The sequence below is a fragment of the Uranotaenia lowii genome, chromosome 2 (genome assembly GCF_029784155.1).
Source record: "Uranotaenia lowii strain MFRU-FL chromosome 2, ASM2978415v1, whole genome shotgun sequence".
In the NCBI taxonomy this organism is placed as follows: Eukaryota; Metazoa; Arthropoda; class Insecta; order Diptera; family Culicidae; genus Uranotaenia; species Uranotaenia lowii.
Window position 1 is genome coordinate 280,130,727 of NC_073692.1, and position 288,358 is coordinate 280,419,084.

At 36.7% G+C, this 288,358-nt stretch overlaps 8 protein-coding genes and 1 non-coding gene across 42 annotated transcripts in view; 7 read left to right on the top strand and 2 right to left on the bottom strand.

Moving 5' to 3' along the window:
• LOC129744717 (muscleblind-like protein 1) overlaps positions 1–12,784 on the top strand; it is a 302,890-nt gene extending 290,106 nt beyond the window's left edge. For 16 of the 21 annotated variants that reach the window (XM_055737391.1, XM_055737385.1, XM_055737386.1 and 13 more), the window contains 2 exons: positions 954–1,065; positions 6,226–12,784. In XM_055737391.1, coding sequence (XP_055593366.1) covers positions 954–1,065; positions 6,226–6,377 — 264 coding nt within the window. In that variant the 3' untranslated portion in view covers positions 6,378–12,784. The remainder of the gene's footprint in view (positions 1–953; positions 1,066–6,225) is intronic. The other 5 variants (XR_008736979.1, XR_008736978.1, XM_055737393.1 and 2 more) reach the window with 3 other exon arrangements.
• A 28,844-nt stretch (positions 12,785–41,628) lies between these two features.
• Positions 41,629–198,956, top strand: LOC129746575 (bcl-2-related ovarian killer protein-like). 11 transcript variants are annotated; one of them, XM_055740284.1, is made up of 7 exons: positions 41,629–41,869; positions 42,125–42,402; positions 48,544–49,205; positions 67,868–68,003; positions 197,887–198,356; positions 198,428–198,736; positions 198,794–198,956. In XM_055740284.1, exons 5-7 carry the CDS (start codon positions 197,910–197,912, stop codon positions 198,944–198,946), a joined length of 909 nt encoding a protein of 302 aa, XP_055596259.1. In that variant the 5' UTR covers positions 41,629–41,869; positions 42,125–42,402; positions 48,544–49,205; positions 67,868–68,003; positions 197,887–197,909; the 3' UTR covers positions 198,947–198,956. The 11 variants fall into 11 exon arrangements, with proteins under 11 accessions (XP_055596259.1, XP_055596264.1, XP_055596265.1 ...); XM_055740289.1 differs by lacking the exon at positions 42,125–42,402 and adding an exon at positions 146,342–146,586 and having other exon boundaries at positions 48,611–49,205; XM_055740290.1 differs by lacking the exon at positions 42,125–42,402 and adding an exon at positions 146,437–146,586 and having other exon boundaries at positions 48,611–49,205.
• On the top strand, positions 159,884–176,103 carry LOC129746573 (uncharacterized). Its single transcript, XM_055740279.1, has 3 exons — positions 159,884–161,111; positions 161,174–161,439; positions 175,425–176,103. The coding sequence occupies exons 1-3, from the start codon at positions 159,908–159,910 to the stop codon at positions 175,719–175,721; spliced, it is 1,767 nt and encodes a 588-aa protein (XP_055596254.1). The 5' UTR covers positions 159,884–159,907; the 3' UTR covers positions 175,722–176,103.
• Positions 198,957–205,649: 6,693 nt separating the features above from the next.
• Positions 205,650–208,004, top strand: LOC129746576 (bcl-2-related ovarian killer protein-like). Its single transcript, XM_055740294.1, has 2 exons — positions 205,650–206,683; positions 207,017–208,004. Exons 1-2 carry the CDS (start codon positions 206,579–206,581, stop codon positions 207,614–207,616), a joined length of 705 nt encoding a protein of 234 aa, XP_055596269.1. The 5' UTR covers positions 205,650–206,578; the 3' UTR covers positions 207,617–208,004.
• A 4,981-nt stretch (positions 208,005–212,985) lies between these two features.
• Positions 212,986–220,947, bottom strand: LOC129746570 (protein transport protein Sec31A). 3 transcript variants are annotated; one of them, XM_055740273.1, is made up of 12 exons: positions 220,810–220,947; positions 218,477–219,360; positions 218,096–218,398; positions 217,786–218,029; positions 217,600–217,724; positions 217,268–217,318; positions 216,838–217,096; positions 215,379–216,778; positions 215,037–215,135; positions 213,927–214,385; positions 213,799–213,870; positions 212,986–213,735 (listed from the first exon to the last, which is right to left on the bottom strand). In XM_055740273.1, the coding sequence occupies exons 2-12, from the start codon at positions 219,350–219,352 to the stop codon at positions 213,547–213,549; spliced, it is 4,077 nt and encodes a 1,358-aa protein (XP_055596248.1). In that variant the 5' UTR covers positions 219,353–219,360; positions 220,810–220,947; the 3' UTR covers positions 212,986–213,546. The 3 variants fall into 3 exon arrangements, with proteins under 3 accessions (XP_055596248.1, XP_055596249.1, XP_055596250.1); XM_055740274.1 differs by lacking the exon at positions 217,268–217,318; XM_055740275.1 differs by lacking the exon at positions 215,037–215,135.
• A 613-nt stretch (positions 220,948–221,560) lies between these two features.
• LOC129746572 (possible lysine-specific histone demethylase 1) lies at positions 221,561–225,025 on the top strand. Its single transcript, XM_055740278.1, has 4 exons — positions 221,561–221,647; positions 221,706–222,619; positions 222,930–224,301; positions 224,365–225,025. Exons 2-4 carry the CDS (start codon positions 221,909–221,911, stop codon positions 224,811–224,813), a joined length of 2,532 nt encoding a protein of 843 aa, XP_055596253.1. The 5' UTR covers positions 221,561–221,647; positions 221,706–221,908; the 3' UTR covers positions 224,814–225,025.
• A 4,603-nt stretch (positions 225,026–229,628) lies between these two features.
• LOC129746574 (zinc finger protein 568-like) lies at positions 229,629–232,016 on the top strand. 2 transcript variants are annotated; one of them, XM_055740281.1, is made up of 3 exons: positions 229,629–229,763; positions 229,822–230,581; positions 231,218–232,016. In XM_055740281.1, the coding sequence occupies exons 1-3, from the start codon at positions 229,748–229,750 to the stop codon at positions 231,618–231,620; spliced, it is 1,179 nt and encodes a 392-aa protein (XP_055596256.1). In that variant the 5' UTR covers positions 229,629–229,747; the 3' UTR covers positions 231,621–232,016. The 2 variants fall into 2 exon arrangements, with proteins under 2 accessions (XP_055596256.1, XP_055596255.1); XM_055740280.1 differs by lacking the exon at positions 229,629–229,763 and having other exon boundaries at positions 229,789–230,581.
• LOC129750221 (U6atac minor spliceosomal RNA) lies at positions 231,052–231,152 on the top strand. The gene has a single exon (XR_008738352.1). It is a non-coding gene; the product is annotated as a U6atac minor spliceosomal RNA (small nuclear RNA).
• LOC129746571 (synaptojanin-1) lies at positions 231,659–287,219 on the bottom strand. The gene is made up of 7 exons (XM_055740277.1): positions 286,508–287,219; positions 273,044–273,222; positions 235,650–237,092; positions 235,410–235,592; positions 235,234–235,345; positions 233,594–235,163; positions 231,659–233,308 (listed from the first exon to the last, which is right to left on the bottom strand). The coding sequence occupies exons 2-7, from the start codon at positions 273,168–273,170 to the stop codon at positions 232,985–232,987; spliced, it is 3,759 nt and encodes a 1,252-aa protein (XP_055596252.1). The 5' UTR covers positions 273,171–273,222; positions 286,508–287,219; the 3' UTR covers positions 231,659–232,984.
• Between the last annotated feature and the right edge of the window lie 1,139 nt (positions 287,220–288,358).

The window sequence follows — 288,358 nt, forward strand, 5'->3', positions numbered from 1 at the left end:
CACAAAACCGCCCTCTGGATTACCTGTTCTTGCCTCCAAAGCGCTTTTTGTTCCTTTCTTAGTCATTCCAGCATTAGATTGTCGGAAAATAAAAACCAGACCTACTCTCAATTTCACACAAATCAATGGGCTGTCCGCTGAAGAATGATTGCCTGCCGCTTCGTAAATATTGAATATATATATACAAAAATCAATGACTCTTCTATCACGCATTTTCGTTAATATCAAAGTTCAATCTAACACACACGCGCGAAAACAAAGTCCGCTTCACTTACTAACTGTGCTTCTTCTGTTTAGTTCCAATTTATGATTTTTTACACAAAGTTGTAAGACCGCTTTATGTCATTAATTGAATGTTTTGCGTTTTGTTCGAAATCGAAAACGTTAAAATTAGCTGAAATCGGATATATCTACTAGGTTTTTTTCTAACACAGCGATTAATAAAAGTTGCCGATCAGGGCAGCAGCCTTATATTAAAGATCAACAAATAGAGACTTGAATATGAGCAACCAGTTTGACTTCACCAAAGTCCCAAACAAACAGAAAACAAACGCCAGGACTGAACAGTGTCTGATGTAATGAGCAACCCCTCAGACAATCAAGATAGATAAATAGGCAGGATCATCCCCTACTGGCAATCAATGTGGATAATCATCCCCCCTTGCCAGAACCTCCCACCCCATATCTATATGAAGCAATGCCAGATTTAAAAAACCACTCATCCATCATATCCTCCAACCCCGATCATTCTCGAAAAAAAAGCTCCAACCAACATTATCCCACCATCATCATCACTTTCATCTTTCATCAGTTTTCCTCATCATCGTCTTATCACTATTTATCAACCATCACCACCATCACCTTTCCACCGTACATCATGTATCTTCTTCTCACACACATATGGCTAAGAGTGAAATCTCACAGCAGCTCTCAAAGGCTAAACTAATCGGCAGTCTGTCTTTCTTGTCCCGCCCTTACAGTTACTGGACACCCTCCCGGTGTGCCAAGATTTTAATAGATCCATGTGCACCCGACCGACCTGTAGATTCGTACATCTAATGGAGTGTAAGTACCGTCTCTTAAATTATCATTTATATTTCTAGAATAAGATAAAAGTTAGCTCAAACTCTAATATCAATATCCTAGATTCCGATTCTGTTTTACACGGTTCGGCAATTGATGTGCTAAATTGAAACAAACAGTTACATTGTTAGAAAAACCAACTTTTCTTTCAAAATAAATCAATTTTCTTTAAATCAAATAGCTTTTTGAAAAATTCACTGGAACAGTTTAACTTGAGCTTTTTAACCCAACGGATTGAAGCATCTGTCAAATCCCATTTAAACAGACCGTACCGACCAAGGTTTTTTGATACACTAGGTTCTCCGACTTTCACAGTAAGTAGGCGAGGAGAGAGCGGGGCTCTCAATGAGTTTGTTTACAAACATAAGATTATTTGCTCAGCATTTCTGTGGTTTGTTGGTAAACAAACTTCATGAGTTCCGCATAGCTACATAGCCTAAATAGCCAAAATGGCTGAATCGTGAATTCGATATTCGGTAACACCTCCTGTATATACCCACCTTGGTACCGACTATTCTGTACCAGAACGTCAGCTTCCTTGGATTTCGATGGCATTTTGGTACCAAAACGTCAGTGTGGAACCGAAAAGTCAGTTCCTCAATATTCTTCCTAAAGAGACTATAGTTAACAAAGAGGCGCCATCTGATCCCTTTCAAAACAATGAGCTTGCAACCCAGCAGTAGGGCTGCCTTTAAGACTGCTTGGTTTTGCTCGATTGGAATGACACTGTCAGAAAATCAAAAATTCCAATCGTGACATTTCATCTCTTTGTTTACTATAGGCTCGTTAATTCTTTCTTGTAATCACTCGTCGTAGACGATCGAAGAAACCATCCTACGAAGCCCACAGCTGATATTATGGTATTTAACCACAAATAGCCGCTACAGTATGACCCATAAAATGCGAAAATCTGACATCTAGGTTCAAAAGTACTTTTAACATGATAAAAAAAACCTATTTTTTCATTCAGGCCTACAGATAAACATATTAAGAAACAAGCGCTCGATGTGTCGATCTTCGTTTTCAATTACTCTCTCCAGGCAAGATCTGAATCGGGAACATTTCGCAATTGACATTGGCATTAAAGCCCACGCTTCAGAGATGGGAGCATTCAGATATTCGACACTTGGGTGAAAAGATCCACAAGCCTTTGCTCGAACATACGCCCATGTAAAATAGGCGAAGGAGTTCAAATCCGGAATGCTGGGAGGCAATATCCTATTCTCCTCCAGCCAGGTTTGGGTCCGATTCGAGTTATGGCATGGGCTCCGTCTTGTTGTAAAATCAACGTTCCCGGGTCCCACCAACAGTGTCTGCACTTTCACATCATCATGTTTTTTTAGAGCAGACTTCAACACATACGTAACCAAAAGTTCGGATAACATTCCTCTATCTGGTTTTATCAGCTTAATCGTGGATTTTAATACGACTTCTTTTCAACTCAATTTTTGAAGTTTACAAAAGTTCGTATAATTTGCTAAACAACTTCTACCCAGCTTAAAAAACCATTATTATGAGCAGTATATCCCAATAAACATTTTGGCTGCTTAAGAACAGCAATTTACTGAACAAAAGCTGAGCTAAAGCCTAATTACTGCTTCAGCTCAATGGTTGAATAAAGACAAACTAAATACTGTTTCAGCGTTTAAAGAAGTCTCAGTGCAGCCAATGGGAGGAGTTGAAGAGTTGCTTAACACTATTTATAACACTGTGGTAAAACTGCCCTGCATGATAACGGCTTGATTGGAATGAGAGGGGAATTTTGGTTTTCCTTATGCAATGATATTTGTTATGATTTCTTATTTAGCTTGATTTTGAAATGAAGGGTAGATTTTCTCAAAAATTTGATTTCTGGTGCCCAAAACTGAAAAAAGATCATTTCTCTAACACTTTTTCTTAAAAAAGAATTTGGCATTTTGGTAGCTTAAGGTCGACAAATTATCATCGCGCCGCAGACTTCATGATTGGTTCTGCGTCCAACAAGCCGGAGGTTTAAAAGTAAGAGCAGTTAAAACGAAAAATAAATCAACACAGAGGGGAAAAATGGGTGCTTAACATCCGGCAGACATTGATATTTTATTTTTTGGGTTGATTCATCAATTGACGTTTAATGAAGTTTGCTGAATAACTTCTCCAGATCAAGATGATTAAAGGCTGAAGACACGTGAATTAGTGAATTTTTGAGGCCTTCTTTCAGCCAGATTGCTGATTTAAAATTGAACCAAGATATAGATGAGTTTGGGTGTAGGTGAGAAGTGAGTTCAGAAGTCTAGGCGAGAAAATAAATGGAAAGAGAATGTAAACAAAACAACAATTGTTCAATGCGAAGCCAGTATTGTAGTTTGATGATTCTAAGAAAACTAAAGCTACAGTTCACAGTGGTTATTGTTGAGTTCAAATACTTACCCTACATTTACGTGTCCCAGTAGAACTTCTCACGAATTAAAGGGAACGTTACGAATTTGGAAATGGAGCTTTACCGTTACCATGATCCGTAAGTAACAATTTACACTGCTATTAAACGTCCGTTGGACCTCATTTAAAACTTCCAAGTTTACAAAAGAGTACAACGGAGTCTTTTTACGAACTATTAAGGTGATCAAAAAGACTTGCAACCCTTTAATAGCTACTTGTCAACAAACATTTTGGCTGATTTAAAACGCCAACTAGCTGAACAAAAGCTGAGGTAAAGCGTGATTGCTGTTTTCGGTTGCTGGCTGAATAAAGGCAAACTGAAGTGCTGTTTCAGCGTTTAAAGAAGTTGTAGCGCAGCTAATGGGAGAATTTGAAGAGTAGTTTATGTATAATTTTTTTTGGCCTTTGTTCAATCATTCCTGCTACCTTTTAAATCTGATAGACTGATATGAACTGTGTTAAGCTGCAATGCATGATGGCGGATATTTTGACCTGAAATTATTTTTGCTTTTCTTGTAGACAGCCATTCTCATAACTCCTCACTACCTATACCTATACTATTATAAAAGCTAGAATGATTTACTGGGAGGATTTCATGTTCGGTTCGAAAAGATGAAAAAAAACCATTCCTACATTAAAAATTTTCCTTCTGCAGAGTGGCATTTTGGTCGTTTATACGACAAATTTTTGTCGCTCCGCCCAGAACCACACAATTTTTCATGTTTTTTTATATTATTATTTGTACAAGGAAAGCAAACAACATAGAGCTTTACAATGTTCATCAACGTTGATGCAGAAGATATAATTAACAACTTTGTAGAACAAACTCCGCCTGTATCTAGCTTCTGTAAAAAGTTAGATGTTGGCGCCACCATGCGGAGAAAATCAAATTACATCAATAGATAGCACAAATATAATCGAGTAACTTTGTCGAAGACATCGATGAGCTGCAACCAACCCTCTGTCCAGCAGTCAATTTTGACCACGAAAGTGTGATTCCTGGCCCATTGTACGCCTCAGACTTCATAGTTGGTTCAGCGTGCTGCGGCATGCGACTAGTAAGCAGGAGGATTACAGTTCGGCACAGGTAGAAAAACAACACAGTGGGTAAAAAGTGGGTGCCAAACATTGGGCAGACATTCGTCGAAATATTTTTGTTTTTTTTCGGATGCTCCGTCAATTGAAATTTGGTGACATTTTAGCTGGATAATTTCTCTAAATCCATTTTTTTTTTTCAAGTTTTATTAGTGACACTTTACCATCTTCGTGGCATTCGTGTCAAATCTAAATCCAAATGATTAGGGGTGAAAGCACGATGCTTAGTGATTTTTTGTGTCTTTCTTTCAGCCAGATTGCTGATTAAAAACTTAACCAAGATATTTTTGCAACCCTTTTCCAGCAAAAAATGTTTTTTGAGTTTATGTTGAAAAAATGAGAAGTACGTAGGAAGTTTTTTTTCTTCCTTCCTTAAAGTTCCAAAAAAGTTGAAACAGAAACGAAAAAAGTACTTTAAAGCTTGTTTTGAGTATTGGCAGAACTTGGTTGAGGACGAAGATCCATGTAAATAGCTTGCCTTGAAATAACTTTTTTATCAGCCAAATATTTATGAACTTATGGGTTCATTCCGGGAGTGATATTCAAGCTTTTGGTTGCTTGGGCATACTCTAAACAGCGAAGTCTGTAGGAATCAGGTCCTGCGTGCTCGCTGGCCACTTTAAGCTTTTCTGAAACCCTGGAAAAATCCTAAAAAAATCAACGAAATCCGTCAATCACGGGAGATTTTGACCTGATGACCATCGGTACGTCGTCATGGGTTCGTGATCTTTCTGACAACCAAACTCTGCCATTCTAATTATTAAAGAGCCCTACTGCCCTACTCGGAGAAGAGCGTTGTAACTGAATGTTGTTTGATAAACATGTTTGAGTTACATTACGAGGTTTCCAAAAATATAAATTTTGTAAAAATCGGAAAGGAAGCAAGAGAGATATATTGGTTTTAAACGAGGAGAGTCAAATTGACACTCAAGGTCTGATTAGGGAATTTAGGGTGCGTTCATAAAAAAAAGTAATGATGCAAATTGATGTTTTGCAGAATTCATTGAGGGCCCCCGAAGAAATTGTTTTATTTGGATTTGGATTTCAAGCCTTTTTTAAAATCCTGTAAGGTTATCGTTGAAGATACGACGAAAACTTCGATCCGATATGTTAAGATCCTCTGCCAATTTAGCGGCTTGACGTCAAGGATTTCTCTCAAGGCGCACCTTGACGAGCTTCACCATGGAAGATGACCACATTAGCTCGTCGTCCTCAAGCATATCATTGTGTTACCTCAGATCTCCAAACATCTATCAATCTACAGTACGGTGCACAATACACACGTTTGTAGGATATGTAGCTTCCGAACTATTTCTTTCTGCCGTCTCCAAGTTCGGAACAAGGCAATCACTACAAAATGTTCCTCTTTAAGATTTATTTTCCACTGACAGCCTAGACACAATGTTAACAAGTCGAATACTAGTTTTGAATGGAAGCTTAAAATAACTGTTCAAGTAATGTAGCAATTCAATTGCCGGATCGTGCACAAATATGCCATTCTTAGGAAAATTCAACAACTCAACTTAACATTTTTTCTCCTACAAAAAAAAAATCAATCTTGCAAAATCATCTAATCATTTCGTATTTTTTTTACTTCATTTCTTCCTCCTACAAACCGGCCGGCATCTTCAGGTGATAAAGTAGAAGTATGTGATCAGCGTGTGGCGGTCTGCCGTGACCATGCGAAGGGTATGTGCAAGCGCAAGCAATGTAAATACTACCACATACCGATCGAACTGCCACCAGCGAACGTGATGGCCGCCACAGCTAAACTAGCAGAATAATAGATACCCAACAAGTAATCAACAAACAAACAAGCAAAAACCAACCAACACAACCAGAGACAACCGTGTGTAGTGGAGGAGCGAAAGCAGCAACCAGAACACATACCTACAGCAGATCATCGGCTACCAGCAGAGCATGTGCTCTCACCACCAAAAACATTTCACAATAGATGGATGATTTCGTTTGAAACAAAGTGGTTTACCCTTGAGTTGCGACTACAAAGAAGAAGAAAATCAACAAAAACAGTGAAAGCGAGAACAATAATTACACAACAGAGAGCGGTAGAAAGAAACAAAATCAGAGCAGTGCAGAACAAGAAAAATAGAAAGTAAATTATGCGAAAAAAAATCAATAGAAGGCAAACTGATGCCCCCAAGGTTGTGTGCATGTAAAAATTCGTACTACTTTCATGGAATGTAAACGAAACCTTTATGAGTTGTACAAGCGAACGCGTGTTGCACGATTTTTTGCGTATAACGAAACTTTACATTTGTATTTACCCTGTGTATGTTAAAACGTGGAGGATATTATTATCTGTATTATTTTTGTGTAATTTTGTATATTTTCTTGTAATTGTAGGTAATGTGATTATATTGAAAGAGTTTGATTCAGTTCTCACTCATTCAGTCGATTATAGTATGGAATGTATAACATACTCCGGAATAGATATTCTTACGTTCGTGGGAATAGTGAAACCGAAATATGGGTTGAAGAATCTTTTCATCGGATTTCGTTTCATAGTGATGAACGAAGGTCATGTTAAATTTTCTATAATTACGCGATTGAATTTAAAATATAAGTATTGAATTTTATACTAAGCCAATCGACACCAATAATTCCGAGTTGATGCAACCTATACTATTTAATTGTTATTATTATACACACGATACACCATTTTGATTTAACTTTTTCCGACAAAAATACTTTATTGGAGACTCTCATATAAAATTTGCAAATATTTGATTTTCAGATAGTTTGTTGGGACAGATCTGTACATCTAAAAATTTAGGTAAACTTTTTATATACGAGCACTTGGAACAACTTTCACCAACACCGAGACCATTATAAATCGTATCAACACTATGATATGGCTACTCTCTATCTCTCTTACACCAACACACGAATACAACAACTCCTCACTTTTAGAATTCACAATCCACACCCGATCACGACCATATTTAAAGCAACAATTTTGATCAATTATTCTATCTGACTCTCTTCATCACAGAACAATATTACAACACAAGCGGAAAACCAAAACAGACACATTTGTGAGAACAAGAGTAACAAACTTAACAAAAATAATTTAAATTTAATAAAAGCAAAACTCACGTCCTATTGGAGCAACGACATTTGTATAGTGTGTATGTTCTTGAAAAAAAAGCAAAAAATATATCAGGTGACAAATGGAAGCCGTTGTATGATAATTATGAAAACAAAACATTTATTAACGAGAAAATTCGATACCTCTCTATTTGCTTAGGTTTATTTTTGAGTATTTTTATTATAATGTCATGTTAGAGTTATTTTGTTTTTGTTTTAGTTGTTTGAATTGTGATTATTATTCATATATTATCGAGGTTGCGTTTAGTATTACTTTTACACATTTTTATTCTCCTCTCTAGACGTGTTGCAGGCGGATCGCACACAGACACATCAACACATTCAATCACTCACACACACACTCACGCGATACTTATTCACTAAAATCAAAAGTATTCCTATAACAATCTCTTATGTGTAAGTACTAAAAGTTAAAACATGCTAAGCAAAAATAATACAAATGAATCATCCCAATGGTACTCCAGAAGCGGTAACAAAAATCTAAATCTTACGTTCCGAAAGTTGTTTTCGAATTGCTTATTTTCTCCGGCAGAACCATATCGCTTATCTTCACAACCCTAAACTCAAATGTTCAGGACTCCAAATGAAACAAAAAAAATGAAATCAAAACTTGTTATTCAAAAACCAAATTTAACCTAAGTTTTACCTGTGTTTAGACATTGTTTACGTTTGTTGATCGAAACCCAATTGACGTGTCATCCGGGAAATGCCGTGAAAATAAAATCCATATTTTAATCGGTGAAACTGTATTGAAATATAGAATAGGTTCTAGCGAAAATTCTTAATTTTTTTCCGCAAACGGAAAAGCGAGCGGAATATCCTAGAACGACGACTTGGGAGGGAACACATTCAAAATGTTACCCCCCTCCCGATGTTCCTCGAAGTCAGCAGCTGACATCAGCTGGTAGGGTACGGTCGTTCTGTAACCATAACTAAAATTTAAGTAAAATAGACCTTTCTTCTAAGATAAGCAAATTAACACTAAGGGGTTAATAAAACGAAAAGAAACAAAGCTGGCAGGAAAAATAAACAACTAATGTGAAAAGATGGGAAATTGTCTGAAGGAAATACCCGTGCAGAGGGATATGAAGAGGAAAACTAATGAGGAAGATCATGGCTTGCTTGAGCTGCGCTACGCGGAAACGGATTCTATCAGTCACGACTGCTTTTGTTTCATTGTAAATTGTAAACTAAATGGAAAAATTGAAAAAATAATCGGAGATGGATTTCAGTTTAGCTATGTTCAGAGATATTTTAGTAAATGCTGCAATAAGGATTATGTTCTTTTGTCCATTAATTTTAAATTCCGATTTAAATTAATTGCTAATTGGCTGATCAATTGCAGGGAGCTGCGTTTTTTGAATTATTTGGAAAGCTCTTTGCGACATAAAAATATACATGAATAAAGTTTCAGCTTTCCTGTAAATCCTGTTTGATTGCTACAATATCGCTTTCTATAGTGAATCGCAACACGCCTTTATTGCTTCTATTTTCTTTTGCAGTTTTTGGGCATTCAAATATGTTCGAAAACTATGCAGTGATTACCTTATTCGACTCAAATGCAACATATTCTTCGCTGTGCTTGGCAAAATATACCAGAATTTGAAACTTCATGCTAGAGAAAAATAACCAAGAAAAAAATGCGCATCTCAAATGTAATTGAGCGAAAAAAATCTATGAAATTATCGAAACTGAGAGTAAACCAAATATAATTTGTCAAGACTGAGAAGAGTAAGATTTTCTAAAAATCTGTTACATCAATACCTTATATTCATGATCTGATATCTAGAGCGAGTTCTGGAGATTTTCCTCCCAGGGAAATCTTGCTCTTAGCCCTAATAAAAAAACATATCTTCGAAACTCAATGGTCAGAATTCAAAATTAAAGCAACACCACTTGACTTTGAAATGCATTTGACGATAGGAGGGAAAATATCTGACTTTTCGAAAGAAACAGGAGGAAATCAAATTTTTCAACTACTTTAAGTGTTTTAAGTTCTGGTTTTCGTTGAAATGCCGTGACTGCCATGCGATAGTGTTTCCGAATCGAGCACTGGCAGAAGTCTACATGTACTACGATCAGATAAAATATCCGGGTTTGTTTAGAATCCATCATCGGTCGCAGAAAAAGCGAGATTATCTCTGTAAAGAACAGAACCATTCTCAAGATGTTGGTTAATGGTAGGCAAGCGAAGGGTCTTAAGGTGAGAAGCGAAAATATTTTTTAGATAGCTAGGAGATACATTTATATTTAGAGAAGAGGAAAAAGATCCAACAAGAACAAAAAAAAAGGTCACCGACATTCATCAAAAAGTTATGTTTAGGGCTCTTTGGTGATATCACAGCGGACTAATGAACTTTTTGCAAAAACATTTCTTAACGTCACAATAATTGAACGACAAAAAACCTTCATTTGAATTTCCTTACAACGAGCAAGTTAAACATTCATTTGTTCTAAAAAATATTATGACTGTGGAATTTTTTTTAGTATTTAAACTTAAAAGATCCACTCTTTATTTTGAAAATACTCTTTTGATAGTATTGATATTTTTGAAAATTTCCATAACATTGTAATCTAAATTATTATCAATAAACTTGAATCATAAACCGAACATCATTTTAATATCTATCGTCGAATGAGATAGTTCATTTGCCTATTTTTGTTCAATCGCATTGTATGTTTTAAAATATAGTTTTGTTTCGAAAGCAAATTCTGTGATACATTGAAAATTAAATAGTAACGAATGGATGGCACTTTTTGTTTGTTTGGTTTTCAGATCGATCGATAGTTTGTTTCACTGCTAATTAGAAGTAATATAAGTCCATCGAATATTTTCCGGTGTGTTTCATTTGATATTGTTGTGACACATAAAATGCGTTTTTTTTTTCATCATGTACCAATGCTCTTATAGAAAACTCAAAGTTGAGGAGTTACAACAAAATTAAATTTAAACAAAATCAGTTTTAACCTTTTTTATTGGAGATTTATTTAGCACACCAACATTTCAACACATCGAAATCTTAAACAACGGAAAAATGAACATGACACAACTCTTTCCACACCAAGTTCAATCACCCAGATAGCCCTACACTACTGCAACAACTGTCCGAAAACAATAACATTGAAAATAAATGAAAAAAATCGTGTCCACGTGATTCTCACACATCCAGTTTTTGAATGAAAAAAACAGCACTAATACTAACGATATTTGTAAAAAAAAACAAAGAAAATGAACAAAATTTACCATACATGAATGCGAAACAAAACAAATATTCTAATTCAAATAATAAGGAAAACCAACTAAAGAATATGAATAATCTGTAAGATTTTTAGTAATAAATATTATTGAAAACTTTACTCAAAAATACTTTAAAAATATTGTATGAATAGACAAAATATATTATCATTATTGATAATAAACCACACGTATATTGATACAACCACAAACAAAATATTTCAGTTTACTTAATCACTAGTAAACCTTTGCAGCCCGCAACAAATTCTTAGAACAAAATGAAGGCATACAAACAAGGGAACTGCTCTAGACACTAATGTTGGGAACTCCGTGTTGCCCAAAGAACAGGAGGAAGAAACGAGACATCCCGAATCAGTCATGAAGTCGTCAAGACAAGCAGTTAAAACTCCGTTTTAGAGGACAGAAGAAGCAGTAGTAGAATAGCATTGCTCTAGTACAGCGAAAATTTCCCACAGAGAAAATAGCAAAATTCAGAGATTGAGGATTCAAAGAAGGAAAGAAAATAGCAAGAAAAGCCCTAAGCAAGCCAGCAGAGAATAAGATCGAAAAGTCGATAGAGTAGATAGAGTCACTCGGAACGAGTCAAGCGGCAGAAGAAGAAGAAGAACAAATAAAAACAAAATAACTAAAACGAAAATCTCGTATCGACACTCGCGTGCATTCATCACTGCGTCTGTGATAGTTCTAAAGAAAATTTTAAAGTACTAGATCAAGTCTATAAATGGACAATTTAGGCCGGAAGTGGAGTAAAGCAAAGTTTCGAAAGGAATGAAACGAACGTAGGAATGGAAAACGGAATCAAAAGATATTTCAACTAACCTAGTTCGGTTCCGGGTCTATCAATGACCCCACAAACGCTAGCGTAGAGTGATCAAGGCAGTAAAATTCCGGCATCTCCTAGTCCTATAGTTCGACGAACCTGTCCTCCCTTGTAAAAAAAAATCAATAAAGAACAAAGAAACAGAAGATGATCATTCTAACTGAATGACCCGAGGGAGTAACCGGACAGAACGAATGAAAATATAATGTAAAACATGAAAATTTTTAAAAGTAATAAAATAATGTTAAACGATAAATTGTTGTTGAAAAAAATAAATAAAACCATCACTTTTATTAATAATGAACCTTGAGGAAAAAAAAAACTATGATTAGTTGTGTAGCAATTCTTTGATTAAGTGATTAAAATACAATATAAAATAAAATTTAACTGAACACATGAGAAGTATCTAAATTAACATAAGAGAAAAACAACCTAGTGTTTTCGAGAAACCGAAGCAAAAATATGAAATTAAAAATATAACAAATTATACATATGTTCCATTTTTTAAATATATTGAAAATAGCATGCGGAAAGTGACTCTGAAAAAAATGTGAAGAAAAACAACTCAACCGATCAATCATTGTAAAGTGAAAAGTATCTATTTTCGTTCAGTTTACTACAATCGAGAGAAAAAAACACAACACAAAGCAAAAACAAACATGCAAGTAAATATAACAAAAATCGTGAAAGCAAGAAAAAAAGTTACAATGGAAAACAAAAATAATAATAACTAATAATATTGAAGTACAACCACTTTTATTTTTTCGATAGCAGGATTTGCAGAACTTACACACAGAATAATTAAAAACGAAGGGAAAAAATACAACCACAACTACACACGTTTACACATGCGCGAGAGAGATAAAAATGGAAAATAAACAAAAAAAAAGCGGTGACTCAACAAAAAAAAACAGAAACAAGGAAAACTGATTTATGTACTAGAATTATTTTCAAAATAAAACATTTCAATTCAAATTTAAAAATAATATCGATTCTGAGATTTACGCTGAAAGAAAATCCCACTGGATCAGAACTGAACGATATCCGAAACGAAACTTTTGATGTCCGGTTTTTTTATGATATAAAACTACACTTTTTCAGCGTAAAAATTAAATACCGTAAAAAGGGGTAACATTGATCACCGGGGTAGCTTTGATCAGAATAAAAAATTTCCACATAATTATCAAAACCCAAGTCTAAAATTAAAAATATCTCAAAACTTTTTTCTAAGTTTAAAAACCTACATGTTGAGTTTCAAATTTAAAATAAAACTTGGTTTGTTTTTGAAAATTTCAAATGTAAGTAAAAATGTTATTTCAAAATCTTGAAATATCTATTTTTTCGTAGGCTCGAAAACGAACACACTGCCTAATAAAATCAAAGCATTTAGAAGCAGTAGTTTGATTCAATTTATTTTCTCAGTAAATGTTTAGTTTTGGTGCAGATTTTGTTGAAATTTGAGGTAAATTTTTGATATTTAAAAAATAGGGACATTTTCCAAGAGTAAGCCAGTCTAGGACAAAAAGCTAGAAACCCTATCAAATGGTAAAGTTTGAAGGAAACATTTAAAGGGGAATAGTGTGAGGAACTACAGAGTTCAAGGAAGGAAAAGTTTCATTTATTTTAGTTAAAATTTTATAAGTAATGTTAAACAATTTAGCCCCTTAATTTATGTAGCATAATTGACCAGCTTTCGATTTTAAGTCTTGTTCTTCTTCAACACACGAACTGCCTTAATTTATCAATTATTAGCATTAGTAAGTTTGTATCCTTTATGATCAAGAAAACTCGTCAAAACCGGTTTTAAAAATATGAAACATGTCACATTCTCTTTAACAGAAAAAATAATAGAGAAATATTGAAAAAAGTTATCAATCTTACCCCGTTTTACCGTACGTATTTCAATTATTAAGCAAGATTGAAAAAAAAAAATCTGGAAATTTAATCTGAATCTCGTTTATTCAGTTTATTCAGTTCGTTCCTTTTCTTCATCTGAGTTTTCTTTATGCTTTGTCTGAACAGTCTACCACTGCTGATGATATTAAGCGTTTAAATTTAAATTAAATAAAATTTCAATCACAACACATTTTTTTACATACAGTTGCGTCCAAAAAGAATGAAATCGCGTGAAGCTGCGCATTCTGTTCCAACTTTGACAAGCTGCCATTTCTTTCTCGGTTGATATTTTTTCATGAATTGTTCACACAATCTAGTTCAACTATCCAACTAACGCTCTAAAAAATTTGCAGTCTCTAAAATGACTGGAAAAAGAAACAGTTACTCCCGTCAAAAAGGGAAATTTTGAATTGCCCCACTTAATTTGATGTATCTTTGATAATTTTCATTGAAAAATCTTATAAATTTGGTCTTAAGTTGTAAAAATGGTTGATCTAGTACCAGGCTAAGTTTTGTCAAAATCGATGAACGTGAACAAAAATGGTGCCGGGTAAAAAAAAGGTTAATCATCGCCCAACAGACGATTTCATTCTTTTTTGGACGGATGCTTGTATGGAAAACATCCTTATCAAAAAGACTCGAATGACCCAGGTGGTTGATAGTTTTCTAATAAATTATAATAATAATATCTAATCGATATTAATGTTTTCTCTCACAAAATCGAAATTTATCACAAAGAACCTTGAAAATTGATGGAAACTTCATTACTGCTTTGTTCATTCGCTTCTTTGTGAAACGAACTATGTTGTAAAGTTTTGTAGTTATGATTGAATTGAGTCTTGTTCAATTCTTTTAAAATCTTGTGTAAATGTAAAGCAATGAAAGAAGTGTGGATATATGAAGTATTGAAATTATAAGAGTATTGAAAAAGTGTCTAAGCCAAGGGTGTTATACCCCTCCGTACGCTACTGAATGCACAACACACAGCAACGCTACTGATGAAGCGCCTGAATGTTACATGAGCAAAAACGCCTAGATGTATACTTAATAATATAACAAACGAACATTGTATGCAAGAAAACGTAACCTTCCACACAAGTCTCCAACTCTCGATGGCTTTTCCTTGCTCTTAAAAAAGTTCAAATTCAATCCGATTTTCAACCATACCAAAAATAAAAAGAGCATTACAATTTACTACAATCAAATTTATATAAAAAAAATTTCCAAACATTCTAAGATAGAGCATTAGGCACAATGTTTTCAACTGTTTCAGTAAATAAAGTTTTCAATGGAAAACCATGTTGTACTTCAAAAATTCAGTTAGGTTTAAATTATCCTTTAAAACCGTTTCGTAAACTGAGTATCGTAATCCGGGGTAATATTGATCACTTTTTTTCAATATTTTTCGATTATTTTTTCTGTTAAGGGGAATGTGGCATGTTTCATATTTTTTTAAAACTAATACTGGACTTATATGAACGTAAATCATGGTTGCGGGAATTTATTAGACTACTTTAAATTTGAGTTGAAAATCGATTTCGTCGCTGTTCAGAAATTGATGTTTTGGGGTAACATTGATCAGTCTCCATTTTTACGGTTTTAACGAGTTTTTCTTGATCATAAAGGATACAAAACACCTTCATAATTGTTTATAAATTCTAATTTAAAAACAAAGATGCTGCATACACCCAGGGATAAAAATTATAATAATTGCTAAATAGTTTTAGCATTTGCAAGCAATAGTTTAGGTAATTGAAAGTTTTCGCTCACATAATGGAAGTCGTCTTCTGCTTAGCTTAGCTTAGCTTAGCTTGGTTGACTACTCATATCCACCTCATAATGGAAGTCGCCTTCTGATTTTTAAACAGATAATCGATTGCAAAATTTTGAACTAAAAGTATGTTAAAGGTTTTAGAAATTGAGATTTAAAAATTAAGCTTCACTTTATGATTACAGGCTTCTTAAATCAAAGAAAAAAAACAAATCAATTTTCATGAAACAGGGTTTGTGTTATTTCTATTATGTACTAGAAAGGGCAGTAGAAAGAACTGCCTCATGAGAGGGGGCTTGGTGACAAAAGTTTTCCTATAAAATTTATGCGTTGAAAACGCATACATAAAGAACAGTAAAAAGAAGTCCTACAGGTGTTCAGTTTTTTTCTTTTTGAAGCTTTAAAAAACAATTCAGGGATCTTGAAGGCTTCATTTGATGGAAAAAAAAAAACTTGTTTGCTGTTCAAATCAGAATTATGTTCATCTCTTGAAAACTCTTTACATTCAGATTTTAGTTAATTTTGTAGTATCAACAATCTACAATATTAATAATGGTAAACGACAGACGAATAAAATATATTTCCAGCTGAATTTTCTTGAACTTCAAGATTAAGTACAAGTTATTTTATCAATAATAAATTATCTTTAATAATACCAGTTTACTAAATTGAAGAAAAATCGTGAATTTTATTAACAGACCTATATTTTTAATGTGAAATCGGGCACTGAATCCGACAATAAAATTCAAAAATCGTAGTAGAACAGTTTTTGAGTTATACTCCAAATGTGAAAATTCAGAAAATAAAAAAAGTACATGTACATACGTAATAGATTAAAATAACTTGGACTATATAACAGTAATTTGAAATCCCTTTATTGCATATTAAAGGCGAATAAATTTTCTATCGATCCGAACACCATTTTTGCGACTTATCAACAGTATTGTTTATATAAGTGGCTATATGATAGAAAAATTTATAAAAAAACGCATTTTTTAGAGAAAATTTTCTTTCAGCGAAAGTTTTGGACTCGATGGTAACATTTAAAAAAAAAACTGATTTTCTATTGCCGCTGAATTACAACTTAAAACAAAGATTTCAAGTGGTTATTTATCAAAATCCGTTGAAGATTGAAGAAGTTGTGACTACTTTACCATAACAGTAATTTTTGCATTTTTTAATAATTTAACGAACCGCAGTACACTTATATAGTATAGGAAGAAATCAACATAATAAATCTCACTCGCTCCAAGTCCAAATTATTTATTAGCTTACCAGAAGGTCACATGCCAAATTTCAGAAGATCTGACCATAGGGAGAGGTTGCTTGAGTCTCAAACGTAAATAGGATTCTAAGGTATTTTGCCCGGGAGGAACAAAAAATACTGGTTTTTCATAAAAAACTTTTCTCTTCACAAGCCGTTTTTTTTATAGAAATATGTCACCCGAAGACTGCAAAACGATTGGAATTGGAATAAAAAAGTTATAGCGGTTTAAAGGCCGCAAATTTTGGCTAACACGTAATGAGTACTTTTTACGCATTGCGTTTTATACGAGAATTTTCGACCAAAATTCAATCTTAGAACATCAATAATTTTTCTATTTCAAGACCAATCGTGATACAGTGTACGAGTGAAATATTTGTCTCAACTTGAGCTCTAAGAGAATAAACCATAAAAACAATCGGCTAATGAAGAAACAAGTTTTTTATTAAAAACCAGTATTTTTTGTTCCTCCCAAGTAAAATACCTCAGAACCCTATTTACGTTTGAGGCTCAGGCAACCCCTTGCTACGGTCAGAGTGAGCGAGTGAGATTTATCATGTTGATTTCTTCCTTTAAAGGGTGTTACGGTCAAAATTTGGTCAATATCAACTTGACGTATTTCTTTCAATTTTGCATTTAAAAAACCTGAACACCCCTCATTTTGAAGGTGTGTGTGTAGAATGTTGCTCCTATTTTGATTTTGGAATTCACTCTTCAGTTGTCAAAATGCCGTCCAAGGAAGAAAAGCAGCGTATCAAAATTTTGCTCGCGCATCGTGAAAATCCGAGCTACTCGCACGCAAATCGGCAAAATCGCTAAAAGTTGCCGAATCAACCACTAAAAATGTAATTAAAGTATGTGGGGAACGTTTGTCGACAGCCAGGAAGTCTGGATCGAGGGGAAATAGAAAACCGGAAGCCGCTGAGACGACAAAGAGAGTTGCCGGTAGTTTCAAGCGAAACCCTAACCTCTCTCCGAGATGCCGCAAATAAGCTGGGTGTATCGTCTACAACCGTGCATCGAGCCAAAAAACGAGCCGGACTATCGACTAACAAAAAAGTAGTGACTCCATATCGCGATGATAAACAAAATAAGACGGCCAAAGCGCGATCCCGGAGGCTGTACACGACGATTCTGACAAAGTTTGACTGCGTGGTAATGGACGACGAAACCTACGTCAAAGCCGACTACAAGCAGCTTCCGGGACAGAAGTTTTATACGGCAAAAGAAAGGGAAAAGGTAGCAGATATTCTCAAGCACATGAAACTGTCAAAGTTCGCGAAGAAATATCTGGTTTGGCAAGCCATCTGTACCTGTGGCTTGAAAAGCAGCATTTTCATAGCTTCCGGGACTGTCAACCAAGAAATTTACGTGAAAGAAAGTTTGAATAAACGTCTGCTGCCTTTCCTGCAGAAACACGGTTGTTCCGTACTGTTTTGACCGGATTTGGCATCTTGCCATTACGGTCAAAAGGCCATGGAGTGGTACGCCGCCAACAACGTGCAGGTGGATCCCAAGGACAAGAACCCTCCCAACACGCCAGAGCTCCGCCCAATTGAGAAATACTGGGTCATTGTCAAGCGGAACCTAAAGAAGACCAAAAAAACTGCTATGGACGAACAGCAGTTCAAAGCAAACTAGCTTTCTGCGGCGAAGAAGGTGGACAAGGTGGCTGTACAAAATCTGATGGCAGGGGTTAAGCGTAAGGCCCGGTAATTCGGATTTGGAAAAGCGGAAGCCTAACTGAATATTTTTCCTGAATTTTATACTAATTAAACTTGAAAAAGAAATTTAATTTGATTTTTTAAATAAACGATTTCACCGATTTACACGTGTGTTCCCTTGACCAAATTTTGACCGTATCACCCTTTACTATGATAAGTGTACTGCGGTTCGTTAAATTATTAAAAAATGCAAAAGTACTGTTATGGTAAAGTAGCCACAACTTCTTCAATTTTCAACCGATTTTGATAAATAGCCACTGGAATTCTTTGTTTTGAATTGAAATTTAAGGCAAAAGAAAATCAGATTTTTTTTATGTTACCATCGAGTCTAAAACTTTCGCTAAAACAAAATTTTCTTTAAAAAAATGCGTTTTTTATATTTTTTTTTTCTATCATATAGTCACTAATATCAACTTTAATGTTAATCATACGCATTTAATTTATTCACCTTTAATATGCAAAAAAGGGATTTCAAATTACTGCTATGTAGTCCAAGTTATTTTAATCTAAATACATGTAGTTTTTTTTATTTTTCCGAAATGTCATGTAAAGAGCATTATTCAAAAACTGTTCAACTGAGATTTTTTTGAATATCATTTTTGGATTCAGCGCTCGATTTCACATTAAAAATGACCTTCAGATTACTAGGTTCAAAAATGCTGTAAACTAGTGTAATTTTTTTCATTATTTAAATCCTGTGAAAAAAATATTAAATTGAAATTTTGATTTTTCAATTTTGAAAATGAGTTCAGATCTTATTTTATTATAATTGGTTTCGCCTGTTCAGTGATTTGTTTTGGGCAATTTTAAATTTTAATTCCGAATTTGAACTCTGCATTTTTAACCTGAATAAAATTTTTAAATTTATAATTTGAAATCTACTTTTGAATCTTAATTTCAAACAACTATTATGAATAGAACAGACAAAATTCTTAACCAGCAATGTCTTATTTGGTTTAGCATCACTCGCAGCAGACAGTCGAGTTTGTTCTATCGCTAGTGTTTTGAAGCAAAAGTGGTGTGTGAAAAACAAAAGTTCGTTTTGTTGCTCTTGTTATTCGGGTTGGTATACCGTAAAGGGCTTTCTCCGATGTGCTATTATCGGGTAGCGAACTATACGGGAGTGAAATATCCATCACCGTGCGCTGCTGAATCGTTTTTTTCATCACCGATATCATCACTCTGGCTTAAGACAATAGGCCCTGGTGCCGTGCGGCTGTGCCGTATCCCAGCCAGCAAACAAAGAACCACGTTGTTGGTTCAGCAGGAGGTTTGATTAGAGTGGTTCACAAATAACTACTCGTTTTTTTTTTCCAAAAATATATTTTGGTTTTTTTCCTTTTGTTTTTTTTTTCTTCTTCTTCACTTTATTGCCTTATTGTTATTCTTTTGGTTATTATTATAATTTTTATTATTATTATTTTTTTTTAATTAACTTATTGTTTATTATTATTATTATTTTTTTTTATAATTTTTTTTTCTGGTTTTGCTCTCCGCTTACACCCATTACATCGGAAAGTTACCGACTAATGGATGACGACGGCGAGGCAGGTAAAGATCCTCCCTTTCGGGAGGATATCGGTTCTGAGGAAATACTTTCCGAAGAAATTGTCCCTGAAAATGAGGGCTTGGCTATGAGCATGTCGGACACGGAAAATACCGACCCCCCTCCTGCTCAAACATATACCCTATCAATTTCCCCTGTCCCATTCATGTTTGGCAGCCCCCATCCCCACTCAACGAATGTAATACCCGCATCATCAATTTCACCTCTAGTTAACAGTCCCCCTGTAGATCATGAAAGTGAGCCAAAAGCTACCCCTCGCCGTCGGGTTTACCAACCTGAATCGACGGGGCCCTGGGTAGTTTATATCCGGTCCAAAATGAACGGGAAATCACCTAATGTGATTTCCATCGCTCGAGACCTCGACAGATCTTATCCTTCCGTAATCAGCTACCAGCCGATGAGACCGCACAAGATGCGCATTGTTGTTGGTAGCCTGAAGGAAGCAAATGCCATTGCTTGTGACCCGAAGTTTACGATCGAGTATCGCGTTTACGTTCCCGCTCGTGACGTGGAAATCGACGGAGTGGTAACGGAAGAGGGTTTGACCGTCGATGATCTGGTGAAGTCCGGAGTTGGCCGATTCAAAGACCCTGGCCTTCCCACGGTCAAGGTGCTGGACGCGCGTCAGCTAAAATCGGCACAAGGCGAGGGGGAAGAGAGAACTTTTTCCCTGTCAAACTCTTTTCGAGTTACCTTTTCCGGCACTGCACTTCCTGATTACGTTGCGATCGGGAAGGTTCGTCTACCTGTGAGACTTTATGTGCCTTCGGTCATGTACTGCCAGAATTGCAAGCAGTTGGATCATACGGCCGCCTACTGTTGCAATCAGGCACGCTGCTCTAAGTGCGGGGAGAAGCATGCGGAAGCTTCGTGTGAAATACAAACAGTAAGCAAGTGTTTGTATTGCACAGGCGAGGAATCTCATGCTCTCTCGGCGTGCCCAAAGTACATATCGCGCCGGGAAAAAATCAAGACTTCTTTGAAAACTCGCTCTAAAAAATCATATAGAGACATGCTGATGAAGTCTTTGCCAATCGTCTCAGAGAACCAGTTTGGCCTTCTAAGTGAGTATGAATCCGAAGGGGAGGATCCATGTGAAGGAACATCAGCTGGGCCATTTGTTAAAAAAAATGTTTCACAGGCTCCAAAAAGGAAACGCACAACTAACACACAACCCCGATCAGCTGCCAGCAAAGTTAATAAAACAAAAAATCCTCAAAGTGGAAATAGTTATTCTACCCCTCCTATTCAGAGACCTCCGGGTTTTAATCCGTCCCCGAAGGACTTCCCTCCACTTTCTGGTAAGTCAAAACCCCAGACTTCCCTTCAGAATCCAGGACCATCAGTAGCAAACAGGAATGCAACAATACCCGAAGAAACTGCATCTGATCCATCGTCGAACAGTTTGCCCAGCTTTTCGGCTGATGGTAAGATGAAATTTTCGGAAATTGTTGCGTTCATCCTAGACTTTTTCAGCGTACCAGCAGGATGGAGGACTATGATCAATATGTTTGTCCCACTTTTGAGAGAAGTCTTGAAAAAGAAAGCTCTCTCTATGACCCTCATCGCAGAAGCAATTTCTTTTGATGAATAACTCGTCCACTGAGGTAAGAGAAATTGTTTCTGTATTGCAATGGAACTGCAGAAGTATTTTACCAAAATTAGACTCCTTTAAAGTATTGGTACACAATTTGAATTGTGATGCGTTCGCTTTATGCGAAACTTGGCTCTCTCCAAACATTGATTTCAACTTCCATAGCCACAATATTATTCGCCTGGATCGCGATGGTCAAAGAGGGGGTGGCGTTCTTTTGGGGATCAAGAAATGCCATTCTTTCTATCGTATTTCACTACAACCATCTCCAGGTATTGAAGTCGTCAGTTGCCAAGCTAGAATTAAAGGCCAAGATCTTTGCCTAGCCTCGGTATATATTCCGCCAAATTCAAGCGTGAGCGGGAACCAATTGGCGAATATTATTTCACTTCTTCCAGAACCCCGACTAGTTCTGGGAGACTTCAACTCCCATGGCGTGGGCTGGGGTAGCTCACGTGATGATGATCGTGCTAACATGATATATGAGCTGTGCGATGACTTCAACATGACTGTCTTAAACAATGGGGAAGTGACTCGAATTAATGGATCCCAATCACAGCATAGTATTTTAGACCTTTCATTAGCTTCTTCCTCTCTGAGTTTGGATTGTACGTGGAAGGTAATCCAAGACCCTCAGGGAAGCGATCATCTGCCTATCAATATTTCTATCACCAGTGGTCGTAGTCCACCCGAAGAGATCAATATTCCTTATGACCTCACAAAGAATATAGATTGGAAAAAGTATGCATCGGGTGTCATTGAAGCCATCGACTCAACAGACGAACTGCCTCCGGAGGCAGAGTACAGTTTTATTTCCGGGACAATTGTGGACTGTGCAATCGGGGCACAGGTCAGACGGAATGAAAACTCGACGATACAGAAACGGCCTCCCACTCCGTGGTGGGATGGAGATTGCACGCGCGCGCGAGCTGAAAAGTGCAAGGCGTTTATTGAGTTTCGCAGAACCGGATTGCCAGAGAAGTTCCAACGTTACTTGTCCTTGGAACGCAAGTTCAAGAACTTGATCAGGGGCAAGAAACGTGGGTACTGGCGGCGATTCGTGGATGGGTTATCTCGAGAAACGTCTCTGCACACGCTTTGGAAAACAGCACGAAACATGCGAAATCACACACCTTCGAACGAAAGTGAGGAAAGCTCGAGTCGATGGCTGACACAGTTCGCGAAAAAGGTCTGTCCGGACGCAGTACCAGTTCAGAAAATCTATCGGGACACAGAGAATAGTTCCGAAACGGAGGTTCAATTCTCGATGGTCGAACTTTCACTTGCGCTCTGGTCTTGTAACAATTCTGCTCCCGGCCTGGACAGAATCAAATTCAACTTGTTGAAGAATCTGCCAGATACCGCTAAGAAACGCTTGTTGAATTTATTCAATAAATGTTTAGAGATGAACATTGTTCCGCATGACTGGAGACAAGTGAAAGTCATCGCCATCCAAAAACCGGGAAAACCAGTTTCTGATTACAATTCGTATAGGCCGATTGCAATGCTCTCGTGTCTCCGGAAATTGCTCGAAAAAATGATTCTCTTTCGGCTGGATAAATGGGTTGAATCAAACAATCTGTTATCAAGTACACAATTTGGATTCCGTAGAGGCAAGGGTACGAACGACTGTCTAGCATTACTTTCATCAGACATTCAATTGGCGTTTGCCCAAAAAGAGCAGATGGGGGCAGTATTTCTGGACATCAAAGGGGCATTCGATTCGGTGTCCATAGAAGTGCTATCTAGTAATCTTAACTCTTGCGGACTTCCACCAATATTGAACAATTTTCTATATAACCTGTTGTCTGAAAAAATCATGCATTTTAGTCATGGAGAAACCAAAGTTGAACGAATTAGTTACATGGGTCTACCCCAAGGCTCATGTTTAAGCCCCCTGCTATACAACTTTTATGTCCGAGAGATCGATGCTTGTATGGCACAAAATTGCACGCTAAGACAGCTTGCGGATGACTGTGTTGTTCATATCACAGGTAAAAAAGGCACTCAAATTAAACCTCCGTTACAAGAAACTCTAAATAATTTATCACATTGGGCCAGGAATCTAGGCATCGAGTTTTCGCCTAGTAAAACCGAGTTAGTAGTTTTTTCAAGGAAGCATTCCCCACCTCAAATAGAGCTCCTTATGATGGGTAGAACTCTAACTCAATCTCTTAGTTTTAAATATTTGGGTGTCTGGTTCGACTCCAAATGCCTCTGGGGAAAACATATTAGGTACTTGACACAAAAATGCCAAAAGAGAATCAATTTTCTTCGAACGATTACTGGAACCTGGTGGGGTGCTCATCCACAGGACCTCATCAGGTTATACCAAACAACGATACTGTCGGTCATAGAATACGGAAGCTTTTGCTTTGGGTCAGCCGCGGATACCCACTTGATTAAACTAGAACGAATACAGTATCGTTGTTTGCGTATTGCCATGGGTTGTATGCAGTCGACACATACGATGTGTCTCGAAGTACTGGCGGGAATAATGCCGTTGAAAAATCGGTTCTTCGATCTATCGCTACGTTTCCTAATTCGAAGTGTAACTATGAATCCTTTGGTGATAGAAAATTTGGAAAGGCTTATGAATATTAATTCGCAAGCAAAATATGTAAACAATTATCATACTTTTAGTCAGTTAGAAATAAACCCTTCTTTGTTAAATTCGGACACGAGTCACTTTTACCCGATCAGTAGTTCCTTAATAAAATTCGATCTGTCCATGACCGCTGACATCCGTGGAATTCCAGATCACGTCCGACCCAACGTCATTCCTTCAATCTTTGCATCAAAAGTACGTGAAATTGATCCTACAAAAATGTTCTTTACTGATGGTTCTAGAATCGACGGCGCGACTGGTTTCGCAGTGTACAATGAGCGCTTTGAAGCTTCGTTCAAGCTTCGAGAGCCATGCTCCGTTTACGTTGCCGAACTAGCCGCAATTTATTGTACGTTGGAACACATTCGCACACTGCCCGTAGACCACTATTTCATCTATTCGGATAGTCTCAGCTCCGTTGAGGCGATTCGATCGATGAAACTGATGAAGCGCTCTTCCCATTTTTTGCTGGAAATTTCAGGGATATTGGGCGCTTTGATCGAAAATTCGTACAGGATTACCTTAGCTTGGATCCCGTCTCATTGTCTTATTCAAGGCAATGAGAATGCGGACTCATTGGCTAAGGTGGGCGCGTTACAAGGTGAAATCTTTGAGAGGATAATAACTTACAATGAATATTTTTCAATACCTCGCACTTTAGCGATTAACGCTTGGCAGTCTAGCTGGGAGAATGGCACAAAGGGACGTTGGCTCCATACGATTATCCCTAAGGTTCCGACGAAGGCATGGTTTAAGCATTTTAACATGAGTCGCGATTTCATTCACGTGGTTTCTCGGCTCATGTCAAATCACTGCCGGCTTGACGCGCATTTGTTTCGTATACAACTAGTTACAAGCAATGTTTGTGTTTGTGGGGATGGCTACCACGACATTGATCATGTTGTGTGGACGTGTGAACGGTTTGATCGATCGAGGGCTTGGCTACTGGATACCCTTAGGGCCCGATGTAAACTACCTGGTGTTCCAATTCGAGACATCTTGGCAAACTTAGATTTAGAATATTTGTATCCCATCTACAAATATCTCAAACTGTCTGACTTGGTCGTTTAGTCCTCTTCCCCTCTGTCTGTACTCTATCTAATGCTCGTTTCGTCTATTTATCAGAACAAACTTTCATCCGACGGGTCCTACAACACCACATAGAAGGCTGGCCAGGAAGTCGAAAACCCTGAGGTAGCTATCGAAACCACAGCTACAGGAAGCCACCACCGGACCCTAACGGAAACTGTTCTTGGAAGTGACCCCAGTTAATCCCCTTTCCTTTCCTATAATAAGTTGAATTAACAGTTGAGTAGCCGCGACGATTACGGCCCCCCTCTTACTAACCCAAAGTTAGGAAAAATACTCCCGGCACATAAAAACTTTATAAGTAAAATGCCTTAATAAAACCTTTGTAAATTAAAAAAAAAAAAAAAAAAATGTCTTATTTGAACTTCAAATCTAAGTTTCAAATCTGCATGAGAATTAAGAGTAAAAATTTCAAATCCAGATCTTAAAAATTGTTAGAAATTTTTTAAATTTTCTTTTGATATTCCGGAATAATGAGTTTCGAACATGGAACCTCAAAACTTAGGTTTGGAAAAACCAAACATCTCAATTTATCGATTATTTTCCTAAAATATTGATTAAATAACGCTAACTATGTGAATCAACCATTTTCACCTTCAGAAATGTATTAATAAGATTTTAACACATCGACAATGTGGTGTAACGATTTGGAAAACTATTCTCTCAACCCTTTTTCCATCTTAGGTTATTTCAAATAGACGTCTGGGAACTTATTCCGGCAAACTAGTTCATTTAAATTATGACTGTATGTATTATGTACAGAAAAACAGAAAAAAAAATTCAGTAGTTTATTACTAACTTATATGCCCAATCGTTCAAACATACATAATGTGTGGCAATTTTGAGTAATAAATTTGTTTTTGTTTGTTGTTGTTCAGATTTTGGGCAAAAAAAAACAAAACCAAAAAAAACTTGTGCTCAAAACGTACAAATGAACTTTCTGATTTGCTTGATTCAATATCACGTCACAAATTTATCTCAACGCTCCCACCTTCAACAGTTTTTAAAGTCTTACCTCATGCGTCTACGATTGAAGATGGATAAACAAAAGGTACTCAAATATTTTAATCATTCTCAAACATGTTAATCTGGTAGGTACACTGCCAACCCGTAAATTTTCTTCCAATTGCCTAAACTGTTTGGTGGGTATGATTCCATTAATTTCAAAATAAACTTCAGATGATTTGTTTACACTGCTCTTATTGGCGCTGCGCTGGAGCAATCCAGCCATGAACGATAACGATAATAGCTGCTACAGAACTGTTCGACCTTTCCGAAAAGTCGAAGTATAATTTTGGTTTGTATTATAATTATTTATAGGGGAGAGTGGGGTATCGTGGGCCATGGGGAAACGTGGGCCACTTTTAATATCTCAGATGTATGTTGAGATAAAAATCTCAAATCAACTGTCATTATCGTAGCTTTGCGTGAGCATATATTTCTATATGTTGTTGACTGAAATACGCATCATATGCTTCTTTTATCTATCAAGCGAAAAAAAGTTAGAAAAATTTACTTACATAATTAAAAAAACACCCACTAATTTCATCGATGGGGAACCTAAAGTGCATAACAAAAATATGATCATACGCTTATGATCTTAGTTTTGTCAGTATCTTTCACGTGGAAAAGGAATTTTTGATGAAACATCAATAAGTCACACAAACGCAACCAATTTGCAAATCATAGCTTGTGGGGAATCGTGGGCCACACATCTTAAACCACCTATATTTTTATGTTTTTATACACATTCAGAATTTAAAATACGTTTTTCCTATCTGTAAAGTTTTCTTATGTCAAATGAAGAGTTTTGAAAAATATTTTGTGCATCTTATATAAGAAATTTTGCCAAAATGTTCGCGAGCCAGGTTTTGGAATCTATCACTAATCACTAATCACTAATCGTACTTCCATAGCCAGAACTTATGTCTGAGTCCCAAAGAACAATGAATGAGTTATTGTTCTTCTTGTCTTTGTTCATGTTTTCAATCATTTTAACATAAAAACATTAAAATGATCAAAAACACAAAATGGTTGGGCCTACCATGGAGCAGAGAACGCAGAGACAACCGGAACACAGGAACAGGAAGAAACGTGGACCACCAGTACCATACGTTTCAAATGGGCAGTATCGTTGGGAGCATGCTAAGAAAAATGCTCCTTGATGAAGGAACCAATAAATAAGACCATTCTTCAACGGCTGGAAATGATTTATTTTGTACAAAGAAATCACAAAACTCAAGAATACAAAGCATTTTGAAGATGTTGATGTTATAAATAAAAGAAAACTGAAATTTTAAGTTTAATTTTTGATCGTTGAACTGTTTTGGATTTCAGTGTGCAATCATTTCAGGTCATCGACCAAGGATAAAGCGCCTTTACTCGCTCTTGAAAATAAAAAAGAGAGACAGAAAATATTAGAAGAACATAAAACCTTCCGAGGTCTGTTAAGAGCTCGAAAGGTTTTTTCCGAAAAATTTAAACGTATGATCACCCATTAGCGCATATCCAGAGGCTACATTTAATAAGATAAAGTGAATAAATACTTAGCTTTACTTCCAGATCCTCATTCAAATTCGGTAAATCCTACTATCGAAGCAAGCCGAAAAAAGCTGAATATCATGTCATTTCTTCAGCAGGTCAGCCAACATCAACCACTCGCCATGAACCTATCCAGATCACATTTTCTCATTTTTTTTTCTATTCCCCCAATTTTAACTGCATTTCTTCAGCTAATATCATTTGATATCGTTTTCAATCAAATTAGTCAATTTGTCACATAGCTTTGCTCAGTCAGCGCAGCCTTTTCTTTTTCACTCCAATGAACTAAGCTTAGTTGCAAATTTCTCACTGAAACTCTAATCATTGCCGAAACTAAGCCAATAAAGCTTCGAAAATTTCCACACTAAAAAGCTCAGCAAAACGCATGCATTTTTAAATATAAATAAAATTTCAGTAATACACTCGACACCAGCATTAGCACGTACACAACGAAATACACACACCATCCTCCCCCAAGCAATAAACAAATTCAATCAACCATTGAACAAAATACTTTTTCAATTGTTTGTTGCTCAACCGATTCAAGTTTGCTAATTTCCATTAGCGCAAACACCATCACGACCAGCAGGAACACACAAATTTACACCTTTTCTACCAAAAATCCTTATCGAAAAATAACGATGGCCATTTGTAAAAATTTCAATTTTTCAAATCTTCGATTTTTTTTTTGCACTGTTAACTTCCCGTTTGCTCTCTTCATATTAAAAGACTTCATCTCCAACTACAACAACGAGCGTTGCAAAAAAAAAGAATTCGACCGTCTTTTTATGAGGAACTTCTCATTCCTCTAAAGGAAAAATAATTTTCGAGGAATAACGAAGCAAAACGCGACCGTGGAAAATTAACGCGACCGCACTCGAGCAAGGCCAACTTAGTTCATCATCGCGAGCCAGGTTTTGGAATCTATGCGATCATACACAGCTCTCTTTTTTATTTCATCATCTGAAATTGCTTCAAAATAACAAAATGAATTAGGAAATCACAGTTTTGGGTCAACTCATAAACTTTGCATGTTATTTGGTCAATTTGGATTTGGTGGCCCACGATTCCCCACCATTTTTCCAAATCCAAAAAATATTGCTATTTTCAAATAGTCAGAATTTGGGGAGAATAACTTATTAAAAATTATAAAAAAATATCTTATGATACCTTGAAAATGTAGAAAACCATACCATTTATTATTTTCATTTTATCTTTTATAATAAAGAAGTTATGGAACAAAGAAAAAAAGGTGGCCCATGATTCCCCACTCTCCCATACTTAATTTCATTTCAAAATTAAAATTAGAATGAGGCAATAAAATACACATTTAAAATTCAAAATTCATCCAAAAAACTGAAAGATTAATTGGATTCATTAAAAAAAATTTCAGATGCGGGTACTGTAAATAAAAATACGAAATATTTGATTTACCAGTTTTTTCGAAGCGAATGTAAAGAATACCTAATAATTTTCGATTAAAAAACCAACAGAAAAATTAAATTATTGTTTTCAATGTAACTTAGTTAGAAATTTCCAACATCGTTAACTGAGAAAATTTTACTAATATATCCAGCGATATAAATCACTGACCGAAGGAGAATGGGGAAGTATCTGTTAGTGCTCGTTCATTTCCAACCACTGTTGGTTGAGCATACAAGATTAAAAAAAAATAGAATAAAAATATCAAAACAAACGATTCCAAAATTTGTAAACTGTTCATCACTTTCATTTTCAAAGATTCCATCCTATAGGGTCAACTGAAAACCCAATCCCGAATAATCGCGAAATGAATGTCTATGAGAAAAGTCAACAACGGCCAACGAAAATAATGTTTTTATGATAAAATCAAAGGAATAGGTAGGGTAAATGAGCCTAATTTCACCATACTTTGTCAGAGGTTTTTTGATTTGATATTATTACGCCGAATCTTTAATACTAAGATACACAATTTTTTGGTAACTAAGTTCCAAATTTTATTCTGAACTCTGTTTTGGTTTGAAATAATCATTTCCAGCCTTAATTTACGAAAAATATCATGTTTTATAAAGTGTGTCGATGTTCCTAATTTCGCAATAATTGTTCCTAATGTTAACATATGGATGTTCCTAATGTTAACATATGAGGAAAAATGTATCAGCGTACCCAATATAACACCTATGTGGTTTATCTATTGGTGCGGACAACCAAAAACTGTAGTATTAGTCATAGTACATGGAAAATAAAAGGTAGGCCATTGCGCTTAACCTCACTTGAAAGCTCTGTGTATGTACACAGCATGCTTGCATACCAACAAAAATAGTTATGAAAATTTGGCAGTTTTATATAGAATGGCAATCAAAATTATTAATTTCTCCTTCAACAGCCATTCGATTCTTTTGAAAAGGGCCTCAGAGTAAAGATTGATTCTTCAGGCTCATTGAAAACTATTTTTTGCTTTGGATTTTTGGATCTGAACCATAAATAATGCGCATTCAAAAGAAATTTTCATCACCATCGCTCTTTTTTGAGAGCAAACAATTAAATATTTTCTTCTGTATATGTTAAAAATATGATAAACATGTAATATACTTCATATTTCTGTGATAAAAAATCAATTTGTTTAAATTTTTGTTCAAACTGCGCAAGAAAAAGACCAAACAAGGCAAAATAATCACCAAATTTTAGTTTTAAATCGACCAAAAGCCCGTTGCATATAACTTTAAGCGATCTTGAAAAGCCAAATATTGTTTGTTGCATTAAAATGCATCAATGCATATTTTTTCATAATTTTAATGATTTTCAATTTTAAGAAAAAAATCATTTTCTGAAAAATTCCATACATTTGCCAGTTTTTTCCATAACTATTTTTGGAGCCTCTTACCAATACGTTGAAAGAGAGCGGAATAGCCTACCTTATATATTTCAAAGTACTATGAGTATTAGTTCGTTATATCCATACAGTTGTTTATGAACGATTGTGACGTAACGCGACGCCATCACGGAATCAAGTATTGGGCGTCCAAATGTAGCCATAGAAACTTATTAGGAGGAATGTTTGGGACGCAGATAAAGTTGTTTGTTATTTAGAACCGTACTAGGCATCAGGAAGAAAAATCGAAAATAATAGGGTGCTTTGATTGTGATTTTTCAAATAACATGAAACGTTGCATGTCGTGGATGAATGGCGACTTCAACGTCGAGACGCTCATGAACGTTTGTGACGTAGCAATCAAAACATTGAAAAAACTGATTCTCACACTCGTGCAAGGGTAGTCTTGTCCCCACCTATAGATAAATCACATAGATATAACACTATTTGTACCTGATTTTGCATATGGGTCTGTTTTTTTAATACTTTAATGAGAAAAATCTCAAAACTCACCTTTTTATAAATTTTACAACGGTTTTGGAATATGAATAGAGAAATAAAGACTATTTAAATCCTACACAATATTCCTTTACGTTTTGAAGAAAGTAGTGGATGTTGAGCTTATTACAATTCAAACTTTTATTTTTCCAATACATTTATTATGTTTCAAAAAGTAGAAAATTCATTGTAATGGATACAAATAAGTACAGTCGAACAGAGCATCATGCAATAGCATGGTTCGATGCAACATTTGGGTACCACAACACTTATTTAACTTTTATTTTTATATAATGTAATAAAATTATCATTTAATGATAACAAAACGATGATGCCATAGTTTCTCACATCGTGAGAAAGTTTTTTGAAGTATTTGATTCTCATAGAAAATTTGAAAAATCGATATTCTTACATTTTTTGATGCCGTAAATAACTGTACACAATTTGACGGATTGACTTAATGATATTACCTACAAACTTAATATGGATTTTATTAACCTACATCAACACTGTTGGTGTATGAATATTTTTCGGACTATCATTTAATTTTTTAAAATAAATATTTTTAAAATTTCTTTGCCAGTCTGGGCTAAAATGCATCGACATGCAAATTAATGATCCACAGTTTAAATCTTGTTTCCATAAGCTAGAATATGATGCAAAATTTTTTGTAGTTTTTTTTATCCCTAAATGTATTCAGCACCTTTATACTTTCTTTTTAAAAATAAATCTTTCACAGAAAAAATATAAACTTTAATTTAACAAAACAATAAATTTAACAAAATTAAGAATAACTGCAGATCGTGCTTTATGCGTAACGACATCACAAATATGTCAAAAACTATAACTATTCAAACTTTTTTTTTAATTTTTCATTAAAAACAAAGTTTTTGCAACTTAGATACCCCTTTTTCATAGTAGGGTAAAAATCGCATGTTTTGTAAATTTAAAAATAACTGGTGGAACCAATTATTTTTTTCGACTACGTTAATTTAATGTCCCATTAACCTTAAAACTTTTGATGTACACACGGTAGGATTATCAATGGACATTTTTTAGAAGCAATTGAAGTTGAAAAGTGTTGCATGATGCCCCAAATGACGGTATACAACGTGTTTTATTGAGATTTTTCTTTTATTTTTCCTTTCGATTCTGTTATCGTTAAGAAGCTCTCTGTAACTTGTTTGTTTCCTTCTCTGTCGCGAAGGGTGCGTTCTTTACAACCTGACGAAAATATGTTTTCAACATTTTTAGCTTTGAGATTTACTGAAGTAAAAAAATCATGTTTTATTAGCTCAAAATAGTTTATTTTAACAGATCGTTGAAAATAATATTAAAACACAATTCTATCAATCAAATTTATTTCAAATTTATTCTAGGACTTTGATATAGTTTGGAAAACTTTGACTATGTCCATAATTAGGAACACATTGAAAATAGTGTCCTAATTGTGGACATATGCTTTATTAGTTTTTACACGAAAAAAACATGGTTCAAACATACTTATTACCTAAATCATGATAGAAAACAATAAGACAAAAAATTTCAAAACAATCGGTTGACAAATTCAGCTTTAATCTTCTATTTCTAAACAGGTGTTTTTTTTTAAAGAAATTTGCTAACAGTTCCATTCAATTTTGACAAACTTTGAAACAATCCGGATTTTACGAAAAATCCTGTGAGTTAGAAAACTAACTTGTTTGTAAATGAAAGTTCACATGATCCTTTACATTATCATGTTTTTGATAATTGTGATAAGTGAAAAATAACGTCAAAAACAGGCAAAATCGAACAGTATGTTAACATTAGGTACACATGCCAAATTAGGAACACTTACCCTAGTTGTTTTTTTTACATTGAGTCATTGAAAAATCACCAAATCATTCAAAGATTTTAAAAAGGATGATTTTAAGCATTTCCGTTAAAAAAAATTCTCTAAATACATAAAATAAAATTGAAACTTAAGACTAAATTATTTGAGTGGCAAAACGAACAGAAATACGCAAAAGCGTAAATTGTGTGTATTTTTTTTTAAATACCATGTCTTCATTTGTACCAATTCATCATTATATTTATATTACATTGTTACAATAAGGTGTTCAGCTCAATAATGAACTGTTCAGAGCCCTATAGATTACTAGTCACTTAAATTTATTTATTCGACTTAAATTTGTAGAGCACAATTAAGTATTTAAATGCATCCTGTAACGTCAAAAAATAATAATAATAATAATAAATCTAAATCTAAAAACTATCCTTTAATTAAACTAATTGTAAAGAGAGCGAATCTCTGCGATGGAAGACTGCATCGATTTGTCTCTGAAGTTAGAGATGATTTTGTTGGCCATCTCTTCGATCGATTCAATGAACTTTGTTCTGAAAAGGTTGGATGGCTTTCTTTCTCGCGCAGCAGCTAGACCAAATCGGAACTGCATACATTATCGCTGGTCGGAACACCTGTTTGTAAATCAGAATCTTATTTCGCAGACACAACTTGGATTTCCTGTTGATGAGAGAATAAACAGATTGAGTGTATTTATTACATTTAGATTGAATATCTTCAATGTGATTTTTAAAAGTATGATTCCGATCAAGTGTGAGTCCCAAGTACTTCACGTGAACAGACCATTCTAATGAAACCCCATTAAATGTTATGGAATGATTTTCATTAGGTTTTAAAAATTGAGCTCTTGACTTATGGGGAAATAAAATAAGTTGAGTTTTGGAAGCGTTAGGAGAAATTTTCCACATTTTCAAGTAATTCAAAAAGGAATTTAAATTTTGTTGCAATTTACTGCGTACCACCCGTAAATTTCGACCTTTGGCTGAAAGCAAAGTATCATCAGCCTTCTACCTTTTCCTTATGGTACATCAGGAAGATCAGAAGTAAAAATATTGTATAAAATTGGCCCAAGTACACTGCCCTGAGGGACACCAGCTCTAATGGCCATCCTTTCAGAGCATGAATTTTGATAGCTTACTTGTAAGGTTCGACTAGTCAAATAATTTTGAATAATTTTGGTGAGATATACAGGAAAATCAAATCGAGCTAATTTAGCTACTAAACCTTTGTGCCAAACACTGTCAAAAGCTTTTTCAATACCAGTTGAATAATCTTCAGATTTACTAGCGTTAATCATATTAGTTACACTCAAAAGTTCATGTGTAGTAGAACGCCTATGACGAAAACCAAATTGTTCATCAGGGAAAATAGAATTCTGATTAATGTGAATCATCATTCTATTCAAAATAACTCTCTCAAATAGTTTACTTAAAGAAGGAAGCATACTAATTGGTCGATAACTTGAAGGCTCTGAAGCACTTTTTCCAGGTTTCAAAATAGGAGTTACTTTGGCATTTTTCCATTTATTGGGAAAATAAGCCAAGTGAAAACATTTATTGAAGATTTTTACTAAAAAAATTAAAGTGCTTTCAGGCAACTTTTTAATAAGAACAATAAGAAAATCCCATCTACCCCCGGAGCTTTCATATTTTTAAATTTTTTGAAAATCAATTCAAGTTCATCAATATTTGTCTCACAAGAACTTTCAAACACATTTTGTTTAGAAAGAATATCATCAAATTCTATTGAAATTTGGGCATCAATTGGACTTACTACGTTTAAATTAAAATCATGAGCAGACTAAAATTGTTGGGCCAATTTTTGAGCTTTTTATGCGTTAGTTAAAAAAAGTTAATGTCCAAAATGGCTCTGATTAGGGTTTTATGTCCTCTACTGCTTTTGCAAAATTTTGAAGGTCGCAATAAATAAATTTAAAATAAGGATCTCTAGTTCGCTGATAAATATTGGCGTCGACGAATGTTTTTCAGTCGTCTCAAAAACTGAAGATCACCATCGATCAAAGGTTGATTAGATTTATGTTTAACTGAAGCGGCTTTATCATTGACTATTGAAGTTATCAAATTTTCTACAGCCAAATCTACATCTTCTATTGAATTCAGTGGAACGTTTACATCTAAATTACGTTCAATAAAATTCCTATATCGCTCTCAGTCAGCTTTTTGAAAGTTAATTCTTGTTTTTTAAGGGTTTTCAAAAGTATTTTGGGATAAAGAAAAAGTTACTGGAAGGTGGTCTGAATCGAGGTCCGCATGAGTAATTAATTGACTACAATGCTCGCCTAAATCCGTTAAAACCAAATCAATTGTGGAGGGATTTCTAATTGAAGAGAAACAAGTATGCCCATTAGGATATTCAACAGTATAATAACCTGCAGAGCATTCATTATATTCCCATTAGAATTTGATGAAATATTATTCCAAGATCGGTGTTTTGCATTAAAGTCACCAATAATAAAAAATTCAGACTTATTTCTGGTGAGTTTTTGTAAATCTCCCTTCAAAAAATTTTACTGCTCACCGTTTCATTGGAAAGGCAAGTATGCGGCAACAATTATAATTTTCCCCATAGAAGTTTCTAATTCAATTCCAAATGTTTCTAAGACTTTTGTATTGAAAGAAGGAAGAAGTTTAAATTAGAGACGACTATTGATGACAATGGGTGGTATGAAAAAAAACTTAGTAATTGCTTTTGCTAAACTGAATCGAGCAGTCGAGCAGTCGCTTAAAGCAATTGCTTCGGTTGTTATGAATAAAGTTTTTTTGACAGCTGTTTTCTCAGTCAGTAGCTTTTACTTTTAGAACAAGCTAGTTTGGTATGAATAAAGCTCAAATCTGAAGCAATTGCTCGACAAATCTCCCAGCAATTGCTTTATTTTCTAAGCATGCTCGGTAGCAGACTTTTCCAATAAAAAATTCTTTAATGACGTCATGAACTTATCAAATTAGCAATATTTCACTTCAAAACGATTCAACAAGGTATTTTCAACATGGATAAAGAAAAGTCGAAGTGATAACTCCACTTTTTTCATATTCCTGTCGTTGTATAAAATCATTCGTCTAAGATGACAATAAACAAATCAATTAGTAAATGTTTCAAATTAAAAAAAAATCCGGCTATAGTGGAAGGAGTCCCAATTGGCTCAAAGTAAGAAATAAATTGTAATAATTTAAAACATTATACAGATCTCTCATTTTTATATAATTTTTTATAATCCTAAGATTTAAAAAAAAAATCTAAATTAAAATGCGCGCCTATTGCCTATTTTTTTTATACATCGGATTATCCCGATCCGAATACATGTCGGAGAGCTTATGATAAATATTAAAGTTAGGCCATTTTTTGTTTAACAATATTCGAATATGTATTCATCTTTCTTTAAACATCAACATACGAGCACGCATTAACATTAAATTCCGGTCGTTCTTACACCCACCACCCGCTTCGTCGACTTCAAGGCTACTTTAGCCGTACTTTTCAATTTTCTGATCGTCTTCTTTCATTTTACTTTAGAAAACTTCAGATTCTGCTGGTTGGATAGCTCTATTTTTCGAAGCAAAAGCTATGTTCTAAGACTTTAGTACACATCCGCTAAGCAAATGTTTATTCATACCAAACTAAGCAAATGCTTTGGACTTTTGCTTTGATTGATTTCGAGCTAAGTAAAAGCTACCGAAGCAATTGCTAAACCTTATTCATACCACTAAATAGCTACACCCTCACCTTGTCGATCGAGTCGATCAATTCGCAAAATCGCGAATACGGGCCCGAGGGAAACAACCTGATGTTCCAGTGAGAGATGTGTTAGCTGCGATGGACCTTGACTATATGTACGAAATATATTTTTTTCTAAAGGCTATCGATCTTCATCTATAATTCTTTCTTCTAATTTTATGCTCAACAATATTGTAAAGTAGACATAAGAAACTCATAGTAAACAAACAAAAAACAGATTTTGGCTCATTAAAACTGTAAGGTAACGAGCCGTTTCAAATAAATGAATTGCAAAAAAAAAATACCAAGACGTAATTCCAATGTAGACCGAGGCTAGCCGCGAACAGGCAGATTGTTTGCCGGCCTGACGTGTGAAGATGAAAAAAAAGAAAGGAGTTGAAGATAATCTTCTGACAACTCTGGGATTTTTTCTTGAAGCAATAATTTTTCCCTAACGGGACAGTCTATGGAATTGGAGGAATGATTACCTGCGCAATTTGCACACTTGAAAAATTCTGTTTGTGGTTTATCACCACCAAAAAGGCATTTAGATTTTTCATGATCGGATGAGCCGCAAAGCATGCATCTGGCATTCATTCTACAACTTTTAGTGCCATGACAAAAAGCTTGACAATGACGACATTGCGTAATATTTTGAAGAAAATTGGTAGAAGATTTTCGAAAAGGTTAAAATTCGACTCGACAAAGAAACATAAGGCGAGCCTTTTCGAGAATTTCAAAAAATTAATGTTTTTTTTATTATTCAAATAATTTAAATTTTTTTGAAAATCATTAAAAGATTCCGCCAATATACGAGCAGTTCCCCTTCGACCGATCTGAAAAGAAATCTTCACATCCTTGACGGAAGTGACGATTTCCTTCCAAAAGGCATTGAAGTCAGGAATCGTGACCGTAATTGGTGGAACCTTTTCGTTTTTAAGAGTATAAGAAGACTTATTTAATTTTTGGCATTTCGGCGAGTTGTGAAAATTCAAGGTAGAATATTTAGAAAGAACATGAAAGTATTATATTATATAGTATTATAGTATTTTGCCCGGTCGGACACAATCTCACATGTGTTCGACCCGTCCGTGTTTCAATGTGGGTAGGAATGCGATGGGTTTCTTCATCGCTTCCTATCAACATTGAAACGGCGCGCGGCAAAGAATCACGCAAGTAGTTCAAAAGCTGTTCACACAACAAAAGCCCTGCTCACATTTTCACCAACTATTCAATTTCTTCTACCCAAAGCGCTCTAGCTTTGATCTTTCCACCTATAATACTTTCATGTTCTTTCTAAATATTCTACCTTGAATTTTCACAACTCGCCGAAATGCCAAAAATTAAATAAGAATATATCCCGGCGGCGATTAAAATAAGATAAGAGTATAAGAAGAAGAAGGTTTCTTAGTACTCTTATCAGAATTAAATATGAATATATCCTCATCACCGATGTTATGAAGAACATCGATTGAATTGGAAATTTCAACTTTTTTGGGCGATGGGCCTGAATTATCAGAGGTAGGCTTAATAGCGGCACGTTATCCAAACATACGAGAAAATTGTAAGGATTAAACAAATAATGTAAAATGTTCCTGCAGGTACACAGCAAGGAAACGATGCTCCGGCGTACGTTTTGACGGCTCAACGGTACAGATGGAAGTGGGATGGCAAAAATTTGTACTAGTATATGCTCCATGTAAAATTGAACAATGTTGCTGAAGACATCAAATGTCAAATGAAATGACTAAAATACTGCAAAAAAGCCTAAAGCGTGTACAATGATTGGCAAATCACCCTATTTGTTCATTTTCTTAAGAGGAAAATATATTTTATTTCTGAAAAATTATGCAGACAATTTCAGTTAACTTTTGAAAAAATAAATATTTTATACGTAAATGAAAAATAAATTAGCTCTAAAAGACGGTGTGCATTGAAAAAATAATTAAATTTTAAAATAAAATTGCTATGATATTTATTAACTTTAATGATCTTTTGATTTCAACTAAGAATAGATAGAACAGCTATCACACTATTATCTCAAGAAATTTTAATTTTCTTAAAGATATGTGATATGAGATTTGGGGATTCTTATTATTATCTGATGGGTTTGCGCCGGGGGTCTTCAGATTTTCCCCAAAATAGAAAATTTGGTTCATTTTTACGACTTAAAAACACATGTATTTTTATCAGATTTCTAACATTTTTTTATCGAGTTAGACTCGGTTAGGTTTTTTTGTAAATTAAAAATTACCATATTTCAAAGCTACATAACTCTGTTATTTTTCAACAGAAATTATAAAATAGCACATAAAAATGCATTGAAACTTTATCAGCTTTTCAAATAAAATACTTAAAAATCTACCTTCAACTCGAAATATTGTAAATAAGCATTAAATGACGTCTAAATGTACCGCCTGCATCACCGAATATTTGGCAAAAAAAATACCATTGTATAGCTCAATTTATGATGCAACTTTCATCTAAAGACATCAAAGTGGGCCAATAACTCCTTCAAAAGTTATGAAAGAAATAATGACAGTAAAACTCTTTTTTTGTGCATAGAAAACAAACAATGGTCGAACAACTGCACTCACATATGGATACAAAAGAATTTTTTTTTTGTAATTCGTTTATTTGAAACGGCTCATACCTTGAGGCTTTATGGAGCCAAACTCTTTTTGTTTTTTTTTACAATTGTTTGCTTAGGTCTAGATCACTTTTTAACACTTTTTGAAGAGAATAGGAAATAGATAGGGAAATATGAAAATAAAAAGAATTATAGACGGAGATCAATAGCTTTTAGGAAAAGGTATATTTCGAACATGTAGTCCAATTCCATCACAGCTAACACATCCCCAAAAGAACTTAGAACTTATCAAAGCAGGTAAAAACACTTTTTTTTCTTGCTTTGTAGTGTGTTTGCAGCCAAACTGACTTCATGTTATATCCAATAATCTAATAACATATTCGTTTATACCCAGTTTTGCACATTTTGCTGTCATTTTGAGTAGTTTATGGGCTCAGTTTTGCATCCGTAATGCCCCAGATTTGATCTTACAATGGACGGTCGAACACTGAAGATTCGCGTTTGAGCGAGTAAGGTAGCAATACACTAACGACGAATTATGTTCGTTCTTGTATGGTAAACCTCAAAAGCGAATTGGGTAAACGAATACGGTATAAGTGTCATTTTTTCAATGTCATATTACCTATAATGGGAATGATACTTTTTACAGCCTGGGCAGGCCATACTGAGCTATTTTGGTGTCCAGTGCTCCAGCTCCCGATATGAAAACTATAAAGCATGTTTATATTCAATTTTTTAACCTCTTTTGTGATCTGAAACACAGGGACTGAAACCTTCTACTATTGGCATTGACTATGCTTTACAGTGATCTTTAATCGAAAAGTTTATAAGTTATGTAGTATATGACCAGGCTGTAAAAGCAAAACTTCCATTATTGGTTCTATCACATTAACAATATGATATTTAGATTATTGGATATAACACGAAGTCAGTTTTGCTGCAAATACTCTACAAAGCACGAAATAATAGTGTTTTTACCTGCTTTGATAAGTTGGTATTTTTTGCAAAATATTCGGTGATGCAGACGGTCCATTAGACGCCGTTTAAAGTTCATTTTCACTTTTTTTTTATGTTGAAGGTCATTAGTTAATTTAAAAAAAATATTTTTTTTTTGAAAGCTGATGAAATTTCAATGCATTTTTATGTGCTATTTTATAATTTTCATTGAAAAATAACAGAGTTGTGTAACTTTGAAACATGGTTATTTTTTATTTACAAAAATATCTAACCGAAGCTAACTCGAAAAACAAAAATGTTAGAAATCTGAAAAAATACATGATTTTTTAAGTCGTAAAAATGAACCAAATTTTCAATTTTGGAGAAGATCTGAAGAACCCCGGTGATAAGTAACAATGCAATAGATATTGGGGTTTTTTGCCCATTCTGATCACTACCGTGAGTTCAGTAAACACCAGTCGCATGGCTACAAGATTAATGATGTGTTGAATTTATATTTCATTAATGATTTTTTAAGTTAAAATAGTTAGTTTCAAATTTCGAGTTGCACTTCTGAAGTAAAATTCATGATAAAGACGAGGTAGGGTTTTGAGTTTAAAGATATGAGATTCAAAATAAAAAGTTAATGGAATTGCATTTCGAAATTTACAATATCCAGTTATTCCCCGTTACAACGGTAAAATCATTTCTTAAACTGAAAATTTTAATAGGAAAAAAATCTTCATTGGAGGGGGAGGCTCAACCCATTCGCACGGCCTTGTTAATTTGATTAAAGTTAAGTTTTCTCGAAATTGGGTTATCATAAATGGACCAGTACAACCTCGACGTTTCTATAAGAGTTTAACTGTGGTGGCAAAATAACCAAATGAGATACCTAATGAAATGGAATCAATTGGTAGGGCTTTGAAATTTGAACGACCAAATAAGAAATACACATTTTAGGATAGTTGTTATTTTAAAAAGATTTTAACCTCATAGAAAAACTAATCGATAGATGCTTACAGTGACGCCTAAGAAGCTAATGTGCTAACATAAACTATAGCTGCAAGGTAGCGATTAGCGAATTAGCGCTCTATCGATTGCTATCACACTGCAGATTGAAATCTCTTTCGAGAAGCCTTTTTAATTTCAATCTTAGCGACAGAGATTGCGATAAGCGAGAGAGATTCGCAAATAATCGTTGGAAATTACATCTAATTACTCCTTCCAGCTTGCAACCCTACACTGTGAGGGACGATCCGTTCAAACAGAGCCAGGCAAAAGGCTTCTCGCGCAAAACCACACTTGATTAGTGTTCGAACGCCGGTCGGTGGTTCAACAAGTCGTCGCGTCGTCGTCGTCGTCGCGCCATAGCCAGGTCAGGTGCTGTGCGTTTTACGCCGCCGTTTGTACGCACGCGTTCGCGATATCCCGCGGTTTTTGTTTGGTCGGTAGACGGCCAGAGTTTGGCGCAAACGGCCAGAACGAGACTCACCGACGACGGGAACGTGATACTAGCCGGCGATCCAGAGTGTTGCATACCTGGGGGTGTTTGATTACCTCAGCGGTGAGAATTCCTTTTTGGCCGCGCAATCAGTGTCTTCGCGTGGACTGTGTGGAGAACAGGAATCGATTCTAAAGGCAGAAGAGCGACCAATAGAGTTGTCTCGCAGTGATTTTCCGCCTCTAGCGGTACATTGTAAAAGGAACGCAAAAGCAAACGTGACAGACAGCCGCCCGGCCAAGATGTGAAATGCTACCTGAAGGGGTGTGCACTTAGTCGTCTCAGGATTGCGACAACCAATCTATAATTAAATTCCAGGCACCGCTCCGGAACTGCCATTTTTATGTGCAAAACAATAACTGCCATCATAAGCTAGCTAGCTGGCAAGTCGTCGTTTGCCGACCGATGATGATAACAACACGAACGTGAGGCGCGACACTTTAAGCGCTGCTGAGCCACAGCCACAGAACGTTCCAACAACCACTAGTTGCTCAACTATCACCGAAGCTATAGCAGCACTAAGTTATCAATCCGATGCAGGCAAGGTTTGACTAATTGAACGGGACCCATCGACTATAGTGAATCCATAATTAACGGTACGGTGCGGTGTGGTTCTACTTTTTTTTTGTCGGGGCGTCAACCAAAACAAAACCACTGGCTATCCAAAAATAATTCAGTCCTCTATACAGGGTTGCAAAAATTGTCAATTTTAGGAGCATCCGGAGCATTGGAGCCAGTTCGGTAGACAAATAGTGCGCTACCTTTCATTTCGTGATTTTTTTTTTTCATAAAAACCATTTTTTACAATTGGAAAAGATGTGACTTTTGGTTTATATATACGATTTTTCGCTTTTTTCATACCAAAACAGATGCAAATTTATTACTACATGAAACAAAGGGTTGAGTTTAATTATTTGTTTTTTTTTTTTCTTCCTGTTTGAACTCGTATAGTTTACCTTGCATCACCATTTCTGTGCAACGGATTATCGCATCGCAGTCTGCCCGAATTTTGATTAGAGAGTACATTCAGTACCGTAAAATGGGGTGAGACAAGACAGTTTCAAACGAACACAAACACTTACAGGATCTCTTGATGTTTCCTCGAAGAGATTCCATTTACTTAAGGGGATTTTTTTTATTATCAGACAATCTGCGCCGGGGTTCATTAGATCTTTCTCAAAATTGAAAATTTGATTCCTTTTTTTAGACCTCAAAACACATGTGTTTTTTAGATTTCTAACATTTTTATTTTTCGAGTTGGATTCGCTAAGATTTTTTGGTATATAAAATAAAACCCTATTTCAAAGCTACGTAACTCTGTTATTTTTCACCGGAAATCATGAAATAGCACATTTAAAAATTAAGTAGAAATTATCTTAAACATGAAAAATTGTAAATAAGCTTTAAATGGTGTCTAAATATTCCGTCTGCATCACCAAATATTCTGCAAAAAATTCCATTGTATAGCCCAATTTATGATGTAACTCGCATTTCAAGACATCAAAGTGGGCTAACAACTCGTTTATGAGTTAAATAATGACAATAAATCTCCTTAGAAAGCTGATACATTTCAATGCGTTTTGATGTGCTATTTTATGATTTCCGTTGAAAAATAACAGAGTCACGAAGGTTTGAAATATGTATGAATACAAATATGTATATATACAAAAAATCTACCAAACCAAACTCGAAAAATAAAAATGTCAGAAATCTGATCAAATACATGTGTTTTTAAGTCGTAAAAATGAACCAAATTTTCAATTTTGGGGAAGAACTGCAGACCCCCGGGGCAAAATGGAAAAAAACCCCTAAACTTTAAGCTACATCTTCCGAGGATATTATGGCTAGCATCTTATAAATGCTAGAACCACCAACCCACAGAAAGTGTACTATGTATGTCGTGACCAGGATTCGATCTAATGACCGTTGGCTTAGAAGACTTGTAGGCTTTCCTCTGCGCCACGTACTTTGGCTTTGAATTATTTTCGTAATATTTTTTTCTTATTTTATAGATGATGTATTTTGTGGACCTGTAATAAAATTTAAAGATTTTTTTTGATATCGATTTTAAAAAGCTGATATTTATTCATAACCTAAAATAATGTTCTCTTTCTATTAATTTTTCTTATGCAAAAATAAGACAAATATTCTTTCAATTTCGTTAAATGCAGCCTGCATGTATCCCACGTATGTTTATACAGTGACCGAAATAAGAATAGTACCCATGTGTTAAAATTTGAATGATTAAAAAAATATTCAAAAAAAGAAATATTCAAATACAATTCGTTTTAAATTGTATAACGGATAAATAAAGCTTAAGTTGGCTTTTTTTAGACGTAACAATTGGCGTTGAGAACCGAAAATATGAAAAAAGGGTGCGAATTAAGAATAAACACAAGTAGTAGCTGTTTTTCAACAAAAACAAGATTATTTCTAAAAATTTACAGTGTAAAAGTGAATAATAATGCTTCTACGAGTTATAGGAATAGATAACTGCATTTTAAGGAGTTTTCTAGAGATCTAAAAGTTTTCAAAGGTTTTAAAAGGGGTTTTTAAAAGATGCTCCTCTAGCGTTAAGGAATTTGATATTTGAGCTGTAATACATTATCAAACTCCATCATTTTTTCTATAACTTTCATTAGTATGATGCAAAATGTTGTAACATAGATTTGAGGCTGAATTCGAATCCAAAAAACAGGCTTCAAATTCAAAAATAGAAATGTGTTTAAATAGCACTTTTTCTCCAGTTTTAAGTCATAGATGGCACTATCTTGCAATTAAACCGAATCGATGCCCATTTTCGAATATCCGGGATTATTCAAGGTGTGCTGGATGATTTTGGTCAAAGAAAAAAGTGTGTGGTACCGTGTGAGAACCTTGGAAATTCTAAGATCACTAAATCGAAAAATTAGAATATCATCAAGGTCACTAAAAGTGAAATTCATGGACCGATAATCAGGATAATTTTGTTCTGTCCGATGGAGCTTGATGAACCAGACGGCTAGCAGTATTATTGGTATGATTTGCAAATCCCGAAAAGCTTTCTGAAGCGTAAACTCCAAAAAATCTGGGTTGGAAAACTACCAAATAATGAATATGAGCCTCAATAAACCTGGAAAATCAATATTGAGACTTAATTTGGTTTTAACTGCAAGATAGTCTTGCCATCTACGAGTTGAAACTGGAAAAAGTGTGGTTTACTGAAAATAAAACTAAGTTTTTGAATTCCAACCTGTATTTTTCTGATTCAAAATAAACCCAAAATGTTTGTTTCATCATTTCACGTCATTTTAATGAAGAAAGTATGTAGTTTGGTAAAGTATAACAGCTCAAATATCAAATTCCCTAGTTCTAGAAGAGCATCTCTTAAAACCCCTTTTTGAAACCTTTGAAAACCTTTGGAATTCATTAAAATGCAGTTATCTATTCCTATAACTTGTAGAAGCATTATTATTCACTTTTAAACTGTAAATTTTTAGAAATAATTTTGTTTTTGTTGAAAAACACAAGTGGTACTATACTTATTTCGCACCCTTTTTTCATATTTTCGGTCCTCAACGCCAACAGCTACGTCCAAAAAAAAACTTAGCTTGATTTAGAGTGTCCATTTCCCGGCCATTTTAGCATTCCCGGGAATCGGGAAATCTGCCGATCCTTTTCCCGGGAATTCCCGGGATCCCGGGAAAATTGAAAATGAAGATTTCAACATGGAGATCTTAATCCTTTACTGCGTATGAATTCTTATCAAAATGGTATTATTAAATTTAATGTAGTACCAAGTATTGCAAAATATTTCAAACTATTTTAATGAGTCAAAAATTTAATAAGCAAACCAAAGAAAAACAAAGTACTTTAACCGAAAACCCGGTCTGATTCTAGCTGCAAAAATTTGAAATAATTGAGAAAGAATTCTCACTATTCGTAGAAGTTAGTTATCTAGACTGTTATTCATCGAACATCGTAAATTTTCAGATAACTATCCATTTGTTTAACAATATGTCATTTCGTTGCTGATGATTTTGCTACTGTAAACAGTATCCGAAACGGAGGTTCTAAATGATGAGTGTTGCATAATAACTAGAACATTCAGTTTTTTTCCGTAGCGTTTCATTATTGGTTTTGTAGATTCATTGGCGTTTTTCACTATTACACTAAGTTTTCGATAGGAAAAACATGTTTTTATCAAATTACTTGTGTTACCCAGATTTAAGAAAAAAAAATTAAGACTAAGCCATCAAGGTCACTGATCACACTAACGTGACACTTAGAACACAAATTCAACCATTTTCAGGCTAGTTTTTTGACAAAGTTTGTAGGTTTGCAAAACCGACGAAAAAATTGACCTGTTTAGCTCGATTTTATCGTAGAAATAGCCATTTTTTTTTAAGTTGGATGGAACTTTATAACTGGGATAGTATTTCTCAAATCGATCGATGCGCACTCTGGAGTCGATATTGCGTACTGTTGGAAAAATTATCCAACCAACGAAATCGAGTGTCTAATCAGTATGGTCAGTGGTAAAACTATCATTTTCCTTGCTCAATATGATTCATTTTTCCAATTTGGATCGTGTAAATTTGTAATAATTTAGAACATTTTACTAGCTTCAAGGATTCCCGGGGTTTTTTAAGCGTTTCCCGGGATTCGGGAATTCCCGAATTTTTCTAATTCCCGGGATTTCCCGACCGGGACACTCTATGATTTACCCGTTAAACAAGTCTAAACAAATTGTAGATGAAAATTTTTGTGATTTTCAATCATTCATATTTTAACACGCAAAACATAGTGGTACTATTCTGGTTTCATTCAGTGTAGGTAGAAGATGTTTAAAAGAAAAAAAACAGAAACTCAATTTTGTTCACAAATGGAAAATTTAGCCTTTTTTGAGTCATTTTCGGCAAAATTAAAATATTTGGTCGGTGAGTCTCCATACGCTTTTTTTTGGAGATCTATATTTATAAATTTTCATTTGTTAAATTATTCCAAAAGTTTTCAAAAAGTTTTCGTTATTCTGAAACACAATAAAAAATCATCGCCTGGAAAGATTAGAGATTTGGATTTTATGAAAATCCTTTTTATATATGAAAATTTTATCAAAAATTGTTATATTTGGTGTAATTAAAATTTAACATGAATTCATATTTAAACGAGTTTATCTTGGATTACTAGTTCTGGTTAAATGAAATCCATTATGCTTAGGTCGGTTTCCAACGAAATATTAAAAATCTTCCCTTTTTAAACTTGTTCTTTGGAATAATTCCACATAGTTTGTATGCTCAGATGCATCTGGATACGCACTAAAGAAAAAAAAATCAATTTTTATATGATACCACTCGTTTATGGCGACAATCTATATGAAACAGTAGAAGTTATGATTGTTCAACTTTAACATTAAATCTTCTTTCATATTTTATTCAATAACAAAGAATGTACAGTAGAATAAGTGAAATAAGTAAAGGATGAAAAAAACATGATGAATCTAAAGCGTTCCAAGCTAGTTCGCTGTCGATCATTTGCAGTTCACTTTTGCCGAAAATACTTTGATTTTTGAAAATTTAAGATCGACAAAAATACGGAAATGATTATTTTTTCAATAATATTATTTAAAATTTATCATAATTTTAGACTAGATTCATCTATAAAAAATTATTTCCTTAAAGCTTTAATTTCAAAATAGAAATCAAGAGGTTATAATAAAAATATAGTGAGTTGAAAACTAGAGTAGCTAAGTTGATTCAACCTTAACAGAAATCTCTTTGAATAAAATTGAAAAATCACAGTGTAAAGCAGGGTTACTAGAATTGAGCTAGAAAAAATAAAAATAAAACGTTTCCTGGCTTAAAATGATTCCTGTATTAAAACAAAATAAAATAACATGCAAAATTTGAGCTAAATAGATTGAGCTACAGTAGCACATTTCAATTTTTATCACAAAAATTTGAAGGGAAATAGTATTGTTTTTTAATTCAAGAAAGATTGAATGAAGAGATACAAGCCATCAACTTTCCAACTGTGTCGAACTGTCCCCTTTTTCTGGCCAGCTGTCAAAATTGAAGTTTGGTTTCAACCTTCCATCGCATCCAACTCTCGTGTACTTTCTGACAACTTTGGACCACCTGAACCAGTGAACATAACATAATACTCCTAATGTATTTTTTCTGAAGAATTAAGAAGATATTTGAAAAATAAATTAACAATATTTAGAGAAAAGACAGAAAGAAGACAGAATATACCCTCATTGCTTAGAATGAAATAATATTGCTTGAAAGTAATATAAATTAAGATCACTCACAGACTTGTTACACTTGTTTCACAAATACTCATTTGTGCGAGTAAGATTTGTATAAAATTCTTGCTCAAAATGACAGCTTCTTATAAGGTTATCGAAAAGATGATTACTTAACAAGTAAATTTTGGAAAGAATTGCTGTATAACACAAGCTTATAAGTTACAAGTTAAAAAAAAACGGCAAAATAAATATCTCACCAAAATGACACTCAAATTTATCACCTCTCAGCCGATTTATAATACATAAAATTTCAAAAATTTACACAATTTGTTTATAATCGTGTAGTAATATATGAAGCAAAAAAGACATAAAATAATCTTTTATTGTGTTTTCACATGAAAATACAAAAATGAAAATTTTGATAAAGTACCACACAACAGTTTAACCCATTTTACTTTAAGTTTTTGCTGCCTTAAGATATTTCGATAATAAAAAAAATCAACTCCAGGTTCGGCGTAAAAGTGAACAACCTTCTTGCCGGGCCATCATTCACTTTCGCATTTCTTTCGAGGCAGCAGCCGTAGTCAAAAGTTGAGTTCAGAGTTAGTCAAATATGTTTCTGCTGATAGTGGAGGCTGCCAAGGCAAACCCACGTGGAGGAGGATAAATATTCGAAACGTGACAGAAAAGAAGTGCATATAAAAGTTAACCGACAACGCGCGAGTTAACCAGGGGAAAATGTGGCATCCAGAATGATATGCAGAGCGTTGTTGGCAGAGTGAAAAGTAAAATTGAAATGAATGAGCAGAGCAGAGCATAGTTAGTAGTGACGTGAGGGCTAAATGGCTGCACAAAGCGGTGACGGCAAGGGCAAATGAAATGCACCATGATTAATTGAAAAATGATAAAGTTCTTTTGTCGGATAAAGCGAGTCTCTGTGATGTGCTGCTGATGATGCACTGAGCGCCAGAAGAGGAAGAAATGGTGAAGAACCGAATGGAATGTAGTGCACTAAATGGTGAAAAAAGTTTTAATCTTGAGAAATCTTGACAGTTCATCTGATATCCGGTGGCAGTTAGGCAGTCAACATTGCCAGCCAGCCAAAAGAAAAAGTTGGGTGCGAGATTGAGCACAAAAAAGAGGAAATCGCAGAAAAAATGGAAACTGACTGTAAGTGTATAAAAGATTCAATTCAGGAAAAAATCTTTCCTATCACTTTTTCTACATTGCATTGAAATCAATCAAAAACTTGCTACACAGATATAGCCAAGGGAACACTAGTTCTTGCATATTGACTCGCTTTTTGTGTAAACTTTCAATTTGCTGAATTGGTGTAATTTTAGAATACACATTATTCAGCTGTAATTACATATCGAATTTGTAATTTATGCTTTTATTTATTTTGGAATTCATTATACGTTTGTGTCTAATTGACATTAAATTTGTACACAACGATAATAAAAAAACGATAATGTGGTTGTTTATAAGACACGAGTAAAGTTAGCTTGAATAACGACTTTTTGTCCATGGATTTCTTGCAACATTAGGGTTGGGATTGAGCTGTTTTAATGTTTCTGGTGACAAATTTTAGTTCTATTTCTAGTTAGTATTGCAGTTGTGCACACTATATCTTATATTTTTTTAGATCATTCCAGCACTATTCAGAGTACAACTTGTTGAATTGAAATCCAAATGGATTCCAAACTAAGGTTGTCAGATTTTTTAGATTGTCTTTCAATTTAGCTTTTGAAATACCTGGAAACCCCTCATTTTGAATGTGTGTGTGTGTAGAATGTTGCTCCTATTTTGATTTTTGAATTCTCTCTTCAGTTGTCAAAATGCCGTCCAAGGAAGAAGAGCAGCGTATCAAAATTTTGCTCGCGCATCGCGAAAATCCCAGCTACTCGCACGCAAAGCTGGAAAAATCGCTAAAAGTTGCCAAATCAACCGTTACAAATGTAATTAAAGTGTATGGGGAACGTTTGTCGACAGACAGGAAGTCTGGATCGGGGGGAAATCGAAAACCGGAAGCCGCTGAAACGACAAAGAGAGTTGCGGGTAGTTTCAAGCGAAACCCTAACCTCTCTCTCCGAGATGCCGCAAATAAGCTGGGTGTATTGTCTACAACCGTGCAACGAGCCAAAAAACGAGCCGGACTATCGACTTACAAGAAGGTAGTGACTCCAAATCGCGATGATAAACAAAATACGACGGCCAAAGCGCGATCCCGGAGACTGTACACGACGATGCTGACGAAGTTTGACTGCGTGGTAATGGACGACGAAACCTACGTCAAAGCCGACTACAAGCAGCTTCCGGGACAGGAGTTTTATACGGCAAAAGAAAGGGAAAAAGTAGCAGATATTCTCAAGCACATGAAACTGTCAAAGTTCGCGAAGAAATATCTGGTTTGGCAAGCCATCTGTACCTGTGGCTTGAAAAGCAGCATTTTCATAGCTTCCGGGACTGTCAACCATGAAATTTACGTGAAAGAGTGTTTGAATAAACGTCTGCTGCCTTTCCTGAAGAAACACGATTGTTCCCTACTGTTTTGGCCGGATTTGGCATCTTGCCATTACGGTAAAAAGGCCATGGAGTTGTACGCCGCCAACGACGTGCAGGTGGTTCTCAAGGACAAGGACCCTCCCAACACGCCAGAGCTCTGCCCAATTGAGAAATACTGGGCTATTGTCAAGCGAAACCTAAAGTAGACCAAAAAACTGCTAAGGACAAGCAGCAGTTCAAGGCAAACTGGCTTTCTGCGGCGAAGAAGGTGGACAAGGTGGCTGTACAAAATCCATTGGCATGGGTTAAGCGTAAGGCCCGGCAATTCGGATTTGGAAAAGCGAAAGTCTAACTGAATATTTTTCCTGCATTTTATACTAACTAAACTTGAAATAGAAATTTAATTTGATTTTTTAAATAAACGATTTCACCGATTTACACGCGTTTTCCCTTGACCAAATTTTGACCGTTTCACCCTTTACAAATCCGAGTTAGATGACACCTTGTCACCTTGTTAACATTATGTCTAAGATTTCAGAGGATATTTTTATTAATTTTGTAAAACAGTTTTATTTTTTATAAAAATAGTCCTCGAACCTTAACGTAGCGCTTTGATTGCCTAGTTCCAGGCTGTGAAACGGTAGAAAGATAAATTTCGTGAGTTGTCCAATGGGTGTATGTATTTTTTTTTATTTTGGCTCGCACTTGGAAGATACCTGGAGATCAGAAGTACCCAAGTATAGTATGGTGGGGATCGTCAAGCTACAGTGGCGACATCTACCGTAGTGAAGATCATCAAGATACGCTCTGAGAGAATTTCTTTGCGTAATAACACTAAATTGGCGATAGATTTTAATACACTGGATCAAAAGCGTCGTCGGATCTTGGAAGATGATCTTTAGGCCCAGCCTTACAAGATCCTAAGATTTCAAGACCTCTCGTTTGACCAGAAGCAAGAGCGGGTAGAAAGGGCGAAGGTGCAGCTTACGCGATCCGCGCATGAAAAATTAGGAGAATATCGTGTTTTCTGCCGATGAATTCATCGCCGTTCAGCGGTTCGTGAAAAAACAGAACTACAGATTTTGGTTGCCAGAAAGATCACGAACCTATGCAAACGTATTAAAGGCCACAAGACGACAGAAATCTGTCTTATTAAAGGTGTGGGTCGGAATCGCCCGTACTTCCCTGGTGAATATCAACCGAACACCCTGAAGAGGTGTAGATCAATTCTAGTAGTTCTAGTTACGGCATGTCCTCGAACTGTGGACACGTCCCAATTTGGCTTACCAAGGAAAGAGGTCCCAATTTTTGTGTGCGATTTTTTTTTCGAGGGTTAATTTCGAGTACGGAGTGGTCGGGGAGTTAGCCGGACCTGAACCCTGTGGACTTGGCTGTCTAGCGTATACAGAAGCCCGAAGTCTACTCCACAAAACATGACGGGTTGGAAGTTCTGAAGCGCCATCTAGTTGAATCCTGGGATAAAATACCACAAAAACCACCTGTGGTCTTTTTAGAATATGTGCCTTGAGCTTTTGCAGCGAGTAACCAGCTCAAGGACAAAAAAATCGAAAGGCGCCAATGGATTTTGAAAATATGATCTGTTTTGATGTAAATCGTATTAAATTTGAAAGAAAAAGTTTTTGTTTTGATCAAATTATTTGTTAGTTCCAATGTAGCACTTCAATTGACCCTGTAAAGATAATTAATTGCCTACTATCAAAATTTTCTTCTTCGACTCGCTCTGAACTATTCAACAAGCTCAACCATAAATTTACTTTTGTACGTTGGACCAGAATAAAAAAAAACACCACTAATGAAGACTTGCACAAGTTCCAAAGCATAGAAAATGCATGAAGCATTTTCGTATAATTTGAATTGGATATACAGAGAATTCAATCCCCTACGATTTTCAAACGTTTAAGAAACAGTGGAAACGAATTTATTTGGAAGGTGCACATTTGTGTTGATTCAGCTTATCAGCTTGTCGGCAGCTATCACTAAGTACATTCACCGAAAAACAGTTATCAAGTAGATCAGAAGGTCAAGGCTAACGTTAAGTAAAACAAGCTAAGACGATATGAGGGTTCGTGAACCTCTAGTTGGCATCAGCAAAGTACCCGAAAATTGCTATATCTGTGATCGCTTTCGTATCAGGGGTATTCTCTGGATAAGCTCAACATATCATTCTTTGGTTTACTACTGATTATAAACTGGATTGCTTTGCCTACACCGAGATTGAATAAACTGGATAACCGTATGATAACTACAACAATGCAATACAGTTAAGTTGGACAAGAGGAAAATAAGGTCCATTAAGCAAGCAATTTTGAAAAAAATTATATAGTATTAAGATTTTTTACAGTGTTAAAAATATTATATTCCGAATTGTTCAAAAGCACCATAGTTTTGAAATCCAGTATTTGTACCAGCACTTATTCATGGTTCAAACTTTTTTGTTTGAAGTAAATTTTTAAGAACAACTGAAATGTAGGAAAATTTTCAAAAATCAATAAAATTTTGTTTAACAAGTACATTTCGATTTCAAATTCAAAAATTTCTGTGCTCGATCGAAAAAGGAACATCTCGCACCAAACTACAGTCCAGATGAAATAAAAAATGCGACACTTTTTTCGCCGTTTAACAGTCGTAAAAAGCAATCAGCAATCTTAAAATTTGACACTCCAAATAAAATCCAACTATTTATTGCGCGCCTCAGCATGATACCGCGAAAATGAGACAGCTCATTCTCACTCTGTGCCGGTGTATCAGGCATTTTTATGGTGATAATTATAATCTTTAAGCTTTGATTTTATTTTGGAGGTATCCACATGTTTTGCAGTTTCATTGACTACTAGAAATAGCTAGCAATGAGCATCAGTTGTTGTTCTGTTCTTTAAAAATACTGAGATTTCTAAAATTGTTGATAATATAAACATTGAGTTGGTACCTACTTTGCTCAGATTGAAACAATCAGTCTCAATTGAAGAACTTGTAAACATTCAAAGCTGAAGCCATAAAACTAGTCCAGTTCCACACGTGTGATAATATCTTGATCAAACAACGTTCCACAGTTCAAGAATGTTACTGTTTGCATTCTGCATCCACGTACTTAAAGCTGCTTCAAGTGCCTTCGTTAGAAAAAATAAAAATGAAGTTGATCCGCCGATTCCATCTGCCTGCACATCTCGCGTGATGACGTTAGCTGAATAACGGCCGCTGGCGACAAGTCGGCACATTCATCGGACTTCGACAGCAGACAAGACTAATACTTACCGCATAATTCACCTTTAAATAACCATCCAAATTACAACAAATTATTTTAGATTATAATGTTAATTAACCTACCCGGCCCCGGTAATCACATTTCCCCCAGAGATTTATGTGTATAAATCATCACCATAATGACACCCTCATAATGAGCTTGTGTGGATAATTTATCGATTTGGTGACGACGACATTTTATTAATGGTACAAGAATATCAACAACCATATTGAGTCCTTATTCGGGCGAATGGGGTGGTTCATAACACTCAATATAACTTTTCTTGTAAGTCGGTCGTGATCGGACAGTTGTATTACCTATGGCCAAGTCCACGCTGAATGCTTTATGTTAATGTGCTTCGGATGTGATTTTTTATCGATTTAATGTCAACAGTTTGCGATAATATTCGATAGTAATTGAGCTTCTGCATGTTCGATTGAGGCTGTAGTAAACTATCGTTACACACAAATACCTACATCATTATAATCAATCGTTAGCGAGATTCATCATTTACGGTTTCCAATAATTCTTGACCAGATAATATAAGACTACAAGACGGACCAGTGAAATAGGTAGTGAATGAATTTTTATTTAGGACTTAACGTACTAGTCTAAATCTCTTGAATAAAAATGAAGGCGTTTTCTTTGTAACATTGTAACATATAAATGGGCGGTCAGGATGACGTGAAATTTAATATCCAAGAGTATTTTTGTTCCTCAGATATTTGGTTTGAGAGGTCTGTATAACAGAATCTAGATCCTCACGATTTGTGGAAGGAGGGTTACCAATGGTAAATAACCATACAAAATCAACTCAAAATAGGACACAACTCGAAGAACGAAAAGAACGATCTGATTTTGATTTTTTTTCAAATAAGTCTTTATTCGTACCTATTCATCATTACATTTATATTACATTATTACATTGAATTAGGTGTTCAGTTCAATAATGAACTGTCCAGAGCCCTATAGTTAACTAATCACTAAAATTTATTTATTCGACTTAAATTTGCTGAGCACAATCAAGTTTTTTTTTTGTAGGAGAACATCCTGTAATGTCGAAAATATTTTAAAGTTACAACTAGATACTAAAACTATCCTAAAATTAAACTAATTGTAGAGAAAACGAATCTCTGCGATGGAAGACTGCATCGATTTGCCTCTAAAGTTGGAGATGATTTTGTTGGCCATCTCTTCGATCGATTCAATGCCCGCAATCCGATGAAGATCTTCGGTGCTGTGCCAAGGTGGAAGCCGCAAAATCATTTTCAGAACCTTGTTCTGAATCCTCTGGATGGCTTTCTTCCTCGTCGCGCAGCTGCTAGACCAAATCGGAACTGCATACACTATCGCTGGTCGGAACGCCTGTTTATATATCAGCATCTTATTTCGCAGACACAACTTGGATTTCCTGTTGATGAGAGAATAAAGAGATTTAGTGTATTTATTACATTTAGATTGAATATCTTCAATGTGATTTTTTAAAGTAAGATTCCGATCAAGTGTGAGTCTCAAGTACTTCACGTGATCAGACCATTCTAATAAAACCCTATCCAAAGTTATGGAATGATTTTCATTAGGTTTCAAAAATTGAGCTCTTGGATTATGGGGAAATAAAATAAGTTGAGTTTTGGAAGCGTTAGGAGAAATTTTCCACATTTTCAAGTAATTCAAAAAGGAATTTAAATTTTGTTGCAATCTACTGCGTACCACCCGTAAATTTCGACCTTTGGCTGAAAGCAAAGTATTGTCAGCAAATAATCTTCTACCTTTTCCTTCTGGGACATCAGGAAGATCAGAAGTAAAAATATTGTATAAAATAGGCCCAATTATACTACCCTGAGGGACACCAGCTCTAATGGGTATCCTTTCAGAGCATGAATTTTGATAGCTTACTTGCAAAGTTCGGCTAGTCAAATAATTTTGAATAATTTTGGTGAGATATACAGGAAAATCAAATCGAGCTAATTTAGCTACTAAACCTTTGTGCCAAACACTGTCAAAAGCTTTTTCAATATCAAGAAGAGCAACACCAGTTGAATAACCTTCAGATTTGCTAGCGTTAATCATATTGTTTACACTCAAAAGTTGATGTGTAGTAGAATGTCCATGACGAAAACCAAATTGTTCATCAGGGAAAATAGAATTCTGATTAATGTGAATCATCATTCTATTCAAAATAACTCTCTCAAATAGTTTACTTAAAGAAGGGAGCAAACTAATTGGTCGATAACTTGAAGGCTCTGAAGCACTTTTTCCAGGTTTTAAAATTGGAGTTACTTTGGCATTTTTCCATTTATTGGGAAAATAAGCCAAGTGAAAACATTTATTGAAGATTTTAACTAAAAAATTTAAAGTGCTTTCAGGCAACTTTTTAATAATAATATAAAAAATCCCATCTTCCCCCGGAGCTTTCAAATTTTTAAATTTTTTGAAAATCAATTTAAGTTCATCAATATTTGTCTCACAGGAACTTTCAAATACATTTAGCTTAGAAAAAATATCATCAAATTCAAGGGAAATTTGAGCATCAATTGGACTAACAACGTTTAAATTAAAATCATGAGCAGACTCAAACTGTTGGGCTAATTTTTGAGCTTTTTCTGCGTTAGTTAAAAGAAGTTTATCCCCATCTTTCAAAGTAGGAATTGGCTTCTGGGGCTTTTTCAGAATTTTAGTTAATTTCCAAAACGGCTTTGAGTAGGGTTTTATGTCCTCTACTGCTTTAGCAAAATTTTCTTTACTGATGAAATTTAAACGACGTTTGATCTCTTTTTGAAGGTCGCAATAAATAAATTTCAAATAAGGATCCCTAGTAAGTTGATATTGGCGTCGACGAATGTTTTTCAGTCGTATCAAAAACTGAAGATCATCATCAATTAAAGGTTGATTAAATTTATGTTTAACTTTGGATATTGAAGCGGCTTTAGCATTGACAATTGAAGTTGTCAAATTTCATACAGCCTAATCAATATCTTCTATTGAATTCAGTGTAACGTTTACATTTAAATTACATGCAATAAAATTCCTATATTGCTCCCAGTCAGCTTTTTGAAAGTTTAAAGTTGATTTTAAAGGGTTTTCAATGGGACTTTGGGATAAAGAAAAAATTACTGGAAGGTGGTCTGAATCGAGGTACGCATGGGTAACTAATTGACTACAATGCTCTCCTAAATCCGTTAGAACCAAATCAATTGTGGAAGGATTTTTAACCGAAGAGAAACAAGTATGCCCATTAGGATATTCAACAGTATAATAACCTGCAGAGCAGTCATTAAATAAAATATTCCCATTTGAATTTGATGAAATATTATTCCAAGATCGGTGTTTTGCTTTAAAATCACCAATAATAAAAAAATGAGATTTGTTTCTGGTGAATTTTTCTGTTCACCGCTACATTGAAAAGGCAAATATGCGGCAATAAATATAATTTTCCCCATAGAAGTTTCTAATTCAATTCCAATTGTTTCTAAGACTTTTGTATTGAAAGAAGGAAGAAGTCTAAATTTGAGACGACTATTGATGACAATAGCTACACCCCCACCTTGTCGATCAAGTCGATCATTTCGCAAAATTTTAAAGAAAGCATTGCTTTTCAAGTTATTGTCTGGCTTTAAAAAAGTTTTAGTGATGGCAGCAATATGTATGTTTTGAGTTCTCAAAAATAAAAAGAATTCATCTTGGTTAGCCAGCAAAGATCTAGCGTTTCAATTCAAAATATTTCAACATCTATTTGGATCCATGAGGGAATCGTAAAATCATAATAACTTTGCTAGCATAATCAAAATAAGTTTGGAAAGCTTCAAACATTGAATTTGCTTTCAACATAGGTTGCATCCTTTCCATTAAATTTTGATGCAAAAGTTTTAATTTTTCCTCAGTTTTCTCACCCAAATCAACAAAATTGTTAGGATCAGAAAATGAAGGAGAAGAACAAGCATTTGAATTTGAATTTTGGGGATTTTCCCAAGCCTTCGCATGAACGTTGAGACTTGGTTTTTTCCCATTTTTATTAGTTAAACCTGAAGAGGGCAACCCATTTTCAACCACCGTTGAGAACGTTAAACAACGAGCCTGTGGCGCAGAATCAGCACAGGTAACATTATAATCACTTCGACCATTACCAAGACGTGATTCCAATGTAGGCCGAGGCTGACCGCGAACAAGCAGATTGTTTGCCAGCCTGACGTGTGAAGACGGAAAAGAGGAAGGAGGAGAAGAAAATTTTCTGACAACTTTGAGATTTTACCTTGAAGCAATAATTTTTGCCCTAACGGGACAGTCTAGAGAATTCGAGGAATGATTACCTGCGCAATTCGCACACTTAAAAAATTCTGGTTGTGGTTTATCACCACCAAAAAGGCATTCAGATTTTTCATGATCGAATGAGCCGCAAAGCAAGCATCTGGCATTTATTCTACAATTTTAGTGCCGTGACAAAAATCTTGACAACGACGACATTGCGTAATATTTATTTTGTAGAAAATTGGTAGAAGATTTTCGAAAAGGTTCAAACTTGACTCGACAGTGAAACATGAGACGAGCCTTTTCAAGAATTTACAAATTATTCACCTGATCCTTTTTAAAATAAATCAAATACAACTCAGGAGCAAAACCAACAAAAAGCTAATAAAGAATTTAATTCAGTTGTGATCTCATCCGGTGTCTGATCGCCGGTGAGACCACGAAGTACAACTTTAAAAAGACGATCTAGTGTCGTACGTAAAAAATTGGTGTTTTTTATTATTCAAATAATTTAAAAATTTTTGAAAATCATCAAAAGATTCCGCTAAAATACGAGCAGTTCCCCTTCGACCGATCTAAAAAGAAATCTTCACATCCTTGACCGAAGTGACGATTTCTTTCCGAAAGACATTGAAGTCCGGAATCGTGACCGTAATTGGTGGAACCTTTTCGTTTTTAAGAGTATAAGAAGAAGAAGCATTCTTAGTACACTTATCAGAATTAAATATGAATATTTCCTCGTCACCGATGTTATGAAGGACATCGAATGAATTGGAAATTTAAACTTTTTTGGGCGATGGATGGTTCGGAAATCCGTTTTCTTTCGAGTCTTGAGCCGGCCGATGACTTCCCCATGCTGGAAAGAAAAGAGAAAAATATGAATAAAAGAAAATGAAAATAATTTTAGCACTGAAAAGTATTGATCGAAAAACAGGTAAGTATAAAATAAGTAGGGGAGAATGAGGATGTCTTACAAAGATCAAATGTTCTAGAAAAATGTGCCAAAATGAGCAAAATAAAAATGCTTGTAGTTTAAAATTTTTTAAACAAAATAATTGTTTGAGTAATTAAACTTTGTTTGAAAAATTTCACAAAATGTAACTTGAAGATCTTTTTTCATCACTTTAAAATGTTCCTTACATGGGAAAATTATGAAAACAATATTTGTTCCAATGCATCAATCGTTCGAGCATAAAATGAACTTCATAATGCCATATTTTCAAAGCAATGGAAAACTCTCAACTTTTTTCAGAAAAAGTTTTCTAAAATGTTGATTATGGGTACAATTGATCCCCTAGAGTTGGGTACAATTGTTCCCCCTTCCAAACGGCATATTCTTCTTCTGAATTGATCGTTATGATTGCTGATTACGAAATTACTAATATTTATCCAAAAACTTATAAAAATAATTAATTTTCTCTTAATTATAAAAAAAAGCGCCTTTAAGTATGCAATGTTATTAGCGTTGAGACGAAGTTATAGAATTTTCTTCTTATGTCTGCTATAAATTGAGAAATAAGAACATGACATGACCAAAATAGTCAATTAACATTCTATCTTGGGGTTTTGTTTGATTTTTATACAAGGATTAGGGCTTCCTGAATAAAAGATTAAGTCTCCTTCAATAGGGGATCAAGTCTCCCCTAACTTCAGAAAAATCGCAATTTTTTTACTCCCACGAAAATGCTTCTAGTTCATCAACGGGTTCAAGTATCGTTCTAATTTTTGGAGCATAGAAACTTGAAGTTACAAGCTGTCAGAAAATGTCAAAGACGGCGAGTTGCTAAATTTTTCCAAAAAGACATGGTGAAAATAAGAAAAGGGGATCAAGTATCCCCACTCTCCCCTAATGTAAAATGTTCCTGCAGGTACACAGCAACGATACGATGCACCGGCGTACAGATGGAAGTGTCCTACATTTGGATTGTTACATTATACTTGGAATGTAATATTCAATCGTAAATTGGTCACCCTATCGATCCCATAGTAGAAAGATTAATACTTCCAATTAAAACTGGATGGAATTGATAAGAAATGTTTTTGTTTTATCTAAATTCCATTATTTTCTATAAAATTCTGAATTTTTTAAATATTGTCAAAGCAAAATAATAGTTTTAGTCGAAAGCTTAAAAGAAATCAGTCAAAAAAGTTGGATTTTACAGTATTATAGCCCTAATCTGGTAATGGCACTTTTCTGTTTTTTGCTGAGATGATCTGGTAAAGTTTTAAAACAATCTAAAAATGAGAGATTTTAGAGCATCCCATTTAAGGGAAAGTCAGAAAAATTTATGCCTCTTGCTTAAAACATGCCCGTGAGAACCGTTCGGGTAATATGCTCCAAACCAAGAAGAAAAGGTTCTGCTTGACACGGATGCCTTAAAATGATAAAGTTCCCCAAATAAAACGTAAAACAAAAGCCTTAAAGCACGCTCAGCACAATTCTTGTAAATTTTCAACACGTGTAGACCATAGAAATATATAAAAAAAAATTATGTTCTACTGTTGGAGTATCCAATTCAATTTTTTACAAAAATACATTAAATCAAATTCTACATGTTGACAGTGATCAGTGACATTGATTCAAAACTCTACCACGTATTAAATTTATACCATGATGACGATAAACCATAATTCACTGTACGTTAACCACTCGACTGATCTAATATGTTAAGCTCAGGAATTTATGACTCAAGTACAACGTACAACGTGCTCAAAGCTTTCGTTCTGGCCAGCAGCTTTGTTGCCGTTTCTACTCGAGTCCCCTGTATGCGGATGGGTCACTAGGTAATATATTTTCTAACCCCATGAAGTACATGTATGAATATTGAAATCATCATTACATGAATATTTTATAAAATAAAATATGATTGAAACGGTTAGTCTTGCTAAAATATACGAGTGATTATGTTTTGTAAATCGCATTTATACATAGCAAGATATCCCAAAGTTTTTAAAGTTTGTCAATTTATATCTTGAAATTTTCAACAATCTTAAAACGACAGTTGGTTTTAAAGAAAAATCATTATTCCATTAAGAACAAAATTCAATTCAAAGATACCAACTTGTAGCGTACAAAAAACCAGTTGACCAGACCCTAGACTTAAGACTTAAGTTCAATGAGTTCAAGTTTTTTGTCGTGATTGCTGATGGTAGTAAAATTAATTTTAATGGTGATATTTTATCATTATAATTTATTATAATTGAATTACATGCAAATCTGCTTAATTATGTATGCAAAACCACTTTACTTGCTATGTTGGTGGTAAATTGCTATAATCTTAAAATTGCGCAAGCCTTTGCCCTGTTCATTTCATCCGTTTTAAGTAATCTATAAGTTAACAGCAGAGGTTTCAGTGCAACCAAGAAGTGCTAACTGTGTGCTGACAATGTTAGATGTAAAGAAGCATTGTCGTCGGACTTTTTCAAACAAGTAGGAATGCTTAAAAAAAATCTTAGAAATACATTTCCACAATTTATACCTGCGGTAGCTCAGTCATCTTAATAGTGTCTCACCATTGACGAATTTTTGAGAAACCATCAACAAGTTTTCATTCCATCCATTAAAAAGTAATCCTTTTCGTTTTGCAACTGGAATGGATGGGTGCCAAGAAAACATAAATTAAATTGATTGGCACATTTAAAATTTTTAACCAATGCAACTTTCGAGTGACAATTTGGTATCCTCACCGAGATGTCGTTTGGAATTCGCAAAGTATGCTGAAACAACCCAAAGGGTGAATACATATTCACGCGACGACGGACACCTCAATGCGCCTTTATTAGCTTAACACGTCCCGACGACTTCTTCTTCTTCTTCTCGAGACTGTCTTGAGGCATGCGCATAAGGAGAAGCAGCAGAAGCTCCGGGGCAACGCCAACGAACGCCATCAGGATTCAAGTGGCGTTGCGTTCCCTCGCTGCAACCCTGCGGGCAAATCAATAAATTAAAGTGCATGTAAATATAGAGGAGGTAACATGAATCAGCACGCAGGAAAAATGGAACCACTTTTGGATCATTTCTCAGTTTGTGTGTTTTAATTGCCATCCGGTGAGGTATCAATCAAGAGGAGCAATGCTGGCTGAGGCGTACCGGCATCATGGTTATTTTCGCAAACCGTTTTAGCATTGCGTGACATCAAAAAACCTATATCTGTGACAATGCAACAGAAGGGTATTAAATTGTATTCGTCTGAACCAATTTTGATACGAATGCGCGTATCTCAGAAATCATTCGTTTGATCTAAATATTTTCTATGAAGGAAATGAAGGTAATCTGATGATAATTCATTTAAAAAAATTGAAAAAAATATTAATCATTTTTTGTAAGAAAAATTTCTATTTTATTCTTGGTACCTCCCATCGGCCGACGCACCCTTTTTTCAGTCATGATATTGATCAGTTTTTCAAACTTATACTTCGTCTAATCTGTATTTTAGGTAGCTACATCCTCCTCCGTAAATTTCTGCTACTTTTCGGTCCAATACTTCTCTTTAAAAGATTTATTATTTTTGATCCACTTTAAAGCGTTTTTAGAGGATTTTTTGCTGGGAAAATATTACAATAACGAAGTAAATCCATCATGAGATTGAGCTTAAAGTAAAATCGGTTAGTAAATATCGTAGGTTACGAAGGGTACATTCAAGATTACTCTTTTTAGGTTTCTGAACAGCGAAAACCAAAGCTTTTGCTTTTAAAATTGTTGTTTTTTCCATAAGAGCAAAATTTTGGCAAATCATTATATTTTATACAAAAAAAACCAGCAAATACATACTTTTGTATGCCTGGGCCTTGCCACGAGCAGACACCCAGCAAACATTTTTGAAGGTATATTTCTCAACAACTTTGTTATACATTTGATATACATTATAGAATGATCGTATGAAACTCGAAAAAAACAGCATTTACCTACCAAAGTGGAGGCAATATACATACATATTTTGAAATTCTGGCTAAAGCGATAAGAGTATACGAATAGGACGATATTAGACACCTTATTCATATATACTGAAAGAATGCAAAATAGCACAAGTTTTTTCTCAAAACGCATGCGAACCGTTGCCAACAGATCTTGCAAAACACTTTCTGATTTTTAGCAATCTGTTTGGACTGCTAGTCGCAGAGAGAACAACAAAGCTGTTCTCTCACTTGACCCACGCGGGAGAAAAAAAAGAACGTAATCGTTTCCAAAATCTGCAAACATGACGAACTTTTTATCATATCCGATTTAAACCAACCGACTTCGAGTAACGATTTTTACGACCTTTTACTTGCGTAATTTGGAATTACGATTCATGCGGAATACGATTTCTAAAAGAAGTAAGCTTTACTCCAGCCCAGCTTATACTCAGTTCAGGAAATACTCCATTCATGACATGCCAGGATTTGCACGTAGTTGGCATAGGATATGCACACAATTGGCAATGATGAGCTTTGCGACCACTGGATAAGTGAGTCATTTTCTTGTATCAAACCGGCAAAACAACCACGGAACAAGCTGCCCGGATGTAAGCAAAAATAAATTTGAAAGAGATGGCCGAGAGCAGAACATGAGCAACACCTATGAAGCGCCAAAAAGCAAGCGTGAACAAATTGAATTAATCGATCAGGCACTGTGCGTATATTAGTAGTCCGGTAGGATTGAATCGAAAAGTATTAACTAAAGGGTGATACGGTCAAAATTTGATCAAGGAAAAATGCGTGTAAATCGGTGAAATCGTTTATTTAAAAAATCAAATAAATTTCTTTTTCAAGTTAAATTAGTATTAAATTCAGGAAAAATATTCAGTTAGGCTTCCGCTTTTCCAAATCCGAATTACCGGGCCTTACGCTTAACCCCTGCCATCAGATTTTGTACAGCCACCTTATCCACCTTCTTCGCCGCAGAAAGCCAGTTTGCCTTGAACTGCTGCTCGTCCTTAGCAGTTTTTTTATCTTCTTTAGGTTCCGCTTGACAATAGCCCAGTATTTCTCAATTGGGTAGAGCTCTGGCGTGTTGGGAGGGTTCTTGTCCTTAGGAACCACCTGCATGTTGTTGACGGCGTACCACCCCATGGCCTTTTTACCGTAATGGCAAGATGCCAAATCCGGCCAAACCGGAACAACCGTGTTTCTTGAGGAAAGGCAGCAGACGTTTATTAAAACACTCTTTCACGTAAATTTCTTGGCTGACAGTCCCGGAAGCTATGAAAATGCTGCTTTTCAAGCCACAGGTACAGATGGCTTGTCAAACCAGATATTTCTCCGCGAAATTCGTCAATTTCATGAGCTTGAAAATATCTGCTACCTTTCCCCTTCCTTTTGCCGTATAAAACTCCTGTCCCGGAAGCTGCTTGTAGTCGGCTTTGACGTAGGTTTCGTCGTCCATTACCACGCAGTCAAACTTCGTCAGCATCGTCCGGGATCGCGTCCCGGTCGATAGTCCGGTTTGTTTTTTGGCTCGATGCACGGTTGTAGACGATACACCCAGCCAGCCTTGCCAGATCTACGGATTTCTCCGTAGTTCTACGGATTTTGACCATTTCTACGGAGCTACGGATCGATGCTCCAAATCTACGGATTTTCAGCATTTCCTACGGATTTTCTACGGATTATCGAATAAATTCAAGGGATTCTGCGGATAATTGAAAATTCTACCTGACGACCAAAAAAAAAAAAAAGGTCATCAAGTTTTATCTAGCCGAAAACAGTACATTTTTCGATTTTCGTGAAATCTACGGACTTGAGCGGTTTTCAATCTGGCAACGCTGCACCCAGCTTATTTGCGGCATCTCGGAGAGAGAGGTTAGGGTTTCGCTTGAAACTACCGGCAACTCTCTTTGTCGTCTCAGCGGCTTCCGCTTTTCTATTCCCCCCCGATCCAAACTTCTTGGCTGTCGACAAACGTTCCCCAAACACTTTCATTACATTTGTAACGGTTGATTTGGCAACTTTTAGCGATTTTGCCAGCTTTGCGTGCGAGTAGCTTGGATTTTCGCGATGCGTGAGTAAAATTTTGATACGCTGCTCTTCTTCCTTGGACGGCATTTTGACAACTGAAGAGTGAATTCCTAAACCAAAATAGGAGCAGCATTCTACACACACACACCTTCAAAATGAGGGGTGTTCAGGTTTTTTAAATGCCAAATTGAAAGAAAAACGTCAAGTTGATATTGACCAAATTTTGACCGTATCACCCTTTATCAAGAGAGATGTGTTGATTCCATACAATGACAAAGCAAACAAAACAGTACGCCACCGACGAGGTTCCGTAGAACCTTCTTGAAAATTGAAAAAAACTACTTTTCAGAACTCAATTTAAATGTTCAATTTAAACGAAATATTTAATATCTGGAAGTTTTGTTAATGAATAACGTCGTTTTTGGAAATTCATCAATACGATTCTAAATATTCTACTCTTTGCCTCATATGGATTTCGCTATTGCGGAAAAGAAAATTAATGATGTTCCCTAACATACCTGTTTATTTTCCAATAGAACTCCATCTGTTAGTGTAAACGTAAACATTCGAAAAGAATGACCCTTGTGGGACGAATTCATAAATAAAAAAAGAAAAGCAGTTTAACTGTTCCACATTTGATATAAATAAGAATACCTACACTCTACACAATTTAAAAACGTAATAAGGTTCCATTTTAACTATGTTTTCTATACATTGGAAAAAAATATGTTGAAATCTCCTTCAGTTTTCGAGAAAACGATTTCATTATAACTGTTGTTTAAAATGCCAAACCTCAAACCGTGCAGGCTAAATGTTTCTATTTATGTTTTGGGCAAAATTTTTGATTTTCGGCCATTATTTTCGTATAATTTCATTGAAAATGCTAGAAACTGATAACTTTCATACGACAAAGCTGATGTTTTTTTAAGTTTTTAAGGAATAAAACAAAAGTAAGGGTTGCCATATCATGGAGCAATTCATCCATCAGAAAAACTTCAATAAATCTGTTTTGAGATCTTCAATTCTCTGTTTGGATGTTAATTAGAGCTTAGATTTGAAGTTTTAATGATAAAAATTCCTACTGAACTCGTTAAGATATGCTTTTTATGGGTACGTTTTATCATGGCCCATGCGCTCGCTATATCGCGCTAATCGTAATATGCGGAAAATAACATTAATTTTTCAAAACCGCCAATTTTTATTGAAATTGAACTAAAAGTTGAAAACCACTTTTTGAGGGTTACTTCAGCCCAAAAATCTATTTTTCATTTTTTTTTATTTTATCCTATTTTTTTTAATGTGTCCATTTTTAATCCCTTTTCATTCAAAGTGTCTGTAAGTGTTCGTGTGTTTTCGGTCTTCAGATGCTTTCGGGTGTGTTGGGCTGCTAGGCGCGTATTTGCAGCACAGTTTTGTTCTGTGGCTTTGATTATGGGTTTTAAAAATCAAGTTTTTGGAGCAACTAAATGAATTTAAGTAACAAAAAATCATAGGTATTTGTAGGAAACACTTTTCTTCAACGAGTGCACTCGTTAAATACATAGCAAATCAGAGATTCGCTTAGGTGGGGCATAATAGAGCATGTTCTTTACTGCCGGCAGCTTGGCCGGTGGTTGTTTGCCGGTGGATTGAATTAAGGTAATGTTTTTTTTTTTGCTTTTGCTACATACATACGCACAGTGCTTGGTTCGCTGATTGCCTAGTAGGTATTGGTCGGTAGTTATTTTCATCCTCCTTCATCTTGTGATAGGATAGGGAGATGAAAACGTTTTTATTTTGATTTTTTCAGACATACGTAATGCGATTGCGCTTGAAGATTAATGCCGGCGGTCGCAAATCGAATCATCCCCGGTCGCGTTCTGTTCTTATGAAAATGATGCTATGATATTGATTATTTACGATTGGCATAAAGGATGAATTTTGGGTGTACGTGATGATACTATTCTTATTTCTCACCCTTTTTCATATTTTTGGTCCTCAACGCCAATTGCTTCATCCAAGTAAACTTATGCTTGATCTCTGTTGCACAATTTACAACAAATTGTAGTAGAAAATTTTGAAGATTGTTAATCATAGTGGAACTATTCTTGTTTCGCTCACTTTATCTACGGAAAAGCGTAGCAATATGCAATTCTATCTTTAGTTTTTAGTTTCACGATACCTCGTGGATAGCGTGGAAAGGGATCTAAGATCAACCTTCACTTGGCTTTATCGATAGATAATGACATTACTAAAACCTTCCACAAATAGCGGCCGGCGTTTAAGTAACTTGTAGGAGTAATATGTAACATTGTAACATACAAGAATTATTTTCTTAAAATCATTTATCGGTTCGTAGCTGTACGTTCCACAACGATGTTTTTGCCTAAATGATATTCGTCCAATTTTTAGCCGATAGACGCTCATAACGGGTTAAGCGAGCGTGCGACAACTTCTAGTTCGATGTGTTGAGCGGGCCTACCTACCTGTTCACAGTTGACGAACATATCAATTTTGACCGATTTTTTTTAGCACCGGCAATGTCCTCATTTGTTCACATTGCTGTTTTTGTTTTCGTTTTATTGGGTACTTGATGTATGGTGTTCTGTCTTCGTGCTGAATGAATTATTGACAATACCTACTCGCTGAACTACCGATGGTTGGAGTATTTTTTTTTGGCGCTGCAACGCAGTGATTCAAATTACTATACCCGCATCGAACAATTTAGGTCAATGTTCAAGTTTCATTATCTGGGTCCTTTAAAAAAAAAACAATTCCGGAACTACCTTTTGTATGATTTTCAAAGCGTTTTTCATTGAACTGATTTTTTTTTGCTTTCATTCATTCATCATCCATAAATTTTTATTAAAAAATAAAAGTTTATGTTTTCATTTTCTTTTTACAGGAACCTGAAGCACTGTCAGTGTTTATGAACAAATTAACCATCCATGTCATATCACTAAATCTCCCATCTCGAAGCTACCGAATAGCCGAGAGCAAACGTCAATCACGTATGGAAGTCAATCTGTTTTCCTAGATCGGTAAGTACTGATAAGTGCAAACTAAGTAGCTAGGTACCTATGTATATTTACATCAACCATCTCGTGAATGTCTTGACACCACACGTGGATAGTTTATTATAAAGTAGTAGATGCTTCGATACTGATCGCCTAATAGTCTAATAGACAAGCAAACACGCTAGCAGTATTAATCCATCCAATCGCGTTGCTCATTTCGTTTAGGTGATGGAATTGTAGCAAATTATTGTTATTCTTTCGGTTGATTGATATATGTAACTTTGCTTTGAAAATTTCAAATAAAAAAAATCAAATTAACCGATCTTTCTTACAAAAAGATAAAAATTTTCAAACAATCAAATCAGTAAAAATAAAAAAATTAGCTCGAACTTTCTCTAACCACTCTAAATTGAATTCTGTCTACGTTCTTAATCAGGTTAGAAATTGCAAGATCAATACGCATCACATAATGGATTTCAAAGACATCCTTCAAAATTCAATGACAATTGTGGTAACCGGTGCTATACGCTCGGAGGCTAGACTTAGAATGCGGAGGTGGTTTAGATGTTGTACTTACCAGACTGTGTGTGGGATGATCAGCGAGGGCGTACGTGTGAGCGTGGGAGTAGAATATCAGCATATACTTACGCAGTGTATGTCTACCACATCCCCCTTTCTCTAAAGAATGAATAATAAATTATTATTAATTATTTAATAATACATTTATTTTGTTTAATTCTTCAAATTTTATTTTGTTTTATATTTCTGTTAACGATTGTCATCTAGTTACAAAATATATTTCTGTTATTTGTTAATTTATTAAAGATTATTAAGACATTGTTAGAGACCAACGAAGCTCTGGAAGTCCAGTATTACTACTGCAAAGTACTACAATGACTATCAGTTTCCTGATCGTACGAGGGACCTTCTATTTTTCTCAAGTGTGACACGTTCCTGTCATACATTTACCTAAATAAAAACATACAATTTGTATAGATATGATGTATCCCTTTTAAATCGTAGCATTACCTGTTTCCAATTATTTTACATAAACATTCGATCCTGTACGCTCTTCAACTTCGAACTTCTCTTTCATGAAATTCGTGGAGAGTTTATTCTAGGGATGAAGATCCTTCATCAGTACCATATCTTTTTTTTCTAATGAATAAGTTTCAAATCGGTGTCTCAAGTCCTCCTTTTATTTTGCTTGGATTTTTTTTTATTTGTGCAATCGGTCTAGATCAGCGAAGTCTGAGAGGCGTAGTTTCAATATCTCCAATATCAGGTAATTTGTATCTTAATTTTCTGTTTTGGAGTAGCTCACTTGGCGCTTTCTCGGTAACTGTGTGGAGCGTGTTGTTGTACATTTGCAAAAACTGTTGTAATTCCGATTTCCAATCATCTAAGAGAGCATTTTCATCCTTTTTAGAAGTGAACGATTTTGACGTTCCATATCTCCATTAGCCTGCGGCCAATATGGTGTAGTGTGGTTCAAGTGGGTTTTTATGTAGTTGCTCCGAGACTCCGAGAAATGAACTACTTCGCATTTTCTAAGGTTAACGTTTGAGATGTCCCCAGTGGTTGAACTCTTTTTTTCCGAGCCGCTTGATAGCTTTTCTCATGGTTATGACTGTCATTATCTCAATTTCTACATAGAGGGTGTATTAATGCAAAACAACAGGATACATTTGCCCGTTGGCATTGACCCCCGGTAATCGAGAGCTAGAAGCTTAAAACTTGAGGTGGCTGCTTTATTTGCTCGCCGCACATCTACGCATAATCTTACTGAACTATCCGTTATCGTTTATAATGGTGAAACCCATGTCGAAGGTTTTGTTACTCGTTAAATTATTTCCATTTCAAGTAGTTCATTTATTTTCAATTTGACTTTCTCCAACAACGGGATTGGGCAATGTCGCCGAGGTTGAATTACAGGGGTTATTTTTTTTTTTTTTTTTGTTTATTTGTGACACTTTACCAACGCTTTGGCATTCGTGTCAAACAGGGGTTATACTTCTGTCTATAGGAAGGGCTAACTTAAAGTTTTTTTTTTATTTATTTATTTATTTATTTATTAATTTATTTTTTTTTTGGACACGGTCTCGTTGCACGGATACTGTTAATCCTGAATCTTCTTGAACTAGGAAGTCTAATCTGAAGTACTCCTAGCTAGAGTTTGTGCTGGTTCTTTGCCTAGAGCTTGTTGTCTATTTTCTATGACGTAAAATGTAGTTTCTGTTGAGATTGTTTCAGAACAACCCTCTATTGCTAAAAAAATCTGTCTTCAATTTTAGAGGTACTCTACCATAAGCCAGAAATATTTTCGTTTTGTCAAATCACTCAGCTTGTATTTTAACACCGTAGTGTTTCATGTAATCTCACGTCTTGTCGTCAATTAAGTTATAAACTTAACCAGAGCCAATCAACATGTCTATTTCAACACCTTCTATTTTACATGACAGCTCTCATATTGATAATTTTTTTTTATACGATATACGGAAGATTTTTCAGTTGTTAGGCTCATGTTCGTCAATTTCCACATTTCTGACGTTCTTGAAACGTTTGGTGTTGGGCTGGTAGTTGAAATCGCTCGAACTGGAAAAGTTTCTTTTAAAACCAAAGCTCTTACGGCTTTCAGCGCAATTTTTCGGTTGACTTTTACACACAAATTTGTAATGACCATAATTCGAACATAGGTAACATTGAAGGTTGTAAGCCGGACAATCTTTTGGGTTGTCGTGCCTCGTTTTTCCACATCCAGAACATTTAGCTTTGTAGGCAATTTTACCAGAATCTTTGTACCTTGGAATGTCATTTCTATTTACGGTGAGCTGATATACTTGAGTTTGGGAAGGCGGTTTGGAGTTCATTTGGCTAACTTGATATTTGATTGCTTGATGAGATATGATAGTTCTTATAACTTGATCCATTGTTAATTCCGCCTTTTCAAGCAATTTGCGTCTGATGTCTTCTGGGGCATGTTTGATGATTTTGTCAATAATAGCGATTTGTTTGCTCTCCATTTCGGTTTTACCAAAGTTACAAGTTTCGGCCTTTTGTTGAACACGAGGTATAAAATTCTCAATGGTTTCATCAATCTCCATTGCCATGTCCCAAAACTCAGACCTTTCAAAACACTCGTGATGTTTTGGAGAAAAATGTTTATCCAATTTTTGTTTGGCCTCTTGATATGGATCAGCACCGTTTGCAAGGCTATCGTCAATAACTGGTAAAGCATAATAAACAGCCTGTAATTCTATGCCACCCATAGCTAACAGTTGAGCTTTCCGACTTAAACTCTCGGTGATATTGGTAGCAATCATTACATTTTCGAACCAGCGTATCCACGCGGTCCATGCTTTTTTTATTCCAGAAGCCGGTAGATGTGAAAATTTGAACTGAGGCAAATTGTAAGAGCCAGGACTAAAAATAGGCTGGGACGGAGTCACCATTATATCCGCTGGACCGTTCGCCATTGTCCTATTAAAATAAAAATATCTTCTGATTTTCGTTTTTTTTTTACATGGTCAAATTGAATAATTTCATCAAAACTTTTTGTTTTGTTTTTTTTTTTTTTTTAGGGGTTCAGTGTAAATAATTCTTCATTCAGTGAAATTCAGTGAAAAAAGGATCATCACCTTGAAGAAAAAAAATAACGCACCCAAATGTCCTTCAATTCATTCATCAAGTGAATTTAATCACATGCACCTATGATCAGCATGTTTCGAATAAGAGAGATTTTTTTTTCTTAACTGCACACCACACAAATCAACGTAATACATACTGATCGAAACTCTTCAATAAGGCGATTCAACGCCAATACCAAACCAGTCATTGGGAGTTTTTTTTCCAAGCCAATTTTCAAACGCTTCTATCTCTGGTGATTCGTTACCAAAACGGCATCTCAAGATGTTGTAAACACTGCATCTTATAAGTGTATTGAAACACAACTCAGTCTAGAGTTCTCAACAGTAAATTTAATTACTACCACTTCTATATCATTCCTGGCGTCTGCTCTCTTAGCCCTTCAAGCACAAAAAGTCATACCCAAGCTTACTTCAGTTTCAGCTTGTCAGTGTATTGAAACACTCGCCATTCAAGCCATTCGAACAGAATGGTCTCTTGAAAGCTCACCGCCTACAGTGGTCTTAGATTTCAACAAACGTACACGAAGAATAAGCTGAGATGGCGATGGGTGAAAGCTCTCTCTCTTTTCTGGAGCATGCAATGCTAATGATCACCCGATCGTAGCTATGTTATGGACAGATGGCTGCAACGTTACACGATTTGTCTATGTATCGTGTGACCAACATCTTTTAAATAAGTGGTAGTGAATCTCGTTTTTAAGCTTTTTTTCCTCAGATTTAAGCTTTTTTTTGCCTTGAGAGCATAGGAGACGAAAGCTTAAATCTGTCAAAACGAGGGGAAAAAAGGGGAAATCTGAGAGATGTGCTCCATACGGTTTGAATAGCGTTGCCGCCGCCTGGTTATGGAGAAGCGCAATTCTCGCCCATAGCGTTGCGTTGATTTCGATCTCATATATGTGTTGGTTCGTTCTGGGTTCTGGCTCCAAAGTTTCAATTGCCAGCAAATTTAAATGGGGCAGAGATTCCGCAAATTATACGCAACATAAGGCGGATTCAAAAACTTTTTTTTTTTTTAGTCAGTGGATATCAATTGAAAGAAGCTGTTCAAGAGTGTGTCTGATCAGAATATGTTGAATTGATGCAATTTTTTTTTCTGTAATAACCTAATGATGATCAAGAATAATTAATTTCTTTTCAAAACCTTAACCGTTTCTGTTGCTGCATGGAAGTTTGAAACAAAAAACTCTGAACTCTTGAACAGTGCAAACTTTAATTTTCTGTGCGGCAACATACCTGTTCGTGCAGCTCGATTGGTCGTGGGTGTAAATGGGACGGCAGAATCTTCAACATTCACTCACACATTCATACACATTTTTTTTCTCCCACTTCCCAAGCGGGAAAACCCAAGACCTGATGCGTCTTCCGAGAAACTCAAAATGGAGTCATCGCGTATCACAAATTGATACTTGGACTTATTCTTTGGCTGATGGTGATTTATCAAATTTCACTACATACCTCAGCACCATTTCATTTTGAAAACTGATTTACACTTTATCCGAGATCCCCATATTCATTTTAATTTCACATTCGGGTTTGAGCGCTTAATAAAACTTTAACTTTTTTTTTTTATAGATGATCATTTTCACTGATTTTACAGATTCTCACGGATTCATTTTTTTTTCTTGGTAAAATTTTTCAGAACTCATCACACCAGCAAGATTTCAATTGAATAATCACAAGTTTTTCACTGAATTTACAATCTTGTTATGGCCAAGAAAACTTCCCATTTTTTTCAAGATTTTTTTTTATATTTTCACTGCCCCACTTAGAAGTGATGAAATTATTTCTTTTTTTCTTCTTTCAAACTCTCATCACCTTTCTGAAACTTTTTAACAGCAATACTCACGATTTCAACTCAAGGCTAGACACGCCACTTATTCGCTTATCAAACTTATTTCCGACTTCAAACGCACGCGCGGGTTTTTTTCTCGACTCGTCGCCACTCTGTGGTAACCGGTGCTATACGCTCGGAGGCTAGACTTAGAATGCGGAGGTGGTTTAGATGTTGTACTTACCAGACTGTGTGTGGGATGATCAGCGAGGGCGTACGTGTGAGCGTGGGAGTAGAATATCAGCATATACTTACGCAGTGTATGTCTACCACAACAATAAAAATTAAAAATTCATAATTGTTTCAAAATCTTTAACCACCATTTATAAGATTTTATACTTCCTGAGCAAGGGAAAAGAAACGAAACAAAACGTCCAGCTCGATTTTGTTGGTAATACAAACGCATTGAAGACGTAAACATTGGCCGCTTACCCTATGTGATCAATATTTATAAGCTAGCACTGCAACTTGAGTTAAATCCTTAAAAGATAGCCACGATTGATAGAAGATACCAACCGGCCCTTTGCTCAGCGCTACACCCAGCAGCTAGTTGGAAGCTGGAATTGCGAGAAAAAATTTCATGCATTTATTCCAAACACAGGTGACAAGGTGGAAATCTGATAGCAAATAAAATCGCGATCAATCAAACTAAACTTGGCACTGCGCCAGCCAGAGTCTGACGATGATGTGGCAGCAGGAGATAAACCACAACTCTTGCAGCGCGACAAGCCCATTTATTTGCGGCCAACGACGAAGCGACATAGCGGCACATCACCACACTACTGGAGGATCAGCTTTCCTGACCCCACCGATGTCAATTCCAGTTGATCTCTCGCCGAATGAATCAAACTACACGCCACAATTCTATTGATGGGAATATGGCTCTATTATGAACGGAGGAGAGATATGAATAGGAATAATTTGCTCATTTGTGTTAGTAGAAATTTGCAGATTCAATCGCATTCGTTCAGACATTTGTTTGAATATATTATTTTTTGTTGGGGGGACTAGTAAAAACCGCATCGTGACAGTTGGGTTTAACACGTTCACATGCAATCCGCAGTCGACATCGATCAGTCATGCCGATGCAGCTCTAACATTGTTGGGAATAGATCTATCACAATCATATCACAATCAACTGAAATCGTTATCAATCATTCAGTGCCTATAGAAATGACAGCTCACTCGACTGATCGATAGTGTGATTCCATTAAACTAATTTGCGAGATAAAATTTAAATTCAAATAGAAGGAGGCTTTGAGTATGATAAATTTGGAAATTGTACTAAACTCCAAAAAAACTAATCTTAGAACAAATAGAAATTTAATAGATATTGACTATTTTAAGGCTTGTTATTTTTTTTATTTCACAGTTAAAGAAACAGAGAATTCTAAAACATGGCAAACTTTAATTTTTATTTTTTAGACAAAATCAGTCTTTGAAGTGCTTTTTACCAAGCACTAATTATGTAAATATTAGTTAATGGATAACTAGCGGATTTACTAGCAAATCCGTTACAAGATGTTATAAACACAAGTCTCCGATCAGGGATTGTTCCAGATACGTGAAAATATTCAACAGTTGTTCCTATTGAAAAAGAGAAGAATGCGCGAGAGGCATCACTTTACCGCCCTATAAACATGTTGGAAATCCAAGAAAAGGTGCTAGAGTTAGCAGTTAAAAGGCAGTTTTTGCGATTCATTGAGTCCGAAGATATACTTATCGCCGAGCAGTCTGGATTCAGGAAGCAACACTCAACAGAATCTGCAGTGAATTTATTACTTCATTCATAATTGGAAGATCAACATTGAAAATGGTAACTACACTGTTGCTGTGTTTCTTGATTTTAAGAGAGCATTTGAAACTATTGATCGATTACTTTTAATGGATGTGTTGGTAAGAGTTGGTATCGATGGTACTGTTCTTAACTGGTTTAAACTATTTGGAGAACAGAATGCAAAGAACAAAGTATGGATCATCTTATTCACGATATAGAGAAAATTATTTAGGTGTCCCCGAAGGTACTGTGTTGGGTCCCTTGTTATTTATCTTGTACATCAATGACATGAAAAAATGTTTACAGTACGGTCGTCTCAAACTATTTGCGGATGACTCAGTCTTCTACTGGAGCGGTAATGATTTAGAACTCGTTATACAAGAAGCTAATGCGGATTTAAAAAATATTGCAATTTTTTTGAAATACAGAAAGTTATGTCTAATCTTACTAAAACCAACGGAATGGTTATTGGAAATCGCAACGTTGAAGCTGGTTCTAATCTGTTTATCGATGGATGTGCAATCGAAAGAGTACGCCAAGTTGAATACTTAGGAGTACAAATAGATGAAAAGCTGAATTTCGTAGCTCATATCGATTACACTGTCAAGAAGATTGCCATGAAATATGGAATACTTTGTCGGATAAGCAGAAATATGACTTCTGGTCAAAAATTATCTACGTAAAATCTGTTATTAAGCCACACTTTGACTATTGCGCTACCATATTGCTTCATGCATCAGATACACAAACGAAAAGACTGCAGAGAATACAAAACAAGATAATGCGATTAGGGCTACGATGCAATCGATATACTCCAAGAGCTCTTATGCTTGATATGCTGCAATGGTTGACAATTAAGCAGAGAATTGCGTACAACAGTTTGATTTTCATACACAAAATGAAGAAAGGAATGTTACCATCTTATTTATTGAATGGTCTGCAGTATGGTATCGATATACACAGATACAAAACAACAGGCATGTCAAACTCGATTAAGTGTGCGGGCCGCATTAAAAAATGTTGATAATGTAGTGGGCCGCAGCCAAAATCAGTTAGAAATCATAACATATTAGTTTCGCGGAGATTAGATACAATAAAACGGAATATAGTTATAAGTAAACTTGGAATGAAATTTTGCGTTAAATTTTTATGTAAGCTTACTACAAAAATAACACACGACGTATTACAGGACACGACACTTAACGTTCTCACTAACGGATCCGTTAGTAAGAACGTTAAGTGTCGTGTCCTGTAATACGTCGTGTGTTATTTGTGTAGTTAAAAGTTCTTACGTTGGCACAACCCACTTAAATGAGTAAGCTTTTAATGTTTAACATTCTTATATTATAATGTATTTTATCTATTGTCCTGATATCAGATCAATGACATTTTTATTATTTATGATAAATTTTTATCAGATAATCTCGAACGATGAGGAGTTTTTGTAGCTTTCATTATGGAAAAAAAACCTGCTCACATAGATAGCTACTTGCAAACATAGCAAGAATTCTGGCAACAAATTTCCGTTACTCAACGTAGCGTTCAGGCAAATACAGGGGCGGTCCTAGAGTCGGCTCTTGGGGGGGTGATTTTCCAGTTTTCAAAAATCAGTCAATATAAAGGAACGTTAATATCTGGTGAAAAAAAAAACAATCATTTTAGTGAGCGAAAGGAGAAGGGATGGGTTGCGAGAGGGGGGGGGGGGGGGTTGTTCCTTTATAAAACAACCAGCGAATCTATAATAACCACTGCGAAAAAATGTTGATATTTTTTTTTATTTGTAGGTACATCAGGTATTTTAGAATTGTCCCTTTAAGAGCTCATTCAAGAATTTCTCGTTATAAATGTAATTTTTTCAATGAAAATAATACACACGTTGTTGAGAGATGAACACGTAGAAAAAAAAACTCAAGTTATCTTAATTTTTTTTCCTGAGCTTCTAAATATTAGCGCTCTGGTATTTAATAATTTATCGGAAGTATTTTACTTTTCACCGATAAGTCCGATAAACAAATTAACAAACATAACTAACGGGCATTGAATTCTTAATTGGGGTATTTTACTGAATCGTGATTTGGAAATTTAGTATTCTAATTTTTTAATTTAAAATTAAATATAAATTTGTAGAAAAAAACCGATTTTAAAAATCAGTTTCTAAATTCTGGAACCGTATTTTATTTGATTTGCTCTTGAATTTAAAGTTTTCAATCAAAATTTTCAATTTTAATTGTATTACAAGTGCAACAAATAAATTATAAAGAAAATTAATCAATCTTTGTTCACTTTCACATAATTACCAATTTTTTAAATAATTTTGAATTATAAAGAAAATTATGAAATGAAGGGTTAATTCTGAATGTTAACCCTTCGTTTCATAAAGTAAAAAATTTGCAACAACTTATGTATGAAAAAAGTGAAAAATCGTAATTTATTTTAAATTTTGTTCTTGATGTCCTCATAATTTCCAACTGTAAAAAATGATTTTTAAGAAAAATAAAAAAATCATGAAATGAAGGGTTAAAACTCTTCTTTAGTGAACAGTCTCAATCATTTCCAATTGAAATAGCCAAGCTTTCAGATTATGAATATCAAACCTTAAGCTAAATTTTAAATTAAAATTTCAATATTATTGTGTAGATGAGCTGAACGCAGTATCGGTTACATAATTGCTGTAGATCTAGAAATCCAGGAGTGTTTGCTTAAAATCCCTAAAAGATCTTCTGACTGTTTTGCATGATAGAATGCCTTGTTGCCGAAAAAATAGTGGAATGATAAGGGGATAGTTTTAATTCACAAGGGAAAAATTAAAACCGTGGCAAACTGATTTTGGAAGGATTTTGCGTCTTAAACTCGATTTTTTTGTCTGTTTTTTCCCCTTCTTAATTTCTGACATTGAGTAATTTTAAAACTTAGCAGTTCAGAGTGAAATCGATCAATGATAATTGATGAAGTAACTAACCTGAACAACAAAAAATATGCTGAATCTTCTCATTATCCTTTATTCAACGATGCAGGTCAGAGGGAAGAATGCTAAAAAGTAACAAATTCCCAGAAAAAAACAATACAGATTTAGTCTAGATAATCTTCGTATTTTACAAAATGGGAAAAGATACTTACTTCTATAATTTTTTCTCATGGTAAATTACTCACAGCCTTTATGAAAATTGATCATTAGGATACCTTTTTTCTCAATTTTTTTGATATTTTACACTTTTGCTTAAAAGTGCACAAATTTCTCCTAAGAACCTTGTATTTTCAAAATTTATAGCGGAAAAGAGCTGATAAAATAATACAAATTTGCATTTAGAGCTCCTAAATATGTTGAAATCAGTTCTCACATTCATTGCACTTCGGAAAATGTGAATTTTGTTTTCTTGTGTTATAGTTTTGAATGCAGATTTTGGGTTCTAGAGATGGATTTGAATCTTTATCTCCAACACCAATTCCTGAAACAGCTGATATAAATACTTTTTTGTTCCTTTTTGGCACTCAAAACTCATAGGAAACGCAAAAGTCATAAAACGTAATCTCTTTCTTCGATTAATTGTTGTTGAAATCTCTTGAGAGGATTTTTTTTTAATTTAAACTCTTACCTGTGCTCTTACTATGAATATTTTATATTCGATTTCTGTTTGGCAGTACTTGCATTTTTTTTCACAGTCATCCATAATATGAATGTTTGATGTGATACATTTAAAACAGAATTAAATAAAATCAGATCTAAAATTTAAATTTTTGTTTTTGAATTTTATAATATAGGTTATGAATTTTAGGCTTATAATTCATATTTGAACGGTGGATTAATTGAAGGTGAAAAATTCTCGCGAAAGAGAATCTTTACTGTGATTCAGAACCTGATTTTTTATTTTGCAATTGAAGGCAATAAATGTATGCTGAAAGCAGAACAAATATTTCAAATATTTCAGTGTTTATAACCCCCCTATTCACCCCCCTATATGACATTTCCAATTTTTTTCATTTTATTATAATTCAAAACAAAATCAAGAATTCAGAAGCTCTGAATTTGAAGCAAATACTAAAATTTGTTGCGATTTGCGCGTGTTAATTGAGCCATATGAGGGAAATTAGTGAATATTTAAAAAAAAAAATTGTCCCTACATTCTATTAGAGCACCTGCAACGGTTCAGGCGTAAATATTGGTTTTAAGTATACCAGTTTAAGCACAATTTGAAATTTTAGAATCGGCTAAAACACCTACTCCCCACCGGTGTAGGAGCAAATTTAAAACGGAAACACTTTCATTGCAGACACTCAATAATTGAGAAGGAAGAACCCATTTTATTAAAAAAAATTGCATAAGTTTTGAGTTTCACGGTTAATTGTCTTAAAATTAATTCTACGAATATTCTTTTTGACAGAACAATGATTTCAACTATTCTGCCAGGATTACATTAATTTTAAAGCAAAAATGACTACACAACGAGGAAAAAAGGTCAATTGAAACAATTCTTCAATTAATTCAATCAAATTGCTTTGAATCAATGTAATAAGGTTTTGTTAAAATGAAATGAAAAAGCAATTTTTTTATCAAGTTATTGCTGACATTGATATAGGAAATGAGAAATGTTTATCCCAAAGTCAAAGGAAATTTTCCTTTGATTTGTCGACATTTTTGTTTATCAAAAACTTGTTTCACTTTGTAAATTTATGTATGGATACAGAAAAATATGCTGCTATTGACGAAAACTCCGAGCAATCTATACGAAACTAAAAATCTCTCAATATCTCAAATAAAACAAAAATTATAGAACAAACAATAAACATTTATTTTACCTCATCTAAAAAGTATTAAAATTTTCTTTTCGTTTATTTTTTTCAAATTTTAGAACGATGACTGAATTCACTAATTCGTCGAGCCCAAATGAAAAGCTTTTTATTTAATTATATTAAATCGAGAATAATGTGCTTATACTTGATATGGTTTTTATTAACATCTATTCTCAATTTATGTTACGTATAGGCAGGTTGAAGCGAAAAAAAACATTCAAATAATATCTCAAAAAGAAACTATTATCACACCCAATGTTACCCAAACATGTGTGAAAGAAATCATTGTTGGCTAAAATTTTCTCACCGTGAACTAAATCGGTCTGTCGTATATTTTGAAATCCTGTTCAAAATTTGCATGAATTTGGAACAAAGGCGTATAACTGTTGGGAATTTTGAAATCGATAACTGTGCTAAAACAGCAATTTACGACACCGGTGCCAGACGGACTGTTTTAGCGTGGTCGAAAACCGTGTTTTGCATCTACCGTTGGGACAGCCCTTAGAGCACCTGCAACGGTTCAGGCGTAAATATTGGTTTTAAGTATACCAGTTTTAGCACAATTTGAAATTTTAGAATCGGCTAAAACACCTACTCCCCACCGGTGTAGGAGCAAATTAAAAACGGAAACACTTTCATTGCAGACACTCAATAATTGAGAAGAAAAAACCCATTTTATTAGAAAAATTGCATAAGTTATGAGTTTCACGGTTGATTGTCTTAAAATTAATTCTACGAATATTCTTTTTGACAGAACAATGATTTCAACTATTCTACCAGGATTTCATTAATTTAAAAGCAAAAATGACTACACAACGAGGAAAAAAGGTCAATTGAAACAATTCTTCAATTAATTCAATCAAATTGCTTTGAATCAATGGAATAAGGTTTTGTTGAAATGAAATGAAAAAGCAATTTTTTTTCAAGTTTTTGCTGACATTGATAAAAGAAACGAGAAATGTTCATCCCAAAGTCAAAGGAAATTTTCCTTTGATTTGTCGACATTTTTGTTTGACAAAAACTTGATCCACTATTTGTAAATTTATGTATGGATACAGAAAAATATGCTGATATTGACGAAAACTCCGAGCAATCCATACGAAACTAAAAATCTCTCAATATCTCAAATAAATCAAAAATTATAGAACAAACAATAAACATTTGTTCAGTCCAACGAGTGGACTGAAGAGGAAGAGAGAGAGGAGAGCGAACAAACGGACGATCATCTCTCAACAAGCGACTGGCTCAACTATAAAAGAGAGCGACGCAGTTCGCTCGCGTGTTCAGTTCGTGTTTTACCACCAAACGGATAACATCAAAAAGTGTAAAATTAGTGTAGAGAGAAATAAAGAGAAATGGAAAACTAAATAAGTCTCTTTCCTGTGCTCGTTCCGATGCACAGTGGTCCAAAAGGGTCTTAAATGGAACTTTATTCCTGGTGCTTTTGTCTTTCATTTTTGCTATTAGATGTCTTCAGAACATTTACTAGTAAGATTGTTTCCCATAACGTGAAAGTATCAAAAATTAGTCACAGCCTACTACGATAAAAATAAAAACACTAACTTTTTTGTTTGAAGACAAAGAGACCAAATTTGTTCTACAAAGTTGTAGATATCATCAAAATATGAAACTTTGCTGAAATAACAAAAGCTTTATCTCTATTCAGTGCAGAGTTATAAAGCTTTTAGTTTAAAACATACTTAAAATTTGTTTTTTGTACTTAACTATTGTAAATTTTAAACTTACATAAATATGATGTTCATAACATTTATTGCGATACTCAATACGCACATTTTGCACTTGATCTTAAGTCTCTACGACCTTGTCTTCCGAAGTTATCGCAATTTCAAGTTTTATTTTTGCTTAATTTCACGAATTTCTAGGGTAAAATGGGGCAAGTGGATCCAAAAACTAAATACTACATCTTGAAGTATAATTCAAGTTCTACAAACTTAGCCAAAAACTATTTGTCTCCACGCGCCCGTTTATGAGTACGGTTGGCATAAATTTGTTGAATTCTTAGATTTTAACGAGAAAATAGAGATTGATTGTTAATAATTCTGTCATATCTTCTCAAGGAATGAACTATCTGTTTTGATGTCTTCAAATGAAAGTTGCAACAACAAACGAGCTATTGAATGGTATTTTTTAGAGAATTTTTGATGATACCGTTTGTACCTTTAAACAATTTTTAAAGCGTTTTTAGGGTTTTAACGGGAAATGCTTTTTGTTAATTTTTTTTAAATATTAAATTTGAAAAGGTGATAAAATTTCAATGCGTTTTGATGTGCTATTTGATGATTTCAGTTGAAAACTGATAAAGTTATGTGCATTTTAAGCATGTTTTTATTTCAACGATGACAATAAAACTCTATTTTCTCCAGGGCCGGATTAAGCCGTCGGGGGGCCCGGGGCAATTTTTCTCGGGGGGCCCCTATAATTCGATTTTTTTTAAATGCTACCCAGAAAATACAAAAGCTTTTAAACGCGTTGAAAAACTGGAGATGAGTTCAGTATACTATCTTCAAATAGCCATGTTGTCTGCGTAGACAATAGTTTTTAGTATCTTCAAACAAAAATTGTTAATCAATCACGTGCAAACATTGCGGAAGAGTTAAAAAATTTCTTAGAAATGAAAACTCTAATTTAAGCTGCAAAATGCTAAATTTAATTCTTTTTTTTTTTTTAAACTCTTATCACAAGAGTTTAAGAATTCATAACTATAAATTACGTTTTATTCACCAAAATTCAGTGTCTCAAATCTAAATCATTATTTCAAATCAAGTTTTAAGAAACAAAATATGAATAAAATTAAAAATAAAAAAACCGGGCCGATTGTCCGGATTTCATTAAAAAAAGCCCGGATTTTGCCCGGCTTTAATCACATTATTTGCCAAAACAAACAGAGAAAATCATATTGTGTTGTTCCCAAACAGAATTTTTTGAGCGAGTTTTATAAAATTAGTATTACAAAGTTTTTTTTGAAAGCATAAAATACGATTTAGAAATTGCTGATTAAAAAATCAAGTTTTTGTTCTAGATTTGTGTTGAGTATTTCCTGGGATTTGATCAATTTTGCCCAGATATTGCCCGGATTTTTGGTCGACATTTTGGTATCAAATGTTTTAAGCTTAAATAGCCTGGATTTGTTCGGCCCGGGTACGTGCTGAAAAAAATTTGGCAGCCTTACTCTAAAATTCAGAAGAATGATAAAACTGAACTTCAGTAACTGAAGAAACAACACAAAACTTGAAAATCCCAATGAATTGAATCTGGAAAAATATCATAGAAATATTCATATTAAGAAAATCACTCAATCGTGTTTATAATAATTTGAGAATGATCATTTGGAAAATGATCTGCTGAATTCAGGATATTCACTTCAGTAGATGATGAAGCTTTGGTTAAATCAGTTGAAAATGTTCCAGTACAAATTTCAAGTCTAAGACATACATTGGTATGGAAATGCAATAAAGAAACCCTGTACTATCGATTGCTCCAATTTAAGCAACTACAGTTTTTTTTAAGATTTTACTTTCAAAAATAGGGAGGGAAAAGTGTTAAGAATTTATAAACCAATGAAAGTTTCAATAACAACGGTATTAACCCGGATACTGCCCGGGTAAAATTCTGAAATGTTTATCATAAAGCGAAATTTGCTGCTTTTTAAGTGCAGAAAACCATAACTTGGAAACTTAACGTAACAACAAACATTATTTTTGTGCAAGACGTTTGAATGTAATGAAAATGAGGAGATGTTTTTTTCATTTTACCTGTTTTACCGTAACTGATATGTTTCGATAAAAAAATGAAAATTTGAGGTGTTTGCCTCATAATCTTCTTAATTTTTTTTTCGAATTCGGTTTTGTCCAGAAGATATTGATATTCTCAGCTCGCCAAATGTGGGAGAGCTCCTTTACTGCTTACTCTAGGGGGCCCCTTAACTTTTTAAGACAAAAACTAATCTAGGTATTTTTTCACGTGGGCCCTTTAGTTTCTATATTTCAAGTTTTCACTCCGATTTTCTAGTTTTGATTTCTTTTCATGGATTTGTAGTAGTATAATAAAAGTAATGTTAAAACTTGTTTTTCCTTCGGGGGGCCCCCCTGAGCCGGGGGGCCCGGGGCAATTGCCCCTTTTGCCCCCCCTTTAATCCGGCCTTGATTTTCTCGTTAAAATCTAAGAATTCAACAAATTTATGCCGACCGTACTCAAAATCGGGCGCGTGGAGACAAGTAGTTTTTGGCTAAGTTTGTAGAACTTGAATTATACTTCAAGATGTGGTATTTAGTTTTTGGATCCACTTGCCCCATTTTACCCTAGAAATTCGTGAAATTAAGCAAAAATAAAACTTGAAATTGCGATAACTTCGGAAGACAAGGTCGTAGAGACTTAAGATCTACTGCAAAATGTGCGTATTAAGTATCGCAATAAATGTTGTGAACATCATATTTATGTAAGTTCAAAATTTACAATAGTTAAGTACAAAAAACAAATTTTAAGTATGTTTTAAACTAAAAGCTTTATAACTCTGCACTGAATAGAGATAAAGCTTTTGTTATTTCAGCAAAGTTTCATATTTTGATGATATCTACAACTTTGTAGAACAAATTTGGTCTCTATGTCTTCAAACAAAAAAGTTAGTGTTTTTATTTTTATCGTAGTAGGCTGTGACTAATTTTTGATACTTTCACGTTATGGGAAACAATCTTACTAGTAAATGTTCTGAAGACATCTAAAAGCTAAAATGAAAGACAAAGTCACTAGGAAAAAAGTTCCATTTCAGGCCTTTTTGGACCACTGTGCGATGTCTGCTCGCCCCGATTCCAGCCGCTGCAAGTAATCGGCTCTTATCAGAGCCAAATTTGAAAGAGTTTGGATCTCGGTCAACAAGGCGACCGAGATCCCCCCGAGCCTTGGCCCCCAGGCAGCGTTTTAAAAACCTGTCTCCACTGATGGGACAACCATGCGTGGTTGTCCCTTGAGGTCCAATCCCACGAGGGGAACGGACAAATGTGCCATATCAGTGGTAGTTTAGCCAAGCGCTCACTCCGCATACAGTCCACACGCAACACATTTATTTTTCCTCATCGAAAAAGTATTAAAATTTTCTTTTCGTTTATTTTTTTCAAATTTTAGAACGCTGACTGGATTCACTAATTTGTCGAGCCCAAATGAAAAGCTTTTTATTTAATTATATTAAATCGAGAATAATGTGACGTCTATTATTTATACTTGATATGGTTTTTATCAACATCTATTCTCAATTCATGTTACGTATAGGGTGGTTGAAGCGAAAAAAAAACATTCAAATAATATCTCAAAAAGAAACTATTATCACACCCAATGTTACCCAAACATGTGTGAAAGAAATCATTGTTGGCTAAAATTTTCTCACCGTGAACTAAATCGGTCTGTCGTACTCGCTAACTTTCAGCTACTCAGTTCAGAGTGACGGCTACTCAGTTGTCGCCAAAACCGCACCTACTCAGTTCTGACTAAACGGCTTTTACTCAGAACTGACTAACAGCCCTTTTCGCGACAACTGAGTCATGGTTACTCAGAATGCGCGAATAATTCTGAAGCGGTTTTTGGCCGCTTTTCCATGCTAGTATAGTTAAAACCTGTATTATTTTTCAGACAAATGATGGATTAGTTGATCTGATGAATAACAAAAGTCCAAATGTTGTGCATACATATTTATTTAAAAAAAAATCACAAACTTATGGAAATTTTTTTTTGCCCGTCGGGTTTCGTCTCCCGGGCCGGGACCCATGATGCCGTAATATACCATATAATAATTGTGTTTGGACCATGATTACTTCGTCACAGAAACCTGTAATAAAAATAATATTGGATTAATAGCCAGAAATTACCTTTAAAATGAATATTCACCTTGTAAATTTTCAAGCTTTTGCAGCACGAAAACAACCAAGTCTGATCGCCGCGCACAAACTGACCAACATTTACTCAGTTGTCGCCTTCAAGCACTCGAGCTCTCTGAGTGCCGAATTTTCTGACGTCTGAGTAATTTTTCCGCTGATTTTTGAGTTCATTAAGATCAGACGTCGGCTGCTTCATACATGTGGCGACGTCTGAGTAAAAGGTAGCCGTGCTCTGAGTATTTCAAATTTAGCGAGTATATTTTGAAATCCTGTTCAAAATTTGCATGAATTTGGAACAAAGGCGTATAACTGTTGGGAATTTTGAAATCGATAACTGTGCTAAAAACGCCAATATACGCCACCGGTGCCAGCCGAAATGTTTTAGCGTGGTCGAAAACCGTGTTTTGCATCTACCGTTGGGACACCCTTACTAGCAAATTCCAAATCAACACTCAACAATACACTTTTGTTGAGTAACTTATCAACAAAAGTTATTTGGTTTAATTCAGTCCAGGGAATCCTAAGTTACAGCTGCTTGAGTTTGGTGGACCGACTTTTTTCAATATTGAGCCTTTTAAGTGATGAATTAAATTTTTTATTGAATAAACACCCCCACGGAGTGGAACATTTTTAAAATTGAAAGCACATCTACTAAGAAAAGTTCCAACTTTTTATAGAAATTCGAGCTTTTGCGGGTATTTTGTAACGGATTTTTGCCGCTTGGGGGGGGGTGATCACCCCGATCACCCCCCCCATAGGACCGCGCCTGGGCAAATAGCTGTAAAATTTTTGGTACAGCCACTTCGATGTATTTCACTTTTAATAAAGAATCGCATTGCAGTTCTATCAACTCTAGTTGCAAATTATATCAGCAGCATTTTTAGGAGCAAACAAAAATGGAGATACAAACAACGAAAATTCTTGCTCGTATGAATTAAAGTCACGAAAACGGCTCTTGAATGCATCTAGTAACGATTCTAGGTAAAGAACGTATTTACCAAATGATGCAGCCTCATTTGATCTTTTTAGTTCTTGACACGTAGAGAAGTGCACAAGATTTTCTTTGGAAATTTAGTTGATCCATAACCGTAACATCCGTAACATCGCTTGAAAGTTTTTACATCATCACAAGCAGTTTTGATATTTTTTTCTTTTCCTTGAAGCTTTGAATTCAAATCTCGCAGGTGGCCAGTGAAATCAACGTCAAATGCCAAATCCTAAACCCAGTCGTCTGCTTGAAAATGTTCAACAGGTTCACCTTTCATTTCCAATAATAATATTTTTCCTCTTGTAGCAAAAAAATCTTTTTAATATTTTTTGGCAGGAAAACCAGCGTACTTCTGTGTAGTAGAGAATTTTGTGAAAATTTAAGACGGGGCTACGCGGGCCGCATTGAAGAAAGCCGCGGGCCGCATGCGGCCCGCAAACCCCCAGTTTGACATGCCTGCAATACAAGAAGAGTTCAAGATTTTAGAATACCAAACACGAAAAAAAAGATGACCAAACGTTCTGTTTTCCACAACGGACTGAAGATGTACCATACCGCTGAACATCAAAGACAGTTCGAACTTAAATGTCTTAATTAAACTGACAATACAATACGTTAAACAGTCAATCTGAATCAATGACCAATCCTAAAAAGGATCATATGGATGTGATGAAGATCTGAAGAAGTATCAGATAAAAAAAATGTACGGTGATGGACATACGCGGGAGTAAGACAAACAAGTCGTACAGGAATTGATCAAATAATGTAAACATAACTATCCAGAGGATAAATAGTACCTTCCACTCCTAAAGAAGTATATGGGGTGGAGGAAGGACCCAAATGGGCCTGTGGGACCATCACAAAAAAAACTAGTAGTAATCTTGTGCAAAGCATTGATCTGAAAGATCTATTTAGTTTATCTTTTTGAACCCTAGGGATTTATTTTCATAGTATTTCGTCTAACGACATAACTCGATGAACATATTTCCTGAAATTCACTCGGTCCATTACAATCGTTCTCCAATTTCTCGGACATCCTACATTCGCCAGATCACGATCCACTTGGTCTAAGCATCTCGCTCGTTTAAAAAAAGAACACAAACTCATACAGGATCTCAATAAAACTGGATGTTTCCTCGAAGTAATTCCTTTTTACTTAACTCTAAGCGTACATCTTCCGAGGATATAATGGTTATTATTTTACGAATGCTTAAACCACTTACCTACAGAAAGTTTACTATGTAAGCCGTGACCGGGATTCGATATCATGACCGTTGGCTTAGAAGACTGGTAGACTATCCTCTACGCCACGGACTGCGCCCCTGCTCGTCTCGTTCCTACCGGATTCGTAGCGAACATCTGTTTTGCAGGACAATTGTCCGCCATTCTCGCAACATGTCCTGCCCAGCGTATCCAGTCAGCCTTCATCACCTTCTGTACACTGGGTTCGCCGTAAAGTCGCGCGAGCTCGTGGTTCATTCTTCGCCTCCACACTCCGTTCTCCTGCACGCCGCCAAAGATGGTTCTTAACACTCGTCGCTCAAGTACTCCGAGTGTACGCAGGTCCTCCTCGAGCTATATACACTACTCATGCGCGTAGAGGACAACCGGTCTAATGAGCATCATGTATTTATCTAAACGTTACACTTCGTGCGAGGGCTAATATTTCTCAACCACAGTTACTTGTGGAGTCCATAGTAAGGACGACTTCCACTGATCATTCGCCGCCGGATCTCACGGCTGGTGTCATTATCTGCTGTCACCAGTGAGCCGAGATACACAAAGTCGTTGGCAATCTCCAACTCGTATTAATCATCAACCCAATCCTTCCTGCTTCGCGTTTCAGTCACTTCCACCGCCTCAGATGATCTGCCGACTATGCCAATGTCGTCGGCAAAGCAGATAAGTTTACTGGATCTGTTGAAAATCGTGCCCCTCTTTTCTTTTTTTTTTCGCTCGTCGAATAACACCTTCTAGCGCCACGTTGATCATCATGCAGGATAGACCAGCGCCTTGTCGAAGCCCTCTGCGCGATTCTAATTGTCGCCTTGATCAGTCCGGTTCTCGTCCATGATTTTCCATAGCTCGTCACGGTCGATCGTGTCGTAACTATGCGGCTTTGAAGTCGATGATGATGCATAGGGGCTTGGTTTTCACGGCATTTTTGGAGGCTTTGCCGTAGTGTCTGGACCGTCCCTCCATAAAGCCGGCCTAATGACTTCCCACCAATCTGTTTGCTTGGCGGCAGAGTAGGATTCGGGACAACACTTTGTAGGCGGCATGGAGGACAGTACCTAATCGCTCGGTAATTCTCACAGGCCAATTTGTCGCCCTTCTTGTTGTTGGCGCAAATTTCCCCCTTCTTCTTCTTCTCCTGTAACTGTTCTGTTTCCCAGATCCAGACCATCAACCGGTGAAGGCAATCGGCCAACTTGCCCGAGTGATTGCGCGTAATCTGATGTGACCTCATGTTTCTTAAGTCGTGCGATATTTCACTGAAGTGGACCTCGGTTTCGTATATTATTTACTGTGGAAGGTTTTGGGCGCATCTTCACCATCTCAAGATAGTGGTCTGACTCGATATTAGCGCCACTATCTGGCAGGAGGACCATCGTGATGTAGCTGTTTTAGGTCCCGAACACCTCGCCACCCCTAACATTGATAACACACTCGTAGAGAGCCCTCAATCTGTGAGCCATCATGCGAGCAAAGCAGGGTTGGGTATCCTATCTCCGCTAATGCTGCTCGAACCTTGCTAGTGTTGCTATAGGTCAGTGTCTGCTGACTCAATGTCTACGAGTTCGAGTCCAACAGTAAACATCGAAGACAGGGGTGTCAACATGAAAGTGATACACTGTATCATAAAATTCAAACCATTTATTTTGCCTTTCATACAGAAAGGTTTAGCGAACGGTCAGTTGGGGATATCATTAATTAAGGGTCCAAGACCCCGCATTATATATAGGTATCAATCGACCGAGCTCGACGAGTTACAAAGATGACAGTGCTTCATATGTTCCAATTGAAATGAGTTTACCACCCCAATTTTGATGAATTTAGTTTTAAAACATTGGATTGTTTCTCCCACGGATCCTACTGTTAAAACGGGAAAAGCAAGATTGTTCAAAATTGTTCTATTCCATATTACATATCAAACTTACCTATATTGGCTCCAAAAAAGGTAGCCATGTGCTCAGCAGCAGTAGCCAGCAATCGCTAAATTAATTACGGAGGTGATCGGAAAATTGACAAAAAGTTCATCAAAACGCTAGAGATTTGATCTCACGCCCTCTAACATGTGACTCCAGAAGACTAACCCCCTAACGACCACTAGTGAACTTAAACTAAGGTTGCCAGAATTTTTTCAGCACGTATCCGGGCCGGAAAAACCGGGCAATTTTATAAAAAAATTCTGGCAAAATCCGAGCATTTGATTTTAAAAGTGACGACCATAAATCCGGGCAAATTTTGCAAAATCCAGAAATTTCTCAACACCATTTGTGCAGGGGTTGTTTCTAATAACCATCCAGAGTTCATGTGTATTGGTTACAGCATTCTGATAATGGAAAATTAGAAATTTTAACCGTTTTTATGTTCCTTCTTCTGTTCGAAGAACGCGGCTCCGGCACGATAATCTTGGATGTAACAATGAGCCTACCTTCATGAGTTAAAAATGGGTCACGAATGTGTTAGCGGGAATACGCTGTGTGTGAATTATGGAAGTCATCATCGATCTTTTTTGTGAAATGAAATCTACAGCTGAATAACTATTTGGGATGAAGATTCGAAAACAAATAAATCGATTTTATAAAATTACATATTTTTGGAAGCTTTCGAATTCAGAGTTTAGTTAAGAACTAATATTTAAAATTAACAAACAGAAAATTATGACTCAGAATAAGAAGTTTAGATTCAGATTTGAATTCTAGGATTCAGATTTAGATGAATGTAGGTAAATTATATTACCTAGTAATCCGGAAACATCCGGATACGATTAAACCTATCTCTTTTGTGAACAATTCCGGATGTTCTTCTGTTCACATTTCCGAACTGTCGACGAGGATCTTGACTGGAACCAAGTGAAGACGCTGGCTCCGGATCGTCAACAGTAGAGGTCTTTCAAAACGACCCTATGCACCGGAGGATCGGCGCGGAACATTAAGTAAGTAAGTAAGTTCTGTTCACATTAAGGACCGGGAAGGATTTCAAGACGCAAAACACCAAAATTCGGCATTCTGTAACTCAGAAACCACTGGATCTAATTTCGTTTAATTGATTCTAATTTTATGTGGTATGCTCGGCGGAATGAAAAACTTAACAGAATTTTATTTTTATAGAAATATGAAACAAAGGTGGATAGACAGACATTGTTGAAATTTTGGGCTAGAGGACATGTTGAAGAAAAGCTCCCATGAATTGCAAAGCCTTTGCTCTACACTAGCTAACTATGCATGAGAAACTGAGAAACAATTTTACAAATTTAATATTTTCGAATTACCAAAAGTGTTGTGTTCAATTTGGTAGAATAGAGTTTTGTAATTAAACTTATATAACATTTGACTGGTGCTTCTAAAAGAAGCACATTCCCGGAGAGAATTTTCGTATTTTGTCCGCAATGTGTTAAAGACCTGTTCAACTTTTTCAAAAAACCATATGCAGAACAAAGATTTTATAGAGTTTCTCTTGACGGTGTTTAAGTTGAAGCGTTTTAAAGAAACTAATTCATAGAGCTCTTATAAAACCTTACGGTCCTTAAGGTTCAATTATTGATTTTTACTCTGCTTTTCAAAACCCTCTGTGGAAATGTGGCTTATAAATATTATGTGGTCTATAAATAAACATAATTTAACACAAGATGACGTTATAATGCAATTCAACTGCGTTATGGATTAGTAACTATTTGAAAGAATCCCCGACCCATCTTTTCCTTGGATTTTAAGTTAATATAAGAGCTCTATTTAGTGACCAACAACAAGAATGAAAAACGGGAAAGAAATGAACAGTATTTAGACGATTATTGAAGCCAAATTTCAAATTAAAAAATTTAGTATCTAGAAAGATTCCTTATGGCAATTCATTGGTATTTTTTTAGATGGCATAGATTCAGGCGCTCAACTCGAAATTTTGGGTTTAATCAATACCTAATTAAGATAACTTGTTTAATTTAAACCTCACTGTAAGTTTATAGTAATAAACAGTTCTTCTTCAAAAATTTACGCATTTATACCAAGTTTATGGAGATTCGCATCTCACCTCTCGCTCATAGGTGGTAGGTTGTATATCGAGTAAATTAACGCAGCACAAGTGGGTCTTCATTTTCGCAATATTGTCGGGGTTTGGCAGTCCTGCCTGAATGGGACTGGTTTGGAATATTGCGCTAGACCGTTCACCGAACCGTGCACATTAAATAGGTAATTGAAATGTGCAAAATGTGCCACCGGAGACCGGGCCTCGGCCACTCACTTTTCCAATTCCGTGGTTATCCCGCGAACTTCACTTTGCATGTGTGTCTGACCATCAGAAATTGTTCTGGTCAGCTTCCTTCGGCCTTCTTTACATAGGACACTCGCATGGTGGGTGGCTGAAATTTGCGTTTTCGCCAATTGGGCAGGCAGCTTCATGAACCGCCAGTCATCAGGATTACCCCAATGAACGCATCCCACTGTTCACACTCACAACAGTATCGGTTGTGGCGTTTTCCGTTACCGTCGCTGATTCCTGGCCAGACGCAGGTTTGAAACACGAAAGCTATTATTTGCAAGAACCGAGCAAATGTTAAATGGAGCCTGCCAACTTTGGAGTTACGAATGGGGATCGAAATCAGGCAATGACCGGTGATGTACGCTAGATTTACAGAAATTTTCAGGAAATACCTGAGAACCGCTATTTGTAATAAATGTTGATTATTAGGAAATAAAATGTTAAATTTGACTTTTTATTGTAAATCTCGTTAAAATGGACGAACAAATATTGTTGAACATCCCTAAGTCATTACAGTTTGACCAGCCAGCGGCGCATTTAAAATGGTGATACTATTTATGTGTTTTGCTTTAATCCACGCACGATTCGAACTCATCAAAAACATAATAAATTTAAATTAAATGACAATATAATCTTTTATGTATGGTTTTTAATTTGTTCTGGTTTGGCGCTGGGGTAAAAACATTTAAACAAGTGTTGTTTGGTGCGTCCGTTTGGCACCTGCGGGAATTTCGAAAGGATTCACTTTTCATTTTTGGCGCTTGTTTGAGCTTTCGTGGCAGTTGCAGCCTCCGGTTTGCGGGTTGATGACTGGCAAAAATTTCTACGACCTACCTACCTATCACTTGCTGCATGCAAATTTGAAGAACACACTGCTTGGCAGGTGTGTATTTGTTCGAAGCAAGCACGCCTTCATTTGTGCGGCTGGTTTGATTACCCGATTAAATGAAGATGTCGAACTACAAAGCACTCAATTTGAATGTCAATATTGAAATTTGATTTAGTCAAACTTAATTCAGCATTGCGTTCTGCAGCGATCAAAGAACTCGATGAAAAGTTCTTTAAATAAGAAAAGAACACTGCTTCTGGAATACTCTGTTTAATAAAGTGTGAATCAACCTATCGACCACCTTCAACATTCATTAAATGTGCACCCAAAATTCAGCCTCTGTGCCAATGGCGTGTAGTCAATTTCATAGCATCATTGGTACAAGAAGATAACGCGACCGGCACTGATTCGATTTGCGCCCACCGGCATTAACCTCCCAGTGCAACCGAATTGCGTATGTCTGAATGAAACAAAATAAAAACGTTTTCGCGTCCCTCCCCATCGCATCACAAGCCGAAGAAGGATGGAAATAAATACCGGCCAACACCAGGCAGCCAGCGAACCGAGCACTGTGCGTGTGAATGTAGCAAAAGCAACAACGAAAACATCCTTCTAATTCAATCGACCGGCAAACACGGCTAAGCTGTGCGTGTGTATGTAGCAAAAGCAACAATAAAAACATTCCTTCAATTCACCGGCAAACAACACCCTCCAAGCTGCCCGGCTTTAGCAGCTGTGTATATGTAGCGTGTGTATGTAATAGCAGGCAGTAAGCAAAGCACAGTTCTCATTCAATGGGTTTCCCGTTCCTTCACTCCCGTTCCCTTTCCCGTTTCCATCTTAAGACAAAGGAATGCATTGAAAGGAGGCCAAACACCGGGAAGCCGCCGTTGTACGTTTTTTTGTGATTGATCGGTGACAGAAAGCCTATGACAAATATACCTCGTCCTGCATGAAGCTCGAATAGTACACTGGTTAGAATGTCGGACTGGCAAGACGATATAATTGGTGATTTGAGTTCGATTCTCACTACAGCGCTGTGGTCTTAATTTTTATTTTCTTGTTTCTGGGATGAATTATCCAATAGGAAGGAAATCCCATAAAATGTTTTTCTTGTTTCGCTTGTGTAGAGTCCACTAAATAATTGCTGGATATGCTTTTAATAATGAAAAACACCGACACTTTGACAACACCACTTTTTATTGTCCACCTGGTTCAACGGTCGAAAACTAACTGCCTTTCGCGGCAACTTCTACACTCTTAATTCATTCCACAAATATATGAGTAAACATTACATAAATTGCACTCTCATTATTATTTACCAAATACCAATTCTACATCCCTTCTTCTACCTAAAAAAAAAATCCGTAGTCCATGCTTCATTGAGAAAATTTTATGTTAGTCCTATGAAGAAAATCTTGAAGGGAGTTTGGTTTTGCGTTTCGGCCGACTTGAAGTTTGGATTTGTTCATCAAGGGTATCCTCAAGGTCCATTGCATCCGAGTGAAGACCAGGTTGGCGATACTGACCGGTTTGTGATGTCCCTGCTTCCGACGATGAAGATGAATCCGAAATCGAATCTGATCCTGGAATGAAAGCTATTACATTAATCATGTCTTGAATGAAAAGAATGATTTAGGTGATTTGGATTATTTTAAACTTACGAATTCTCTTTTTAGATACTTGTTCCGAAATTGTTTCCTGGTCTGATTGAGAAGGCCACTTCCGCAAATGAGAAACTGGTCGATGGTATGTAATTCCTTCATCATTGCGTACAACAGTGTCTGTTCCGTTTCGTTCAACGACTGTGAATTTTCCGAGTTTAAAGTGCGATTCTAATTTTCCGCTAGCGTAGTTCTTTAGCATTACTGTATCCCCGACCTCAATATCGGACAGTTTCGCGTGACGGCGTTTGTCAGCGTATATTTTACCTTTCGTTTTTTTAATGAGGTCTTGCTCTCTTATTCCGTCATCACGAAACAAGTTAGGATCTGTTTTTAACGATGGCAAAAGGTCCTTAACCGGTCGTCCCGTCATCAATTCTAATGGAGCTTTTCCGGTCATCGAATGTGGCGTAATATTGAACATGTGAACATAATTTTTCAGAGCTTTTCGCCAATCCTCATTGGTCGCCTTAGCAATCCTCAAAGCTCGTAAAATGCCCTGATTTTGACGTTCTACTAGCCCGTTCATTTGTGGCCAGTAGGGAATAGTTCGTACTAATCTGATGTTTTTTTCCACACAGTAGTTTGCAAACGCTTCGCTATTAAACGGGGGCCCATTATCACTTCGGATGGTCTCCGGATAAGTTTGCTCAGCAAAAATGTCTTCGAGAACATCAATTGTTTTGCTTGCATTCGTGCCTCTCATTTCTACGACTTTCAAAAAACGACTGTAATAGTCAACTAGTACTAAAAATGTAGAAAACTCTTTCGCTGGAAAAAAATCTATTGCTACCTCTTGCCACGCTCTATCAGGCATACTCTTGCGAAGCATAGGCTCAGGAGGTCCATCTATTCTGACTGCAGCACACCCAATACATTTTTGAATGCGATCCACAACGTCATGATCCATGTACGGCCACCAAAGCTTCTCCCTAAGAATTCTACGCATAGTGACTATCCCGGGGTGGCCACGGTGTGCAATGTCTAACGCTTTTAGTCTTAGGGCTGAGGGAAGAACTATGCGATCGTTTCTAACGAGGATTCCATCGATTATGCCAAGCTCTTTAGCAAACGCTGAATACCGAACGAGTTTCGGATGCCAGTCTTGTGATTCAATCGCTTTCATCACCTCACACAGTGTGTCATCCTTGTTTGTTTCCTTTTTTATTTCAGCCAGCGATATAGCAGTCATCCCCTCACCTATGGCACAAAGAAAATGTTCGGATGGCTCGTCAAATGGTGTTTGTGATTCAGCACAAAGCCGCGAGAGGATATCAGAAATGTTCGTTGGCCCCGGAATATGCTTTATCTTGAAGTTGTAGGGCTGCAATCGCAAAGCCCAGCCCTCTGCACGAGAACAAGCCCTTTTTCCCTGTTGATGTTTTCCGCCAGAAATATATTCTAGCGTTTTGTGGTCAGTGAAAATTGTAAAAACCGTGCCGAATAAAAAGTGGTAATACTTCTCCACCGCCCAGACAACTGCGAGGGCCTCACGCTGCGTTTGTGGGTACACCCTTTCAGCTTTAGTCAGACCCTTGGAAGCGAAGCTTATGATCCTGGGAACGTTTTGCTTATTTCTTTGCGTGAGAACCGCTCCAAGCCCAACTGGCGAAGCATCCACAAAAAGCTCAATTGAATCTTCCGGATCGAAGAATCCAAGCTGACGGACGGTGTTCGATCCCAAAAACCTCGACTTCTCCTCGCACAAATTTTCGTAAAGCTTCGGTTCTTGTGGACATATTGGGGATGAAATGTCCCACGAAATTGATCAAACCCAAAAAGCTCCGCACTTCTTCTTTAGTTTTTGGAACTCTGAAGTTTTTTATAGCTGATATTTTTTCCTCTGAAGGGCTGATACCACTGGCACTTACCTTAAAACCCAAAATTTCTAGCTGATCCGTTCCGAACAAACATTTTTCTTTGTTCAATTTAGCGTTGTTTTCTCCTAAAACATGAAGAACCTCTTGCAAGCGAGAATTATGTTCATCTAGTGTTTTTCCCGAAACTATTATGTCGTCAATGTATACGATGACTCCTTCTATACCAGAAAGCATCTCCGTCATGATTCGCTGGAAAATTTCAGGCGCACAGTTGATGCCGAACATGAGCCTTTTATATCTCATTAGTCCTCTATTTGACATAAACGTCGTTATTGCTCTTGAATCCGGATGAAGCTCCACATGGTGGTAGGCAGAAGTTATATCTAGCTTGGAGAAAAACTTAGCGCCCCTTAGCTTATTTAAAAAGGTGTCTATTTTTGGAAGGGGGTAGTGCTCACGTTGTGTTGCCTCATTTGGATATTTCATGTTAACGCATAGTCTTATATCTCCTTTGGCTTTCGGTACAATGACCATCGAAGAAATCCATTCAGGGGGTCCTATAGCTGGCTCGATCACATCCTGTTCTAACATTTCTTGTATCTTCTTATCTACTAGCTGTTCTAGTGCAACAGGTATCCGCAGGTAAGATATTTTTCGAGGAGGAATTTTGGGATCGACTGACAGTTTCACCTGAATGTTAGGGAACTTAGTAAAGCTTGGCAACTTTACTTCAACATTTTGAACATTTAGCCCTATTTTTAAGATTTTCAAATCCTCTGCCGTTCGCTTGCTAAGTAACGACTTTTGTGCTCCTTGAATAACGAAGAATTCCGAATAAATTTTGGGTTTATTTTCGTTTACGGTGACCCAAGCTTCAAAGCCACCTAGCACTTTCAAAGGCTGCTGACTAGCTTATGCAAGAAATTGCCTTTCACCCCCAATTCTTTTCTTAAAAATCTTCACATTATTTTTCAACAGCAACGACCATACATTTTCAGTTACTGTGTTGATTGCTGATCCCGAATCAATAAGAAACTGTACTGGGAAGCTATCAATCTTACAAATAATGTTTTCGTTGTCATATGATTTTTCCTATTAGGAAAAATAAAAAATAAAGAAATAATTGTAAATAGGTCGAATTTTTGAACAAATCGATTTATTAGTTAACTAGGTTAGTTTTGTTTTAACCAATCAAATAGAAGATAAACATAAAAGATACTTTGAAAAATACAACTACTGCATTACTCTACCTTAGGAAATATTTCGCTTTCGTTCAGGTGGGCTGTATTGTATTCTTTACGCTGATTTTCGTTTACATGGTTGGTTTCGCGTCTGCTTGGAAAATTTTGCCTCCTGCTAGAAACTTTGCGTTGAGTTCTACAAAATTTTGCAAAATGTCCGCGGAATCCACATTTGTTGCATTTTGCATTCCTCGCACCACAATCCCTTGAATCACTTTCATGGTCGGTAGAGCCACATCTTGAACATTCCTGATCCGATAGGGGTTTCCTTGTGCTAAAGTTTCCGAAATTTGTGTACCTTTGACGCTGTCTAGAGCTTGACGCCCTTTGAACTGCTGCTACATTCTCAGTTTCAGATACTGTTTTAAAAGGATGTATTTTTTCTTTTTGCTTCCTAAGAATTTCGCGATTCATAGCATAATTTATGAGCTCGTCTAGGTTCATGGTATTTTCTAGGCCTTTATCCCTGACGCGCTCGTCCTTTGCACCCATAGTTATTTGTTGCAAAATTTCTTTTTCCTCGCGGTCAGAAAAGTCGCTTGGGTACGCAGGCGCAAGATGAACTGGTTGAACGATTCATCGAAGGATTGTTTTATACACCGAAAAACTTCTAGCTCAACTCGCTCGTTCCGCTTTCCAACAAAGAAGTGATTCAAGCGCTTAATCGCGTTGTCGTACTCCGGTACCTCTAGTGGCATCAATGGTACTTTAACTGGTTCGGGATAGATTTCGGTGGCAACTGGTCTGCAGTTGTAATAAAAATGCTGCAGTTTTCGGCCACCTCGACCCAACAAGTATATACATTTTTCATGTTGTGTTTCTATTTGTTTTATTTCCAGTATTAGTTCAAATGCTCTGTGCCACTCTTCCCACTCTCGACGGAGATCTGAGGCATCCACGGCACCGTTGAATGGTTCCAGTGGCCACTGATCCATCTGCAACAATGGACATGATTAATGATAGAATGATCATGTGATAAAATCACTATTATGAATGGAAATAAACCCTCCAGGTGAAAACGAAGATGAAGGAAAATTTAATGACAAGCCAGTTTCCATTTTTTAAATAAAATACTATTCCACCCGAAAGGGAGAGATATTGCTTTATTTCAATTTTTTTTGGTTAAGAAACATGTCATTCATATTAAGACACATTCAGCTCTTCAGATAGATTCTGGACTAGCTTATGTACTCCCGAGCAGACTTTGATGCCCAAACATAAAGCAAACTGAGGCCAAAATAAGGTGTCAACAGCAAACTGAAACCATATTTTGCTGTTTAAATTTCCCTGATACCAGAATGAGGCATTATTAAGGTTTCAATCATTTTATTTTAAAAGCAAGCAGAGACCTACAAAAGCTATCAACAGCAAGCTGTGAGCATAAATTGGTGTAAAATTTTATACGATAGCAAAAGTTGGCATCATTAGTTTTTTTCCGTTTTTTTTTAAATAAACTTTAAACCTTAGAAAAAATGACAAGGTAAAATTTAACACGAAATTCGTTGTCCTTACCAGCAAAATTTGTTTGATTAATAATTTAAAAGAATTATGATGTTCAAAAAACACCACAGTGTTAACTCAATTTATAAACGTATTCTTCAAATCAGCATGCATAAACTTATTGATATTCTTCCGTTCAATGGAAATCAAATTCTAAAAAACTAGTAAGTGAGGTGGTTTAAAAAAGTTCCTTTGACAATTGTGGGATCAGGTTCGGGGAACTCCATACAGGATGCTTACCTAGCGCACACCTGGACACGACGGCGGAACATTCTTCCGGAACATACTTGGGCACTGGGACGTTCGTCATCGCGCGTCGCCTATTCGAGCCGGACTGGTTGCTCAATGACGATGGTGGAAAGGTGTTGGTGTGTGTGTGTGAGCGGTCAATACAAATGTTGCCTATTCACCGAGGGGTGTCCTAATGGCTTTGCAAATGCAATTATAATAAACATATTCTTGGTTGATCATCTGGTATTCCACAACAATAAATGGTCTCAGAAACATCTAAAGTAAATTCTAAGAAGCCAAGTGAAGAAACATTTATATTTTAAACGCTCTCGAATCCATATTAGTGTGATCTTGATTCAAAACCAATTTTCAGGACTTTTTTTTTAGAATATCTTTCAATACTCAAAGTTGAGAGCTGCCATTCAACAATAAAATCCTGAAAAAAATTTAATCCATAACTGCACTGAAGATGGAATACACTCTTTCATGACAAAGAACACGATTTAGTGATGTAAATACAAAATTTTTAATGATAAATAGTACATGTTAATATAAACATATGAACTCGAAGTAAAGAATTCTACTTTGCACAGAATAAAAACTGTGCAAAACTTGAGATGGAATACTCTCATAACACTTCAAATTACAAAACACGGTTTTGGGAGATTGAATTTACCCAATTTGAGCATTAGTGATTGAGAGTGTAAAAATGTAAACAAAAAATCACGGACGTCCGGTCGAATGTCCGTGATGTATTTCAAATATTAATTTATAGTGACGTTGCGTCTGCCCCAAGCCATTGTCCAGAGTGAACAACGTCAAATAGGATGCGTTGGGAGACAACCGGAACCATGAAAAGGCAGAGAAAGTTGATCGAGATCAGCTGCTGGTCCTGTGATGACACCACTCCGGAACAAACAGTTTTTGGCAGGTAAGAATGTTGTTTCTTCTAAATTTATGAGTAATACAAAAGTAGGAATATCAATTTTAGACTATGGGTGTCGCTAATATAGTTCGACCGGACATTTTCGGAGACCAATATGTGGAAAGTAGAATTGGATGCTTCGAACGAACCGTGTACGTTAGATACTTACGTCACAACTTATTGGAATGAATGGTGGTGCAAACATCTGACAAAACAGCCGCACCCATCAGGCCAAGGATTTGGGCTAAACATAACGCTCGGTTTGATCCGATTTGTATTTGTCCTCTTCCTTGAATCTAATTCGATTCTGAAGGCCATCAATGCTTGAGTCGTACCGGAAACATCAACAGCTCGTTAACTATTTCATGTAAGTAAATTAACTAACATTACAGTTAATTCATGAGTCTTATTATGACTTCAGTGCCGTACTTCTGAGTATTTCAAAGTTTAACTTACATTTCATTAAGATCGATTTTTTTTTATTTTTCTTTTACTGCTTGCTGCACTGTTGTGTCCAAACTGCCCTCTACATTTCAAAAAGCTTACTAATCAAGAACTAGCTAATAACAGTATTATCACAGCATATCTACAGGCGTATTCTTTTGTAGCTTACCTTTTTGGGAACAGCTCCGACTCATTCCAACAGGTTCAGTTTTGTACGCTTTAGTGTCTTCTTTGGCAATACGTATTTTCACAAAAATGAATAATATATTAAAGTTTTATATACGATTGCTTATCAATATGGCGGTTACGTGAAAATCAAAGCAATTCTGAGAATAGCTTGCATTTTCAGTTGCTCAAATGAATCTGTTAGAAACGTTTAGATTGAAATTTCAGTTAATGCCAAATCAATCGTACATGATATTTTGGAAGTTGGTGACATTTGTTATATTTTTGATTATATTTACTAATAGTTAATTTTTGATCATGATGAATCATCCCAAAGGATGAAAATCTCAGAAAAAGTCTTTTTTTTCTAAATAATTAATTATCCAACAATTGATCAGCTACAGACTCACTTCAATTAGCGAAGTTCGTGCAAGTAAAATCAACCTAGCGGATTTCTGGTAGAATTTATAAATGTTTAACAACTACAATTAACTTGAGATGAAAATCAATGAAATGGCATAATCAAAGCTAGAAGATCAGTTGCATGATGTTAGCTAAATAATTCGCCTGCAGGTATGCAGTAATAATACTGATATTTGCATTCTTATGATTAGTACAGCTGAATCACGTTTAGATGACAGTACTATCACAATGGTGCAGCAAGCATAAACCGAAATTCTTCGAAAAAACATTGTGGAAGGTAATTAAAACATTGATAAGTTTTGGCTTAGAACACAATAAGAGTAAATTTCGCTATCACACATTGAGAGTAAAATTTGCTCTTATTTTACTTGACATATAACGTACACAGCAAAAATAAGAGCAACATTTTCATAAACGAATAGCAACGCAATGACAAATTTTGCTTTTTCTGACCATACCAACTATATAATATCTGATTTTTTCATTCTTTTAAAAGCATGTTGATGCCAAATTTTGCTGTAGAAGAAATTCTCTTGATGCCTTGTATTGGCATGATTTTGCTCTCCAAGCTCTCGAAAAACGAGGTGTAGTTAAGGTCTCAGTTTTAGCAAAATTAGGCATCACTTTGCTAACCAAGTATGAAAATTTTTGCTCTCATTTTTGCTGTGTACCACCTTATGTCAAGCAAAATGAGAGCAAGTTCGGCTCTCAGGGCGTGATAGCAAAATTTGCTATAATTTTGCCATAAAAGTCTGCTCGGGCTGCGCTTCAGTTTTTTTCTAACCGGACTCGCATATTATTGCTCTTCGGTAATGATTACCGGACTAGCATAGCACTTCAAAACACAATTCCGGTCTAGCTTTACTTGCACTACGACTTTTGGTCGGTCTTGCTCTTTTGGTATGAACATACATTTTTTATAGCACTTCGGAATTTATTTTGGACTTGCTTTAGCGCTTCGATTAAAACCGGACTCGCTTAATATTTAGTTCAGCACCTTTGCATTTCCAGCACTTCGATACATCAGTCCAAATGGGACCGGCTACTATTAATCAATGCTCCCGAGCAGACTTTTATGGCAAAATTATAGCAAATTTTGCTATCACGCTCTGATAGCCGAGTTTGCTCTCATTTTGCTTGACATAAGGTGGTACACAGCAAAAATGAGAGCACAAATTTTCATACTTGGTTAGCAAAGTGATGCCTTATTTTGCTAAAACTGAGACCTTAACTACACCTCATTTTCTGAGAGCTCGGAGAGCATAATAATGCCACTATAAGGCATCACATAATTTTGCATGACAGCAAAATTTGACATCATTTTGCTTTCAAACCTAAACAGCAAAACGAGGTATAATTTTGTTATCCGTATTCTAAAGTTACGCTTTTATTTTTGCTGTGTTCTACTTTAAGTCAACCGAAATGAGAACGAATTTGCTGATCAAGGCGTGATAGCAAAATTCAATCTGATTGTGCTTAAAAGTTTTTTCGAGTAAAAAGAGTCGCCTCCAATTATGCAACGTGTTAACGTGATTTACAGCGATCCGGCGAAGATCATTGAAAAATTTCACCTAAATAGGTGTTAAACGAGTCGATAGAGACAATGCTAAGTTATTTTTTGACACGGGTAGTCTGAAGAATGTATTTTATTCAATACTATCTATATTTTTTAATAGAAGATTTTCAAATCACCACAATGTCATAGATCAACTCGAACAAAATCTTACATTTTTTTTTCTTTTCAAATAATTTCGGTTCCTTTTTGCAATTAAAAATACGACAGCATTTGATATTAGTGAAATATTCTTTAAATATTGTTAAACATTTAAATAGTTTTAAAAATTATAAATTATCAAAAATTAAAATTACTAAATAACATAAATGTTGAACCTCCATCTCAATCAAGTAGAAACAGTATATAACAATAAATGAAAGCATTAAACCATCAGATAGAACCACACACTATTAATTTTTTGCTATAAATTCATATCAAATTGGATGCACAGAATTGAAGCATCACTTTTGACATAAATTTACATTGCAAAAGAACACAAACGCTTGAAGCAGTAATTCATCAAAAATTTAAATTCTTATCAAATAAGACCTAAATTTATGTCACAATGAACGCACAAAATGAAAACATCGCAATTCACCTAATATTACATGATCTTCGACATAAAGCTATAAAGCCTTTAATTCCAGCAGACATAAATTTTCAAAGCCAAGGGATTTTGATGAAAACGTGTATTTCTGCTAGATAAAGTTGTACTTTAATTAAAGGTTATTTTATAAATATTGATTTTTTTACTGTCTTCCACCCAGAAACTAATATCTAGATAATAGAATTTTCATAACTCAATGATATTTATAATTAACAAACAATCATACACCAACATGAACTCTTCAATGTAGGACTTTAAGCCAGAGTGATTGTTTGTGTGTCAAAAGCAGGCTTGATGCATACACGTCGTAATCAAATTCATAACGTAGAACATATGCTCGATTAATACATAAAAATTAAATTAAAATTAGTTATGATTAACAATTTTGTAGCACAACAAGAACTCTATTTTTAAGCAAGTGGAATTTTTATAGCATTTCTAGTAATTTCATTTGAATAGAAAAATAATAGATTTTTTATAATTGAGTGTTCCACAAAACAAAAAATGTTGCAAATATTGATGAAAATTTTGGAAACAATGTTCTACTTAAATGTTTTTCTATGTTTTACAGTTTAAGCATTAGAAAATGCATAGATTTAGAACCAGTGCACCGTGGGAGTTTAAAGGTTCCTGTGCGTTGTTATTTGCTTATGTACTTGCTAGTGAGAAACATTATCTTAAGTATGCATACCTTCACAGCAAAAAAAAAAAATAAAAATTTAAATGAAATCCAATTTCTGATGCGATTCAAAAATCGTCGACATAAACAGAAAATCAACTTATATTTACATTGAAAATGCACAACTTAACCGAAGTGTGCTTTAAAAGGTTCAAATTTAACCGAAAAAAGCCTACCAACTTCATCACCAACAGCATTAAGTTCCAGTTAAGTTCACTGAAAGCCTCATAGGTACTAGGTTTCTTGAACTGCGATTTTAATTGCTGCCATATTAACAACTCATAGTACAAGTACAAACAAAACACATGTCCCAGCAATCAAAACCGCAATTTAAGTGACCTCATGTGGACTAAGCTTAAGTTACAATGTTGATCTAAAGAATAACTTATGAAAAGATGAATGAGAAAAAGAAGATGAGTTCCACATCAATCGTGAGGTAATTGAATTCAAATGATAAGTATGCTGCATCATGAAACGAAGAGCAATAATTCCTTTAAATAACAGTTAGCACATTTAACGTTTCCTACCATTTCGGTTTGCATTCTTGCTAACTTGTTGTTAAATTGTTAAAAACTCAGTGAACCTTTAATGATTTTAATTACCTAGAACTTATGATTAACATTTCTTTTTGAGATATATTTCAAATAGAATGATTCCGGAAACATACCTGAAAGATTAGTTAGGATGGTGGAATTAGCATCTGCGATCCTGTCTTTCCATCAATTTTTGTACTGAATCATATGCTGCCGCTATGATTTAGTCTTGGGAAAGGCCGGGGAAAATTGTCCTTGCGGTGTGATCATTTAAACAAAACTGCATTCAAGGATATAATCTGCTAACCTCTGGTCATCGATAATTCTGTTATTCAGACACATCCACTTCGTTGCTGAGTTAGTGCATGCACTTGGACACACAATGCCCGCTGTCCAGTTTGTGGATAAGGATTGTACGCACTCGCCCTGAAAGCCATTGCTTATTGACGTCTTGAGTACCAGAAACATAGAGTTTGGTTTTAGTGCAAAGATGATGTTTAAGAACGCCTTCATGTTGTTGCTATCTAAATCCAATGTTCGGTTGATCGATGCTCCAGTGGCTGTAATATCGTTTTCAGATACAATCGGATTTGCGTACCTAAGCGATAAAAATGAGAAACTTCATGAAACGCGTTCAATACTTACAAATGGTGAGCACTTACAGGAACTTAATGAGATATTCGAATCACTAGATGTTTTACAATCGTTTCCAGAAACTGAAAAACTTCTTACTGTTACGGGAATTTAATTTTCGGTCTTTTGTTTTGATTTGGATACACGCTAGAAATTATTAAACCATTTAAGTTTCAAAAATAACCATTTTTGACCTTTTCCCGGGAAATGTCATTTTATGAGTTCTCCATGAGAAGTCATAAAATGACTTCTAGGGGAGAAGTTCGAATATGGTTATTTTTCAACCGAATGGGATTTTGGAGGAGAAGTTGAAAAATGGTTATTTTTCAACCGAAATTCAAATGAGCTGCTTTTTTAGATTCATGAGGTTTGTTTTAAAATTTTCGACAAAAATCGTAATTTTTCGTTCAATCGCAAAATCAAAGATAAGATTAGTGATAGTATTTAGCATATTTTTATTCTAAATAGCTTTTTGACGACAGAAATCAAAGTCCTTCTGGGACGGTACATGGATTTTGTGGCTGTTGTAGAATAGGCTCACTACAAACTGTTGGGCCTAGACAAATGGAAGCCTTCAAACGGATTGGCTGACTGGAGGACGTTCTTTTTAGGTGCTTTCAAATTTATTTGGGCCGGATGATTGTTAGCACCGGTAGCTGGTACAGGAGATGAAGCCATCATCGGTGAACGTGGCGCAAGAGGAAGTAGCTTGTAGTTGATGATTCGGCTCCTGGAAGTAGCGTACGGAGTAGTTCATCTTGTCATAAGGTACAACATGATAGTCGCAATAGAGCGAAACATTTGAAAATTTTGGTAGGAGTAGGAAAAAGATGAGGAAACGCTAACAGCTGCGCTGGAAGGGGTGGTCTGTTATGCTTTTGATGACAATAATTGTGCTAACTAGAATTTCGACGTCCTAAAATTAAATGAAACATTTTAAAAGAAAATCATAAATACATATGTCTGAAAATATGTTACCAATTTTCGTTCCCAACGGGAGTGCTTGTTTGATTGCCCTCGGAGTCTTCTTGGCAGGGACACATGATTTTTGTTGCAGTCTTTAAGGCATGCAGTTAAAGCTAGAGGAGATATTTTACTTCCGATTCGATGGAATTGTCGGAATGAGAATTCATCCTTTTCCGCAAGGCATCAAAACCTTGAAAGTATCCGGAGTGGTAGTCCTATTTAAATGGTTCTCTTCTGCCGACATTCAGTTGAAGTTTAGAAGGGTGGCATCAGGTTTGCGGCAAACAAATCTAGCACGTCGAATTTTCGCATTTCGGTATCCAGCTGCTCGTCCGGAAGTTATCCTGATTTGCCATCCTGATATGGCATAAGCAATGCCAGTTTTTCTTTCTGACTTACCGCGGAGTTTACTCCCGTTACAAGCGGAACTGCTGACGATCCACATATTGCCTGCCAGCAAAATGAAATACTTTTAACCCAGTTTTTTCCAGTGAAATCCATCCGATATTGAATAAAAAAACTTCCGAACAACGCGTGCAACTTTGCCATTATAAAATGTTTTTTTTCGATTGAGGTTAAATTTTCATTCTTTTTTTGGTTAATGATCGAAAAGTTGGAATATGGTTAAAATTGTAACATGAAATATTTATGAAAAATAACCATATTAGAAGTTCTGCAGAAAAAACTAAAAAATGGTTATTTTTCATTCGAAAATGGTTAAATGAAAATGAGCGTGTATATATCCCATTTGACGTTTCGTTTTCTCTCCTTCACGCAGTGGTGCCAGGATTAATGTTTTTATTTTTATTTTGTGTATCTTTTCTTAATAGCTCGTATTAAATCAAGGTTATTTGATTGCATTTAATTGCACTCCACAGAAATTTCTTTATCATGGTGTTATTGGTGATTGTCAGTGATAGCGTAATGTGCAATACGTTTTAAGCACTATAATAGCGCCAGCACTAAATTTTACCTCGGAAGTCCGGACTTCCGACTTCCGAAAGACTTCTGACAAAGAAAAGTGAAGTACTAGATTGGCGGATGTCTGTGTTTTGTTTCCAGTTTACCAGCGACGTTTCTAAAAATTTTATTTAAATTCACAATAATTTCGCAGAAATCGCGGTCGAGTGATTTATTCTACAAACATTTTTATGTACAAGACAATGATTCAAACTTTTGAAGTGTGAGTTTCTATCGTCTCAAATTTCGCAGTAAGAGCGGGTCTTGAATTAAAATTAAAACTTTCAAATGAATCATTCAACAAAGATATTGATGTTTCTGTATTAATAAACTCGAATATTTTCCAGCAAAAAGCAAAGTTTTGTTTCAGTAAAAATGTAAAAAATATAAATAATTTTTTTTTCTATAATTTGAAAAAAAAAACACATTTTTCACTCTATCCAAATTTTATTTCTGCATTGTGGGATGATTTTAATTTTAACAATTTGAATGAAATTCACGCAACCTGAAATGAAAATATTCCCGAAAACTGCTTTTGCCTCACATTTTGTCAACGATTTTAATTTATTTAACGTAATGTATCCGAATTCCGCGTTGTGGCAACAAGTTTTTCGTTTTTTAATCAACTAATGAATAAACCTTACCTTATGTTGGAAAACTTACAAACACACTCCTTGTAATGCCTTGTTATTTGCATAAATCGATTTGTAATTTGGTGTCACTTTTTTTTTAATCTTTAATTATGAGACCTGGATGAGGCCTCGTTATGCTATTGATAAAAATTTACAATTATCGTCGTTGTTGTTTTAGTAAATTTATTGTGTTATTTTCCAAAATAACATAAAAAAAACTTCACGGTGCCAAATTTTGCGATACGGTAAATTAAAGACCAAATAAAGCTAGCATTTTGATTTCATCAACGATTATAGAAAAAAATATATGAAAGCTTATTGATCCCTAGTTTTGCTATTGGATAAAATTCTACTTCAATTTGTGATAACAGCATGCTATTGATAGCTCATTTTGCTCTCTGTATGCTTTCAAAAAGAAAGTTTTGAAACTATACTGATGCCTAGTTTTGCTATCAAAGAAATAACAACAGCAAATGATGCTCTCACTTTGGTGTTGATACCTCGTTTTGGTTTCAGTTTGCTATCACTTTGGGCATCACAGTCTGCTCGGGCTTAACTTCTCGAACAAAGCATGTGAAAACATCCGCCATTTTGTTTTTTTCAATCGACTGTAGAGATGAGCCGAGACGCGCTGGGAGAGCGAGAGAAAACATATTAATTCTTGATGCTTTACAAACACTGCTATGTCAAGTTAGTTGGCAAATGATTCTTGCTGCGTACAGTTGACTTAAATATAATTCTCCTACCGAAACGTTATCGCGTATTTTCTTGTATCCGGAATATCACAATTGACGGGATTCTACATTTGGCGCAGCCGAACGGATCTGAAGGTTCGTAGAAGTGTAATACTGTTCACAATCTAGGCGGTAAAACGGAAAACACAAAATTTATCAAATGCATGTGATTTTTTTTTCAATATGCAACATGGCGGCGTTGCACTAAAATGACTGACTAATGAAGACCATTTAGAAGCTTTCAAAGTGTGCCACTGTTTGCTGTGGATATGTACAGTGTTGAAATTTGAAAGGCAAAAATAGAATAGGATTAATGTTCCCCAAGAAAGTGAAATTGTCGCAGACTCGTTCCAATTTTGAACTTAAAAACGCTGTTAGGTAGCCATATTGTGTGACTTCCACGAAAAAGGAATCGAGAACGAGAGCAAGGTTTTACCTGAGGTCAACTTATAATATGGTGTGTGTTTAACCAAATCACTAATACCGAAAAAGTTGAAGCGGAAAGATGAATTCTAGTCTGGTTCAAACCAAGAGGGATAAATATTTCTAGGCCAGTCTCTCCGACTGCAGAGAACGAGTAATTTTAGCCCAGTCTTTTGACTGTAGAGGTGCAAAGGAAAATAAAAACGCAAATACCAGAGAGTGAACTGAGTGATACGTTTCTAGTCCAGTATTTTAACTGCAGAGAGAGATGATTTGTCGGACAAGGAACGCACACGTACACCCATAGAAAGTGAGAGGAATGATTCTAGCCCAGTATTTGAACTGTAGAGAGTGAAATAAATTTTAGTCCAGCTTGTAGGCTGTAGAGATAGTGTAGAAGAGAAAATACAAATACCAATATGTGGAAACATGATGCGCATTTACACATTTAGAAATATTCTAAACTAGCCTTCATGACAGTATAAGTGGACAAACTCTCGTTTAACGGAACATTCTGAAACTAAGGAAACAGTCACCGTGTTGATTATTTTCGATCTGGCTTACATATGGTGGATATTTTTGTAGCATGATTTGAAGTTGTGAATATATGAAGATATTTTATGAAACTTGTATGACTGCAAACATTAAGAATTTCTTCGATAGGGAGACAAAAAAAAAACACATGCCTTACAGAAAAAAGGGACAATTAATTTATTACCCACACTGCCCATCTTACACGTGATTGTTTTCAATGTGTTATTAAAATGTAAACATAATTTCTCTTTAGCAACAACATGGGACGTCACGATGATTGGCCGCTTGAACCATTTAATGACACTGTGGACACTCAACAGCAGCGCAAGGAGTGGGAGGAATGGTTCAGAGCGTTTGAACTGTTGCTCGAGATAAAGAGAGTTAAGTCGCAACACGAGAAGTTGATCCTGCTGTTGGCACGTGGTGGTCGTGGTCTACAGCATATTTACTACAACTTAGGTGCGGTGCCAGAAGAGATATACCCGGAGCCGGTGAAAGTACCTTTGCGCCCTCCAGAGGTACCCGAGTTTGACAACGCTGTGAAGAGATTAAACAATTTCTTTGTCGGCAAACAAAATGATCGTGTGGAGCTTGAATTATTTCGATCTCTCAAGAAATCGGTGGACGAGCCGTTCAATCGGTTCTTATTGAAACTGCGAAGCCAAGCTAATAGATGCGGTTTCAAAGAACAAGAGGAAAAAGAAATCCTTCAGCAAATCACGATGGGCGCACGCGACGAGAGAGTGCGCGATAAGGGCCTTGAAAACATAATGAGTTTGGACGCTTTGGTTAATTATGCTGTCAGTCGCGAAATACTCATGCAGCAAAAGGAAAAGTCTAGACCATTCGGAGAGTCTGCCAGCTACAATGGTGTCACAGCTGTTCCAAGGCGTACTCCATATGATAGACCAAATCAAAGAACATTCTCCAAGCCGAGGGAAGGAAATTATCATCGTCAGGATTGTCGAGGTTGTGGTTCAGACAAACATGAAACTGATTCAAAATTTTGCTATGCCAAGAACGCTCGTTGCAACGATTGTGGATGGTTTGGACATTACGGTCGGAACTGCAAACCTGGGGCTCCCAGGTACCGAAAATCGCAGCGTTTCGGACGAAATCAGTACCTTCAGAAACCTAGGACTTCAAAAGGTACGAATGCTGTTGAATCTTCAGAAGAACCTCTTAACTGAAAGGAGGATGTACCACGTCGCCCAAAAATGGAAGACGTTTCAAAGGTATAATTATTTTCAAGCAACTTTCATTTATTCCTAACAAGTTCATTAAATTGTTTTTTTATTTGAAGTATAGTAGAATCCACTCAATGTGAAGTTAATGGAAAAAAAATAATAACAATAAAAAAAAAGAAATTCGAAAGAAAATTAGATATAGGTATTTTATTATTTGAAAATTAAATGAATATATATTGTCTCTAGGTTGATCCATATCTTGAACAATCCAACGATAACGATGGAATAATAAAATGCTACCTTGATGACTTTGGTATCGATTTCTTAATCGATTCTGGTGCTGCGATTAACACCATTACCGAAGAAATGTGGGATTTACTCCAAAACAGTGATGCTAGAATTTACAAGCAAAGATTTAACTGCGATCTAGAATTCAAAGCTTACGCCTGCAGGAACCCATTGAAAGTCATGGCTGTATTTCAAGCTCGAATAACCGTTAATTCAAGCAAACCTGATACTTATGCTGAATTCTTCGTAATAGAGGGCGCCACAAAGTCACTATTGTGTAAGCAAACGGCTGAAAAGTTGAAAATATTGAAGGTAGGACTCGATGTGCAAGCTATCGAACAGCATATCGAACCATTCCCTAAATTTCCGAACGTTCAGGTGAAGCTTTCCATAGATAGGTCGATTCCCCCGAAGAAAATAGCTTACCTCAAAGTTCCAGTCGCCATGGAACAAATGGTCAATGCGAAAATAGATGAAATGCTGCGTACTGATATTATTGAACCTGCACCTGGGCCCCCTGAGTGGATCTCTCCCATGGTCGTCGTACCTAAAGGAAAAAATGATATCCGTATATGCATTAACATGCGATATCCGAACGAGGCTATCCAAAGAGAACATTTTCCTTTGCCTATTATAGACACCTTCTTAAACAAACTCCGAGGATCAAAGATATTTTCTAGGTTGGATATATCGTCAGCATTTTATCACGTTGAGCTTCATCAGGATTCTCGCAGCATAACTACCTTCATGTCTGGTCGCGGGTTGATGAGATTTAAACGCTTAATGTTTGGAATAAATGCTGCACCGGAAATATTCCAAAGAATTATGACGGAAATTCTAGCAGGTATCGAAGGAGTCATTGTCTACATCGACGATGTGGTCATAGCGGGACGAACACCGGAAGAGCACAACAATCGTTTACGAGAAGTTTTGTCGGCTTTGAAGGATAACAATGCTAAGCTTAACGAAAATAAATGTATTGTCGGAGTTAACGAGTTAGATATTTTAGGCTTTAATGTGAGCGCCTCAGGAATAAGTCCTTCTAACGATAAAATTACCGCGATCAAAAATTTTCGAGAGCCCCAAACAAAAGAAGAAGTTCGCAGCTTCTTAGGCCTCGTAAATTTTGTAGGCCATTTTATACCACAGTTATCCACCAAAACTGAAGCTCTACGCCAATTCGTAAGGGGAGAGGTAGATTTGGAAATGACCAGAGAACAGCTTTTAATGATCTCAGACATGAGTTGTCCAATAGCGTTCGCAAACTAGGATATTTCGACCCGTCAGACAGTACAGAACTGTACGTTGACGCCTCCCCTGTTGGATTGGGGGCAGTGCTCGTCCAACGTGATGATGCTTGCATTCCTAGGATAATCAGCTTCGCTTCAAAAAGTTTGACATCGGCAGAGCAGAAGTATCCGCAGACCCAGCGTGAGGCCCTGGCGGTTGTATGGTCTGTAGAAAAGTTCTACCTTTATTTATTCGGCATTCACTTTACAATATTCTCAGACCACAAAACTTTGGAGTACATTTTCCAAGGTAAACATCGGAGCGGAAAAAGAGCTTGCACTCGCGCCGAGGGGTGGGCTCTTCGATTACTACCATACAGTTTTGAGGTCAAATACATTCCCGGAAATAGCAATATTTCAGATGTGCTCTCACGTCTTTGTAACCAGGAAAGTACTCCATTCGATGATAATGCGGAACATTACTTATGTTCAATTGGTGACGGAATTTCTGCTATATCACTCGAAGAAGTTCGGAAAATCACAGCTGAGGACGAAATACTAATCCAAGTTCTCAAAGCAATTGAAACAAACAGCTGGCCGAAGGAGTTATTTAGATATCAAGCATTCAGTGCGGAGTTGGGAGTGATCAACGGGATTGTTGTTCGAAATGATAGAATCGTCTTGCCTACCAAACTCCGAACTAAAGCACTTGAGATCGCGCATCGTGGTCACCCTGGCATAGTTGCTATGCGGAAAAATCTCCGAGAAAAAGCGTGGTGGCCTTGCATGGACCAGGACGTTTGCACAAAAATACGAGAATATTTGGGATGTGCTATAGTAAACAATGATCCTGCACCGGAACCCCTCATCAGAAAAGCAATGCCTGAAAGGGCTTGGCAAGAAATTGCCATCGATTTCCTATCTGCGAAAAATCTAGCAACCTTTCTCGTTATAGTAGATTATTTCAGTCGCTATTTGATTGTCATTGAAATGAAACTAACAACAGCTAGTAAAACTATCGAAGCTCTAGAAAAAGTTTTTAAAGAGCAAACCTACCATGAGATCATAAGTTGTGATAACGGTCCACCATATTCAAGCGCTGAGTTTGCTCAATATTGCGAAAACAAGAATTTAGCTCTTCAACACACAACACCCTATTGGCCGCAGATGAACGGTTTGGTTGAGCGCCAGAATCAGGGGATTCTGAAAGCGTTGCGCATAGCCAAAGCATCCAAAGAAAACTGGAGAACTGCATTACAAGAATATGTATACATGTATAATACTACTCCTCGCGCTGTAACGGGAAAGGCTCCGTTAGAGTTGATGACGGGTCGTCCCGTCAAAGATTTGTTGCCATCTCTCAGAACAGATCCCGGGTGGAGAACAGAAGAAGATGTACGTGAAACCGATGCCATGAAGAAAATGCAAGGCAAACTTTACGCTGATGCTAGAAGACACGCTAGAAGATCGTCCATCGTAGAAGGTGATACCGTTTTGCTAAAGAATTTCGAAAGTGGCAAATTAGAACCTAAGTTTGGATTAAAGCCATATAAAGTCGTAAGCAGAATTGGAAATGAAGCAGTAGTGATGAATGAAGAAGGAATTTCATATCGTCGATGTGTCACACATCTCAAGAAATTTACAAACGGAATAGAAAACACCGATTCAGCACTTGACATGCCTGAAGAAAATGAATACAACTGCTCTACTACACCGCAAATTCCGCAACCTTCGAAAAGACGTGTTGACATCAATCATGATGAACCTGAACCGAAAAGGACAGCTAGAACGCACAAGGTTCCAAAGCGATATAGTCCCAGTAGATAATCTAGCAAACTTTTAAGTATGCTTACATTAGTTCTTATTTCTTATTACCATTTATCAACTTTTTTTCTTCTAGGGAGACGAGAAGGGATGTAGAGATGAGCCGAGACGCGCTGGGAGAGCGAGAGAAAACATATTAATTCTTGATGCTTTACAAACACTGCTATGTCAAGTTAGTTGGCAAATGATTCTTGCTGCGTACAGTTGACTTAAATATAATTCTCCTACCGAAACGTTATCGCGTATTTTCTTGTATCCGGAATATCACAATTGACGGGATTCTACACCGACAAATTGGATCGTTTTCGCCCGCGGAGAAAATTAGCGCCCGCGGAGAAAATTAGCGCTCGCTTATACATAGTAGACTCACCTTGAATGATCCTACCGACTGCGCCAAATTGTAGAGTCCACTAAATAATTGCTGGATATGCTTTTAATAATGAAAAACACCGACACTTTGACAACACCACTTTTTATTGTCCACTTGGTTCAACGGTCGAAAACTAACTGCACTGAGCAAAATCGGGCTATAAACAGTATTAGAAATTTTATTGTTTTTGCACTACTAGAAAATCCAATACTTTTTATTAGTAAGCGCAAAATTTTACGAATATAGTTTAGCGTTCCGATAAATTTTATAGGAATTTCCAATGAAAGTTATTCAATCGTAATTCGATAAAAATGATTATTCTAGACAATAAAATGAATGTAATTAATTCTTTTTTTCGAATTTAAATTGATTTGTTAGGAAAAATGAAAGATCTGCGTTAAAAACATATACAATTTTATTAATCACTTCTATCGAATCTACTAGTCGACAATATTTTTCTTATTTTATAGTGTCCATCTGATTTGTATGTTAATCTTTTTGAATCCAATCTAATCTTCTCAAAAGAACGGATTTTAAGTGAAGTTATGATCCTGCGAATATGGTGCTCTATCTTCACCTGGACAATGGGTTCTCCAATCACCTGGCACATGGTTGTTTCAATAGCTATGATCAAAACCATCAAAGAATGTTTGGAAAGCGCTGACCCAGACAAGTCATTTCTGGTGAAGCATTTTTTTCCGTTTCACCTAAAAAGAAAAATCTAAATTAGATCTTAGCAAAATAAGAAAAAATACACGATTGTACCGTCAGATGCAGTGAATCCGGGAGGCCTATCGCGTATACGATGCAGGGTGCAGCTACCGTTGTTTATTGAAGCTTCAGATCTGCTCAAAGAACACAGAAAGCGTACCTACATGAATAAAAGTGGAAACAATAAAATTTAGAATTATAAATTACATGATGAAATTCTGATAATAATATTTTTGAACAGTTTTCAGTTATCTAATAGGAACTGCCATTATTTATCAACAATTAATCATACAGCAGAACTGGCGGTTTCAAATTTGGATTCATAATAAAAATCCATATTCATCAATCTGAGTTCCGGTACCTCAATTTTTGAGACTCGATAGAGGAGCTTTCGGTAATGCTAACCTTTTAAAACAAATTGATCACAAATAGTATGAAATTTTAAACTTACAAATTCCATCACCATGGCATTCCGAGGGCATTTTCGGTACCATTGAAATCGAACCCGGGGACTGAGGTCTCTCGAAAAGGGGAAACTTTTGTTCGAACCATTCTGCTGATTGACAGACCAGGAGAAACCTTGAAATACAAAAAAAAATGAGTATGTAACTATAATTGGTTTTTAAAAACTAACAATTTCTACAGCCAACAGATGATTTTTCCGGTTGAATCGACAGTGCCATGGAACCAGTCCCTTTCACGCAATTCGGTGGATTTGAATCTATCGGTGGAACAACATTTATTCCCGTCATTCACACAAAGTGAAATGATGACCATGTACGGTGATCCGGCAAGGTGGTATTACCAAAATATGACGGCCAATTTAGGTGCTTCGGGTCTAATCGGGTCTAATCTACTGTTGAAGGAAAAGAAAGAATACTCTTCACAATATCACAAATCAGTTCTCTAGAGGACGGAAACCTTTTTTCGACCGATTCCGCTGATCCAGAGACATCATATTCTCTAGAGGACGGAAACCTTTTTTCGACCGATTCCGCTGATCCAGAGACATCATATTTAAACTTGAAAAAAAAAACCATAAATAGTATTGATATTTTCAAAACTTATTGGTTTTTACGAAACTTACAACTTCTACAGCCAACAGATGGAATTTGCGGGTGAGCCAACAGTGCCTTAGAACCGGTCCCTTTCGCACAATTCTGGAAATTCGAGTCTATCGGAATATCAGTTTTTTTTTCGCTGCCACCACCGCCAAATTCGAAAGTTCGCTACCGATGCCATCTCCAGTGCCGCAGTTGTTTCTAACAATTTAATTTCCCCGACGATTATAGATGCTTCCACTGCCGCATCTACGCGGCCCAGTTTTACCTTGTTTGGCGGAACCGCTACGTTGGGGGTGAAGTTTGTCCTTGCATCTGTACTGCCCTACTGAGGGTTGAAAAAATGAAAATTTCCGCCAAACTAGAAAGCTGCTTCACTTACCTTCATTGCTTGCGTTGCCGTGTTCCTCGGTGCACTTATTCTTCAGTGCTTCTTTGGCTTTTTATAATTTTTCTGGTCAAATTAAAGGATTTTATGGAACCGTAGGCTCAGATGCCTCGTGTTTTTTTTCTCTATATATGACACCAGCAGCCAATAAGACACACTTTACCCAGATGCACGAATTTTTTTATTCGTTCTACGATCATTAACGTATATATCTTTCTAAAATCGTTTGTTGTCATTCTAAACAAGCAAAGACACGGTACGAATCATGATTATGAACGTATCCGGAACCAAATAATTTTGACGATTTACGGTACGGTACGGTTTTTGATATTGCGGGCAAAATATAAAAACTATTTGCAAATAAATATGTGAAAATTAATGGATTTTCTAATATATTTGATTAGGATTATTAGGCTCATGGTATTCATTAGATTTTCCTATACATTTTAGTATGTTTTTCATCAACATAATACACTTGTAGAATTTATTGGATTTTCCAATAACTTGTACTGGATAAATCATTACTTTGTATCTGAGCGATTAACATTAAAAATTAATGAAATGACCCAGTAAATTTTATTTCCAGATTTGGTTCAGTGTGCCTTTCGCGGCAACTTCTACACTCTTAATTCATTCCACAAATATATGAGTAAACATTACATAAATTGCACTCTCATTATTATTTACTAAATACCAATTTCTACAGCTTGAATGTAGTGGTCATCATTTTGGTTGGGAGCCGAGTCCTTATGCCAGTTACGGTTTTTCAAACATACCGTCTTCGGCACAGTGCACATTTCAGCGCATTATCGGCACAGAGATTTGCTAAATAGGCATTGGATTTTTGCTACCTCTTCTATGGGTGTGTTATTTAAACTTAAAGAAATTATGTTTTATCTGATAAAGGATAAGACTCAGTACACTTAATAGCAGTATGTTTTCAAAATAAGAAGGACTACTGACAAAATTGTGGATACCCAAGCATCCAAAAGTCCCATAAAATAAGTACAAAAAAGCTTACTCAGCCCCATCATTGATATGAAGTACTTTCTATGCAGCTCAAAATTTTAGTTCTTATTGATAATTTCAAGTTCCAAAAGAAGTCCTAATGTTCTTCAATGAGCAAAAATTCTCTCTTTAACTCAATCGCACCCTTGGCATCGGTTCATATCATCTTCTCTTGATTATTCACTATGTTCAGAACATGGTGCCGCCATGATGCACGTGCCGGATTCCAAAGTTTGCCGAGATTTGTTCAATTTGCTGCTCAATGGGCTATGGAATCGAAAAGTTATTTTTTCTTTCCTTAGAGGGGGGGGGGGGGTAGGGTCTAACATTTTCAAAAAATCGATTTTTTTATTTTTTTATTTTCTTATTGTAAAACATTTCAAGAATGTTGTGTCAAATTTTCAAGTCAATTGAAGCAAAACTGTAGAAGTTATAGGCCTTTATCTCCTCCTATCTAATACTGCAAGAAAGCAAGAGCAGAAACTTCAAACGCGTTTTTCTCGAAAGCACATTTTTAAAGTCCGTGGACATCGTCATTTGAAAACTACTTATCCGATTCTTTTCAAATTTGGAACATATTTTCTATATATAAAATACCAGACCCCAAAGTTTCTCTTTTTTGATTTTTTTTATTTTGGGGAGAATTTACAGGTGAAAAATGGCGGATTTTTAAGTGAAAAATCGTAGTTTTTACTTCAAACAGCCACAAAAATTTCATAAAAATATTTTTAAGTTAAATAAAAACGTTGGGGTCCAGAAAAACATCTATTAAAAATATTTTGCTCTGATTTTTTGACTTCAGATGATTCTGTGCTGAGATACAGTGTCCACCGCAAATCCTGTTTTCTAAAAGGCATCCTCGAAAATGCTCCGTCACCGGCTCATTTTTCAATATTTTTCTACGACAAAATTACTAAATGTTCTTTTAGCAACGCTTTGTATAATGCAAAAAATTTGAATACATTTGTTTGAACGATAGCTCCAGAAAAAATCGTGAAAATGGTGTTTTTTTATACCCGTTAGACCCTACCCCCCTTAAGAAAAACCCATAAGATCGATCAAAAGTTGGGGGAAATTTTAGCTGCATCCCACTTGCACTCATGGTAAACCATCACCCAAATTCGGCAGCGCTTCCATCCCCTTTTGTCTCTTTCCTACATTTCCTACATATATCGCATCACAATGGTCACTCAAATATTAAATTTCTTATTGAAAAAAAAAATTGCCCTGCTTGGGGATCGAACCCCGAACTTCGTGGTGAGAATCGAACACGGTACCATAAGACCACGCCTGTTGTTCCAACTGAAACTAAACATGAAGTGGTGATATGATTCTGTAGCATACCTGTAGGCGCACCCGCCCAACCAGACAGCCAGCCATGGAGACATGGAGAGGTGGATTTCTGCGTGACACAGTTCTTGACTGGTCACGGATGCTTCATGCCGTACCACCATCGGTTTGGACACGTGGCCTCGCCATTCTGCCCAACCTGCGGTGACACAATCGAGACACCAGAACACGTAGTGTTCAACTGTTCGAAGTTCGAAGAGGTACGCGCTAACATGCTTGCCGCCTGCGGACCAGACACGACAGCCGAAAACATCGTGCGGAGGATGTGTGAGGATACCAATACTTGGCGCATGGTCAGCGATGGGTTCATCCGGATCATGACTGCCCTGCAGAGGAGTTGGAACCAGCACCAGTCCGCGACCGGTGTAGGGTGACCCCTTCGTCGGGGAGCATCTGAGTAATGTGCGTCCGATCCTGGCAGTAAAGCATACAAGCATAGTCGCGCAGTACTCTCGGGTAGATTGCCCTCACGGCGCCGTCGGATGAGCCACTCGAGTCGGGTAGGATGACATCACCGTCGGGATTCATCTGAGTCGCAAGCTTTAAAGCTGTGACAGGCGTGAGTCTAGAATAAGCAGCTCTCGATTCGGCACACGGCGGTCAAAAAGCCTAGGGTTGGCAGCCCCAAAGTCGCAAGCCAAATGAAGGAGGACAACAAGACCACGGTCGGAGTAGAATGGGGCATTCGAGTAGTGTGCGTCCGATCCTAGCAGTAGAGCATACAAAGATAAGACTCTACCTTCTGCGTATGCCGAGCTGTTAGGTACTCTGCGAACGTTGTGTAAGATAGCTCCACCGCCGTGGAGTATCTGAGTAGAACGCGCTCCCTACGATGGAAGCTGCGGGGATAAGACTTGACCTTCTTCGCAGACGAACTCGTAGGGGGAAGAGTATTTTCGCCGCGAAATACTCTTGAATAGGGTAGGTGTAGGATGACGTCTTCGCCGGGAATCATCCGAGTAGTTTCGTAAAGCCCCAGACGTGTGCTGTGACAGGCGCGTGTCCAGAATAAGCTGCTCTCGATTCGGCACACAAATGGGCAAAGAGGAGACCTCAAGTCGTAAGAACAGTGGACTCGAACAGAGGCGGAGCGCACGATAGTCGTGCAAAACAAGAGAGCCTCGAGTTACGAGTAAAGGCCGGACCTCGAGTCGTCAGAGGAGAGGTCCTTATAGTCTTGAATAGTAACAAGAGGCAGGGTATATATACTGGAGTTTTGACTTGAAATTGAGTTAGCCGATGAGCGCTTAAGCGCGGACTTTGTCTCCCATCTCGGATACAGCCTTCGATGCAGGTCCAGATGGGAATTTTGGCCAGAGGCCCCAGGTTGACTTTATGGCGTAGGGGTACTTAATATCATGAGTCGTCCAATTGACCCCTGGACCCAGAGTAGCATACTGGGGGGACGCAGTGGCTCAGTGTGCCTTGGAATGCAATCCGTAAAAGGATTTACCTCCTGGGTGATCAACTAATAAAGACAGCCAACCAGCCAGTATGAAAGCACCGCACTTTTTGTGACTTAGTAAATCCCTTTTGAGCACTTTTGGGCCCTTTATGTCACTTAAATCCCTTACAACGTACATATAAATCACTTTTGCAACTTTCAAGTTAATTAATGAGTACATATAGTTCACCCATGTGAATTGGGCAAAATAAGTCACATACAACGTACATATTAATCACTTTAGCAACTTGAAAGCTCATTAAAGTGTACATAAAGTTCACTCAAGGGAATTGGGCAGTTAATTATCTTTGTCAGCCAATATGTAACTTTCAAAGTCTTCATTCAAGTAAATTTGTAACTTTTGGTTGCTTGGATAATTTCTTCTGCAGTAAGCTTTTATGATTTTCATTAAGTCTTTGCTGGGCATAGATGAATTTAACCAGTGTGGGTTTTATCTAGTTCCACATACAGTTTTTGGAGAGCGCATTGACTAGTAATGTAACATATTTCAGGTGTTTTGTAAGTCATTTTTAGATATTCTTTGAATTTGACGATGTTTCAATAATCTACAATTGAATTTCAGATTTGAACTTGATCTTGAGTCTATAAATTGAATACATGGGGCTTTTGGAGACGAGGGTGGTCCGTATAATATGAAGTTGCAAATCACTCTAAAAGGGTGGGGGGGGGGGGTCTCGCTCCCATCAAAAATCGATATGAAATACGAAACAACCCGAAAGATTTCGAACTGATTCGAATCAACATTGGTTCACAACAAAGTTTGAGATGATTTATTTGGCTGCAAACAATTCCATTTTATAAACTACGAGGTCCTGCACAAAGTTAATTTTTTTTTTTTTGTTTCGATTATAGTCGTTTTACCATCTTTATGGCATTCGCGACTTTATCAACGTTGCAGTTGGCGGATCGTTATTGAAGAACTCATCCGGTACAACTGCGTTCGAAGTTTACTCTTGGGCTCGAACTCGCGGACATCGGCTCAGAAGACAACAGACTTGCCAACTGAGCTATATCACAAGCCCAGCACAAAGTTAATGAAGTCAAGGCACAACTAGAAAAAGATTCAAGTGTTGATTGTTTATTCAGTTTCATGGCCACTTTTAAAACGAGATCCATAAGAAATTCAATGCAAAACTTAAGCAACTTTTCTAGTGACTGAAACAAGTAATTATTCACATGACGCACTGCTTTCAAACATTTAGTTACCTCTCCCACTTTCAGAATAGGGGGAATTTCCATACAAAATCAAAGAATAAACTGACACAGCACGGACAATTTTCTTTGAATTTTTACCGACTTGGTATACAAGCAATTTTTAACATAACGAAACGATTCATCGTATTCATAAACTATTCATGTTCTCAAAGGAAATTGTGCAACAAAACAAAAGTAAATAGAACTAAACTCGAAAAAAATTGATATTATTTATAAATTGGCACAAAAATAATAACAGTCGAACCCGGATAAGAGAAAGTTCAAGGGATCATTTTCTCTCGCTTCAAGAGGTTTCTCTCTTATCCAGGTTATCTATTTTAGAGGGTAAGGCACAAATGAATGCAAATGTGATCCATAAAAGCAACCAAAACTTGAACCCAATGAACACTTTTGAGTTATTGATTAAAACCCAATCAAAGGGAAGATGTACCCAGTTGAAAGTCATTCCTAAAGAGTTCCTTTGGGATATTATGAAGAGTTGTTAAAGCTAACATATTTTTCACTATTTTTCAGTTTTCTTCGTATCACAATGTCATATTCCAAAGCTTGAGTTCGGCGATGTTAATTTCTTCAATAGCTTAAATCAAGCGAGAAAAAACACTCCAGATTATAGAGGTTTTCCATTCTCACTAATAGTGGTTTTGTGCCAATGGCCGAGTATTTAGTAGGCCCGTATTTGGTACCGTAACCTGGGGGAACACTGATCACTTTTTTAAGTCATTTTCGATTATTTTGGAAGGGGTTACTTTTTTGTAGAACTAAAAAGTTTAAAAATACTAACTTAGGTAAGGAGTATAAAGCATGATTATTGATAGCAGAATATTCAAACGACATTAGTGACTATAACTAAATGTTTGTTACAAAATCAGATTTCATGTTTCGGGGTAACTTTGATCACTATGGTTTTAAAGTATCTCAACATCTTCAAAATTATTGTGTTGATGCCAATTAGCACGGAAGGCTTAAAACATCAATAACAATAACTTTTTTTTTCAAATTAATTTTTCAACGTTTTCTTTCAAAAACAAATATACTTAAAAGTTGGACAATGTTGCTGCATACATTTAGGGGCAAAAATTATAATCATTTCTCAAAATTTTTTGGCCTCAAAAACAAATGAAATTTTACCTCCATGCAATTCCCTAAGTCCTGCCACTGTTCCTATGTTCTTTTCTTAATTCAAACTTTCCTATTTGATAGGGTTCATAGCCATTTGTTCTATACAGGTTTTCTCATAGAAAATGACCGTTCTTTTTAAATATCCAAAAATTAGCATAGAATAACCATAAAAATAACTCTAAAACTATACCTATACAAAGGAAAAAAGTTAGACATTCTTAGAAAACAACCCATTTGCTTTTAAATGCTAACAATTTATCAGGAGAGGTGTTTGTTTGTGAGTCTTCGAGGATATTTCAAAACTTTAAAACTACATTTCAAGTAAAATAAAAAAAATCCAACTAAAGCTTAGTTCTTTTAGAAATGGAACAGTTACGAATGCGTGTATCTTAAAAACTATTCGCTTGATCAAAATACTTTCTTTGACGGAAATAAAGGCAATGTTATGATAATTCATAAAAAAATTTGAAAAAAAATATTTATCGTTTTTTGTACGAAAAATTTCTACTTTATTCTTGGAATCTCCCATCGGCTGGCGCACACTTTTTTCAGTCATGATTTTGATCAGTTTTTCAAACTAATAATTCGTCCAATCTGTGTTTTAGGTGGCTACATTCTCCTCCTTCAATTTTTGCTACTTTTTGATCCAATACTTCTCTTTTTAAATAAACTGAGGGCAATTTGGTGGATACAGCTGTTCCGAAATTAATAAAACTTGATTATTTTTGAGCCACTCATAAGTGTTTTTAACGGAATTTCTGTTAGCAAAATCTGACAATAACGAAGTAAAACCATCATGAGATTAAATTTCAAGTATAATCGGTTAGTAGGGATCGTAAAATGCAAAGGGTTCATACAAGATTACTCATTTCAGGCTTTTTAAAACAATGAAAACCAAAGTTTTCGTATTGAAATTTGTTATTCTCTTTTTCTTCTGTGACTCTTAACCATAGTTTCCAGTCATGTGCTTCACTCCATTGCTTGATTTGATCTTTGTGGACATTTTTGACAGTGTTGGCATACTTTTCCACCACTCACATACAGTAGTTCTTTGAATAATCAACGGTTTTGTTAGCTATCAATTGGATTATGACGGATTTTGAAGAAAACTGTGCAAAATTATTTATCTCTATTTCTCTTACATCGTTCATATCTCAAAAACGTGGAAACTTAAAATTTAACAAAAATAGGTCTGATAGTACTTTTTACAGGTAGAAAAATGTTTGACATCTGGTGGTCGATGTTCTTAGATCACTTTAACACGTTCGTTGCCATGGAACCCATATTCGAATAACGGGTGTATTTCCTGAGAGGCCCCGTCACATCAAAAACGTGTGACGCTCTCTTACTCATGTTAGCCGCTCAGTTTAGCTACACGTTGCAAAGCTGTAGCTCCAAGAACTTTTTTGGGCCCGGATAGTAAAACTACCAAAATTAGCGTGGCGACGAACGTGTTAAAATGCAAACGCGAACACTTAATGTTGTTGAAAGAGCCAACGGTGAAATGAAACAACCGCAAAAATGCGAGCGATTAATTATTCGAAGAATAACCCTAAACAATAGCACATTGATTCCGTAAATAAGTACAAACGGTGAAAGTCCAAGCTTCATTATTTGGTAGAAAAGACAAATAAAAGAATAAAGACGGGGAAGCAAAATAGCCTAGATGTAATATTTCGAGGAAATATAACCTGCAAATAAATTACACCAACACTAATTGGAGATAAGTACACACATAGGTATTTCAAAAATACTATTTTATTCCAGCGTTCTTGGCGCACGAATAACCAAACACTTTGATCTTAAAAACTGACCATATTTATAAATAACTAGCTGATTTTACCCGGCAATGCTCGGGTTCACATAAAACATAGATCAAAATGAATCGTTTGACTTTTAGAATTTTTATATTAAACTACATCATCATAAGTAATTTTGCGCATCTTTGGCCATTGTTCAGTTTTTTATTGAGATTATTCACTGTGTTTATCGTTTTTATATTATAGAAAAAAAATTAAGGTATGAGCTTTAAATTAAAAGACATACAAAATAATTTCCCTTGAAATAAGCATCACGATAAACATTTTTTTCATCTACCATTTGTTAGGAAAATTGAAAAGATTTGGACTTTTATTTGTTATCTTCAAATGATCAAATTGTTTTGATATCTTTCCCATCCTGCCTCTAATAAAAATCTCTTTTGGATATCAATACACTTTTCAAGACGGATGATCTCCCTGTCGATGGTATATTAGACCTTTATCTACTTTTAAATTTCTAACAAACATCCGAATCTGGTTAAACCATGTTGAAGACTCACATTGCATGTTTTAAACTATTTGTGTACTTTTTTCGCTTTTTAATTTCACACTGTTTTATGAGTACTTGTCTTAAATGTGAAAGTTCCACATTTAGTTTTTTGAAGTTTTTGAAAACAAACCACCTTTGAACCGAAGTAACCATTCTAATTTTATATGTGAGTTACATTTCAATGTTTCTATTCTTGACATTCATCCGATTAATGCTTGTGAAGTGTAATCAATTTAAAAGTTCATTTGTTTAAATTCGCAGTACTAAACGGTTCAAATATAAGATTTATCTGGATGGTAGAATTGAACAAATTGACTCAAAAATTATAAATTGCCCACAGAAATAGAACTGCATAAAACTGAAAACCTCAGACTTAATTAATAAAAGTTTCATGTAATGGGTTTGTTTCCAACGGAACCAAAAGTTTGTCCAGATAATACACGATCAATTTTCTAATCCCCCGTTAAAATTCCCCGACGGCTATTATTATTTTTTTTTTCTTTCTCTATGAGAGATTCTAAAAATTCGACAATAGTTGGTTCATAAAAGCTGGAATTTATGAAAATCGGTTCATTCAGCTGAAGAAGTCAATTCACTGTTCACTGTATATTCATGTAGACTCTCAAAGCACCCCAGCGGCGGTAGGGAGCACTTTGAAAATCACTACAATTCTATTCAATATATTTCTAACAGGCTAAATAGTTGTATTTTTCAATCCAAAATGTAGGCTCATTGTTGCATTCAAATATCTCCTACCAGTACCACGTGCTAAGAACAGAAGAAGGAATAAAAATACCCGCCAAAATTCTACCTTTCAAATTTTCAATGATCAGCAAGCTTTGATTTGCTTTCCAGTATACGTGAACTTTGAATGGTCGTTGCTAATGCTCGGCCCATAATGATGGTGAAAAAAAAACCCCGCCAAAGGAAACGAAAATCGGCTGCCAAAATGGGTGCCATGACTTTTGGTTCGTGGGTATAAAATAGAACGTTGTATGGGAGGGTCGATTTTCTTAGGTGGGAGGGGCTCAGAACTATTACTAAAACCTTACCCTGGTTCAACTACATCTCTGTACCAAATTTCAGGCTGATCGGTTCAGCGGTGTGGATTTGTATAAGGTGCATACAAACAAACATATATAGTCCAACTCATCTTTATATATTAGATTAATTTATTAAAATAATATCTAATTTAGAAATGCGATTCAAGAGTTATGCTGTGATCACTGGTATACTTTACCAGATAAAAGCAGATATTGAATATATTTTTTTGTTAAAAAATTCTAAGTGAAAAACCCTTGAAATGATATTCCTCAGATCACAGCGATTATTTTTTGAAGCTCCTTGTCCTCGGGAAATAGTGAAAGAATAAACAAGCTTTGAATATTTACCGGGATAAACAAATCAATTAGCTGCATACATTATTTAACTTGCCAGCCGGAATGGCGACATTGACATCGTTTGCAGAAATTGAGCACCTTTTGCTCGGATAATTTAATACGGGTAAGGTATGTGGGTATCGGTACAAAAGGTCGTCGCATAAAGTACGCTCTTCATCGTGATAATTATTTCTCCGATTATCGTTAAATGTTTGATTAATCTCAATTACAAACAGATTAACCGTAATCATTTGAAATATGTATGAAATTAACATTGGCCGCCGAGCCCAAACCGCTTACGGGTGACCGCTGCCATGAAAAAGCTTTCTGGGAATCCTCGGTTCCTGCATATGTAAATCTACGTTGAACTTGTCGGCTGGAATCAACAATTTTTCGATTAAACTTCTCCACCGGGTACTTTATATGCGTAAGGGGTATTTTCCCGATTCGTGTTAAATTACACACAGCCGGGAGAAGGCGCCAATTGGAATGAAATCACGAACCGACGACTGCCAAACAGTCGGGAAATCGAATCGAAACAACAGCAGTTGCAACTGATTGTGAATCGGTAAACTCAATTAGTTTTTGCGGGTGGCATTATCGAATTTGTGATCTCCGAACGCAATAATTAAACGTTGACACTCAGCCTCAGCCAGCCAGCCAGCCAGCCAGCCAGCAGTTGTTATTGGATGTGTACAGTGACTATAGATGTACATATCTATTGGAAGTGGTAGTCTACAGGATTGGACTGTATTTATATAATTCTCACATTTAGCCCTGTTTAGGAACTGATGACATTTGCATATTAAGAGAGTACAGGTCATTAGGGAGAGATTTTCATATACCATCGTTTAAAGATTGTAAAAACGTAATAATTCTTTTGCCAATTTCGCTCCCAGAAATAAAATTAAAAATTATACGTAAAGAAGCTCAAAACAAAAAGTTGTGTTTGTTTCTTATTCATGAACCTTAAAAGTAAAATAAATTTAAGCTTCTATGATGGTTTCATAGTGATGGGAAAATGGAATAAGAGAATGTTTTTGTATGCCCCCATCATGTTTGAAAATGCCGCTACCCTTAAATAACAGGTTAAATAGAATAAAAATTTTGGTTTTATCACTAAAATTTCAAATCTAAGCTCTAATTAACATTTTAAGAGCAAATTGAAGATCTCAAAACAGATTTGATATATTTAATCTTAGGAATGAAATCGCTCCATATCATGGCAACCCTAAATTTTGTTTATTCCATAAAGTTATAAAAGACATAGGTTTTTATAAACCTTCAGCTTTGTCGTATGAAAGTTATCAGTTTCTAGAATTTCCAAAGAAATTATATATACAATTTTGACAACAGTTATGATAAAATCAATTTCTCAAAAACGGAAGGAGATTTAGACAAAAAAAATTAATCCAATGTATAGAAAACGGATGTCTGCTCATGTGTATATAGTTTTTGTAAACATATTTGATGTAATATTTGATTAAATCAGTATTCTGCTTAATATGCGCATATAGCCCGCTCCTCCCCTATGTCGAGATTTGAAGTGCAATCAGATACACGGTATGTAATATCATCGGTATAATCTTCATCTTTTTGGCCAAATAAATTATATCATAAGTACCTAACTGCAGAGATTGTAGAATTGAAGACCACGTCAGGCAAAATGGGTTTCAGTTATAGTAAAACTATGTGTTTTTTAATCTTTTTCGGAGGAACCCCTTCTTTTAGAGCACATCTCTCATTAATTTTCGCATAAAATTTTTGGATTTTCATATGACTAATGCGTGATTTTTCATAAAATAAAATTATTTTTTTATTGGCTATAAAAAAAAAGCAATGACTCTCTCAACTTTCTGCAATCATTTCTTTTTCTAATCGCTAGAACTCATATCTAATACTGAAAGCTGAATTGGCCAGATTGGCGAAAATCCATAAATAAAACGAAGACCATCAACTTGGGCCCATATTTACCTCGAACGTCAAAAAGCCTTGGGATTTGCAAGTGCTTACTAAATTAATTGCATAATCGAATTTATCAAAATTACACCCCACTTTAGCCAAACATGAAAGTCTCAAGTTTTTACTTAATTTATATGCCTAAACAACGTGAAGGTGCTCGTCATGCCCCTTTTTTTCTTATGAAACGGTAACTTTTAAAATAAATTTCGATTCAGTTATGAGTACTGGAAAGAAACACTTACTTAGGATTTTCTGCAGAATTTTCATTTGTGATTTTTGCTATCGTCAGCAAAAGCAGACAGTTTTAAAATAAAAAAAAATGTACAAGTCATAACAAAAATAAAGTTTTGTTAAAATTTCAAAACCGTCACTAAACTAGTGTAACCTAAAACCAAGTTACGGAGAAAATGCAACAATATATGCTAAAACACATTTAGTCAGCTAGTTTTGAACTAAAAATGAACATTCATAAGAGTTCTTAGACTTACAGTTTATTGTAAGCATCTATTGAAAGAAAAATACGTTAGGAAGTTAAAAATGAAAGCATTCTTGAATATCCTCAAATACCGATTTTCATACAGATTTTAAGGATTTACATACCGATAAAAGATTTTTTGGGTTTCAAAATACCGATAGAAATGTGGCATCACTAGTGAGAGACACTGAAAACGCTATGAAAAATCGAGTAATGAAAATATTCAGTTGACAAACGAATTTTTGAGAGGATTGACGCGGATTGTTGATTCTTTCGTGGAAAAAATGATAAGAATCCGACAATATCTTCAAGTTCAAAATGGATATTTTTGTCTTATCGAAAATTCACATTATTTCAAATCTTGATTTAATATAATTTTGAACTATAAAATATAAGGATTATTTTTTTTTAAATCTGGTGTTGTATTTTGTATTTTGATTCTCAATTCTGGTTTAATCGAAATAATAATGATATTAGTTCGCATTCGTTTTCTCGTGTTTCGAGAATATTTACTTGAAATTTCTAGATTAGAATGAGGATCATCATTTTGAATAATTTATTATTAACTTACGGAAAATAACATTGATTTGAAACTTTGATTCTGATACCTGTATTTTGATTCGTATAAGTGATTTTTTCTTCTTTTTTTTGGAGTTTGTGTGATGGTGATACGAGATATGTTTCTATGATTGTTACAAACCTTTTTGCATTGCAGTGTGGGGAAAGGAGGGACAAAGAGAGTCCAATATAAATTGTGTTAGCTTGAAAACTTATTAACCATTCAGGGTTTCCATACAAGTTTGTTGGCTAAATCTAGAACTTATCAAGTAAAAGGAACCTTATCTTAGAAGAGAGGTTGTTTGCGTACGAATAATTTGAGACCCTCTTTTTCTAAGTAAATTCGGAAAGAAGGAGGCAAGTTTTTATTCATATTATATTTAGCATAATTTATCAGACAAATTAAAAGAAATGTTACGTTATTTAGATACTGAAAATGTGTTTATAGTAGTTCGTGAACAATTCTCGCATTAGAAGAGGGAAAGACGGGTAGTCCATATCATTAAAACAAACATTCGGACATCATTATAAACTTTGGAAATTGGAGTATAAGTTTCATATCTTGAAACACAAATTTAGAGATCAATTTCAACAAAATAATATGAAATCATATTTCTATTGAAATTCTATTTGAACTCCAGTTGCAGCTTTCTTTTCAAAGCGTTTGCTTCTAAATTATGTTACAATTTGATCGGAAATGCTGCCTAAGAAATAAATCTAAATTTCAATTATTATAACAAACTTAATTTATTTTTTAAAGGTGTAGCAAAGCGTACCGGTTCAGCTAACACTTAACAAAGTGTCCGTTTTATAAAATGAACACTCCTTAGTGCTTTTTGGTGGATTTAAGCGTGCATAAACTCGTTAACTTTGCATTTAAAATATGTTTTGTTTTAGCCTTGAATATGACAGTACTGTGTTAATTTGTTTAAAGTTTGCTGGAAGACTTTTGTAATAATGTGGACTGCTGATAAAAAAAATTAGTTAACCCTTCGTTTCATAAAATAACAAATTTGCAACAATTAATGTATGGAAAAAGTGAAAAATCGTATTTTATTTTAATTTTTTTTCTTAATGTACTCATCATTTTCAACTGTTAAAAATCATTTTTAAGGAAAAATAAAAAATCATGAAATGAAGGGTTAAACCTAAATTTGTTGAAGCTCGATCATATCGTAGGTTATTTCGATGTCTGGTGTTATGTAATCTATTAGGAATTTAAAGGTTTAAACTAATACTGAAATCACTTGGAAATAAACAGAGGGCGGCAACGTTACACGATTTGTCTATGTATCGTGTGACCAACATCTTTTAAATAAGTGGTCGTGAATCTCGTTTTTAAGCTTTTTTTCCTCAGATTTAAGATTTTTTGCCTTGAGAGCATAGGAGATGAAAGCTTAAGTCTGAGGAAAAAAGCTTAAATCTGTCAAAAAGGGGAATCTGAGAGATGTGCTCCACACGGCTTGAATAATATTGCAGGGCCCTGAAATAAAGGAAGTTAAACATACATAGACTTCCAGAATCACGATCAATTAGAGGGTATGTTGCAAAGTCTCACTTTGCACAATTATTACCGTTATTCTGGAATAAGGCTTGTCTAATGCTGCTGAAATGATCTTGTAGAGCATGCATGTAAATAACTCCTCACATCCCAAAAAGTAAGAAAAGTTTCTAAATACTCACCTTGCAAAATAATCCTTTAAAATTGTTTCACTAAATTTTTCTTAAAATACCCTTTCATAAAGCTAGGTATTTTATAGTTGTGCTGAACGGTAACTGACTGCTCGATTTTCAGTGTTAATTTCATTTTTAAGAAATACTTTGGTCAATAAATTATTGGAAAAAAATGTGAATCCGAAACAAAGCTGTTCCCAATTTAAAATTTAAGAAAAATGTTCACATTTTATGGACTATATACTATAAAGATAAATTTACCAAACGATGCTAAAAAGTTATTACGCTTATCACAAACATTGCAAATTTTTTTATCTCTGATTTCAAAAATAGGTATCAACCTGCCTCTAAAGTGGTGAAGATGTGTTTCTTTCGATAACAATAAGCGTGATATTCTACCAGAAGGAATACAAAAAGAACTCAAATTATATGTGTTTAGATTTTATTGCGTTTTCTAATTGTTATAAATGATCCGGTAGCTTTCAATCGAACTTATGATCGTAAATTAACAGCAGATCATTCGTTTAACTTTTACAACTTAATTGGCGGCTATAATTACACGCAAACGGCAGCCAGACAGGCACACGCACGCCATTTTTGCATATCGTCATAAATTTCAAAACATTCCCGTAACATAAATGGCGATTTAATTACAATGCAAAGTAGCGGGAAAAAGTGATACTCTCATTACTCCTACTGGTCGGGTGCTGCGGGTGGATTTCCCTTCTACTACATACATTCGCTGCCGACTGGCTTTCAAATATTACTGGTTGTCCTACTGTCGCTAAACCCGACAAATGTAAATAATTTACTACATGTAATTGACTAAATGAATAGTTGATGCAATTAAGTTTATTTAATCCGCCTATGAGTGTTTGTTTTCATGTTCGAGTGCAAAAGTAACTGTGCGGCCCAGGATTACCTGTAATAAAGTATACTTGCTGAAGAAAGATTCAACACGTTCGAGCACTCTTAAGTGAGGGTAAGCCTGTCGATTTGCTGCTTTAAACCGCAAAAAGCAACATCTCTGATAAACTCAATAAAGATATGAGGAGCTTTAAGTTGTTGCCGGTGCGTTAGGGCCCCCGCAGATATGTACCTACATAAGAGTTTGATCGCCTGGCAGAGGTCCCTATACTCCAGGTTTGGTTCTGTTTTATGAATTAAACATGAAAAAGTCACATAAATTAAGTGCTTATCGATATGCGCCGGCTTCGTCCGCGGCGGCGGTGCGTAAAAAAAGCCCATTTTGGGATCCGAGGGAACTTGTTGGATACGGTCAGGTACTGCGGGTGGTTTGCGTGTGCAGCTTTTCAAAGGTAGCGCAGGAGACACATAATTGCGCTTAATGGGACTCTCTTAAGTTGACAACTTTGTCGGCGAAATGGCTACTACTTGGCTGCCGAGGCCGGCCTAAGTCACAAATTGAACTATTTGATTAATGTTGGGATGGACTGTGACATAACGTTTCATTCATTGGGTTTATTTAGTTCAAATAACTTTCATAATAAGTCCAGTGATTTCAATTTTAAATCAGAAAATCGGAAATGATAATGCAAAGCTAAAGCGAAATTGCTTAGTCAAAAAAAACTCAATTTTTCGACTTAAAGGATGCCTAATCGGAATTGCGCATCGCACCCTTTCAAACATATCAACTTCGAATCAATTTTCAACTAGGGCTCTTGAAACTTTTTGTTTCCTCTAAGAGATTTCTTCAAGCAACCTTCGTTCAGAATGATTTTTTACCCTTATCCTAGTCACCAACGATTTAACTCCTCAACATAACAACCTACCTACATCCTACCAAACATACGCATTTCTACTGCAATTTTCACCAATCTAATCTGACTTTGAACGTCAATTTTTTACCCTTTACCGTTATGAACTGATTTTTTATTAATAAAATGGTAGAAAAACTCATAGAAAAGCATTATATGGGTTTTGTAACAAGTTTTCCTTCAAAATATCAATTTATCGCGTAGTTTTCAGAAGTAAATCTTTGATCTTGAGCGGAACTACTAGCTTCCGAAATAAACCTCTAGGTGCGCTGCCTCATGGCTTATGTCACACACGCAGTTTTTACACCTGAATGTATGTAGCACCTTCGTATTTTTCTCATTATATCAGCTTTAGGGACAGAAAAGATGTAAGAATAAGTTCAAATAGGACCAAAAATTACTAGGTCAGTATGATAAGATTTTTATTGTAAACAGATTTTTCCAAATTAAAATATAAAACGACCCAATTTATCATGAATTTTTAATGAAATTAAAGGACTAGCATCGGAGGAATCGATCACAGAATTTTTAGAAAGCAGAAACCAAAATCTATCCGCCAGAGGGTGCTGGTAGCACTGTTTTGCATTAAAAGTGATTCGAGTGTGAAGAGATTTAAAAGTGAAATAATAAGTGTTATGATAAAGTTTTTAAGTAGATTTTCTCTTTTAATTATGTGTGAAGTACTGGTGCGTGCGCAAATATCGGAAATTGAAAGTTTTCTGCACGTAGTGAATGATAATTTGTGAATTTTTTGTGTTGTTTGCCTTCTTTAGTCTTGTGATGACGCCATCGTGAGAGCTTGGTAGTAGCTTACTCGTATTCAGATAAAGATGGCGCCAATGTCGAAAAATTCAATATACATTCTAACGCCATCTTCAGGTAATTTTTAGTATGTTGTGCTGGCATCTGTTGAGGAATTCGCAGAACTGAGGTATGTTTTCATCCTTTTTGTATCCAAAGGCTATGTATAATAATGCTACCGTATTCCATTCATATTAATTTGGAGACACATGTAGGTACCTATATGTTTCAGAGATTATTCTACGAGATGTTACTCGTAATTTTTTATCCTATGATTCTTAGCAGGATGCCTACTGAAATATTAGAGAGTAAACGCTGGAAATAATATTATGTAACCCAAAATTCAATTATTTAACATATCAACCAAAAATAAGTCTAAATATTTATACGATTACTATCAAAATAACCCAAATTTTGTTACAGGTTTATAAAATACTACTTTAAAAATTGATTTTATCTGCTTTGTTTTGTGAAACTAGCCATTTGATTTTAAAGCTCTAAAGCACAACGAAATTTCCATATGCTTCTGCTGTCATCATGAATTATTTTCCTATTCGTCTCATAATTAAACTTTTTAAGTTATCATTTTCCCTTCCCTTCAGATTTTATTATGATATATTAATTTCAGCTCATTCTGATCAATCCTGCTATTTTTAATTATCCTATTCCACGCATGTTCAAATTTTGCACTTTTTAGTTTTATCTATTTTTTCATTCAATTATAAAATTTAAATGATGACATCGTTTTTAATGTAGATAATTACATTCTGTTCCAGGGTAGTTGAATAGATATCTGAAAATTATGTATGAATTGTATCTATTTCTTTTTCTTACAGCTATATTTCTGTACATCGTTCGCGACAATGTTTATGTAAATATTGAATGAAATTATCATAAGCAAGCCATCAAGCTCTTCAAATTAATTGATATGATTATTTGATTTACCTGTCTTGATTCTTAAAGTAACTAACATATAATCTTATTGATGTGTTTTTTTGCTTATTTTGATTATATAAACTTAGTTTGTAACATATCTCAATAATTTTGAAATACATCTTTTTTCGACTTTCTTGTCATATGTCTAAGCACCAATAATCTAATCAAAATTTAAATTTCAGACAATAAGCGCTTTTTTAAATACCAATTTTCTATATTTCTTTCTGAAAACTCCCAATTTATTATCCAGTAAGCTGCAGCAAATTGGATTGATCAAGAGATTAAACTAAGTGAAAAATATTAATTAATATCGAAATGTGATAAAATTAAAATAAAAAACCATTGAACTGAGCAGCTGATATTTTGTCATCTGATTATAATATTAGTACACTCTAGGTATTAAATGATCTTCTAGCTTCACCGTTCAGTCTACGAGTATTATTTTGAAAAGTTGTTTTTAAATAAATTTTTTATCATAATATTCATCATCACCCTGATCCTGGATCGAAAATGAGTTCATTATTCATTGTTTTATTATATTTTTTGTATACGGATTAGTTTGTATAATTTGTTTGCTTCATTTATTATTTTCATACATAGCTATTTTGCCCGGTGTATAGTATTTGATGGATTATTTTTGCAACATCAAGCATCGAATTTAATTAATATAAAATTTTCTTACAGGCTATCTGGTGATCATCCTGAATACTATTTCAAATTGTATTAAACTCTACATTCCTGTATTCATTATTCATTCTTAGTTTTACCATATTTATTATTATAATAATTTTTTATCATTATTATTATTTATTATTATTCGTATTATTATTTATCTTTTTATTGTATTTAAATTGTACTGTATGCTATTGTCTAGAGTTGGTGGGATGCATCAGGGCATCAAACAAAGGGATTGAGCGCATGGGTATGGATCTGTGGCAGTCCTACTCGTATTAAGTTCTCCTGCTGTTTGACGCGCTCTTCTAAAAACAAATCTTGGGGGCGGGGACTACAGAGACTTGCATAGTGAGTTAGTTGTATATTCGGCAATAACTTCTCGAGACCAATAGATCCTAACCCTTCGGATATCGTTAGTTACTCTACTTACGAATCCATTCCCTTGAACGTCTCATCCAGCAGTTATTAACTGGATATATGGTAACTTACGGTGTCTTGTTGATGAAGCCTTAGCCACAACTGCGGTACAACCGTGCACCCAAGGTGGCTACCATACATACATACATACAGCAGAAACCAAAATCTATCCGCTGAACTAAAAAAAATCGTTTGGCTATAACCTCTACCCATGCCGCTTGATCAACTGTTCCAAGTTGCGTCGAATTGAGCCATTTAGTTCCGCTCAAGATCATTTACCCTACACAGTAAATTTTTGTTTTGTTGGAAACAAGCAAAATTTTACTGGTTTTTGTCTTGCTGACTTTCTAGCAATATTTCCAGCAATTGAAATTGCTCACCTGATAGTATCAAGTTTATATTTCAATTCAGAGTTAAATTTTGAATACTGCCTGTGCATATAATAAGCAATAAAAACAATTATTTTCTTCCATTTTTCATTAAGGGATATATTTATTTCCAGAAACGCGATTTTATTTTTTCAATATGCTAACACCGGCTCTGGGGTGGCAACTTTGTACCAGAGTGTTCCGCCACCTGTAAAAATAGTTTTAATTAGTATCTTTTATAGAATACTAGCTGACCCGGTGTGCTTTGCTACACCTTTCAAAATCCAATGATATTTTCAAAAATTATTCAAATTTTTATTGTTTTATTGGCATTTTTTTAAATCAAATTATAACATAATTCATAAGCAACCGCTATAAAACGAATTGCGACACTAACAAAACTTAAACTAATATTCTGAATCTTGCTCTATATATTTGGGTCAAAGATTTGATAATTTTAATCTGTCTGGAGGGTCTCAAATTAATCGCATGCAAACAATCTAACTTATAAAATATGGTTGTTTTTGCTTGATATGCTCTGGATTTATGCTAAACTGATAAAAGAGCCCCCCTGTCTTTCCCTTCACCCCCTGCTGAATGGAGGTCGTGATCTTTAATAATCATACCCATTTTTTCGTTCCCAAAAATCCCCTGATATCAATAACAGTTCCATTGGTTAATAAGTTTTCAAGCTTTACAACAAAATTGATAAGGACTGCCCTCCTTTCTTCCCCTCTCTACACTGTAAAGCGTAAGGGTCTGTAACATTCGTAGAAACATCTTTTGTAACCAAGTACTTTTCCATGCCATATTTGTTTCCATTTGTTGGCTTCGTTAGCATAAATTCGTTAGCACAAATAACAAAATTGTATTGAGCTCACCTTCTTTCTCCCATGTACCTACTCACTGAAAGGAGGAGGAGGAGGATGGTATGTCAGATAATCATAGAATCATACCAAAATGATTTTCCATGTTCAGTTTTGTCAATTTCTCGGATATTGTAAAAAAAAAAGTTAAATGTAAGCCTCCTTTTCCTTTCCTATACATTCAATTCTATCATCCTTCTGCAAGAAAGAAACTGTTTCACATAGAAAAAATATTTTCGTACTCAAATACTTTTTGATGCCAAATTTGGTTTTATTTGCTCGATTAATTTTCGAGAAATGCAAAAAAAAAGTATGGAAGCCCCCCTTTCCCCTTTATGTCTTCCGCTGAAAAAAAGGTAAGGCTTCCATTAATCATAGAAACATTTCTCGTATCCAAATACCCTCACATGCCAAATATGGATCAATTTTCTTGATCAGCTCTATAGATATACTGAAAATTGTAAGGGAAACCTCTCTTCCCCCTTTTCATCCACCTCTTTGAGAACTACAACAGCAAATGGAACCAAATTTGGCATGGAACGATAATTGGGTACGTAAATGCACTCCTATTGTTTGGGCAATGGACTGTATTTTGGGTTTGTTCTTCAAAAATAGAAAATCACTTCAACTTAAAGATTCTCTGTATTTTCTTTTCTTAATTATAAAAAGGTAACATTACTTGGAAGGTTTACCTTACGATTTACAAACGATATAAACGCGCGCGATTCTTAAATGGAACTGAACCCGCCTCACAGCGCGAGGCTCCCTTTATTAGCACATCGAACATTCTAGAATGTTCCCGGCACTCAACTCTTGAAGATACAAGATGATTCTGGAACCTTTGCGAATGCTTACGAAGCAAATAAGATTCCAGAAGCTTCGAAAACACGTGGCTAAATTCAGCAAGGAAATTCTAGAATATTCTGGAACTTTTAAATTCTTCAAGCTTATTCAATTGGCTTGAACATACTCCCGCCTGAAAGAATTGGAACATGAACGGTGCGCGTCTTCCTGGTTAGAACGTTTGGTAGGTTGAACGCAGATCCTAGGAATTGGCGTACCAAGGCTTGAACTTATCAAAGTTCCAATTTGGTTGAGCAGGTTCCGGTACCTTATTTCATTTAAAAAACTCTTCTGTTGTTCCCAAAGTTTGGAGTTGGATTCATTGAACTGCTGGATGATTGCTGTGTTGGCTTGAACGGTTTGGTTAGGTGATACACAGCGGTGTGCCGTGAAACTCCTCTTATCTGAGGTCATAGTCTTCATTCGATCGATAGGTTGCTTCGTCGCTTGAGAATATTGCATAGCGTTCAAGTTGGTAGGTTCATTTTGTTTTTCGGCATGCAGCAAAGTGTGATGACGTCTTCGGCATTTTGTGCAGGATTTGTTCGAATGACAATCTTTGCTCCGATGTCCTCGTCGGAGGCAGTTGAAGCACAATCGGCGCTCCCTTATTTTTGATAAGCGTCCTTGGATAGGTAGACTCCTGAATTCCGCACATGTGAAATTGGGATGTCTTTTGCAACAGAAATCGCAATATGCAAGAGGCTCGCAAGTGATTACTGCTGAAGTGAACTTTGACATAATGGATTCTTCCGGACCTTTGTAGGGACTCGGTTGTGGCTGGATGGCTTTCGGTGAGAAACTATCGCAGCGTTCCAGAATGAAACACTGCTCCTTGAGGAACTTGATGGTTTCGGTGAAGCTTGGCATGCTTCCATGCTCAATGGTACTTTCCCAGTTACGGCGGGTTTCTTTGTCCAAAGCTGATGTCAACAGATGGATCAACATCAGTTCAGACACACCGGTGAACTCTTGTTGAAGGAACTTAAGGCTTTCTACGTTTCTAGTACACTCGTCTATAAGTGCTCTTAACTCCAGATGATTTTCGCTTGACATTTTCTTAAGGTTGAACAAACCAACGATATGGGTGTCAATTATGTGACGCTTGTTCTCAAATCTTTCCTCAAGAATTTTCCAAGCATGGGCGTAATTTCCTTCATTGATTGTCTTGGCATCAATAAGACCAGCCGCACTACCAATGAGGGCTTTTTCGAGGTGGTAAAGTTTAATGGCCGGGGAGTCAGAAGACTTATCCACAAGATCCTGGAACATAGTCTTAAACTTTGGCCAACTTTCATAACGTCCGTCGAAAGTTGGGATCGGCATTTGGAGTGGCTGATGAACAATCATGGTCGAAGGCATGGCGGAAGTTGCAGAAACAGATGAAGCACCATTAACATTAGAAGAAACATTGCTGGACTGCTCCTCTAGTGCGATGAATATCTCAGAATAGAGAACGTCAAATTCCTCATAATGTACGTTATGGGTGGCTCGATCCTCCGGCGACACTAGATCCAGTATCTGGTTGTGAATGGAACGATATTCCGTGCGAGCGTTGTCTAGCATCGACTGGTAGGCCTTGATTTGACCTTTGGATAGCTTTACGGTGCCTCCATCTTGAGGGTGCAAGTAATTAAAAATGCGTGTAACGCTGTTCATTTCTAGGTTCTTGCGATGCACCAACACGTTTATTTGATCCATTGCTTCCACAACTTCTGCTAACTTCTCCGCTTTTTTCTTAGCTCCCATCGTCTTTGGGGTAGAACTGGTATTCGACATTTGGAATCACAACTGGGGACAACACACTAAAGCTTGTTTTACAGGGACCAAGCTACTGGAACTCAGGTTCTGGTGTCAAGAAAGGTTGGGTTTGAAACACTTCACATAAAATTATTTGCACTAAAGTTATTTTTCACAGTTTGCACTTATCCAGTTATTTCAAATTTACACTAATCCGGTTCGATTGGACCAATGTTTGGGCAATGGACTGTATTTTGGGTTTGTTCTTCAAAAATAGAAAATCACTTCAACTTAAAGATTCTCTGTATTTTCTTTTCTTAATTATAAAAAGGTAACATTACTTGGAAGGTTTACCTTACGATTTACAAACGATATAAACGCGCGCGATTCTTAAATGGAACTGAACCCGCCTCACAGCGCGAGGCTCCCTTTATTAGCACATCGAACATTCTAGAATGTTCCCGGCACTCAACTCTTGAAGATACAAGATGATTCTGGAACCTTTGCGAATGCTTACGAAGCAAATAAGATTCCAGAAGCTTCGAAAACACGTGGCTAAATTCAGCAAGGAAATTCTAGAATATTCTGGAACTTTTAAATTCTTCAAGCTTATTCAATTGGCTTGAACACCTATCAACTATTCATAGAAGCATTTCACGTACCCAAATATCATTCCATGCCAAATTTGGTTCCATTTGCTGTTATAGTTCTCAAGTTATGCTGTAAAAATTATATGAAACTCCCCTCCTTCTTTCCTTTCTCCCCGCTGGAAGAAGGAAAGGGTCTCAAACAATCATTAGAACATGTCACGTTCCCAAATACCCACTCATGCCAAATTCAGTTTCATTTGCTTAAATAATTTTTGAGTTATATAAAACATTATAAAAAAGGCCCCCTCTCCCCTTTATACCTCCCTATTGGGAAGAGGGAGGGGTCCCAGATAATCATAGAAATATTTTTCGTATCCAAATACCCTCCCATGTCAAATTTGGTTCCATTTGCTTTATTCGTTTTTGAGTTATGTGTAAAAATAGGAAAGAGGCCCCCTCCCTCTTTCTACTGGAAAGAGGGAGGGGTCTCAAATAATCATTGAAATAATTTTCGTATCAAAATACCTTTCCATGCCAAATTTGGTTCCCATATCTTGATTAGTTTTCGAGTTATATGAAAAAGTTGTAAGGTGGCCCCTCCCCCCTACCTATCATTCCACTGAGAGGAGGGAGGGGTACCTTATATTCATAGAAATATTCCCCGTTCCCAAATACCACCCCATGCCAAATTTGATACCATTTGCTTGATTGGTTCTCGAGTTATGCAAAAAATTACCTATTGTTTGGAAGGCCCCTCCCCCCCTTCCTGTTAGGGGGAGGGGTCTCAATCCATAATAGGAACCTTCCCCGGCCTCCAATACCCCCATCTGCCAAGTTTCACGCAAATCGGTTCAGTAGTTTCTGAGTCTATAGGGAACAGACAGACAGACAGACAGACAGACAGACAGACAGACAGAAATTCATTTTTATAGGAACTGGGTATAAAATGCGCAGTCGGGACAAGATGCGCCACCATCAGTATTTCACTAAACAAACATTGTTCAACATTTCTGAAAGTGCCAGTTTGTTCTATTTACACTTTTATGCGTTTATAAACATTTGTGGACCTTCTAAGTTTTATATATTGCGTAAATTTGACGAAAAACGAAAACAAATTTTTTTAGGAGCTTTCCTTGCAATTTTTCAACTTTTCTCGTAAGGAATTAAGGCATCTATCAGCAAAACATTTACCTGGCATCTGTTCCAATGATGAACATTGGTCTTGACAATCATCACATAACGAAAAATTTCCTTATTCAATTATTTTTTCTGTTATTTTAAACGATTTTTAATAAACATGTATAGGTAGGGCAAAACGCGCCATGTCCGTTTATCTTTAACCATGTTTCACGTTTGTTTAAATTTAAATGCAGTTTTCATCACAACAATTTTAAGGATATTTATATGTTGAATTGGAAAACATAATTTGAATATGAACGAATATATTTAAAATTCCTAAATTTAATTAAGATTTAATTAACTATTCACAAGAACGTCAGTATATCTGGCAGCACTGCGCGTAGCAATACATTTTACCATTTGTGAAGTAGAAATTAAGTGTTTTTACCTGGCAAACACTTTCGGATGCCCTTGAATTAATAAACACTTATTAAACGTTAAACGGCGCGTTTGGGTACACACATATGCGCACTTTGCCCCAAACGAAATGGAAATCATACTTTAGAAAGCCTTTCAAAATTTAACGATTAAGACGTAAATAATTGGTAAAAGTGTTCCTGTTTGTATATTTCTGGTGAAGAACAGTCCCCTTTTCAAAACTATTGTCGAATTTACTGGATTGCATTCTTCATTTACGAATAATGAAAGATTCTTCTTAAGGGGGGGGTAGGGTCTAACACTTTCAAAAAATCGATTTTTTTATTTTTTTATTTTCTTATTGTAAAACATTTCAAGAATGTTGTGTCAAATTTTCAAGTCAATTGAAGCAAAACTGTAGAAGTTATAGGCCTTTATCTCCTCCTATCTAACACTGCAAGAAAGCAAGAGCAGAAACTTCAAAAGCGTTTTTCTCGAAAGCACATTTTTAAAGTCCGTGGACATCGCCATTTGAAAACTACTTATCCGATTCTTTTCAAATTTGGAACATATTTTCTACATATAAAATACCAGACCCCAACGTTTTCCTTTTTTGATTTTTTTACTTTGGGGAGATTTTAGAGGTGAAAAATGGCGGATTTTTAAGTGAAAAATCGTAGTTTTTACTTCAAACAGCCACAAAAATTTCATAAAAATATTTTTAAGTTAAATAAAAACGTTGGGGTCCAGAAAAACATCTATTAAAAATATTCTGCTCTGATTTTTTGACTTCAGATGATTCTGTGCTGAGATACAGTGTCCACCGCAAATCCTGTTTTCTAAAAGGCATCCTCGAAAATGCTCCGTCACCGGCTCATTTTTCAATATGTTTCTACGAAAAAATTACTAAATGTTCTTTTAACAATGCCTTGTATAATGCAAAAAATTTGAATACATTTGTTTGAACGATAGCTCTAGAAAAAAATCGTGAAAATGGTGTTTTTTTATACCCGTTAGACCCTACCCCCCCCTTAACGTGGGCGTCTTACCCCCAGTTCCCCTATATAGATTTACCTGTCCAATAAAAACTCACCCTTGATTTGATATCTGGTTGCTAGAATATAGAGGAAAACAAAAATAATTATATTAATCTAACAAAAATTCGTAAAATAGAGTCTCACCTTGCTTCTGCGTACGAAAACAAACAGACTCCAATTTGACAACTCGAATGCTTATTTTCCAGCAAACTAGATCAACGATTGCTGATTTTTCAGCAAAAATGACAAGAACACAACCGAATGCAGAAAAATCAAGCTATCAGAAAACCAATTGGTGGTTTCCATCAAAAATTTGGATTGCTGAACGCGTTTTCAGCATTTTTTTTTGCTGAAAATCGGGGCAAAAATTTACTGTGTATTCATACCGCGAGCGGTCAAATGACGGCAAACACAATTTTCGCTAAAACTCTCTTGTTTCTCAACCGGTTTCTGCAACGTTTATAGTTTGGAAAGCTTGTAATGTGACTTAAATATGATTCTCAGACTGCAATTTTCAGCGCAATCATTTATTTTTAAGTTATTCAAATACCAAGAAATTTTATTGAAAAAACATGCTTCAGTCTGTATATCAAGTGCTCGAAAAAAAATTTCACTTAGTGCCATATATCATGGCCACAAAAACTGTAAAAAAAAGTTGTGTAAAACCCATACTTTTCAATCAATCAACCGCAAAAGCTGTTACAGTTACAGTAGATTTTTTTAAGTAAATTGAAAAGATAACGTATTTTATAACATTTTGGCATCTTTAGATTTTTGAAATACGAAACACTAAATTTATGACGACTTTTTGAAGGTACATAGCTATTTTTCGAACTTTTTATCAATCTGGATTTTCTGAGACAATTCCTACACCTAAATTCAGCTGTGCACTAAATTTTGAGTATGTTAACGTAAGGTTTAGGCAATAAAACTATATGCACAAGAAATTCTAGTAATGTAACTGCATTGGCGGTGTGATGCTTGATAAAAATATGACATAGCTTATATAACTTCAAACTTCGGCTTACTTAGGCACTAAGTGAATTTTGTTTTCGAAACTTTAATACAGCCTTTTTCCCAAAGCCAAGGAATGTTTTTCTCAAAAGAAATCTTGGACTTTGAATATCTTTAAAAAAAAAATTGCAGCTGAAAATTGTCTGAGGATCATATTTGAGTCACATCATAAATCGGTGTAGAAACAAGAGAGTTTTGGCGAAAAAGGTGTATGCGTCATTTGATAGCTCGTGACTAAAACTAATATACCTCTCTCGTTTCCGTTGTTCAAAGTCTAAGAAAAAACCGGAAAAACATGCTTCGGAAAAAAGACTAGATCAACTATATAATGCTTAAAAATTTCTTAAAAACTATACGTTGCACATATATTTTTTTGAATTTGCTTCAATTATATTTGAGTTACATAACAAGGTTTCCAAAAATGTATATTTTGTAAAATCGGTTGAGAAACAAGAGAGATATAAAGCATGGATCACCCCAAATCTGGACGCATTAAAAAGGGTCTATCTCGGAGCTATGTAAACGAAGTAAAAATGTTTTGTACTTAAAATGTAGGGTTTTTATTGCACTTTAAAGGAAAAATAATAAAAAAAAACTATTCTCATTTTGTTTTGATGAAATTTCGAACTTTTCGTCGAGTACCACTCATCATAGTTTGAACACCCTATTCGCTGACCTCAGCGACCATTTTGTTCCACAATCTCTTAATCTCTGTTGCATCCCGAGTCGTCCTACCATTCTTCTTCATTTTCTGCTTGATAATCGCCCAAAATTTTTCTATAGGGTGGAATTGAGGGCAGTTGGGTGGGTTGATGTTCTTTTCGACAAAATCCACCCGTTGGCCCGATACCACTGTAGTACCTCTTTGCTGTAGTGGCAGCTTGCCAAATCTGGCGAAAACTTTACTGGTCCTTTGTAAGATCTAATGTACGGAAAAAAAACGTTTTTCAGGCACTCCTCCTTGTACATTTCGGAGTCCATGGTCTTGTTTTTCACAAAAAACCGGGGTTTTTCGTCCGCAGCTGCAAATTCCTTGCCAGATCAAACACTTTCTTGCAAACTTATCGGTAAAACCTAATTTGAACATCACTCCGACCAGTGGCTTTGTAAAATTTTTGGCCAGGAAGCCGCCCAAAATCCATCTTCACGTACGTTTCGTCATCCATGAGGATTCATCCGTCGTACTTCGTTAGAACCTTGTTGTATAACTTCCGGGCCCGTCCTTTGGCTTCTACATTCTTCTTCAATGTCCTGTTTGGTTGCTTACTGTCCCGAGAAGATCGTATTCCTTCACGCAGACGTATCCTTCTAACGGTGCACCGGTTTGCATTGAATTTCTTGGCGATGTCGTAGTCCGACTACCTTGCGTTTGCCTTGATCGTTCTCAACACCTTCAAATGCAGTTTCCGATCCTTAGGTCCACTATAACGCTTGCTATGAACCAGCCGATCGATAGTATGGATCTCACGGAACCATTTGAGAACGCTGCACACGGACGATTCGACCATTTTTACAGATTTCGCGATATTCGAACCCGACCGGGCTTTTGACGTGGGTGTCCAAAATTAATTTTCGTCTCGCGGCTTCCATCACGTGAAACTTTTTTGAAACAAAACGAACCGCAATGAAATTTTCAGCACTGATAGAGGAAACATTTCCAAACAAAGTACTATCAAAACATTCCAGATCCGACAACTAGGAGCGCTATGGTGTGATAAACAGTGCGTCCAGATTTTGGGTGATCCATGCTTTAAACGAGAAGTGTCAAATTTACACTCAAGGTTTGATTATGGATTTTTTTCACTGGGCTTTCAGGGTGCGTCCATAAAAAAATAATGGTGCAAAATTAAAGACTTCATGAATTCATTGAGAGTCCCCGGAGCAATTGTTTTATTTGGATGCACCCGAATAAAGTCACAAGCCCCAAACTTCCAATAAATAGTGTCACCCAAGATCGGATTAGGGTTAAGTCCTCAAATACCACAAAACTACGAAAAATTATGAAATGCAAAAATATTTGCATTTTAAAAATAAAAATCGTTCTGTAGTTAAATTTGCGAAAAAAAAATATATTAGGCGTAATCATCAGTTAAAGTTCAAAAACCGTCATTTGACCGCCACCGATACGTTTAGTGTTGAAAAAAAATTAAGCTATATTGAACCTAAGTATAACGCATTTTAAAAAATACATCGTGTAAGGATAATTAAACGTAAGAATTCATTTTAACATGTAATTTTTGCTTCTTCACTTGTCACTCTCTTCACCATTTCCCGTCCTTCGAGCTAACCGCAGCATCCTTAGCGCTTGTGTCAGGCAGTCAGTCAGTCGGACACTAACGAGACGAAATTCGCACCCAAACCGGTAATCATAATGCAATTTCCCATTAGAGAATAATTGTGGCTCTACAGCACCAGCACTGACCTGAAGAGCGAAGAGGTCTGGTCCGGCGGCCTCATCAAGCGACGAACGCGGTTTCGGAGCACACTGACTGCGGTGCGGATTTTCGCACCTTCCCAGACAGACGATGGTTCGTTAGGGTGAGTCGTTAACGGTGATTATTTCAATTCTGATTTAAAAAAAATTCGATTACAATTGCAACTACAGGGATATACTTGTAAACTCGAAGAAAATAACTTTAAAAAGGCACATGCTATTTCTAGCCATAGGGCGGTGCTCGAAAAAAATGCACACAATATTGATACTCTTCAAATCAGTAGAGGAACCAATATTTACAAAAATCTTTTTTTGAGGTTATTGCTTAGAAACCGGTGTCCGGTAGTAGACAACTTCCCCCTAATGCAACAAAACCGGTATATACGTATAATTTTGGAGACCATATAGGTACATAAGCGACATTAGCACACATATTCTTGATTTGGATTGTATTGAGTTACGATTTGCACGATTTGTTATGCGAATCATTTACGACTATCCTGATTCTTTTTGGAATATACTATGACAATTTACATCATCATATAGATGATTGAGGTTGTTATCTTGTAGGTCTTCGCTCAATATGCGATTGGGTATATCTTTATATACAACTTTTTTCGTAACAATACGGAAAGTTTGACGACTTATTTGGTCGTTCATTTTCCGTCAATTGAATGTAAATAAGATTATTTCAAAGAAATGCGTTTTTGGCTGTCAAATTCAACTTTATATCGTAAAATTTATTATTTGCCTGATTGCTGATTTTTTTCAACGTTCATGAAGCTATTGTAGTACCTGGACTAAGGACTTGTTCCCCGGACGATACGATCTGCAGCTCATGATGGTTCCTCGACGCTATCTGGAATTTATAAATTCAAGGGGATTTGTTTCAAAGACATTAAACCAAAGGCAAATCGTATATTTCTATAACTAAAATCTTTTAAATTGTAAAACACGTCATCGATGATTTAAAAATAGACCATCATTTCAAAGCCTCCTTAAATACGATTCCAATCATCGATGTCTCATTATAAACGATTTTATTGAATTTATTTGTATCCTTTTACGTTTGCCAGCAAATACGTTTTACGAAAATTAGACATGCGAATTAATTTGCATAGGTATACGATTGCATGCACATTATTACGAATCAATGCAGTTATATCTCCAAGTGGCAAGCAGAGTTGATGTTGAGCGATATTGATGAGGGCTTATTAATTGAAGTCAATGCTTTGCGCAGGCAGCTCTCAACACCCTGAAGCCAATACTTTCCACCATTCCCCTTACTGATTATGCTCTGATTTCTGGGCGTCCTCAAAATAGTGCGGTCATCGCTCGGAAGATTTAGATGTAAGTCAGAGTTAAGAATTTCTACAAGGGAGTTCAAAGTAGCGTGGGTAATATGAAGTTCGTTAGGCCAGTATCGAATTTTATAAAATAGTCTTGTGCTGTCAGCTAAAAAAATAAGACTGTAATTTAAGCATATTGGTGTATAAGAACAGTCTCTTACAGTTTTCGGAGGCTTCCTGATTCCTATCGGAAATTTCCTGTGAATTTTTATTTGCATCGACAGGTACGGTATTGGATAGAGTATCGGCCTGGATTTCAGGTAGAAGTGTTTCGCCGCCGCGCTGAATGTGAACACTCTGGGAAGAACTTTTATTACCAGCAGATACCTTAGTACTTTGGTATCGCTGAACTAATCGACTGTAGGTACAACTCTCCCGACATTTTATATATATTTTTATTCTAAAACATAATCTCTCATTTTAGCAATCTTATTTGATAGAAAAATGTACTTTCTGCTAAGATCTAACACCTGGTTGTAATAATAATATAAATCGTATCTCATGTTAAAAAAAACTTAATTCCTAATTATTTTATGCATAGCACGACAAAATCTGTCAATCACGGCTGATCATCGTATATCGGTCGTTTACCGAATTTTTTGCGAATTGTCGTTCACAAAGGTCAAGTTCATATGTACATAAAGTCGAGTCTCTCTTCTTGTCGTAATAAAATCGTGCAATGCATTTTAATACGACAAAGAATATACATGGGCCGCACATTGTAGGTGCAGATATACGAAAATGAGTTTAAATAACATTCTATACGACAAACGAACACAAACACATACAGGATCTCAATGAAACATGATGTTTCCTCGAAGAGATCCCTTTTTCCTAACTCTATGCGTACATCTTTCGAAGATATGATGGCTAGCATCTTATAAATGCTAAAACCACCAACCCACAGAAAGTGTACTATGTAAGCCGTGACCGGGATTCGATCTCATACCCGCTGGCTTAGAAGACTTGAAGGCTATCCTCTACGCCACGGGCTGCGGCTAAACATAATCATACATAAAAATACGACTTCTAGTTGTCTGGGCAGTAAGTAGGCGAGGAGAGTGCGGTGAAGTGGAGTGTTGCTCGTTATCTTTGTTAACAAACTAGCAGTGTGCTACAATGGAAAGGCAAGCTTTGGTCACAGCTGTTCTACAAACGCAACGAAGCAATCAAGATTTACCCACCCCTCTCCCCCTGCTTGATTTCCCATTAACACGCCAAATAAAAGGGGTGTATTTCTCGGTGGACTAACTGGAAATCTCTTGAATTTCCTTCCATGCGTTTAAACAGTAATACATTGTATTATTTTTCTTTACAAATATTTTTAAAAATATCTGAAACATGAGCCAGCTGCTTTGGCTGACCCGGTACATGCCTGCTCAATTCCGACTTTCGCCTTTCTCCGATCATCGACCATCCTCCAGGACATCCATTCACTTCTTCTTCCACAGACTTTACCGAGAGTACCATGGCTTGGTGTGATAAAGGCATTCTTGATTTCCCACCACTGACTGTTCTTCGACTGTTCTGTCTATTGACGGTTCCGAGGCTCGGTATTCAAGCTGTTCAACGTATGCCTTTTTCACCTCTGGATTTTCCAGCCGACGGACGTCGTATCGACATTCGACTTTCTTCTCTCGACACGTGCAACTCTCAGTCGTATCTCGCCAAGGACAAAGTGATAGTCAGATGCAATGTCTGCGCTACATTTGATGCAGGAATCGAGAAGTCTCCTTCTCCATTTTTAGCTGATGCAGATGTGGTCAATTTGATTTTCTGTTCGGCCATCTCGGGATGAGCGGCCTATGTACGAATTTTCGTCTTGTTCGGATGCATAATAACGAAATCACTTCTTAAACACATAAAAGGTAAAATGAACGACCACTTTTTCTGCCACCAGACACAAAACTTGATATCAGGAATAGATCCTTCGCCCTAAGCAACTCCCGTGTATCTCGATTCAATGCATAGTAACATAATTATGGCAAAACATTGAAAAGTAAATATGTATGTTTTGTAAAACACCGGTAAATGAAACATTAAACAGTTAATATGAACGAAGGGGGTCGTCTGGCGTCTAAAAGAAAGTTTGAAATCAAGACTCAATTCCTCGTTCTTTAAAACTATCGTGTTTGAATCTTTGCCTCGATGTGTTGTTTTATTTTGAACCAGCCTAGTGCTGCTTATTCGACTGAACGACAATCATTAACGATTATGGTCATCGTGTGCAGCAACCGACAACAGTACAGAACTATCATCGAATGCTCTTATATTGGCGAGAAGTGGCGGTATTATACGCTCTGACTGGGCCGTGATGTACGACTAGTATTTGGACTGTCCGGGAGTCGAGATACCGATGACCATAATACAGTTTTGAAAGTACACGAGCATAAATATTTGCGCATATGCTAACCCCTCTCGCCTCGACTCAACCCCGGAAAAGGTAATATTGGCTAATGTTCGCATTTTTTCGCACTTTGCTCGACGCTCCAATAATGGAGGATTTAGTTTGCTCTTTTAAACGCCATAAAAAGTATCGAACTGTAATTATTTAATTTGATTATAGGTACTTAGGCGCAATTAAAGTCTGCTTCATTTAATATTGGAACAAATTCTTTTGCTCATTGTGGCGCTCCTAGTGGACGGATTTGGAAACTTTTTTCACCCACGTGTCGGGAAATTCATTACCTTTCACCATGTATTTATGTCATAACACCAAACGATAGCATTTTGTAAACAACCGCCATGGAAGCCGAACGGAGAGATCAAATTGTGCACAGTTTTCTTGAAAATCCATTGTTGTCGGCATCGAAGCTAGCTAAACAGCTTAAAATGCCCAGAAATACCGTATGGCGTGTTATCAAGCAGTACAAGGAAACATTGACGACGGCTCGGAAGCCGCATTCGAAGCGTCGGAGTGGAACTGTCGACCGGAAACTGCGTGGGAAAGTCATCAAGGCCGTCAAGAGGAATCCCAATCTTTCAGACCGCGATTTGGCCAATAACTTCCAGGCCGCTCATAGTACGGTGCGACGAATTCGTCTCCGGGAAGGAATAAGGTCATTCCGAGCCAGCAAACAGCCAAATCGGACGCTGAAGCAGAACAATGTGGCCAGAATCCGTGCTCGAAAGCTGTACGACCAAGTGCTGACCAAGTTCGACGGATGTAAAGTCTGCTTCATTTAATATTGGAACACAAACAATTGCGTGTAGTTCAGTCATTTATTAACGAATTCATAATTTGTTTTTCATACAAATGTAGCATTTTCTTTACTCTTTCATAAAAAAAAAAATAAAAAAATTATTCATTGCTGTTTCGAAGAAATTCTCGTACTCGTACTCGTAAGAAAACTGTGCACAATTTGATCTCTCCGTTCGGCTTCCATGGCGGTTGTTTACAAAATGCTATCGTTTGGTGTTATGACATAAAAACATGGTGAAAGGTAATGAATTTCCCGACACGTGGGTGAAAAAAGTTTCCAAATCCATCCACTAGGAGCGCCACAATGAGCAAAAGAATTTGTTCCAATATTAAATGAAGCAGACTTTATTAGCACACATTGTGGATAATGTACTTTATCCAGGCTTGCTAACGTATTATGGCGGCAATTGCCAAGTCCGATGATAGTCGAAGTGTCCACATATAAAGTATAACAGGAGAGAGCAATCAAGATGACCTCAGCAAATGACGCGGCGGCGTCAACTAGTGATCAGTGCAGCCGCGCTTAAGTTTAGTCAAAGATCCAAAGGGCTGTCGCATTGAACAGCCATCTATAGCAAAAGAGAGAAAGAGACTTGCATGTAATCACACGGTTCTGATACACAATTATGTAATTCCTAGTTTGGATTGTAGCAAAAAGATTAAACACAAATCATGAGAAATACAAACATTAGATGACCAATTATGATACAGTTGGTATGTGGAAAATGTCGTTGCCTACATGTTGAACATATCGTTGTCGATCGTCGAATCGATCAGGAATAGGAAAGAATTTTGATTAGAACAAAATTGTTGCACCATGCAGCCGGTGACACACGAAGTCGGGTAGATCAAGTTTCTCTTGTTTATTGATGTTTTACAAACAACAGATCACTGTGAGAAAAAAGGATTGAAATCTTAGCTAACCCGATCAGGAGGGAAAAACTAAATTATATCAAGATGAGATATTTTGATACTAATTTTTTTCTATCTAAATGAGTTATTATTCCGTACTCGTAGGATGTTAAAATATCTCAAATTATATCAAAAAATCTATACGATCATAGCTAAATTAAATCAATTTTAGATATGCTCCTTCCAAGATTATATCTCGTTCAGATAGCATAGTTTGATATTGGGCAGAACAAAACCTATCAAAATTATAACTTATCAAGATATGAGTGCTTCGAGAAAAATTTCTAGTGGAATGTCAATAAACCATATTATTTGCTTAAGGTAAATGTACCCGACCTTGGCACCTAAGGCATGGTTTACCCTTTTTTTCAACATTCCAACCTTCCTGTTAAGTGCACCACAGAACATCCATTGAAGAATTTACTTGCTAACTTGCTTAGAGTTCAACAAAAATATGTATTCTCTATGGAACTTTCATTAATGTGAGCAAAATGCATGCAAAGTACTCACTGCGGTGCTCCAATGACTTGGCCGCCGTACCAATTGTTTGCCGTTTCGATGATCCGATTCTTGGCCACCAGCAATATGCAATAGATCTTTACCAACAATGCTCAATTGACAGTTAAAAGAATCGTTGGCTATTCTGAATATAAGGCCACTGACCAGCTGAGCGTAAAGTTCTACGCGACGATGGAACACCGGGCTTCACTCATACAACAAAAACGCTTTCGAAAACATTGATGAAATATGGTCGGAAGGGAAGCACAAAATAAGCTTTCATTTCAAAAAGTCGGAAGTCCAGAATTTTCACATTTTTTTTTTAATTTTTAAAACTTTTAACTTTTTACTCATATAAACAAAGTGATGATTATAAACACCTCAGGTTGTTTCGGAATATTTGTGTATGAACAAGAATTATTGGTTTATGAATGACAACCAAACCTTCATCAGGGGGACCGATTCAGACTTGAACGGGAGTAATACCGAAAGGTTTGAGCCGTGTCAAATAAACGAATTATTTAAAAAAAAAAGACTTGAAGTGGTATTGTAACGTTGAATTGAAATATCTTATCTTGAACTTTTCTCATCGTTTAGATTTTTCCAAATATTTGAAAAATTGCTTAGATTTTATCAGTTTTTTTTGGAGAATTTCCTGACTTGAATTCTAACTGGACAAATTCAGGAATGCTAAGCCTAACGACAGACTCATTTACGACATTTCTATGGTTCTGTGTATCATGATGTGTTGTCATTTATAAATCATTGTTTAAATTATTCCTTTCGAGTTTTTATAGATCATAAGTGAAAGTAAAATACTCTAAGAGACTTGCGATTGCGACACATAGGGTTATTTTCACTACCAAACAACTATCTTCACATTGTGGAGTTTGGCTGCATAAAGTAAGAAATTGAAAAATTCCTTGAATGGTATTTTAAAATTTTGCCGTTTTGAATTTGTTAGCTGAGATAATGAGCTTCTGGCAAGAGGCATCTCGAATGCCTGGGACGTTGCGCAGTGGTTTGACACGCCAAATAGATGTTAGAATATAAACCCTGCTGAAACACTTTTTTTAATTCGACTCACATCTTATATTTTAAGGAACAGTTGGAAAGAAAACGATATTTTCCTGTACTTCCAACTTCTGTTTCCAAGAAAAAAATTAGAACAAAAATCCAAAAACATTTAATCTGAGTGTATTGTTCCCAAACAATAGAAAACGATTCCAAAACTCAATTAATTATGTATTTTATATACTGAAGTCATAAATTGCCATCGATCTAACAGTTTTTAGATAAGAAAAACATCTTAAGTCTTGTGAGTTGCTTAATTTCACTTAGTTTTTTTTTTATTTCGAACCACTGTGTTCTGTAGGAGACCACGTGGCATTTGCTCGGCAGACTGCAATGCAAATGCTGTTCACACGCACACCAATGTAACTTCGATTCATGGTTCCCAAATAGCGATTTTTGCATTTTTAATGCTTGGATATGACTTTTAGTTAGTCGAATCACTTATGTTCTCCAACTTATTTTGGAGCTTAAGTTGAAAGAATCGGTCTTATCATACAACCCAATTAGTATGAAAACATTTGTGCGTAGTTTTAAATGAATTTTTAGGGAAAATATCAGCCCAAAAATACCTCTTTCATTAACATGTATTTTTTCCAGCTTCCAACACTGGTGGTGTATTTCGATTGAAGTTGCATGCCAAGAAAAGGAACAAAATAAGTTTTAAATTTTTATTAAAAACCTAAATAAATATTCATTCTTTCGTCTTTCTAGTATTTTTTGATTTTTTGCCGAGTTTAACTGTGGGCATGAGTATTTATTGCAAATTTTTCTAATGAATGTCCGCGTTTGATATCGTATGTGAAATTAACAGTTGGACTAGAAAGGTGAGTTCATCTGATTTTCATACGGTGATTTCCAACATAATTGCCTCGGATGCTGATCGAAAAAAATTAACTACTTTAATAAAGTACAAACAATCAAAAAAATTGGTATGCACAGATTTGAAACAAATTATTCTCTTCGCAATGAAAATATATTTAAATTTTTTTAGCTCAATTTGGACCTGAAAAACATGAAAAGACATGTTGGCATGCCAAGAAATGAACCATGCCAAAATAGGGCTCACTTACCCTAAACCATATTCCATTTTTGATTTCCCAAAAATTGGATCCAATTTTAAGGATCTGTTGAGCGAAACTTATTAATGTACGGTTTGGGCCGTTGACTTCGATGTCCGTGTTTCAGAAAAAGTTGTACATATATCAAAATAAGATATAATCATTTTATTTTGGGACAACCCGAAAAAATTCTTTATCACTGAAAATAATCTCAACCCCATTCAAGTCTGTCAATCAGAATAAGATATAATTAAGATTGGAGAAACTTTAAATCTAAATTTTTCAGTACTTAATTATAACTGAATCAGATGTAAATATCTTGGTGAGATACGTTTAAGTTATTATTTTGATATGCTCTCCTGATCGGGAAGTGATTGGTAGGGCTCCCATCAATAAATTGTATTTCATTACGCGAGTCCTATTCTTTGGGCAGCATGACGATTCCTTCTTTTACGCAGTCATTGCAAATCACATTTCAATTGAAATTATTTAAAAAAAATTGTTTTGAATGAAATTGATGCGATATATGGCTATATGAACTTTTAGGTTTGTATGGGAAAATTGATTTTTTTTATACTGAAAAATCAACATCATTTTTGTTTCTTCTGTGGAACCGAGCCTATTAATGGTTTTTGTGCCAATTTATAAATTCTCTAAAGAAAATTTTCCACTGAACAACTTTGTCGAAGACTGTAATTTCGTACCTTATTAGGCAAACAAGTTATTAGCTGTTTAACAGGGGTATGTCTTTTGGTATTTGAAAACAATTAAAGCTTTTAAGACCCCAGGGAGAAAAGGAATAATGACCTCAAATCGACTCAGTGTAATGACTCATTCATGCGTTGCGTCATATATTTCTGAAAAACTTTTTTAATTATTTTTTTTAACTTTAAGGTGTACTATTGTACCAGACAAACTAAAAATCGCCGTGCTTTGCACAAGTTAACCTTTAATTTGCAACCAATAAAAATGTTTTCTTTTAAGTGAATGCGTCGAAAAACTAAAATACCCTCTAAATTTTGTTGCGTCACCATTTTTCAAAGTACCTATTTTTCAATCCTCCATAAATCCAAAACTAGACCCACAAATCAGACTCTTCTACAAAAATCACCTTCCTTGGAGGTGGAATTATGGGAAAAAGATTCTATACATAATCGGCACTAACAGGCTTTCTCATCGCTAGCATTGTAGGGGAAAAGTTCATATAACGCCCCATGTGGCTAATACGCGCCACCTTTGTTTTGAAGAATCTGAAACATTTTAAGCCTGCAAAATATTACCAATTTGTTTTAAATGCTGTGATTGGTCATGGCAAGTATGAATTTTTCCTTAAAATGCCCCTGTGACGTGATAATTTCACAATTTAAGTTTTTCTTTATTTTGATCTAAATTTTAAAACACTTTCAATAAGGTGTCACCAAGCAGAGAAAAACGAATAAGACAATATTTTCTGACACATCGATAGAGGAGAATCTAAACTATGATTTTATGCTAAAAAATCATACTGATCCCGCAAAGGTATGCTTTTTATGGGTATGTTCTATCATGGCCCATGCGCTCGTTATAACGCGCCAATCGTAGTAGGCTGAAAATAGCATTAAATTTTCAAAAAGGCCAATTTTCATTGAAAATGAACAAAAAGTCTAAAACCATATTTTGAGCGTTAATTCAGCCCAAAAAATCTACTTTTCATTTTTTTCAAAATTTTGATAGTCCATTTTGATTTTCTTTTCAGTCAAAGTGTCTGTAAGTATTGGTGTGTTTTTGGTCTTCGGCTGCTTTCGGGTGTGTTCGGCTGCTAGGCGCATATTGAATACACAGCGGCGCGTATTTGCAACACAGTTTTGTTCTGTGGCTTTGAATATGGCTTTTAAAAATCAAGTTTTTGAAGCAACTATAGCCATTTGAGTAATAAAATATCATAGGCATTTGTAGAAAACACTTTTCTTCAACGATTGCACCCATTTTCAACACAATTTGTACGTGGAATACATAGAAAATCAGCGATTCGCTTAGGTGGCGCATAATAGGGCATGTTCCCCTACTTCCAGCGCAACCACATTGCATACCCAAATAGAAACCAAACAAAACATATGCCATCACCTGGGGGGAGGAAGACTGAATAAAAAAAGAAAAAAATCTTTCAAACGTCAAATTTCTCTCATCAATCTACCGACCAGTGCGAAGGTTCAAAATCTTACTTTCATATTTAGTGAATTTCAATAAAACTTTTTTGATGCTGAAAAGCACTTGTTTTGCATGAAACAATGATTTAATTAGGTTTTGTTTTGCTCTGGCGAATTCTGCAGTTCAGGCGTATTGAGTTGCTCAAATTTCGTTGAAGTTTTTGAAGTTGATAAATAAAAATTGTTTGATTAATGGTTGTTCTAAAAATAGCTTAAATAACAGATTCAGATTTAGGGTAGTTCCCATTAATCGAACAAAATTTTCATATAGTTTAAAGTTTACGATTACAAATCTTTTCAACAATTGTTGGCTTTTTGCCAAACAGTAAAAAAAACGATACAGAAAACGATACAGCGAATTTCAGTCTTCCTCCCCCAGGCCATCACAAGACAAAGCAAGACGGAAACAATCAGCCCATTCACATTCCCATTCCCATCCCCATTCCAATTCCCATTCCTATTCCCATTCCCATTCTCATCTCATTCCCATCAAAGACAAAAGAGGATGAAAAAAACCACCGGCCAAAAATTAAAATATTGAATTTCAGATTTTCTGTGGTGATTCTTGAGAGTAAAAAAAAACATAAATATTCAGAGCTTTGAAGCACCCCTGAATCAAGTCCGATTGATTGTAGGTATTCCATCAGTTCTCAAAATTCGACTTACCCGGATAATTAGTACTAAATTTGGAAAATATCCACAGTGGGCAGGTTGCCCAGCTTTGAATATATTCACGTCATTTGCAAAACCAATAAAAAATGAAATTGAGCATTTTATTTTTTTTTTTTCAATTTTTGAGCACAAGAACGAAATTTTTTAACAAATACACTATTTTTCGGAAGACTTTAGTACGATTCCGAATCTGCTGATGGATTTGATAAATTGAAATGTACACTTGACAGTCGGTTTTGTTTTGATTTTTATTGAATAACTTTCTATACATTGGAGTAGTTTTTATGTTGAAATCTCCTGCAGTTTTCAAAAAAAATCTTCAAATTGTTTAAATTGTCGAACCTTAAACCGTGCGGGCTATTATATGCGCTTATTAATGTTTTTGCAAAATTTCAGTTTCTCTGACAATATTTTCATACAAGTAGCATCATTAAAATCAATCAAATCAAATCTTATGAAATCTGTTTTGCGATCCTCAATTTTCTTTTGAGATGTTGATAAAACGTCATGGATTCAAAGTTCATTAAGGTATTCTATTATATCTGTTTTGATTAGGGATAGGGGTATTTTTCAAATATGATGAAGACATTCAAAAACAATTCCACTGTCTAATCATTATTAAACCTTCATAAAAGCTTGAGCTACTTTTGATGTTAAATTGAATTTGAAACTGAAACCACTCAATATTTTGTTTTGAGTTTCTGTAGGTATAATGTTTAAAGGTCAAAATATTACCATCAAAAGGTATCAAAACCTTGTATGAGTTAAAAAAAATGAGTTTGTAAATTCATAAAATTATGTCATGCCATAAGTTCAAAGCGGATTACTCTCAAAATGCAAAATGATTTGAAATGCTGTTTTGCCAGTCGTTTCCCCTACTACGATTTATTGAGGCTTGATAGGTTATTCAGAAAAAAATTGTAAGGTTTTTCCGGTTCGGTTGTTCTGACTTATTCACATTTTTGAAAAGAAAATTGCTCGATTCATATTTTTTTAAAGATAGAGAAATTTTTGAAACAAATATGTTCAGAAAGCAAGTTTGAAGGTTTAAATACTGTTACCGCTCTACTATTTCTAGGCAAGAATTTAATAATTTCTTTACGACATTTTTGTGCAAATATTCCCAAGATAAATCAACCAACATTTAAAATCATAAATGATATTAAGTCCACCCTTGATTTGCAAATCATTTTTGAGGACATCTTTAAGTGAGTACAAACACATCGATATGGAATTCTTAAAAAGTGTGTCAATCGAAGGTTAAATCACCCCGGTCATACAAGTGGTTTTTAAAAATTGAGTTGTCCGAACATTGCAAACAGTTGAAGTCTCAAGAGGACATGCCAATTATGATAACAGCCGGCGGCGGCCTCGACTGGACCTAACGTAATCGATCACCGGGATGAGCACAGAGAGATGGACCTACCTCGAGCAAACCATCTGAATAAATAAATAAAAATATTCGCGTTTCCATCCGCAGCCCTTATTGAGCGACACAATCATTCTTCACGTCAAATTGCACGCCTCTCAATGGCCGCTGGTTGGTGGTTCATGATTTTTGGTTGATGATCCGCATTCACAGCGGGAGAGATCGGAGTCTAGCCATAAAAGTGAAACCACGAAAGTCGCGTCGTGCGCTTTCAACCATTCTTAACAGTTTCGATTTCATCGGCCATCCTCAATTATGCTTCCCATATTTCAATGAGCAGCCGGTCGCGTCGCAACGAATTTCGTGTGTTACATGTCTCGATCGTGCGGTCATTTATTCCCTCCTTTTAAAGGCAGAGCAGGTCTAGGTGTCAAAGAGCATCTTTAGCGGCAGTAATCAAGTTTCGCCATTGACGCGGCCAACAGTATATTCCCCATGGTGCAGTTGGACTGTGAAGGTCATCTCTCCACTCTACACCGGATCCCTGTCTCCGGATCCAGCAGTCAATAAGCAGCTCAACCAAAGTCGGGCACTGCACGCATTCGAACGTTTTTTTTTTGTTTGTCTTTCAACTATTCGAAGAAAGCCAAAATGAATTCTTTCGTTGACGCCAATCGGAAGCGACTCAGGTTGAGTGTCCAATCTTTTTTCTTCATTAAGTTTTGAGAAACAAGCTGCCGATCACGATTGACATTGTTACGGAAAGTGAAGTGAGTAAAATGACTTAATTTGTTTACCAAATCGCTTCCAAAGTGTTCTACAGAGTAGCAAGTTCGTCGCCAAGCGTGGTTGAAATCTTTCACGAAGCACATTTAATGTGTGGTTCGATTTCGCATGGCTCTCCCTTAATCAGAGCAGGGTAATGCTATTAAGTAGTTTCGAAATATTTGTATAGGAAACTGTTACTCCGTGATCGTCGTCATCAACTGTATGCAGATTTTTGGAAGCATTGCTCTATTAGGTACTCTTATAAAGGTTATTCTTTTGGAAACCTTCATCAGTTCAGCTTTGAATTCGGAACTAAAATGATCTAAGTCGGGAAACAATGGCGGTTCTTAAGTTTTGTTTGGTTTTCATTTTTATAGAAGTTGTGCGTTGTGATATTTTTTCAAACAGCATTACAAGAGCTCTAGTTCCACCGAGAAGAGACATCTTTGTGTCATCCACCCAAGTGCCAGAAGTGATAATTAATCGCCAATCGTTCAGCACCACACCGCAGCCCCAAAGTGACTCGCAAGGATATTTTTATGAACCGCCAAACAACGCTTATCTTCCACCGGAGAACAGTTATCCTGATGACTCACTGCCCCCTCCACAGCTGCCACCATTTGCCGATGAATATCCTTCGATTGACAACGCATATTTGCCGCCGAATAATAATCCGCCACAACAGGACATTCCGGACTACTCCGAGCCTCCTGTAAATGACTACCTGCCGCCTCCCCAGCAACCACCACAACGTGATGAAATTTTGGTCGTTACAACTGAACCAGGATATCAGTATGACCCTCCCAGCTCACCGGCACCACCCTTCGCCGATGAAGGATTTCAGAATCCGGTAACAATCGATAACGGAGGATATCGGTACGATCCACCTTCAAACACATATCTCCCATCGGTTGGTAGATCCCTCCGTGACGAGGTACCATCAATAGGAAGATCCCTACGGGACGAATTACCTAATGGCGCTCGTACCCCCATACGACTTCAGCTGAACGACCTCACGTGTCTTCAAAACAACGGAGGATTCTTCAGATCGACTCTTACGCTGCAGAGTCCCATCGAAGGAACACCTCTCGTCGACATTGCTAACGATAACGATTTAGCGCGATGTAGCGTTCGGGTGCAGCAATCGCGACTTCTAATCGATATAAATTCTGGTGATTTTTCGAGATGTGGAGTGCAACAGTGTGGTACCAATTCTCGGGAAATGTGTCTAAGACTTCGGTTTCCCCAAATAACCGGTATGCGAACAGCAGCCGATCCCATCCTTACCCTTCAGTGTCGAATACAGCAACGGGTAGTGGCAAGAACTCATGCAGTGCGTCTTGGTGTTAGCAACGATGCTCAAGCTAGGAGCTCCTCCTCGACATTCGCTTTCGGAGGTTCTCAACGACCATTTCGTTCTCAGTTAGTCTTACTACGCAGGCAAGACAACGGAGGAGCCTTTACCCGCACACTAGAACCTGGAGGTGCCGTGACCCTAGGCGAAGAAATGGTTCTCCGAACTCAAGTGCGCAATGGTGATGGTAAGCTAGATCACCGACAAACCTTCACAACCATCATTCAACAGACCAACGACCCATTTCAGGATGGAACTTTACCCGACTGTCCGACGTGATCATGCAGCGGCTGTCCACCACGGGAAGTGTGCTCAACTCTGCCAACCTGATAACGACAGCCGGTTGTTTGAATCCAACCATGCGAGCTATCGTTCCACTGGCTCCCGTACTGGAATCACCGCTTAGTTATCGCTTGGCATTCCGGGCGGCCATGTTCCAGGGGATGCGAAGTGGTGACGAGATGGTTCTACGGGTTCGCATCATTGGGTGCGTCGATCGACGCGAGTGCTTGGTGGTGAGTTTGTTTCAAGTTGGGGTTTTGAGGGATACCGAAAAAATGCGCTGTGATAAATTGTTATTCAAAACTTTGAAGACTAGCCGCTAGAGTTGTTCGTTTCATAAATTCCATAGTACTCTTAGTACTCCACCAACCACTTGAGTGTTTTTCAGTGATTTTTTTCGATGGTCCTGAGATCGATGGGAGAGAATAAGGATATATGATCCCTGGGGATATTTGATTATATCGAAACCGGAATGTCTTACAAAGATCAAATGTTCTAAATAAAGTGGTGGATAGAACAAAACAACAATATTGTTCTTTCAACTAATTTTTGAAATTTGAATTTTTGTGTTATTGAACTTCGTTCGAAAAATTCACAAAATGGGACTTGAAGATTTTATCACTTCAAAATGTTTCCCACATGAAAAAACTATTATAAAAATATTGGTTCCAATATGTATAATATGAACTTTATAATTCCATATTTTAAAAGCAATAGCCAACTCTCAATATTTTTGAGAAATTTTTTTCAAAATGTATGTTTTTTTTATGGGATTAACTCCACAGGAGGCATTCGTCCCTAACAAAAAATGTATATTATGGGTTCAATTGATCCACAGAGTCCAAAAAGATATATTTTTTCTTCTGAATGAATCTTTCGGAACATATCAACTTGAAATTACAAGCTGTCAGAAAATGCAAAAGACGGCGAATTGCAAATTTTCTTTCAAAAAGATATGATAAAAATAAGGAAAGGGGATCGAGTATCCCCAGTTTTACCTGAATATCATTGAAAAAGTCGAAAAATGGTTTGTGAAATATGAACCGATTTCTGAAAGTTTTCTCATGAAAAGTAGTTGACTTTGACTACTTTGATCTACTTCCAAAGTTTTATACAAAAGTTACAGTGAACAAATATAGCTTTTATGCCAAACAAACTTCAGTATTGTTGGGCGATCCCGTGAGATTACCAAAAGAGGAACAATTTAATTTCGCTCATTTTAGTGGGTTGTGCCAACGTAAGAACATTTAACTACACAAATAACACACGACGTATTACAGGACACGACACTTAACGTTCTTACTTTTTGTCGAACCAGTTTCGGGTTCGATGTTTCCCGACCTGTCGGACATCGTCCTGTAGATGGCCAACATCGAGCCCGTAACCCGTTCGACAAAAAGTAAAAACGTTAAGTGTCGTGTACTGTAATACGTCGTGTGTTATTTGTGTAATTTAATTTCGTTTGGCTTTATTTCGTTCGGAAAGAACTTAATCCAACAGTTTAAAAAACAAGATCCCAGCCTCAAAATGTCGGTTCTTAAAATTCAAACAGCTTTGGCCTTGTTGATTATTTGAAGTGTCTACAAGCTGTCCCATTATGTTTAAGCATAATTTTAAATGAACAGTATAATCACAAATAAGGAGCAAATTCAAATTTAAATATTTTTTTATGTTCTCTGTAGTCTCATTTTACAGTGGATTATTAAAAAATTAGATTCCAGTCAATCGTAGGCCTGTGATTGATTTTTTTTTATCGAAAACATCCTGAACTGAGACAAGCACGAATGACATTCCGGTCCAAAGTTTTGTCTACCGGACTCGGTGGACATTTTTTTCTGTACATGAAGCTGCGTTCCTCTCCATACTTCCGAATTGCATTTCGGACCGCTCTAATGTTTCCTTCTTCCATTTTTCCCAACTGACTCAGCGTAATGTTGAGAAAAGGACACCATTTGTGCACAATATTTGTGCGGTTCTCCGGGAAAATGCTTCTCTTTTTCCCAAAATTTATGAAAACTGAAGCTCACGATACATAGATTCATAAGTTGAACTGTAAACAACAACACACAGCAGAAATTAGCTTTTTGAATGTCATCCGGAATGATCAGGGTTGTATCAAAATCGTACTCAGACATAATAGGACACCTTATCTTATTAGATAGTAGAACTTTATTTATTTCACACTAAGTTTAAAGGTTTTTGAGGTATAGGTATTGAAAATGTCGAGGCAACTTTAAAAAAATGTATTACTGCATGGCCGTAGGAACGGGGGGGGGTTTTGGGGGTTAAACCCCCCCCCCCCCCATGAGGGTCCTAAAATGCAAGCGAGGTATTCTACTCTACACTCAAAATTTTAAATCCATAATCAAATTATGATAATAGAGCAAGTATATTCAAGAAAAACATTCTAGACTAAAAATTATTGCCAAAACCTCAAAAACCCATCCCAAGTTCAAAATTTTGCTACAGTTTTTCAAAATTTGCTCGCTTGTTTATAGACTAAAGTTGTCAGAGTTTTTTCAGCACGTATTCGGGCCGAACAAATCCGGGCTGTTTTATGTAAAAACCAGGAAAAACCGGGTATTTGATTTCAAAATTTTCTACCAAAATCCAGGCAATATCGGGCAATTTTTATCAAAACTTAGGAACTGCTCATCGAAATCATGAATAAAAAATTGAAAAAACCTTTCCTGAAAAATATTTTACAACTCAATTTGTTTTTTAAAGTTTGATTTAAAATGAGAATGAGAACAAACCCGGCTTTTCCAATGAAATCCGGGCAACCGGGTTAGACCGGATTTTCCCAAATTTTATATTAAATATCCGGGCATATTTATATTATTTGTCGGACAATCTGGCAACCTTATCATAGAAATTCAGGTCTGAATATTTAATTTTAAATAAAACCCATTTTGGAGGTTCTGATTCTATATTCCCATGACCAAAATTGAATTTCTACATATTTTCGTATTTCTGATTCTGTATCATGTTTAGGATTCTTGATTTTCAGTTCGAATAATCATAAGAAATTAGGAATGAAAAGCTGCTTTGAAATCCTGATTCGGTTTTGCATTTCATATCAAATTTGAATAATGTTTTTCGAAAATCATTTGCATTTTCAATATTTTGATAATTATTTTACCAATATGAAAAAAAAGAATTTTGTATACATTTGTAATCGATGTTCTCAAACTTTATTCTAAAACAAAATTTAAACAACAGCTTCTAAGTGGCGGTCCAAAATTGAAAACTCAGATTTAGATTCATCACTTGAAATTCACATTTGAATTCTGATTCACAATACAGATTAAAAATAAATAATTGAAAAAATTAATTAAGATTAAACCAGCCATACTTAAATGAAAGATTCATGAATGATGGCTCTTAAACTTGGCTCATAAAATTCTGATCTGGAATTCAGATCCGGAAATCGTATTTTTTGTACATTTCAGAAATGGTATAGAAATTCGAAAACAGTTCAATTCTTGAATTCAGGTTTAGTATTCAGATTTAAAATTCAGGAATGAGTGAACGAGTTTTTCAATCAACATAAAAGAGAACATGAACATAAAAATTTGCTTGTCAATTTCCAGCAGTGATTGAAATCCTCACCAATATTCTCATCAGAGGCATTCAAAATACACACTTTGAGGCCTCGCATAGCTATACAGGAGACGATACATATACATTCATTCAAACCTCCCCCCATGAGGAGGATCTGCTCTGAGAGACACTATCCGTTTGCTGCCCCGAACGAACTCTCTCAACGTTCGGTTGCTACATGATGCATGAAGAAGACGAGGCACACATACTCATTTACGTTGTTGAATTTGAATAACTCGAGCCGACCGCAAAGGTTGAGGCAACAACAAAAACAACCGAACTTATTGCGTTGCACGGCCCGCAACGTATGGTGAAAGAGGGGGGAAGAAAAAGAAATGAAAAAACTAGCTGCCTGCGTGCGGTTGCTGTGCAATAATAGCAATAGCAGAAAAACCTCACGCATTCGATCCAGGCACAAACGAGGAAACTCGGGTTTGCTCTGCCTTTTGAATTCGGTTCCCTCAAGGTTGTGACAGGAGAAGAGTGAGAGCCATTCGTTTGGTTTTTTGGATTCGCTGCCTCGAATGTATATTGCTTCATGAAGGCGGCCATGTTGAGAGCGTATACATCATCGGTTTTGTCGTTTTCGCTGCCTCAAAGCAACCTTTGCTTCCGAGTAAAGCGTTGAGCGAGAGATGGTTGATCAACTCATGCTCAGCAAAATTCAATCACTGATTTCCAGACTAAATTTATTTTAATCAGAAGAAGTTTGTACACACAACTCAGCTGAAAATCACAGATATTAAGTAGAATTTGAGTAAATTTTCTATGTTTTTTTTTCATGCAAAATATTGATATTGAAGTTTTTTAAAAGTGAATTTCGAACTGAAATCATAAATTTAGTTCAAGTTTGCATCGAGGAAATTTGATCCGAAAATTTGTTATTGCTTACTGTTTTTTTTTAGTTTTTTATTTATTTACTTCAAAGGTTAAATTCTTGGAATTTGCAAAAGAGTTAGGAAGATTGGGCTTATATGATTTAAGCATAGAATACGATTTTTTAATTAATTGAAGACTAGCTTAAAAAGAACTTATTTTATGCTTCGACTTACCAGACTCTTAAACAAATTCTTAAATTTTAACTTTCGATGAAAGCAAATTTCATATTTTGTTTCTAAAGGTTTCATAAAAAAAAATTAGCACACCCTTTAGGCTAAGGACCATTTTTCTAAAGTTACGTTTTAATACAAAAACTCTTAGTGAAAACTTAAAAATGAATAATCATTTAAATAGTAACAAATATAATTTTTTTTTGTACGTTGTTGGGCAAAATATCATAGGTAAAAATCAGTCACCAAAACCCCCCCCCCCCCCCCCATGAGTCGCTTCTTCCTACGGCCCTGTATTACTGTATTCTATAATATTTTGTAACGTGTTTTTTTTTCGTTTCAATTAACACTATAAAACACGTAAGGTCTTTGAGTGTTAAAGCAGAAGTGAGCAACTTTGAATAAATTTGATAGATAATTTTCTTTAGAGAAGCAAAATAAACGTAAAAGACGTAAATTTTAGGCGATTAAATTAAAGAAGGGAAAACCATACGATTAATGCATTCCACAGTTTAAAGGTTCATAAATTTGAGTTCCGTGTGAGATCATTAAGAATATTAAGAAATAATTTACGTAACAGCTTACAGTCTTGATTCAGGATAAATTTTACAGTTTTTAAAATATTTACTTTTATTGGGATAGAATTTCTTAAGCTAATTTACATAAATCGTATGGCATTTGTAATATAAACTGTTATTTTACAATTAAAAAGACTCTATTTGTCGTTGATTGATGTTTGATAGCAAGCTCTAACCGAAGCTCAATTTGTCGATGTTTGGTGTTATTTTTCAAAGTTTTAAAACTCAGAATTTTCTTTCGGTTCTTTTATGCTGAGTCATGATGTTAAGAAATCTGAAATCGCTCAACCATGTTTTATTACCAGAATGAAGAGTAATATCGACTTGTGTTAAAAAAAATGTATTCCACTTGTTAATGATTTAATTTTTACAGCTTTTTTTGTCCAATTTTATAAATCAATGACTTATGTATATTCTCAAAAAAAGTATAATTTTATTGTACAACTTAAGATTCGACCGCTGCAAGCTTTGTATGAAAATTTCAAATTTATACATTTTTACACCTCCCATAACTTTTTTATGTTTCTATTGTCACAAATAGCACTAGCAATTTTGGAAGCGATTCATTCAGTCCTAAATTAGCGCAACGAGTTCAATTTTGTATGGAAATTTGTACGGGATAACAAAAATTTTCATTTTAAATGACATGTACTCACGTAAGAACTTTTACTAGACACAAAACACACGAAGTATTACAGGACACGACACTCAACTTTCTTACTTAACGGAAAAGGGGTTTAAAATTACATTTTTTTATCGACCGGTTTCGGGCTCGATGATGAACATCTATAGCAGTGGTTTTCAAAGTGGTCCCTATCGCCCCCTTGGGGGCGTTGAGAGCTTCTAGGGGGGCGGTGAGCTCAACTTTGAAATTTGGGGGGCGTTATAAGGGTTCAGGGGGGCGGTGGGATCCTTTTTAAATTTACATTTTCACAAATTACGGAACAACTTAGAATTAAAATGACAACTAGTACGTTCAATGCCCAACAATGAAACGACTTTGAAGAACTCCGAAAATCAAATTATGGCCTGGTTGAGGACAAATATCTGTAAACTCACAGAGTTGTTAATCAAGTTTTTGTCTCTGTAAGTCACAATCACAGATAGATTATTTTTTAATTATGAAAGATTTCGCATACGATCTGTTTATTGATATGGTTTTGTAAGTTTATTTTTGGTTGAACTAAGAAGCATAAATTTTGAATGGCAATGTGTACTAGGTCACATGAATTTGATAAATTCTAAAGTTTATACAATGCCTGAAAATTTTTAAAATTTTCTCTTGTAAATTGACAAAAAATCTTTCGAACAGAATCTATGAATGATGACTATGACGGTGAGAATGCTAACAATTCAAAGGATCTTTTATTTAAAGTTCTGATCTGCTGATCTTTAATTCAATCGATAAAGAAATGAAATACGGCAGTTTTTCATGATCAAACATTAAAGATTTCCGATTTTTACTAAATTTTCGGATAAAGTTTTTGAAACCAGACCCGTGAAAAAATAGTATTCAGATTTAGTCCACAATTGCCATAAATAAAAAGTTGAAATTTATTTTATCAAGAAATGATACTATTTAAAATACTTATAATACGATTTTACCAAATTATCAGTAAATATTTTGTGAAAAATAAAAGGCAAATTGCAAATTAGTAAAGAATTCTGCTAACCAAAATTTTGATAGGTGATCTTATATATATAAAACAGGGAGAGAGACAGACCATACAGAAATGTGCGAACACGCATAACTCTTCACTGGATCATCCGATTTGCATGCGATTTTTTTTGTTGCGTTTGTCTTCACGCGAAGAATAACACAACGGAGAGATAAGGGGCCGTTCAGATACCACGTGGACAGAAAAATGAGATTTTTGACCCCCTCCTTCCCCTCCGTGGACAAGCGTGGACATTTGGCTAACCCCTACCCCCCTCCCTGGATGTCCACGTGGACAGATTTGAAATAGTTTTTTTTAAATACCTATAATTTGACAGTAAGAAAACAATACTTTTTGCCTTTTTGTTATGGAAATGGCTGGTTTTGAAATAACCGAATAAAAATTTGCTGATAATAATTAAAAAAAAATATCTTTCTAAATTATCATATTTATCACTTGCTTTCAAGTAGCTACTATTTGTGTAAATTAAAACTGGAAATCTTTGCCATTTGAAGATTTTGATTTAAACATCTTAATATTTATTCACCTTTAGAAAATATTTTGAAAGTAAGTATGTCCACGTGGACATGACCCAACCCCCTACCCCCCTCTCCATGGACAAGCGTGGACATTTCCATGCCCCCTCCTCCCCCTAAGTTGTCCACGTGGTATGTGAACGGCCCCTAATTTCGAAAATGTTTTTGTGGAATTTGAAAATTAATTATTAGTTTTTATTCGTATCAAATAAAAGTCATGGCACCCAATTTCCATTTTTTTTTTCAATCGAATCACCCAGAGTAGGAAGGCGCCAAAAGCAATCAAGGCTTACTGATGTTCATCCATCTCTCGATAGGAAGTTTTGGCGCCCATTTTCGTTGCAAGTGTACTTTTCACGTGGCACCAGTGAAATGGATACTTGGATGTGATTTTCCCTATGGGGTTCCGCAACTACGAAGCATAGCAAAGCCTGTACGAAGAATATTGACAAAATTTGTAATTTTTTGCATCAGAATCAAGGCAATTCTAAGGTTTTTTAGAAGTTTTATTTTAGAAGTCACCGTTAATTTTTTTGAAATGTCATATTCTTTTAGCAACTCAAGCAATATGGCTGTAAAATTTCCAATAGACTCAAAACAACTTAATGAGATTGAATTGAAACATTTCATTTTCAAATCATTTTTGATGAGTTTTGGTAACACCAATAGAAAGTCATATAACTGGTGAAAGATCACCTTAATTTATTTTTTGTTGATTTTATCCAGTTAGTTTGAGAATTGAAGGTTATCAATTTAGTGATTCCAAGTAAATTGAATCATTATCATAAAAACGGATTGGAGGATCACGAAACATTGGAAAATCCACACTACCTTTCATGCTCAGTGGTTAAACGGAACTTTTGAAAATTTTAGCTTTATAGGACTTTATCTTGATATTAGATCCAACTCTCAGTTTCAAAAGTCAGAAAACAGGATCGTAATCAATAATAACATCATGTACTAAAAACTTGAAAGAATATAAAAATTAAATTTTAAGTAAAAAGCATGCCACCTAAAATTTCGAACATTTAAGTATAGAGAAAAATCTGAACCAATAAACAAAAATACAAAAAAAAAAGTTTCGTACCGGATATAAGATCTAAAAAAACAATCTGTCAAGCATAAGTAAATTAAAGAATATACACACATTAATTCGATCAAAAAAAAATCAAGATCAACGAAAATCCAGCTTTTAAATTAACGTTTCAATATAACTGAAAATCTAGATTCATAAAGCCTAATTTAGGATATTGATTCAAATTAACAATAAAATCCAGAATTAATTGAACTGTCTGGATTACAGTTTCTTATCTTACGATCATAAACTATAAAATTAAGTAATTTGTGAATATTTTGAATTTCTATTCCAAATACTCAAACTAGATTTACTTTCATTCAGGGTTTGCCTGTTAAGATAAAAATAATCTAAATACAAGAATGTTTAAATTCTTATTTTTTTCTAAATTCTTTAATTCTTAGTGCAATTTGCCAATCCCTAACTGAAAATTGATAAAAAGATAATGATGACACAAATTTCGAAGACATTTTCAAACATAATATTTAATAGAAAAGTGTTGCTGTAAAATGAAATTGATAGAAACTTTTTCTGAATTGTTAAATATTTGTCAAACTTAGCTCTCACAATAAGATTCAATTCGTGTATTTAGTGCAAAGTCCGAAAAAAAGACATTTGAAATAATTAAAAAAAAAAATTAAAATTAAATTATTTTCATTATTCTTTAAATGTTCCGAGTCCATTTTTCAATTTTTCTATTCTGACGATCATGCTTAAAGAAAACTTCAATGTATTTAAATACAGAGGTAAAAAAAAATCGAAAAAAAACTCAGTTTATGACGACTCCAGCAAAAAAGATCCATTTTCTGTTCAAACCTATCTTTAGCAATTTTAAAATACTTCATCAGATAGGAGTTTTTGAATAGGAATGATGGCAAAACTAAATTGAAACTTGATAGATTAAGCGTTCTTAAGTTACCAGAACTGATTATTAGCAGAACTTTATTATACGCTGCCTCAACAAGAAAGTAAGTTCGCTAAACAAAAGTTAGCAAACTTATTAGAGCAAATCGTATGAGCGTTTTTTGTGTCACGAACTGCCGGTTTTGAATATTAATTTATGTATGATAAATTCCATTCCATTAGCGGTTTTTTGAATAAACTTATAATAATGAAATTCGAATAACGAACCATAATTCTGGATTTTTTTTCTGATACAAAGGTATCCATTAGCTTTTATACACATAAAAGGAAGTCTGACTAAGGAACAGTGCTTAAATATAAAAAAATACTCAAAAATAACAGGCTCAACAATGTTTGCCGGGTCAGCTAGTTTTTTATAAGTCTTTATTTTTGTTTTCCAGTTTAAGTATTTGTCCTGAAAAAATTAAAAAAAATTATTTCAGTCTTTATGGTCAATTTTATTTTGTGTTTTGTCTTACTACAATTGATGGTTATACGTTGGCTTTTCGGTCTTCTCAAGTCAATTATAACAGTTTTTAAATGTGCTACATTTAACGTTTCAAATTATACTATAGTAAAATTTCAAAAGCTTATGGTTTTGCAATGATGCCAATTAGCTTTCTTTCTAAAGATTTTTCAAAAATTCGTTTAGGGGGGCGTTGAGCTTAAAAAATTAAGCGAAATGGGGCGGTGGAGGAAAAAAGTTTGAAAACCACTGATCTATAGGATGATGTCCGACTGATTACTTGACGACAATTAACGTAATCAATTTCCTACTCTGCTGATGTATTCATCATTTTTGGTTGATCAGGTTGAAAAGTGGAGATTTAATCGACGCATTTTTTAAATTTGACCTTTTCCCAGTCAATGGAATGGTCAAATTCTGTTGTGTGGGCGGCCACGCTCGATTCGTTGATCCTTCTGTTTTCAACGGCATTCTTATGTTCTTTGAGCCGAACTTTAAATTTACGGCGGGTTTGGCCGATGTAAATCGATGGATAACTCTTACATGGAATTTCGTAAATTCCGGGTCTCTCCTCTTCTGGAATCCTATTTTTAAGTGAAACCAGCCGATCAATCAAAGTATTCCTACTTTTGTACGCAGTTTTCAATCCATGTTGTAGAAGAATCTTACTTATACCATTAGTTAGTTTCGGAAGAAATGGTAGACTAACTCTGTAAGATTCTTCTTTTTCCGGTCTGAAGGTAGTTGTATCGCTTCTATGCTTTTTTCCGGCGTGTTTGCAAAGGATTTTTCGAACAAAATCATAGTCATATCCGTTCACAGTTCCGGCTTCGTACATTTTCTGCTTTTCCACTTCAAACTCAGGCTTCTCCATCGAAACATGATACAACAGGTATGCCATAGAGTGGAAGGCGGCTTGTTTTTGAGCACCAAAATTATTCGAGTCGACTGTGATGTATCTATCAGTTGAGGTTGGTTTACGGTAATTTCCAAATTTCAAGGTATTATCCTCTTTTCTTTGAATCATCAAATCAAGAAAAGGGATTTTAGCCTCAACTTCTTTTTCAACCGTAAACTTGATCGAGCTATGCTGATTATTGAGAAGCTCGAGTGTCTATGGGAGATAGCGTTCTTTTACGGAAGTAAAAATATCATCTACGTAGCGCCAAACACGAGGGAAGAGTTTTCCTTTCTTCTCCAGCTCAGTTTCAAAATCGCCCATGAATACTTCAGCCAAAAGGGGGGAGAGTTTGCTACCCATACTGAGGCCAAAGGTCTGTTCCTTGATTCTTGCAGTACATTTCATGTAAACAAACTTTAAACCTAACTTTTACCTCAGAAAAGATATTCGAAGGTATGCAAAAACAAATTCAAAATATTATTTTTTTTTTCGTTTTTGGATGCTTATTTTAAAGTTGTTTAACTGTAGGATGAAAATAAAAAACCTCAAAAACAGCTTTGCATAACCAATGAATTAAATGATTTACTTAACCTTGACAAAAACATTTCTGGAAAATTTCTGAAAGCTCTAGCCCACAAAACCTGCTATTTTTAAATAATTTTTATTGAATTCAGATTTCGAAAAATGGTTAAAACTTTCTATACGAACACTGCTTTTCGGACAATCAACAATTTTTTTTTTCAAATAAATATTTTCATAATTTATATACCAGTCTGTTCAAGGCAAATCAAAGATCTAGTTTCCATATGACTGTTTTGCATCAGGGCATTTTTTAATTTCAAATTTTAATCCGTTTAAAAATATTTTTTTATGATTTCAGCTAGTAGTATTTTTTTACCCCTGAATGTATACAGCACTCTTATGCTTTTTCTTTAAAAACATTGTTGACAGAAAAATGAAAAATTTAATTCGAACAATGCAAAAATTTACTGCGATTGATGCTTTATGCGTTATTTCATCACAAATACAGTTGCGTTAAAAAAAAGAATGAAATCTCGTGAAGCTGCGCACTCTCTTCCAAATTTGACAATCTGCCATTTCTTCCTCGGTCGATATTTTTTGATGAAATTTTTACACAATTTAGTTCAACTATCCAACTAACGTTATACAAAATTGGAAGTTTTTAGAATGTCTGAAATCAGAGATACAGCTATTCTCGTAAAAAAAAGGAAATTTGGAATTGCTTCACTAAATTTCTAGTATCTTTGACTATTTTCATTGAAATATCTTGATGTCGTCAAAATCGATTAACGCGATCATAAATGGTGCCGGGTTGAGAATGAGGTTCATAATCGCCCAACAGACGATTTCATTCTTTTTTGGACGGATGTTTGTATGGAAAACTTCGTAATCAATGTTTTCTTGTTTTTTTCTATCACAAAATCGAAACTTATCACAAATAATCTTGTGAATTGATAGCAACTTCATTCCTGCTTTTTTTTAGAAATAGAAATTGTTCGAACAGAACTCGTAAAGAAACACAAGAGCGAATATAATACTCGTTTTAATTGTGTATCAAATTTGTTTATCAGTATATTTAGCAGGTCATTTCTGAATTTCTGTTCCTCTTATTTCGAACTCTTTTCAAACATTTCCTATTCCTAAACAAATCACAAATGAAGTTTTTATCAATTTACAACATTTTTTGTGATAAATTTTGAATTTGTGAAAGAAAGAACCTAGAATACATGGATTACGTAGTTTTCCGTCCAAAAAAGAATGAAATCGCCTGTTAGGCGATTATGAACGTCATTTTCAACCCGGAACCATTTTTAATCGCGTTTATTGATTTTGGCGAAACTTGGCTTGGAACATATATCAAACATTTTTACATTTTTGGACCGAATTTTTAGATATTTCAATGAAAACAGTCAAAAATACAGGATATTTAGTGAAGCAATTCCAAATTTCCTTTTTTTACGAGAATAGCTGTATCTTTGTTTTCAGACATTGTGAAGACTTCAAATTTTGTAGAGCGTTAGGGGAGAGTGGGGATACTTGATCCCCTTTTCTTATTTTCACCATATCTTTTTGGAAGGGGAGTTAGGGGAGACTTGATCCCCTATTGAAGGAGACTTGATCTTTTATTCAGGAGGCCCTAATCCTTGTATAAAAATCAAACAAAACCCCAAGTCAGAATGTTAATTGACTATTTTGGTCGTGTTTAATCTCATTTCACAATTATAAGCTGACATAAGAAGAAAATTCTATAACTTTGTCTCAACGCTAATAACATAGCATACTTAAAGGTGCATTTTTTTATAATTAAGACAAAATTAATTATTTTTGCTCTTTTCTTCAGACAATTGTTCGATAAATATTAGTTTTTGGATAAATATTAGTAATTTCGTAATCAGCAATCATAACGATCAATTCAGAAGAAGAATATGCCGTTTGGAAAGGGGATCAATTGTACCCAACTCTAGGGGATCAATTGTACCCATAATCAACATTTTAGAAAACTTTTTCTGAAAAAAGTTGAGAGTTTTCCATTACTTTGAAAATATGGCATTATGAAGTTCATTTTACGCTCGAACGATTGATACATTGGAACAAATATTTTTTTCATAATTTTCCCATGTAAGGAACATTTTAAAGTGATGAAAAAAGATCTTCAAGTTACATTGTGTGAAATTTTTCAAACAAAGTTCAATTTCTCAAACAATTATTTTGTTAAAATTTTTTAAACTACAAGCATTGTTATTTTGCTCATTTTTTCACATTTTTCTAGAACATTTGATCTTTGTAAGACATTCCAGTTGCAAGATATAGCTAAGGAATCAAGTATCCCCAGGGATCAAGTATCCTCATTCTCCCCTATAGTTAGATATTTGAACTAGATCGTGTAAAAATTTCATGGAAAAATGTCAACCGAGTGGGAAATAGCAGCTTGTCAAACTTGGAAAAGGTTGCGCTGCTTCACGCGATTTCATTCTTTTTTGAACGCAACTGTATATCAAAAAATATAAATTTTCAAACGTTTTTACTTGATTTTTCTTTTAAAACAAAGTTTTTTGCAACTTACCACTTTTTCTTAAAAGGGTCAAAAACGCATGTTTTTATAAATCAAAAAATAACTGGTCAAACCAATAATTTTTCTGACTACGTCAATTTGATGTCCCATCAACCTTAAACTTTTGATGTACAAGCGGTATGATTATCTGTGGACATTAAGTATTAAGAAGCCATTGAAGTTGAAAAGTTGTATGCCCCAGTTGACGGTATCAAAAAAACTATACATATAAAACTGTACAGCAATGAAGTAAATCTGAAATTGTCAAAAGTTTGTTTTTTAATAATTTCTTTATAGGCAACGGTTTAAAACTTTTTTTATCCATCATTTAAAAACCATCTCTATTGACGATCTGCGTTCCACGATTTGTTTTCAGGAAAATTGCTCGAACGTTCGCGCCAAACGAGAAGCTCCAAGTGATAATTCCAGCAGCAGCACCACCCCGGCAACGGAACATGAACTGCCCTCGGAAGTCGCCACCATTTCCTTCCGAATCATGTTACCGACAAATGCGACCATCGATCTGTCACCCCAATCGGAGCCCCTGTCGCTACTCACTTTTTCCATTGTCATAGGCTCGTTGATATTGGTTCTCGTTTTGATTGTGCTCCTGATTTTGCTGAAATTACACCGCAACAAACAACTGACCTACGACGAATACCGATCGGATTAAAACCACCATGGCCATGGCGCGCTCGGCGACGCCGCAGAATTGAATGCTCATGTCCGTTCAGAAGTTCCCATGCATGGCCAAGCTATTAAGATATGCAATCGAGAGCCCCTTGTTTCATCTTTCTCAGAGGTAGTTACGAAAACAAAGAATGCACACATAACAGGAGAACAAATAATCCAACGCATATCTACATGGAGTTGAGGCAAAAATCGTTCACTTTTACTGAGATGCAGACAGTTTGCGCGTAAAGAAGTTGAGTAATGCACTATATATTTTAGGAAATCAAGCCACAGCACGAGCGAAGGATGAAAAACAAACTGGAAGCATAACGAAATCCTTTGAGAATTCTGTTACCTCATCAGTTTGATTGCTACTGAGTCGAATCGGAGCACTGAATCAATTCGTAATCTCGGATGAATAGATTTCTGAAAGCAAAACGGGTTTATTAGATATTTCTCCAATGTTTTGACATAATTATGTTATTATATAATAGTTAATTTATTGTTCTTAATAAAAGATAGAATAATTTATGTTTATGGAGTTGCATGGATACGAAAAATAAACTGTAAAATACATATCAATTAGAAGTATTAATTATTAAGTAATAGCAAGATCTAAGATCGCTTATATAATTAGAAGGCTTTCTTTTTGTTTTTCATGGCGACCGTCTAAAAAATGTTGAAAGAATTTCATCATCATTGCTTTTTCCTAGCGAAAAAAAAAATTAAAAATGAATGACAACTTCTTTTTTAATCTTGGAGTTATTGAAAAAGACTTATCTCATTGTTAATGATACTTATCTAATTTCTCATAAAAAGGTTTAATTCAATATTTCTCGAATATTTTATTCCCATCACCATTTAAATAAAAAACAAAACAAAGTTACGTCAAATGAAGGGACATATATTAACACGTACACTGGGAAAAGTTCGATGAGCAAAATAAAGCTGATTAAATTATAAATGCCCAGCGTACATTTAATACAATAATGATGCGCGCCGCCCAATTTCATGGCACAGAAAGCGTAATTTATAAACTTGTGCTGTGAGAGATACCGAAGAACACAGAGCCTCTGTTTGCCAACTCACGTGCGGTGTGGTCTGTACATCATCCGGAAGCATATTTATGTTGACGCGACCACCGCTGTTTCCAGCATAGATTAATATCTCAACAGCCCGTATACTTGACGTACAACATACATTAAATCGCGATACCGAAATGAATGAATGGGAACCAACGAGTAGGTACACATACAACCTCTATACCTCCATAGGTATCGTTTGCGTGGGCGGGTCGCCAACAAATAATAATAATAATAATAATCGTCGAGATCAACAGCAGGGAATAAAAGAAGAATAGTGCCGAACAATGGCGAACAATCGATTAACTATACAAATACGACAGTGACCGCATAATCGAATTGCATGATGTTTGATAAATGCCTGTTTATCGCTGTTTTGTCGGCCGTACAACATAATTTGCAGTCAGCGCCAGATGCCTGGTGGGAAAAAATAAAGTTTTCCGGAAGCTTTTGTTGCACTTTTGACACATATTGGAACAGTAGATATTTTACAATCATTTGATTTAGTATTATGCTTTGGAAGTAAAATGAAAAGTGTTAATGAGTGTGCGGGGAAATGAACCAAATGGGCTAAATTTTTCTTTTTAAATAAGTATATGGAACATAAGTATGCACCCCCGATAACAGCATCGATTACCAATGTTACATAAGAGTAATGTATTGATTTTTTAATACCTTTTCTAAGCCAAAACTTTGAGTGCTCCTTTTGAAGATAAAGATTTATTACTTTAGGTTACTTGAAAACATACAGTTGCGTTTAAAAAGAATGAAATCACGTGAAGTAGCGCACTCTATTCCAACTTTCTCAAGCTGAAAGTTCTGTCTCGGTTGATATTTGTCCTCATGAAATGTCCACACAATTTATTCAACTGTCCAACTAACGCTCCAAAAATTTGAGAACTGTACAATGATTGTAAAAAGACGTAAGGTACACCGGGGCAAGTGCAAACGGTTTTCACCATAGTTCAACTTTCACATGTCCTAGAAAAATATGTATATGTTCAAAAATTATCAATTATCGTTCGTTGCATCAATAAAATAGTTCTCAACAAATTCCCGTTGGAAGTGAAAAATTAAAAAATGTTGGTAAAAAGTAACGGTGCTTTTGTGAAAAAATTTCAAAATTTGCACTTGCCCCGTTTATGGGGGCAAGTGCAAACGCAATACTTTTTCCAAACTAATTCACAGATGAGTCAGTGTATCGGTCTTAAAATGAATTGAATACATGTTCCGGAACGTTTTATCAACTTTGATTAATATGTTTGCTGTTTTCTTGTAATATTGATAACTTTTTGGATCTCCATTTTTGGTGACTGTTGTTTTAAGCAAAAGACCTTCATTTACTAAGGCATTACGGAACTTTGAACATCCGCTTCAGATACAACACTTTGGAAACCCCTTCTGACCATTTTAATATAATGCTGAACCATTTTGGTGATAAATTTTCTGAAATGGCTGATGTAACATGGCTTAAAGGTGCGTTTGCACTTACCCCGGTAGTGTTGTTTGCACTTGCCCCACAGTGTGGGTTGACAAGAGCGAATATTATTTTCACAACTTTCGGGGTGTACTGAAAATTTATCATAAATTTTCTGCTTTCACTTGAATATCGGTCTCAAACACTCACCTTTTAACGAAAATTCGGATTTGAATGCCCTTTTTTGTAGTCAAAATATGCAAAACAAAAACACACTGTTCATGTCTAGTATGTACTTGAATTCGTGTGTGATCAAACAATGCCGTGTTTTTAGTGAAAAATTTAAAGAAAGTTTAGTTTATCTATGTCAGATTGTTTGTTTGGGTCTAAACAACAATTTCTAGAAGAAGAAATATTTTTTACTTTTTTTGTAACAGAGAAAGGTTGAACGTTTGCACTTACCCCGAGTTTGCACTTGCCCCGGTGTACCTTATTTGATCTAGTACTCGACCAAGTTTCATAAAAATCTGTTTTCGCGATCAAAAATGGTGCTGGTTTGAAAATGAGGCGCATTATTGCCCAACAGGCGATTTCATTCTTTATTGGACGAATGTTTTTATGGAAAAAAACCAAATCAATGTTTTCTTGGATTATTCTTCCAAAAAATCAAAATTTATCACCAAAAATGTTGTAAATTGATAAAAACCTCATTCCTGCTTTCTTTGGAAATAGAAAATGTTTCAATCGAATTCAAAATAAGAAGAACAGAGTGTCAGAAATAACCTTATGAACAAATTTGATACAAACTTAAAGCGAGTATTGAATTCGCTCTTGTGTTTGAATTGCAATTCCATCGAAATGTTTCCTAATTCAAAACAAAACAGGAATGAAATTTCTCACAATTTACAAAATTATTGGTACCGTAATCCGTGATAATATTGATCACTTTTTTCAATATTTTTCGATTATTTTTCCAGAAAGGGGAATGTGGCATGTTTCATATTTTTAAAACCAGTACTGGACTCCTATGAACATAAAACATGGTTGCAGAAATTTATTGGACTACTTTGAATTTGATTTAAAAATCGATTTCTTCGCTGTTCAGGAATTGATACTTTGGGGTTACATTGATCAGTCTCCATTTTCAAGTTTTCTTGATCATAAAGGATACAAAACACCTTCATAATTGTTTACAAATTCTAATTTAACAATTTCACCTGGCTTTTTGACGTTTTCTTTAAAAAAAATTATAATCGAAAAAAACAATGATGCTGCATACATCTAGGGGCAAAAATTATAATAATTGCAAAATAGTTTTAACTTCAAAATACAAATGAAATTTCACCTTCACATATTTCCCTAGGCCCTCCAACTATTTATATTTAAAATTTACTTCAAAGTTAATCATTTGATAGTATTCCAATCCATTTATCCAATAAGGGCTTACTCTTGGAAAATGTTCTTACTTTTTAAATAACAAAAATTTATCATTAAATGACTATAAGAATAGCACTATAACTGTACATATACAAAGAATAAAAGCTGTTCTTTCACATTCAACCACCCGTTTGCTTCTAAATGCGTTTTGATATCATCAGGAAAGCTGTTTTTTTGGCGAGCTTTGGAAAAATAGATATTTTAAGATTTTGAAATTGCACTTTTACTAACAGAAAACAATTTTAAGTACAAACCAATGTTTGTCTATATGATACTTGATTAATAGGCTTTCAAACGTAGAAAAAGTTTACAAAAATTCATCTATAGACTGAGTTATTGATGATAATGTGGAAAAAATTATTGATGGTCAAAGTTATCCCGGTGATCAAAGTTACCCCGTTTTACGGTAATCAATTTTATTTATGGGAAAGAATAGTCCATGAAAACTTTAATTACGATTTTTTCCATACACACATTAGTCCAATAAAAAATTAGATCGCCTGTTGGGCGATAATGCACCTCATTTTCGAATCGGCACCATTTTGATCGCGTGAACATATTTTGATGAAACTCGGTCAAGTACTAGTTCAAACATATTTACATCTTTTGGCAAAATTTCAAGTTTAAAAAAAAGTCAAAGATACTGTCACGACTTCAAGTCGACACGTCTCATCTCAGCGTAAACTTAACACTAACAGCAGTCCGATGGTATTTCGATGTCTAGAAACGTCATAGAAAACGATGTTCGAAAATTCAGTTTATTTCTAATAACAATAAGGTTAAAAGATGATGAATGTGAGCTTAGGATTAGAAGTTTTGCGCCATTTCTAAAAGATTTGCAAAATAATATTTATCTTTAAAGACACATGATAGTATTCCAATCCATTTATCCAATAAGGGCTTACTCTTGGAAAATGTTCTTACTTTTTAAATAACAAAAATTTATCATTAAATGACTATAAGAATAGCACTATAACTGTACATATACAAAGAATAAAAGCTGTTCTTTCACATTCAACCACCCGTTTGCTTCTAAATGCGTTTTGATATCATCAGGAAAGCTGTTTTTTTGGCGAGCTTTGGAAAAATAGATATTTTAAGATTTTGAAATTGCACTTTTACTAACAGAAAACAATTTTAAGTACAAACCAATGTTTGTCTATATGATACTTGATTAATAGGCTTTCAAACGTAGAAAAAGTTTACAAAAATTCATCTATAGACTGAGTTATTGATGATAATGTGGAAAAAATTATTGATGGTCAAAGTTATCCCGGTGATCAAAGTTACCCCGTTTTACGGTAATCAATTTTATTTATGGGAAAGAATAGTCCATGAAAACTTTAATTACGATTTTTTCCATACACACATTAGTCCAATAAAAAATTAGATCGCCTGTTGGGCGATAATGCACCTCATTTTCGAATCGGCACCATTTTGATCGCGTGAACATATTTTGATGAAACTCGGTCAAGTACTAGTTCAAACATATTTACATCTTTTGGCAAAATTTCAAGTTTAAAAAAAAGTCAAAGATACTGTCACGACTTCAAGTCGACACGTCTCATCTCAGCGTAAACTTAACACTAACAGCAGTCCGATGGTATTTCGATGTCTAGAAACGTCATAGAAAACGATGTTCGAAAATTCAGTTTATTTCTAATAACAATAAGGTTAAAAGATGATGAATGTGAGCTTAGGATTAGAAGTTTTGCGCCATTTCTAAAAGATTTGCAAAATAATATTTATCTTTAAAGACACATGATAGTATTCCAATCCATTTATCCAATAAGGGCTTACTCTTGGAAAATGTTCTTACTTTTTAAATAACAAAAATTTATCATTAAATGACTATAAGAATAGCACTATAACTGTACATATACAAAGAATAAAAGCTGTTCTTTCACATTCAACCACCCGTTTGCTTCTAAATGCGTTTTGATATCATCAGGAAAGCTGTTTTTTTGGCGAGCTTTGGAAAAATAGATATTTTAAGATTTTGAAATTGCACTTTTACTAACAGAAAACAATTTTAAGTACAAACCAATGTTTGTCTATATGATACTTGATTAATAGGCTTTCAAACGTAGAAAAAGTTTACAAAAATTCATCTATGGACTGAGTTATTGATGATAATGTGGAAAAAATTATTGATGGTCAAAGCTATCCCAGTGATCAAAGTTACCCCGTTTTACGGTAATCAATTTTATTTATGGGAAAGAATAGTCCATGAAAACTTTAATTACGATTTTTTCCATACACATATTAGTCCAATAAAAAATTAGATCGCCTGTTGGGCGATAATGCACCTCATTTTCGAATCGGCACCATTTTGATCGCGTGAACATATTTTGATGAAACTCGGTCAAGTACTAGTTCAAACATATTTACATCTTTTGGCAAAATTTCAAGTTTAAAAAAAAGTCAAAGATACTGTCACGACTTCAAGTCGACACGTCTCATCTCAGCGTAAACTTAACACTAACAGCAGTCCGATGGTATTTCGATGTCTAGAAACGTCATAGAAAACGATGTTCGAAAATTCAGTTTATTTCTAATAACAATAAGGTTAAAAGATGATGAATGTGAGCTTAGAATTAGAAGTTTTGCGCCATTTCTAAAAGATTTGCAAAATAATATTTATCTTCAAAGACACGTTTTTTGCCGTTAAAATCGCAGTTAAGATTTACATTAATTGTATAACAGTAAGTTGAAACGATAGAATATCGCACAGTGCAAATTTTGATTACAAAACATCATTTAAATTTACAGTAAGTAGTTCCGATAACTAGCAGCACGAGAACAAATAGTACAGCAATCGAGGTTAACCTCAGTAGAACGATCATACGATCAAGGTGATTTCCCTAAAATAAATAATATTATAGGTTTATACGATTAGTGATATAATCACAACAGGTACCATCTTTAACAAGCGTTTCTGGGCACTAAACACTTAAGGTGAAAGTGGAGTGGAGGAGTTAAACTATAAGGAGCAGTAAACGTAAGCAATTTCATACCTAGTTTTAAAACTATTCTGAATAATTGTAAATTTTACAGAAATATTTTAATACATCCTACGTATTGAAAATATTGGAATCATTTGCTTCCCGAAACTCCACAGATACAGTGACTTCAGCAAAGCAATCTCGAATTTCCCCTTTTTACGGGAGTTGCTATATCTTTTTTACAGTCATTGTACAGTACAAATTTTTTGGAACGTTAGTTGGGTAGTTGAACCAAATTGGGTGAAAAATTCATGATAAAATGTCAATAGAAACAGAAATATGGCAGCTTGTGAAATTTGGAATAGAGTGCTCTGCTTCACGTGATTTGATTCTTTTTGTAACGCAAATGTACCTACATATGTATATATTCTTCAAAGTTTCGTATCGGACCTCAGGACGTTGGAAGCCTGATTCATGCTTCCGAAAATCAATCATTTTCACTGAGCCATGCTTGACTACATTCAGAGCCAAAAAATCAAAGCAGTCAAATTTTCCTTCTTCAACCAAATCATACAATCATGCATGACAACGACGCTTCTGTATTTGAAACACTTTTGCGATACATGATGAAGTAAAAAAGGACGCAGACTATCAGCAACGAACGTCTCTGTGCCTAGAAGGACAAAATCATGACTAGGAAACCGCAATGAACTGTCCAGCATGTGCTACAGCTTTTTTGAACATGTGGTCCTGGTATTTATTCAGATTTTTCCTTTTGAAACATTAATGATCGTCTATCAATAACGAGCATTATCAACAATGATGCGAGGATAGACGTTCGGGAATGATTGAGGGAGCGACGTTCAAAATGTTTCACCAAGTATGCCGATCACCGTCGATTAGCCACGTGACGAATAGCAACGGTAGCCTCCGGTGGGGCATGGTATATCTTCTTGTATCAAGTTAGTGTTGATTTTCGACATATATTCAATGGGTACTTTTACCACGTGCGTATCACAGCACTCGGAGGTAGCATCATTCTAGCTAGAAACCATTCCTGATTGCTTTTCTTGAGCGATTTTCCGACCACTGGCCTGATTCAATCGTTTCAACACTTTGTGTTGTTAATAACTTTTGGAATGGAAATTGATGAAGCTTCCTAGTAATTTAATATATATGCGTACAAAATTTGGTAACAATATGTCAAGTAGTTTTTAAGATAGAGTCTAATACAGAAGCTTATTGACAAAATATCTTGGGCAGGTTCGAGAAAAATCCAGGAAAATCCCAGCGGGCGACCCAAAAATAGCTAAAATTTAGCCAGGTATTATACCAAAGTTCATATGGTAAACCGTTTAAGAAGTCCTAAAGGATCTAATAGCGAAATAAAATTGTGAAGATATGATGTGAGATGTGAAGGTTATTGGTTTCATGGAGTTAGGTTTTATCAAGCGCAATCTGATAATTGCAATACGTGAAGAATTAAAAAAAACTTAATTTTTTGAATAGTTCATCTAACTGACTTATAAACAGGCCTAACGTCGTTTCTACAATGTAAAAGAGGTGCCAACTGGTAAAATAAACATAATACGGTGGATAAATCGTGCGCTTTATATTGGGACCGCTAGCGGGGAGAAACTTTGAAAAATGGAAAATCGCGGCTATTTCTCCAATATTCAAATCGGTAAATGCGCACAACGTCGAAAATCACCGTCCCATCTAAATGTTGAATTCTATCTTCAAAGTATACGAAGCTTTAATGCAAGAAAGAGTGTACGCCGCCGTTAAACCTTTCATATCCGAATCACAACATGGCTTTGTGAAAAAGAGGTCGACTGTTAGCAACTTGATGTGCTACGTAAGCTCTATTTATATCGATTTTGCAAAAGCTTCCGATCGAGTCCCGCACGATTTACTTATCAGAAAGTGGGACCGACTTGGTTTTCCAACTTGGTCGCTCGAGTGGATCATGTCGTATCTCACAAATCACCGCGCTTTCACGAAAATTAATAGGTCACGATCTGGTATATTCGAAACCCCGTCAGGAGTACTCCAAGGAAGCCACCTCGGACCGCTACTTTTCATTACATTTGTAAATGATCTATGTGAAACACTCCACACTGACAAACTCCTCTATGCTGACGATCTAAAGCTTTTTAGGAGGATTCAAAGTAGTATAGATTGTATGGCACTGCAAGCTGATATCGCTAGGCTAGAAAGCTGGTGTCGCTTGAACGGGATGCAGGCTAATGCAATAAAAAATGCGAGAGAATTTTACCCGCTCACGAAACATCGTCAATTTTCGCAACAGCCTATCTGAAAGTTATCTGGAAAACGTGAAGTCCATATTAGATCTCGGAGTACAGATTGATAACAGGCTCACATTTGCTGAAAATATTGCAATTACTTCCGCAAAAGGTTTTTCTGCATTAGGATTTCTGCGTCGAAATACCGAGGATTTTGACGACATCTATACGTTGAACGCTGTTTACTGCGCATCAGCACGTAGCATTATGGAATACGCTGTTCAGATATGGGCTCCTTTTCAGAGCACACAGTGTTACCGCCTTGAACGAGTTCAGCGTAGTTTTATAAGGTATGCTTTACGACGCCTTTCCTGGACTGAATCGCTTCGTCTTCCGTCTTACGAACAAAGATGTGCCCTTGTAAATCTGGCCACGCTTGAAAAACATCGTACCGAACATCAGCAAACCTATATTTTTGACACCCTGACTCATCGTGTGGACTCTTCTTACATACTCCAGCGTGTCAATTTATACGTTTCTCTAGATACCTTACCACCGTACTGCGTATGGTCGAAACACCCCAATCGACAAATGCTATGAACGTTTCAATGTAGTGTAATGTTTGTTGGCGAGTCTCGCTTGAATGTTCCGGAGATAAACAAGAAGAAAAAATTGAAAAATTGATGTCTAGTACATACTTGGCCAGATGGTCAGACCAAGTATGTACTAAGCATCAAATTTTTCATCTGACCATCACCTCGTCCTTGGTGAGATACGACAGAGAGTTGCGCATGTCCAACGGCGCGAGGAGAAAGTCGGGTTTCGATACGACGTCCGCCGGTTGGAGAATCCAGTGGTGAAAAGGCCATACGTTGAACAGCTATTTACTTTAATTTCACACCGTACTTTGTTTACTTTAAAAAATTGTTTTCTTATAAGCTCCATGGATATGTATAAAACAAACAGTTTTTACGATGAAAAAAATTTTAATATTCACACTAGTGCACTCGTGTTTCGACATTGCCTAGCTTTGAGAAAAACCGGAACAGGTTTACGAAAACCGGAAACAGTGCCCCGTCTGTTTGTCTGTGCTAATACCTTGTACAACTTTCGATAACCTTTGACGTCTTTACCACTAAAGGCAGCTTGAATATCGTGATTCTTGGCGAAATATTAATAAGACTGCCCTTAGCTCTGCCCTTAATCGATCACATTCAAATACAATACGACACTCGCTATGATCCTCGCGAAGTTCATAATAGAACGAAAGAAAACAAATTGTGTTGAAATGTTCAGTACTCGTGCATGTAAAAATATTTATGAACGTGATCCATTGAGTTTATCAAAATCACACAAAGAAACGAAAAACACAGCAGTGCTAAAACCCAAAAAAATATCAAACTCATTACAAAACTAGGAAAATTCAAAAATAAATGTAGCATGTAAAATGCTTACAATAACTTTCAGCAACAGATTTGAAACAAATCGTAACACATTGTTTAACACATCTTCAGTGAACCGTTAGCTTCCAACGCCAACACAATGCTTATGGTGCTGCCGCTCTGCGAGTTGGGATTTAAGCTTTGCAGTTTTTTAGGACCGATAGGACCTGCTTCCAGCCTACAGAGTGTGACAAGATAAGAGAACTTGAACATGCGTTTCCATGTCATACATGAAAAACAAGCCACCCGATTAGATTAAATGGCTCCAATCCTTAGGAGAGATAAGTAACGCAACATACAAACGTCTGCCAGCCTCCTGGGCAACTGTCACTTTAGTCTCGGCGTGGTCAATAAGCTTGGCCCGAAGGGTGTATCAATTATGTTTGCTTAGAAAACAGACGACAACATATGTATGTACACTAGACTAGTTCACTTTTCGGCTTTTTTCGCTGATCACAACGCCACTTACAGGGTTTGATCCTCATTCATTTTCAAGTACTCTGGCCAAATTTGAGCTCATTCGAGTAAGTTTCCAGCGTGCGCTAAGAGTTTTATTGAAAAAAGTCCATTTTTTGGAAAATTTCCGTAGATGTGTTCTAGCAAGCTGTTGTTAATATAAAATGATAATTTTATAGAGCTCGGTGATTGGTATGACAAGCATTCGTATGGACCTGTTTTAGATAATTGACTAAATCAAACCGAAAAAAATTAAAAATTTATAAACTACCAACTTTTACAGAAAATTTACTTACAAGTTGAGAGCTTAAAATCAGTAGTAAATAGAAAAAAAATATTTTCGATATAAACTTTTCATAAAAAGATAGCCTTATTTATAACCTTTAATTTGATGTATAACACTTAATGATCGCAAGAGTGCTAGCAAAGTTATTCAAATATCTATGCAACAAATTTGATTTTATAAAATATTTTTCATTCAAGTTTGCTCCACACCAACTTGTGCACAAGAAAGGATATTTTATTCAATCAAGTACCCCATGACGGGGCCAGGAGTTAAAAAAGCGCGCGCTTTGATCAAGTTGTAAGCAAGTCCTCTTGATGCCACGTTTTGCAGGTTGCATGATGCTAAAACTTGAATGGAGACAACATTATGATTCAAAGAATGTGATGTGAATGTTTGAATATCTTTGCTTGTACTGTTGCGATAATTAAGTGTTATACATCAAATTAAAGGTTATATATAAGGCTATCTTTTTATGAAAAGTTTATATCGAAAATATTTTTTTTCTATTTACTACTGATTTTAAGCTCTTAACTTGTAAGTAAATTTTCTGTGAAAGTTGATAGTTTATGAATTTTTAAATTTTTCCGGTTTGATTTAGTCTATTATCTAAAACAGGTCCATACGAATGCTTGTCATACCAATCACCGAGCTCTATAAAATTATCATTTTATATTAACAACAGCTTGCTAGAACACATCTACGAAAATTTTCCCGAAAAATTGACTTTTTTCAATAAAACTTCTAGCGCACGCTGGAAACTTACTCAAATGAGCTCAAATTCGGCCAGAGTTCTTGAAAATGAATGAGGATCAAACCCTGTAAGTGGCGTTGTGATCAGCGAAAAAAGCCGAAAAGTGAACTAGTCTAATGTACACAGCACATTCAAACTCTGACCCACCGATACGAATGGGCCGCGGAAGGCGACCGAACCGCGTTTAATATAAACATTGGTGGGCGCGGTTTAGCTGATTGGCCACGCACCGACAGATCTCTCAACCCTTTGCATATTCTTTGGCGGATCAGGATTCGCAGCTTCCAGCCCACCAAGTTAGGCCAGCCCAGGCCGATCATGTTTGACGAAATTCTACGTGGGCTGGGAACCGTGAAATACATTTGCACATCGGTCTCTAGATAGAAGATTAAGGTGTTATAATAAAAAGACTCAGTATATTAGCTTAACATCTAATCTAATTTTCTAATTTTCTAATTTTTTTTTTAAATATCTGGTCCTTGAACCAGTTGTTATCTTTAAATTTTGGTTTGGTTTTAATTTTAGGAAAAATAATACAGATTTTATGATTTGTTTAAGGAAATTTAATTTTATTCTTTATTTCATCACCGTGCACTGCACAGCGGACAAGTGGTTGAGAAAATTAAATATTTATATCCCTTCGGCAAAGAGAGTAATGGTTTGCTTGAATGAGATTAATCAAGTAGATAAAATGCAGCATTCAAATAAGATAAGATCTTAATCACGCCATAATTATAGACGAAGCTCCCAATAACATCATTTTGTACTAAATATATGTAGATATGTAGCTATACTCAAGTAACTGATATTATGATGTGGAAATGAATGTAGCTTGATGGTTAACTTCTTAAGCTCGGTTTACAGTTCAAGTGAAAATGAACGTGAAAAAATCTTACTTTATCACTAACTCAAAAATGCGATACAACTAGCATGTTTAACGTGGTGGAATCGATGGGTAATGATTGAGAGATGAAATTCCAGCCAGTGTTCCGAAAATCAATCAAAACAAACACTCAGGATGCGTTTCTTGTTGGAAACATTCTGATTGTATAATCATTATACATATAATACATACATTAGAGTAAAGTGGGGCAAGAGTACGCAGGCGGAAAGAGTACGCACTAGGCTTTTACAGTAAACGACAACACTGAAACTAGCAACACTGTACCGGTTTGACAGGTCATCGAGTCAGCTGATCATATGTGTTTTTGTTTATGGTTTGGTTCGCGCACGTCGGAGAAATGAGATAAGTTTTAGTTTTTCCAATTTTTATGTAATTTTATGCGTATTTGGAAACATTATTACGCTTCGTGGAAATTCGCTCATCAAATCTGCATACGTGACAAAGGACACGTTATTAATATAGATTAAATCTGTGGAACACTCATGCCAGGATATGATCGGAATATTTAGCACTTTTAGCTTTTTTTCACAAATGGTCGTAGGGGGCAAGAGTACGCACGTTTGGTGGGGCAAGAGTACGCGTTGGTTTCCTTCGTCTTTTTGATAGCATTTGGAAAGCTAACCCAAAGAATAATCATGTTTTCAATAATCAGGACGTACAAAGGGAAAACCAGCCGGAAGATTTGCTCTCCGGAGTTGCTGGAAAACGCCAGGTTGAAGGACGGAGGATCGAAGCGCCGGATTGCTGAAAGCCTCGGGACTTCGGAATCAACCTTGCGTAAACGCCTTAAGAAGGTAATCAACAGAAGATATTTTTGTATTGAATTGTGAAAAACAATCATTTTTCTCGACCAGGGATTCGGTGCTGATAGTCATGGACAATTCACTTCTGTTTTTACCCCTCAGCAGTCAGAGGATCTCGTAAATCACTGCAGAGCGCTGCACAGTGCTTTTTACGGTCTGACTTTCAGTGATTTGCGTCACTTCGCCTTTGCCTTAGCTGAAGCGAACAGCGTTACTCATAAAAACACTGTTTTATTTTAACTATTCGCGATTTCGAAGCTAATTTTTGACAGGTCGTGTGTGTGCAAGAAAATGTAAACAAACGGGTGGAAATACTAGCTTCTAATAAATCATTATTTTCTTTGATTTGGTTAGGATTTTCAGAAAATGACGGATACAAATTTGAAGTAGAAGGTTCAGAGATTAATGTGAGCTATAGAAGAAAATGTGTATGTGCCGTGAAGCATCGCAAATCGACAACAAAAAAGGTCAATTTTTTACTACTGCAAAAACTATTCTGAGTATTTCACATATTTTTGAATGAAAACTCGAGCCAAATGCACATTTTCAATTGCAGTTTGTTAAAAGAGAAGTCAATTAACGTTCCTTTAAAATTTTGGAAAGACCCAACAATTGGTAAGCTAGAATTTTTTATTCAAAAAAACATACATTTCTGCTATTTTCTATTAGCCATCGTTCAATTGCCATCGTTCAATATGGTTATAACATGTTTTGTATTTTTATCGGACCTCATGATCTCATTTTTTTTTGGGAAATTTTATTGAAAATTATATTTATACAACCACTAGCCGTAGAAAATTTTAAATTAAAACTTAACATTTTATACTGTCTTAGGCTGAAACTATTTAAATTTTTATATAACGTATTTATTAAATGAAACAACTGAACCAAATCCAATAGTTATAGTTTAAAGTAACAACGAGAAAATCGTTCTTTTATACAGACCAACGAGAAACGCATAAAGTTTAATACAAAGATATGATAAAAAAAAATATACACTAAGGTCTTTTTTTACGCGGTTTGATTTTGCTCAGTTTTTCTAACACGGCTTCTTTTTACGCGGTTTTTTTGCCATGGATATGATTCTTTTACACGGCTCTCGCGAATCAACACGTTTTTTGAGCGAAAATATTTCAAGTCCTATACGTAAGAGACGGAATTCATACCGCGTAAAAAAAGACCTTAGAGATTATTGGAAAAAATTAAAAGCTATGAAAATGGACGAAAAAATTGATTCATATGGGGGCCATTCAGATACCACGTGGACAGAAAAATGAGATTTTTTACCCCCTCCTCTCCCTCCGTGGCCAAGCGTGGACATTTGGCAAACCCCTACCTCCCTCCCCGGATGTCCACGTGGACAGATTTGAAATTGTTTTTTTTCCTAAATCTGATTCGAAATAATTATAATTATTATTAATTTATAAATTATCATTCAAGTGGCTACTAGTTGCTTAACCTTAAACTGGAAAGCTTTGCAATTTTAAAATTTTGATTGTAACATCTTAATATTTATTCACCTTTAGAAAATATTTTGAAAGTAAGTATGTCCACGTGGACATTACCCAAAACCCTACCCCCTTCTCCGTAAACATTTCCATATCCCCTCATCCAACCTAAGTTGTCCAGGTGGTATCTGAACAGCCCCATGTTAGTTTTCTCTGACCAACTGACTATTTTAAAATGGAACTATATCTGATAGAATTGACTCTCCTACCAGGCTAATTTATTCAAATTTAATTGAAAACAAACTCCAATTTTTCAAAGGAGTGTTTTTTTTTCATAATCATTTGGATTTATGGAAACTTAACTCGAAGCAATGTAAAGTCGTCTATAATTTATCGTTCACCCAGAATGTTGCTCACGCAACATCGTACTACCCCAGATGGCAGCAGCGCAGCTTCGAAACAGCGGATTGTTTATGAAATAAAGGTTTTGTTTTGTTTAATAAACGATTATAATGATTCAAGACCTCACTTACACCGGACCAGAATGGAATACAATGAGCTTATCATATGCGTACTCTTGCCCCACCTCATGCGTACTCTTGCCCCACTGGTGGGGTAAGAGTACGCTTTGGTAATTTTTGAAAAATATGATTTTTTATCAATGTTTACAAACATAATCAAAACTTTTTGCGTCATACAATCAAGGTTAAGAGCCTTACTTTAATTTGGTTGAATTACTATAATCGATACTTTGTTCTTTGAAGAGATACAATAAGTACACAACTAAGTGCGTACTCTTGCCCCACTTTACTCTATACTATAATGGGATATCGCCTCTCGCAACTGCTTCGCCTGACTGGTATGCAATCTCGATCAGCGCTCTACTCAGCATTGCAAACCGAGTCGCATCATTCAGAATCATCGGTTTTGCAAACATCGCCTATCGGAGATGAGTGAGATACAAACTGATCCATTCTGAATGTCGCTCACTCAGTATCTGCTTTACTTATTTGTAATTCCAAAATTTTTTCGCAGGACGAGAAAAATCAAACAGTTGAGCGGGACACCGTAGATTCTCAGTAATTTTAACGTAACGGACAACAATTTAATAAGAGAACTTGTTAAAATTTAAAACACGGCGGAAGTGAACATTTTTTCCTCACAAACACAACTGCGATTTGATTTTGTTCATACTGATGTTAAAAAACGTTGTAAAAATTTAGAAAAATATTAATTTGCTATGCTTAAAATCAAACAACATTCGCTAATAATACCAATAGAGCCTTCAAATGTAGTGGTTAAATAAAAAAAAAAAAAACATTCGCTAATGATCGCTTTCGTGTATCACTCACTCACTGCCTGATCCATTCACTCCTGATCGAAGACCAACATGATTCGCCGTATGCATCGCGCATTGGTGAGATTCCAATTTGATGATGGTGCTGCACTGTTTTGACAGCAAGCATCGTGCGAGGTGATCTGTATTTTAGCGATGAATTGAACGATCGATGATCGGATAGGTTCAGTAGCAATCAATAACAAAACCCGACCGCTGTACGTTCAGTTGCGAAGTGCAATCAGAAACATTCAATGAAAATGAGTGATTTTCGGAACACTGATTCCAGCCGGACCTTATAAAGCATGGATCACGTTAAATCTGAACGCATTTAAACGGGTCTATCTCAGAGCTCTGTAAACGAAATAAAAATGTTTTATACTCAAAATGTAGGTCTTTTATTGCACTTTAAAGAAAAAATAACAAGAAAATTATTTCGATGTGTTTTTGATGAAATTTCGAACTTTTCGTCGAGTACTACTCATCATAGTTTGGACCCATCTCTTCATCTCTGTTGCATCCCGAGTCGTCCTACCATTCTTCTTCATCTTCTGCTTGACTTGCCCAAAATTTTCTATAGGGCGGAATTGAGGGCAGTTGGGTGGGTTGATGTCCTTTTCGACAAAATCCATCCGTTGTCCCGATACCACTGTAGTACCACTTTGCTGTAGTGGCAGCTTGCCAAATCTGGCGAAAACTTTACTGGTCCTTTGTGAGATCTTATGTACGAAAAAAAAAAAACGTTTTTCAGGCACCCCTTTTTGTACATTTCGGAGTCCATGATCTTGTTTTTCACAAAAACCGGAGTTTTTCGTCCGCAGCTGCAAATACCTTGCCAGATCAAACACTTTCTTGCAAACTTATCGGCAAAAACGAATTTGAACTTGGCGGGGACATCACCCCGACCAGTGGCTGTGTACAATTTTTGGCCAGGAAGCCGCCCAAAATCCATCTTCACGTACGTTTCGTCATCCATGAGGATGTATCCGTCGTACTTCGTTAGAACCTTGTTGTATAACTTCCGGGCAAGGCCGTGCGAACGGGGGGGGTTTTAGGGGTTAAACCCCCCCATGAAGGTTTTTTCCAAGTAAAATTTCCACCGTAGCAACGGAAGATAACATGATCTTCAAACGTATTTAAAAATAAGCGTTAACAAGCAAGTCAGAAATTTTTTTCGCCTCCGGCGGAATTTCTCCACTAATCACACTTGGCTTGAGGCATTTCGATCTACGACACTATTTGCCGTTCACGAATTGAAACTAACTTTAATCGTAGATTTCAATTTTCAGTTCAATCAACCTTTTGTATTGAAACATAAAACTTGATACAAACAAACCCTACCTTGTCTTTTGCAATGAATTAAAACGGTTATTTAAACTAATTTGAGTGCCCCGAATCTAAATATGCAATTATTTCTATCAGCTTTTGTTACTGAAATGACTTTTGAAAATAAGTAAAAATCATTTGACAAATTTCTGCAGTTCTTTTTTCACAAAAACTCAAATCAAAAACATATTATTTAAAAATAAAAGCTTCATATGAATTATCAATTTTAAACAAAATCAAGTTTTTTTACGCTTTCTGCTGATGTGTCAAAGATACTTGTAATGTTATGTTTCAATTTTTTTTAAACTGATGAATTTTACTTATTAGATCTTGCATCATTATCATCAAAATATTTTTCCTTAATTGGATGAACTATGATAAACTAAATCAGAATCAGATTTTTCATATATGTAGGCTTGTTAGTTAATCAGTTATCAGTTATGTTTGATTTCACTTAAAACTGATACATGTTTAAACTCCTTATCATTTCATATTTTCTTTTCATTTTCGAATAAATTTACAAAATTTTATAGTACAGCTTTTTTCAATTTTATTATTAACTTTAAAGTCAAACTTTTTAAATTTTTAGAAATATTTGTAACAAATTTGTCTTTGTTTTTTAATTCTGAATTTTCGTTTTCTTGAAACATAAGCCTTTAACTCCGACTTTTTAATAAGAAAACATAGTTTCTATCTTCTGTTCTTTCTAGGAGCCAATATTTCAATCGAAAGTGACAAAATACTCAGAGCTTGTAATTTAAAGCTTAAAACCTGCGATGGAAAAATTTAAAAAAAATCTTATTAATAAATTTTATTTGAAATCTTGTTTGTTGGATCGATCATGATTTTTAAATTAATCTCAAAAGTTTGAGAAATTGTTTTAAGTTGCAACAGCAAGTTATTATTTAAGCTTCAAAAATTAACTTTTTAAGCCGTTTATTTGAATACCTGAAGGATTTTACGTTATAAAAGGTTTAATTTCTGGCTTCTATAACTGGAACTTTTAAAATAAATCTAAATATATTCTTTATATGTTCTTTATTTTTTATCTTACTAAATTGAACTTTCAAACATTGAATGAATTCTGTTCAAAATTCATTTCTTCTTTAGTAATTGGTAATTTACATTTCAAATCGCGATTAAATATTTTTTGTTCAAATTAAAGAAAAAAACAGCGGAATTTTTTATGAAATTTTCAGTTAAAGATGAGGAAAATAATTTTGAGTTATGATGAATAACAACTTTTATCATTTTTCTAACAACTAATAGTGGTAAGTTTTGCACCAGATTGGACATTTATTGAAAAATCAAATTTGTTTTAAACTCGGTATTTTGGAAATGTTTATTTTAAATTTGCTAAGACATTCTTTTGAAACAAATTTTTTTTACTTATCGACAATTTTAAACTTTCATTTTAATATGTTTCGAAAATTTTGTTTTTTCATCAGTTTTTTTTTAGTTTGTGTGTTAATCATGAGTGAGAAACGGTGTAAGAAATCCTTTTTCTTTTTATTGATTAATTTTGGTATTTTATTATTTTTATCTAAATTTGAATTTCGAAAACCCCCCCCATTAACGGGTCCTTCGCACGGGCCTGCTTCCGGGCACGTCCTTTGGCTTCTACATTCTTCTTCGATGTCTGGTTTGGTTGCTTACTGGCCCGATAAGATCGTATTCCTTCGCGCAGACGAATCCTCCTGATGGTGCACCGGTCGGCATTGAATTTCTTAGTCTGACTGTCCTGGGTTTACCTTGATCGTTCTCAACACCTTCAAACGCAGTTTCCGATCCTTAGATCCACTATAACGCTTTGTATGAATCTGCCGATCTATAGTATGTTTTTCACGGAAACGTTTGAGAACGCTGCACACGGTCGATTTGACCATCTTTACAGATTTCCCGATTTTTGAACCCGACACACTGATAGAGGAAACATTTCCGAAAAAATTACCATCAAAACATTCCAGATCCAACAACTAGGAGCGCTATGGTATAATAAACAGTGCGTCCAGATTTAGATAGATCCATGCTTTAGAACTGTTTTTATCTCGATTCCCCCGGTTTTCACCGCGGAAATTTATCATGGAGGGGGGATCGGAATAAAAACAGCTCTATCAGGTTTTAAAAAACGAGTCCGGCTGGAATTTTATATTTCAACCATTCCCCATCGATTCCACCATGTTACAAAACCTAGTTTCGTCGCGTTGTTAGGTTATTGACGAAATAAGATTTTCACGTTCGTTGTGACGCGAAGTGTAAATCGGCCTTTACTGTGAAGTAAGGATTTTCTTTACTTTTTTTTGTGTTTTATTTATGGATACTTACCTAACACATGATACTGACATTCGTATCAGGTGACTTTAAATTTAACAGAAGTTTGTAGACTTTACCCTTGTTATTCAATGCTATAAACGACTTTTCATTACGTTCTTCGTTTTTCATGATTTGAAAAACTTTTCCCATGATATTGTATTTCTTACGAGCAATTCTTTGTATCCGTGACAGTCGGTCAAAATGTGTTACACAGTGGTTTGTAAGGGGAAAAGTTCATATAACTCCCCATGTAACTAAAACGCGCCACTCGGGTTTTCAAGAGCCTGTAACATTTTAAGCCCGTAAAATACCACCAATTTGTTATTAGAGCTGTGATTTCTCATGGCAAGTATGAATTTCTTCTTACCCCTTTCCTTCCCACGAGGTTTTTCAAGTTTTAAAAATAGAAATATTGATTTACAACTTATGTTCTACAACAAAAGATGTATAATTTTAGGCTACTTTAATGATCCATTCGATAAATTTGAATTTTGAGGTGGATCAAACATGCTCCATTGGGAAGATAACAACACATAGGGTGCAAATGAAAAACAAGAAATAACTGCAAAAAAACATGGAATTTCATCACTTCATTCATCACAAACAAAAACGATCCTATTTGGTTAAAAATCTCATTGGTATACCCTTTCCTCGAAAGTCTAATTATATTAAAATTGACACATGGCCGACATGACACTTTGCCTCAGAAAAACAAAACATGCCGTTTTTCGAAAAAATCAAGAACTTTTGCCCCTGAGTTGTAGAAATTTTAGAAATTAATTTTTCCCTCATTCCGTTGTAAATTTTAGGACACTTTCAATAATGTGTCACCAAGCAAATAAATATGAATAAGACACTATTTTTCTGATACATCGATACAGGAGAATCTAAACTACGATTTTATGTTAAGAACTTAACTATCTGAAATATGTTTTTTATGGTATTTTTTATCACGGCCCATATGTTCGTTATAACGCGTTAATCTTAAAATGCAGAAAATGGCATTAAATTTTCAAAGCGGCCTATTTTCATTGAAGGCAAACAAATATTGAAAAAACAATTTTTTGAGCGTAAATGATGTACAAAAATCCAACTTTTAATTTTTTTTAGACTTTTTTATTTTTCCCCCAGTCAAACTGTGTTTTAGTATTAGTGTATTTAGTATGAATGATCCGTGAAATACTAATGCAAACAAGCAAGATTTTTAGAATAATCTGGCACTTATGGATCATATTCGAAGCATTAAAATATCAGATAATCAAAATAGTTATTAAAGCAAAAAGTGAATTGTTTCAGCACGAGTTAAGTGCTGAAACTCCGAATTTTTAACGAGTTGCAATTATAGGCTTATTTGGAAAATTTCCATTAAAATCCATTAATCAACCTGCAAGAAGCATCTCAACGAATAACCGCATGTTGAAGACAACGCCGATGACAGAAAATATCTAATTTCAGCTTGTTTTGTTATCTCAAAGACATGGATGACCAAAACATTCATCAAAATAGCTATTTTGAAGCTAGCGCAAAATAAATATCATTATGAAAATTTCGCATCATGGATTCGCCTGTGGGCTTTTTATATACAATGAAAGAAAAAAATACTTGCATAAATTCGGGGGATTTAAACAGTCAAAAACCTCGTAGCCTGCGGACCAACATGATCACCCCTAATGTACATAATTTTATTATTTGATTCATTGTATAATTTTTAAATTTTTCATAATACTCATTCGAGTTTTATCATTTTGTACATATTATTCCGATGCTTTATTTGAAATTGTTACATTTTCTTCGAATTGTTTTACTAGTCAATTTATGCAAAAAATATATTTAATTCATCGAGATTCATATAGACAAAATGGATTTCGGCGGATTAATGATATGCAGTTGTGAGACTCAAGATCTTTGTTATTTTTTCATGAAGTGAAAAGCAAATATATAATCCTCAATACGATTTACTTCTGTTCATTCCAGGCACCTTCCAAAAGAGCGCAAAAATGCTAGCAAACGAATCTCCGCCCAATCACAACCACCACCAAATCCTCTCGGATCGACTGAGCGCACCCGTTTTGGCCCGACGGAAGTTCAGTTTTCCGGCAAACTTCCACTCCACCATTGTGCTGAGTGGGGATGATCGCCTCGGTTCCCTAAATCCCTCCGGATCTCTTCAACCCAACAGTGCAGCTTCGTCAGCCCGACGTCGACTGAGCAACGTCAGCGATGTCGTCACCCGGAAGCTATCGAGCACCATCGGCTGGAAACAGCCAGTTCTTCCCTCGCAGGACATCATCACCCAGGGAAAATGCCTCTGCGGCCAGTACATCCGATGTAGACTGAAAAAATCCGGAGTCTTCAATCGCAAGTTGGGCCTCCAACGAATAAGGAGCATCGTCGGAACGCCTTCTATACACGTGGTGCGAGAAGTGTTCCCAGCGTTATTGAGTGTAACGTATAACATATTTTTATTAATTAGCATAATATGATAATTAGATAAAGCTTTTTCTGCATGCAACAGGTGGGCGATGAGCTGGAGCGGATGTACCCGCGGGTTTACAGCGGAGTGGCTCGGCAGTTGACTCGATACGGGCGAGGCGAGCTCAAAACCCCGGACATGGCACCCCTGCTGCTGAGTGCGATCGGTCGAGATCTGTTCAAGAGCGAAATAACCTGGGCAAAGGTGGTGGCCCTTTTCGCCATTGCCGGTGGGCTTTCGGTAGATTGCGTTCGACAGGGACATCCGGACTATCTACCAAAGCTAATCGAAGGCGTTGCGGAAGTCATCGAAGATGAGCTGGTGACGTGGATTTCCGAGAACGGAGGCTGGGTAGGATGCATGGATTTGATTTCTATTGGATTACAACTAATTCATCTTATTTTTCAGGTCGGTTTAGCCAATAAAGTTCGACCTCAACAAGAAGAGGTGACCTTTTCTGGTCGGTGTTTCGTGGGCGCAGGTCTAGTGATATGTTTATTTTTATTTGTATTTCTCCTGAAAACATTAGGGTTGTATTTATTTCCAAATATATTCTTGTAGAAAAATAAAACTCTTATTGATTTCATCGAAGATAACATCCTTTCCAATATATCAGGAAAGTATCGAGCTTGTCTCAAAGTAAAAAAAAAAACAAAGAATTTAAATTAAAATCAGAATGAGTCCGTTGTCCGTTGGCCTAACACTGGAGATAGGAGAACACAAGACACAGTGCGGACAAGTCCTGCTTTACTCTGGCATACGAGGAGAACATGTTACTCGTGAACGAGGAGTTGGTTTCCTGTTAAGCCCGCAGGCCCATGCCGCGCTCATAAGATGGGAACCGATAAACGAAAGAATAATCATAGCCAGAATTAGAACACGGGTTAGAAACCTTACAGTGCAGTGGTCCAGTGTTATGCGCCAACTGACGTTGCCGATTTGCAAGAGAAAAAATAGTTTCTTAATCAACTGAACAGCGTGTTTGAAAAAATTCCGAAGGGTGACATTCAAATCCACTTAAGCGACTTCAACGCAAAGATTGTTTCCGATAATCAGGACTTTGAGCGCATCATGGGGCGCTATGGTCTAGGACAGATGAGCAAATACGAAGAGCTGTTTGTAGAATTTTGTGGCAACAACAACATGGTGATCGGTGGATCGCTCTTCCCCCATCGACCATGGTGCTGCAGCACATAAGGTCACTTGGGTATCCCGAGACGACCGAACAGAAAATAAAATTGATCACATCTGCATCAGCCGAAAATGTAGAGGGAGCCTTCTTGATGTCCACAACAAACGAAACGCAGACATTTCATCTGACCATAACCTCGTGCTTGGCGAGATACGAGATACGACTGAGAGTTGCGCGTGTCCAACGGCGCGAGGAGAAATTTGTGTCGATACGACGTCCGCCGGTTGGAGAATCCAGAGGCGAAAAGGGTATACGTCGACAACTTGAATCTCGAGCCTCGAAACTGCCGACAGACGGAACAGTCGAAGAACAGTGGTGTGGAATCAAGAATGCCTTTATCACGACGAGCCATGGTACTCTCGGTAAAGTTTGTGGAAGAAGAAGTGAATGAATCACAAATAACACACGACGCATTACAGGACACGACACCTAACGTTTTTACTAAATTAAATTTACCTTTTTTGTCGACCGGTTTCGGGCTCGATGTCCGAATGACTAGATGAAGGAAAAACACTAATACATGTTCATACTATCCAATAGTATTCGCCGAAGGGTAGTCGGGTTGTTGAAAATTTGGTTTGAGCAGGTTGAAAAGCGGTGATATGATTGGAGCGTCATCCTCTTCCATAAGTGGCCTTTCCGATGTGGTGATATACATGGATTCCCATGCGTTTAAATGTGACGCTTTGGGTACACATTTTTTGAACTTAACCTTATCCCAATCTATGTGATGATTAAGTTCTGACGCGTGGGCAGCTACACTTGATTCGTTGCTCCTGCTGTTATCTACTGCGTTTTTGTGCTCTTTGATTCTGGTTCTGAATTTCCGTCTGGTTTGCCCAATATTCATAGAAGGCCGGGCTGTTTTGACATGGAATCTCATAAATTCCAGATCTCTCTTCCGGTAGCACTTAGTCTTCCAGAGAACTAGAGTGTTAGAACTTTTGTAAGCCACTTTCAGACCATGTTTTGAGAGAATCTTACGGATACTATTTGTCAGTGGTACCACCCGGCAGGCTGACTCTTTGGGATTCATCTCTTTCTGGTTGCATGTGGTTGCGATGGTACGGAGCTTTTTCCATTCATGTTTTCTGAGGATTTAGCTGACAAATTCTTTATCGTATCCGTTTAATTCACCAGGCTGCAATATTTTTTTGCTTTTCTTGTTCGAACTCCTGGTTCTCCATTATTGGTATGTTGTACAGACGGTGGGCCATTGAATGATAGGCAGCTTGCTTTTTGCTCCAAAATGGTTTGAATCAACCGTAATATAGCGATCAGTTGACGTGGGTTTACGATAAATTCCGAATTTTACTGTGTTATCTTCTTTTCTAGAAATTAACAGGTCAAAAAATGGAAGTTTCCCATCAACTTATTTTTCGACGGTGAATTAATTTAATCGAACTATGCTGGTTGTTCAAATCCTCAAGCGTCTGTGGGAGATACCGTTCCTTTACAGTGGCGAAGATATCATCAACATAACGCCACCAAACACGAGGGAAAAGTTTCTCCCGTTTTTCGAGATCTGTTTCGAGGTCATTCATGAAAAGTTCAGCCAGTAGGGGCGATAATTTACTTCCCATGCTGAGGCCGAATGTTTGTTTGTAGAATTTACCCCGAAACAAGAAGTAATTCTTATTCATACAAACCTCGGCTATGGTGACGTCCTTTTTTTTATTTATTTATTTGATCATTGGGATTTTAACATCTATGGGGTCATTCATCCCTCCTGGTGACGTACACTGAACAAAATCGGGCTATAAGGTTTATTGGGAATTCTAGTGTTTTTGCACTAAAGGAAAATCCAATACTTTTTACGAATAGACGGTCGAAATAGGGGTGATAAATTTTATAGGAAATTTCAATGAATTTTAAAATGCGCTAGACGATATATTTTACTATTAAAAAAAATAAAATGAATAGTTTTTAGATTCAATCCGTATAGTTCAATTTATTCTTAAATTTAAGTTTTTTTTTCGCTGCAGCGTAAATAAAACACATCATTGAGATTCATTATAAATAATTTATTGTTAGTGGATCCTGTCTAAAAAACTACATTTATCTGTGGCCTTTTTATGTCAATCAAAATCAATTGGATCATTTTGCGAATTTGGTTCTTGTTCTCAGCCGTTCTGTTGAAGTATAAAGATTCCCATCACCAACTCGAAATCCGTTTTATGTCATCATCTGAAATCAACATTAATTATAACACACTACTCGTTGAAGATGTTCATAAATGTAAGTTAATTTTGAAAGCTTACCGATTAAAGACTTTCCGTAATCGCGAAGTTCTTCTAGTCCGGGTTACTCCAGTAGTGTCAAAAAGGATCATCCATAGAACCAAATCTCGCCGGAAGTTGAATGCAGTTCCTTCCGGTATTGAACTATTTTACGAACTATTACCACTATTACGATTTATTCTTCTTCAGATTCTTCCAAGAGCTGAGAACGGCAATCTTAATCTTCTGTTCGTCATGTTCGGTAGCAGCACCGGTTCTCTAATCTGTTTGGAAACATAACTAAACAGCACCAATCCGAATTGATTACGTGCGACAACTGCTGGAAAAAAATAAATTCAATTAAAACGATATTTTTTATTTAATTTAGAAGTTATATTTACTTACATACCCAAAACATTCTGGAGTTTAATTTTTTATCCCTTGTTCGATTCTTCGCTGCTAAAGGAGTTTTTGATTCCGACACATCTGCCGTTTTATTTTGCTGCACTTTATGTTTTACCGGCAGAGCGACTTATTTACCTCCAACGGAAACTAAACGAACGAAGCTACTGGATTTTCCTATACATTTTAAAAAGCGCTACAAGTATATAAGACTCATTGAATTTTCTAGTATCTTTTACCGGATACTGTCGGATATCGACGAACTTGTAGAAAGTATTGGATTTTGTAATATTTTTTAATGAATTTATCATTATTATCTATCATACAATGAAATCATAATAATCATTGGAATGAGGCTATACATTTTATAGCCCGATTTGGTTCAGTGTACGCTGCTATTTGCACCCATAGAAGAGGTTGCAAAAATCCAATGCCTATTTAGCATATCTCTGTGCCGATAATGCGCTGAAATGTGCACTGTGCCGAAAACGATATGTTTGAAAAACCGTAACTGGCATAAGGACTCGGCTCCAAACCAAAATGATGACCACTACATTCAAGCGAAACAAGAAAAACACTGTATGGGATTTATTTCCTATTGGATAATTCATCCCAGAAACAAGAAAATAAAAATTAAAACCACAGCGCCGTAGAGAGAATCGAACTCAAATTACCAATCAAAGCGTCTTGCCATTCCGGCATTTTAACCAGTGTACTGTTCACGCTTCATGCAGGATGAGGGATATTTGTCATAGGCTTTCTGTCACCGATCAATCACAAAAAAAAACGCACAACGGCGGCTTCCCGGCGTATGGCCTTCTTTCAATGCATTCCTTTGTCTTAAGATGGAAACGGGAAAGGGAACGGGAGTGAAGGAACGGGAAACCCATGGAATGAGAACTGTGCTTTGCTTACTGCCTGCTATTACATACACACGCTACATATACACAGCTGCTAAAGCCGGGCAGCTTGGCCGTTGGTTGTTTGCTGGTGAATCGAAGGAATGTTTTTGTTGTTGCTTTTGCTACATACACACGCACAGCTTAGCCGGGGTTGTTTGCCGGTAGATTGAATTGAAGCAGTGTTTTTTTTGTTGCTTTTACTGCATACACACGCACAGCTTGGCCGTGGTTGTTTGACGGTAGATTGAAGGGATTGAATTAGAAGGATGTTTTTGTTGTTGCTTTTGCTACATTCACACGGACAGTGCTCGGATCGCTGGCTGCCTGGTGTTGCCCGGTATTTATTTCTATCCTTCTTCGTCTTGTGATGCGATAGGGAGGGACGTGAATTCGTTTTTATTTTGTTTCTTTCAGACATACGCAATTCGGGTCACTTGGGAGTTTAATGCCGGTGGGAGCAAATCGAATCAGCACCGGTCGCGTTATCTTCTTGTACCAATGATGCCTTGTACCAATGATGCCGCCATTGGCACAGAGGCTGAATTGTGGGTGTGGTTTGGAGGTGCTCGGCTCTAGGTGTCTGCGAAGGCTGCGTATGGCGTCAGAAATAGGGACGCTGGGAAAAAGTGCGGAGACATCAAACGAGACTAAAATCTCTCCTCGACGCACTTTGAAATCCTTCAAGTTTTCCACTATGTCAACAGAGTTGAGGACACTTTTGCCGTGCTTAACTGGATATTTCCGCATTTCTTCTACCAACCACGCTGCCATTTTTTCGGTTGGTGAACAGATGTTTGAAGAAATGGGTCTCATTGCGATTGGGTTTTTATGAATTTTTGGGAGGCAATACAATGAGGCTAATTTTGGGTTCGGGACGAGGAATTTTCTTTCAAGTTTTATTTTACCCATTAAGTCAGCCACTTTTTGCCTTGTGCTGTTTACTTCCTGGATCATATTATTGAGAGGGTCTTTTGGCTCACTACAACATTCCCCTTATATTTTGGACAGGCAAGACTACGACAACAGGGTTCGTGCAAGGTCTTGCACGACGGTGTCTTGTCCGATCTAATCCCGGTAACTGCTGGAATAGGACAAGGATGTATTCTATCACCGCTGCGTTTGCCTATCGTAATGGAAGAGATCTTGACAGGATCGGTTGACTGTAGACCAAACCGAGTATTGCCGTGGAATCCTTCGACAATGGAGCAGCTAAACGACCTTGACCTGGCTGACGATATTGTTTTGCTTGCCCAAAGACAACAAGATCAATGTCGGAAAGACCAAGTCGATGGAAATCAACCCAAAAAATTCTTCTAATTTCGTGGTAGCTGGGCAACAAGTTGAGAAAGTGGAATGCTTCCAGTATCTTGGTAGCCATATACCGCCTGATGATGGTACCAAGAAAGGCATCGAAGCCCGGATCAAAAGGCCCGATTTGCGTTTGAGAGTCTTCGGAACATGGCCGACTGGTTTCTTTGCGAGCCACAGGAGCAAATACCACTTCGTTATAGGTTGTTCCGTATTTTGGGTAAAACCCTGTGCAACCAATCTAGCGCACCGGATTTCCTTGTTAACTTTTGGGTTCGTGCGTTACACTGTAAGTATCAGCACCAAAACATTGTGGAGGGGCACCTTTATTTACATGTTCAGATCTGCAGACTGGCGTTGGAAGGATATCATACTTCTTCTTGGATATCGGAATTGAACCTCAGTCGTGTTTTTATTCGTGTATTTTCCCGTCTCATGTTCAATCATTATTCCTTGAATGCGGTACTCTATGGTATATTAATTGCTGGCATCAATTTGTGTGGCTGAGGCCAAGGTTACCACGACATCAAGCATATCGTTTGGTCATGTGAGGCCCACCTGACCGCTAGAGCGGCCTCCCTTCGGGCCCGAGGAAAACCACTCTGCACAGTAAGAGATGTACTAGCTGCGGTAGACATTGATTACATGTTTGAAATATACATTTTCCCAAAAGCTATTGATCTTCATCTACACACAGAGAACAGAGGTCGGGCCCAGAACAAAAAGTTGTCGAAAACGTGTGTAAGAATTTAAACGTGATCTACAATCCTTTTTATTTTTTCAAAAATCGCTATCTATTTCCCGTTCTCTTCAAAAAGTGATTTAAACCTAAACAAACAATTGTAAACATGCAAAACGATTTTGGCTCCTGAAAGCCTCAAGCCGTTCCAAATAAAGAAATTACAAAAAAAAAGATCATATTTTTGCTCCACTCAAAATCAAATTCTTTCTTCAGTAAAATAAATATAATAAAAATTTGTGTGGATATAATCCATATCCATACCGCTTGAACAACTGAACGAATTGCGTCGAATTGAGCCATTTCGTTCCATTAAAAATCGTGTTCCCTAATCAAAGTATTTAGATCGTCACTTGCTTCGAAGTTGATCTTTTTTGCTTGTGGGATTACTTGGGAACACTGCGTTGCCCAACGATCATTGCGGGTGATCGTCATTGGTTAAGCAGCGTTGATGATCGCACGCGCACACATTCTCATGCGCCATTAGCTCCGCGCATCAACTGACGTTTAACACCAACACTGAAAATCGAAAATACCCAAACTTGAGAACTGCCACCCGCCAAACCTAAGTTCAAGATTGACAACTTAAGTTTGTGAAAAAATCACAGCTTGCCAATAAGCCAAACTTGTCCTTCAAGCGAAGAACTGTTTTTTTGGGGGGTTTTTGTTGTAAGCGCATCTGATTCTGTTACCTCCATCGTGGCAGATTTAGGTTTGGGGGGTAAGTTCAAAGCGAAGAACTGTTTTTTTTGGGGGATAATTTTTATTCCCGCTTCATTCGCAGAAAGTCTCACATATACGATGATGTAGCTGCCTCTCTCAACAACTCTTCGGTGGTCGAGCGGTTAGCATCCTGAGATGGTAATCGCAAAGCCATTGCAGGTATGGGTGTGATTCCTGAACCTGGCGATATTTTTTTTATTTTGATTTCCATTTTATTGTGGTATCAGATTTTGGGGGATGAGTTCTCCTTTGAGAGCTTTACTTTGAGCTATGCCACCAATAGCCAAACCTGTAGGGAGGGAGTTTCATTCGGGTTGGCGGGGAAAGTTCTCAAGTTTGGGTATTTTCGAGGTTCAGTGAACATGTATTTCATGTCTGCGACGGATCTCATCTCACCATAGGCAGCCAGCGCACCTTTCGGAAACATCTGTGCAGCATCAGGCACCTGTGGTCGCGAAAACATTATCTAACAAACTGCTGACATCTAAATTAATTGTTATAAATAAACTACCTGTAATTTGGAACTGTAGATCTAAATAAAAGTGCGATCAACCATTCGGAGAAGTTGCAATAGCATTTACATTCCCAACGCCATTGGGTTGAGTTGTAGTGTGTGATACGTGATCGAATAAAAAGCCGGACCATAGTCGTCTCCGTGAAAGTTGTCAAATTTTGAGATATCCTGGGTATCAATGGCCACAACTAGCAATGTCTTCGCAAATACCTTCTAATAAGTTCACAAATGTGGTCGGCTGGACAAACCGCCGAAGTCCAATTCTGCATCTTACAACTAACCAAGATGTGATCAGTCAGGTAAGATGATTCGTATTTTGTTTTTTTTTTATTATTATTTCTTTGCTACCATTTACATTCGATCGATGAATTCTTATCAGTCAAATATGATTGAAGGTAGTAATTATCAATTTCACGATTGTAGATTCACAGTTATATAGATGTAAAAACTTCATGGAGATTATTTTAGTAATTTTACTGCAGAGCAATGTTTTCTAGAATAAAATTTCAAGGTCATCTAATATCTCAACAGATCCGAATGGTTAAAATATCTCTAATAAATAATAATAATAATAACCTAATCCCTTTCTACTCCCCATACGTGATCTTTCTGATCAATTATTACACCCCCAGGGTAAATGCTTGTGCGGAGAATACATTCGAGCTCGTTTGCGACGATCCGGGTTGCTGAATCGGAAAATCTTACAGCGCTTGCGCAGCATTATGGAGGTTCCTAGTTGTGTAGTCGTTCGTGAAACATTCCCAATTTTGAACGGAATGGGTGAAGAACTGGAGCGAATGCATCCCAGGTTGTACAATAACGTTAGCAGACAGATTTCCTTGGAACCGTGGGGAGAACTGACTGAACCGGATTCCGTTTGCTACTTGCTCCATCTTGTAGCTAAGGACCTGTTCAAAACCGATGTAACCTGGGGAAAGATTATATCTTTGTTTGCCATTGCCGGTGGTTTGGCTGTGGATTGTGTACGTCAGGAGCATTATGACTACTTGCAGCAGCTCATCGATGGAACCACAGACGTGATCGAAGAAGATCTCAGCGCCTGGCTAGTGGAAAGGGGTGGGTGGCTAGGATTACACGACCACGTTCATCCTCCGCAGACCGAAATTACATTTCTCGGCTGGATGACCATCACTATCTCTACGCTGTTTGTGATTTACTTAATTTCGGTTTTACTTAGAAATATTGGATCCAACTACCTGTCGAGATTCTAACACCTAGTCCGTGTTAATGAATAGCAATTTTGATGTGATTTGATATTTCCTGCTACCAATTGAAGCAAATTTCCAGCGTTGATGTACTTCTTTCACTAAGTCTTTAGAACATTAAGAAGGTGACCAACCATGTTAGATATTTAAGGGAAGTGGCAATCGAGGGACCATTGTACTCCTTTAGGTTTAATGTGTAACAAGTTTTTAGTGCATACGTCAACTTGATCAATTTGATTTTCAATTATCTTCGGCAAAATATTTAAAACAGAATGTTCCAGCAATCGTTAAGTGATACTAATGCTCAAAGCAACGAATATAGCTAATCAGCAAACTTAATGTTTCTGTTTTTTTTAATTATTATTTTATGTCAAGAATAAAGGGTGTAGTTTAGACAAGATAAGAACAAGTTATTTTAAAATATCACATCCATTTCCAGACAAATTTTGAGAAATTACTAGTATACGCATACGCTGATTTAAAAAAAAAAGTTATATGAGGATCGATGTAAAACGTAAGAACAATTTTCTTCATTATCAGAAGTTTCCTGCCAAGCCAATTCTAAGCGAGTACATGCGTTGGGAATGATTTTATGTGTATATTTGATTGTATCACAGCTCCCGGTAAACCATTTCGCGGTATGGCATTTCGCGTATGAACCTGTTTGGCGGTTTACCATTTGGCGGTTTGTAACACTTGGCGGTTTCTCATTTGGCATATGGCCCCTTTGGCGGTTTGCCTTTCAGCGGTTTGTAACACTACGCGGTCAGAATTACGAGGATGTCCTTGCGAGGATCGTCCCTAGCTTAGAGTAATCCTAGAAACACCTTGCTAGATCTTTGAGTAGATCTAAAAAAACGGGGCCGTCTCAGAAACCTAGATCAGAGCTAAGAGGCCGCCTCTTCACTCTGCACGTTCGAACTAGAATGATGTATGGTATTTACGCTTTGAGTTGCGGACCGGGCTAGGGAATTGTCCCTAGCTTTGAGTGAACCTAGAAACACGGACCCTTCCTGGATCTTTGAGTAGACCTAGAAAAATGGGGCCGTCTCAGAAACATAAATCAGAACTTAGAGGCCGCCTCCTTACGCTTCGCGTTGTGGACCGGGCTAGGGAATTGTCCCTACCTTTGGGTAAACCTAGAAACACTGGGCCTTCCAGGTCTTTCAGTAAACCTAGAAAAAACGAGACTGTCTTAGGAACATAGATCGGAGCTAAAAAGCTGCCTCCCCACGCTGCGCATTCGAACTAGAATGATGAATGGTCCTACGCTTTACGTTTCGAAACCAGAAAAAAGATTTTGGTACAACATTTGCTCAGTATATTTCTGTGTAAATATCTTACCGCGTAATGTTGCATATTGCCAAAAAGACAAACCGCGAAGACTCTTACCGCAAAATATATCTCCGCCAAATAAGGCCATTTGCCAAATGGTAAACCGCCAAATCGACCAAACCGCCAATAGTCATGCCGCGTTTTAGGTCCATTTGCCAAATGGTAAACCGCCAAACACTATACCGCTGATGTGAAAACCGCGGACAGAGGTACAACCTTAATTATTGAGACCTCTTTCCGCGGTTTTCATATCAGCGGTATAGTGTTTTACGGTTTGCTATTTTGGCGGTTTACCATTTGGCAAATGGACCTAAACGTGGCATGACTATTGGCCCTATTGGGCCTTGTTTGACGGTGCTGTTTTTTTTTGAATGAGCCTTTTCGCGGTTTTTTTTGTTTGTTTTGGCAGAACGGAACATTTCGCGGTAATGCTCGATTTACAGTTCTAGTAAAAATGAACGTGAATAAATCCTGTTTTGTCAATAATTCAAAAACGTGACACAACTAGCATCACCCAAAGCTAGGGACAACCCTTTCCTAGCCAATCATTCGAGTTCGCGCAGCGTGAGTAAACCTAGAAAAACGGGGCCGTCTCGAAACATGGATCAAAGCTCAGAGGCTGCCTCCTCTCGCGTACGAACTAATATGATTTATGGTCCTTAAGCTTCGCGTTGCGGACCGGGCTAAGGGATTGTCCCTAGCTTTGAGTAAACTTAGAAAACGGGGCCTTCCTGAATCAAAGCAATCGAAAGATTCCCTAAGGGATTGTGGTTGAATTATTGACCCCGTGTTTCTAGGTTTACTCAAAGCTAGGGACGATCTCCTAAGGACATCGTCGTAATTCTGATCCATGTTTCTAGGAAGGCCTTTTGAACACTTGAAGCAAACCGCGAAGTGACTCTGTTGCCAACTATCCATACCGCCAAATAGACTTATTCACAAATTGGCAAACCACGTAGTGTTACAAACCGCTGAATGACAAATCGCCAAAATGGTCAAATGGCAAATGAGAAACCTTCAAGTGTTACAAAACCGCCAAACAAGTTCATAGGCGCAATGTTATACCACCAAATGAATACTGCGAAACGGTTTACCGGGAGCTATGATACAATCGTTTAAGAACTAATTCCAAACTAATTTACTACACAATTAACACACGACGTATTGAAGGACACGACGCTTAACGTTCTTACACACTGATGAAGGATTCAAAATTACCTTTTTGGTCGATCGGTTTCGGACTCGATGTTTCCCATCTACAGGGCGAAGTCTGACTGATCACACGATGAAATTCCTGGTTGTATTGTACTACGATTATCGTAGTATTCGTGATTTGGTTACGATATTTTCCTTTTGGTAAAGGTGGAAAACTGCGACAGAATGGGTGGGTCATCTTCATTCAATAGCGGATCTCGGAAATACTAATGAACATCGACTCCCATGCGTTCAAATGTGAAGTTTTTTCACACATTTATCAAAGATAACTTTTTCCCAGCTAATGGAGTGATATATTTCCGTTGCATAGGCAGCTACGTTGTATTCGTTGACTATGTTGTTATCTACAGCATTTCTATGTTCTTTAAGTCGAACTATAAATTTGTGAAGGGTTTGGCCAATGTTACAGGGATTTTCATAGATTTCAGATTTCTCTTCTTGCGAAATCTTATCCTTCAAGGAGTCCAATCGAACTCCGGTGACGACAAAGACGAATACTACGCGCAGCTGGGACGAGAATACGACCCAAAGCCCAAAACATAATATCAAGATTGTCATTGGGGATTTTAACGCTCAGGTCGGTCAGGAGGAGGCGTACACGAATGGCCATCCGTTTAGTACCTTTTTCCAGCACCGCCTCTCACTCAAGTATAACTGGAGATCACCGTATCAAACGCCATCACAGATCGACCATGATTTTATAGACAGTCGACACTTCTCGGACATCATCGACCTCAGATCCTGTCGAGGCGCCAACATTGAGTCAGACCATCAGATGCTGAAGATACGCCCTAAACTCTCCGACGCCCGTCTCGGTTAAATATCGCACTACTGCAGCAAACTGAGATCGCGCAGACTACACGCAATCGCTCGAAGCAGCGCTGCCGGCAAAGGGCAAACTTAAAGAAGCCCCTCTCGAGGACTGTTGGGATATCACCTAGACAGCCATTAACAGCCCTGCGGTGAATGTCATCGGGCATGTGGAACGAACTTGACGGAACGACTGGTTCGACGAGAAGTGTAGGAGGGTGACGGATGAAAAACAAAACAAAACGCCGGCAGTAATACAAAGAAGCACCCTTCGAAACGTGGAAAATCACAGACAGCGGAAGAGGCAGCGAGTCCAGTAGGAACTCGAAGAGCTGGAGCACATGAAAGCTTTTTTAGAAGCTCAACGCATCCCGAAAAGGCCGCAAGCTGAATGTGCCGGAATAAGGACGAAGGCCTGACGGACAATCATAAGCTGATCAATGGTAGCAGCACTTAGATGAACGCCTGAACCGGCGCACATGCAGGAATCTTAGACGGTGAGAGAAGGAAGCGTAGCCAACGACGAGTTGAAGCCAGGGTCATTCTTCCCTAAACAAACATTGACCATGACGAGCTGAGGATCATTTCAGCATTTCCGGGATGCTAACAAGACTGATTAAGGCAACAATGGATGGAAGATGGAACGCAGTACTGTGTGCGGATTTCGGGTGAATTGTCGAGTTCATTCGAATCGCGCAGGGAGCTTCGACAAAGCGATGGTTGATCCTGCTTGATGTTCAACGTGGCTTTAGAAGGTGTTATTCGACGAGTGGTGGGCAAAACGCGGGGCACGATTTTCAACAGATCCCGCCAACTTATCTGCGTTGTCAATGATATTAAAATAGTCGTCAGATCATCTGTGGCGGTGGAGGATATCTACCGCAAACTGAAACGCGAAGCAGGAAGAATTGGGTTGATGATAAATACGTCCAAGACAAAGCATACACTGACCTGCGGATCCGAGAGCGACCGTTCAGCGCTTGTTCAGTAATAACAAGTTCACGATCGATGGCAACGAGCTGGAGATGGACGAAGGCTTTGTCTATCACGGCATACTGGTGAACGCAGTCAATGACACTAGCCGTGAGATTCGGCAGCGAATAATCAGCGGAAGACATGCCTACTATGGTCTCCACAAGCAACTGCGGTCGAGATGACTTAGCCCTCGCACGAAGTGTAACCTGTACATGACGCTCATTGGACCGGTTGTCCTTAACGGGCATGAGACGTGGATATTGTTCGAGGAGGACCCGCGCACACTCGAAGTTTTTGAGCTACGAGTGTTAAGAACCATATTTGACGGCGTGCAGGAGAACGGACTGTGAAAACGTACAATGAACCACCAATTCGCGCGACTCTACGGCGAACCCAGTATCCCGAAGGTGGCGAATGCTGACGGATGCACTGGGCAGGACATGTTGCGAGAATACCGGACGACTGTCCTGCAAATATTTATTCGATATGAATCCGGTAGAAACGAGAAGAGCAGGGGAGCAACGAGCTAGTTGGTTAGACCAAGTGGAGCGTGATCTGATTTATGTGGATGCCCGAGAAATTGGAGAACGGTTGCCATAGACAGAGTGAATTGAGGAATTCATCAAGTTATGTCGTGAGACGGAAAACTATATAAATAATGATTAAAATAAATTCCAAGTATAACGGAGACCCAAGTAAAAAAAATTCAGTGCTCAAAAGCCACGGTCCCAGCAACACAGTAAAGACGATGCGGCTCTTTACAGGGCCGCACGCTCTTCGCTCTGTTTGGCAACTTCGAAGACAGTCCCGGTTACGACTTTGATATAGCACAGCTAAACAGCTTCACATGCGTTCCTTTGAATATTCTCAGAGCAGTCTTAAACTTTGTGAATGGGATGAATAAGCCATAGATGCTTAAAATCCCGGAAAAAAAATTAACTTTGAGAACACACCCTGTAGATTTCTCAAGCATTTTTCGATGTACCTATCTTTTCAAATTTCAAACATGGCAGTCATCAGTAATAAATTGATCCGCAAAATATAATAAATGCTACAATATATTTAGATACTTCTTAGAAATAAGTAGGATAACGATGCTTCAACTTGTTGAGTACGAATGACAGAAAAACCCCTATGTTGAGCACAAATTGAAGATATCCGAAATTTGGTATTGTTTAAGACTGAATGAAATCGAGACCGTGATATTTCTTCATTAAAATCGCTCAACATAGGTCAAGTTTTTCCCTCTGTTCCCTCAACACGTTATTGAGATAACTTCATCCTAGCCATTCATGTTACATATAAACATAGAAAAAATCGAACATTTGTAAATACGTTATAAACTTTCATATAATTTTCAAACGCGCCTCATCATACACAGTACGATTGAACATAAAACATTTAATCCGGAAACAACACAAAAAACTTAAATGCAAACTTCGTTTTACGATCCGTTCGTTTTTTTAAGGATGAACAAATAATGCCCATATAGATACTTAAGTCGGATGAGAAACGAAAAAGCAATGATTAGAAAAGAAATAATTACCGTTATGTTTTGTTGAGTCGCACAATTTAGGCCCCACCGTTGAGCTATGTGCCGATTATCGCAGATAAACTTGGAGCTGCATCGCTGACTGAAGCAGAACCTTGATACCGGGCATGAAACTGGCAATCTGGGCGAAGTCAGGACCGGACACCATCTGGGTGTGCAAACCGATGCCGTTTGCATAATCTCCGGACTGGATCAGTGTAACCAGCTGATTGAGAGATGCAAGCGTATTCGGAGAAAGCTTGAAAGAGGGAAAAACGAACTTTGCAATGCTATGTCAGATTCAAACTTGAATAGTACATACCCTGTGATCACGCAGTAAATCATACAGCATTTCCAACCTCTTGGAGACGTCTTCGAGCTTTCGCTTGGTTTGCTGAAAGTGTGCATAATGAATTCCGAATAACTAAGATGAATGAGAGAACAACTTACCGGATTTCCTGCTGCCGAAATACAGCTTTTCTTCAACTCTTCGAATACTGTCTGCAAGTAGATGTACTGTTCGGGTAGTGGGGGTTTCTGTTTCGGTGGTTCGGGAACTGGGGGCTGACTGGCTACTACAGGAGCTTGCTGTTGATAGTTAGCATTGAATCCAGGGGTCATCGTTTGCTGTTGTTGAGGGGGGAATTGTTGGTGTGGTGGCTGTTGATAAGGCAAGTTTTGCTGAAAGTTTTGATAGTTGATCGCGCCTGGCATTTGCTGCTGCTGTGGTGGACCACTTGCTGCCGTGGGATTGAAAATAGCCGGTTGTGCAGGTGGCATTCCTGGAGCGTACTGGCCAGCCATGTAATTGCTGTTAGGGTCTGGATAGCCATTCTGTGGAGTGCCAGGAAACGCTCCAGGTGGTAACGGAGCCGTTATAGGAGCCACTGGAGCGGGTTCGGTTTTCGGCTGAAATATATAAGAGATATTGATCAATCTTTATTAAAATTAGATGATTGGAAAAAATGTTTGCGGCATTCTCAAGCAAAGAAAATTTTAGAAAAGATATTTCTTGATTGAAGAAACTAAAGAAAAAAACGGGTTGTTATTGGAAAGACTACCTTTTCATAAGGAGTTGCTGTTCAACACAAACGAATTTGTGTTTAAATGAACAGAAAACTCATCTTTCATTGGAAAATTTTCGTGAAAAAATGGTGAGATGAATTTAGACTTTCTTATTTACTAATGATAGTAGAACTATGATGGTTCAAACAGTAAAATTTTTCAACGAGGTATGCTGAAATTAAATTAGCTCATGGAAAAGGCTCACTAATTTTTTCGTTGTTAAAATTTACTCGGATATATTACCGACAAATATCATTTGTTTTAGTATCCGTTAGTAATATAAACCACTCAAATCTGTTAAAAAAATATCCGGATTCAATTGTTTAACTTGGAACCGAATACATCTTCTGAAAGAAATATGGACTCTATGAGCAAAATACGTATGAAACAGCTTAAGCGTAGAAAATATTTTATGTAATTGATTTAACTAGAACGCAACAAACTATTCGAAAAAAACCATTCAACTACAAAAAAATGCATTTCAACAGAGCTGACCTGCGGCGAAGAGCGATTCGAGTGATCGTGCGAATCAATGATTTTACGCCACCTTCGGGTACCGGCGTGTACTGCCGACATTTCGTATTGTTCGGAAAACTATGAATTTATTGCCGTTATTTTTGTTTTAAAATAAAAGCAAAGGTTGAATGTCAAATGAAAAAAAAGATCGTCAGCCCGATTCCCCAGTAAGACGTTTATCATGGTTACCCCGAATAACAAAGTGTCGGATTAGGTGACATTAAAATTTATAAGTGACAGTGAGTGGAAGAAAGAGAAAAAAAGTTCCATTGAAAATTACATAAATTGACCGAAGCTTAGCAATAATTAATCGGGTCTTACCTGTGGTCTGGCTGCACTTTTGAGAGCAGGAGGATCATTCCAGCCAGGTGGTGGAGTTGGATTTTTCTGAACGTTACTCAAAGGTGGCGGTGCCATGGAAGCAGTTGGAGGCGCTCCCGGGTATGTTAAATTGTTTGTGGCCTGTTGATTGATATCCAGAGGAGACACTCCGGGCATATATGGAGAAATTCCTGGCTGCACCAAAGGAGCCGGAGTAAATGGTTGGAAATTATTCGTCTGTTGTTGGGGGTTGTATGGCGTTTGCTGCTGGTTGATGGACTGGACATTGAATTGGTTAAACTGAGAGGTCGGAGGTTGGAATGCGTTAGGATTATACAGATTAGCTGCAGGTTGTCCGTATGCAGGGCCTGATGAAACCGATGGATCCTTCACGTATTTTATGCGTCCTAGAGAGGATGAACCTGTTTGAGAATTCACAGAGGAAGGCCGTTGTTGAGGTTGATCAATGGAGGGAGGAGGACCTAGAGGAGGTTTTGCTGATACTGGAGCAACATTTGGTGGTGCCGCTGTATTGAACATTGTAGGTTGTTGCTGATTCGGAAGTCCTGTTTGGAATGGTGAAGTTGCCCATGTTGGTTGATTAAGAGTCGGTTGTGGAATAGTTGGAATTGATGTAGAAGCTGGCGCTGATTGATTCTGAGATGCTTGCCATGCCTTATTCCTTGCTGCTTGCCCGATTGTTGGAAACATTGGGTTGTTGAAAGACGGGTGTTGCGACTGATTGATCGAACCTCTCGGTCCGTTCTGATAATTAGCATTGTTCTGTGGCAATGTTTTAATGCCAAGCGCGTAATACAAACGCTCTCTTAAGTCTTCCATTTCTGGTTCCGATGAGTTTCCTACGTAGGTTAACGCTGAATTTAGCGAACCCTGCGCAGCCAACAAACTTGCGTATTGAGACAACAAATCGGCAAGTTTTCCACTCACTTGTGTAGTTCTACCTTGCCGTTCAAGAGCTTTCTGTAGCAACATTGCAACTTCAACGAGTTCCTGTAAATCACGATTGCTATTGTTATTCTTATCCGGCTCCTCGTTAACAAAATCATTCAGCGTGTTGCTGGATTTAGCTAAATTCCAAGCTTCTACCAGACGCTCTGTACTTCCAGCACAAATGTAGCATAGAATGGCATTCTTCGCCAATTCAGCATCGCCACCGGCTTCAATTTGAAGTCTCTCTCCTAATCGTTCGCATAAAAGCGGCAGCTGATTCTTACAATGCGTCAAAATAGCCACTAGAGCTTCTTTCCAAGAATCCACCGTACATTGGGTTACTACCCCACTCCAATCCTCAGTCACCAGAGCGGAGATTATGTTGGCCAAATAGCTATCACTGTTTTTGAGATAGCGATATTGGACACGAGCCAAAAGCTCAGAGCCACCTATAAAAAAACCAAACAGATCATTAAAAAGTTAGTTCAACTTAACAATATATGTATACCATTCATTGCCAGGATGAGTGCCTCCGTCGTTTTTCCAGCTTCCATGCAAAGTTCTACCGCTGCTTCTAGATTACCAGTGAGCAAGGCTTCGCAGATCAGACCTTCGTTATCCTGGCCGGTACGAATTCGGTAGGGTATACTTCCATTTTCTTTGGTTGTATCTGTTCGACCGAAATCGGTGCCACCATTGGTGCTCTGCTCGTTCAATTGTTTATTTCCCGCAGCAATGGCATCAAATACAGCGTTGTTGTCCAAAGTCTGATAATTTGAAATGTATAGCAAAAATGTTAAGCGACAATCTAGCAGTAGTTTGAGCATTGAGAGCTAAAATAAATTAGCCAGATTTATTACTACAATGAAACGATTGGGAATTGGTAGCTACGCAGTAGAGATAGAGTCAACTTGATTAGAGCAATATACATGTCTTACCGAGAGATCAGTGCTTTCGTCTGTACTTGGATCCGTCTCGGTGGAATAATTCTTTTTTTGCAGTAAAAGATGAATACAAAGGCAAACAGGGCAAAATTGTGGCAAATTCAGTGCATATACAGCTTAGATTTCAGACAAAATTTGATGAGTATTTATAATTGTTTAAAACAAAACCGAATTTGATACTAAACGAAAGAATGGTTTATATAATAATTGTAAAATAATTTCTAACTCAAGCATTTGTATCAGCCAATACAAGTTTCGAGCTGTTAGCTTAAGAAGTGAAAAAAGATTGTTAAAATTACTGAGACGGTGTCGAAAGCTCTACTTACCCTACTCAATCCCGCCAGTTGATCGGTCAAGTTATCCACAGCATTGACCTCTGTAGAATCGTTTTTCTCTTTACCGCTTTCTGTAAACTTTTTAAATTTATTCACTATATCCTCGGAATGATAACCTACAAAAAATATATGTTCAAATAAGAAAGTCAAAACTTTAATCATCTAGACAAGTGTTACCTAACAAGTTAAGCATTTCGTCATGGGGGTTATCCTCGAAGTTGGCTTTCAAGAAATACCATAAAAATCGTGAGTGCTGGTCCGTCGTTTGATCCGCTTTTTGTCGACAATAATCAACAAAGTTTCCTTCGGACAAAACCTGCTCCAACCGATTAGAACGCTCCACTAATTCCGTATCGGTGATAACTTGATTGATGGTTAGCGATCTGCTGTTACCATTGAATGTTACCAATTTTCCTCCAAACTAAAAAATATGATGGACAACATAAAAAATCACTGAAAAAGAGATTTAAACTAAATAACAACTTACTCCAAAGCATGCACCTGCTGGTCGTTTCATCCACTTTGGGGCCCTAGTCAGATCGTTGCACACCGTTTGCGTTTGGGATTGCATCTGATGCAGCGGTTCGTGACCGATTGAATCCATTCCCGGAAAAGAATCGGCTATTTTGTTTACCGTTTGCACCTGCTGATGAACGCCTCCATATATCGAATAGATCGATACATTCCCGTCGAAGCTGGACCCGGCCAACAGTGCCGGGTTACGAGGACACCAGGCCACGTCGAAATTCCACTGGTTTGTGGTGGCAAGCTCCGACAGGATTTCTCCGTTCTAGTTATGAAAAGTGGTTGAAATATAAGTTTGTTGATACGTTCAACATGAATAAAATAATACAAATATGGATCTTACCGGATCTTCTGAATTTTGGTTCCAGCAGAAGATCTTGTTATCTTTGCCGCAGGAGGCAACCAGATCGTGATCTTCTGGACACCATGTCAAGCCCAATACGCCTCGCTGATGAATGTGGAACGTCTTAGCTGGTGCGGTAGCATATCGCAAATCCCACAGCTGGATGGACGGGGCCTGATCCTCTTCGCTAGCCAACCAAAGCTGTGTCGCCACATCCGGATGCCATTGAACGGCTCGCCAACGGATTCGGGACTGCGTATCGCTCAACTTTATAATAGGTTCGTTTTTACGCAAATCCCAGATCACACAACGTGACGGAAACAAAGATCCGAGAATATGTTGAACCTGCCGATTCCAGGCAAGCCCTTGAACTTCTTCCGATGGTTGCACTTTCTGGCCAGGGCTCATTGGAACAGCTGTGTTGTTCAAATCCCAAATGAAAATCTCCGATTCCGAAGCACCTGAAGCTAGCAAATTATTTTGGAATGGATTGTAGTCCAAACTTCGGACTGCACCGGTATGTTTGTCCTGTTGAGCAACCAGTGCATTCTCCCCAGCCAACAATTTTTCGGCATTGAAAATCTGAATCACTCCACTTTCACATCCACCAACGATGAACCCGTTCGCAAAATTGGTACCAATCCCAAAAGGACTCCAAATCAACTTATGGAATCCATGGGAGGTACTCTGGGTGCCAATCAGCTCCAAATCGTATCCCGGATCGGACAGATTGATCGAATACACTTCAACGGCAGCAGACGAACTTGATGAAACGTTTAGTTGCTGAGCAGCGGTTCCAGCTGCCAGCATTATGGAATTTTGTTGAGCTGGCGACCAGGCCACGTTCACCATTTTTTGTAGCTCCTTTACCTTCATTGTTTTAGCTGAAAACAATAATTTTGAGAAGATTATGCCATGTTTTTTTTTATTTCTGTAGAACAGATTGCAGGTGCTTCTAATCCAAATACTGACTTGTGTACAAATTTACATTGTTTAAATAAATTGAATTGTAAGGATTTGTTAAATAATGAAAATATAATCGCAGCTAGTTGTATTCAATGCATCCTCCTGTGGATTATTGATTATGCTTTTTTTTAGACGAATAAGTTGGTTCTGAGAACAAAGTAACTCATTTATGATCTGCTAAGCATATACATGAATATTTAATGTTAATGATATACGTCCTGTTTTTTTGCAAAACAAGAGATGAACAAGCTGAAGGCTGAAAATCTCTATAATATATTATTTAAAAAAAATTGCAAAATTTATCGTTTGTAAATAAAAATTTAAAAAACTGAAAAAATTACCAAGTATAGTTTGAAATATGACAAATCATTTGGCATGATTATCAAAAAATCGATCATTTTTGCACTTATACCCCTTTGACCCTGAGGCCTACATATATCATTGGCAAATTTCTATCAAACATTGTTCTTTGTGTACAGAAGTGTAGAGATAAAGATCAGTAGGTACAATAAATCAGTAATTAACTATAATAATTAGTTTAAAATGAATGTTCAGAAAACATCCCTAACAAACAATTATTTTAAATTAAAAGTTATCGATTGGTATGATTTGTTTTCCCGTTTGCTTCTTACCCCTTGCTACCCATGATTCACTGAGTTCCCTTTCAGAATTCCCCTTCACGGTTTCCCCTTATTGATTGATTCTGATATTTGTGATTGATCAAGATATTAAACTTGCTAGACTATCAAAATATACCGAAATACAGTAGTGAATGATTTTTTTTTTTAAATTTATTTACTTGGTACTTTTATTGCTTATCAATATTCAAGATTACCAAACCAAAGTACCTCCACTATGTCTTAAAGGGTTATTTAAAAAAAAAAACTAAACTTTCTGTTCGGATTGCATTTTTCATTCTGCATTTTTTTTTTTATAAAATTTTGTTGAAGCTTAAACGAATTTTTTCATTCAGATTAAATGTGTTTAGAATTTAATTTATGTCGAATTTATCCGAAAACTTTTTTTTCGGTTATTTTCAATTGTGCCTAGGTATATAAATCGAATAACCAGATGTATAGCTACCTATTTTACATTAAACAGGTCATTGACCTTTCATTCAGAATCAAATGATAACGTATCGAAAAAACTATCTTTGATTCAAATCTACATTGCATGGGTTAATGAAACGAAATTTTAACAGGAATCAACAATTACGAAAATTCTGAACTGCAAACTCAAAACTGATGATTTGGCCAAAAAATGACAACAGCAGAGGTGCCGACAGAAAATTTAATGGTCCCATTTTTGATAGTCGATTTTCTCACCCATTATACACGTAATCCACTTTATTTTACGCTAAAACATACCTGATGAATCTGATCCTTCGCAAGATACACAATTTGCACTGGAAATAACACTTTTTCTAGGACAATTAGCTAATTTTTACCATTCGAAATAGAATTGCAGCCCACCAGAACCGTCGACGGAAAATATTTTTGCTCGCGATTCTGACGTTCCAACGTGTCTGATAAAGCAGAGCCGCTGCGCTCAGCTCTGCAGTATCGACGTTAAGGGCGGCCCGGCTGTCAAAAAACATAACATTTCGTTGAGTTTTGATAAACATTCGTTAAGTATGTACACGTTTAATGTTGAACAGGTTGAAACGATTGAAACGATTGAAACATAATTTGAAAAAATTTAAACGAAAAGACCGAAAATTCGGATATGGAAGAAAAAATCTATAGATCTTTTATTTATATTTATTGTTTATTTATTTTTCTTCCAATCCATGAAACAAATTTTGTTTAAATTGTCTGCTTTTGCTTCATAAGTAGAAAGTTTTTCTTAATAACGTTTTTCGATACCCTTAAAACTTAGTTTGCAGGAAAGGCAAAATTTCATTTTTGTGCTCATTTCACTTCATTGATATGCGCACTTCATCAATCCAACTTCCATTCAACGAACAACACATAATCAGTCCGTGCTTGAAATTTCTATTAAGAGTTTCTGGTTTATTCATTTTGACCTTATGAAAATGCATGAATGCTCGAAAAGCAGTTTTTCGTTAAGTTTTTTTCAATCAAGCCTCTTTTCGAATGAATTTGGCAACACTTATATGCTTTTTTCATTCAATGCGGTTGTTTTCGTTTGCTGGCAGGGTTTTGTTGTGTGCGCGTATCCTCGGAAATTTTTGCTCGTAAAATGGTAAGTTTTTACCGTTTTAATTTGTTTATAAATTGAATATCGCTTTCTCCTTTTGCAGCACGGTGTTCGCTGATCATTTAAAAACTAACATTTTTCAAAGTCCTTTTGAAAATGGTGCCATAAAAGGAATTTGAAAATTGGCTTGGGCGACTGAAAGCTGCTAGCAGAAGAAAGAAGAACAGCAAGAAGAAGCCACGGCGAAAAAATACGCACAACGCTTGGAAAAGTTCATCCTGATCCGAGGACCGGAACTGAAGCGATATGAATACCTCCAGTTCGGGAGCGACCATCTCCGCAGTCGGAGCGGGTGGAAGCTTAAACAGCAGTATAAATAATGCCCAGGACATCGAAACTGTTACCATTATAAGCGATGACTCTGATATTGAAATGACCGATTTGACACCGAAGGCTAAACCCCGACCGGGGCCAGCTTTTGATAGCGAAGAAGGAAGTAGAAGAAGTCGCAGGAAGAAACCCAAAGTAGAGTACTCCGACACTAAAGTGGTTCACGCAGGCGCTGAGGGAGCCAGCATTGAGAAAAAACCGGAAGCGAAAGTCGAACCCAAGATCAAGAAACGGGAAGTGGAACCCGCAGTCAAAGACGAAAAGGGAGAAGTGGATCCCAATCCGCATAGAGAGATTCTCACCGGCTTGGAAGGAGCTGCTTTTCAGTCCCGATTGCCGTTCGAGAAAATGACGGCCGCCGAAGCTGTTTGCTTTCCGGAGATAACAAAACACGGCTTGGTGGCCCAACGGGTTTTCCTGAACGTTCGAAACAGGATTCTTCAAATGTGGATCGAAAATCCAACCCTTCAGCTGACGATTGAAAATGCTCTCAAGAATATGGAACAGCCTTTCGACAGCGATCCGAACCTGGTACGGAAGGTGCATGCTTTTTTGGAACGCCACGGCTTTATCAACTTTGGAATATTCAAACGGTTGAAACCACTACCGAGTAAAAAGCTGGCCAAGGTATAGTAACCATTTTGTTAACACTAATTAAATAATTGATTTGTAAAGTAATGAATGATCAGGTATAGAATATTAAAATTAGCATGTATCCATTGGGTGATTTACATCCGATTGAATCTCTAATAACATTTTGTGCGCAAAACAGTATGTTTCATTACTAGCATGTAATGTTTATTTAGTTCATCATAAGTTTTTTAATCATAGTGATTCGAATCTTTACTTCCATGAGAGTTGATTCGAATGGAAAGACCTTTTGAAAACCAAAGAACACATTTTAAAGTGAGAAATCAATTGTTTTTTTCTTTTATAGGTCATTGTTATCGGTGCTGGTATCTCAGGACTGTCAGCCGCTCAACAGCTGCAGCAGTTCGGCTTCGATGTCATTGTTTTGGAAGCAAGAGATAGAGTGGGTGGTCGAATAGCTACATTCCGCAAAAATAATTACACTGCCGATCTGGGGGCCATGGTGGTCACCGGAATCTGGGGCAACCCTATTACCATTCTAAGTAAGCAAACTGGCATGGAGATGTGTCCGATTAAAACTGCTTGTCCTCTGTATGGGGCTGGTGGAAAACCTGTTCCCAAGCACAAAGATGATATGGTAGAGCGCGAGTTTAATCGTCTGCTGGAGGCTACCAGCTATCTTTCTCATCAATTGGATTTCAACTATGCTGGAAACCACCCAGTTTCGTTGGGTCAAGCCTTGGAATGGATCATCAAACTGCAAGAGAAACACGTCAAAGAAAAACAAGTGCAACATCTAAACAATATTATTTCCTGGCAGCAAAAACTGGTCGAAAACCAGAAGTGCATTGACGACACCATGAATCGCATTAAGGATTTACGTAGAAAGCATAAGGAGTTGGTCCAAACAAAACCGGCAAAAACAAATGAATTGGATTCCAAATATGTTGAGCATGAATTTAAAATTCGTGTCACGGCTCGAGAAGAACAACTGGCATGGAAAGACATTGACCGTCTTCGTACTAGTCAGGTTGATATTGAGAACAAACTTAAAGATCTGGAAAATGAACAGATAAGCGAAGTGTATCTTTCCTCCAAGGATCGTCAAATTCTTGACTGGCATTTTGCTAACCTGGAATTCGCTAATGCTACCCCTCTCAGTAATCTTTCACTCAAACACTGGGACCAGGATGACGATTTCGAATTCATAGGAAATCACACAACGGTAAAGAACGGGTATTCCTGTGTCCCGATCGCTCTCACCGAAGGTCTCGATGTGCGAGTAAACACCGCGGTCAAACGTATCAAGTATTTTCCTGGAGGTGTCGAAGTAACAGCTGATCTCAAATCCAACAATTCATCCGTTCACTACAAGGCTGATCTGGTGCTTTGTACGCTTACTCTCGGCGTTCTGAAGGTGGCCATCTGCGACAAATCGAACCAAATGAATACGGTCCGTTTCGATCCACCGTTGCCTGAGTGGAAACAGTCAGCTATTCAACGTTTAGGTTTCGGGAATCTCAACAAAGTGGTTCTATGCTTTGATCGAATCTTCTGGGATCCAAATACAAATTTATTTGGCCATGTCGGCAGCACCACAGCAAGTCGAGGGGAACTGTTCCTGTTCTGGAATATTTCTCAATCGCCGGTTCTGCTAGCGCTGGTTGCGGGTCAATCAGCAGCAATTATGGAAAACGTGTCGGACGATGTCATTGTTGGTAAGTTGTTAGGCTATTTTTGAATATAATCAGGTTTTCTGATAAGTGAATTATCCCTAACAGGTCGATGCATTGCTGTGCTGAAAGGTATATTCGGCAATTCAGCCGTTCCACAGCCGAAGGAAACTGTTGTCACACGATGGCGTGCTGATCCATGGGCCCGTGGTTCATATAGCTTCGTTTCGGTTGGTTCCTCCGGGAGCGATTACGATTTATTGGCAGCCCCGGTAACGCCTCGAAGTGACCGGTCCTCCAGTGAACCGATAGCTGGCAGCAGCAGTAGCAACATCAATGGAACGCACAGCAATAGCAATGGCAATGACGATGACGACGACAGTAAAGCTGACATTCCTCGGTTGTTCTTTGCCGGTGAGCACACAATACGTAACTATCCGGCCACGGTGCATGGCGCTCTGCTCAGTGGACTGCGGGAGGCCGGCCGAATAGCTGACTACTATTTGGGATTTCCGAACACGTACCCGGAGGCACCGAAGGAGGAACCGAGAAAATAGAAATCCTTTTCAATAAGAGATTAAACTTTTGAAACCATTTCACCTTAATGAGTGGATCTTCGCCACAAGTTTCTTGCAAATGACTTTAGTAGGTACATCTAGATTTTTAACACTGATAACACGAAGCTTGACGGTAAATTCCTAAATTTAAAACAATTAGCTATCTTATTGCACTATTATATGTGAATATAACTAGAATGGATACATTGCTTAAGTTAAACCATAGTTTGAAGAATCATTGGTAAGGTTGTTCCCCGTTTCGCATAGCGTGAGGAGGCGGCCTCTTAGTTCTGATCTATGTTTCTGAGGCATCCCCGTTTTTACTAGGTTTACTCAAAGATCTAGGAAGGCCCAATGTTTCTATTTTTTTTCCTGGGATTCTCACCCTTAGGGATAACTCATCCAGAAACCCCCCATGTTTCTAGGTTTACCCAAAGCCAGGGACAATCCGCTAGCCCGGTCCGCAGCCTCTTAGCTCTGATCTATGTTTCTAAGACGGCACTAGGACACGATCATTCTTTGGTGTTTGAAGTCGTATTGAGAGTTCAAAAAGGCTAAAAGATTTTCAGCTTAAAATTAAGCAAGAATCTGCACAACCATAATCGAGACATATACGTAAGATGTAGAGTAGAATACATTGAATTTTGTGAAGCTTCAACGAAATGTATGTAATTGGAAAAATATCGATCCACGAATAATTTGGACACTCCCGAATGTTATTCGTCTGATAATCAATCAATTTTCAACAAGATTAGGTATGAAACAGTTTTAAAACCCCGAAAAGTACTCCCATGATTCCGCAAACGATGATTATGAAACCCAGTTTTGCTGTTTATGTTTGTAGCGTGTATCTTACAAAAAAAAAGTGAGGTGCTTAAAGTGTTAGCGGTGAAAGTGCTCGGTTTCGGTTTCTTCGGATCGCTTATATGGCTTTCTCAAATAATTTCGGATAAAGTGTAGTAAATTGTGGGCTTTTTTGTGCCATAAACAAAAGATTTCTCAAAAAGATTCCGGAGTTTTAAGAGAATTTCTCGAACGAAAAAAGAAAATTCAAAAATCCCGATTAGAATTAGAGAAGAATGTTCCAGTGAACACAATCCCTACGATGTAGGATTCAACAGGGTTGCGAACTTATATCGTATTCGTTTTCTCCGTCTCGATGGTGTTAGATCAAAAAAGCTTAATCTTGACGAAAAAAGCTTAATTTGAGAGATGTTCTCCACACGGCTTGTATCAGGCAAAGGACTGAAGCAACTGTCAAATCACATACAAACGGACCGTACCGACTTTTTGGAACCACAACGTCAGTTCCCCTTTGATTTCAATGGCATTTTGGTACCAAAACGTCAGTGCGGTACTGAAATGTCAGTTCGGAAATTTCCTTCTCTTTCAGCCCCTTGGTATCAGGTTGCATCCCTCTGCCAGTTTTTTTTTCTTTTTCTCGGGATTAGTCCCTCTGCCAGTGCACCACTCATCGTGCAAACGAGCACAAAGATAGCAAAAAGTGCAGTACCGGTAGGGCTCCGGTGCAAAACTGAACGAATACGGTATTTGTTTATCACTTTTTTGAATCAAGTTTTTGAAAAAAACATAATTGGAACTTACGAGTTTTAAAATGCATTAGTAGTACTAATTTAGTAAAAATTCGAGATTATGCAGAAATAAACATGGAAGAAAAAAAAAGTAGTGTAAAGGGACATGTGCTGCTGCTTTCATGGGATTTTCAAAACTTCAATCACGAGGCCCTAGCATCGATGGCTGAACAACGAATATCCCTGGGGAAGGTCGATGTTTTCTGGGTGCGTAATAGTGATGTGTGTGAAATATTTTCCCTAGTTGCTTAATAAAATCGATATCGGTGTCCAAATCGGTAGTATCTATACGTAAATCGTTATCGTGTCAAAAATTGAAAATGCTTATACTTGAATCGTGATCGTGGAAAATGGGAGGTTAAATTGTTAAATCGTAAGTAGCAACTTCTGGAGATCGTCATAAAATTGGAAGTGGTCATTGGCGCCGTATATTGAACTTAAGTTGTAGCTGAGAAAACCAACCTGCAACCGCCGCAACTAATCAACAATTATAACTGAGAAAAAACCGTACAAAGCTGAACTCGGCCAAACAGGTAAGTGATTCTGATTTAATACCCTTGTTTGTAATTGTAATTGTTATTTTTTTTAAAATAATTGAGGTATCTATTGTTCTTAATAAACAAACCTATGTGATCGGTACTAAACCGATCAGGAATTCAAATTAATTTCTGTTTGTAATGTGTCCTTTTTATGTTCACTTGACACTTTAATCAATTTGTTCGCAAACACCATTATCTGTGCACGTACCTTAGAATAAGCATAACTCTCTCGCAACATAACAACTTTCGCCGAGAGAGACTCACACAATAGTTTGTAAGCCATTTTGTTAGCCAAGTTGTTAGAATAGAATCTAGAGTTAAACGAACCGCATGGGTTTTACTTATTCTCCAATAAATTAGTTAAAGTCCAATCAAGCGACTTATCTATGTAATACATCCGAAATTCGCGGATAATCATTCGGTGCAACGAATGCAAGGCTTGTGCAGTGGTGAAATCATATACACTGAGGTTTTTTTTTACGCGGTTTTTTTTTTACACGGTTTTTTTTACGAGGCTTTTTTTACGCGGATTTTCGAATTAACGCGGTTTTTTTTTACGCGGATTTTCGAATTAACGCAGTTTTTGAGAGAAAATATTCTAAGACTTTTTCAAAGGAAAACACTTAGAATCTTTTTGTAGTTAGGAAAATCTTAGCTCTGAGACTAAGAACGGGATACATGAGATCTGAGACCTGAGACCTGAGGCATAAGACCTGAGATTTGAGACCTGAAATATGAGACTCGAGATCTGAGACACGAGACATGCGACATGAGACCTGAGACCTGAGACTTGAGACATGAGACATGAGACCTGAGACATGAGACATAAGACCTGAGACATGAGACATAAGACCTGAGACATGAGACCTGAGACATGAGACATGAGACCTGAGACATGAGACCTAAGACATGAGACATGAGACCTGAGACATGAGACCTGAGACATGAGACATGAGACATGAGACATAAGACATGAGACCGTAGATATGAGACCTGAGACATGAGACATGAGACCTGAGACATGAGACGATGTGAATTCCACACTGTCAAATAAGCCTCACTATATTCTACTATTCTATTAATCTAATTGATTTTGTTTTTTATCTTAAAAATAAACTTTCATTGTACGCAAATTTTTAAATAATCATGGTTCCTACGCGTTTTTTAGTAACGTGCTTTTTTGCGTGAATTTTTTAATTAAAATGGATTTTTTACGTGGATTTTAGAATTTCGGGGTTTTTTTTACGCATATTTTCGAAGTACGAGGTTTTTTTTACGCGGATTTTCGAATTAACGAGGTTTTATTTCGCGGATTTTCAAATTAACGCGGTTTTTTTTACGCGGATTTTCGAATTAACGCGGTTTTTTTTTACACGGATTTCCGAATTAACGCGGTTTTTTTTTACGCGGTTTTTTTTTACGCGGGACGAAATACCGCGTAAAAAAAACCTCAGTGTACCGTATTTGTTTTCTCCCCTCGATCAGTGGTCCACCGTACCCGACAAAAACAAACACAAACTGTCGCCAGTGTATTGCTACCTCACTCACTCACACGCTCTCTCGCAACACTGACAAAATTTTTGGGGCAACACCGCCCGATGGCAGTGCAACACCAGGTCAAAACCAGTGCAACACCGTCCGAATAAACAAACAGTTTGACAGCACCTAGTGGTGCACCAGTGCAACACTAGTGGATGCCTCGGCATAAACAAATACGGTAATAATCAAGGTACACCAAAGTGAAACAAAATCACTCCCCCAGCGGGTGAACGAGCTGTTGTGCGAAATTGATTGGTGACTTATACCGTATTTGTTTATGCCGAGGCATCCACTAGTGTTGCACTGGTGCACCACTAGGTGCTGTCAAACTGTTTGTTTATTCGGACGGTGTTGCACTGGTTTTGACCTGGTGTTGCACTGCCATCGGGCGGTGTTGCCCCGAAAATTTTGTCAGTGTTGCGAGAGAGCGTGTGAGTGAGTGAGGTAGCAATACACTGGCGACAGTTTGTGTTTGTTTTTGTCGGGTACGGTGGACCACTGATCGAGGGGAGAAAACAAATACGGTATTACTTGAGTTTCTGCTGCTGGTGGATGCCGTCGACTGGAGACAAGGAGAAATCCGTCGAAACTATGATTTAAAAAAAAGGTATCTAATGCTGCAAAACAGCTAGACTAGGCCATTCTAAAATCCTGAACTTTTAAAGGGTATCTTGTAGCTTTCTAAAAATAGGTGAAAGTATTGAATATTGAAACAAACTTTAATACATCGTGTACATTATCTAACAATTGTAATATTTGCTGAAAGCTTACCAAAGCCAAACGCTATAAAGTGCGTTTAGTTCGAGTGCGTTTAGTGCAATCTAACGACGGCTTTTACCAACTTTCGAAGGTTTGTTTCAATTTAACAAAAATGCATTTGAACCAAACGTTCTTCTTTAACAAAAATAAATAATTACTTTTGAAAGTAATATGTATGCAACCTATTTACAGAACAAAGCTATCCGTTAAGTTACAAAGAAACATAATTGGCCCCATATTATTGCCTTGTAGAACGCCAACGTTAATATTCTCTAATTAATGAAATATGGAATCTTAAATGCAAAATCTCATCAATGTTGGCCTTTAAATTTAAGAGTCTAAAAGCTAAAAGTCATAGACACCTAAAATCGTTCAAAAATGGTCGTAAATCAATTACGACATTATGAAAATTTCTGGCAGTATTTTTATTTGTATTGAGTACGATGTGCGTTAAGTGAAAACAGCTGATCCAATAACAACAGTGTATACATATATTATTCGAACCATGGATCACGAATTCGGTAAGCTGAATTTCAATCTATTATATTGTATCTCTGATGTACATCCTATCATTTTTAGATGTTGTGGAGTTAGATGAAGATTTGGTGGAATACGTAGAAGAAAGCGATGTTATTGCCGACGAAACCGAACTCTGTGATGAAGATTTCAGTGCGACAAATCTGCCTGTGTATAGCTGCAATTCTTGCAACATGCTATTTCATTCGGTCGATCGTCATATTCAGGATTTCCACGATGCCGATGATGTTCTCATTGATGAGAACCAAGAAGATACAGAAGCTACGCATGTTGGAGAGGAAATAAAATATGGATTCGAAGTTATTTCAGACGACAGTGAGCCGATTGAATCGAGCACAGCAGCAACTGGTTTCGAGTGCATGGAATGCAGTGTCGTTTTAAAGTCGTTAAGGAGCCTGAAGCTTCATCAAAAAATTCACCAAACTGTCTCCGAAGAGCACACTAGTAGCCAGCTACAAAGCATGTTCCATTGTAAGAATTGCAATCGCAATTTCGATGATGAGGAGCATTTAGCGCTGCATACGCAAGGACATCTCAATCATTCCGGATCAAGGAATGATTCGCGAGTAGCGATTGGAACAACAGCTGACGTCAGCAAACAAGCAAATTACCCGTGCAGTTATTGTGGCAAGTTGTTCAAACGACCTTACGAAAAGGTGAAACACGAAAGGATCCACACAGGAGAGTGTCCATTCGGATGTAGTGTCTGCGGTAAAAGATTCCGGACTTCCAACTCCCTGCAGATTCATCTACGTACTCATGACGACAGTCGGCCGTTTGTCTGCTCGTTTTGTAAGAAAAGGTAAGCGGATGTTTGCTAGTAATTAATATTTAAATAAGTTACCTATTTAGATATTCAATTCTACTATGGGCGATGGAGACGAAAAGTTAGTCTTTCTCTCTATAAGAAAATCCTGTAAGATATTTCAAAAGTTGGGTGAAATTTAAGCTGCATCCTGCAACCAACTGTCTTGTCGTGGACTTGTTTGGGAAGAATGACAGTTTGCTGTTAAATTCCTTGAAAAAATATTGTCGTCGACTACCCGGGATGAATGATTGAACTGTTAATTGAAATCTCGTGTAAAAAAACTAAATAAGCCTCAAGGTTTAAAATCCCAGCAAAAAAAAATGTTTCGACAAATGAAAATTGGTAAAGAGCAGCTCTGCTAACAGTTTGGGAACACTGGACATCTTCATAGTGGTTAGTTATACATCGCTAGAAGCGTTTCAAAGTTCACAGGTTGAAATACCCTTCTATTTTTGCAAGCCTTTGTGTCTTTTGAAAGGAGAGCAGGTTAGCACTCCCCTTGACAAGGATGGAACATATCTTGGGGTCGGTAAGGCACCTAATTGCCGACCCCTCCATTTTTTTTAATGAAAATTTCTACCTCTACCTGTTTATGCTAATTAAATATCTCTAACTGTAAAACTATTTCAGATTCAGCTCTCAATCGGCCTATAATCACCATCTTAAAACGCACTCAGATGCACGCAACTATCACTGTTCGATGTGCAACAAAAGTTTTAAGACGGTCGTCCAGCTTAATGGACACCGGAAGACACACCTGAAACCTTTTCCGTGTGGGGAATGTGGTCGTTCGTTTGGAGCGTTGTATCGCGCACGGAAGCACATGGAAACGCACCATAAACAGGGGGCGGCGGAAGGCAACAGTAAACTGAACCATCGATGCGACATCTGCGGGTTTGTCTATGGTCGTCAGTGTGCCCTGGAGGAACACCGGCGTTCAGAGCATGGGACTGAGCTGCCCAGTGAAAGCAGCAGCGACGCGTTTATTGAGGTAGAAGTGTTCATGGACGAAAGCAGCGTGATAGAACTGTGATATATGTTGAAATTAAACCTGTGACATAGAATGTTTTGTTTTAATCTCCTTTTTTTTACTCTCTATATGTAACGGATCAAATATCTGATAATTACAATTCTGTGAATTACTCTATGCATATAATAATTAAAATTGCATGTGCTGTTTGCTAAATATGGTTCCACTTGCACTTTACACGTGTGTATTGTGTTTTATTCTAATAAAAACAATAATAATGCTGTTTAATAGCTATTGTACCATGTCTTTTCCATTCTTGAGTTATGGTTTTGAGTAGTTATAAGTTTGCAACACTTTATTCCATAATCTTTCCTTGAAGTTCCGCGTATTACATTATTATAAAACATATTATTTTATAAACAATTTTTTTAATAAATGAAGATTTACAGGCATTATATGTATCCATTTGACAACTTTTTTTCTCTAGTAATCTTCGAAACACAAAAAATTAAAGCTTGCTTGATTGTTAGATAATTTAGTCATGTGTATTATGATGCATTTGATAACTAATGGTTGGCGTTGTAATTAATTTCAGTTTTAGATTCTGAAAACCTTTGCATTTGTTTTGTTATCTTACCGAAAAAAAGTATTTAAGTGTAATTTAGCATTCAATACAATTTCAAAGACATCAACTTTAATTCCTAGCAAAAAAGTATACATACACTCGTATAGGTTACCATACCATACAATCTCGATGTAAAAAAAAGAATAAATTAAACAGAAGTACCTCGAGCTGATTTGCAGCACGATTAAGCTTAAACCTATGATTTCGTCGTTGTTGACGGCTCAACAAAATAGTCTTTTATCTTAAGGTATTCCACACTATCAATTCATTTTACCTATTGGTAGCAATAAACGTTGACTATATATTGTTTGTGAATGGTGAACTGATTTAACTACAGCGAGTTTTTTTTTGTCTGATACAACACTGATTTTTGTTTTTCGTCGAACGATCAACAATATTTTTTTTAAATAAATACACTAAATTTACATACGAAGCTGAGCTACGCTATTAGATTAGATACCGATTTATTATCATAATTTTCATGATTAGCTGAGTAATATCGCGTCAACTATGGAATGTTTGTTTGTTTCCAATCAGCCTGTTGTTTTCCTTATTGATAATTATTGAAGAATAATGAATCGCACAAGCACAGTCAACTGTGTGGTATTCCTCTCATTGAAGTTTTTTTCTGCCTAACATGTGCTTCTTCTATTAAAGCAGCTACGTATTCAAATAATAATATTGGTAATAACTATCCAGCTAGGCTGCGGTTCAACGGGATATTCTGTGTTAGCTAGATTCTGAGTTTATATAGACTGGTTTGGTTAGTTTGCTTTGATATACAGATAAACTTTGGGAGTATTTAGGAATTGTTGGGCCGTGCCGGAAGCGGTGGAGCGCCCCCACTTCGATTCGGTATTGGTGGTGGTGCTCCTCGTCGAACCGGCAATGGTGGCGGATTCATCTTGGGTGGTCCGCCAGTGGGTGCTCCTGAAGGCGGTTGTGCGGTTAGTGGTGAGCCAGCACCAGAACTGCCACCGGACGTAGCACCGCCTGTTGGAGAGGATTTTGTGATCACAGACGACTGCTGTGGTTTGTTGTTGCCGCTGTTGTTAGTCGCTACATCCAGATCATACACATCACATCGGGGTGGTGGTGGAGGAGGTCCTCGTGGTTCAGGGATGGCCTGTTAAAAAATAAAAGATATAAAACAAGGAAATCTATACTGTATTTTACATTTCAGCAATGTCTCAGTTAAAAAGTATTTCTAACTCTCGTAATCTTCAGTTTATGTACTTTTTTGTAAATATAAAGTATGGGTTCGAATCTTCTACCAGACAAAAGTTGATGACTTCATTTTTATTTTACAGTTTTTTGTGAGTAAAAAAAGAAAGACTTGTTTTAAGCCTACGATGTTTGGCGAAATAAATAATTAAATAAAATTTAAAAAAAATAAAAGAGAAAAACTTACAATATCGTCGCTGATTTCCTCATAGATGGCTCCGGTGTCTTGAAGAGGAGTATTCGAGGAAGATCCGTGGGCCGATGAACCAAGGATTGGACTAGAACTAGCGTACTCCTCGATCGGGGGAGTAGTTTTCGTTGTGGCCGAAGTCGGAACCAGTGGCGATGGTGGGACGGCCGGTTTCTGCTGCAGTTTCGATGCCATCAGCACCTCGGCACCCAAACTGATCACTCCTACCTTGGGGTGATGATGGTGATGGGTTGAAGATTGTGGCGCCTGGGGTTGGTGTTTTGGAGAAGCTTGTGGTGATTTAGGAAGTGGCGGGCGACTAGGTGGTGCGGGACGTAATGGTGGCTGCTGCATTGTGGGAGGACTTTTGGGACGCGATGGAACTTCGGGAATACCCAAGCTGTTGTAATCGCCCATCTGGCTATCGCAGAAACTGACTGTGTTGGGTGTGCAGAGGAGAATCTCTTGCTCTACTCGCTGTATCCAGTTGTCGGTTTTCAATTTTATAGAAAGACTGACACCACAAACTTGAACAAACTTTTTTTGAGCTGCCGTTAATGCGGATTGTCCATCGCGGAACGTCACCCACATAATGTCTCCAACGAAGCGTACCAATGTGACTTCGCCGATTTGAGTCAACTCTTGAATTAATGCACTCATCAAGTTTTCATCATATATGCTGCCTTCATCTTCATCGCCAGAATCAGCATTGGAAGATGAGTTCATTGATTGAATAAGTATAGTTCCATCTGGAGGACCTAAGTCTGTGATGACATCGTTGAATACCTGCGCTCTTCGTTGTGGATCGATTTTACAAAGCTCAACATCTATTATGGCAATCACCGGCCTATGATCACTCTGCTTCAACTCAGCTCTTCCATAATGAACCAATCGTCCCGGATTCCAGTTCGGGTGCTTATCAGCGTCTGGGCTCTGTTTCCTTCGTCGCCACAAAACACGATCCGTCCAGGCTGGAGCACGGCATTTCTCGCTTGTGTCGTAATCGTCACTAAACAGATCGTACTTGTACGTGGGTTGGAATGAAATCTCCCCTTCTAGGAAATCATTGAAAACACTGCCGGTATTCTGTTGTATTCGCAGCTGGTCAAATTGTAAAACGGAAGCGAGGTCGTTCTGTTTCAAAGTCTCCTTCAGTTCCTCTTTATCCATATCGATGCGATAGTTAAAATCACCACACCAAAACACGTAGTCGTGAGACTTTAATGTTCGACCCATTGGGAATGCTATTTTACGGGTTATTTCAGCATAATCTGCATTTCGTTCGGTAACTTGGGATTGACCAGCGGCAAAATGAGCACACACGAAACAAATCGAAGTGCCATGAATCACAAAACGTATTGCTGCTGCTCCTTTATTACCAGTTGCACCACCCAACCCAGTCTTGACGCAATCGGATGCCACATCTCGAATGTAAGGAGCATGCTGTGGCCTTACGTAGATGTACAAACAAACTCCCACTAGCTGCTGATAAGTGAGCAGAACATATTCCTCATCACGACTAATCACTTTCTGTAACTCTTCAGCCCAGGCTTTAGCGTTATCAGAGCTGCAATTAGATAAAGTACAATTAAGAACTATTTTGTTTTGCAATGCTTATAAGCTTACAACGAACTTACCTTGCTGCCACAATGTTGGATGCATTTAAGTCAACAATTTCTTGGAAACCAACAGCAAATATGTCTATCGGTGGCTCATTAGTGTCTTCCGGGTTGGCAACATCTACCAGAGCTGGTGAATAAAAAGACGCAATTAATTTGGATTGTATTGTATTAGAAAACATTCTAAAACCTACACCGAGAACGTGCCAATTTATGACAATCCAGCAGCCAATCAGCCAATGAAACGTCCTTGTAGGCAACACTACGAAAATGTTTGCCCCCGTTAACGTTGTAGGTACCGCAGGCAATTCTCATGTCATACGGTCCAACAAACTCGTCATACCGTCGACACATCTCCCGCAAGACAGGAGTTGGGGCTAAAAATAATTGTCGATTAAAATTCAAATATTTTACTAGAAAAATATTTTTCCCACCGTGTAACAAATTTGAGGGCAGCAAGATCCTAGCACGATCAGCCAGTTCAGAGCTAAGCGTAGATCCAACTAACAGAACATCGATAGCTTCCTGCTTCGAGTTATCCAAAAGGTTGTTCTGAATGGTTCTCGCTGCCGAACGAGCACCATCCATGAGTTTTGAGCCACCTTGAATGGCGCCGGTACCAGCGTAAATTTTGCTCACTTCATTACCATTGTTGATCCACATTTGTCGGAATACTTCTTCAAACCGCGAACTGATTTGCTGCTTTTTGTCGGAAAGGGTGGACATTTGAGAAATTTGTTCGTTCAGAATCTCCAATCCGATGTAAGTTTGAACACAGTTGGTACGGTCCAAACAATCGAGGCAATTTGTCCGAATGGCACCCTTTTGTTCGCGGAACACGCTGTCTCCGACAGCGTGGAACAATCCAAAGTCTGAGCACATGGCATCTATTTTGGCTTTCAATTTGGACAACGCACCAGTATTTCCACCCCGACACTCTTGGTGGTAATCAAAGACGATATGTGGTACATCGGTGTGGTTCGATTCTTTGTGATGCCTCTGAAATTCGTTACTCAAACTTGCTTCACCTTCTTTGCTGCCGATTAAACTGGTGCCTAGTAAATTGATTATAGCTTGTTTGCCATAGCGCGATTTCATGGCTGTCATGTGGCGATCGAAGGCAGATCTGGATGTTTCAAAGCCACGAGACAGTTTCACTTTATGTGAGCCCACTTGTACGCCCGGTTGTTCCCAAAATAATGGAACGCTGCCACGTGTTTGGATATATGATGATACCTCAGCATCTAGGTAAATGCACTGTTCTGTTTCGACAAAATTTGCTACACATCCTTCATCATTCGTGCCTCGCACATTAAATCTTGTTCCAGCTCGTTCACAGCTCAATCGTGAAATGATAGCAGCCCTAGCCTGTTTGCTTCCGGCATAGACAGTTCTAATTTCAACCGAACCGCACATGGCCTTCAGCAGCCAAAATTCACATTCGACACCAAACCGCAGCATATGAATGAACAACATTCGATTCCAGAAAAACCGATTGTCTGTTTTTGTAGTTCGTCTACGGCGTTGGGCAGATAAAGTTATATCAAAATTGTAGCCACTGGAACCGCCCACCTGCTGCAGGGTACTGCTGGCACTTTGATTGGCAAAGGAGAAGTAGAATGTGCCCGAATTGAGGACTTTGCGTATTTCCGAAATGCGATCTTCATTGGTCGGCTGATACTGGAGCGACACAAACTGAGTCTGGGTGATCCGAAAAACTTCGTAATCAACGATTTTTCCAACCGAAAAACATCCAGTTACCATAACCAGATAGAGTAGGGAACTGTCGCCGGCATTAAGTTGCAGCACTCCGAGACAACCGTAGGCGTCTAAAACTTTCGTGTACTGCTTGCGGACGATTTCCGTTTCTTGGGCAGCTATAGGAAGGTAGAAAAAAAAAAACAAAAGTATGAATTTAATTTTTCATTTATAAGAAATACGAACTTTAAAGTTGATCATAGTACAGTTCAGTCATAAAGTTGACCATATTTTATTTAAAAAAATCTTTATAAAAATTTGCTCTAAACATATTTAAAAACTACGGAATTTAACACCTTAAATCCTGACATAAAGAAAGTAAGGTTCTAAAAATCCAAACAATAAGAGAATCGGCGACGAAAGAGGCTAGTGTAGCATTTCTTCGGGCTTGAAGATTATCCATGTCTATGAGACGACATCGATGTTCGTAGCTTGGCAGGTAAAACGGGTCTAGGTGTCTGAGAACATAACGAAAAAGCGCCGCTGGTTAGCCTCGAACAGCTCGGTACCGTTCTGGTAGTATGGACATTAACCTTCCCATGCCGTTCGCAAAATATCCGTTTCGGAGAAATTTGAGTTATAGTTTGATTTCGTTCTCCTGGCTGTAAATGTTAACCGATTTTGATGATATTATATTCATTGTGTAGGTAATTTGTTCTCATTACTCAAAATTTTAAAATAAAGTCGATATGTATTACCAAGTTTTCAAAAACTGGTTCAGAAAGTAAAAAGCCCGAAAAATCAATTTTATTTTTAAAATGCTCATAACTTTTGACAGTTTTTCTGTATTTAAGTGTTTCATTAATGTTTGAATTCGTTAAGAATCCATCTATCCGACAGTGTATAGATATGTTGGGATCCAATGAAAGTTTTGACCGCTATCTCAGATCTTCCGGTAGAAAAAAATCTAACTTTAAAAAAACGATATCCAAATTTTTCTTTGCTTAGCTGTATTTTATTTCCCAATGAACCGATTTTCAAAACTCAAATTTCAATTTTTTGACGTTAATTTGATCATTATTTTCATAGAACATACTTAGTCTGTCAAAATTCCTAGTTCTTCAGTATATTGGAATGATGATAAAGAGATTTTGAATGTGTGCTTCGGGTCATATTGACCCGAACGGCATGGGAAGGTTAAACAGCTGATGCGTATTCGAGGATGGAACAAAATATGCTGCAATACAGGCCTTTCATGCAGTACACGTCCTGAAAGTCCTTGGCCACTCTAAATATAAATCCGAGGCTTCTAGAACCTTTATCGACGACGTAGTTCGTATTTAAACTCCAGCTTACGGTCGAGTATGCCCAGATCTTTGATGTGGTCTACCCACGCAATGGACTCATCTCCTAAGAAGTACCGTAAACTGGGGGAACTTTGATCACTTTTTTCATTCATTTTTGAATATTTTGGAAGGGGTTGCCTTTTCGTAATACCTAAAAGCTTTAAAACCCTTACTGAGGTGAGGAGTATCAAACATGATCATTGATTGCAGTAAATTCAAACGACATTTGTGGGCATAATTAAATGTTTGTTACAAAACCAGGTTTCGAGTTTCGGGGTAACTTTGATCACTATGGTTTTTACGTGTCTCAACATCTTCAAATTTATTGTTTTGATGCCATTTAGCACAGAAGGCTCAAAACATCGATAAAAGTAATTTTTTGTGTGGACTCAATTGACTTTTTCAACGTTTTCTTTAAAAATCAATTATACTGAAAAGGTGGACAATGTTGCTGCATACATTTAGGGGCAAAAATTATAAACATTTCTCAATATTTTTTTGCCTCAAAAACAAACAAAATTTTACCTTCATGCAATTACCTTAGTCCTCACACAGTTTCCATCTTCTTTTTTTCTTCAAACTTAACCATTTGATAGGGTTTTTAGCCATATTTTCTATCGTGGATTTTTCATGGAAAATTACCGTTATTTTTTCAATATTCAAAAATTTTCAACAAATGACCATAAAAATAACGCTTAATCTTAACCTAAACCAAGAAAAAAGATGAACTTTCACACAAAACAATCCATTTGCTCCTAAATGCTTAAATTTGATCAGGAGAGATGTTTGTTTATGAGCCTTCAAAAAACCCGATATTTTAAGATTTTAAAATTGTATTTTAAGTAATATAAAAAATCTTCGAATAAAAACCAAATTAAGCTTACTTGTAACTCAATTCATATGCTTTCAAACATAGTGAACAGTTTTCAGATATTTTAACTTTATACTTAGTTAATGATGATTATCTTCAAAAATTTCATGTTGATCAAAGTTACCCCGCTGATCAAAGTTCCCCCAGTTTACGGTACTTCGCGTAAAAAGGCTGCCGTCTTCGTGAGAAACTGATGACTGTACATTAGAGTGCCCCAAATGACCCGATTTTTGAAAAAGCTATGCGCTGCAGGCTAAAATTAATCCTAGGCCTAGTGCAAGATCACATGCCAAATTTGGGCCAGATCGGATCACGGGAAGGGGTCGCTCAACGAGCCTGAAATTTGTATGGGATTTTGAGACATTTTGTTCGGGAGAAACAATCCCATACAAACTTCAGGCTCGTTGAGCGACCCCTTCCCGTGATCCGATCTGGCCCAAATTTGGCATGTGATCTTGCACTAGGCCTAGGAACAATTTTAGCCTGCAGCGTATAACATTTTACAGGTTTTGAATTTCCCATACAAATTTGGGGCAGTCTACTGTACATAAGAGTGCCCCAAATGACCTGACTTTTGAAAAAGTTATGTGCTGCAGGCTTAAATTAATCCTAGGCCTAGTGCAAGATCTCATGCCAAATTTGGGCCAGATCGGATCGCGGGAAGGGGTCGCTCAACGAGCCTGAAGTTTGTATGGGATTTGGAGAAATTTTGTAAGGGAGAAACATGAAACGCTAGTTTTTCATCAATAACTTTGGTTTCCTTCGGCCGATTTCTTTTGGAAACGGGTTTTCTTAAAGCCCGAATTATGACAAACATTTTATCCGAAGACTGCAACTCGATTCGAGTTAAAATATAAAAGTTATTAGGCTTCAAAAATGGGCTAACTTTTTAAGGGTGGTATTCATCACGGTTAATGCTGCGTCGAAATGTTCGAACGCCCCGACTCATTAACAATGATGAATACCACCCTTAAAAAAGTTAGCTCATTTTTTAAGTCTAATAACTATTTTGTAATAAGTCGAATTGAAATGCAGTTTTCGAATGAAATATTCGTCATAATTTAGGCTTTAAGAAAAACCGGTTTCAAAAGAAATCGACCGAAAGGGACCAAAGTTATTCATGAAAATCTGGATTTTTATGTTCCTCCCGAACAAAATGTCTCAAAATCCCATACAAACTTTAGGCTCGTTGAGCGACCCCTTCCCGTGATCCGATCTGTCCCAAATTAGGCATGAGACTTTGTACTAGGCCTAGGATCAATTAAGGCCTGCAGCGCATAACATTTCACAAGCTTGAAATTTCCCATAAAAATTTGGGGCAGTCTACTGTACATTTACTGCAATTCAAAGGCGTGCGATTGATGTCACACCACTGTGCGAATAGATTTATTTTACTCAAAGCTCAAAGGATTTTGAAATACGTATTAAAATATCGAGAATTTTTTTCCAAACAAGTTACTACTCCCTCGAATTAGAATGTTTGATTTGTCGTAAAAATGGATCTAAATGCTGGCTATTCCTCGAGATTTTGAGTAATATTATTATTTTTAATTTTTCAATAGTTTATAAATAAATAAATCGATGAAGCCTTAGCCATAATTAGGGATCGATCGTGCACTTAAAGTGGATACCATATACCGATCCCGTTCGATTTTGGCGACATTCTATACTGGCAACATCCGTGTAAAACCGTTCGTATTTGGCAACATCCAAAAAAGACGGATTTTTTGGTCACTTTTTTATTTTTTTATTTTTATTTCAAATTATTCAAAATTATTGTAAAACATAATATAAGCATGTTTTTTTTTATTTGGATAATTATATTACTGCCGATATTCGCAAGACTGTCCCATATGCATTTTCGTCATTTTTCAGTTTATCTCAAAAATCGTTCAAATACACTTAGTTCTTCAATTTAGACTAAAAACTTTCATAACTTTGTTCTCAACATGTATGAAAAAAATAACAAGTCATGTATGTCCCATATGGAATATACCCGCAAAGCTGTCCCATATGTATATTTATAGAGAATGCTCCTCTAATTTACGTTAATTTTATAAATATTCATACAATGTGTGCGACAAAATAAGCATTCATTGAAATTGCGAATGTTAGACTAGATAAAACAGTACAGTAAAGTTAAAAATAACAATCTCCATAATTTTTACAAGCTAGGTTCAGCCTAATGGGTAAATTCCATCAAACTGTTTTTTTTTTAAATTTCGCATGAAGCTTATTGAATTGTTCTTTGTAAAACATGGAAAATAGTCAGCTACAAAGCCATATTTTTTAGGTTTTTGTCATGCTGTTACTTGCTGCTTGGACTTCCATAAAATCTATGAACAAAAATACGCGTACCTGGTAGCACACGCTTAAGTCATATTCAATTGATTTTTCTCATCAAATATTTGCAGCCAAGATACTTTGCTTCAATTTGAAGGTATTTATAGTCTTTTTAAAAAGATAATCGACCGAAAAACTTTCTAAAATATGATGGTACAGATTGTTTCATTCATGAAACGTTGTTATTCATTTTATTTTAGACCCACTCAATTCTTACGATAAACTTTCGTTATCTTTGACTATCTAAACATGTCATTAACATCATTTCAAACTTATTTTTATCAGTAAACAACCAGTAAAGCGCAGATAGAGATAATCAAATGATCAACTGACAAAAGAAAAGCCAAATGTGGGACAGCTTTGCGAGTATATTTAATCCGCATGCGAAATATACTCTCAAGGCTGTCCCATCATTAAAACTAATAAAACTGAGCCAAATTATAAAAATTTATGGAAATATTATGTTTAACGTTTATTTTGATTAATTTGAAATAAAAATAAAGAAATAAAAAAGTGACAAAAAATCGTTCGATTTTGGCAACTTTCATTTCAGGCAACATAAAATTTATGAGCGTGTTGCCAAAAACGAAAGGAGTCTGTATACATATACTAGCTACCTTATATACATATTTTGCTTCGCTACACCACACACACCATCCACAAATTACGTAATGCAAAAATGCACTTTTTCGACCCCCTCTCTCCCGTATGTCACAAATCGTAACGCTTCAACGTACCCCCCTATGAAAATTACGTAACGCTGACAATTACCCCCCCCCCTTCTTCTCATGTTTTTAAATACTGACTTTGTAAGGTTAAAAAGATTTTAACATAATTTTTTTAATGTTCTTCAAAACGGAATCGCGTCTCAGTACTCATTGATGATAACTCTCTGATAAAAAAAATTCATTGTCTTATTACGAGTTGCTCTCTGCTTGTTAATTGATGATCTACCATGTTTACTTTAATTTGTTCAAAGAGCATAACTTGGTATGCAAAATATAGTGTATACTAGACTGCCCCAAATTTGTATGGGAAATTCAAAACCTGTAAAATGCTATACGCTGCAGGCTAAAATTGATCATAGGCCTAGTGCAAGATCTTATGCCAAAATTGGGCCAGATCTTTGGACATTTTGACGCAGCATTAACCGTGATGAATATCATCCTTAAAAAAGTTAGTCCATTTTCGAAGCCTAATAACTTTTTTTGTTCTAACTCGAATCGAATTGCAGTCTTCGAATAAAATGTTTGTCATAATTTGGGATTTAAGAAAACCCGTTTTCAAAAGAACTCGGCTGAAAAAAAAAACCAAAGTTATTCATGAAAAACTGGTTTTGTCTCAAAATCCCATACAAACTTCAGAATCGTTGAGCGACCCCTTCCCGTGATCCGATCTGGCCCAAATTTGGCATGAGATCTTGCACTAGGCCTAGAATCAATTTTAGCCGGCAGCACATAACTTTTTCAAAAGTCGGGTCATTTGGGGCACTCTAGTGTAAACGGTATAATCAAAATTGTATTGTTACATCAAGCTGAACGCGACGAGGTAGAGCTAGAAGACGATATTGGTTCTATACTTACTTATGATGCTATCAGGGAGGACAAAGTGATTAAATTTTTAACGCTGACAGGCCTTTTAAAGGATATTTAATGTTAACAGTTAAAAAAAAACCCTGTATATAATCTGTAACATAGTACTATCGATAAAAGGGTGCTTAATCGGTATAGCGCACGGCACCCTTCCAAATAAACGAATTTCAAATCAAATCAAAATTGTATTTTTTAAATCAATTCAGAAAAAAAAGTAAAATTTTCGTTTTAAGATTGGATTGAGTTCTTGGGGGTAAATGTTCCTAATATTCGGTTTTCCAACGGTAATTTCACGGATATTTAATACACATTTTATGGAGTCTATCTCAGAATCTTTAAAGAAGGAAAGTTACAAACCATTTTCAATCTTGTTAAAGCTTACAAATTTTAAACTTTTAAACTTTTTTTTTCTGCAAAAATTGCATGGCATCGAAAAATTAAACTGAAATTTTTAAGGAAAAAATCGTTACGTAACGAAGAGCATACTCCCTCCCCCCCTCCCTATGTCACAATTCGTAACGCTCCCCCTAGTAGGGTTCCGTAATTTATGGATACCCCCAATCACTTTAGAGCTGCATGTTGAGATTGCAATAACAGATCAAGATGATTATTTCTCATTCATATGCCTTATCTAAAATCAATATTTCAGTCACTGTTCAAATGGGTGGCCCTAAAACTAGGATAGGATCGATAAATTTCTTCACTGATGGCTCAAAAATGAATAATAATACTGGTGCCGGAATATATTCCGGCCCAGGGGTAAACATCTCGATTCCAATGGGAGGTTGGCCCACAGTTTTTCTGACAGAAGTCTATGCGATATATTGTTGTGTGGAAATATGTTTGAAGAAAATGTATAGAAACGCTAATATTCGCATATTTTCAGACAGTCAAGCAGCAATACGGGCTCTGAAAGCCCCAATGTGCAATTCAAAGCCAGTGTGGAGTTGTATTAATGCTTTGAATTTTGAATCAATTATCAATCCAAAATCAAGTGAACCTGTACTGGGTTACAGGCCACTGTGGTATAGAAGGATGCACTCGCTAGGAAAGGATCTAAAAAGCGCATTGACTTGAACCTTTCTGTGGAGTATCTACTTGTGCTCTTACAAGTGAATTTAAAAAAAGAAAAGAAGTAGAAACTGCTGAACACTTAATGTGCGACTGTGGATATCTTATGACACATCGACTGAAAGTTCTTGGTAAGCGAATATTAACGCCCGATGATATTTGGAAGATGAAAGCCAATGAGGTGGTGGGATTCATAAGAAATACTATCCCAAACTGGAATAATGTCTCGTTTTCGACTACAACTGCCATCTCTATCAATGGTGACAGTATTGCATGATAAGACAAATAATAAATTGGGTTTTCCACAATAGATCACAAAAAGTTGGTCGCAGTGGACCTTCTCATACAAAAAAAAAATTGTTCAAATTTTGATTAAAGGATTTTTAAATTCTTTAGTATAATACCAAATTTATTAATTTAATGTATGATATCCCTCTTCTCCCCTTAAATGTTACGAGGGATCTACAATGAATACAATTTTTTTCAACTGTCCTCTTATACGCTTTGATTACTCATAATATGATTCCTTTCGATTAATATTTTCTGTTCTCTGAAAATCACTGCTGTAAATGAAGGAGAGAAGGAAAGGAAAGTAAAAGACATACCCTTCAATAATATGGGAGCCCTTTTTTAGTTAGCCTCTGAAACCATCATAGCTATAGGGGAAAAGTTCATATAACGCCCCATGTGGCTAATACGCGCCACCTTTGTTTTGAAGAATCTGAAGCATTTTAAGCCTGCAAAATATTACCAATTTGTTCTAAATGCTGTGATTGGTCATGGCAAGTATGAATTTTTCCTTAAAATGCTCCTGTGTCGTGATAATTTCACAATTTAGGTTTTTCTTCATTTCGATCTAAATTTTAAAACACTTTCAATAAGGTGTCACCAAGCAGAGAAAAACGAATAAGACAATATTTTCTGACACATCGATAGAGGAGAATCTAAACTACGATTTAATGCTAAAAAATTATACCGAACTCGCTATGGTATGCTTTTTATGGGTATGTTTTATCACGGCCCATGCGCTCGTTATAACGCGCCAATCGTAGTAGGCTGAAAATAGCATTAATTTTTCAAAAAGGCCAATTTTCATTGAAAATGAACAAAAAGTCTAAAACCTTATTTTGAGCGTTAATTCAGCCCAAAAAATCAACTTTTATTTTTTATTTAAATTTTGATTAGTCCATTTTGATTTTATTTTCATTCAAAGTGTCTATAAGTATTGGTGTGTTTTCGGTCTTCGGCTGCTTTCGGGTGTGTTCGGCTGCTAGGCGCGTATTGAATACACGGCGGCGCGTATTTGCAACACAGTTTTGTTCTGTGGCTTTGAATACGGTTTTTAAAAATCAAGTTTTTGAAGCAACTATAGCAATTTGAGTAATAAAAAATCATAGGCATTTGTAGAAAACAATTTTCTTCAACGATTGCACCCATTTTTAACACAATTTGTACGTGGAATACATAGAAAATCAGCGATTCGCTTAGGTGGCGCATAATAGGGCATGTTCCCCTATTATTCGCTCCCATTTCCTCTTTCGAGCCAAATTAGGTCGCATCTGCTTAATTATGCTAGAGAATGTAAGTGAATTCCCTCTCCCCCCGTTCAATCTTTCCACTGGAAGGAAGAAGGGAATTCAAACCATCATAGAAAGATTTATCTGAGTTATCTCGAGTTGTGCCAAAAATTTTATGGGAGCCCTCTCCTGCTTTCTTTCTTCCCACTGGATTAGAGAGGTCTCAAACCATCATACATGTGTGGTGCTCGTTTATGTATACTGATTGTATATAGATTACGCACGATGACGAGCGCCTCGCACACAAAGATACGGATCGACTTGAGAGAGCTTGTGACCAGCGTTGCCAACCTTCCAGATTTTTCTGGAATCTTCCAGATTTTCATGTGTCATCCAGAAATACAGACCTCATGTTGTCTGGTCCAGACTTTTCATAAATTATCCAGATTTGTCCAGAAATTTCTATAAGCTCAACGTTTTAGTAAAAAAAAATGCTATTAAAATCCAATTGCTCATAACTGCAACACTGAATTTACTGTGAAGCAGAATACAGAAGTTATTTTGACAGCTGAATGGGTCTAAGCTTTCGGTTGTTCAAGCTTTCGTTCACATAAACTCAGACATTGATTATTTTCAAGGAATGAGTATAGATCCTTAGACTACTACAATATTGCGATTTGACGACCAAAAAAAAAAAAAAGGTCATCACCTACAAAGATAGTCATCCAGACTTTCCAGACATTTTTTTCAAAATCTTCCAGACTTTTCTGAAAAACAGTTGGCATCCCTGCTTGTGACTGTGTGATGCACGACTATATGGATAATCGACTTGTAGCAAATAGACAGCATCTACTTGGTGATGCGTCACGCACACTAAATGCCTTCGGGCTAACGGCCAACGCCGCGTCCCTATCGTCATTAGTGTGCCAGCATTCGGCCGGCTAAGTTGCGATGGCTTAAAGTGTTGGATTCGGCTCTCGTGCAAAGGATGATTCCCACATAGTATAATTGGCTCTGCACATTGGCGACCTACACAGGACATTTTTTTTTCTTCAATTCATATCAAAATGGGAATCATCCTTTCGCGAGGGACGGTTGAGGTGAAGGCAATCGTAGGAAGTACCGGAAACACGTTGATCGAAGGTGAATGTTTGTAAGTATAAAAATGTTCTTGAAGCGGTGAATAAAAACGAAGGTTGCATGCCAACAAAACAGCGCGCTGGGAGTCCGCTGTGGTAAAGTTTGATTGAGTGCGTTGAGAGTCCGCTTGTCAAACTTAGAAAAATGGCGCGCTGAGAGTCCGCCGAGGAAAAAGTTTGAGGCAACAAGCGCGTTGAGAGTCCGCTTGTCAAACTTAGGGGAAAAAAATAGTACAAAATGGCGCGCTGGGAGTCCGCAAATGAAGGTTGCAAAAACAAGCGCGTTGAGAGTCCGCTTGTTAAACTGAAAAAATGGCGCGCAATGAGTCCGCCGATAAAGGTTAAATGAACAAGCGGAGTCCGCCTATGAAAGTAGTTTGAGTAAACAAGCGCGTTGAGAGTCCGCTTGTCAAAAGCTCTGGCATAGACAAAATTGAAAAGCTCAAAAGAGAAGGCAAGTTCTTTGGGAGTCAGCTTGCTGGGAGCGTGCTGGGAGTCCGCTATGATGAAAACTGAAACTGAAATATTTAGGTGAGAGTCAAGTTTACAAACATAATGAAAAGCTAAAATAAGAGATCTCAGAAGTTGCAATTCAAAAAAAAAGAGAAGAAGAAACGTTAGGAAAATCATTTTGGAAAACAGAGTGAAATGTTAAGATCCCACTTGCTAATGGAAAAGCGTGTTGGGAATCCGTTTTTGAAAGTATTAAGCACGTAATACAAGTTCATTGTAGAAAATCAACGATGAGTAAACTTTCGAAGAAATACAAAAAGCGCATCGAAGTAGGAATAAAAAATCGTGCCATATTATCAACATAGCTGGCAGATTATTGATGAAATAGTAAATCAGGAGTCAATTCAAGAAGCAACAAGCTGTACAAACTTATTCAGCAGAGATAGAGTTTGGGCAAGAGCTTTTCAAGGAAAAATTTGTTTAATAAAAAGGGATATGTTAAGAGAAATTCAAAATAAAGAATCCTGCAAAGGTACCAAACGGAAAGAGGAAAATCCTATGCTTTCCTTCGGTGTTGTGGGCGTAAGCGTAGAGCAAGTGAAGAAAATTGATAAAACAAATATGATAAATAAAAAACGGTTCGCGTATAACACCGTAGTTCAGCGTAAGTAGGTATCCGGAATGAAAACTTATGATACAGGTTTCAATACAGATTTCTGAGATTTTATACAGATTAAAAAGATTTTTTGGCTCGAAAATACAGATTTAAATGTGGCAACGCTGTACATGAGACATATAGTTGTATGTGTATACTCGAAGCGAAAGCACTCTCTCTCTCTCTCTCTCTCTCAATTTTGCTAGATGACATTTTTCCTTAGAAAATCTGTTTACACATAAACAACCACTGACGAACTTTCCAATACAAACAACAAACGGCAAGTAAGGCAAGTAATTAGATTAAACCTAAGTGTTAGTGGAATTAGGTTGCTTTCATACTGAGGCGGCAAGCAGCGTGTTGGTAGGGATGAATCATCCTATTGGTAGAAAATCCCCAGAAAAAAAGATATAACGGCTCCATGAAAAAGCGCAGATCTGGCATACTGAGCGCTTTGGAAAGCACGGCAAAACTGATGCAAGGGTGTTTTGTAGCACGACAAGTTGAAAATCCAATAGAAATATGGTTTTTCTCGGTTTGATGAAGTGATTTTAGGTTTTAAGCACAATAATTCGAAGATCCGTTCGAATTTATACATAATATCCTGATCGGTAAGAAAATTCTCATGAATTCTAAGTTCTCGCAAAAAAAAATAGCAAGGAAGTTTGACAGTTGAAATTTCGGCATTCTCACTATCCAGATATTGATCTGATGAGCTCTTAATGGCTTCCGAAAGAAAAGAGACGATCCCAAGCATTAGTAGATGTAGAACAGCGGTGGTTTGTAATGAAATTCAAAGCGCCAGCATGTCATATCAATGTTTTGCTTGGTTTTCCTATTGGAACGCAACGCCACGCTTGTCGCCCCAGCATGACATCAACCTCAGTCGCATTAAATTAGGAAGGCAGCTTTTGAAATCGGAAACAATGAAGTCATCAACTTTTACTTAACTACTATAGCAGCCACTATTTTTGGAAGGTTTTGTTGAGATGATGTTTCTACGGAATGAATATTAAGATCGAAAAAAAACTAAACCTATGAATAACTGAGCGACTGTACGTTTCGAGCAATCCAAAGATTGGTTGGAATGTTTGAAAATCGTGAATGGTAAAAAAAAAATCTGTTAAAAGAAAATAGCTGTTCCTATAGAATATTTCCAATATTTCACAAAGAGCGTAGGCGTAAGCAAGGATCAAAGAGAAGGTCTCTGTGGAGCTGGCGAGAACGGTTACTTAAGGTTACTTGTTTGTACTGTTGATGGGACTTTTTAAGCAAACCTTTGAGTCAATAAAATCCTCCATAGTAGAATTAAGAGTAGTTTAAGAAATAGACTACAATTGCTGAACAGCAAAAGTTTCGCGTTTTGTTTTTCTTTCCACCAGTTGACTTTTATTGCATTGAAAGCAGGCAGGAAGTATCAAGACTTTCGAGCAGTTAAACGCCTCAAGTTAGGCTCTTCGTTACAAAGCTTCGAGGCAAGAAGAAAGACCAAAGCGTTAACTACACTATCTGATCTGTGTCTCAGTGAATAATGTTACATCGCTCTTATTCGAACCGGAAGCAACGAATCTCACCACGCTTTGAAGCTCAAACTATCAAGAGAGCCATAAAAAAGTGACGAAATCCGTTATCACATAGAATAAACTTGCATATAAATCTCGATGGAAAACACGTGTCGTTTCGATCGTAGAAAATAACATTTATTAAATTTGTTCTGGCATCCCTGACGTCGCTGCATCTGAACAGACCTAACGGCCACGCTACGAACTGTCAAACCAGAAAACGGTTAGAAGTGAAAATTTGCGACGAACCAAGAAAGACAAGTGACGCTCTGCGTATATTTTATAAATTAACGATAGTTTTAGTTGTTAAAGTTGTTTGTGCCATTCGTGAGTACCTTTTTAAATTGTTGTGAACCTTTGACTAAATCTAACTTTTTGTAATATTTAGCGCACATCGGTAAAAACCCGATCTAAGGCTGATACCACGCACAGTCGAGCATCCCTTTCAAAAGGGCCGATATAGGTTAGATTCTCTTTTATTGGTATCAGAATTATTTGTAATAATGCGCATTTTCTCGAACTCTAGGCCAGAAATCTACGCTCTTTATTTGTATAACTTGGCATCAAAACGCGGATACTCCTCTTGTACTAAAGGAGACAAATGTAAGAAACAAAAAATCCTATGTAAAACTTTGCCCTAATAAACTCATTGTTTTTTAGCTTTGAGCTGCTCCTGCTCCTGCTCCAACTAGAGCTGCTGCGAGAACCTTTAGTGAATTATATTCCAACATCCTCAAAGATTTTCGAAAACCCTAAAGATTTCGAGATGGTCAATTCGGAAGAGGAAATTGATTGCCAAGATGGATTCGACTGTGGTGGATGCAACAGACCCAATTCGGTGGAACGGAGAATGGTGTCGTGCGATAATTGTTTAGGCTGGTGGCATCTGAGTTGTGCGAATCAATCTCCCGGCGTAAAGGATCGCCCATGGAGATGCACTAAATGCACATCACCTTCTGCAGACCCGTCAGAGTCCGTAAACACCGCCGATTTCAGCACACCCATTGTGCGATCGAAGGCTCCTCACTCCAGTTCAACGAGAATAGGAAGGGCTGAAGTTGAGAACGGAGCTAGGAAGAAATGTGCGGAATCCAACAAAGATTCGTCCGTGAGAAGTGCCGGCAAGTCTGTGAGATCTACTACATCCAGCGCCCGCATCCGGACCGAACTTGAGTTGGCCAGATTGGTTGCAGAAAAAGAAATTAAAAGTCGTCGGATGAGAGAGGAAATGCGTTTCCTGGAAGAGGAGAGAGCCTTGCGAGAAAAGGAACGGGCTATCCGGTTAGAGGAGCTTGCTTCTGAGGAATCCTTCTTAAAGAAGAAGCACCAGCTGGAAGAGAAATTAGTCGAAGAGTCGGGATCGGAAAATGTTTCCGAATCAGCGCCAAGTGGAAGTCAAAAGGCTGAGGAATGGTTGCGCAATCAGCTGGAGGAAAATAATAACGATCCGGAAGAGGTGTTTCCTCGGATAGTCGAACCGGGTAATCCGAATTCAGTTCATTCCGAACCTAGAAGTCACTCGGCACGAATCCGTGTGCCAATTATGAACCTGATTCCTGAAGTACCACCTCCAAAGCAACCCATAAATCCTTTCCCACAACCGGTAGCGTTTGCCAACCTGAATATTGGTCCGTCTGCAGAACAAGTGTTGGCTCGCCAAGTCTGGCCCAGAAAACTACCTGTGTTTGCCGGAGAGCCTGAGGAGTGGCCAATATTTTTCCATAGTTACGAAACGTCCAATGCTGCCTGCGGTTTCTCAGACGTTGAGAATCTTGTCCGTCTTAGAGAAAGCCTGCGAGGGGCGGCTCGAGAAGCAGTGAGAACAAAATTGACATTTCCTGACAGCGTGCCGAAGATAATGGAAACACTGAAACGTTTTTATGGACGGCCCGAAATCCTTGTAAGGAACATGCTGGCTAAAGTGCGCAAACTCGAATCGCTAAAATCTGAGCGTCTAGATAGCCTTATTAAGTTTGCCACAGCTGTACAGCACCTTTGTGACCAGCTAGAGGCTGCAGGTCTCCGAGCTCATTTATCGAATCCCGATTTGCTCAGCGAATTGGTTGAGAAGCTCCCTGCTCATCATCAGCTTGCTTGGGTGAGATATAAACGCTCCTTCCCCGAGCCAACGCTGAAGGAATTTGGCCAGTATATGGAGGAATTGGCCGAGGACGCCTGTGAGGTTACCACGCTTGTACCGCCGAAACCTGAGACAGCGAAGTATGCAAAACCGTCGCAGAAGAAAGAGGGACATTTCCATGCTCACATTAACAGTAATGGAAACCAGGAAGAATATAGACAACGTAAACCATGTCCAATCTGTGGTGGCATAGATCACCGGGTTCGGAACTGCTCGAAGTTCCAAGAGCTAAATCTCGATTCAAGAAAGCGTGCAGTACGCCAGTGGAATTTGTGCGAAATGTGCCTGAATGAGCACGGTAATTGGAAGTGTAAATCAAGAATCCGATGTAACATCGAAGGCTGTAGAGTTCAGCACCATCCGTTGCTCCATGTTCCGGCGCAAGCCAAAAAGGGAGAAGCAACAGTCGTTAAATCTGTTTGTAATTCCCACAACGAATTCAGAAAAGCGTTTTTCTTTCGAATAGTTCCACTTACCCTGCACAACGGAAATCGCACTGTCGATACTTTTGGATTCTACGATGAAGGGTCATCACTGACCATGATGGAATCGTCATTAGCACGCCGCCTAGGAATAGAGGGAAAAAGGCATCCGCTGGAACTACAGTGGACTTCCGGTGTAACCCGGAACGAAGATTCATCCAAGCTCATTAAATGCAAGATCTCGAAGTTGGGAGATCCGAAACAACATTCTTTTACCGATCACACGGTTTCGAAACTTGAGCTACCGAAGCAAACCCTCTGCTACGACGAATTAGCTAATCGTTATGAACATCTGAAAGATATTCCAATCAGTTCATTTAACGATGCCCAGCCTGAAGTGCTTATTGGGTTAGATAACATTGACATTTTAACCCCAATCGAAAGTCGGCAAGGTCAACCTGGCGAACCTGTTGCCGTGAGATCATTGCTCGGATGGGCCATCTATGGGCCTAACGAGGCAGGAGATAGAAATGACAAGAACTCGGTCCGAGTTAACTTCCATCGCTGCGACGCAGATCAAGAACTTAACGACCTCATCCGACAACATTTCGTTCTGGAGGAACCCCAGAACCCGTTTGCGCCGATTCTTGAATCTGCCGAAGACAAGCGATGTAAAACGATCCTAGAGGAAACCACGGTGTTCCGTGACGGTGCATACGAAATTGGATTGCTGTGGAAAGCAGATGTAGTGTGCTTCCCAGACAACCGGTACATGGCTGAGAGACGTCTGAAATGCCTAGAGAGCAAGCTGTCAAAAGACCCCGAACTCCAGGCTAACGTGCACCAACAAATACGAGATTATTTGACAAAAGGTTATGCCCATAAGGCAACCGAAGAAGAGTTGGCAGAAACTAGTGCTGAACGCGTCTGGTACCTCCCCTTGAATGTGGTGTCGCACCCGAAGAAACCGAACAAAAGACGGCTGGTGTGGGACGCGGCTGCCTCAGTGGGTGGAGTTTCCCTCAACAATCAACTATTAAAAGGCCCGGATTTACTGGTCCCCCTGCATTCAGTTATATGCAAGTTCCGAGAGTGGCGCATCGGTTTTGGTGGCGACGTAAAAGAAATGTTCCACCAAATCCGAATAAGAGCAGCAGACAAAAACTACCAACGATTCCTGTTTCGATTCGACGCAACACAACCGCCCGACGTTTATATTATGGACGTCGCGACGTTCGGAGCGACGTGCTCGCCCTGTTCGGCGATCTACGTGTTGCACAAAATAGCAGACGAGTGTCGGGAGGATTTCCCGAAAGCTACGACAGCTATCAAGGAGAAAACGTATATGGACGATTATTTCGATAGTGCCCCCACTTCCGAGGAAGCAGCTGATCGAGCGATTCAGGTGAAAGGAGCCCTTGCTCGGGCCGGATTCACCATGAGAAATTGGGTTAGCAACGATGAATCGGTGCTACAAGCAGTCGGAGAGAATTCGGAACAGAAAACGCTCTCACTTATCAGTAATATGGGAGGCGATAACATCGAGAGGGTCCTTGGACTGGAGTGGAACCCACGGCAGGATTGTTTCCAATTTCCTACCAGCCTACGCGGTGAGCTGGCGCCGTATGTTTGCGGCGAACGACGACCGACTAAGAGAATGGCTCTTCGATGTATTATGAGTCTTTTCGACCCATTGGGTCTTCTGTCCCCGTATACAATCCACGGGAAGATGCTGTTCCAAGATCTTTGGAGATGCGGCATACAATGGGATGACGACATTCCGGATGAATCTTTCGAGAAATGGGTCCGATGGACAAAGCTTCTCCAAGAAATCAACAACCTTCAGATCCCCAGGTGCTACTGTGGTGGAGATCATGCTGGAGGGTACGAAACATTGCAGCTACATGTGTTCACCGATGCCAGTGAATTGGGCTACGGATGCGCGGCGTATTTCCGTGTCATCGAGGATGGAAAAGTGAAATGCTGCTTGGTGATGGCGAAGGCTAAGGTGGCCTCCCTCAAGGTGCAATCGATTCCCAGAAGAGAGCTTCAAGCCGCTGTGTTGGGTGCTAGGATGATGATAAACATTTGTTCTAGCCACACGGTGGAAATTAAGGAGAAATTTCTTTGGACGGACTCTACCACCGTCTTGTCCTGGATTAGATCTGACCACCGAAAATTTAAGCAATATGTAGCCGTTCGCATCGGAGAGATTTTGACCTTAACAGATTCGGATCAGTGGCACTGGGTCCCTTCAAAAGAGAACATCGCTGACTGTTTGACCAAGTGGAATAAAGATACGGATCCAAAACCGGATGGTCGTTGGTTTAATGGCCCATCATTCCTGCGCGAACCTGTTGATAGATGGCCACAACAGAAATCACCGAATGAAAGCACCAACGAAGAGTTGAGAACCCACTATCTTTTCCACCACATTGATATTCCCATTCAGCTAATTGACGTTGCTAGAATCTCTAAATGGACCATATTGGTACGCATACTGGCTACGGTTATGCGATTTATTTCGAATTGTCGTCGACGAAAGAAAGCATTGCCCATCGAGACGGTACCTTCCGTAGAGAATGTGAAGCGATACGTAATGCGAACCATCCCGAATATCGAAACACCGTTGAAGCAATCCGAATACCAATCAGCCGAGAACATCCTTTGGCGATTGGCTCAAAGTGAGCACTACCCTGATGAGGTGAAGGTGCTGATATCAAATCGTGAAAGAGCCCTAGAGGATTTAATCAAGATTGAGAAAACTAGTTGCCTGTATCAACTCTCCCCGTTTGCTGACGAATTTGGTGTTATTAGAGTGGAAGGAAGAACCGTGAATGCGCAGTACGCGTCCTTCGATTCCCGATTTCCAGTAATATTGCCCCGAGAGCATGTAGTTACCCAAAGGCTTTTGGAGCATTATCACCGAATTTTTGGACACGCAAACAGAGAGACAATTGTCAACGAAGTCCGTCAGCGTTTTCAGATCGCGAATCTGAGGTCCGCTGTTAACGAAGTATCGAGAAGCTGCCAGGTATGTAAGATTAAAAAATGTAAACCACATCCACCAAGAATGGCGCCATTGCCAGAGCAAAGATTGACACCGTATACCAGACCCTTTGCGTATACCGGTGTGGATTATCTCGGGCCGTTGGAGGTAACCGTTGGCAGGCGGAAGGAAAAGCGATATGTAGCGGTCTTCACATGCTTGGTAGTCCGTGCCGTTCACCTGGAGCTGGCGTACAGCTTAACGACGGATTCCTGCATAATGGCGATCAGGAGATTTGTGCGAAGAAGAGGTCCCCCACGCCAAATATTTTCCGACAACGGGACGAACTTTGTCGGTGCCGATCGCGAGCTTAAACGACAGATCAAGAGAATCAACAGCGACTGTTCCGACACATTCACCAACGCCCGAACAAGCTGGTTATTCAATCCGCCCTCCGCTCCCCACATGGGTGGAGTATGGGAGCGGATGGTGCGAAGCGTGAAAGAATCGATGAGAGCTCTCGACGACGGAAGGAAACTCAACGACGAGATTCTGCTGACGGTGTTGGCGGAAACAGAAGCTTTTATAAACTCTCGTCCACTGACGTACATGCCTCAAAGTTCGGCCGACTACGAAGCGTTGACACCCAACCACTTTTTGGGTAACTCCACTGGAGATCAGGACCCTATGCGTGATCCAATCAGTCTCAGCCAAGCACTGCAAAGCAGTTACCTTCGTTCGCAGTATTTAGCTGATGCTACATGGGACAGATGGCTGAAGGAATACTTTCCTAATATGAACAAGCGGTCCAAGTGGTTCGAAGATGTGGTGTCGGTTAAACTTGGAGACCTGGTGTATATTGCGGAAGGCAGTCGGCGTACCTGGATCCGAGGAAGGATCGTGGAGCTAACCCCGAACAAGGATGGAAGGATCAGACGTGTTGCAGTACAAACGACATCTGGACGACTCGAGAGACCGGTGGCGAAGCTGGCCGTTATGGAGATAGGTAACGGTGAATCCGAGCAAGGTGATACGGAGGCCGTTCCGGATTCACGGGGTGGAGAATGTTCTGGCATCCCTGACGTCGCTGCATCTGAACAGACCTAACGGCCACGCTACGAACTGTCAAACCAGAAAACGGTTAGAAGTGAAAATTTGCGACGAACCAAGAAAGACAAGTGACGCTCTGCGTATATTTTATAAATTAACGATAGTTTTAGTTGTTAAAGTTGTTTGTGCCATTCGTGAGTACCTTTTTAAATTGTTGTGAACCTTTGACTAAATCTAACTTTTTGTAATATTTAGCGCACATCGGTAAAAACCCGATCTAAGGCTGATACCACACTGAACAAAATCGGGCTATATAATATATCGGGTCAATCCAATAACTTCTATAAATAAGGGTCTTGATAAAAGATAATAGCATTTCTAATGAAAAGTAAAAAAAAATCCAATAAATTCTAGCACTTGGTTTTGGTTGATAAAAATCCGTCTGAAACTACTAAAAGATCCAATAAATTCTAAAAGGCAGTCACCCGTAGTAAAATGCATAAGAAGATCCAATAACTTTTATCAAATTTAAACCATTTAAATAATATTGATTCTGAAAAAGAAGATTATTCGTTCGTAAATTAATCATTGTTCATTTTCAAAGCTCAATCCAAAATACTGGTAAGTAGTTTATTTTGATCTGCAATGCAATGAAATAATGTGATTATTTTTATTCCAGAATGAATAAATGCGGAAATAGCAGGATTTATTTCATTTAATTTCGCTCGATAAAATTTTTTCTCCAGCTCAAGAAGAAGACGATCTATGTGAGGGGAAAACTTTATTCGCAGCTTCGTGTGGCTCAATCAAAACATCCAGCTTGATGATGAGAGGACTTTCTTTTGACGTCGCAATACGGCAGGATGTACATATTTCGTCGGTAAGTTTATATAGTTTAATTATTTTGAAGGAAAAGTAATAGTGTTAAAATTCATTCCAGAAAAAAAAGTCCATTAACCTTATTTTATGGATACCACCACATGGCAATGAGCAATACAACACAGGAAGAAACACCAGCTGTATTTCAAGCACCGGAGAACATCCAAAAGTGCATGATATGGAGGATGCGGTATATAAATAAATTAAATGAACTAAATTTAAGGAAAGTAAGTAAAATAAAGCAAAACAATTTTTTATCAAAATAAACATAATTTGTAAGTTTCATTGGATCCCACGATACCGTTTCATTTCATCTGCAAAAATAATAAATCATATCAACTTGCCACACTACTGCATTTATCGGAATTTCCAATGAAATCAATCCTTCAACCATTTCAATAGAATAAATTCTTTCTAGTACTGGTAAAAAGTATTGGATTTTCTAGTAGTGCAAAAGCATTGGAATTTCCGATATTCTTTATAGCCCGATTTCGTTCAGTGCACGCACAGTCGAGCATCCCTTTCAAAAGGGCCGATATAGGTTAGATTCTCTTTTATTGGTATCAGAATTATTTGTAATAATGCGCATTTTCTCGAACTCTAGGCCAGAAATCTACGCTCTTTATTTGTATAACTTGGCATCAAAACACGGATACTCCTCTTGTACTAAAGGAGACAAATGTAAGAAACAAAAAATCCTATGTAAAACTTTGCCCTAATAAACTCATTGTTTTTTAGCTTTGAGCTGCTCCTGCTCCTGCTCCAACTAGAGCTGCTGCGAGAACCTTTAGTGAATTATATTCCAACAAAATTGATGATGAAAAGCAACTGTTTTCAGAATTAATTTATGGTCTGCTAAATAAATTATGTGACGGAATTTTGTTATTGGAAAACCCCTATTGAAAAGAAACTATTTACACACCCAAATTCTTGTTTTGTACATGCTCGTCTCCTGTAATATTTTGAGCTTTTGTGTTTTCGTACATGGAGGCATGACAAACCATAACGAGTGCATGCAAGAAAAAAACAATGAATTTATGTTAACGCAGAAGCGGGTTTCCGCAAAGAGGCGCCTGATCCGTCAACCTTGTCCGTTGAATTTAAAATTTAATTTCGCACACTATTCTTTGAGGCCGCCGTTATCAGAATAAAAGTTAACCAAAAGAAAACCGAGTGAACAAAATGGTTATTTTTTTTCACTGAATTCGCACAAATGTTTCAGTCTCAAAGAAGTCTGCAGAGCAATTATTACACTATTTAAGCATAATATTGTTAAAAAGTTGTTGAAAAAAAGGTACAGGACATGCGTCGTTATTTTTGTTTTGCATGCGTCGATATACCTCTTATTGAGTCGCAATTAAGAACGGACGCATCAGTTTTTTTGGAAATTTCCAATAGTGAGATCTGTATCCTCGGGGTTGAGGTTAATTTCGTATTTGTAAATTCATGAGACCGCTAATCAAAATTATTTTGAATAATGAGCTGAACGGGCACCTACGGAATTCTATGTAGGAGCAAGTGTGGAGCAAAATAAAGGCTTCTCCAGTTTTTCTCCGATTATGGTTATTTGTACCGAAAATTTCGTAGAGTAAGAAAGAACCAATAAATTTAGCTTATCTCCTAGTTTTCTATAATTTCTCGTTACGACAAAGGCAACAAGTCAAAATGCGTAGCTTTCGCAGAATTGATGTGTCAATTTGCTTAGCGTGCACGAAAGAGCTTTGGTGAACATCGTCTGGAGACAAATTTCTTTCTTTCCTTTAACTGAGTGGAGGGGGGATGTGTGGTGCTCGTTTATGTATACTGATTGTATATAGATTACGCACGATGACGAGCGCCTCGCACACAAAGATACGGATCGACTTGAGAGAGCTTGTGACTGTGTGATGCACGACTATATGGATAATCGACTTGTAGCAAATAGACAGCATCTACTTGGTGATGCGTCACGCACACTAAATGCCTTCGGGCTAACGGCCAACGCCGCGTCCCTATCGTCATTAGTGTGCCAGCATTCGGCCGGCTAAGTTGCGATGGCTTAAAGTGTTGGATTCGGCTCTCGTGCAAAGGATGATTCCCACATAGCATAATTGGCTCTGCACAATACAAAGATTTCTTGTAACCTACTATAATCCCGTGCTTAATTTGGTTTTATCAACTCGATTAGTTCTCATGTTATTCCCTATTTCCCTTACTATCCTCCCACTGGGAGAAGAGAGGGGTCTGAAACCGTCCTAGAAATATTTTCCCTATCCAAAATTGGTTTCATTTGCATTTTTAAAACACGATTTTGCAAAGCGTTGTGACGTCACGAAATTTTATGGTCAGCTACAGTACCGTTCATAATTGTATAGATAGATCAACTATCACACTATTATATCACAAAATTTTAGTTTTCAGAAACTTGTGCTGCCTGAGATTCTACGAAAATCGGACTTTTTGGACTTTTCCCATTTAAACTGCAATATCTCAGAAACTGCGCTACATTTTTCATTGAAATTTTGCAGATTGATTGTTGAAATATTAAGTAAGCATGTCTGAAGTTTTTGAAAAGTTCTATCGATGGGATCAAAAGTTACGTGAGGTGCAATATTTCAGGCATGAACCTAAAAATGCGATTTCTATGAATTTTGGACGATTCATGAGAATAATATCGTTTCCATCCACAAATCACTCAAAAACTATCTGGCAAAAGCAATGAAGAAAAGAAAAAATGGAATGATCTTTTTGTGTTTTGAAATCAGAATCTCGCGATATTGTTTTGATTTTTTGGTTGAAATAGATTTACTGGTTGTTAAACATAAAATAGGATTTTCCTACGGAATCATTCGTCCAAGTTCTATCCCATTGATAGAACTTCCCAAAAACTTCAGACATGCTAGCTTAATATTTCAAAAATAACTCTGCAAAATTTCAATAGAAATAGCAGCGTAGTTTCTGAGATATTACAGTTTGAATGGTAAAAGTTCAAAAAGTCCGATTTTCGTAGAATTACTGTATCTCAGGCCACAAAAACTCCAGAAAGCTCAAATTGTATAATAGTGTCAGATATACTAGAACCGATATACACCACTTAACGAGAAATCGGGAGACACGAATAGCGCTATCTGGCGACAGAAATGGAAGTATTACACTGTGAATTTTTTCGGAGCTTTGATCAGAGATGCCAGGTGTCCTGATTTTTCAATTGACATTCGCAAAAAGTGTGTCGTAGCATATCGAAAAGGCGGAAGTAAAATGAGTACTTTTTGAATAAATATGAATTATTAACAGTGCATATTCTTACAATTCTTAAAACGTTATCCAAACCCTTAAAGCATCGGCAGCGGTAAGTGCTATCGAAGGTGTTAACCGAGGACACATACAAGGTCCTTTTTTTGGTTTTAGCAGCTCATTTGCGCACCGGTAAGTGCTTAACTGGTTTCCATTTTTGCCACTGGTAACGCTCCGATAGGTGTTGTTGTTTTATGTTGCTATTTTCTTTTGAAATTTTTCCTAAACACTTTAGCACCTGTCAAATCAGGACCTTGTCGGTATTCAGGCCAGGAGCCATAGGCTTGCTTTTTCAATACATACCAAAGAGCAAGTGTCAAAAATGAGTGTTATTATAGCTTTGACACCTGACCGCTGCTGATACTCTTAAACATCGTGATTGTAATATTACTATCGATTTGACGCAAAGTTTAAAAAAGAAAGAATGAAATGAGAATGTTATTAGACTCTAAAACTTTTAGGTTAAGCATTCGTTATAAATGACTAATTTATTATGACTTCATAAATAACTAAAAATAAATTGATTTACGACATTCGCGATGAAATCTGCCAGCACAGATTTTAGACTTTTGCATTGCAAATTTCCGCCAGCACTTTACGAGTAAACAAACAAACTACGTATTCTCAATCAAACATTTGCGCCTTTTAGTTTCATTAAATCGAATTCCATAAAATTTATTTCATCTTTGTCTTCATTTCGAGTTTTTAACAACGATCCGTTAGCTAGAATATGTCATACAAAACGGCAAATCAAAATAAGCGGAAGCTTAATACAAATTTTAAAAGCTTAGCTAAGAGACGAAAATTAAATATAGATAAATAAATAAAAAATAGAAATTCAAAAATTCAAATTATTATAAATTTTTCCTAGTTATATTTAAATAGTTTTTTTTGTGTTTTGGATTATCATTTGTTTTGTAATAGTAAAAAATAATAAATGTTTCATTTCAAAACCAATATAAATGCCATTCGGAACCTGAGATGAATTTTCATTTAATTTCGTCACATTCCATGGCGGGAACAGAATTTTTCCTTCTTGGGAATAACAAATGACTTGATGCTTAATGTGCACACAATTTTCGTGTTAATTAAAAAAAGTGCTTAAATTTTGTTTTCTCCTTGATAATCGTTTCTGTGAAACTTTTTCAGCTTTGATTTTTTATTTTTTTAGATTTTTGTTTTGCGTTCACGTGCACAAATAAATGATAGAAAAACATTTAGAAATATATCGCATTCCGATTATTAATTGAGAATCGAAAGAGTTTTTTTTATTTATTTCAGTACAATTGGTTTAAATATGAAAGAAAGAACAATTCTGTTGTACACATTTGTTTCATTATTAAAAAAATCAATTTGTGCCCTTTCAAAATGTTAATCTGGAGCTGTCAAATGCTGATCAGGGATGCCATCCGAACATATTTTCATCACTTTCATGTTTAGTTTACACGCAGAAAAATATATTTTAGAAACAATAAGATTTCGGACGAAAATAATAAAATTTTTGGTTGGGAAAAAGCACAAAAATATTTCTGGTAGCACTGACAAAAAGTATCGATTCGCTTTAAACTTATCGTTTAATTGAAAATATAATACACCCTTTTTAAAAGTGATCCATGATTTATTTCAAAATAATAAAATTTTGGCGTAAATATCACAACAAAAATCCGCTTTAAAAAAAGTTAAAGTGTGATATTTGAAATCAATCTTTTTTTTTAAATTTAAATTGAAACAAGGGAATTGTTTGTTTAGATTGCATTTCGGATTCCAATTATTTTAAAGATATATCGCATTTAAAAAAGATTTTTATTTAAATTTTTCACAATTAGTAAATGTTGCACAATCGGTAGAGCCGGTTGCTTCAGGGAACTAGTACTTACGGCCTGATTCGGAGCCAGACCAAGCACATTACGGGCCGACGTAGGAGCCCTCACAACAGTCAGCAGCCATATGACGGTAGCTGCGTAATTATGAACGCCAATCCTCCGGCTGTCACAGGGAAGGCCGTGGTCGGTCTGCTCTTCGTGGTTCCCCGACGACCAATACCTACGCAAAGAACGCCAACCGGGAGCAACAGTAGGTGTAGGCACACGCATCATCTGGAATATAAATGAAAAGTATATAAAAAATTAATTCTCGGAGAAATGAGCCAGTTATGAGCAGTTTGCGAGCAAGATAAAACTTTGAAACCTACCTTTGAAGCTGCTAGCCTAGAACCCTGATGAGCTTGTTGTGTTCCGTAACCTCGGCTGGGCTTTCCTGACGGTTGTTCCCGCTGTTGTGTTGTGGTTCGGATGCAAAAACTTTTAATTTTTTTTCTTTTTTCGATTTATCGTTTTTCAGTTACACGTTTATCGCATAAACCAAATATTGGTTTCAAAATAAACCATATTTAAATTTGATGCAATAAATAATGAGCGTGTAAAAATAACAAAATTTTTCGTTTATCTATATTCCAAATTATTGTGAAAGCTATCCATAAATCTGCTTTTAAAATACAAAATAAAATAACAAAACGTTTTGTTGAAACCACTCCCCATTCCTTTTCTGCGTGTAGGAACACATAAAAAAAATTCCGTTTATTTAAGAAATGAATTCAAAATTCGCACCACCAGCCTTCTCTTCTTTCATGTTTTTCAGAAGATATGTCACAAGTTTCTTAGGCATAATTTCAAGTCCATTATCAGAAAACATGGATATTAGTTGTTAGCCTTTTTTGGAGCACTGGCATTTCGGAAACGATTTGTTAGCATTGATTTTTTTTATCAATTAATTAATTATGAACATTTAAAGGAGATTATTGTCATGATATTGCTGGATAAAAGCTCGGTATAATATCCTTTGACCTGAGATCTAGATTTGATAAATGTTCTAACAAACTTTATAGTTTGATAATGATAAACCAATTTGTTTGAAAATGTTCAAATATCAACAAGAAGCATCCAGCGTGAGACAATTACAGTACCATCTTTTTTTTTGTAAATTCTTTATTTTAAACGGCTCATACGGCTTAAATACGAATCGTTTAAAAAACCCATTTTTTGCCAAATTGAAAACCGACACCCGTCATCTAGTTAAGAGAAAATAACGATATTTCTACGTAAATATTTTTTTCTTTAACTATTATTAGTTAGCAAAATTTGTATAAACAGTTAAGCAGTTTTTTTCTATTCTGACCAATTGAATTTAAAATCCTTTTCTTAAAAAAGACTTTATGCGCATCCAAATCTATGTATCTTTTGAAACAATTAAATAAGGAAGGTGATTGAAAGTAATTTCTCCGCACCATATTTTGTTCAGAAATATTTACAAGTATGGAATGGAGATATTATCTTAAATTCCTTTTTGTTTGTTTGTTGATTTACTGAAATTTTTATGGTGCACACTGAACCCAAATTCACTCTTAAAATACACATGATTTTTCACTTAAAAACAAGGATCCAGTGATTTTCTTTCAATCAAGTGCGACATAAACATTTCACTTGGCAGTCACTTAAATTTCAAGTGAATTCATCCACATTCACTTCAGTCGTCACTTGAATTTGAAGTGAGAAAAAATATTCACTTCCCCATCACTTGAATTTCAATTGAATGTCGGGTTGTAATTGTGTTTATTTTCAGAGTTCAAAATGGCAAATTCTGAAGAGCAGCGTTTAAAGCTTATGCTGGATTTGGAGTTTCCCATCAATTCTTCTCTAGGCGATTTTGGTGGTAGTTTGTGTTAAACGTGATGTAAGAAAAAGTTATTTAAAGGTGTTATCATTTTGCAGCTTGTGGGTTAAACTGGGCAGATTTTCTGGTTTGCAGCCGGGAAGATTTAGAAGTCGCACTATCCGCAGTAACCGCAGTAATTCACTTGACCGGTCACTTAAGTGAATTTCACTTGACCCATCACTTAAAATTCAAATAAAATTACGTATGGCGAGAATTTACTAAAGATGTCACTTATTTTTTAAGTGAAAATTATTTTGCGTGCAAGAATAGAAACAAACAATTTCATTTATTGCTGATCCACTCTTTTTTTCTATTTCTGCGATAGCTGATTTGGGCTCCCGTAGGGTACCACTGTAAAAAAAATTACAGTATTCAAGAAAAAAATGAGCATTGTTCTACATAAGGATTATTTATCGACTGAAATTAAATCGGATGAACAAGCGGAAAACATTTAAAGATGATTTAATAAAAAGTTGTCAAACAAACATGTATACCAAATATTATTATCGGATTATCTATTGTTTATAAAACAAAAAATTGTGTTTGCCTTGAGCTTGGTCAATCAGCGGTCGAAATCACGGAAAAATGAATAATAAAAAAAACAGTTAACGATGGGGTCAATCAGCGGACAAATTCACGAAAAAAAAGAAAACGCTGTAGTTGTTTAAATAAGTTTAGAGTTCGACGACACGGTAGCGATCATTCATTAAATGTTGGATTTCGTGCTATGTTTTGCAGTCGGAGTTATCCGTATAAAGTTTAACTGAAAAGCGGTTAGCGTGTAGAAAACCGACATATTTTATACTGATTTGACAGATCGCACAAGTTTCGCAGTTATGAGTGCGCAGTCCAATTTTTTGCGATGCGAATGGTATTATTTCCTATAATAGATCATTATCCGTACACAACTCCTTTTTTTAACTTCTCATATACGATTTGTTACATTTTAACGACAACATAATTGAATTCGACCAGCATATAAAGTATCAAAGACGCATTTATCGCATCAAAAATCTTCGTCATGCCAAATTCGTTTATTCTCAGGCTATGGAAAAATGTGTTTTCAATAGTGTTCAATATTTTTTGTTTTGTCTGGGATTTTAACGCTCGTAATTAATTCAATCTCAATGAATACTAAGAATAATAATATTTCATTCCGATGACTTCATGTTTTGTCCTCTCTTGCAAAATAATGATTTGAAGATTGATTCAAGAATTTACTTCTTAACTTAACTTTTGAAATTAGTGAGTAAGAGTGAATTTTTTAACTGTGTTTACTGCTCCGGCTAGCCTACCGCACGGAAGGCTACCGTCGCTCGATTAGAAATTTTCCCAGTAACCGCAATATCATAACTGGCATCCCTGATCAAGTCGAGTCGGAATACACGCTATTCACAAGTTAGACGAATTTCTCGAATTAGTGCTTCCATTTTGTCCGCTAGAGGATGCTGATGGTGTCGCCTTCTCATTATATGAAGAAAATAAGTGTGGTGAATATTGATTTCAATTATATTTGATAGTGTGATAGTTGATCTATCTAACGCAGACAATTTGATCAGAAACTACCATCAGAGTAAACAGTTATGGAAGTTCAAAGTCGAAGTGACAGTGTGCGTGCTTCAAATTTCTATACAATTATGAACGGTACTGTACAATTTCTAGCTAAAACTGATCCTAGTACAAAGTCCAATGCTAAATTGGGAGATCGGACCACGAAATGCGCAATGAGCCTGAAATTTGTATGGAATTATGAGGAATTTTGTTTAGAGGGACATGAAAACCCAGTTTTGCATCAATTTCTTAAGTCTCTATCGGCCGATTTGTTTTCATTATAGTTACTCACGAAGCTTTAATTATAACACAAATAATTCATCCTAAGGGCCTATTTCGATAAGGGTTATGGTAAAAAAAGATATTGAGTTTCAAAAACGGGATTCTTCTGGAGGATCAATTAGGAAAAATACAGGAATGATCGTTAATTGATTTTGACGCATAATATCTGTTTAATGATAACTCTTATTGAAATGCGTTCTTCAGATGAAATATTGTCATAATTAAAGTTTTAAGACACTTCAATTAGAAGAAAAATCGGTTGATCAAGACCAAAATTATTGATGCAAAACTGCTTTTTTAAATATCTGTTCTATTCTATTTACATATTTCATGGAACTTATTTTGTTTGAACATAATGCCAGCAAGATAATATAGACATATGAAGAACTTGAACTTTATGCAAGATTTTTATTCAAATCACAGATAACTACCTGCTTTAACAAACTTTAACTCTGTTTGTCACCTTTCTTTTATAGAAATTTTCTAATGTGACTGGAACAGCTTTGGTTGATTGATTGAAAAATACGGGCTTTACACCACTTTTTTAAGTTTTAGAGGCCAAATTATAAAAAAAACCAAATGTGCAACGTATAGCTTCTAACTTCAGCTTACTTAGACACTAAGTGAAAAAAAAATCGAGCACTTCATATCTAAATTATAGCCTTTATCCCGAAGCATTTTTTTTTTACAAAAAAAATTGACTTTGAATTACTTTAAAATAATGGTTAAAGCTGAAAATTGTCTGAGAATCATATTTCAGTCACATTATGAGCTTTCCAAAATTATAAATTTTGTAGATATCGGTTGAGAAACATGATTTTTTTAACGAAAAAAGTGTTTGCCCTCATTTGACCGCTCGCGGTTTAAATTGGTATACCACATGCGTTATTCGAAAACCACAAAACAGTTCTCACTGAAACGTTGCCGTGTTCAGACGTGTTTCCGATTTGATCCGTTTCTCCACTATTCTGTCGTATCACGAGTTGTTCACTAACACGGACATCCAAATCGTGTGATATTTTTCGGTCTCCTTTTCACTTGTGCTTCGTAATCTAATACCGCTTACGACTTAAGTTTTCGCGAGTGTGAATCCAGTTTTTGCCGGAATTTGAACTTTGTAAACCATTATGGGGGATAATCCCCCCGTGTGGGGCGGGAGGTCCAACCCGCCAGGGAACAGGAACCTGAGAACATTACCAAACTGGATGAATCCCCGAGGAGAGTTCGGTGATGTTATTTTTCTCCGTCTGAAACCAAACAGCCCCGCAAAATTACCAAAAAATCTTTTCATCATATCTTTATCAATCGAGAAAGCTGCCGGAAAAATTGAAGGAGGAAATCCTACTGATGGTGGGGAAAACTACCTTCTCAAGGTTCGAAATCCGTCTCAGGCCAAGCTGATAACAAAAATCGATAGACTCATCGACGGTACACCAATCACAATCGAGCTACACCCAACTTTAAACACTTGCCAGTGTGTTGTCTCTTGTGGCGATGTCGATGGTCTAAGCGATCAAGATCTCCAAAAATACCTACAAGATCAAGGCGTAGTTAAAGTTTACCGGTTCGTGAAAAAATCAGCTGGAAAAACCATTCCCACCAACTCGATGGTGCTTACAGTTAATGGATCCGTCCCTCCTCCATTCATTTACTTCGGCTTTCTTCGTGTGGCTACCCGTCCGTACTACCCTCGTCCACTGATGTGCTACAAATGTGGACACTAATGACACTCAAAAAACAGATGCAAGAACGACCCCATATGCATTGATTGCGGTACGAATTGCGAACAAGACGAATGTCCAAACCCTCCTCAATGCATAAATTGCGGTGGAAATCATTCAGCAATAAACCGTTTGTGCCCCATCTACAAGCAGGAGCAGGCCATCGTCAGATTGAAAGTTGACCTCGGACTCTCTCAGTCTGAGGCCACCAAAGAGTTCCGGAAGCAGATGAAACAACATCAGGAAGCAAAGCAACTGATCCAATCCAGCACCATCGAAAAAGATAATCGAATCCGGGAACTCGAAATCCTGGTTTCCCAACTACAAAGCGAACTGGCAAAACATCGTGCAAGTGACAACGAATCAACTTTAATTGGCGACTCTACAACTCAAGAATCTGAAGACTCTGGTTCCGACCTGGAAAGTCCTATGATGACCTCCAGCAAAAACAACATTACCTCTACCCCCAAGCGATCCCGACAAAACAGTTCCATTGACAGCCCCTCAGAATCAACATGCACGATTAACAAGAAAAAACCTAACCCCTCCCTGGCCTCTTCTACTAGTGGTAAGTCAATCCAACGCTAGTCTTTTAAGTTTTCTTACCCTTTGAACTTTCTCTCTCTCACTATTCAAAAATGGCTCTTTCCACCCACTTTCCGTTTTCACAGAACCATATAAACTCTCTAATCAAAACATCCGCGGGTAAGAAAACTCCCACCTCCAAAAAGTCCACATATTTCGCTATCCAATGGAACACCCGAGGCCTAACCTGCAGACTCCCTGAAATTCAACTAATTTTGAACCAACTCTCACAAATTGTTTTAGTCATCCAAGACACTCTCCATAACTCTAGTTTGCCAACCAATTTGATTCGTGGTTAAAAATTAACCACCGTCTCCAATCCAAACTCTCGGCAAGGCGCCGGTCTTGCAAAAATGAACAATATTCCCTACGACCCAATTAATATCAACACAGACCTCCTTGCAGTCGCCGTTAGATTACAACTCCCTTTTGAAATAACCGTTGTCTCTCTATATATCTCTCCTCAAACCCCCTATCACGAATTCACAGACAAACTAGAAAACCTCTTAACTCAACTACCATCTCCTATGATAATTATGTCTGATCCAAACGCTCATTCCACCACCTGGGGTTGCTCCCACACCACCAACAAAGGTGACTTTTTAGAAAGCATCGCTGTAAACTACAACCTCACAATACTAAATAGCACCCAATGCACTCGAATCGATCCCTCTAGTGGCGAAATGTCAGCCCTAGACATAACCATGGTTTCTTGGGAATTGGGACCCAAATTCACATGGGATGTATTAGATGATTCGCATGGCAGTGACCACTTCCCAATAGCTATAAAATTGCAGCATGCAACCCCAAAAACCGCAACAAGACCCAGGTGGAAATATAATGAAGCCGACTGGCTTAACTATCAACTTCACATAGACCATCTCATATTAACCCAAAAACCTACTACTATCTCCTCTTTTACTAAAATACTTTTCGAAGCTTCCTCTAAATTCATTCCACGGACCAGTGGTATACCTGGTAAAAGCGCTGTTCCTTGGTGGTGTCCTGAGGTGAGAGTATGCCATCAAACTCCGCCGTAAGAAGCTGCGAGCTCTTAAGCGAATTCCCTCTGATGACCCCCGTAAACTAATTGCACTTGATGAATTCAAGGTTGCTAGATCGGTGTGCAGGCGAACTATAAGAGATGCCAAAACTAAATGTTGGCAAGAATTTACAAAGGAAATTCACCCTAATACCCCATCAAAAGTCCTGTGGTGCAAAATAAAAACCCTCAATGGTGGAACACGCAATTGCACTTACCAACTTTCCCTCAATAATATGTACATCAGCCATCCTAAAGCAGTTGCCGACTCCTTTTGTAACTATTTCTCAACTATCTCTATCCCTTCAAACTCTTCTCCCCCAACCATCTTATCTTCCATCAACCACAATAGTCTAGAATATAATAGCATTTTCACCATAGAAGAACTTGAATTTGTTCTCCGTAAAGTCAAAGGACTCTCAGCCGGTCCAAATGACATTGGCTATCCTGGCCTAAAGAATCTATCATTGAATGGTAAACTTACCTTTCTTGAAATCGTCAACAAAATATGGATGAATGAAAAACTACCTGACGCTTGGAAGTTAGGACTTGTAGTTCCAATCCCCAAACCCAATCTAAATCCCCACCAAATTGATAGCTATCGTCCTATTACGCTTCTTGACTGTTCCGGCAAGATCATGGAACGATTAGTCAACCGCCGTCTCCACACCTTTCTCGAAAGACATCAGCTCCTCGACTTCAGGCAATATGCCTTCAGAGCTGGACGTTCAACGGACGACTATTTTGAAACCCTTGAATTAATTCTTGATAGCACTCTGCAACAACATCATCACGTGGAAATCCTCTCACTTGACATATCTAAAGCTTTTGACAACGTTGATCGAACTGCCATCATAAACCAAATGACCTCATGGAACATAGGGGGAAGGATGTTGCATTACATCTGTGATTTCCTCTCAAATCGAAACATCCAAGTCACTTTTTTTTTTGTTTCGATTATAGTCGTTTTACCATATTTATGGCATTCGCGACTTTATATCAACGTTGCAGTTGGCGGACAGTTATTGAAAAACTTATCCGGTACAACCGTGTTCGATGTTTACTCTTGGGCTCGAACTCGCGGACATCGGTTCAGAAGACAACGGACTTGCCAACTAAGCTATATCACAAGCCCGATCATCCAAGTCACCATTAATGGCGTTAGCTCTCAAATCAAAACCGCCTCCGGTGGAGTTCCACAAGGCTCCGTCATTGCACCCACACTCTTCCTCATCGCAATCAATTCCCTTTCCCAAAACATTCCCAACAACATTAAAATGTTGATCTATGCAGATGACATTTTTTAATATCTACTTCTGCTTTTGCCAAAATAGCCCGAAGAAGGCTACAACACGCCGTTACCCTAGTCGAAAAATGGGCACCCACAGTTGGCTTCCGTTTCTCCCCAACCAAATCAAATCTCCTACACCTTGGCCCCAACCGAAGAAAATTAAAAAAACTTCCTTCACTAACCATGCAAAACGTATCCATTCTTCTCGTACACTCAATCCGTCTGCTGGGCATTCGGATTGATGACAAGCTTAACTTTAAATGTCACCTCAACCATATCCGGAAGAGCACAACCAACAAAATTAACATGCTTCGTATTCTCACCAACAAAACCAGCTTTGCTCATCGCGACTCCCTTTTTCGTTTTCTTCATGGCTGGATTATCCCTTCCATACTTTATGGTCTAGGCTTTGTGAGTATAGCATTGGAAGAACTGCTGAAGAAGCTGGAGCCACTCTATAACGAATGCACAAGAATAATAAGCTCAGCATTCCGAACGAGCCCTATATATCTCAATGGCAGAAAGCGGACAACTTCCGTTCCAGTTCCTCGTTGCCAAACACCTCGCTATCAAAGCCATACGTGCTCTTTCCAATGGCAGCTCCCCCGAAATTCCTATGGTCAGCAGAACCAACTCTCTCTTAAGCCAATTACTTATAGACCCCCTCCCATCAGTTTGCCCAAAACCCGGCCCTAAAATCAGAAACTGGAACGACCCAAAACCCAAAATTGACATGTCCCTTAAAAAACATATAAAAGCTGGCGATCCTTCCGCCATCGTCCTACCAAATTTCCTTAAACTAGTCCAAACTAAATACTATGCCCTTTCTCATATCTACACTGACGGCTCAAAAAGAAATTGTGGTAAGGTCGGATGCGGCGTTCACGACGGTATATCCGACAGGAGTTTGGGGCTCCCCTCTAAATGCACAGTCTTTAGTTCCGAAGCATTTGCTTTGTTGAATGCCGTTGAGAATTCGAACCGAAATTCTGTCATCTTCTCGGACTCGGCAAGTGTCTTGACCGCCTTAGCCGCTGGTAACTTGCAACACCTATGGATATACTCCATCTCCCAAATAGCCCCCAGCAAGAACATCACCATCTGTTGGATACCTGGTCACTCGGGTATTCCAGGAAATGAAGCCGCAGATTGTCTGGCCTCTAATAGGCACTAGTCTTCCACCCTCTACCAACTCCATTCCCCAATCTGATACGATACTCTACATCAAAAGCGCTATTAAAAATGCTTGGGATATCATGTGGTCATCAAATTCACAAGCCAAACTTCGGGAAGTGAAAAATACAACTGAGAAATGGCCCGACCGACCCTGCACCACAGAAAGAAGAGTCCTGACAAGAGTCCGTATTGGGCATACCCGGCTTACACACCTTCACCTTATAACTAAGGACAATCCACCAATTTGTCCCTCATGCAGAGTACCGATAACAATAAAACACATCCTCACTTCCTGTTCCCAATACCACCCTCATAGAATCTGCTGCGCCTTATCTACATCCCTCCGTCAAATCCTCTCCTGCTGCCCCGAAGAAGAGAAAAAACTTATATACTTCCTGAAAAAAACAAATCTCTTCCATCAATTATAATTCCATACACCCCTTTTTCCCCAATCCCAAAAAATTCAAAAAAAAAAACAACAAAAAAAAAATACAAAAATACATTAGAAAAAAAAACACGTGAAACGACCAACTTCGGGATGAATAAGCCATAACGATGCTTAAAATCCCTCGAGAAAAAAAAAACACAAAACTTAGAAAAATTATAATAATTGCGCCTAACTAAATTGTATTACGCAATCATCATTTAAAGTTCAAAAAGTCATTTGACCGCCTCCGGTATGTTTAGTTATAAGGTCTTAACTGAGATTTGGATAGTAAGTCGAAATTGGTAACACAGGTTTTTAATTGAAAAATTAGAACCACCAGGCTCTTTACCTCGAGATTACAGATTTGGAATTTGGTAATAAAAATTATACTTAAAAGTCCAGAACTCGCAATGAAAATTTTGGTTAACAATCTGAGTTTATATTTAAAAAATAATTGAAAATTTACAGCGCTCCTTCAAGATGCTTCCTAATGTTACCTCCTGTTACTCAAATCGTTCAATTGAAGTAACGAAATTATATGGTTTGTGTTCTTCCATATGTTAACACTGATTTCGAGAAGCCTGTCGACGAACCCGTGCTACACTCCAGCGAACAAGTATGCATCTAACTAAAATATCAATCACAGTTCATCCGGTTTGGAGCTTTATTTGCAGCAGCAAATCAAGATCAGATGCTTGCTCGATTAGAGGGTGGAAAAAAGAAAACACTTTCGCTGGCTAACTTGCGAATGTACTCGAGCGTGGTGCGTTCGGTTTATACGTCTTCATTTTATTTTCGCTCACTAGAGCTCGAGGATGTATGAACTTAACTCATAACATCCATTCTTTGCATCGTTGCTTTTGGTTGAAAACGAAAGCAAAACATCAAAGAAATGAGCACAACCCATTCTATCTAGGGATGTCGAACCGGAACCGATTTATTTGGGTAGGTTATTGATTTGGTCAATTTTGGATAAGACCCAGAAATACAATGGTTTGGAAATAGATGGCTATAATTGTAATATTTTTAGAACAACACTTACACAACACAGCCACAGCTTGTGATTCGAAGAGTAACGTTTCGGATTTATTCCGATGTTCCAGCAGGACACTGTGTGGTGAGGGTGGCTTCGATTTTTCCAGCACTCGGAATCCTTTGGACAGCGCCATGTTTGCTGAAGCTGGCTGCAATTAGGTTATACAGCAAGTCGCGCAATCGTTCCTGCAAAGAAACAATAATAATATCTTTAAATATCGGCAAACAAACTTATTTGCTTAGCAATATCTGTATCGTGACCTCAACTTAGCAATAAGCAATAATGCATGAACTGCAACGCCAGACAGTTCATGTGAGGGATGATGATTTGATTTATGACCACAAAAATCCCAACCCAACCAGAAAGGCGCAGTCAAACTTACTTTGCGGAACAAATATGATAGCGAGAGATTAACGTTCTGCTTTTGATCGACCGTTTGCGATGGAGCAACAAAGCTTATGGTTAGAAGACTTGACCAGACCAAGAACGACGCTAATTGTTACTCTTCACGATTTGAGAGGTTTAGCTGCTATAAGCTGGAAAGTCCACGTCGTTTCTCTATGGAGTCGTCAGACGCGACAACAGTCCCATCAAGAAGTCTGTGGGCCATTGGAGAATAAATAAGAAACCAGCTGGGTTTTCACCTTCTTTGCGCCTGCATGGTGAACTTTCTCACGACTCCGACATTTTCCCACGGTAAATGTTAATTATGGTTCAGAGCGCCGTTGTCAGTCAAGTTCAATGCGAAACTCTTCCTCGGCTTTGGAATTATTGGTCGCTCCATTAGCTTCTAAACCGTCTGAATCGATTTTCCAACATTCTTCTGTGCCATTTGTTAAACTTATTTGTTGTTGTGAATCTACGAGCTACAGTGTTTAATGTACACTTTCATGTAAAAGTTTATTCTGGTGAAATCAACAGCAACTGATATTGGAAGTTTACTTAAGTTTTTTTAAATCAGTTTAAATCGGATATGACAGAAAGTTCGCCATGTTTGTAAATTTTGAAATGGTTTTGCTCCCGACCGAGCTTCAAGTGAGAAAATCATCGTCATGTTCTCTCTGCAACCAGCAGTGCATACAAATGGCTAATGGGAATTGAGTAATATTGACCAATAAGAGAACTGGAAAATATTGTCAAAACTGAAACTAAACACTCCAAGTGATTTAACAAGACCAAATTTCTTAAATTCGATTCAGTTGTTGGTATGTTATACCTGGTTGAATTTTTATCGATCTTTTTCCTTTAACCCTCATCCGCATTAGATTTCATTACCCTAATCAGCACTAGGAGTGTCAATTTGACACTCCAAGCTAAAATCGTCCTAACTCTTTTTAAATCAAACCGATTACAATGAAACTTATATCAATAGAAACCTTGTAATGTCAGTAAAATATGTTTAGAACATTATATATAGCTAAAGCTTCTAGTTTTCTCGTTATTCAGCATGAAAGAAAAAAATCCGAAAAAACATGCCTCAGGAAAACTGCTGTGGTTCATATACTACACGTCCAAAAAAATATTTGCCTTATGCATATGAAAGCTGAAGTTAATGTCTACATCATGAAGCCAAGAAATATTTTTTTAAATTTTGTTTAATGGAATGGTCACAAAAAGTTCAAAAAAGTGGTCTAAAAAACCTACTTTTCATTAGATTGCTAGTAAAAACTGTTTGAGCGGTGGTAGAGCTTTTGTAAAAATATCATTACAAATTTTATTCTAATTCTGACATTTTGTTGTCTTCAGATTTTTGATGCAACAAAAATTGAATTTACTGGAATTTTTCAAATTTGACTACTTTGCGCGATTTTTTCACAAGTTAAAATTTCATCTGTTTTTGCGGTCCACCGCCAGCTTGTACCCGGATTTTCATTGCTTTTACTATACTTGGACCAATAAAAACTATATTCATTGGAAAGCAAATTTAATCTACATTCTAGTGAGGTACAACAATATACGCTGTGAGATTTTACAAAAATATGAAAATTATAAACGTAAAATCATTCCTGAATTTCTAGAACCACAAGCAGCGCGTCCAGCAAAACGTGTTTGTTTGCTCTCCGAGTAGGTACGGTGGGTGGTGATTTGGGCAGAGAGCGAAGCTGACAGACGTAATACTGATGCGTGTCGTGCATTTCTCGGTTGTAAATATTCTATTGGCAGTAGTTTGCATTTACTAGTCACGACACGCATCAGTATTTCGTCTGTCGGCTTCGCTCTCTGCCCAAATCACCACCCACCGTACCTACTCGGAGAGCAAACAAACACGTTTTGCTGGACGCGCTGCTTGTGGTTCTAGAAATTCAGGAATGATTTTACGTTTATAATTTTCATATTTTTGTAAAATCTCACAGCGTATATTGTTGTACCTCACTAGAATGTAGATTAAATTTGCTTTCCAATGAATATAGTTTTTATTGGTCCAAGTATAGTAAAAGCAATGAAAATCCGGGTACAACCTGACGGTAGACCACAAAAACAGATGAAATTTAGACTTGTGAAAAAATCGCGCAAAGTAGTCAACTTTGAAAAATTCCAGTAAGTTCAATTTTTGTTGCATCAAAAATCTAAAGACAACAAAATGTCAGAATTAGAATAAAATTTGTAATGATATTTTTACAAAAGCTCTACCACCGCTCAAACAGTTTTTACTAGCAATCTAATGAAAAGTAGGTTTTTTAGACCACTTTTTTGAACTTTTTGTGACCATTTCATTAAAGAAAATTTAAAAAAATATTTCTTGGCTTCATGATGTAGACATTAACTTCAGCTTTCATATGCATAAGGCAAATATTTTTTTGGACGTGTAGTATATGAACTACAGCAGTTTTTCTGAGGCATGTTTGAATAACGAGAAAACTAGAAGCTTTAGCTATATATAATGTTCTAAACATATTTTTCTGACATTACAAGGTTTCTATTGATATAAGTTTTATATGAAGTTCATAATAATTCAAACGAATTAAATAGATTTTACTTTTGGAGTGTCAAAATGACACTCTAAGTCGGAAAAGGGAGTTTTTTTGTCCAGGCTTCCAGGGTTCGTCCATAAATAAAGTAAAGATGCAATATTGAAGAACTTTTGAATTCATTTAGGGTACCCGAAGAAATTTTTGTTTTTTTAAGCTTCTGAAAAAAGTTACAAGCCTTCAAACTTGCAATGGTGTCAAAATGACACTCTAATGCGGATGAGGGTTAAGTGTTGATCGGTCATCTTTTCTCTACCGGTAGCAAAGGTAAATAAAAGTTTAAAAAATTAGATTTGGGTAACGTAGATTATTTAAATTTTTTCATCTAAGGAAACGGTCGCTTTTGTAAGCATTCTATATTCTATTTGGCCGTTAATTGTGTCAAGCGTAATGGATTACAGTTTTCCATCTTCCACAGATTGTCAGCTAAATTAAGTTCTGGATATAATTATGAATTTTTTTTTTAAATTTTGTTTTCTCGTTCTACTCCGTTGCATCCAGGTTTATAATTATATCGTTGCACACGAAACAGTATTGAACGACCCCTCGTCGCTTTGTTTACATTAATTATTAGCTATCATTGGATGTAAGTGTTACTTTTGTAAATAGGGTAGGTGTACCCTCCTCCGTCGTATCCCTCTGATTCGTCGCAATTCAAGAATGCATGTTTTAGAGCCGAAAAATCACTTTCCACTTTAATTGGCTACTTCACATGATAAACTTAAGCTTGTGAATTTATTTTCTATCACAAATTTGTCACTTTTAAAACTATTTCTTAATTTATTTGATATTGAAATCGCGAAGTGAATTCAATTATTGACGCACTCCGCCATATTGTAAAACGAACTTAGTGATCCCCCCAACGTGTTTCTTTGTTTTATCGCTTCCTGCCAATGCATATAACGATCAAAATCATAAAATTCGACAGAAAAATGTTGAAATAAAATTAGAAAAATGATTTCAAACTAATCTGAACTATATAAATTTGTCAATATTCGATTGAAATCGAATCGCTCGGGCCCCATAATTCGTCGTAATTTTGCGACAGGAATAGGAAACCGTTTTGCAAGAATTGGAATTAGACCGGTTCATTTTAACTATTTTTTGCTGAACACAGTCGGACTCATAGAGAATGAACATAATGGATTTCCAAGTAATTACAACACAATACAATAATTTTGTTTATTTTGAAGCTACGAACTTGATGCGCTGGGAGATAAGTGCAAAAAGTCTATTTATATTAATAAATTACTTGAATGTATTCAGCATTGCTTATAATGCATGGTTTCAAATGAACAAAGAACTGATGGATTTTTTAGCTTAGTGGTTGGTGTTTTATAAATTATTTACTAACAGTATCGTGCATAATTAAATAGACGTTTGGGTGCCCGCAAGAATATCTCCAACTCTCACATTTCTAACGTTCAACTCCAATGACATTGTTTCTTCAAAATTATTTCATATTTTAAGATTTGATTATTTTTGGTTCTATTATCTGATGACACTAAACCTTTCCCAAGTGTTTGAAACATGAGATACATCAATTATTTGAAAATGAGACTTTTTAAACTTCTTGCATTCAAACTGCAATATCTCACATACGACCAAACGCTTTGCTCTACAGAATGGTCACTGAGAGATCCTTGAAAACTAAAACTAAAACTTCTCCAGTTTTCAGAAATTCTCTAAATGGGGATCAACTCGAGGAAACAATTTCAATTCCTGGACCGAAAACCTCGATTTTTACTGAATCTTTACGATGTATGGAAAAACGATGCAAAACATTCCCGTTGATGGTCGAAATGACAAGAGAATTTGAATGAATGGATCATTTAAACTTTGAAATAAGAGCTCATGAGTCTCTGGTTTGGATCTCAATACAAGTTTGGATAAAAAATCGGTAGATATGATTTTTTGTACATATAGTCGTTCAAAATTCAACAAAATCAAACCCGCATATATTCTGATTTCTACCATATAAGTTTTAATGCTTGATTCATGTTTGCTGCATTTTTATAAATTCTCAGTGAATTTTCAACAACAAATGTTTTGTCGTTTTTGACATATTACAATTTGAATAAAAAAAGTTGAAAAGTTTAATTTCAGTTGGATTACTCTACGTCATTTCCCAAAACTTTTAACCCAAACAACAAAATGTTAGAATAACTAAGCGTCAATTTCCGAAAAAAAAAAAAATTTTGCAAAAACTTTTATCGCTCGCAAAAAAACTCGAATAGATGAGCTGAACCAGTCTAAGGCTGATGTCATGCTGAAGCAACTAGCGACGCAACGCAACGCAACGCAATCACGCGACAAACCAGCTCTCATTTGATCTCCATGGAAAAATCGCATACCTGTCATACTGGTCGCTTTGTAAAGCGCGACAAATCTGATGCCAGTGTGTTTTGTAGCGCGACTAGTAGGAAATCCAATGGGAATATTGTTTTTTCTCGATTTGAAGCAGTGATTCCGAGTTTTAAGCACAATAGTACGAAGATCTGTCCGAACTTGTAATAATAAACTAAAAAATATCTTAATCGGTGAGAAAATTTTCATGAATTCTTAGTTCCGGCAAAAAAAACAAGGAATTTTGTCGGTTCAAATTTCGGCATTCTTGCAATCCGGGTCGTGATTTGATGAGTTTTTGATGGCTCCCGAAAGAAAGGAGACGATTCAAAGCATTATCAGATGTAGAGAAGTGATGATTTGTAGGGAATTTCAAAGCGACAGGTCGCGCCAACATGACATACCAATGCGATGCAACGCTTTCTTATTGGAACGTTGCGTTGTGTTGCGTCGCTAGTTGCTTCAGCTTGACATCAGCCTAATGCGCATTACACGCATCAACGTGGCGTTGCTTTGTGTCGATATCCTTCACCAGGGTTCCCACTTGCATAAGAATACACATGTTGACAAAACGCAAGTGTGATTCTGCCTCTCCTCAAATGTTTTACTATTCAGTCTCATTGCGTAGAAAAACATATAGTACTATTAAAAATGTTGATATTCTTTAAATATATGCAGTTACTGTGTAAATTTGTGCCATGTAATTTGTGAAAAATGTCTGTTTGAATGTTATAAAATCTTATTTTACAGACAAATCCTGGATCATGGCAGCCCAGTCCGTTGGAGAGTGTGTTGGTACAAAATACATTTGCAGGGTGGATCCAATTTGTAAGGTCAAATATTGTGCTGCCTGGAATTGCCTTAGCCAAGCAATGGTACCTAGCTAAAAAAACACTACCTTGGGATTTCTTGGCAAGTCCATTTTATTGCGACTTGGATCTCTCTCGAACTTTGCAGTTATCCTGCACGGTTGATCCGTGCGAAGTAAATAATCGCATATGTATGAACCGCAACCGCAAAATTTCAAATCTATCCCTTATGAGGGAGGAATAGTTTGAGACTATTTCGGTAGAATTGAATAGAAGGTATAATACTTTGCTGCCTGCAGATGCATTAGCCAAGCAATGGTAGACCTGTTTAGAATAAATCTATCCTAGTTTCATAGCTTATTGCGACTGGTTACTCGAGAGAACTTCTGCTGTTATCCTGCGCGGTTGATCTGTTCGATGTAAGCTGATGCTAATTGCATGAACCGCAACCGCAAAATTTTAAATGTATTTCTGAAGAGGGTGGAATAAATTGAGACAATTCCGGTCTCCTTGTACGACGGAATTAGGGACCTGGTACGACAATGGAGGAACTTGAATGAGAAAAATAAATCATAAATTGACTCAAAAGTACGTAATAGATTGATCTATTTCCTACATAGTTTCATAAAACAGTATTCGAAATATAGTTCAATGAATAAATATCAGTTTCAAATCAACATGGATGGCAAATCTATTGAATTAATGAAAACAGCTTCCTTAAGCCGTTGTCTTAGGTACATTTACCCTAGGTGTTATCCGGAAAAATTGATCTCGGACAGAACGTAGTGCTGTGGTTGATTTGGTCCTAACTGGCAAGCGGCAGAAGGACATAGTTCGTGAGCTGTCCGATATAAGTGTGTGCAGAAGTTTTGTATACCGTACAGTTAAAAGATACCTGGAGACCGGAAGTGCCAAAAAACGGTATTGTGGGGAACGCCGACCTACTGTGGTGACACCTGCCACGGCGAAGATCGTCAAGAAGCGCCTTAAGAGAAATCCACGTCGTAAGGAGTGTATCGAAAATAAGTTATAAACACATTTTTTTCATTGCATTGATTTTATTAATTATTCAAACAAAGAAACGTTTCGGAAGTGTTTTAAAAAGCTTATTCTTACAGTTTATAAAGAAATACAAGTAAAAAAGTCATTATTGGTAATATTCTCGGTTTTTCGACTTGACGCGTTTCATTAGGTTTTGTACAGCTGATTGATCACACTTCTTGGTCGCAGCATTCCATTTTTTCTTGAAAACCTCCGTGGGCCTGTTGGCCTTACCATCCTTCTTGAAAACTCTCTTGACGATAGCCCAATATCGTTCTGTGGGGCAAAGCTGGGGGAACTTTGGTGGGTTAATATATTTCTCAACGAAATCTACATCGTTATCCTCAAACCTTCCCAGATTGGATTTAGCGTAGTGGGCTGACGCCAAATCCGGCCAGAACAATATTGGAATCGTATGTTTCTTATATAGTGGCAGCAAACTTTTCTGCAAATACTCCTGTTGGTAAACGGCATTTATAGTTCCTTTTGTAAAAAAAACCCCGACTTCAATCCGCAGGAGCAAATTGCCTGCCACATAAGCACTTTCTGGCCAAATTTTTCCACCTCAATCGACTTCTCGTGCTCACTCATATCCTCCCCAATAGCTGCAGTGTAGAATTGTGGTCCCGGAAGAGTACCGGAATCCTCTTTTACATAAGTTTCATCGTCCAAGAGAATGCACGCATCTGGCTTCTGCAAAATCCGATGATACAGCTTCCGGGCTCTGGTTCTGGCTCGTGATTTTTGTTCAGCCGTTTGTTTGGACACTTTCTGCTTCTTGTATGTCTTCAGGTTGTTCCGCTTCTTGATCCGCTATACCATTCCGATCAATGTCCCAGCTTTTTTCGCCAAATCCCGTATGGACATCGAACGATTCCGGTTGATGAGATTTGGGTCAGATGGTCCTGGTTTTCTTCCTGGCAAATCATCGAACGTATAGTGTTCCCCGAACTTGTGGATGATAGATTTTACGCTCGCCGGATGAATGCCGAAACGTTTCGCCACTTCATTCATCGAGATGCCCTTCTCTCGCATCCAAGTGTTCAACACACGAATTTTAACTTCTTTTTTAATTCGCGACATTTTGAGAGAAACGAATGTTTCAAACTTAAACATAGTGCTGCGGTTCACTCTTGACAGACCAAGATGCTACATACAGGTGAGCACAGTTGTGCGCGTTCACGCGTTAGTAAGTAGAAGGCCCAAACAGTGTTCTGAATATCACTCATTTTCAATGAATGTTTCTGATTGCACTTCGCACCTGAACGTACAGCGGTCGGGTTTCGTTATTGATTGCTACTGGACCTACCCGATCATCGATCGTTCAATTCATCGCTAAAATACAGATCACCTCGCACGATGCTTGCTGTCAAAACAGTGCAGCACCATCATCAAATTGGAATATCACCAATGCGCAATGCATATGGCGAATCTTGTTGGTCTTCGATCAGGAGTGAATGGATCAGGCAGTGAGTGAATGATACATGAAGCCGATCATTAGCGTATTTTGTTTGATTTGATATAAAGCAAATTAATAAATTTATTTGTTGTTATAACGTTTTTTAACATCAGTATGATCAAAATCAAATTGCAGTTGTGTTTGTGAGGGAAAGATGTTCACTTTCGCCGTGTTTTTCAATTTTTACAAGTTCTCTTATTAAAATGTCGTACGTCACGTTAAAACTACTGAGAATTTATGGTGTCCCGCACAACTGTTGGATTTTTCTCGTCCTGCAAAAAATAATTTTGAATTTCATATAATTCAGGCAGATACTGAGTGAGCTACATTCAGAATGGATCAGTTTGTATCTCAATCATCTCCGATATGGGGATTTTTTTTTATTATCTTACAATTTGCGCCGGGGGTCTTCAGATTTTTCCCAAAATTGAAAATTTGGTTCATTTTTGCGACTTAAAAACACATGTATTTTTTCAGATTTCTAACATTTTTATTTTTTGAGTTAGCTTCGGTTAGATTTTTTTGTAAATAAAAAATAACCATTTTTCAAAGCTACATAACTCTGTTGTTTCTTAACAGAAATTATAAAATAGCACATCAAAATGCATTGAAATTTTATCAGCTTTCCAAATAGAATAGTTGAAAAAAATTAAATAATGACCTTCAACATGAAAAGTTGTAAATAAACTTTAAATGGCGTCTAAAAGTACCGTCTGCACCACCGAATATTTTGCAAAAAATACCATTTTATAGCTCGATTTATGATGCAACTTTCATCTGAAGACACCAAAGTGGGCCATTAACACCTTGAAGAGTTATGAAAGAAATAATGACAATAAATCTCTTTTTTTGCATCGGAAACAAACAATGGTCGAACAACTGCACTCACATATGGAGATAGCAAGCACTTCTAACAACATGGAAACAAAAGAACTTACCAAAGCAGGTAAAAAACACTACTTTTTCGTGCTTTGTAGAGTGTTTGCAGCTAAACTGACATTAAATTTTAACCAAAATTCTGAGTATCGTATTGTTTATGTGATATAACTAATGATGGGAATGTTGCTTTTACAACCTGGTCATATACTATATTACTTATTAATTTTTCGATCAAAGATCATTGTGAAGCATAATCAATGCCAATAGTAGAAGGTTCAGTCCCTGTGTTTGGGATCACAAAAATGTGATTAAAGAAATGAAATATAGACGTGCTTTACATAGTTTTTATATCGGGAGCCAAAATCCTTTCCCATTGATCAAAAAAGTATGAGAAAGTGGCACAAATGTTGTAGAAATAATCAAAGAGCTCAGTATGGCCAGCCCAGGCTGTAAAATGAAGAAAATATGATACTTTTACCGTATTCGTTTTCTACATTCGCCCAGTTTTGAGGTTTACCATACTAGAACGAATATAATTCGTCGTCAGTGTTTTGCTACCTCGATCGCTCACACACGAATCTTCAGTGTTCCACCGTCCATTTTCAATGAAATCTGAGGAATTACGGATGCAAAACTTAGCGCATAAACTTCTAAAAATGACAGTAAAATGTTGTAAAAGCTTGTTGTGACCTGGTGCAAAACTGGGTATAAACGAATACGTTATTAGATTTTTGGATATAACATGAAATCAGTTAAGCTGCAACAATCTACCGCCCCTTCTTTTATAACAGTCCCATATACAAAAATAAGCAAGCAAGACAATCAGCTTTTTCTGTTTTGGAATATATTTTTAAATTGTGACCACCACTTTCAGCATAAACGAAAATCGTTTCTAGGTTGTCATTATAAATCGTTAGACCTGAAATTTTCGAAATTGGGTTATTGGTAAGGTCGAGAGCACCATTTTTATTCATTATGGGACTGTTAAACGACCATATTTGAAACCTTTTTCGAATCTACTAGCATAACAGTCCCATACAAAATATATTTTTCTCATCAAGCTACTTTCTAAGACTTAAATTTTATCATTTTTGAACTTCTAAATGCAATTGTCAGAAAAAGAAACATACGTTTGCAAAAAAAATATCATGAATTCCACATTGTAAGTTGAATCTTTTTACGATTCTTGATTGCATCCGATAGTTTTTCGCTCAGGAAGTCATTCCTAAGAAAGTCAGACGAAAACTAGTGTGCATCATTCGACATCAAGTGAGTTAAAAAAATGTTTAAATGATTCAAAGCAAACCAAAGACTACTTCGCCGAAAGAAACATTTCATATAGGACAGCCAAGAATTGATATTTTTTTTCGAAATTTCTAGAACAAAACCTCTTTTTTAGTCTTTTATGTTAAAGCCTTATTTTGACCTAAAATGACGAAAATTCATATGGGACTGTTATGCGAGTAGGGGCTGTCTGAAAAGGACGAAAAAATAGTGTTTTTTACCAGCTTTGATAAGTTCTTTTGTTTCCATGTTGTTAGAAGTGCTTGCTATCTCCATATGTGAGTGCAGTTGTTCGACCATTGTTTGTTTCCGATGCAAAAAAAGAGATTTATTGTCATTATTTCTTTCATAACTCTTCAAGGTGTTAATGGCCCACTTTGGTGTCTTCAGATGAAAGTTGCATCATAAATCGAGCTATACAATGGTATTTTTTGCAAAATATTCGGTGGTGCAGACGGTACTTTTAGACGCCATTTAAAGTTTATTTACAACTTTTCATGTTGAAGGTCATTATTTAATTTTTTTCAACTATTCTATTTGGAAAGCTGATAAAATTTCAATGCATTTTGATGTGCTATTTTATAATTTCTGCTGAGAAACAACAGAGTTATGTAGCTTTGAAAAATGGTTATTTTTTATTTACAAAAAAATCTAACCGAAGCTAACTCAAAAAATAAAAATGTTAGAAATCTGAAAAAATACATGTGTTTTTAAGTCGTAAAAATGAACCAAATTTTCAATTTTGGGGAAAATCTGAAGACCCCGGGCGCAAACCTGTCAGATAATAAAAAAAAATCCCCATATGCGATGTTTGCTGAACCGATGATTCTGAATGATGCGACTCGGTTTGCATAGCTGATAGGAGCGCTGATCGAGATTGCATACCAGCCAGGCGAAGCAGTAGCGAGAGGCGCTATCCCATTATACAATCGGAATGTTTCCAACAGGAAACGCATCCTGAGTGTTTGTTTTGATTGATTTTCGGACCATTGGGCCCAAATATGTTTATAGTTTATAGTCTCCGTCGGATCCTGAAAGATAAATTTCAGACCAAGCCCTACAAGATCCAAAAGGTTCAAAACCTTACGGTGAAGCAGAAACAAGAACTGGTAAAAAGAGCGAAGGCGCTGGGCTCGGAGAGGGCCACGGAAGGAAGGTTGAAGAATATCGTGTTTGTCGACGAGAAACTCTTCACCGTACAGCAGTTCGTGAATAAGCAGAACGACAGAGTTTGGTTGCCAGACAGATCACGAAGCCATGCCGACTTGCTGACGGCCACGCGGCGACAGAAACCAGCATCGGTGATGGTTTGGGCCGGAATCACCCGTGATGGCCGGACTCCGCTGGTTTTTGTCCCTGATGGAGTGAAGATCAAGCAAAATGCATATCGGGAACTAGTTTTACAGAATATCGTCGAACCGTGGGCACGTCGACATTTGGTTCCAGGGATTGGGTTTTCCAACAGGACTAGGCGCTGGCTCAAAAAGTAAAAAAAAAAACAAACTTTGGATTGCGCAACATTTTTCAGGGTTCATTTCGAGCTCCGAGTGGGCGGCGAGTTCGCCAGACCTGAACGCTATGGACTTCGCTGTTTGGAGTATGTTGGAGGCCGAAGTCTGCTCTAAGAAACATGAAGGTGTGGAGGTCCTGAAGCGACATCTCGTGGCAGCCTGGGATAAGATACCACAAGACGCGAGTGGTTAAATTCAAGAGCGATCAAGTCGAACTTTACCAGTAAATTTTGAAAAAGTAATTTGTTTTCAAGAGAAATTGAATAAATTTGAAATAAAAAGTTGTTGTTTTGATCAATTTATATGTTTATTTCAATGTAGCACTTCAATTGCCGCACCCTGTATAAAGGTCTCAGGATCAAATGTTTTTTTTTTTAATAAATTAAACAAATGTTAAGTTTCTCGGAAATTTATTCATTTTCTTCACCTAAGAAGTCGTTTATCGAAAATACTTTACTCCAATATTTTTTTTTGTAAGATATATCTAGGTAATAGATTCAAATTTCTTGGTTTGTGTTATCGTTCATATAAATTAACACGGAAATTTGTGAAAACCTTTCAAAAAATTATTTTAAAAAGAGAAATGAAATCACTGACAAGCAGTAAAACCTCATGAAACTTATCTTATATGGTTTCAAAAAAAAAAATCTTTTCACAATACAGCTTTATTTTATGAGAACCGGGAATTTATAAGCAAATTCGGGCAAAAAAGCGTGAAACCGCAAATTTCAATTGAATGACCATTATGTTATTTTGTTCAAAGATAAATGCACAAAAGGGGGATCAATATGCCAATTTTGTGTGTGATCTTCTTTACATTTTGCGCTTTTACTGGTGGTAGCTTTATTCCTTATTAGTTGAAAAGTTCATTAGTTAATAATTCATTCTTAAGATAACGCGTTTTTGAAAAATCAATGTTATCCGGCCATAGAAAAGTTCCCCCCACTTCAAATCCCTCCAGAAAAAAATCTTTTTCGGAGATTTTTATTTGCAGCTTTGAATAACTTTAATTTAAAAAATTATTAGGCTTGGAATCACATGCATTATTACAAACATTCTGCGTTTCTATCGAGAACTTACATTCAATTTTGGCCTTTCCCTAAGTTTTTAGATGCTAGTTTTAGAATGCTGTTTCAAGAAGATCATCGACAATGCACATCTCTGGCTCATACCTGTTATTTTCCTGTTTATCTTTGTTGTCCTTCGCCGTTTCGGAGAAAAGAAGGCAAAACGCCCCCGCGCGCCCTGCTGGAATAAAATTCCCACGGTTTGCTGGAGATACTAATGCGGTGATGCTCGGTTGGATCGATGAAGATGATGCGGCTTGGATATTTTCGGCTTAACCACAGGTTAATGGCGAAAGAAACGTGTAGAAAATTCCTTCACTGCACTGTATTTTTGCTTTCGATTTTATAAACCCCGATTAGATTTTACTTTTTTTTCGAGTGGCTGGTTGTTATTAAATATGTAGATTTTTATAAAAACTTATATTTCGCGTGACGTAAGAGATACAAACATCCAATCACTGGTAATTCCCCTTTAGCTGGAACCTTCAGCTGTACCTTTAAACACCCTTTGTTAATGATATCGATGACACTGTTTTGCCCATACGGTTAATAAATTGCTTCTTCTTATTGATAAATTACATTGAAGTCGCACTTTCTCGATGGCTTGTTTCCTGGAAAAAAACTTCTCCTGCAAGGGTTAATCACTTGCGCAACACACAGGTTTAGCGCCGAACTTTACCGCGAAGGCGTAAATCACAACATCGCGAATTATAATACGGATTTTTTTCAAGTAATCGACCGACCGAAATTGAATTTCCGTGGAGGTGCTGCTGCTGCAACTTGCCCGTTTGACGTTTCGCGATTGAAAAATCGATTGCAAGCAGACGATTCACCGTGCACGTCACGTTCCTCCGTGGCGATCAAAAAAATTTTATGGCTCTCCGCAGGAAGACCAAACAATGAGAGAACGAGAGTTTATTTTGATTTCAATCGTCGAATATGAACAAAAAATTCCAATGTGTGAGTGCAAGGCTGTTTGTTTTGATACAATCTGGCTGCGTGCTTTTACGACAAAACATACACGCTACTGGTAAGAAATAAAAAAAGCGAACAAGCCTCCCAATGAATCTTTTGAACTTCACTTAATTTTTACCCATTATACTGCCGTTGCAAGCAAAATTGTCCCGCATGTGAAAAAATGTGCAAACGAGAAAAATGCGATGGAAATTTCAGCTATATTTCCAATTTTTCTCTCAAACTAAAAATTTACCAACAGTTCTTTTCGTAGTGAACAATTCAAGTTAATCATTTTACGATGTTTTCTGCCAAAAAAATTACATTTCCTACAACAAATAGAAAATAAGAGCCAAAACTGCTTCGTGTGCAAGGAATATTTAAAGAAGGTAGTGTCGAGGCAGCCCTGCTTTAGTATTAGTACATACTGCTACGTCACAATCACGAAAAATCTGTTAATTTACTAGGAAATTTGCATTTTTCGTAGATAATTTGAAGAATTTGCTGAAAATGTTCCACTTTTAATACCTGTTATTTAAGAAGGATTCTTGCTCTTCAAGATCGGTACGAAAAAAGTTGGATTTTCGAGTAATTTTTGTATAAAATAGACCATCGAAGTTCGAAAAAATGGTGTATTTTTCTTACTCAAATTTGCAAAACTTTAAAATTAGTTCAAAGTCTTCCATGAAAATGATCAAGTCAGTGCAGTTTTAGATCCTTATTACAAAAAAGTTATCAAAAAACAAACTTTTATACAAAACCACAATTATTTATTGGCATTTTAGTAAATCGAGTTAAAAATCTTCAATTCATGTTAATTGTTCTACATAAGAACTGAATATGGTAAACCAATTAGATAAAAATCATGACAATCTATTAAACACTCTATAACTACCAGCTAGACCTTTTTAAAGTAGATTTTTTCTTCGTTTTTGAACGTTTTAGTTTCAAAACGACATTGCGTTCAATATTAAAATGAGAAAAAAAAACATAATGCAGTCT

Coding starts and splice junctions, on each gene's coding strand:
- LOC129746576 (XM_055740294.1), top strand. CDS start 206,579: ATGTCTTCGCAAATACCTTCTAATAAGTTCACAAATGTGGTCGGCTGG. Junction 206,684..207,016: donor ACCAAGATGTGATCAGTCAG/GTAAGATGATTC, acceptor TTACACCCCCAG/GGTAAATGCTTGTGCGGAGA.
- LOC129746575 (XM_055740284.1), top strand. CDS start 197,910: ATGCTAGCAAACGAATCTCCGCCCAATCACAACCACCACCAAATCCTC. Junction 198,357..198,427: donor TGTTCCCAGCGTTATTGAGT/GTAACGTATAAC, acceptor TGCATGCAACAG/GTGGGCGATGAGCTGGAGCG. Junction 198,737..198,793: donor TTTCCGAGAACGGAGGCTGG/GTAGGATGCATG, acceptor CTTATTTTTCAG/GTCGGTTTAGCCAATAAAGT.
- LOC129746572 (XM_055740278.1), top strand. CDS start 221,909: ATGAATACCTCCAGTTCGGGAGCGACCATCTCCGCAGTCGGAGCGGGT. Junction 222,620..222,929: donor CGAGTAAAAAGCTGGCCAAG/GTATAGTAACCA, acceptor TTTCTTTTATAG/GTCATTGTTATCGGTGCTGG. Junction 224,302..224,364: donor GTCGGACGATGTCATTGTTG/GTAAGTTGTTAG, acceptor TATCCCTAACAG/GTCGATGCATTGCTGTGCTG.
- LOC129746574 (XM_055740280.1), top strand. CDS start 229,800: ATGTACATCCTATCATTTTTAGATGTTGTGGAGTTAGATGAAGATTTG. Junction 230,582..231,217: donor TGCTCGTTTTGTAAGAAAAG/GTAAGCGGATGT, acceptor AAACTATTTCAG/ATTCAGCTCTCAATCGGCCT.
- LOC129746573 (XM_055740279.1), top strand. CDS start 159,908: ATGGCGGTTCTTAAGTTTTGTTTGGTTTTCATTTTTATAGAAGTTGTG. Junction 161,112..161,173: donor TCAAGTGCGCAATGGTGATG/GTAAGCTAGATC, acceptor GACCCATTTCAG/GATGGAACTTTACCCGACTG. Junction 161,440..175,424: donor ATCGACGCGAGTGCTTGGTG/GTGAGTTTGTTT, acceptor ATTTGTTTTCAG/GAAAATTGCTCGAACGTTCG.
- LOC129746571 (XM_055740277.1), bottom strand. CDS start 273,170: ATGGCGCTGTCCAAAGGATTCCGAGTGCTGGAAAAATCGAAGCCACCC. Junction 237,093..273,043: donor ACAAGCTGTGGCTGTGTTGT/GTAAGTGTTGTT, acceptor ACCTTCCTATAG/CTGCCCAAGAAACGGAAATC. Junction 235,164..235,233: donor TCCAACATTGTGGCAGCAAG/GTAAGTTCGTTG, acceptor ATCTAATTGCAG/CTCTGATAACGCTAAAGCCT.
- LOC129746570 (XM_055740273.1), bottom strand. CDS start 219,352: ATGAAGGTAAAGGAGCTACAAAAAATGGTGAACGTGGCCTGGTCGCCA. Junction 218,030..218,095: donor CAGCAGGTGCATGCTTTGGA/GTAAGTTGTTAT, acceptor CATATTTTTTAG/TTTGGAGGAAAATTGGTAAC. Junction 217,097..217,267: donor ACGAAAGCACTGATCTCTCG/GTAAGACATGTA, acceptor TCAAATTATCAG/ACTTTGGACAACAACGCTGT.